The sequence below is a fragment of the Salarias fasciatus genome, chromosome 7 (genome assembly GCF_902148845.1).
Source record: "Salarias fasciatus chromosome 7, fSalaFa1.1, whole genome shotgun sequence".
NCBI lineage: Eukaryota > Metazoa > Chordata > Actinopteri > Blenniiformes > Blenniidae > Salarias > Salarias fasciatus.
Genome location: NC_043751.1, coordinates 22,739,361 through 23,010,097, shown reverse-complemented (window position 1 = coordinate 23,010,097; position 270,737 = coordinate 22,739,361). Strand labels below are relative to the sequence as shown.

The 270,737-nt window shown below is 41.9% G+C and overlaps 11 protein-coding genes and 1 long non-coding RNA gene across 22 annotated transcripts; 4 read left to right on the top strand and 8 right to left on the bottom strand.

Annotated features, from left to right (window-relative positions):
* Positions 1-36,466: 36,466 nt before the first annotated feature.
* On the top strand, positions 36,467-56,024 carry st3gal2 (ST3 beta-galactoside alpha-2,3-sialyltransferase 2). The gene is made up of 8 exons (XM_030097071.1): positions 36,467-36,478; positions 40,935-41,638; positions 51,823-51,882; positions 52,317-52,450; positions 54,082-54,261; positions 54,511-54,556; positions 55,321-55,440; positions 55,598-56,024. The coding sequence occupies exons 2-8, from the start codon at positions 41,222-41,224 to the stop codon at positions 55,769-55,771; spliced, it is 1,131 nt and encodes a 376-aa protein (XP_029952931.1). The 5' UTR covers positions 36,467-36,478; positions 40,935-41,221; the 3' UTR covers positions 55,772-56,024.
* Positions 56,025-63,256: 7,232 nt separating this feature from the next.
* On the bottom strand, positions 63,257-78,599 carry aars1 (alanyl-tRNA synthetase 1). Of its 2 annotated transcripts, none has more exons than XM_030097067.1 (20): positions 78,515-78,599; positions 75,023-75,184; positions 74,720-74,908; positions 74,391-74,536; positions 73,922-74,113; positions 73,586-73,730; positions 72,880-73,025; positions 72,595-72,703; positions 72,141-72,291; positions 71,404-71,528; positions 69,876-70,020; positions 69,611-69,789; positions 68,341-68,454; positions 68,050-68,256; positions 67,618-67,802; positions 65,512-65,620; positions 64,974-65,087; positions 64,689-64,895; positions 64,186-64,299; positions 63,257-64,009 (listed from the first exon to the last, which is right to left on the bottom strand). In XM_030097067.1, the coding sequence occupies exons 2-20, from the start codon at positions 75,164-75,166 to the stop codon at positions 63,830-63,832; spliced, it is 2,901 nt and encodes a 966-aa protein (XP_029952927.1). In that variant the 5' UTR covers positions 75,167-75,184; positions 78,515-78,599; the 3' UTR covers positions 63,257-63,829. The 2 variants fall into 2 exon arrangements, with proteins under 2 accessions (XP_029952927.1, XP_029952928.1); XM_030097068.1 differs by lacking the exon at positions 78,515-78,599 and adding an exon at positions 78,113-78,196.
* Positions 78,600-82,659: 4,060 nt separating this feature from the next.
* exosc6 (exosome component 6) lies at positions 82,660-84,307 on the top strand. Its single transcript, XM_030097076.1, has 2 exons — positions 82,660-82,946; positions 83,666-84,307. Exons 1-2 carry the CDS (start codon positions 82,666-82,668, stop codon positions 84,210-84,212), a joined length of 828 nt encoding a protein of 275 aa, XP_029952936.1. The 5' UTR covers positions 82,660-82,665; the 3' UTR covers positions 84,213-84,307.
* A 1,196-nt stretch (positions 84,308-85,503) lies between these two features.
* On the bottom strand, positions 85,504-90,472 carry psme3ip1 (proteasome activator subunit 3 interacting protein 1). 4 transcript variants are annotated; one of them, XM_030097074.1, is made up of 8 exons: positions 90,383-90,471; positions 88,894-89,025; positions 88,663-88,761; positions 87,601-87,722; positions 87,127-87,266; positions 86,956-87,044; positions 86,452-86,658; positions 85,504-85,953 (listed from the first exon to the last, which is right to left on the bottom strand). In XM_030097074.1, the coding sequence occupies exons 2-8, from the start codon at positions 89,018-89,020 to the stop codon at positions 85,949-85,951; spliced, it is 789 nt and encodes a 262-aa protein (XP_029952934.1). In that variant the 5' UTR covers positions 89,021-89,025; positions 90,383-90,471; the 3' UTR covers positions 85,504-85,948. The 4 variants fall into 4 exon arrangements, with proteins under 4 accessions (XP_029952934.1, XP_029952935.1, XP_029952933.1 ...); XM_030097075.1 differs by having other exon boundaries at positions 85,504-85,948; XM_030097073.1 differs by having other exon boundaries at positions 85,504-86,658; positions 90,379-90,472.
* Positions 90,473-94,708: 4,236 nt separating this feature from the next.
* cpne2 (copine II) lies at positions 94,709-140,961 on the bottom strand. Its single transcript, XM_030097070.1, has 16 exons — positions 140,854-140,961; positions 136,388-136,588; positions 129,632-129,811; positions 128,464-128,538; positions 128,193-128,264; positions 126,376-126,459; positions 126,068-126,157; positions 124,551-124,649; positions 122,929-123,015; positions 121,883-121,942; positions 108,201-108,334; positions 106,603-106,657; positions 106,075-106,126; positions 103,195-103,328; positions 96,869-97,105; positions 94,709-94,913 (listed from the first exon to the last, which is right to left on the bottom strand). Exons 2-16 carry the CDS (start codon positions 136,562-136,564, stop codon positions 94,806-94,808), a joined length of 1,644 nt encoding a protein of 547 aa, XP_029952930.1. The 5' UTR covers positions 136,565-136,588; positions 140,854-140,961; the 3' UTR covers positions 94,709-94,805.
* Positions 140,962-142,574: 1,613 nt separating this feature from the next.
* nlrc5 (NLR family, CARD domain containing 5) lies at positions 142,575-183,309 on the bottom strand. Of its 3 annotated transcripts, XM_030095994.1 has the most exons (54): positions 183,156-183,309; positions 181,187-181,521; positions 180,196-180,282; positions 178,664-178,855; positions 178,335-178,489; positions 177,761-177,892; positions 177,255-177,570; positions 175,213-175,624; positions 174,804-174,948; positions 174,550-174,680; positions 172,105-172,336; positions 171,785-172,026; positions 170,349-170,432; positions 170,162-170,245; positions 168,913-168,996; positions 168,727-168,816; positions 168,479-168,526; positions 168,358-168,387; positions 168,093-168,176; positions 163,531-163,614; positions 162,494-162,583; positions 162,278-162,358; positions 162,101-162,184; positions 161,082-161,165; positions 160,525-160,614; positions 159,444-159,491; positions 159,336-159,362; positions 159,178-159,261; positions 159,007-159,090; positions 158,684-158,773; positions 158,544-158,603; positions 157,874-157,957; positions 157,702-157,785; positions 157,104-157,193; positions 156,403-156,468; positions 155,019-155,102; positions 154,641-154,724; positions 154,436-154,522; positions 154,299-154,355; positions 154,068-154,115; positions 153,318-153,401; positions 153,138-153,221; positions 152,632-152,706; positions 152,003-152,086; positions 151,786-151,869; positions 150,883-150,978; positions 150,628-150,711; positions 146,799-146,882; positions 146,416-146,499; positions 146,242-146,325; positions 146,070-146,147; positions 145,837-145,920; positions 145,580-145,663; positions 142,575-145,469 (listed from the first exon to the last, which is right to left on the bottom strand). In XM_030095994.1, exons 2-54 carry the CDS (start codon positions 181,503-181,505, stop codon positions 145,388-145,390), a joined length of 5,628 nt encoding a protein of 1,875 aa, XP_029951854.1. In that variant the 5' UTR covers positions 181,506-181,521; positions 183,156-183,309; the 3' UTR covers positions 142,575-145,387. The 3 variants fall into 3 exon arrangements, 2 of the variants coding, with proteins under 2 accessions (XP_029951854.1, XP_029951855.1); XM_030095995.1 differs by lacking the exons at positions 160,525-160,614; positions 161,082-161,165; positions 162,101-162,184; ... (1 more) ...; positions 162,494-162,583; positions 163,531-163,614; XR_003931781.1 differs by lacking the exons at positions 142,575-145,469; positions 145,580-145,663; positions 145,837-145,920; ... (4 more) ...; positions 150,628-150,711; positions 150,883-150,978 and having other exon boundaries at positions 151,812-151,869; positions 153,202-153,221.
* LOC115391682 (uncharacterized) lies at positions 164,589-178,690 on the top strand. Of its 3 annotated transcripts, none has more exons than XR_003931784.1 (7): positions 164,589-165,429; positions 173,340-173,419; positions 174,564-175,638; positions 176,433-176,505; positions 177,272-177,552; positions 177,784-177,871; positions 178,558-178,690. It is a non-coding gene; the product is annotated as an uncharacterized LOC115391682 (long non-coding RNA). The 3 variants fall into 3 exon arrangements; XR_003931783.1 differs by having other exon boundaries at positions 173,269-173,419; XR_003931782.1 differs by lacking the exon at positions 164,589-165,429 and adding an exon at positions 172,316-172,369.
* A 7,118-nt stretch (positions 183,310-190,427) lies between the features above and the next one.
* LOC115391212 (myosin heavy chain, fast skeletal muscle-like) lies at positions 190,428-201,170 on the top strand. The gene is made up of 41 exons (XM_030095302.1): positions 190,428-190,447; positions 190,665-190,706; positions 191,502-191,723; positions 191,799-191,942; positions 192,042-192,198; positions 192,313-192,340; positions 192,421-192,529; positions 192,613-192,705; positions 192,795-192,858; positions 192,941-193,039; positions 193,133-193,236; positions 193,338-193,476; positions 193,563-193,681; positions 193,804-193,953; positions 194,051-194,221; positions 194,313-194,613; positions 194,709-194,779; positions 194,872-194,959; positions 195,058-195,175; positions 195,261-195,384; positions 195,668-195,804; positions 195,892-196,147; positions 196,240-196,482; positions 196,569-196,745; positions 196,853-196,998; positions 197,103-197,193; positions 197,279-197,668; positions 197,772-197,898; positions 197,983-198,101; positions 198,189-198,385; positions 198,491-198,674; positions 198,769-198,934; positions 199,036-199,160; positions 199,261-199,569; positions 199,670-199,873; positions 199,981-200,106; positions 200,196-200,366; positions 200,443-200,547; positions 200,640-200,735; positions 200,827-200,958; positions 201,068-201,170. The coding sequence occupies exons 3-41, from the start codon at positions 191,517-191,519 to the stop codon at positions 201,086-201,088; spliced, it is 5,808 nt and encodes a 1,935-aa protein (XP_029951162.1). The 5' UTR covers positions 190,428-190,447; positions 190,665-190,706; positions 191,502-191,516; the 3' UTR covers positions 201,089-201,170.
* A 4,801-nt stretch (positions 201,171-205,971) lies between these two features.
* Positions 205,972-212,978, bottom strand: syt19 (synaptotagmin XIX). Of its 3 annotated transcripts, none has more exons than XM_030095303.1 (9): positions 212,802-212,978; positions 211,005-211,240; positions 209,735-209,808; positions 208,005-208,124; positions 207,519-207,701; positions 207,141-207,293; positions 206,853-206,972; positions 206,595-206,706; positions 205,972-206,504 (listed from the first exon to the last, which is right to left on the bottom strand). In XM_030095303.1, exons 2-9 carry the CDS (start codon positions 211,204-211,206, stop codon positions 206,197-206,199), a joined length of 1,272 nt encoding a protein of 423 aa, XP_029951163.1. In that variant the 5' UTR covers positions 211,207-211,240; positions 212,802-212,978; the 3' UTR covers positions 205,972-206,196. The 3 variants fall into 3 exon arrangements, with proteins under 3 accessions (XP_029951163.1, XP_029951164.1, XP_029951165.1); XM_030095304.1 differs by having other exon boundaries at positions 208,020-208,124; XM_030095305.1 differs by having other exon boundaries at positions 209,735-209,784.
* A 1,870-nt stretch (positions 212,979-214,848) lies between these two features.
* On the bottom strand, positions 214,849-218,627 carry LOC115391948 (C-factor). Its single transcript, XM_030096388.1, has 6 exons — positions 218,363-218,627; positions 218,089-218,140; positions 217,327-217,514; positions 215,769-215,939; positions 215,401-215,511; positions 214,849-215,246 (listed from the first exon to the last, which is right to left on the bottom strand). The coding sequence occupies exons 1-6, from the start codon at positions 218,513-218,515 to the stop codon at positions 215,133-215,135; spliced, it is 789 nt and encodes a 262-aa protein (XP_029952248.1). The 5' UTR covers positions 218,516-218,627; the 3' UTR covers positions 214,849-215,132.
* A 13,774-nt stretch (positions 218,628-232,401) lies between these two features.
* calb2a (calbindin 2a) lies at positions 232,402-251,553 on the bottom strand. The gene is made up of 11 exons (XM_030096833.1): positions 251,320-251,553; positions 245,053-245,129; positions 244,884-244,973; positions 243,919-243,999; positions 241,141-241,197; positions 238,638-238,715; positions 237,272-237,327; positions 237,093-237,132; positions 236,888-236,941; positions 233,868-233,939; positions 232,402-233,252 (listed from the first exon to the last, which is right to left on the bottom strand). Exons 1-11 carry the CDS (start codon positions 251,411-251,413, stop codon positions 233,136-233,138), a joined length of 816 nt encoding a protein of 271 aa, XP_029952693.1. The 5' UTR covers positions 251,414-251,553; the 3' UTR covers positions 232,402-233,135.
* A 6,274-nt stretch (positions 251,554-257,827) lies between these two features.
* pnp6 (purine nucleoside phosphorylase 6) lies at positions 257,828-267,151 on the bottom strand. Its single transcript, XM_030096099.1, has 6 exons — positions 267,073-267,151; positions 263,300-263,469; positions 263,126-263,229; positions 259,468-259,643; positions 259,176-259,366; positions 257,828-258,024 (listed from the first exon to the last, which is right to left on the bottom strand). Exons 1-6 carry the CDS (start codon positions 267,093-267,095, stop codon positions 257,828-257,830), a joined length of 861 nt encoding a protein of 286 aa, XP_029951959.1. The 5' UTR covers positions 267,096-267,151.
* Positions 267,152-270,737: the final 3,586 nt, after the last annotated feature.

The following is a 270,737-nucleotide window of genomic DNA, read 5'->3' as shown; positions in this document are numbered from 1 at the left end:
TTTCAACTCAACATTTACTCATATCTACAAAAGACTGGCACTTATTTATTTTTCATCATGCTGCAGATCAGTTAATTCTCACATCACTAACATGTTGGGATTCCGATGGCAGGAACAAAACAACATACTTTGGTCATTACTGTCTACATGGTGATGCTCAACATCACATTGTGCAGATCTGTATTAGTTTCTTTGAACCATATTGATGTCTTCAACATGCCCTAATCTGTAGAGGAAACTAACCCATGCTGTCTATACATTTGTTGTTCAGGTTCAACGTATGCATATAGTGGCAAATATTCAACATGGAAGGTATCCACTTGTTCTGAGGTGCAGGTGCTCTGCATGGTTCTCTTTGCATTCATTTTAACATTATTGTTTAAAGTAAAAGAAAAACATCAATAAAGCTGAACAAAATACTGAATGAGGTCTGTTAACAGGAGTCAAACTTTATGAATGTCCTTCAGTGTACTATCCTCAGGCATGTTCTCTCTTTCTTTTTTGATGTTGCTTAAATATACCACCTTTGATTAAATGCAAACATTCATTCTGCATCGACCATGCTGTTTAGTTATTTTTAGAGCAAAGGGGGACAAAACATATCCTCCCCTTAAAGCTACTTCACCTGTGAACTTGACAAAAAAATGCTGAATTAGGTATTTTGAAATCTAAGTAAAGCAGAGATTTCAATAGTTAGTCAAAGAGAGTGAAACAGTGGATCAAATGTCAACTCACAGTTGCATCAGTTCAAGTAGTCAGTTTTAGTTAATTCAGGATTTCCTGCATTTTCAAGAATAGAAAATATTGTTGTCAATGGCAGATCCAGCCATCTGTCCGTCACTCTGCAGCATACAGAAAACCAAAGGATAAAAAAATAAAAGCATGCAGCATGAACTGCACAGAACAATACTCAACTAGAGGAAATTTACACAGTCATACCGAGCTAAAAAAAAGATATTGTACAAAACTATGCGCCAGGTGAATTGAGTGTGCATTGCACAGTGTTGATTATGAGTCTGACAGCAACAGGAAGGAAAGATCCATCTCTCCTTCACACATTCGAGGTGACGCAGTCTGTCACTGAGGGAGCTCTGCAGAGCTGTTATTGTGTCCTGCACGGGGTGTGAATCATTGTCCATCATGGATGACAGCTTAGCCATCATCGCTCTGTCTCTCTCCTTCCTCTGAGTCAAGAGGGCACCCCAGCATAGATGATGGTGAATGCCATCACCGAGTCCATCCTGGCCTCATCCATATCAGTCTGGTTTGCTGCGGCCAGGGACAAGGCCAAGCTGCAGCAGATCATCCTCTCATTTGAGAACCTGCTGGACTGTAACCTCCCACCTCTCCAGGACCCAGAGACATGCAACGTGCTTTAACCCTTTTCAATTTCCTCTTTACTTTGTGTTTTTGCACCATACACCAGAAAAGCCCTGTAATTACCTGGTGGTAAAGTGTCTCTGACTGTGGTCTAGAGCTCCATTCATCTGATCTTTTCTCTTTTGAAAACAATCCCAGAAGCCAGTGCAGCACATTCCTTTGCACGGGGGCTAAAGAAGTAAGGACACGTCTTATGTAACGCACTGGTTTGGTTTCTTCGGGTGCCTGGCAGCCTGGATCCGTGCCCGGTCCGCTTTCCTTTGTAATCCGTCTCTGGCACTTGGCGCACACACGCACGCATGCAGGCGCGCACGGGTGGAGTTTAATTGTGAAAAGAAGCGGCAGGAAGTTGTAGATTCCAGCTTGCCGAGCGTGACTCGCGCGTCCGTCGGGAGCTACGAGGACCGTCCCTCCCAGGAAGGCAGCATCCGACCCGACGCCGCCTCCCGCTCCTCCCGCTGCTCCAGCTCCTCCTGCCCGGCGGGGTGAGGACCGTCCCGTCTCCCCGGGAGAAGCGGCGCTCGCTCGGCTCCTCTCGCCTCCAGCAGCGGCGGCTCGGCTCGGCTCGGCTCGGCTCGGCTCCTCTCCAGCCTCCCGCAACATCTGGTCCCGGCGGCTTCCTGCACGGCTAGGCTGCCTGCAACCGCTAACCAGCTCCCCCCCACCCCTCCACCCCCCTGTTTTTAGACCGACATTGATTGGAATTCAGTTGCATGCTTGGTTTTGTAGAAAGCGGGGCTGCGGTCGCACGCACACGCACGCACATTTAGATTCAGACAACGTGACTGCACGCGGTTAGCGAGCGGAGCAGCGAGACGCCTGGATCCCAGCATCAGCAGCAGCAGCAGCAGCGAGGAGCCCCTCTGAAAGGAGGTCGTTGAGGCTGGATTCACCGGCACAGAGAGGTGAGTCTTTCGCACACGTCTTTTATTTTGAATGCAGATCGTCTGCAGCGCACAAACAGTGCCTCTGCTGTGATAGTGAACCAGCGATGAAGAGGCAGGCATCCTCCCCCTCCTCCTCCTCCTCCTCCTCCAGTGTCAGCTGCTGATGTCGAAGGCCATCGGCTCTTTGCACCCCTCCTCCGCCCCCCCTCCGTCCCCCCTCCATGCCCTGTGCATCTCCATTGTAGTCGCTGACCTCCTAGACAGTCTTTAATCTCTGAAACACAAAGCAGAGGGAACTTCTTCTGGACTTGGTTCCATCCTGCATGGCTTTGTTATAAGTTGCTGTTTACTTTGTAGAAGACTCTGGGTGGATTCACCACCTGCAGGAACAAAGGGCTCTGGATCCCTGCTATAAGCAGTTTGTACCAACAACACACACAAAAACATGCATTGTGGAAAAGCGATGCAATGCATGATAACAGGTCAATGAGGAATTCAATAATGTTGCTGAGTTTTGCAATAATTATGATCTGTGACGAATAGAAAGACTTAAATGTGTTGTTGATGTGCTAGAAGTTTTTTCTTCTTCTTCAAGTGCTCTTTTACTTGTCCTTTACAAAATTTAAACCTGACACACTGAGGCCTTGGTTTTTTTCCCAATGAAATGCAAGTCTGCAGTTTGTACCAGGAGCATTTCAGTTTGTTCGACTTTATTATTTTTGGTACTTTTTCCTTTGAGTTTGGTGTTTTTGACTTCTGCTCTGTGGTCGCCACATATAAACTAATATTAGGATCAGTCATTTCACTTCAACTTTTTTGGTCTGATCGAAAGCTTTGTCATGTTATCACTGTTCAGTGTTTTGCAGTGAGTACATTGCACATTGATGTTGGTATAATGTTAAATTAGTGACTCAGCTATAACATGACTAGTTGGTTGATGTTGCCCAGGTCGTCATTTTTCTGGCAGAACTGTTCAGTTTAGAGATGGCTGTCACCACCGACTGCTTTACCTAATCTTCTGACCGTGATAATTTCACATTTGTCATCTCACTGCATTGCGCCGTGCGACTGCTGCTGTGAGCCACGGCTGCCAACATCCAGCAGGAATCCAGTAAAAAGTGATCAAAATGACACCAGCTCTGCACAAATACAATAGTTTCCAGATCCCCAGGGATTTCGGTGATGGACCATGCTCATATCATATTCTCTGTCTACTGCTGTGCTGAACTTTATTCCTGCATATCAATACCACGAGAAAAACAGCCTGGTTCTTGTTTCGGCGGTGCGCATTAATGTCATGCAGGATAACGTTTTTGTATATTGGAGTACATCGCTGCAGTTGTTCTTCTGACATTGAGCAGTCAAACTTACTGTATTACCCAAGTTCAAATCAAATCCACATTGGCACAGTGTTAGGAATGGGCAAACTGTGTGGAACTGCCTGAGGTTCGGAGACTTGGCCTCTACTGGCCTCCAAACTCACCAGTTTGCATCTTTTGATGGATACTGACCACTTCCAGACCAGGGATGCTGCATTTAAGCTGCACTAATGTTGCTCGGTTGTCCAGCCGTCACAGTTTGACCCCTTGTCAGTCCTTAAGGAAAAATGTTCAATGGGTGCCTGATGAATGTCGCCGACTATGAGGTGTCATGTCAAAATGTCAGTGGTGTAAAAATCAGGTTTCTGATTATCGGGATGTATTGGTTAAACTCTTCCAAATATTCCTCTTCACACTTGGTTCTGCCTTTCTCCCCTCCCAAATCCCTGAGATGTACCTTCATGGGGAGACGAGTCATCCGTTTGTCGACTCTCTGTGTTTCACTGGAAAAGTAGTCAGGGTCCAGACAACATGTGCCGCTACCCCTCAAACTGTAGTCGACTTTATCGTTTTGACATTTTCATCCTGAATGACATTAAACGCAGTGACTTGGGTAGAGCTTGACATTTAAAGCATGCCTCGCCGTAGTTTCTCCCCCATTTTCCTCCTCTTCTCTCTCCTTTCTCCCCCCGGTGCTTTTTACCCCCCTCTCCACTCCCCTCCCTCCTTACTTTCTCCGCTCTCCCATCCTCTTCTCCTGTCTCCTTTTCTTTATTCACTTGACACCCATCTGCCCTTCTCCGCACTTCTCTCCACTTCTTCCTCCCCTTTTGTCCTCTCGGCCTCTCATTCATCTCTCTGTCTCTCTTTTTACCCTCCATTGATTTGCCTGGAGGCGTTGCTAAGAGACGACAGTATAGTCGGAGCGCTGTGAGGGATGGAGGAGATGGAAGGGGCATTTCTACCTGCTGGAGGGAGACTGTAAGGGGAGATTTCTCGCTCTCTTGTAATCGTGCACGGCGGTGCATGCTGAACGAAGGTGGTTAGCTGCGGAAGTCTTGTGGCTGTGCAGCTGAGTGCGTTTACCTCCGCTGTAGCTTGTGGTTACAGATTATTCGGTTGGTTAGATATATGATCAGATAACGGCGCGCCGCTTCAAACTGAGAAAATGGTAGGTAATGGCTTTCACTTGTTGTCTGTACCAGTGATTCCGAGCCGTTTTTCCCCGGAGTCTCCTCAGATTGATCAGAAAGGTTGCGGTTGAGCCTTTCTCAGATCACAGTGAAGCCAAACTTCAACAAACGCAAACTCTCGTGATCATATAGAAGCAGTTTTTCATCTTTTTCTGCAAATGCTGACATCCCCGGGCTTACAGGAAAAACTGTTTTCAAACGTCATGTTTAGTCAGATTAACTCTTCTGCAAATATTTAGCTTCTTTTGTGGAGTAAAGGTTTAATCCTTCATGCAAACAGTTGTTCATCAGTTTGTTTTTGTTTAGATTGGATGATTGGATTTGAGTTATTGTTGAAGGTAGTTAGCTCTCTGGGAAAAAAAAAAAAAAATCTTTTCATGACAGTGATCCGCAGTGCAATAACAGGATTTGCTATAAATTGAAACCCTTATGCAGATGAAGTTCATCTCTTTAAATAAATGCTGTGGGTGAGCCATATTTTCTTTTCTGCCAGATGTTCCCACCAGTAGCCTTACAGAGGTGAAGTAGTTTGAGTCGTTTCTCATTTCATTTATGGTAATTTTTTTACTTCTTTTCCTCTATTCTGACTGAATGGACATTACATGGAAACATAATTTATCACAGTTCTATCGATCATTTCTCATAAATGCTGCACATGTTGATATAGTAATACTGATAAGAGCATTCAGGTGTGAAGAAATGCACAAAGAGAAAAGAGGAGACTGTTATATGATTATGATCCGTACGAGAGCCGTTGTAACCTCGGGCTGCGTGGCGTTCAGAAGGTTACAGCGACACCGCATCTTTTAACCAGGGGCTTAAGTGTAAGCAGGGACATTATCACCATAGCTTAGCAGAGTGTGGAGAGAGCTTTAATCACCTGACTGTTGAACAGAAACGCACGCACACACACACACACCGAGGTAAAAGTACTGCCAACTAACGCGCACTGTTCAACATTCCTCTCAGTCTCTCGCTGAGTAAATCACGTTTACAGCCCGTACGTTAGTTTTCCGTGATATCTCTTTGAGGATGGCCCTGCAGTAATGTATGCATGAGTTGCCACCCACCATGTGGATCCAATGCAGCGGGAACAATAGTCAAATTCTCATTCTGGATTTTTCCTGGTTTTAAATAGAGGCTTCGACGCTGCCTCAACAAAAGCAGGCCTGTCTCTGTAATCATGGCCAATATAACACCTAAACCCCCGTCGTTTCAGATTTTATGCTTGTACAGACACTGTGCTTTGGCCGGGGCTAACATAACTCTGTCCCAGTCCAGGCGCTCTCCTGCGTTTGGATGCAATTTATTGCACATTTTCACTAATACGACGACGGGAGCTGAACCAGAAATTTGTGGGACCTCCTGGCTGTAAATCTGTTCTCTACGAATTTTAATTTGGGGTTAAGTAACCCAACATCGGCCCTTTAATCAGCCTGCGATGGGAAGATTGTCCTCGCCTTGTCCTTGGTGGGCTTTGTACATTTGCAGCATTTCTCTTTTTTGTCTCAGGTTGTTTATTGTGTAGAGATTAAAGCTAAAACATGCTATTTTTGACCTTTTATGGAGACTGTAATGCATGGTGCCACCATGGATTGTTGTTGAAATATACAAAGAGTTAAACCTCTAAAATAAAGAACTGGCTCAAGCTCAGCTGCTACGGCTGCATATCTTCACGTTACATTTTGTGCACTTAGAGGAATCTATAAACGGGCGCTTGTACAAGGCAACATGGCTTTTAATGTATCAGCCGCAATTAATCTTAAAAGGGCCCGCACGTAAGTGTCCTCCATATTAATTAAAAGAAAAAAAAAATCACACATGACCTTGGAGAGCTGAGGAAGTGGTGTTATATACTGAAGAGACAAATCAAAATCCACTTCCTGTGTTTGGGGTATTTTATCTGTGAGCCAGAGACACTTGATGGGAAAATCTGATCAAAACTTACAATGGAGGAAAAAAAAAAAAAAAGAAGTCGTCAGTGGAATAATCTTACAGACACGATTTAAATCTTCATATTGGATAAATTGTGCCTATGCATGAAATTTACTATATGCTAATTTTATTCACAGAATCTGACTTCACCTGAGATAAAGAGATGCACAGTGTGTCTGGATAATTTCTCCAGACGTTTCATATTTACTGGACAGCAGGACTCAGTATCAAAGACTTTGGCAACAGGCATGTGGAACCTTGAACTGACGTGCTTGGAGAAAACTTTCCCATCACCACGCATTTTCAAGCTATACAAAATGGAAAATGTTTCATGTTGGTCAATTTTGCACTTTTCAACAGACTTTTTTGGTGTGGAAATAGAAACGTCACACAATATATTTGCATATATCCCTACATCTTGTTTTCAATACTCATCTGTTTTTGACAGTTCATATCACTTGGGGAAAATCTCTGAAGGTGTTTTGCAGTGTTTAATAAGTGCATGACAAGAAAAAGAAATTCAATTAAAAAGTAAAAGTATTTCACTGTGTTTTGCTTGGATGAAGAAAAAGGAAATCACTACCAGTCTGAGTCAGATTGTTGTGATGCTTTTTACCCCCATGTTTTTCATTGTATTTGGTCATTTAGAATTAAAAAAAGAATTTTAATGAATATTCTCAATATAAATTTTACATTCAAACGTGATACATTGTCACATCATAGTGCAAGAATGTTTCACTTTATATTATATAACCATAGTGAAATGTGACACTGATTCTTTTTCTTCTTTAACCTGTTTTGTTATCATTTAAAAAAGTCCGGTTACAGATATTTTTATGAGTGTGTTCGTCAAATTAGAAGTGGTGTAGATAAATATATATGTGGATATGGTTATCATGTTATAGTTAATATTAACCCACTTTATTAAGGTTTCTGTAAAGGTTCTTACTGATAGAGCTCCTGTTAACTTTCTCAATCTTAAAAATCAAATACAAGGAGAAGCTGTAGAATATGTTTATTTTTTTTATCACAGGTATTTAATACTGTGTAGGAAAAGATTAATGTCGCGATTTGGTGCCATAGAATGTCTATAAGTATGAGTCTATAACAACTTCCAGTCTCTCAGAGTGTGTGTTCCTGCAGTCACTCCCTGAAGGGCTGCTCCTCTTACACAATAAGACTAAAGTCACACTCCTGTACAATAACACGAGGCTGCCAAGCTAAGCGAGAGGCCAAGAGGTTGCTAATAGGATTCTTACTTTTAAACCATGTGCACACACACACACACACACACACACACCGCACACACACCACACACACACGTCACTCATTGTCCTCCTGCTCCATTCTGAGAATACCGAGAAGAGATTTGAAATGTAAATCCCTTCTGTCGAACGCCTTGAGTCGTCCCGGGTCTCTGATCAGCCAACCGCGTCACTGCGCAGCAAACTAACCTCTGATGTGTCCACTGTTTAAAAAAAAAAAAAAAAAAAGAAAAGCATCTCAAAACGTGAAGAGTTCCACCTTCACCTGTTTTAGCGCCGATGCTGCAGATTGTTATTCTGTTATTACTGACGGGTTTGGATTGTTCCCAGCCGTGATTTAATCATCGAGATGGAGCCCGACCGAAGAGTAGGTGCTGTTGTTTAATCTGCCGTAATGTGTTCAATATTGTTAATTGCTCCTGTATAATGGTGGTAATGTGATTTGATGGCCGACTGTTCCAGATTAAACGCTTTACCAAACCGCACGCTTCCAGACCTGCGCCCATGTTCAGCAAGTGAATCCTGTTCACTGACGCTTTCCTGCTTTTAAGTGATAATCGTCTCTGATATCACAACAAAGAACTGAGTATTCATGAAAATAAAAATTTCCAAACATTTTCTTCTCTCTTTTTTTTTTTTTTACAGCAACAAGTCAGATTTGACTTCTTCGGTGTCTAAACAGTCGTCGTTACTCTCATACCTTCACTGAGACTGTTTCTACACTTCACAGGGTGAACATGCAAACTAATGTCCTGATCTGACACTTTCTGAATGTCACAATCAAGATCCAAGTTAAAAAAAAAAAAAAAAAAACGACTTTAAATCTCCAGACTTTGCCTCAAATGCCCTATGATGAATCTCCGCCTAGACAAATCTGGCTGTGACAGCAAATTTAGCATTTAATGAGCTGAAGAAACTGTATGATGTGCAGCACGTTTAAACGCCGCCTTGAGTTAAAAAAGGGGAAAAAAAAAAAAGAGTCCTCCGGTGAGGTGAAGTTTATGAACCTTCATGAAAGACTTCCCCTTCTCGCAAAAAGCAGCAGCGGGCTTAATTTTTACGCTGCGGTCGGTCTGAGGCCAAACCTCTACCGGCCTGTGAAACCACATCGTAAATGAGGCGCTGAAAATGTGGCGACGGGGGGGAGGTAAGGAATAAGGTTTTTACACACACTCACGCACACCTATTAAACTACTTACAATAACTTTATTTTATTCTTTCTTTCTTTCTCAAACATACAGTCCAGTCACTAAACTACTACTATTCACTCTGGTATTCCAGTCAAATATCAAAACATTAAAAGTCATAAAACCAAACAAGTCCTCGCGCTTTTCATTTCGTCCTGCTAATATTCATATAAATGACAGCCTTTGTTTGCCTCGTCATTGATGGCTGTCTCATATTACTGTTTCTCTAATTATTTCCCCAATAGAAACGACGCACACATATTCGATGAGATAACACTGGCCACGTCGATTTGTTTCCACTCCGTTTGTAATCAATGACTTGATCCAGACAGTCTTCTGATGGACGATCGGGACATTTTGGACCAGTCTGCGCTCAGAAAACAGAAAAGGGCATCATTTAAATGCCATTCAGATCAAATCCCTGCCAGTGTTTGGGTGAGAGGTGAGTGTGTTGCCTACATCCAGGCAGGCCTGTCAGGCGGATGCTATTTTAAATGCAGCCTTCATTAGTGCACTCAAACTGAATTATTTAGCAGTTAAATGTCAGTTAAATATCATTTGAGGCAAATGTGTTTACATTTACAGAACCGTAAAAAGTCTGTGTTATGATCTCATTTTCTGTTAAATACTAGTTTGAGTTTTGTGGTAAATGCACCTTTTCCATCTCTTGACATAAGTTTGATGATAAAATTGAATGCTACAAAAAAAAAAAAAGAAGAAAAACAGATTGCTCGGAGAATATTAGAAATTTTGGTTGTAATTTACTGGGATGAATTAAACTAAATTAAGTAGATGAGAAAAAGAAATGTAAATAAATGAGAAATTGTAATTTGACAACAATGAATATGTTTCTGAAAAAAGAAACAAACTGAAGAAGCGGACTAAAAAGCAGCGTTATATACAATTAAAATTCAGTCTGCCGTCTGAGAGCAGACAGCCGGGCGGCACGAGGGGCAGAGCGGCAGCGTCGGGGCGTTTCGGCGCCTCCCCCTCGTCCCGCTAGACGAAATCACTGCCCCAAACAGCGGATAGCGTTTCCAGGTGGCCACGTGGTTCGCCCTGCAGAGTCCTGCTTTGCAATTCAAACTCAGCCAAATAATATAATTATAGATCACTCCTCCGCTTGCTCTCCCGTTTCTGAGGCTGGAGCTGATGATCTTCATTAGAGATCTGTGGTGGCAGGACTCCGAAGCCTTTTTTCGCAATCTCATCTAATTAACTCATCAGGAAAAGCTGCAAATAGGTTAATCTGATACCTAGGGAGTAGACAGATTTAATAGAGCCACACCAATCTAACTGGGTTATCCGTTTTTTTTTTTTTTTCTCTCCCCCTTCTCTCGTCTTGTTGGTTTTCCCTTTAATGACATCGGCCCTGCCACTCCTGCTCTGTCGGGACTTCAAACTGGGTTAACATGCAGGTCATCCTGTTGATGCGGCCTCATAAACGCTCCGCCGCCGCCGCCGCCGCCGCCGCCGCCGCCGCCGCCGCCGCCGCCGCCGCCGCCGCCGCCGCCGCCGCCTCTCCTCGCTCGCCTTACTCTCAAAGTCGGCTCGTACAAGTGCTCACAAGTAGCGCTCACACGTTAGACAAGTAGGCTGACAGCGCGGAGATGTCAAACTGCCGCTCCCTCGACAAAGAGGAGAGCGGCGGCGGCGGCGGCGACAGACTCACCGGGCGGAAAACAGATGGGCTCGCTTCGCAGGCGCGGTTGCTTTCAATTAAGAGCGGCGTGTCGGCGGAGGGGGAATAGACTCGCCGGTTATTGGACTGGCGGACGTAGACGTGGTCTGATCACTGGATTGTTTGCATGAGTGAGCAGAAACATCAGGACTCAGATGATTCCTCAAAAATCAGGCTTTATCCTCAGGAAACTCCTTGGCGCTTCTTCCTGTCTGCTGCTCCAGTGAAATATTAGCTACGATGCTTTGTTTCTGACATGTTGTCACTCAGGTGAAAATAAAGCCCGTTTAAGCCATTACAGCCATGTTTTGTCTGCTTTGGCTGCTTTCAGTGTCGCTGCCGTTTCAACCGTTTATCTGAAATAAATAAGCTTGTCCACCAAACTTTGCATTTGAAACTTTTCTTCATTTGAATTCGGCCGTGGTTCGCTCACAGACAGGTGCCGCTGGACGCTCATCATTTATCAGTCTGGTAACACAGCTGGAGGCGATGCACATTTCAGTCGACAAACTTTGTAAAATTCTGTTGTTTAGGCGTCACATTTGCCACCTCGGACTGCGAAATGAGAGTAACACTGGAAAGGTTGTGTGCTGTGCAACAAAATTGAAAGACAACAATGTTTATTCACGCTTTATGAAGGCTTCAAAGAGCCGGAGCACAGGGATGGAAGAGCAACACATGGCTCCAGACCCCGGGAGTTGGTGCTTTAAAGTGTTTTTTTTTTTCTTTTTTAAGTTTTTTGGAGCTGTAGAAAGATAAATTGCACTTGATGACGACATGACCAGAATCGTCTGCAGCAAAGCGCTTTAAATCACTTGTGATGAAAGTCCCAGATCCCCACGTGTAAGAGGAATTAACGCTTCTGCAGCAGCCGCCGGAGCTTTTGTTTGTAGTATCGCGCAATGTCAGACAGGTGGATGCAATGGAGGTGGGTGCAAAAGAGAGCTATTGTGGTGTCAGTTTGGGAGATGTAGTGTGGCAGGAGGCCAGAATGAAATAGGGCCTTCAAGACATTGTTAGATCTTTGTGAAAAACAGGTTTTTTTTGGCTGCCTGTGAAGGTTTGCTTGGTTTTTCTTACAGATCAAATATGGAATTTGTTTTTTTACCTGCTGCCACTTGTTTCATTTTCTAGAATATTATGTCAAACTGCTGGTTTAGTAACACTCATTATCTCCATTTCCCAACACGTTTGAAAGCTGCAGTCTGCAGTCTCTGTAGTGCCGACTAGTGGCGGGTGGAGGCATGACAGTTAAGCTGTCCATTAAATAAAACCAACCAAATATTTCTGTTGTGGATGTTCAAACATTTAGCTACGAACTTCTCTCTTTTAAAGAGTTAGATAGAAGCTTTGAGCCAGGAACGTTCTGTGAAGCCGCAGTGTGTACATCTTGGCCATTTTGGAGGCAGGTCACCCCATATGTCTGTCTCCATCCATTTATCCATCCATCCATCCATCCACTGTGTCTCATGTTGTGGAGTGGTGTTGTCTGCCAATCACTCCATGGCCGATTGGATTCCTGACTTTGCCTCTCCATATGGCGGAGTGTCCTTGGGCGGCACAGTAAAACGTCCAAATTGCTCACAATTGAGCAGCTGTCAAAATTGGTGTGTGAGTGTGTGTGATGGGTGAATGTGAATCACGGTGGAAAAATCGCTTTGAGATTGCTGAAACTACACCAAGTCCATTTACCATTTCTAGACCTGCTTCATATAGACCCTGCAGTCTGAGCTGAGCCAACACAGAGTAAAAAGCAATGTTTGCAGAGCAGCTGTCAGAAAAATCAAAGCATGGGAGCAGGGAGAACATGCAAACACATGACAGAAAGACCCCAAATCCTTGACTCAAACAGTGAGGTCGACCTTTTTCATCACTTTCCAAAAAATTAAATTTTACTGGAGCTCTAGGTGACAACATGTCAAATATTTGAAAAGAGGAGAGGAGAAACACTGCTCATAGAGTAGTGTGTAAAGTTTTGTTCTTGATTCAATTACTTCAGTTACAATTTAAAAGGTATATGTTTGATTCAATTTTATTCTTTTGTCAGCTTTTTTTTTTAACATTTTCTGGGCAAGTTTACTTTTTAATTTTTATTTAAGGGCTTTTTAGTAGATTCAGTTATCCCAGTCATTTAACCTAATCTTCCATTTCAGCTATTTTTTTTTTAAATTCTCCTGTTTGTTTCTGAGATTGAAGTAATTTGAGCTATTTTCACATTTTTTTTCACTGCCTTTTTTGTCATTTCACCAGTTGTGTACTTGTTTTAGCTGTTGAATCAGTTTTAGATACTTTTGGCTGTTTTTCCTTTTTACTGTGTCTAATGACTCAAGCCATTTTTACCATTTTGGCTGATTTTGCTCATGTATCTTTTATTTTACTCCTTTTTAGAAAAATGTCTATTTTCATATAATTTGTTGAAAGCTTGAGGAAGCCTCCACTCAAGAGAGACATGCGGCTCTAGTACAGCAGGTCGCGGACCACAAGACAAAACCAGCACATGTTTACGTCGCTCTCTTGTTGTTCTGTCTCTGTGTCTCATAGGAGAGTAGACAGAGGCATCAATCACATCAGCTTACTGACTTTGCTCTCTCAGGATTATGACACCTTCTTTAAACGACCTGTTCCTCCTGTGTGCTCTTTCACCTCGCCGATGATCAGATTTACAGCTTTGCAAACGCAGCATCCCGGAGCTGCAGCCCACAGGCAGCTAACGGTTCACCCACAGTGCCTCCGTGCCTCCGTCGACAGTATTTTCCAGTTAATATGACTGGTAAAAAAAAAAAAAATCGAGCTCCTGGTTTAGTTCCTGAAGTTTCCTAAAAAAAAAAGTGAGTTTCTGTTCTTTCCGCCTGTCTGTGTTGGGTAAGCCGGCGCAGACAGGAGGAGTTCCCAGGGCTGCTGTCTGTCAACCGCTCACTTCATCTCCTCCGTCTCCCAGAAAAAAAAAAAAAAAAAAAAAAAAACCTTCTCATCTCTTCGCGGAGCGTGAAAGAGCACCCAAGGGAGAACGTGAGCGTAAGCGAGAGCGGAGGGCTCCCTCCTGCTCCCTCTCCAAGAAACCGCTCGATCTGAAGCCTGGTTAATCAACTTCCCCTAAAACCACCGAGACCCCCGTCTCCCTGAACCGCCACCTGACTGGAATTTAATCTGTGCTCATTATTTCACCCTGGTTGAGTAAGCGTGACATGAAAGCCGTTTGGATTCCAGACATGTTGTATGTAAATGAGGAAAGGTTAGATCAGTATAATTCTCACAGTCTTTCCGCCCCTGAAATCCTGCAGCGGCGCTTTGCACTTTTCCATTTGTTTTTGCAAATCAGGTATCAGCAGAGATCAAACTGTGACGACTGAGGAGGACTTATCTTCTAAAACCAGACTAAAATGCTTCTTCTTCATATCTTGTGAGAGTTTTAATCAGTCCCGACTGAAGGATGTAGTTTATTATACGTCTGAGAGGGTTTCAGTTTCCATCGCTCATGCAGATTAGTACAACTCAATGATTGTACAAAAGACCTGAAAACTGTAAATGGAGAATTTATTAATTCAATTTAAAAGCTACACTTTTAGTGAATATTCAAAATTGAATGAAATAAAACTGGATTGAAATTGATTTTAGTCCATTAAAAAGTGTCAGTTGCTGCTTTCTCCATCGATCTCTTCGGGAAATCAGTGTAACCTGCACCATAAATTCAGTTTTTCCACCTGATGTCCTTCCTGCCGCAGCCGGGATTCAAACCCAGATCATTCGCACTCAAGATCAAGACTGCCGGTTGGTGTCTTCTGGTCTATAGTCTGCATGATTTTAGCGAAACATGCAAATATGATCATGAGTATTGTGATAATCTATTTTGTGATAACATTCAACAGAATACAACACACACAGTCAAGATGGACCAGAGGGGGACCAACACACTGCACCATATGCCCTAAAACTGATGTTAAAAACAAGATTACAATGAATTTAAAATAATGTTAATAAAACGAAGCTGCCAAACACTGGATTCAAACTGACTGATTCAATTAAAGTCACATTTCAGACCTTTATTGTGCGTTTAAACAGAGCTGGTAATAGAAACATCATATGTATTAGTCCATGATGCTGTTTTTGCTTTGATTGAGCTTTTATGAAATGATGGCAGACGTGTGTGTGTGTGTGTGTAAAGGTGTGTGTCGCCTGTTATAATTACTCTCCGCTGGACTCCATGGAGACCGTCTTTGAAAGCGCTGCCATTGTTCATACGGTGCATTTGCACCACCGAATGTTAAAGTTCATTCTCTGAATCATCTGCTGGCTCAAGCGTCTCATTATTTTCAATTGCTCTCAGTTATATGAAACTTATTTTCTCCTCTTGTGTTTCTTTCCGATTGATTTGCTGCAGCAGTTTGATGTGTGACTTTTACTTTTTTTTTTGGGATTTACAATGAAAGGGTGTCAGATGTGGTCTGTTTCATTGCTGTTTAGACAGGAGGTGCATTGTTGTCTCTTTAGTAGACATCAAACACCTTTCTATTTTTTTCTTACATGTGTGGGTGGTGTGTGTGCATCGTGATAGTTGTGACACAAACAACAGATGCTCTGCTTACTCAAGTTTATTTTGGCGGTGTAGCAGAGTGACAGGAATTAGCCAGACCTCTCAAGTTCGTTTTATGCAAAACAGTTTTAGGGCAGACTTTATCTGCAAGAGGAAAATTAGTTTTACTTGAGCGTGGCGATTGCCAGAGTGTGGACTGCGGCCCAGTGGTGGGTGCTGGGAGTACTGAAGGTGGGCGGCGAAAGGAAGATTATAATTAATTCATGAAGAGCTTTAAACATTCAGTTTAGTAGTTAAAGTAATTGTTAAACATTATGTACTTCGACAAATTTCCATTAAAAACAGTCTGTTTTCCAGTGGAAGGTGTGCTACTCAGGGACATTTATAGATTTCTGTCTATTTCCAAGTGCAGAAGCATGAAAATGGATGGTTTGCTGTTACACGGAAAAAAAAATCTTGATTTTTTAAAAAAAATCCTTGTAAATTTGTCTTGTTTTATTCCAATCATATACAACTACAGGCTGTGTGACCCCAATATCAGCATACCTGTACCCATAATGCGACAATTCTATCAGGGAGAAATGCCACAATAAATCTTAGTGGACCTTCGCTTTCTAAATTTCTTCCAAATATAATGGACCCAAAGTCTTTTATTTTATTTCTCAGTGAGGATGAGGACGGATCATCACCTCTGTCAGAGCTGAGATGAATATATTTAAACCTGGCATTGCTATTGTTTGAATATTTTACTGAAATGCTTGATGTATTTGTTACGCCTACGAAATGTAAACTTTTGAAACCGTCTCCATCTCGCTGTTGTGTTTTCTTGTTACCCAGATTGGATCTACACCGTTATCAAGCGTCTCGATTCCGACGTTAAGAATGTCGAAACTTAAATCTCCCTAGCATTGAATTCCAGTATTTGTTGTGCGGTCTCGCTTTCCCTTCATCCCTTATTGAGATCGTAAGCAAAACCCTGCAGTCCGTTTGGCGGCGTGTCGTTAAACGGAGGAGAGATGAGACGACTCGCTGCCGTCTGAAGCAGAGGAGTTGGGCAGGCGTCGGCCCGGGTGACTTGTGTTATGGCTGCTGGGACGGAGCGTCGTATAGCACCCGGACAGCTCAGGGCTCCGCCGAGGCAGGCTCAATTCCCACAGTTCGCATCGCGGCGGCGGCGGCGTCCCCGCCTGCCTGCCTGCGTTTGGATGGATTGTCGCTGCAGCAGCAGCAGCATCTGGCTCCGGGCCTCAGGACGCAGGACCGTCCTCCTCGTCTTCCCTTTATTATTCCTCTCGCTTCTCCCAGGACCGAAGACTAATGGAAGGAAATAGGAACAGAGAGACGAGAGGCGAGGAAAGGCCCAGGGAGACACCAGCAGGGGTAGCAAGTCGATGTGAAGGAAGAGAGAAAAGTGGTTCATTATGATGAAATGTGAGACTAATTTCTTATTTACACACGAGAAGAAGCCGAATGTGGGAAAGGTCTTTGGATGTGACGGGCAATACCACAGTATACTTGCCCTCTAGCATTTCTCAGTGATAAGAGACACTGTTTGGAATCTAAATTGTATTTTATGTCCTGTGTTGGATTTTCAGTTGGTTATTCTACAGTTTTACTGGAAGTGTTCCATCCATCGATAGCCGATATTGGCGCCGTCCACATGACTTGAACTTGCTTGCATTAAGCAGGGTACGGGATGGATTCACAGTAAATTTGATCCATTGTGACGGGACTGTATTATCCAAGAATTAGGTCAACAGTTGATTTGTATAATAGTGGTTTGTCCATCGCAGGTCATTACATCCTATTTTTATTTATATAGTATTTCCCAGGCAGTAAATGGAAGTGAAGGGTACAAATGTTCAAACCCTGTAACGCAAACACCTAATCAGCCAATCACAAGGCAGCAATTGAATGTATTTAGAAAGGTAGACTTGATGGAGATGAGACGTTCTAATTCGTATGTGGCAAAAATGTAATGCAGAGACCAATGTTCAGGTCCTGTTTTGCTCTGTTTTAGATTTAAATAACCATTTCTGCTGCCTGTCTCGATTCAAAACCTTCTCTTTAACACTTCTCCCTGTAAATTCTCCTGACTTTCTGTATTGAAGTCACGCCATACATCTTCAACAGTCGCGTTCATGCTGTTTCCATTTTCGAAAAAAAAAGTCGAGCCTGAACGGCAATTTCTGATGACACTTCAGGGGTGTTGAGTAGGTATATTAGCTTCTCAAATGCTTAGCGGCCGCATTACGTCGCCGAGCGGGGGCTTCACGCAGAGAGATGCAGCCTCCGTCGGCGGAGCGGAGCCGAGAGCTGTGAACAAACGGGTCAGTTTAAAAGAGGCAGCCGCGCCGGGCTTGATTGTCGGGTGCATGTAGGTCACGCCGCGCTCACCTGAATGCAAATTACACAGGGAGCGATTACCAAGCCGGCGGGGAGGGAGCGAAGGAGCCGAGAAGAAGCGAAAGCAATCAGATGAAACTGAGACTCAGATGCGAGGCGGCGTGCCGGTCACGACGAGAGGAGCGCGTGTGACTGCGCGCGAGACAAAGCGATAGCGGAGTGCGGATGCGAGCAGTGTCGTAACAAATAAGCCCGAGCCAAGAAAACCAGCGACAGACGTGAACGAGACGGAGAGCAACGAGAGGCGGTGGTGTTAATTTCACCGTGAGGCTCAGGGTGAGAAAACCTTGAGAGGACAGAGCGAAGTGAAAGTCGTCTTTATGAGTAACATTCTGAGATTATTTTCTCTGGAGGAAACCGCGATACAAAGATCAATTCTGAGTCGAGAGAAAATTTCCATAAAACTGCTCCACACGGGGCTTCACCAGAGTGTAGGGTTATAGATGAAAATGGGAAAAGTAAGGAATGATAAAAAAAAAAAAATGAACAGGCGGTAGAAAGATTGAGCCAGTAGGTGAAAGCAGGAGAAAAAAGGTGATTGTTTTTCATGATAGGCCAATTCACTGGTACCTTCATTCGCCTGTCAGAAATGAATGATTGTGAGTGCTCTTTAAGTGCGCCCATTTTTTGTTCCAGTGATTGGACAAATGCGATGCCATCCAATTCAGATACAGGCCGCGTAACGACTCATAAATCCCGCAAAACGAAAGTGGAGGGATCAACAGAAAAGAGAAGGCCTTGTCCTTTTAACTGGAGAATAACGGCTCGGTGGTCAAGTGTAGATATATCCGATGTAAGTCAGTAAAGAAGAGCCGAATGGAAGGAAGATGAAATAAAAATGATCTAAAGGACAAATGGGGAGGACGAGATGAGAGCCAGTCAGACGGGTGACACAAAAAGATGAGGGTTGGTCAAAAAGGAAGGTGGACATTTCACTAAATGAGAAAAGATGGATTTAATGCTCACTTTGATCAAATGAGTTTTTGTTTCCGCATCATTGAGATTCTAGTCAGAAGTAATATTAGACTCTAAATGTTACACAACGGTTTTCTAGCTGTCGATAAAATGATCACACCTCAGCGCTAAATTATAGTGAGCTAACAAAGGTTGTTAGAGTGCAAAGCGATTTTTTGACCAGTAATAACCTTTTTTGGTTCGATACTGGGGGAATAAAGATATTTTTTATTCAACCAATTCACAACTCATTGTAAGCCGTTAGCTAAGTGCAACAGGAAAAAAAATATTTCTAACTTTCCAGAAGGTTCTGGCTGATTTTCTGACTCCACCCCCGCCTCGACGACGCTGCTGCACACGTGCACCATTGGGTAGATAGGCTTACAGTATATATTGGTAGTTTTATAGCTGAGATTCACAAGTTCCCTGTTTTATTTGCACTTTTTATGCAGTACAGCACAAGCATGTGGATCATGTTCCTCTTTCACTTCCCAGTCTGGATTCTTTAATTAAATTTGCCTGCCTGTGCTATAATCCTTCTTTTTACTGTATGTCTGTCTGTTATTATAGTGGATTGCATTAGATGCCATGGTCTGTCTTTGCTCACAGTAATTTCACTCTGCTTTTTCTCTGAGTGTTGGTTCAAAGTCTAAATCTGACTACACTTGTCTGGGTTCAGGCAAAATTATTATACAAAAAGAGGCAGTTGTTGGAATATATATGCATGGATAAGCCTGTTTATGCTTGCTAATCCTCCCAGTCCCTCTCCTCTTGGAAATATATGGGAAAGCAATTCATTATGCATGAAGTAATAAATAAAAAAAAAAAAAGCAAAGTGTGAGATAAACTGCTGGCGTGTAATTTATTAGTAGTTTATAGACGGAGGCTGCTGCATATGGCTGAGCGAATGCAGTCAGGATTCATGTTTGTATGAGAGCCCTACAGACACCCCGCCCAGTTAGATGCTTTGTTTGCTCGCGTATAGACGCTGTCATGTGTTGCCAATACACCCAGGGCGAGTGTGTACCGCTGTCACTCCTTGGAAATTACTGTCAGTTATGCGAAGCATTGTTTACTGTGGGTTTAAGTACACAATGCTCTGTCACGTCGTGCTCAGTTGTTGATAAATGTGCACGGGCAACGTCGGATTTCATCATCCTAACAGGCGAAATGTGCTTTTCGCTCAGAATTGAACTTTTACCTGCAAATGTTGAATAACTGCAGCCTGCAACCACTTCAGACGGGAGCTTTCATTGTTAGTGTAGTGTAAAATATGTGAGACATTTTAAAGCTACCGATAATCAAAGTTTCAGGGTCAGTTTGTTTTGTTGTCTGTAGTCGAGTTGATCCTTGAGTTCCGTTACACTCATCTAATCTGATTTCACCATTTGAAAATATTAGAAGCTGAATAGCTCCAGAGTTCACTGTGGGAAAACCTGCTAAGTTAATGCCTTATTCGCCGTGAGACCGACGGATTGATAAAACCATATATAGCACCAGAATAACAAATCAATTCTATCCATCACTTTTGCAAACCATCAATATTTCATTGGCTTTGCTTCCTGTCATAAGTGCTGCATAAATAGACTCGCTCACATAAAAAATGCAAATGTCACATATGGACACAATGTTGGAGTGGACAGAAAGTTACTGTTACACAACAGTATAGTGCTCTGCTCATCTGCCGGGGAGTCAGGTCAACGCCAGGTTTCTCCAGGTACTCTGCTTACGACTCTTGTTTTGCTCCTGGATTGTCGTAAATATATTGGTCTTTTTTTCAATATTTGCATGCATCTTTTGTCTTTTGGACATTAAACCGTCACCTCTTTGAGTCCTGCATGTAAATCCACGTTTTCCTTCTTTTGAAGACAATGAATCTACATGGAAATCAGAAAAAACAAAACAAAACAAAACAAAATGGAGCCATCCCTGCTTGACTTCCTGCTCGTGTCTGTACACAGAAAACATTATTTTAAGTCGTTCTGGCAGCGGACAAGTTCAGCTGAAAGAATTTGAGCCTGGCTGTCTGCCACCACAGCTGTGCCGCGAACACTCCTCCAATGATCTCCGAGTGTTGCAGTGTGCGGGGTGCGCAGGGCGAAGCCCAGAGCTAAAACATTCAGAGCTTTTAAATGGACATCTGTACCTGCCAAAGAGAGTGTGTCTTGATGCTCGCCACCCTGTGAGGTTTGCTTAATGGGACTTCCTTTAGCGGGGAGACATTTTGTTTGGGAAATGACATTTTGCTTCTGACAAAACAGCTCCTGTTCTCCATGAGGTATTGTTCTGCCCTCAATGAATGCCTGGTGAATAGCTTCTGTTTTCCTGTATTATTGAGTGTGTGTGTGTGTGTGTGTGTGTGTGTGTGTGTGTGTGTGTGTGTGTGTGTGTGTGTGTGCGTGCACTGAGATTTCTCATGTTGGGGAATACAAATTGTTTTGCACATCAGCCGCAGTCACATTGTGGGGCCTCTTTACGGTTTGGGCAGAAATATCAATTCCTCATAGCTCTGACATGCTATTACATTACAAATTTGACATGACAATGTTGTTAGCGAGCAATATTGGCACATCCATCACTCGCGAAACCGCACTGGCATTTATTTGAAGTAATGTTTTTGGCCACCAGGCATTCGGAGGGAAAGTTCAACAGTCTCCACTGGGACATCGCTGGCAACTGCTTTCTGTTTTGAATGAACAACAGTGTAATTTAAGAGTCAGAAGAAAGAACAGTTGTCCAAATTCAACACCTTTATGGAACTTAAGTTAACTTGAGTAAACTTATCACTGAACTGCTGTCTGATTTATCTGGGTCAATGAATTAAGAAAAAAAAGAGTGTTTGAAATGAAGTAACATTATTTTCTTCACACGTTTGTAAATTCAAGCCACATAGAGAAAAAGGGGGAGTTAGAAATTGTCATTCGTGCCACAGAGCCTCTCACAGAGTGCTGGGATCAGTCGAACATAATTCACCCTGTTCTTATTGGTGCACTGCCCAGCAACACCCTTAGCAGTCAGTTCACATTTCTGCTGATTGTTAATGAATTATTTTATAATTTCAGACCATCTGGCTGCAGTCTTCATCCACCCATATCACGCACACAGCCTCCGACCCTTAATCTGTCACATTCCTCTAGCAGAGGTAGTCAAGCCATTAGTGCTGATAGAAAAACATTTTGTTGTTGTTGTTGTTGTTGCATCAGGAATGGACAGAAGTGTTGATCATCTGGCTCAAGAATCTGTTGCTTTTCAAGGTTGGGGTTGTATGTTTTCAGATAGATATGAGCAGAAGTGAAATATAATATTCAAAACATATGTTTCTACAGACTGGCAACCAGGAAGAACCCCGACCTTTACTCGGTAACTGTTTCTATCAAAAGTAACTAAAGGTTCCAGGTATTTCTCTTTGAGGGAAAAAAGTAAAAAATTGAGCCCATTACTTCCTGCATTATCACCACCTCATAAAATCCTGAGCGTTTTATGTCAGCTGGTGATTTAGGGAATAGCAATGAACTTCAATCTGGACAGAGTGAGACAGAAAGCCAACCCGCACACTGCAGACTCCACATGGTATTGACCTTGAACATGGACGCCAGCTGTCAGAGATGCTGCAGGAAGGAAAGAGAGTGACCAAACTACACCGTTCAACATATAGATCCACTCAGTATCTGTATGTAAACCAACATGTCTCTGGATATGATCCAGACGACTGTCACTTTGCAAAAAAAAGCACAAAACTGAGCCCAAGATGTTGCATTGTGCAACTTAAAGAAAAGCCAGATGTGTGACCTCTCTGGGAACTCCTCGCTGCACAGCAGGGAGTCAGTGTTCATCACTCTTCAGTCTCACATCACACTTTTGCTCTCACTCTTGTACTGGTTTTTCTCCCCATCTCCTGCAAACACAATCAAACCGTATTAGAGACGGCAACACATTATCACCAACCCTTTACTCATTTGAATTCCTTCTGCAGAACTTCTGTCTGATGTGTTTAATTGGCCACGGGGGAGCTTGCTCTCCTTCTCTATTTCTTCCTCGTCCCTGTCTTTGTTTCGGTCTTCCCTCTTTCCCCTGCCTCTCGGCTCCCCACGCAGCCGGCGTCCCTCCAGCCCTCTGTGCCTCCGCTTGACTGCTGATTAAAGCCCAAACTCACTCTAAACAAAGATTGTTATCGCAGACTCACCAGTCACACAACTGTCATGTAGAGCCAGGAAAAACAAGGAATTCACAGCGATCTGGCCGAGAGAAGGTTGATGCCCCTGATTTTATTCTTATGGGGGATTTCACTTTCACATTACTGTTTTTCTGTCCAATCTTGGAAATTCGGTGTTTAGCCACACACTCCACAAGCAGATGGTTTGGTATGGAGGGATCGCTTTGGGTGTTTTTCTATCACATTTATGGCCAGAAATAAAATTTCTAGATCCCGTCCAAATATGCAACCTTCCAAATGAAGATAACACAGCTTATATACTTACAAGCATAGATTTGAGATATATATATTATCTTACATTTTTAAAATTAAATATACAACGAAGATCCACTGTCTTCAGCCCTCACAGCAAAAAGAAATGACAACCTCGAATGAAGAGCTCATGAATAAATGAAGGAACATTTCCATGTGTGCCAAAATGAAATTTTACACTTCTTTTTGACGGGTTCTTCGTGCAGCTGAGAGGTCAGAAACTCACCAACCAGTAAAGTCCCATTTCCAATTTGGGCGCGTTCCCATGACAACAATAACCATTAAACAAGCCGGCCCTTCAAAAATCTGCAGTCGAATGCCAAATGTCATTAATATGAGCCAAAAGGAAGACCAGATGGAGTCAAAACTATCAATAAACTTCACTTTTGTACATTTGGAAGTACTGCTAGGCCAATGATGTCTGACTATTTCCACTTAAACTTCCAACTAAAGGTTGAATTTTAACATTATTCAGGGGATTTCTCCTCAGAAGCTGGACTCACGCATGCACCAAAGCTCTATTAAATGTACTAAAAGGATGTCATTTATCAAGCAGAGTTCTCTAAAGTGATCATAATATTCAACCTAAGAGCACAAAAAAGGTATTTATAAAAGTGATGTGTGTGTCCACATTAAACCGAACTTCATATTTTAATCAGAGACTTTTCTTTTCTTGGATTCCTCAGAGGTGATTGCAGAAAGGACTGTAAGCAAAATAACATATTTGATGTAGGGGTGGGCGGTATAAACGGTATTAACTGTATGCGATAAAAATTTGGCCCAGGGTAGGGATTTTGGTCATACCGCCCAACCGCGATAGCACATTACGTCCTTTAGGTGGCAGTAATGCAACTTTTTAGATGCCCGGTTCCTGAAGAGGTAGTACACAACAACAGCGATGTTGGCGAGCAGTGAACAGACAGAGGAAGAGCTTGTGAAAAAGATTGGTGCAACATCTATAACAGTGATCTGTAACTGGCGGCCCGCCGGCCGAACAATAATATCTGGCCCGCCAGATGATTTTGAGAATCTGAGGCAGCTGCTTCACGGAGGCAGTAACTCCGTTCATTACCTGTAAGTATCCAGCTCCTCCTAAACCGCCTGCATTACCTGTGAAACACCTGGAAATCCTCTGGTTTAGTGAACAACCTGAGCCGAGCAGCTCCTGCTGCCTTCAGGGACACTTCGTAAAAGTAGCTTGCTGATAGCTACCGGTGCCTCAGTCAGCTGTTAGCTTAGCTGTTGGCCACCAACGGATGGGGATCAGTAAAAAAAAAAAAAAAAAAAAAAAAAATGGCCTGATGCCAAATCAAATTGCCAACCCCTGATCTGTAATCTAGACATGGTTTGGTTTCAATGTAACTTGACTTATGTTATTTAATAGTTTAAAAACTACTTCCTGCTTCCATGCTTTCACCATGTGCTATGGTAACCATTAAAAGACTGTTATGCTGAAATTTATATATCAAATTATACTTCTACCATGTAAGTTTCAAATTATACTGTGATATAAATTTTAGGCCATATCGCCCACCCCTAATTTGATGAAAAGGATGACATTTGCCACCAATTGATGATTGAATTATTTGTTACATTTTTCGTGAGTCCCACAAATGCATGTTTTATACAAATTCCTGAGTGGAAATTGCCAAGAAGACACTTCTGATAACTTTCCCAAGATACAAATTAAAAGATTTTTTACTCAGGTCTAATTTCCTTAAAACTATAATAAATGCTAAAAAGAGTTCAGGTTACAGACCTACTGAGACATTTTACAGAGGTTAACTGATCAGTAATGTTTGAGGGTGACATTCCCTTATTATGATGTTAAGTATAGTTTCTGAAGAAGTGTATTGTGTGAAACCCATACTGGTAATAACAGCAATTTATTCTAGTCAACAGTTCAGTGGGCGACGTGGCCTCAGAGGATGAAGCCTGACTCCGTAAATCACAGTGAACGTCCCTGAACCTTCTTAGAAACTTGACTCTTTGTTTCTGTACGTCCTCGACAGCTTTGCTTCACTTGGTCCATCTGTTTTGTTTGGGAGTTTGAAGGTTTTTTTTTTTTTTGCTCTGGATGCAAATCCCCATCTGTTGTGAATATTTCTCTGACTTTTTGTCACTTTCTCAGACCTCTGGGAAAACTGATGCTTTCATTTTCAATGCAAAGCAGCTTCTGTTCACCTTGTTGACCCGAGTCTCCAACATGGAAAATGCAGATTGTGTAACTTGACCTCATTATACATTGAAATTAGGTATCACTTAGTGTTTCCACATCAAAAATGCCCACATATTGATGCAAAAAAGAAATAATTGTTTTTATGAATAGTGCATCTTGGAGAAAGTAAACTATGCTAAACCTTATATTATCTACCAATTTCTCCCTATTACTGATTTATTTCTTTGTGAATCTTTAGAGACTGAGTCACTTTCTCAATCCTGAATACATCCAAAACAATATTTACAACTGTATTACGACTGTATTACAAATCACAAAGTTGTGTGGAGCTACTGTTCCTTTGAAAAACAGATTATTCCCGCCAAATTGATTAGTTTTGTATAATACTCATTCATATACTGCATTTCTTTTTTCTGTTTTTTACTAACGCCAAAAATTATAACATTGAGTTTATAATAATATCTTATATGCAGTGGTGGGCCGTCAGGGCCTGCAAAGCCTTCTCTGCTGGCCTAAAAAGTATCTGAATTACAGACTGATGTAAATTATATTTTGTCCATAAATAATTAATAAATGATTCCAAACGGTATGTTCCAGTTCCTTTCATAGTTTTCCCGTGGTTGCGCTGCTTCCAGACATGTTTTTTTTCATATTAAACAATTTAACCAATCAGATTTCAGGCATCATCTGTTGCCAGGGTCAAAGAAATCTGCCTGAGGCCTTCGCAGTCCGTTCTGATAGCCCAGTAAAGTAAAGTGAAGCATCAATCAGACAGTTGCTTCAACCAATCAGATTTCGAGTTGGCGACTCAGCGCCTTCTAGCTAGCGTACACCAACAACAGCATATCCAGGCCTTCTGATTTACATTCACCAAGAGATACAGTAGGTGGCGGTATGCACCTAAGTTGTTGGTCGCCTACCGCAATTATTCCAAAGAAGAAGAAGAAGAAGACCTGAAGAGAAATAAAACTTAAGCCAGAAATACCACAGGGCAGCTGGACATTCAGCTCTGGCTTTATGGAACTGAAACGCACGGATAATCTGTATGACAGAGCAGTTGAACTCTTTTTGAGGAAGGAAAGGAGGATGGATTTTGTTTGCAAATAATCAAGATTTTGGTGAGTAAAATGTTCCTCTTTTCCTAAATAATATTGCTGTTTTATTAAGTTGTTGATGCTTATTGTATGTGCACAGATATAGTAGGAGACTTGTGCACTTCAGCAAAGGCATTTATTCTGGCTGCACAAGTATCTATCTGCTGTGCAACAACTCTTTATATGCATATCTGCAAAAAAATTTTTTTATAGACATAAAGTAGTTATTGAGAGGTGGATTGGTTCAGGCAGATCTGTTCTGAAGGCCTTAGGGCCAATCCCAATTCTACCCCTTTCCCCTACCCCTCAGCCCTTGGCCCTACCCCTATCACTCTCCTACCCCTTTTAGAATAAGGCTGAGGGCTAGGGCTATCTTTGCAGCACTATGAATTGGGATACCCCTTGGCCCTTTAAGCCCCGCCGCGCTCCTATAACAACAAAAAAATTATGGATATTAGAAATGATAGAAATTACATTAGAAATTACTTTTATTTTTTTAATAATGGTATTATTATTTACCTTATATTTCTTTTGAGGTTCTCCCACTTTTTTGAAGTTTGCTGGGCTGTAACTTCCCCTTCCAAGCCATTTTCTTTTATGAATTTCCTGAAGTAATACATATATATTTATATAAACAGGTTTCATTACTGACATATTATAGCTCAGACGAATAATATAATTTACTCCCATTGTGTTTTGGCGCTGTATTTTGATTTCAAAAACTTTTCTTCATTTTCACCTCTAAACTGAATCAGAAGTCGGGTTTCATCATCGGGGGTCCCTGTGTCAAACATATTACGTTAAAAACATGATAAAAGATGACGTTAATACAGTGATTAGTGCTCTTCAGAAGTTACACATTTACGATCGGAAACGGTGCTACGCAGCGCTGAAACGTTAATTCATGACTGGGACACTGTCACGCTAGTAAATCTATAAATTTCAGTGAAGCAAATACACTTTTTATAGCTTTTTAAATAGTATACAGAAAGCAAGCTTACATTTGTGCGACTCCGTGGTGGGCGCCATGTTGTTTTTTTCTGGCCAATGTGAAACTCCGCCTACCCCTATAGAGAATAGGGAGCATCGATGCAGACTTCGCTGAAAGGGGTGAAATAGCCCTTCCCCTTATCCCTACCCCTATTCAAAAAGGAGAATTGGGATAGCCCTTAAGCCTCGTGAACACGCATATCATAGGGGAAGGGCTGAGGGGTAGGGGTAACGGGTAGAATTGGGATTGGCCCTAATGCACGGTCCGCCACTGCTTATATGTAAATATGTAACATAACAGGAAATGATGTGATCATTTTGGTTGTTTTCAATGTAATAAAGCCAATAATGTAACAATTCGCCAAATAGCTAAATATTTCTTTTTACAACTGTAACTCAGAGTGTTGCAGAATTTGTGTTATTGAACATGACGACTATATCTGTCACTTTACTTCATTTCCATGAGCAAAGGCCATTTTGAATTTTTTTTAATTGTTAAACTGTCATTATGACCATGGATCTTATATCCTATTAAACTATTAGCAATCTATTACATTTTCAACTTTATTACAATTAAAAGAAGAATTTCCGTCCCGAGATTAAAAGATGTCTCACCTGGTGGATACTAACAAGGACCCTTGTTTTAGTACAATATCAAACAGACGTGATTCAACATGGGAAACAAGGCGTTATATGTCTCTCAACACAGTTTAATCAGCGCCCATATCTTGACTCAAGGGCCACAGAAACTGGACCGAGCTGTCATTACTGTCGCAGGATTGAGGATCGGGTCTTGCTCTGTGCGTTTTTTTTTCAGGTCAGGCGACTTTATAGTAAAGTGATCTTCTGCCACCAGAGCCGGGCTTTCTAATTATAGTCGTGCTGACAGGACTAAAGCGGGAAATTGCACTCAGCGATTGCAGAGCGCCGAATTATAGGGCGCCGCTGCTTTAGCTGCTGGCAGAAAAATAAAGAGGGACCACATAACACACAATGAATGTCACTTGTGCTGATTAATTATGTCAGTTAGAATTTATGTGAAAGCTCCTCAAATTATTCACAAAGATTTAACAGGATTAGTTTTGGATTTTTTTTTTTTTTCTCCCACAGGTTTATGATTGCCTGTCGGTGACTTCACTGGACATCTCACAGGCTGAATGCAGCCGTCACACACACACACACACACGTTGGTTTTGAATATTGAAAACACAAAACAGAGAAGTGAGGAAGATGCCACGGCATTTATAGGAGCCACCTGAGAAATTTGCCTGGAAAGCACATCATGTTAAAATATTTTTAAAAATATTAACATCCCAAAATAAAGTGGTGATTAAAGGAGCGGTTTGTCCTGCCAGGACAGCTTCCTGGATGCTCGCTCAGCTCCCCCGCCACCATCACAGTTAAAGGCACGGCTTCTAAGCCGTAACTTTTGGAGGTAAACGCTGAAAAATTTGGGATAGATTTGCAGCAGTCAGTCAGATTTTATGCTCAGTTCTGTCATTAGTTTTACATCTGCTGGCTGCACTTTTTATTTGATGGAAATAGTAAAATGGCCTTGTCTTCCATCCCCCTGTAGAAATCGACAGAAATCATGCAATGTGCACCCTTTTGTGTGCTTTCAAAGCTGGATCGACTTGAAAAGAAGTTCCCCTGCTGCATTCTAGTGCATTTGAATATCTTCTTCCAGATAACAGTGCTCTTTCTCTTGGCCAGAAGAGATCGGGACCCTGAACCCCTTCAGATATGCAAGGCAGCAAACACCGTTGGTTCTGGGATGTGATGAATATTGTCGCATAGGTTGAAAATGCTGAAACGTTTCATGAGCTTTAGCTTTAGTTTTTTTTAAAGAAGTCTGCCCCTGAAAAGCAACCGAATTCATTCACGTCAGCTCAGACTGAACGAGCTTCACTGATTTGGAAACAGAAGTCGCCGTAATGAATCTTCCCTCTCAAATGAAAACAACCTGATGGGAACATGTGAGTAAACTTATCAAGCCGGAGCAGGAATTGTGTAGAATATTCCAATTAAGTTTGGAGGGCTACGTTTTTCCCAGTAATTTAGTGTAATCAGAGAGGCTGTATGACACAATTAACTGAGAGAACAAGTGAGAAAGTAATTTCCCTCCGAATGATACGGATGGTGGCTTTCCAAGACTTTCTACTTGCAGTTTCTACCAACGGCCACACTTGAATTCCCTGTTAAATAGCCCCCTTATCTTCTTCTCTAATTAGCTGCACTTTGAATGCGTCTCAGGTTATTTTCTCATCTTGCTGTTTGTTTAATAATTCTCTCGGTTTTATTTTCAGTTTTAGTTGCTCGAGGCTGAGTGTGATTAAATTTTCTTTTTTTTGTTTGTTTCCTGATGGTGAGAGCAGAGGGCGTGTTCGACGTGTCAGAAACACTGGCCTGGAAAGTGAGATTAAGTTTTTTTTTTTTTTTAAAGGCGACCCAGAGAGCTTTTGTGTTCAAGTCTCGTTTGCTTTTTTTTTTTTTTTTTTAAACAAGTAAGCCAAATGTGACATACTTTCTCTTATACTACATTGTTGTAATTTCACTTGTTTTCTCCGTGCTTTTTTCATTAATTTAAAGCCATTTCTAGGATGTTAATGCATTTCTTTATCTCTTACACTCATTGTCCCATGCATCTGCAAAAAAAAAAAAATATGATTAAAGATTTATGATTACCGTAAAAAGAAACTTTAAAATGATCTACTTATGTAGCCCACATTGATGACCTTAAAATAATCCATTTATTACCTTTTCTTCTCTCATAGCTAATCAGCAGCAGTGATATCTGTCGTCGTTTCTACCTAATTGTAGAATAAATTAAAACTTGTACCGTTCACTCGCAGTACACATTTCATTAGTCAAGCAGACTTACTTTTTGTTTTTTTTGCATAATTAAAGTCTGTTTTCTTGAACAAGCTGAAAATGTTTAAACAGTGTTTGTTGTTCAATTTGTTTTGTCGTTGATGAGAGACAGTCCGGTCTGGGAAACATCAAGCACGTCTGCAACACAGTTATTAGATTTTCTGTTTTTATCTGAATTTAGTAAATTAGTTATGTCTACCATCACTTTACCATAGTTTGCTGTATCCATAAACTGCATATTTTAACATTTTTCTGGGCTGCCTTTGTTTTCCTTGTATTTCTGTATCATTCGTATTTTGTGCAAATAAAGAAAAACATTTATGCGTTATATTTTATTAAAATGGAGTCATAGCTCGGCTGGCCAGCACAGGCTCGCCATTACGGACTTGGAAAACATTCGTGTTTGCTGGCAGTGAGTGTAACCGAAAAAAAACAAACAAAAAAACATTGTTATTAATTAACACCTTTATCAGTTATCACTGTTCAGGTGTTAATGCAAAAGCAGTTTGCCAAAGACAATTAGAGAGGGCATGATAAAATTAACAAGGTGCAACAAAAACAGGATGCTTATTGTGTGAGTAAACTAAAGGGAGGATTATCAGGTTGGTGGGAGAACAGTGAAGAAACCACTTAAGTATTTATAGTACCGTTCTAAAAGTGTGTAGATGCACATTTTACTTTGAAGGTAATACTGGTGATTTGTACTTTTGCTTAGCAGTAAGCCTGAGGGCCTGATTTAACAAGAACCTGCAAAAAGTGTGTAAATTATGCTCACACACTTGTTGTTTTCACAGTCTGTGTGTTTTCGGAGCAGGAGCTCTGATCAGAGTGTTGCATCAAATACAGTTGAATTGAAATTTGGGGCAATGTGAGAGAAAATAAGAGAAATGGAAGGGTTTCAAGGCCCAATGTCCCGTTAACATGACAACCGGACGGGGGCCTGTTTTGGTTTTCTGACTCCCTCCATTTGCGGCGTTGATTGAAACAGGAAGACAGAGCGGAGGGGGAGGAAGGTGGGGCGACCGAGGGGAACGGGGAAGAGACGATGACAAATGAGACGGCGTGCGAGGAGAAAATTATTAAAAACTTGTTTGAACAACAACAAGATCAACCGCTAATGACAGCCGCCTCCGCCGCCCCGGATGGAAACCAGAGGACGAGCGAGATGAAAACGTTGCCGAGAGGTGAGGGATGCGCCGCGCGGGGCGCCGCGCGCCTCGTAACGACGGCATCCATCTCTCATCGTCACGAACGCGCGCAAAACTTCGGGCCGTTAATTGGAGTAGAATGGGGATGAATGAGCGGAGCCGAGATGGAACAAGAAACAAACAGTAAGCCGAAGAGGCGGCGGAGGAAGGAGCGGGCGGCCGGGGAGCCGATTATGAGCGCGCTGATTGGGAAAAGTAATTGAAAATGCTTGGTGCTATGATAACAGCTGCTAATAACAGATGTTTGTACTGCAGGATTGTGCTGATGCCTGAATTTAAACTGGGATGATGAGGGGGAGGAGGGACGGTGGATGGGGAGAAGGAAGGCGCAGATCAACTTACAAGATTTCCAGATTAATGGCGGGCTGGCAACAAAGTGCCTCGTGACGGCGAAGTTCAGGCGAGCAGTCAAAGACGGTAATTAAACCTTGGAAGAGGAGCCAGGCAGATGCAGGGACGTGCACGGCTCCACAGGCTGCCGCTCATTATTCAGCATCAGGAATTCACCAGTTTAGGGGCCGATTTGTTTTGGATATTTCGGATATTCTGTTGATCCTTCTGTTTCATCCCAGGCGTTAGACATGCATGCCGATCGGCACAAACACTCCGCAATCACACTGCCTCTGTGTCTCGAAGCTACAATCCGATGGGGAAAAGCTACCTTGGGGGTGGTGATGATACTGGAAGTGAATAAGAAATGGACATGACTCGAAGAGCGCGGCTTTGAGATGCCGTGAGGTGTTTTTACATCTTTCGGCCTGTGTTTATACACAGTTTGTACCTCTTTAATATCAACACTGATACAACCTCCTATCATCACGACCCTATCTATCATCGACGTCCTCCTCTAACTCCGCTGTTCTTCTTGGTATTTGACAAGTATATAAAAACAGTGATATTTGTTGCGCATTTACTTGTTTTTGTGTGAAAGCAGATCATGAAGCCTGCAGTGTGTTGTGTTCTCTGGTATACCTGCAGGGCTACACAGGTTTGTAGTGGTTGGAACTCTCTAGGTAGCTCAAGTCCAGAGAACAGCATGAACTGATGAAGCCAAACTGAATTAAGGAACAACTGGTTCCTACTGAAACGTCTTCAAGGCCTCAGACCAAGTCCTCTTGATCTAAATCAATTTGCACTGAGATGCCTCTAATTATCGAAGTCTACAATAGTCTCGATTTTCTCTGTGAAAGGACAAAAAAAAGTGTATTACAGCATTTAGAAAAGCCGAGTCCCCACAGTCTGCAGCTCCTTTATTCTGCCTGAACACGAACACCTCCAAACATCACTTCTTAAAAACATTCCAGTGCTTAACTTTGATGCAAAACTTTCTCAGCCCGACATGAGTAATCGCTGGTTCGGGGCTATTTTCAGAGGCAGATTCGGTGGACCGGAGAGTGGAGTCAGAGCCTTGGCAGCGGAATTGGAAATAGCATGTGGGACTACTGTGTCTATTTTCAACATAATGAAATAACCTGCCACCCAGCGCTCTAATGCGACTCGCTGACTCTGGGTTTTAAACGTTTTCCGCTACAGAGAGTGACGGTCTGTCTGTTCTACCACCGCTTAGTTCTTTATTAAGTAATAGCGCAACTTTTAAATGGTTTTATATGCCATTAGTGTAAGTAATCTAATTTTATGTAAATTCTTGATCTCCTAGTGGACTAGAATTACATAATATTAGGCAAACATGCAGAGTTTTCCAGATCACAGTGTATGTGATCTGGAATACACAATGTTGACTTTCAATAAAAATAGAAGCACCTCCGTCAATTATTGTAATCTTTTTTGGCTTGAAATTTATTCTTTGAAGTAACAGTGCTCCAAATTTATACCACCATCAGTTAATTGTACAGTTTTTGTGAATTAATCACACTTTTTGTCACATTTACTTCATGTCTAAAAACGTGTCATTTAGATTTTGCGGTGTCCGAGCACAGCACATGGAAACGTTATTCACAGTTCAGTCACTCTTGTGACATATATTTTACAAGTTGATGAATAGTAAATTTGGATATTTTGCAACCCTGCAATGAACCACAAAACATTTTTTTCTTATCTTTCATTGGTGATTTCCTGCAGGAACTTAAAAAAAAAAAAATCCTTCATCTTCCATGTTGTGAGAACACGTACACAGATTTTCATTTACCTGGAAAAAAATCCTGCCGTTCAAACTCCATTTTATTTTCAGTGTGGACAATCAAATATAAATTTCAAAATTTACGAACAAACCTCTGCATTGGTGTCCTTGCTGCAGTGCTGATTCAGAGGCATTCGTCTGAATAAGACGTCTGTATTTTTCCACACAGATTCTTTCTGAATGTGACCTTTGTCTGTCTGCAACAGTGGATCTCTGTCGTGATGAAGACATTGTCTATATCAGGCTTTGACATTACAGGCATTACATTGTAGTTTCCCCTTTTTTTTTTTTTTTTTTTTAAAGTGCCTTTGTTGAGATGATATAAATAATGTACAAGCATTACGATACTTTCAGGAAACTCACTAGCATGCAGGGAGAACATGCAAACTGTCTGCCAGAAAAGCTCCAAAGCCCTGACTCAATATCCTCACCCTGAGGCTCCCCCACCGTCACGTTGTATGAATACAGATTGGAGACTCAGAGATTGTAATAATGATAAGGAAGAACATGCCAGTACTCCGTGTTCTGCAGCAGCGTACTGAAAACAAAGGTGCCAAATCCTGACAGTTTGGAGCGTCTGGCCTGGCTTTTGCACGGCGGATGCTTGAAATGCGTTTGCATGAGGGATCAGTTCTCTTGTATTTTGCCATTGGGCAATCTCACCCACTGAACGGACGCAGGTGAAAGCGACTAGACTGACTGCGCCGCAGACCGGAGCGCCGGGAGACGAGATGACGGGACCGACTGACACCGTCTGACAGCCGCCGTTACAGGAAGTGGGCTGGCAGGAGGTATTGAGTGATAATTGCTGGCTGTGAAACGCGACGGCATCAAACTCGCAAGAATCTGACAGGACAATAGGTACGCCCGCAGCACAAAAATGGAGAAAGCGAAGGTAGGGGACGTGGGAAGGATGAGTGACAGTTTAAAGTGGCGAGCGACTGTTAAAGTTGGACTGAAATCAAGGCTGTGGGAACGTTACAGAAGACGGTGTGCAAAAAGTGAACAGAATACGAAACAGAAGCTGACTGCAGCTACTGAAAGCTGCTCCCAAGGTGTAAAAACCTGTTAACATCCAGACAGGTGATGCGTCTGGGTTAACAAATAAATAAGTTAAAGAAAAAAAACCTAAACATGTTGCATGCGGGATTCTGCTGCCCGCACTGCATTATAGATCGACTTGTTCTTGATGTGATGAATCATTGAACGCAGGATTTCTGACAGCTGTGTGGCAACCGTGGAAAAACACTGACAGTTGTTCCACAAACAGCCGCCACCCTGAACACTTATCAGCATTTGTCCTTCACCCTCTCAAAAATGCTCATTGAATGTAATAAAGAATGCTGTTGGTGGCTTCGCGAGCATTTCTTATTAACACCGAAGGACCAGAGGCGAGCTGCATGCCGAAATTAACCGTATCCCTTGGCCTCAATGACAAATGGGGAGAATGCCAACTAGTTGTTATTGGAAAGCACACAAATGGAGTTCAGCAGGTGGAAAAACCAAACAGTCCTCCTCGGAAATCTGCAGCTTCTCAGGATTCAGGATACATACAGGTAGCTTAACAGCCTCTGCCCGGCCTGCTCTCTGTTTCCGATCAAATTAGTCTAATCTCGTCTAAAAGAAGTAAAACACTTAGAAAACATAATTCAGCGTAATTGGTCGTCAAGTATTTTCAATGTCCAGAAAGTTTTGTGCGAATCAAGAGGTTTTTTTTTTTAAGACTTCGATGAGTGCGTTGTTTGAATTTCCCTAATAGCATCCAGCGTTCAGGAAAAACATGTTTCATTAACTTTAAGTCAGAGTGGACTGAGGAAATGTTGCCAGTGCAGGGTAATACTGAAACGCCTGAGTTGAATGTGTCTGGGCATTGCTCCAGCGAACTGATAATGTGTTATTTTTTTCCCAAACTCAGCCTACAAACTAACTTCCTTTATATTTTTGAAAGGAAAATACTAACTGGCTGCAGCAGTTTTACATTATTTCACCCTGCTGTTTTGAAACTTCAGTCTGCTTAGACTGCTGTCCGATGCCTCTGCAGCTCCGACTAGTGGTGAGCTGCAGCACGACGCCTTATACGTGAATGAAATGCCACATAACTAACATTTAATCATTTAAACAGCGTGTAGTGCATGTCTCAATGTGGTGAAAGCAGCACCTCTAGAAGCCCTTGAGGCAATCCCTACTTTTTATTGTTGCAGCAGTCAAATATTTTTCTTTAAATAAAGGAGACTTCAAGGTGACTGTGAGAAATTTTAACCAGCAAATCTCGTCAATTGTACTGAGTAACATGTTTGTTAATGATAAAAGGTTGTCTGGGTTCAATATTTCAGGGCAGTCTCACCTATATTATCCCACCATTGTAACAGCTGACCACCACATCAGCATGAATCCAAGGTTTAAATAGACCATTGTACTTTCAATATTAGGATATTTCCAGAATGTGTTGAAGAAAATGGATCAAAACCGACGCTTTTAACCTCCCTCAGTCAGAATTGATTTGATAAGTTTATACTTAGCAAAGCCCTATCAGATCAGTGTATTTCCCAAGCCTCTTAATGTAATGCATTAGGAAAGCCCACACCTATTAGCGTTTATTGCATTTTTTTTCCCCCCGCCATCTTTACTACTTATATTAAATGGCTCTGGACAGCCATTAAAGTCAAAGCAAAGCGGTAATAAATCTGATAATTATGTGAGTAGACACTCAGCCAACTTGAGTAATTAGAGTAGCAGAAGCTCCCGAATGGAGCTGAAGGTTGTGGTTCAACACTTTCTTAGCGAGTGTGTTCAGAAGTGGGATTGTTGCTCAAAAAGTCAACAAGCATCCATTAAAAAATCATGAGCAATTTGACTTGACGACTCAAAAACAAGGACAGGAATTGGTGGGCGCATCTGCAGGATGGGAGGATGACGCCTGAGGTGGAGATCGATCCATCTATATTTGGGAAAAGTCGCCATATTTGGATTCCAGAACTTTCTAATATCTCAATCTAAATGTTATTGGATCTAAAGAGGGGACATATTACTGCAGTAACACTTGTTTTAGCCAGTCTAAGTGATCACTATTATAAAATGAGTGATGCATTTACATTTTTTGTTGCATTTATCTTAGCTGACAGACGTTGAGAAGCTGCAGAGCTGCTGTCTCTGTATGTCCTACCCATTGAGCAGCAGCCACCACAACAACTCTCTCCAATGGGTAATTTCCATGGAAGGACCAGCAAAGTTATTACATTTTATTCAAAGGAACAAGAAAATTAACTCCACAAGTATTTTATCTCCAGTTATCTCTTATAATTTGCTCTGTCTGATCAAAACTAATGATCAGTGCCAATGCGTATTTTTTTTTTTCCCTTTAAGTTGTTAACATGATTTAACATGGTTAAATCCTGGCTTCTGGTGTTAAAACCTGCCAAGTTTCAGTGGCTTGTGATCAAAAGAATAGACACATGCAGTACTGGTTTGGTATTTAATGATGCTTTAAAAATGTAATTAATTAATTTAATTAATTTCAACCCCTTTTCCATTTTTTAGCCCTTCGCTTACCAATTGATGCTTTTACCTTAGAAATATGGAATACAGAATATCATGCTTGATTGTATGCAATTTACAAAAATACCTACAGCATCTCCCACTCAGTAAGTTAACAGTAGGATCACAGCACTCAGTAGTGAAGAAGACTGGAGAGAATAAAGTACATTTGTAATAAAATATGTGAGAGTTTAATCAGTTCGACACAGACTTGACTTGTGAATCCGGTGGTTGAAAGGGTCTGGCTTTCATATCCTTGATCGATTCTAATGGCAAGCAAACACGAGGCTGTAAAAGATGTGAAACAGATCAATTGTTTCGGCTAGGTTTTTCAAAATAGTCCACAAGGTGGCTGTTTAGCTTTGTCAACTTTTATGGCCAGACGACGTGCAACAACAATCCCTTTCTTAAAAACCCACCGTGTCCGTCTCATGCAACAAGCGATGAAAGAGAACATGAATGGAAAGACACGAATCCACCAGAGGTGAGCGAAGTGTGTCCCAGATCTGAGGCATTGATTAGATGGGTCAAGGTTGGGGACGCGGCGGTTTTGCGTTGCTGTAACAACCCAGCATCACTCGCTGGCTGCCATGGCAATGCATCAAAAATAGAGTGGCGGAAAGTAATCGTTCGTGGCTGTGTGGGCGTGTTGGGAGGTTGACGGTAAGAAAAGGAGGCAGACAGTCTTCACAGTGTCATAATTATCTCACCGTCTTAAGTGGAAGGGACGGAGAGCGGTTCAGCTCAGGAGACGCACCGAAACACAGGTGCGAGGAAGGGGTTTTCACGCAGCAGTTATAAAAAAAAAAAAAAAGAAAGAAATTGAAATGAAATGTGGAGTTGGGCAATTTTCTTGAAAAAAATTTTAATTTTTTTCCATGAGGTAAAAGAAAACTGAAGAACCAAAGACATAGACTCATTGGATAGTCTGTATCTGAGTGTCTGCATTATTGTCATTATTTTTTTATCAGCTTACAGCAAGAATCTCTCCAAAAGTTTTATCAAAATCCTACGCAGTGATTATTCAGTTCTTTTTTGTTGAGCTGATGACATTCTAAAAATATTCTTTCTCCAACTAATATTCCAGTACAGCAGAAAAAAAAAAAGAAAACCACGCTCTGTGGTGCATTCTCTTTATTTTCCAGGCAGACAAATTGTGCCTGTACAGTCTTCCATTAAAAGTTAATGAGCAGGGCGTAATTAGTTTGTGTCTCTCTCTCTCGTCTGCACTGAAAACTGATGTGACACAACATTTTGCAACATGACAGCCTCTCACGGAGTTCAGTAAAAGTCTCGTAGTGATGCACGATCAGCCAGAACAGCGAGAATAAACAGCAGAAAGCAGATATGACAGGAGTTTGTTTGGGAGGTTTGTTTTCTCTGCTTGGTATTCTGTCCCGGCTCTTTCAATCTGTATGCTGTCAGTCCGGCTCAGCTCTTCCAATTCAGTGTAGTGGCATTTTTTAAAATTTATTCAGGGGGCCAATCAACAAAGGCTGCTTTTTTTTCCCTTTGCGTCTCCTTGTACCAGTGTGTGATGGACAGTATCAAAGACAAGCTGTGCAAGAAGACCGAGTGTGAGAAATGTTTTGAGATAAGAAGAAGCACGAGCGAAACAGCCAGACATGAAGAAAAAAGAAAGAGAGACTGCATGAGGTGCGCCGAGAGGACAGGAGAGAGAACGCGCTCGGAAAGGAAAGGGTCAAAGAGAGGAATTAAAGATGTCAGTGTGGTCAATCAGGCTAATGGTTCTAAAAGGCACTCTTCTCTTTTATCTCCTTCCCTCTGCAGGTCTTCCCACCGAACAGGAAGCCAGACGCCGTGCTGGACGCGGCGTCAGAAATCAGACATCCCAGACGGACTCACAGACACATCAGATCATCGAATAATTGATTTCAAGTGATGCTCGGTGCCTTAAGCGTCCGTAGACACAGAGGTGCAGGTGAGTTGAGGTGTTTAAAGGGCATCAGATCGACCTGGGCTCGGCAGACGGCCGGCTTGAAGCTGCCGCCTCAGGGGTCCGACCCTCAGATTACTATTTAGTAGATTAGAGCTAAGCAGCAGTCACCTTAAGCTGGCCAAGCCCATGAAACCTGCGCCGGCAGCCAGTAGGGCGCGCACACACACACACACACGCACACACGCACACGCGTGGCGGCACATCTGCACAACACAATTAAATTAGTGCATCTGGCAGACGGTGTGCAAACCTAGCTTAACGCCGTATACACATTAAATCACAGGCATAAAGACGTGCACGCTCACACACACACACCCACACACACACACACACACATACATACACGGACACTCTGGGCTAGAGGACAGATGCTACCCCCACCCTGCCCCTCGTCATCCTCTCAAAGCCAGCTGGAGAGAAGATGAGATTTGGGGCTGATTGGTTTTGTCTTTTTTTTTTCCCTCTGTCTCACCCCTGCAACTCGCTGCATCCTGCACTTCCACCCGGCCCCGGCGCAGCCGCGTGCACGGATAAACCCTCTTCATAAGAATCTTTTTCATCGGACGAATGTCAACCAATCTGCCTGTGAAGCTTTAAGCACTGCTCCCAAGATGAAAATGCTGATTTAACTTTCTATTTTTTTTTTTTTTTCTTTTTACATTTTTTATCTCTATGGGGACAGCGGACTGTGAAAGAACTTGATCGTTTTTGGACTTGAACTGTGAATCGTGGATCTCATATCAGTCAGACTTGGCAAAAACCCCTCAGCTGCAGTGCAGACATCAGTAACTTCATATCAGGAAATGCATGGAATCAAGAAATCTTTTGCCATTATCTTTGAGGTTTTACAGTTTTTTTTTTTCTATCAGGATTTTATAATTCAACAACAAAAAAAAAAATGGATGTGAAACTTTTCTGTACAACTTTTGAAAGTCTGATTGAAGAAAGTGTCTGCATCAAAGGAAAGCTTTTAAACTGATGCTATTCCTTCAAAAAGTGTTCAGTCAGGCACGCAGCGGACTGACAGGGGTGAAAGAGCAAACAGGGAGAGAGTAAATGAGGTGAGAGAAAGAGACTAGAGCTACGCAGTGGAAGAAAGAAGAGAGGAATAAGACTCCTCCACACACACACACCTTTTTTTTTTTTTGTCAAGGATGGCTAAAGCTGTGATGGAACACCCTTCAGGCCAGACCTCCTCCCTTCTACCGCTCCTCCTCCCTTCTTCCCTCCCTCTCTCCGCCGCTCTCCACTAGTCTGCCAGCTTTTTTTTCCCAGCTACGTCGCTTCAGTGCAGAGAGAGAGAGAGAGAGAGAGAGGAAGAGAGAGAGAGAGAGAGAGCACGGAGCGGAGCGCCGGAGCCGAGGCACAGATGGCAGATGAGACGGGAAAGACCCGCTGCATCCGCCCGCTGGAGCTCGCTGAAGGAGGACACCGCAGTTAATCAAAGGGGAGCGAGGGGAGGCAAAAAGTGAGAGGTGGACGAGAAGTGGCCGGGGAAAGGGAAAGTTGGAGAACCGGGAAGGAGAAGAGGAGGGAACGAACAAAGGATCGGGGGGGGGAGAGGACTTCCGAAGCGACTTCAGCGCGAGTGTGTGTGTGTGTGAGTGGAAGACAGAGCGTCCAGCGCCAGGCAGAGGAGGCGGAGGAGCGTCGCGCAGCGCGCAGCTTGACTGAGAGACAAATTGACGCTGACACCTTCTGTACCGTCAGTGTGTGTGTGTGTGTGTGTGTGTGTGTGTGTGTGTGTGTGTGAGAGAGGGGATTTATGTGTTCAGCTGGTGCGATCTAGAGGGTGGTGCTGAAGTCCAGGTGAACCGCTGCAGGGTCGTCCCATCAAGCTGAGCAGGCCCTGGTGGACGTTGGGTGGAGGCAGTGGAGCAGGCGGAGGGGGTCTGGGGACAGTGGCAGGCCCCGGGGTGGGGACATGGCCGTGGGGGGGCCGCATCCCGACCTCCACCCTGCACCGGGACCGACGCTGGGGCTGGGGCTCCTGGAGCGGCGGGCCGTCCAGGGGCGCCCCCAGACTCCTGGAACTGCGGCCCTGGATGAGCGGGGGCGTGGCGGCCGGCGTAGGTAGCACGGGCGCAGGAGGCGGGCCCCCGGGGGAGAAGGGGGGCAGGGTGAGGTGTTCCAGGAGGATCTGGGTGCTCCTCGGCACGCTGGTCCTGGTGTTCCTCACCTCGCTCTTCCTGTCCGTGTCGTTCCGCGGGGGCGTCGGATTCAACTACCTGGAGCCGCCCGGGTGGGAGGAGTCGAGGCGGGTGAAGCTCGTGCCCAGCTACGTGGGCGCCCACCGCCTGGCGCCGCCCGACGCCCCGCAGCAGAAAACATGTGCCTGTCCGCGCTGCGTCGGAGACCCCGGGGTGTCCGACTGGTTCGACGAGAACTACGACCCGGACATCTCCCCCGTCTGGACCCGAGAAAACATCCAGCTGCCCTCTGACGTCTACTACTGGTGGGTGGTAAGTGACCACGTCATCTCACCTATTCAGCTGTATAATCCTTTAGTCTCGCCTGACAGATCTGAAGCCTACCCTCCCCTCTGGCCTGTGCCACTGACTTTATGAGTGGAGTGCAAAGGAAGTTGCCGAGTGACTGAATTGATCCGAAATTCTCACGGAATTCAAACAGGTTTCATCTGGGCTGTTTGTTTCCTCACCGCTCCGACTCCCCGTGGTTCGAGCAGCGTCGAACTGAATTTTAAGCTTACACCTTGGATGGAACGATTAATTTCTCTAAGTTTCTTTTGCCCAGAGGCTGACACCTGTGGTTTTTATCCACAAACACATTCGGTAAATCTTATTTACTGCAAATTAAACAGCTTAATTTTCCTGTTTACCTCCTTGAACTACTTTGTGGGATTTCTTTCCCCCCTAAGGCGGCACAACATATCACAAACTTAGCAATATTTTGATATCTACATGCACAACATGCATACCAAAATAAATAACTGCAATTAGCGGTGATTGAGACCTCAATATTGTGCGATTTCAAAAATTGTGCACAATTAAAACAAACATTGCCCCAACGATGGCTGGTGAGAACTCAAATTAGTGGCAAGAGAAAGAACGAAGCTTTTTCAAAGAGCAAATCCCACAGCATTAAAACAAAAAATGTCATAAACTAAATGTATCTCATTGTTCAGTCCCAGATGGATTCATGAGGTATGATGGCGTCACTTGACCAGCGCTCTGCTCGTTCTTTAAAGTTTATACGGCACTTTTAAGACAACAAATAGACCTGGAGTTTCTTTGAGGAAGACACTGAATCAAAGAAAGTAAGAAAACCAAGGTCAATGCCAGACTTGGGTTTGGTGGATGAGTGAGATTACTCCCCAAGGTTCGGCTGGGACGAGCGCTACCGTCTGTCTGGAGCTTCATCCGGCCGCCTGCTAGCTCAGACAAAGCCCGAGAGCAGGTGAAGCACCGAGCCCGATGCTGTCTAAAGATACCGAAATCTTCTTAGCGGTATCTCTAAAGCTCACCGATTAGCGGGTTTTAGCGTGTCTGTTTGCTTGCGCCTCATTGAGCAGTGGCGCATAATCTGGTGTAAAACTATTACCGACATGAAGCAAACAATGTGCTAATTAGCGAGTCTTTGCAGAACTTTGGAAATCCTCCGAGATTTGGAATTTGAGTTCATCTCGCTACGTTTAGCTAATCAAGCCCCGGCTTAAGATCAATTTAGAGACACGACGGTGGGTTTTTTTCTCTCTCTCTCTAAAGTTTGCTTTTGTGGGAAACTCAGAGATGTATTTACTGAAAATTGCTGCTTGCTCTGAGTGCCGGGCCTTTTCATCTCAGCACTGGAGGTCGAAGGTCCACACATTTTGTGATTTAATTGCCTGTTTTTGGCAGGGGGAAAAAAAAAAAAAAACTACATAAATTCACAGATTTTCATTGAATTCAACACAACGGGGTTATATATTATACAACGTGCAACCAGCCTCCACTGATGCCCAACACTGCTACGAAAACACATTTCTCAGCAGCATCAGATAAGGTTTTTATTTGTATGCGTGGCAGCGAGGGGGGGGGGGGGGGGGGGGGGGGGGGGGGGGGGGGGTGGGGCGGCAGTCCGTTACATGGAAGATATAAGTTTATTAGGACAGCAACATAGAGGGGAGTAATACATCATAATCACATCCTCATCATCCTGCCTCATCGCTGAGCCAACCAATCCCCTCTTACAAGTACTACATGCTCCTCATGCATCCCTGCCAGTCGCGTTTCGTGCCGTTAGGGTGAGTAAATAAGGCTGGCAACTGTTTTTTATTAAATTTCTATCAAGAACCGACTAAAAACAGAAGAACATAGTCTTTTAAAGGGAGAGAGCTTTTTAAGCTCTAATTTGAAGATGTATTTTTTGCTTTACATCCCCCTCTCAGTGAGTCTTGCTCCGTATTTGGGGTCTCTTTCAGCGGCGTCTGTCTTGTGTTTCCGTTAAGTGCTGCATCGGTGCCGTTCGGTGGCTGTTTGGGACTTCTATTTCACAGCCGTGTCCTCAGTCCGGCTCCGAAACGGTTGAAAACTGCAAACACAGGCCAGCAGCTGCCAAGCCATTAGGTCACACTGCAACAGGGAGGTGATGAACTGAGATGGAAGAGCAGGGGAGGAGAGAGAAAGCTAAATAAATGAGAGGGAGGAAAGACGTGTCGAGGAGGAGGGAACAGTAGGGAGCAAAAAATAGAATGGAGCAGAGATGATTGGGAAAAAGGGGGAGAAATGAGGAGTGGCAGATTTTAGATTTTCACTTGAAGCAGAAAAAGGAGGAGGGAGTAATATTCTACCATACAGATAGTAAATTCGAGGATTCTGATAGCACATTAGGGACTAAATGATCATAAAAACATCTTGAGATGTGTTAAGACTGCAGGAAAAACTATAAATTCTCTCCTGTGTTTTCTGTTTATGTCCATTTTGTAGAACTCCAAATATGAACGCTCTTTTAAACCTTCCGATTCTGTTTTCATGAATTCAAACCTTATGATCCGATCCTGTCACCACTGACAGGATTTGTCAAGTGTGCCTCTCTTCCATCCCTTTTCCCCGACTCTATAAAAAACGTAATTTCAAAAATCTACTAAAACTTTCCAGACAAACAAACGTCCAACAATTTAATTGAACAACTGTCTTGCCCAGCTGATCTCCCTCTTTCCCCATATGCACAAAATCCCTCACACGCAAACACAGCTTGCATATTAACTAGCCTGCAGATCCCGATCCATCAGTCATGTTCGCATCCACAAGCGCACCGGGCTCGCCATCTTGTCGCCTTGCCAGGCTTTTCCGAACTGTCAACACGCGTCTACTAAACTCTTGCTTGTTGACTGCAGCTGTTTGTCTGTAGTTCCTGAGTTTATTAAATCCCTGCAGCCGTCACGCAGCAGCCGGATCAGTGTGTGCGTCTCTAAACGAGAAGAGGAGTCATTATGTCCGCGGCGCCGCAGCTGTTAACGCACTAATAATTTGTGATTATTATTCACCTGTGAAAAGTAGAATATTCAGGTCGACATCTGAGTAAATCAAGTCAAACTGATCCGAAAATATTTTTTGTCCTCTCAGGAAATGTGATGAACTGTGTCTCCATGCTGTAAGATGGCCACAATTGAAAAAAAATCACTTTGAAAAGGGTGGAAAAGATGACAAAGTTCATGCTTGATTTTGCGGATTGGTCCCAGTCGGTGGTCGGGGTTGTCGCCCGGTCCATCGGCTGGTGGTTCGATCGCCCATCTGGCCTCATCCATGTGTCAGAAATGCCTTTGGGCAAGACGCTGAACCCCGAGGTGCTCTTTGTGGAGGCGGAGGACCTTGCGCCGCAGATGTCTGCATTGGTGTGTGTGTGCGTGCATGAATGTGGAGATGTGACTAACGGTGTAATTAACTCGGAGGCTGTTGAAGCGGTTCTAATGGTCCGTATGAGTGAAGTCCGTTTACAGCACGACCCGGTCCAGGATCGAAGGAGGGAGCATAAAAGAACAGATGTCAGGACTTTTTGGCAGCGTTGGCTGCATGTTCTCAGTTAATGTTTGATAAAGATAAAGACTAAGTTGAACAAATAGAAGGCTGGTGAGAGCTACCGAATCAAATAAATGCCTACAAACCAACAGAGGGCTGACAGGTGTGGCTGAGAGGAGTAAACAAAAGTCAATCTATTCCACCGAAAGAACAAATAAACTCAAACTGCAAACAAGTTGGAACACAAAAAAAAAAAAAAAAAGCAGCGCTCCAGCTATTGTGGCTGACTACAGCCAATCAGACTGTGTTTATATGAGTCAGTCAACAGGAGTTAGCTCGTGAGTCAAACCGTCCGTCTGTCTTCTCTGCCTCTTTATTCGTCTCGGGGTTGTTTGGGGTTACAGCTGTCTGTGGCTGAAGTGAACATAAAAATGTTCGCGTGTGTGTGGAAACTAAAGCATTGGATATCTCATCCAAGAAGTAGGGACAGGGACTTTTGGTGAATATAACGCCAACCGTGGATCTTTCTCAGCTTCGCTCTGAGGTCTGACTTCAAGGAGCCCTCTGTTCACTCTCAAGTGCTGTTTTGGGAAGCGTGCAGGACTCTTCCCAGCGCGCACTGCTCGTAGAAAGCACTCAGAGCTCAGGATTGATTTTTGTTTGGAGACCCGACGCGATGCTGTAAACACATCTGCCTCTGCAGGCCTCGCAGACGGGGCTCTGCCGACTAGAAATGCAATAAATATCATGTAAATTGTCTGCGCAGACAGGCCTTTATTTTCAAGGCGTCCCTGGTCTCTAATTCACTCAAGCTCAGTGTGTGTGCTGCCTTACCTGTTGTCTCTGTAAATTTAGGACAAAGTCCATTTTAATACTTCCTGTAGAGTTATCAGATCAAAGTGTGATCACATCAAAAACCTCGCAGCTTTCCCTTCAGAAGTCAACTTTTAATGGAAAAAAAAAAAAACAGACGAAATGCTCGGGGACTAAACGTTCACTACGAACCCTTCGTTGGGGTTTTAATTCAAACAGACAACGTAGCGGCTGCCCCGATAATGTGTATGTAATTGTGCGCCTTAATCATGCTTAATTCACCGTGTGTGCTTCGGTAATCGACCACGTTCCGCCCTCCCCTCTCGTATCTTCCCATCAAAGCAGCGCGCATCAGCTGGTCCGGCGCTGGCCGCCCTGTGGCGGCTCTTAGATGGGAGTTTTTGGCAGATAGTCCATGTGAAAAAGTGACCCTGCGACGCTGGAGCAGGTAGACGATATTGTATTGTTTGACATTGCAGTCAGCAGGCCTGCACCACTCGGATCAATAAAATCTATTTTTTCCTAACATGAGTTAATGGATGGCCGGGTGCAGAGGAGCGCAGGGGTTGGAAGGAGGGGGGGCGGGTGCAGACCTGGAGAGGATCGGGCCCTGTAATGTCGAAGGTGAGGAGAAGCTTTAGAGACAACCTAACAGGTTGTTTCCTTGTCAAATAGTTTTAGGAAACAGACATCGGTGACTCACGGCGAGAGGCGCCGGTGTAAAGTGCTCCCCAGTCGATCGCACAGTTTCTCTCTCCTCCGAAGTGAGAAGTGGTTTTAATACAGGAGAAGCCAAGTAGTCAAATACAAACTGCTTTTTGTTCTTTTCTTCCATCACTCCTCTTTCTTTTTCTTTTTTTCCCACAACCATTTCCAATCAAGCAGTGCTGTTAAGATATGAAAACAAACAATTAGGTGTACGTGTAATTGAAGTATATGCTCTTCAATCAAACCTAATGTGTTATTATGCAGGCCTGCCTGAGCGGAGGAAAAGCCGGATCCTTCACTGAAATAAGCTTTTTAAAAAGTCTAATTTGTTTTGCCACACTTGAATTATGTTCAAGCCTTTTTTTTTTTTTTTTTTTTTTTTACAAAAAACATTTGCCCATTTAAGAATATAAATATTCAGCCACTAGTTTTCCTTGATTAAGTGCCCTCAAGTTTGTGATTTCTATAATAGTTTGGGGTTTAAGAGAAATGAGATTGAAAAATAGCTTGAATGAAACTTGACATCCATCTAACAGCCTGTTAGAGTCCAGATTTTAATTTCTCTACATGCCGGTGTAATGCTTAATGCTTCATTTTCTATTCAAGAAACAAAAACATCTAAAGTTTGCTTTTGCCAAGGGCCCAGCAATTACCTCTCTGTGTTAATATACAACATTTAACCTCACATGCAACAGCGAACGCATGAAATGAGTAGCTTATGTTATCACTTCTTAATATTCTCCCAAGAATCAAACTAAGCACATTTAATTGGAAGGTAATGGAAATGATTTGAAACAATGAAAGCAATTAAACAATAATTAAATGTGTTTTGGTTTGATCCATTGGGGTTTTCGCTCATTATAGGAGAAACTAACACTGTTCTTGTCTGGGATCCTGCCAATTATCCCGCCAGCCGCCAGTCAGCCAATCGGTGGGCTGCTTTTCTACCGGTGAACTCAGAGTGGGGGTAAAAACTTACTGAGAGCAACCAGGCAACTCACACACTCATCAAATTACTGATCGATAATCAAAGAACTTGATTGAAAAGTGTTGTTTTATATAAAGATTGTGTTGGATTCTCAGGATATTTCAGATAATCTGGTTAAAATTTATTCAGAATGTAACTTTAAAAACAATTCATCTTGACCCAATTGCTGCACAGATTATTCAAGGATAAAATACAATAAAATGATTAAAAGCAATCAATGATAAAGCAGAATAAAAGGTAAAATAGTGAAATTTGATCTCCGGCTTTTATCGGATGGATCCTGATGTTCTCCAGCTCACTGTACCAGATTGATACTAAACGACGACTCGTTCGACGAAACCGAACCCGAAGCTATGCTTCCTACTAGCGTTTGGCATTCGATCCACCAGAGGGCGCAGCTCAGCACACTGGCTGAATTCCAAGTAGATTTAGTTTTTAGAGCGTAAAAGAAAGTCGAATAACGATGACGGTGACAGGTGAAGGTCACGCCTCACGTAGCCGCTCATCGAGAGCTTTGAAAATTCCAACACTGCCCCCTGATGGTTACCAGTGGTACTGCAACTTTGGTCCATAGCTGTAACCTGGGCCGAACCCTGACAGGTGGTGCGAGCAGGGCCAGAGGGTGACCAGGGCGGGGCGGCCGTTGCGTGTGGATAAGATTGGATGACCTGAAATGAAAGTTTGTGTTCTCATTTAAATGTTCCCCTGGAAATGATCAGTTCTTTTAATTGGAGTAGGAATTTACCCAGAAACTATCCACCTCTTTTACAACTCCAACCTGCTTTGTGTGACTCCTGAGAGGAGCGCTGAGGTATTGATTTGGCTGGAAAGTAGAAGTGACTTTATTGGCTGCAGGTGCCATGGAAGCCCAGACCTCAAGAGTCAGCAGAGACGACGGTTTGGCACGGCTCCGGCAACACATCTGCCAGACGTTTGCTTCCCGCGAACAACGGCGCAGCGGCATGACAGGCTGGCTCCGGCATCGCGCGGTCCAAGAGGGATCAGAAAAAAGATGGAACACGAATGCAGAGATGTCGGAGCATGAGAGGCAAAGTCGTGGGGAGTAAAGGGAAGATTAGTGGTCTCTGATCAGCGCTGATGAGCTGCGTGGTGCACGGGCGTCCCTGAGAGGCACCGAGATGAAGAAAGACAAGAGGAGGAGAAACAAAAGGGGGAGCGAGGGAAATTAAAGAAACGGAATTAGACATGAGGGCAGGGAGCCTCTGTGCGAGTGAAAATCTTAAGCGAACGAGGTCCTTGTTGGGAGAAAAGGGAATTAAGGCCGTGATGGGTGCAGAAGAAGTGGTGACAAAGGAGTGTGAAAATTAAGACGGGTGTGTGGGAGAGAGGAACAAAAGAGATGAAGGTGAAAGGAGAGGAGCGCCGCGGCAACATGCGCCATTATCCTGACGGAACTGTTGTTTATGGCTACTTTTGTGTGGAATTTAAATGTCTTCTGTTTGCATGCATGAATGCAGATTTGTCTTTGTAGCTTCACTTTGTCGGGTTGGGCCCATTCTGACTAAAAGAATGTTTTGTGTCAATGCAAAGAAGTACAAGTAAATTTCTGACTTAATTGCGAAGCTTATTTTACTTTGGTTCCATTGGAAGAGCATTAGTTTGGCAGCCCTGAGCTACAGCCTTTCAAGTTCAGTGCCTTTTTTTTTCAAGTCTTAAACATCATATTTTAGACATTTTTAATAAGATTAGATTACTTAATTTGGTAATGTTCCTCTAAAACTGGCTGAAAACATGCTCACGTTAACATGCTACCAAGAATTTTGCCAAAAGTCTGATTAATCTCATTGAAGCCGTGCAGGCGTGGCCCGAAACTCCGGTTAGTTCAGACAAAAACACAACAGTTTCAGTTGTTTCAGAAACTGTGAAATCTGTGCTAAACAAAACAAAATATGCTCATAAACTGCAAAAGAATTCCATTTCCATGCTTCTCTGCTGTACTTTTTTTTCTAATTTAAAATGGTGCTTTGTCATGTTTTCTTTTTGAAACATTTAACTTTCACTGTCAGTCAAATAAGGTATTATTCGGGAGCCCAAGTCTGAGTCCTTTCACTATGTTGAATTTAATAGAATAACTCAGTTTCACTTTGTGCATTTCAGTTCTGGGTATACCAATAAACTAAAAAACTCTGAAAAGACGTATCTGATTCAGACCTTTAAACCCGGTAAACACACTTTGCGAATACAAAACCGGTATTCAAGTAAACAATTTGTGTCCTGCTTCAATAAACAATATTCCCTTTAAACAGTGCAACAAAACGTTACCCTAAGCCGGCAGAATTAAATATTGTAAAATAAATTACTTGCTGACTGCAGCTCGCCGTCCGTCTCTGTTCTCTCACTGCTCGCTTGTCCAGTGATTCAGTCCAAAGGTCCAGAAGTCCTCAAAATGTGTGCTGCTGTTGAGAAACTGTGTCTTCTTGCAGATTATCCTCCCCACAATCTGCAGACACTCGATAATTTACCCACTAAGTTCACTGTTTCTCAAACCCTGCAGAGACAGCCAGCTCCAGCCTGCTCTCACACACACCATACACACACACACACACACACACACACACACACACACACACACACACACACACACACACACACACACACACACACACACACACACACACACACACACACACCAGACAGGTGCAGCAATCACAGCTTCACTCACACCTGAACTAATCATCCTGACCAGCGCCTCACACGTCTCTGCAGAAAAACAACTTAAAGACATAACATTCCTTTTCCTTACAAAATTAATGAAATAAAATACATTTTTGCATTTTTAACCATTCTCATGCACATTTAAATTCAGTATAAATAAACCAAAAATACATATTAAAATCACTGTTTGTTAATACATTTTTTAACCTTCTGTTTATTAACTTGTTTAAATATTTATGAATATTTCTCACAGGTCTACAGTAGAGGGACCTTAGTACTGTAGCAGCATTCTGTTGTCATACAGAGACACCTAGTGGCCCAAGTTGGTATATTTTGTTGTTTAAATCCCATGAGCAGCCAAGCAACAGTGTGACTTACTTTATGGAATAGACAGTACTTATAATTCAGTGCTTTTATTATTATTTCTTGTCTTTAAAAATCCTTGTATGTTTTTATATCAGTATTTTTTTTTTTTTTTTTTTACAGTTTAAGTTTGTTTCATTGAGGCTTTTCAAAGCTCTCCAAATGGCCTCGCTCTACTTGTTACCTAACCGCCACTGTTGTCATTTTTCTTTTAAAAACCAAGATACGAGTTACAAAGAGCTATAAAACTTAACGCCTTGTTAAAAATGAAGAACACTGCCGCTGCAGTGGATGTGACTTCAGGACAAATCCACTTTGATTCAGCACTTTTCTTTGAGTGTGACCTCGAGAAAGACCACAAATCGTACAGATTCATGTGTTGCGATCCGAGCAACACCAGTTCTGCACAAGCAAAGCATTTCAACACTCTTACACTGGATTTCTTCAGATTTTCATGGCAGTAAATTTGTGAGTAAATGTGCTGTGAGCGACGGCTTCTGTGTGTGGAAACAAACACGTGATAGGAATGTGCGAGGCTGGTGAATTTTCTCTGTGACGGTGAAGGTTTTAGAAAATACGCCTGTAAAATAATGGAGATAAATGTGTGAAAATATAATTAATAATGACATTTAAATACACGAGCTTTGTTTTATTCAACAAAAATATCAGAAGCCACTTTGGGAGTTTTAATGTAATTTGCTTGAGTGTGACAAAATTTAGGAACCTTGCAGAACCTGAAACTGTGGATTTACTTTGGTATAGTTTAAAGGAAACCACCCTGACTCCAGGAGTTTGTGAAGGAAAAAAAAGTGATTTTTAAGAGTGAAATGAGGCGTTTAGAGGGTGTTTTTAAAACCCTTACAGGTTCTTTTCCCCTCACTCAGCTCTTTTTTCGACGTTTCCTCAGCTCCTCTGACCGCGGCTCGCCTGCTCTGACTGCATCCTGTCACCCTCCCTAAAACACACATAAACACACACACGGGTCAACACCAGCACCTGCTTTTTTGGAGTTTTTTTTTTTTTTTTTTTAGGCACGCGAATGCCCGCAACTAAATTTAAAGCGCGTTGTCAGCTTGGGTTTGTCCGGAGAGGAGATGCTGCGCCGCCTCACCCTGCCTTGTCTCTCTGTGTCTCTCTCTAGATGCTGCAGCCCCAGTTTAAACCCCACAGCATCCAGCAGGTGCTGCTCAGGCTGTTCCAGGTATTTTATATTATTAATTCATCTTTCCATTACTGTGCTGCTCTCCGAGCAGCCAAGTCATTACTCCATACTCCTGGGCGAAGGCTGAGGGGAACAGATCGTCTTTATTAGGAATTAAGTTCATCATTGACTGGCCTCATCACTTTTTTATGTGTGTGTCATTTTTTTTGAACGCGGCACGCGGGTTTCCCATAGGCCTGTGTGTTTAAATAGCTGAGTTTGGTCTTCCTGAGGGCAGAAGTGCTTCATGTATTTTTCATGGAGCTTCTCATAAAGAATTCACCCCGGTATTGAGAGCAGGATGTATTTTCACAGTTAAGTCTCAGCTGCAGGTCAGGTTATTTTATGTATTCTGTCGCTTTAGCGTCCCATTTCACTTCCTCCCCTACCCGGAATCTCGTCTGCTTGATCTAATTTGTGTCCGTCTCCCGCAGGTGATTCCCGGAAGGTCGCCGTACGGCTCGTGGGATCCGGGGCGATGTCTGCGCTGCGCCGTGGTGGGGAACTCCGGGAACCTCCGCGGGGCCGGATACGGGGCCACCATCGACGAGCACAACTACATCATGAGGTGAGACGGGGAAGGATGTGGCGCCGGCGCATCGGATGGGCTCAAAGAAAGAAAATCTGATGTTTTACCTGCTCTTTTCTACATTTATATTTGTGAATTAGAGAAAGAAAAACATTTCATTTTAATGTCTGTATTTATCTCAGATCATATCGGTGTCACAACACTCAGCAGCGCCGTGCCTCTTAAAGCCACGGGAACACAAAGCGTGTGTGTTGAGTGTGCGGAGACGGACTTACGGCAGATGTGTCCGCCTGATAGTCGGTTTAATCTCACCGGTTCATGCTGTTCTCTCGTCGGCGCTCCCATTGTTTAACCGAGAGGTCGGCTGACCCGTGCAATCACCGCCGGGCTCTGGATGTCTGGGGAACGTATAGATTTTGTGTGAGTGTGTGTGTGTGTGTGTGTGTGAGTGTGTGTGTGTCCCACGTGCACAGAGGCACATAAATCCTTCAGTTTCAGATGCCTCCCCCTGTTGTTCCGTGCAGCAGTGATGGATCACACAGGCCGACCGGTGTCGCTCGGCATGAGCTCAGCGATACGTCGTGTCCCAGAGCGTCGGCGACACGTGCCGCTGCTGAGCGGGACTGATTCTCTGCTTTTTTTTTTCTTTTCTATCTAGTTCTTTTTTTTGTATGCTAAAGCGAGTAGCGTCTTTCTTAAAAGCCCAGCATGTGGCCAGCCTGAAACTTCCATCTCCTGTCTCTTAGTTTAGTGTTTTGTTTTTAGTTCGCTCCGCCGCCACACAAAAGCCTTTCTGCCTGTGGTTTGAGTCCATATGAGAACGGTGCAGGCAGGGACCGCTTTATTTTATTTTATTTTTTTATTTCCAAGCGCACCTTTTAGATTCACAGCCCTCCTCCAGACGGTGAGTCACGTCTGCCGTACAGTGAGAACAGTCGATGTCAGCCGAGCGGTTCGCTCACCGTCTGACTGGAGGTTACGCTGCAGAAAATCACATATGCGGATGAGAAATCTTGCAAACGACAGCTGCTGAAACTATACGGTGAACCTCGAGTAAACACTGGTTCTGAACAGGAGTGTGCACGTGTGGAGCTTGCCCAATCCAAAAAGAAGTTGCAGGATTTAAAGCCTTTGAGGTGAAGTTGTCAGTAAAATCCCCTTTTTTTAATAAGCAAACTGTATAAAATCTGCAAAAATGGGGCTTTTTCTCTCCCTTTGAATATGAAGGTGCAGGAATAAAACACTGAGATTTCGATTTACTTGGTTCCCAGATGCTTAAAGTAAAAGTAAAAGTGTCTGTTTGTCTCCTCCCTTTTCCAGATGAATTAGTAATCATCGGTCTGCAGCCACTGCAAGTTATTGCATTTTGCTTTGCATCAATCATTAAAAATCTACGGTTTACCAAAACCCCTGATTACCCAGAGCGCTTTAGATTCTTAAAAACACATTATGATGTAGCATGCATACGAAGAAAGAAACAGAATAAGAGGATTAAAACAGGACTAAAAGTGTAACTGAACAATACAAGGAAACTACACCGTGCATAAAAATGAACAGGTATTGAAAGAACTGAAACCTCTTCTTAGCTTGTCTTGATTTTTTTCGACTGGATGCTTTTAAACAATGCCCAAAAGAAATCAGCGGGAAACCGTTTTGTTTCTGCCCGGCAGGATCAACCTGGCCCCCACGGTGGGCTACGAGGAAGACGCCGGCAGCCACACCACCCACCACTTCATGTACCCGGAGAGCGCCAAGAACCTGGCGGCCAACGTCAGCTTCGTCCTGGTCCCCTTCAAGACGCTGGACCTGGTGTGGATCACCAGCGCGCTCTCCACCGGCCAGATTCGATTGTGAGACGCCGCGCATGAACACATAAAGGCATAAGCAGGGATTAACACATATATGAATGGATGAGGCTTTTACTGCAGCGCAGGGATGTAGCACAAATACGCACACACACACTGTATAGATGTGAGAAGCCAGGGAGGTATTGGCCTGGAGCAACCTGTCGGACGTCGATCACCCAGAATTCATAGCTGCAGCAATCACATCAAGTGCCGATTGGATGTATTTAATCAATCTCTCTCTCTGTTTCCCAGTACTTATGCTCCGGTGAAGCAGTTCCTCCGTGTCGATAAAGACAAGGTGTGTATGTTCAACCTTCACAGCAATCAATTTAACACATTCACAGTCAAAAACACAGCACATACACACACACACACGCGCGCGCTGACCCTGCCCTGCTGCAATTATATCATCCCCCTCCCCATTGTTGATGACGGATTACAGTTAGATTAAAAACCTTTCCTTTGTTTTCAATAATCTTCCTCTCGCTCTTTAATCCTTGAAAAATAAATAAACTCGATCTAATCCCCGCCATGTGAAGACTTTGCCAATATCTTTGCGGCCGGTCGGGGACTCTGGGGCCGACCCAGAAATCTCGATTTGTGAGATTTATTCCTCCGCCGTGGCTTTCCGAGCGGCCCGGAGTCCCGTTCGCCGGGACCGGAGATCACCTGGAGGGAGCTGATGAATTTGTAATTACCGTTCAGCCCAGAACCATTTTAATCTCTCGCTTGTGATCCAAACTGCGGGGCGTATTAAAACTTCGCTCTGCGGAGCCTTTTCTTGTTTGCCGGGACCTTTTGAATATGCAGCGGCTCCCGATTTACAGGAGGTTATCTTTGACTGCATGACTGCGTTAATATCTGCGCCAAAGCTTTTAATCTCAATTGAGGGGACGGCTTTGGAGAAATAAGTGGCTGCGACGCAGAGGTCAGCCCGAGAAAACAAATCAGTGCGAAAAGTATGTTTTTATACAAAAGTTTGGCTTTGATTTGCATTTTCACCCAATCTGTTCAACTTTTGATACAAACATGTACAGTTTACACTGCGTTTCTTTTTCTCAGGTCCAGATTTTCAACCCGGCGTTCTTCAAGTACATCCACGACCGCTGGACCAGGCATCACGGCCGCTACCCGTCCACCGGCATGCTGGTGCTGTTCTTCGCTCTGCACGTCTGTGACGAGGTCAGGTTCTCTCTTCTCTCTCCAGATTTTAACACACACTGTGAATTCTTCTCTGCACGATGGAACCTATGAGTCACATTCATAACAGAAAAAGAGAAGAGGAAATTTTTCCTCCCCCCCATTCTTTTCTGTGACACACTCCTCCGCTCTCCACCAGGTGAATGTGTTTGGCTTCGGGGCGGACAGCCGAGGAAACTGGCACCACTACTGGGAGCAGAACCGGTACTCCGGAGAGTTCAGGAAGACCGGCGTGCACGACGCCGACTACGAAGCCCAGATCATCGAGCGGCTGGCCAAGGCCGGCAAGATCACCGTGTTCCCTGGGAAATAGGCGGCCGGCGCCTCGTTTCTGTCACACGGCTGGTTTGGCGACTGTTCAGGCTTCTCACAGTGTGTTCGATATCTCCGCTCCCACTTAACTGCACCAGGCTCCGGCCGAGGAAGCTGAGGCGAAACGGCCACGCAGTGCAGACTCTTAGAAACCACGGACCAGGATCAAGGAGATGGACACCGTCTTCGTGTTATCTAGACATGGCCTGTGAGAGTGAGCTGAGCCTTAAATTAGATTGAAGTGAAGGGGTCAGGAGGGCGGTTCACCTCAGATTGGCAGTATTAGGGCTGAAAGCCAAGGTCACGGAGCTCTTTCCGAGAGCAACGTGAACTCGGGAGCGACGGCCAGCAGAGCGCCGGACAGAAGGACAGCTCAGCCCATAACGCCCAATCAGACTGCCGGAGGAGTGAAGACCTCACCAAATGCCCCACTTCTGGACTGAATCCAGTGGAAATGTTCACGTCGGATGACTCTTTAATGCTCCTTTATGATCAATAATCCTCTGTGGAAACACACAGACGGAATCTTCTGCATTTGTGCTTGCTGAATGTGCGTTTTAACCTTCTAAGGTCAGGATGTTGATGAACTCAGAGAGCCTGCAGAGAAGATTAGGCTTCGTGTTGAAGGGATCTTCGGACCACTTTTGCAGTTTTTACTGAACGCCAGGCGGGGCTGTGAGATGGACTCGCCCTCTTCAGATCCTGTATGCGTCCAGACGTCTCCCGACACTTTCTGCTGTCGTAACTCTACTTTTATTGGCGTTGCGCCACAGACGACGGCGCCACAAGGACGGTGTCAGACTGTGCGACGGGTTGTAAAGCAGATCCTTTTTGAGGCGACGGCTTTACAGCATCGGTCCCCGGGTTCTTACCGGGCTTTAGCAGACTCACAGGACCACAATCAGGACTTGAGCCTTCCAGCTGGGAGAGTTCGCCGCAGCACGAGCCTCGGCGTATGTAGCCTGCTCTCCGATGCCAGAGCGACTCACGGGCCTCGCTGCAAGAAATCGTGTTCTGGGAGACAGCTGATCTGACTGTGCTGGACTCTTAACGAGGCCAGAAGTCTTTCTCCTGGGATTCCGTGTTTTGGAGGGAGGCATGCTGGTCTCTGGACCGCGGCGTAATCCCCATGTGGTCCGGCAGGCTCTAATTTGGGAGAGGAGGACTGGAGGTGGAAAGCTGGGGCAAGGCGGGGGGGGAAGAAAAAATGAAGACATCATTCGCTCGAGTGTTTGTGAGGATAAAAAGAGGCAGGAGTCGGTTTGTGGCTCAGACTGTACCGAGTTCACCTCGTCTGCTTCTCTTGTGTCCCGCAAACCCTGAACTGTCCAGCCGCTGCTGTGAAGAGGCGTTTCACCCACAGACTGACGCCCGGACGATGGGGTGCGAGGAAACCCCAGAGGATCTGGGTATCACCTGACCTAACCTGTCTGCAGCTCAGCTCCATTAACCACTAGTCCCGGTCTCCCTGCTCTGAAGGGGGCGGAGCCACCAGACGCCTTAGACTTCACCTCTCTACACAGAACTGCACTTCATGTCCTGTGGTTTGTGTGTTTGTGTGTGTGTGTGTGAGTGTGTGTGTTTTATCATGATGACATATCCCTCCCTCTCTCCCCCCGAGAGAGTGCAGCTTTCAGCGCTTGTTTTTTTAAGCTCCTGCCTGAAGTTTCTGGTTGAATTCACGCTCTCGGCTCAGACCAGACTTTCTTTCCCACTTAAAGAGCACTGTGGCTTCATCATCATCATCATCATCATCATATCACACATTCATACACCCATGTCCTCCATAGTCAGACATTTGTCTCTAACCAGGAACACAAGCAAGGATTTCTGAGAAAATCGACCATCAGAGAGGGAAGATGCTATTTGGTTTGAGCTGAGGCTGTAAATCCATCCAGCTGCCACAGGATCCAGATGTGCTCATCATGAAGAAGAGTTCTCCAGGTTCCTATGCAGGTCTGCAAACATGCAGCATCAAATTAACTGCATGTCTTTCACAAAACTATCCCACAGTCATCGTTTATGAATGGTTTCTCTTAATTCACCATATATTCACAGTGATTATTATCACCAGCTACTATATGCAGGCATGTGATTTAGGAGTCATCTGGAGACAATTCTGGGAGTTCTGGCTTTCAGAACTGAACTTTGTGACAGCCACAGGCTTCTTCTTAGAGAGAGGCTGAGAAACCGCATTGCATCCGAGTCACAGCCCAAAAAAAAAACTTCATCTCCAAACACGTTTGACTAAATAAACACATGCAACATGAAAGGCGCCCTGTGGAGTCCTCCATCACTGCGGAGCGATATTTATACAGATAGGAAAAGTTTGCTCATTTATTTTAAAGCACAATCTCAGTAATTCGGAGTTAAAATGTGATTATGAAGCGAGCGCGTTGCTCCTCTGCATGTGGGCGTCTGCTGGTACATTCAGAGCCCCGGCAAGAAAACTGAGGAGGAGGAAGGAGACGGCTCCCAGGTACACACTGCATGCAAACAATGCCAGGACACATATAGACTTTTAAAGTCCGTTTCAGAAATGTTTCAAGCATAAAACAAATTCGAGTCTTCTTGTTTTTGTTTTTTCGTTTTATAATCACCAGCGAACGAGAGCAGGAACTCCACAGGGTGCTTCTAAAGTTCAAAACACCAACTTCCTCAGCTGTTTTATCTTCACTGAGCTTGTAATTTTTTATTTTTATTTTTTGCCGATGTGTTGCATCAGATGTATGAGGCTGCAGTGAGAAAATGTTTTTCCCTCTTCAGATCCTGCGGTAAAACTTTTAACACTGCTTAAAAAAAAATCAGTTCTAAAACACAAACTTTGCAGCTTCTAATCTGTTTAAAAATGAAAAAAAAAACCTGATTTTTTTTTTTTTTATAAAAGGTTAAAGGTTGTGAGTACAAGCTGCATAGGAACTGTGAGTCCTGCATTCATGTGTTCATCGCACATCTGTTTTTTTTTTTTGTGCACGTGTGGTTTTTACCAGCAGTTGAACAAAGACCCGGGTTTGGTGGGGGTCACACTGCCCCCTGCAGGCAGCGTGAGGTAGCGCGCCTCCTGTGACACCAGCTTTCCTTTGTGTCATTGTAAGGTATTTGATCTGATGTCAGTGTTTCTCCTTCTGCTTTGTACGTCCTCACATTTTAAGTGACGCTTTGGTGTCGAGCTGGGCTCATTTTTAAGAGTCATCCTTTGTCACACACACACACACACACAAGTACACACACTCATGCTTTTGTGCCTTGTCCTGCTCCCGGACATCTCTCGCCTACAGCTGCTCTATTTGCGACACACACCTGCTACATTTGGGTTTTTTTTCTTTAGCCTCATATAAACACATTGTTTTTGGCTGAGAGCTGTGCCTTCTGAGCTGTATATGGACACACACACACACACACACACACACACACTGAAACGCTGCCTTCTGCTCGGGGCGCAGACGCCTCCCGCTCTTCTTGTTTTACTGCTTGCTCCTGAATTCACATTAAGCCATTTGCAGCTTTTCTTTTTTTAAAACATTTGTTGCTACTTTGTGAGGCTTTTTTTTTTCCATACTGTGAGAAATGCTCGAAGGCGGCAGGCAGAGAGGAGTTGAGCCCACAGCGCTGCAGGTAGCCCTTCCTGTGTTTTCAAGCTGTGTGATGACTAAAGAGAGAGAGAGAGAGAGAGAAAAAAAGCAAATGGTGATGGTGACAAAGCCTTTAAAGATTCGGACATATCAGTAAACTTTAGCCAGAGACTCCCTACAGCCTCAAAATGAAATCGTTTTGGCGATAACAAAGCTTTCAGGTGGACTTTTTTAGCCTCTCCGGCAGCACAATGAGACTCCTGCTGCCTGCTGCAGATAGAAAAGCACTTACTTTTGTTTGTGTGTCGCCCCCTCCCGATGGAAAAACCAGGTGAGACCCCCTGCCGGCACGCTATCAGCTTCTCCAATTCCTCACAGCTGTGCTCCGGTGCACTGTGATCAGATACTGAAGAGCGGCTGCGGGGGAAACTCTCTTCAGCTGTGCCACAATGAATTAGTTCTCATTTCCCACCTGCTACACAGGACATGGATCTGAAAGCCCCCATCCCCCCCCCCCCCCCCCCCCACCGCCGCATTTCTAACCTAAAGTAGGTCTTTTCTGTCGTCGTGACCCAATAAACTAATTTCTTTTCCTTCACCAGAAGAGTTTCCTAAAATAATTTCGCAGCAGTGTGTGGCACCAGTGTTCAGGCTGTGCTCTGTTCAGAAAGACTCTGGACCCCCGTCCAACAATTCAAAATATTTCCATTTGTCTTGGTGCGAAGAGGACCATTATGATTGGTATTTTTTCCACAAAAAAGCCAACATTTTTCAACAAAAATAAGTATTTTGTTGGTTTGAATAATGCCTTCTGATGCCAAATACACTTAAATGTCCAAAAACCAGGCCCTGTATGTGCAGCATGTATTCTGTTTTTCAGTTCTGTTGCGTCCAACTGGCTCTCACAGATGTATTGGCTCAGATCTGGAGTGTTATTTTAATGTTTCCCCACTCAAACTAAAACAGTCCGATCCCCGGTGGATGACTTAAGAACAGCAGCTGGTTTTATTAAAGGCAGTTTTTCCACCGGCTGTATGTTTGACGCTGATCATCCTCCTGTATGCTGGTATATGGATTGAAACGTGGAAATGCAGACTGTCTGAAAGCCTTTGATCAGAGAGAAATGGGAAAGTGAGGTGCGCAGCGTCTCAATCCTTTAAACGCTGCGGCGTGCGGAGGAAGGGGTCGGATCATTCTCCTGTCTGCGTGGCAGATACTTTGTGAGGCAGCAGCCAGGAAACTGTTTAGCGCTGCGCTGCTGAGTGAAAGATGGGGAAACCGCCTCACTGGCTCAACCCTCACATTAACGACCGAGCTGTCGTCTCCGGTCTCTGATTTCTGTTTGTTCGTTCTGTCAGAGGGAGAACTTCTGGGAGACTCGAACCACAAACTTCCGATAGCTTTTTATCCAGCACTGTAGAAAAACGTCAAACTTTGTTCTCTAAAAGGGCCCGGTTATTTTATTTTAACTGTGTATTTGACAAACACCCGACAAGTGGCATCAAGTCTGTTATTCGACATCAGCCTCGATGTCACCACCTGTTACACAGTTAAATGAAGGCGTCTGTGATGAGCTGATGCCATCTTGCAATCATGCATTATCTGCGTAATCAGACTGTAGCCCTGCTTAAATGCAGCATCAAGCTGCTGTAATTTAACACCAGCCTCATTGCCCACCATATAAACACACTAACAGGTGGAATCTTTCTTTTAAATGATCACTCAGTGAGTTAAAGCCGATTTTATCCACTATAAAAATATGTATTATGAAAGCCAGTGAAAGACTTGATAAACACCACCTATGTACACCCGATACAGCTTTGATTTTCTCATTTTGAGGCAACAGGGAGTCACTTTCTGCAAAAAAAAAAAAAAATCACACAGCTTGTTATAGAAGAATCACCACAACACCATCATAAATAGCGTGGTGCTGGAGGCCGAGATGAAAACAGGACCAGCGACTCTCTGCTCATCACTCGGTGGTCTGTGAGGAACAGACACCTAATATCAGACTGGAACATTCACGCTGCTGTTAGCTGCTGTCCTCCTACTCCGTAGGGAAAATACAAACACTACTCTTATCAAGGCGTGAGTTTACAGGGGGGCTCATCTGAAACATATACTGTAGGAAAACAACTAGAAATTTAGCGCGTTAGACACTGATATCTGAAGGGATGAAGCGTTTCCATGTGGGCGGCTTTCTGCCGTCTGGATTTAGTCGCGGCTTTAATGTCTCCTTCTTTAAAGCGACCGGTTTGGACGAGGAAACGTGTGTATCCACCGCACCGAAACATCTGTATGATATCTGATCAGACCGTTTGTATCTTATGCTATTGTACAAATAAAAGCTCCATAAAATGTGAAGAGGAAGCATGTTTGTGGACTGATTGCTTCATTTTTCTGTCCCGTGCTGTATTAATCTGGGACTAATGGTAAAAATCTTGTAAAATATGCTTCCGTGGATGTAAAAAGTCGATCCTGTTGCAGTGGAAGAGTGTCAGAGATTTGCATTAAACAGGTGCGGGAAGCTTCCAGATCAGCTTTGATCATTCAGGTGCTGCACAAATTTCATCCTCACTACCAGAAGAACAAACTGTACATTCACCACAGACAACAGCTAATTTAATGAAAAGGACAAAATGTAGTTTCTAGTTTTATTCAACATGAGTGCATTCGAGTATTGTGAAATATTATCAATTATCTATTTCTATTTTTTTTTTAAATTGCAATCATTCTGTTAACTTAAACCAAGACATTTGTCCCATAATGAAACAATTTTCATTATATTGGATTGATAATTTCTTAATGCTGATCAGTGAATAACATATATTAATTGGTCACAAATTAATTCTGATAATTTATCTATCCATTAGCATTTGAATTGATTTGTTAATCCATTCAATACCATGTAAAAACAATGTCAGATATGACACTACTGGCAAGTCAATAGAATAAAAAGGCTAAAATTTGGACACTATTTCTTGTTCCACCCTGTTTCAGAGCCTGAATCGATACTTTGTCCTCGGTAGATATTTTAGACGCAGAAAAATAGAATTATGTAAGGAGTTGAGGGAGCTTGCCGAGGACCACCTTCTGATGGACGGAGAATCTGAAGAGCTGCAGTGAAGCTGAGAGACTGGATGTCTCAGGGACGCTCCGTCCTGTGGGCTGAAATCAGCTGCTTCAGTTTGTTCTTAAATATCAAAGACCTCCACCTCAAACTACATCTACAGACAGCAGTCAATCCAATTCTCTCTAAAATATTCTGGTTTTTCCTTTGAGCGAGTTTCGGTTTTAACTTAGAGTAATCAAAATGAAAGAGTTGAGGAACATTTGGTGCAAGTTAAATTTTCCATCTGCATTCATTACACTTTTTTACTGTAAGAGATACAATCACCCTTTTTTTTTTTTTTCTTTGAAGGTTTTTAGCTTTCCAGTGCGATTCAACTGTGCATGTTAAGCCTGGTCTGAATGCACTTTTCTGAAAGAAACGCGACTCAATTCATTCGTTTAAAAAAAAAAAAAAGAAATAAAGAAAACTAAAGACATGTTTTAGCATTTGCCAGTTCTCTTTATTTCAGCTTCATAACAATATTTCTGACACGGATCCGCTACAGTGATGAGACGTTCTGCACTCCATCAAATATTACGTGTCATGAAGTTACACAGGTTGGTAACGTCGAGAGACGTTCAAGATGATTCTATACAGTTTTTTCACTAAATTAAAGTCAATGAGTCGAAACACGTCAGGTAATGGCTTGTTCTTGGAAACGGTAAGACTATGATACAGCTACTGCCATTAAAACACAAAAACTGGAGGGAAGAGAAGCCTGGGCAGACGGAAAGCCTTCGGCTGAGAGGAAGAAAAAAAAAACAAAAACCAGGCTGTGGACAAGTCATTTGTAGCCCGGATGACTTTTCTTTCTGAGCTGAGCTCAGGTGGTACAAAAGGCCAAAAAGAAAGACAAAAGTGCCCTGGGGGATTTTTTTTGGAGAGGAACAGGACGACGGCGAGATGAAACACAAACACAGCGGCAGGGCGGCAGTTTATCGGGAGCCGAGCGTGTGAGCTGCTGCAGCTTTCCATGCATCGTCAGAGCGCTACGCTTCTCACAGGAGGCTAAATGAAATCAGGTGCAGAGCTTCCCTTCTTTAGGTTTCTCCTCTGCATGCGGGCATGCAGCAGTGAGGCGGACTCATTAGTCCAAACTAATGAATTCACCGTTCACTCAGAGTGACATCTTGCTACACGTTGGGAGTTATTTTCAGACGGATGTTTGTGGAGCAGGTGAGAACAACGGGCCTGCTTTACTGCTGGCTGAGTGTCAGTGGTCGTCTTTCAACATGATGAGAGAAACAAACTTTTTAAGGTTATTATCGTTTCTGACCTAAAAAGGCAGAAGAGATGAAGTAAAAGATTTTTTGGAGAAACTCCTACTAGATTCCCATTTCCTTCCCCTGCAGAGTGTTTTCCCTTCCACCTGCTCTCAGTTCTCCTCCAGCTTGAGCTGTGCGAACTCGTTGGCCATCTGTAGCACCTCCTGCAGGCACTGTGTGTTCTTGCCTGTGGCCTGGGCGGACACGTCCTTGCCGCCGCCTTTGGCGTCCATCAGGGGACACAGCTCGTTGACCCACTCGTTGGCCTTCAGACCCCGGTTGGCAACATCCTGGACGGAGAAGAACGGGGAGATCAGATATCGCCCAGATTTCTGGAGAAATTTAGCATTCTTTGCTGAAGCGTATTGCTGAAGTGAGATGGTTCAGGCCCCCCAGGTGCCCCCAGGAGTCTGTTTAAATGCGATTGCAGTGAGATTTGTAGTGCTTTAAGGAATACAGCTCCAACCTGAGGGACTTGACACAAGCAGGTGATCTTGCCGGCGTCGGGATCGACGGTGAAGAGCATGGCGGCGGTCTGGGGGGACTGCGACTTCAGCAGCTTCAGCGACTCGTTCAGGGCCTGAGCGAGAGCAAGAGGGGAAAACAATGAGCAGGAAACACGTCTTCTAATCAGCAGCACTGCTGATGTTTGAAGGTCGGGATGAACGGGCCACGGAGCCGATCCGGTCCCCTGGTAATACCACGGTGAGATAAGCTCAGACACGGCCATTGAAAATGTACAATGCCGCAGAGATAAAGAGAATTTTAATGCTGTTTGCACTTTCATTTCTTTTTGTTCGGAGCGCTGATGAAGGTTTTGGAGAATGAACTTGCTATGCCTTTTTTTTTTTTTTTTTTTTTTACAAGGACATGGTTTTCTCTTGATCTGTCTATTCAGACAGAGCGAGACCGGGATGGTGTGGATAAATGAGGACGCAGAGAGAAAAGAAGCGCTGTCCTGACGGTTACCTTTGCTGAGGCTCCGACCTCCATCTCCATGATGAGCAGCGGCTGGTTGGGGCTGCTTTCGATCACCTCCTTCGTCTTTTCCAGGACTCTCTTCTGAATGTTGGCCTTGTAGTTGCGATCCAGGTCGTCCATGGTCTTCTTCAGGCCCTTCAGGGTTTCCCTCATCTCGTCCTTCTGCCACTGGGAGATCACCGCGGTGCCTATCGACTGTCGGGAAGCAACATGTTGGACCGACGTCGACGACTCGGCACACAAGTTCTGTCTGGACGCAAACTTGAGCTTTACCTCGGTCAGGTCTGCGATCTCTTTCTGCATGTCCTTGTTGGGGGCGGTCTGCTGCTTCACCTTGTCCCCCAGGGCGGACAGAGCCTGGCGCAGGGCATCGGCTTTCCTCTGGGCCTGGAGGGTTTCAGACACGGGGACGAAGTGAAGTGCAGGCCGGGAAGAGAGAACGGGAACGAGACCGGGAGATGAAGAGGGGAGGATCAAACAGCAAGTGTTGTATAAAAATAGGAGATTAATTTGTCCTCCGGGCCTGGAGAGAGACGGGGGGGAATGCTAAATTCCTCTCTTCTAGCTCCAAGCTCACCTCAAGCTTCATTAAAGTTTCATCACTGAGGCCCAAATAAGACACGCTGTCCCTTCTGTCTGGGACAACAGTCTCATCTTAATTGCTCAGGTTGTTTTTTTTTTTTTTTCTTACAACACAAATCAGTGACGGACTAACCATCAACTCTCCGCAGAGACACACGGAGAAAAATAACTCTGCTGGATGTGTGTGTGTGCGTGTGTGTGAGAGAGAGAGAGCTGTGTGTGTCCTGACCTTCTGGGCCTCTGTTCCTGTCACAGCCACGATGCGGCGGATGCCCTTAGCGATAGCCTCCTCCGAGACGATGACGAACGGCGCGGCGTGACCCGAGTTCTGCAGATGGCTGCAGATAGCAAGAACACAGCGGCACATTACCCGCGGCGTTACACAACCGCAGGAGGAGAGAAGAGAAGACGCGTCACGAAACAAAAGGCAGCGGCGGCGGAGGGAACGGGGGGGTTCTTTGAATGTTGCTGAAGACTAAAACAACACCGAGCGGCAGCGGATCTGCAGCGAAAGAACAAAGCCTGTGGCAACGAGGCTCAAACAGCCACAGCTCAGGGAGTCTGGGATCTTTAGCTTCATTAGCAAACATGTTCCGTAATATGGATGAATACCACACACTGTTTCCTCTTTATGGAATTTAGATTATGGTGTACAATTAGTAAGTTTCTACTTTTCAGTCAATATAAAAATACATGTATATTTCAATTTCAATCTCAGTTTTTCAGAGTTATGCAGGCTCTTTTAATGCAGTCAACACTTCTAGTACTTTTTTAAAATAGAGTAGAAATCAGCTTGTGAAACATGCAGCGTTTAAGTGCATCTACAAAGGAGTAAGCTTTTTTGTTTTTTTTTTTTTTAAATTGCAATAAATTGTTATAGCTAAAAAGGATCAATAGAGTATAGAAATATTCATTTTAACGCCTTTTCCACCAAAGGCCAGAAAAATGTCTTGTAGAAACGTTACCATTAATACTACTACCAATACTTCATTCTATTACTATTACAACTACTGGGACAGATACTTTTACTACTAATGCATTAATGGTAATGCTATAAGAACTGCTGGTAGAACAGGACGGAGAAAAACATCTTCAGCTTGTTTTTCTATGTGTCAGCTCAACTGCTTGAATCGTTCTCACCGCCCAACATGAGTGAGACGCAACGCCGACAGACTGCTGGAGCAAACCCACAAACGCTATCATTAAGTGACAGTCGGGTGGAGGAGACGTGAGCTCAGAAGCTGTGCGGGTAAATTGGGATGAATTCACGTCGCAGAGAGAAAGCAAACAACGAGATAATGAAAGCCGCGGCTTCGCAAACAAAGTCAGAGGAGCCGAGGTGTAAACAAATAAAATAAAACGGATTTCAGGGTTTTGGGGAAACTGATACTCCTCCATATTGACTGGCGTGTTCCAGAAAAACACTCACTTTGATTATATGAAGCATTGTGTACAGAAAAAAGCTGCAGCTCTGCTTCAGACATTTGATTTATTAAGCCGATATGTGATCCACAGCTTTCCGCTTGATGCTCGGTGCGGTCTGCCGGGGAGCCTGAAGGACCCAGCGGCTATAATGAGATGAAGCAGGTACTGAAGATGCGGCTTCCATCAGGAAATCATCTGCCTCCATCTCACCCTCACTACCGCCGAACGTCTCCGACAGAAAGACGACCGTACACGGCCGAGTCGAAGCCCATTCACAATGAAACCCACTGTATAAAGTGAGCACATGCATCCTCGTACCCAATCGGGAACAAGCAGTCAGACAACTAAACAAAGAAATGCTTCACTGGAGTCCCAGTCGATCTTATCTGAACCGCTTCATAAGAACAGAGTCTCATTCAGTCAATCTGAATTTAACCAAAGACGAACAGGAGCTTTGAAACTTCACAACAGCACAGATACACTCTTGACTTTACAGTAACAACCAGTGACATCCTTTACTTTACCGATCCTTCCAGCTCTACTACTGCTTTCATTCAGCTCAGGAAACACTAACTGGAAGAAATTTTTTGACTTAAATGGCAAAACACTTGTTGGCACCTGCAGGTGTTTGAGCTGTAATTCTGTTATTAATAAAACAGGCTTCATAGAAAGCTTGCGATGTGAGGCTCCGGCAGGTTTATTAAAGCCAACTGAAGCAGAGAGAGGCAGCAAAACGCTCTCAGCTGATTATCTACTAACAGGGAAAGAGAGCACAAACAGTCAAGCATTGAAAGGACAAAGCTGCACTCCAAGTCAAATCTCTTTGCTAACGTCCATCTTTACTTTATTCACCTCACAGCTGAAAACAATCAGAGATCAATGAGGACAAAAGCCCAAGAATTCCACTTACGTTCCGCCGCAGAACTCGATGGAAGTCAGGGAGCCCGCGGTGCTGTTGGGGTCAGCCAGGAGCTCCTCCACAGGAATGCCGACGGACACGACCCGGACGGGGTCGGGGTAGGTCTCGTCGAACACGGCGCGCAGGCCCTGGATGGCCTTGGCCGCCGCCAGCGGGGCTTCCATGGCGTACACCTCCTGGAAAAGTTCAGAGAGAAATTTCGTAATTATCTTTAGAATGAACCTGCCAGAGTCTGTTATCCCTTTAATCGCGGACTTATCGACTCTTCGGCAGGAAAAACAAACTTCTAACTTTTTCCAGACGAAGCACTTTGTGGTGAGGTCGAATCGCCGCTCACATCAGTATTATTCAGAGTAAATTATCCTTATCTAAAGGAAAGACTTTCTTCATTAAACTCCACTTCATCAGCATTCCTCTGCTGACCTTTGCGTCTCTTATCATGGCACAGGCGATCTCCTCTGTCCGGCGGATCTCCCCGGTGCTCAGGGCTCCTTTGGCGGTGAAGTCAAAGCGCAGGCGGTCGGGGGCGACCAGGGAGCCCCTCTGATCCGCCTCGCCCAGCACGCCCCGCAGGGCGAAGTTCAGGATGTGTGTTGCCGTGTGGTTGCTCATGATGGGCCTGCGGCGAGCCTGGAGGGAGCGCGAGCACAGAGCGTCAGAAACGCCGGAGACAGGGTCCAGAGCGGAGGCCCTAAAGGTCCCACCAGGACTCACCTCGTCCAGGTGGAGGGTGACCCGATCGCCGACCTTCAGGGTTCCGTAGACGGTGCCAACGTGAAGGACGAAGCCTCCCCGAACCTGCGTGTTCTTCACCGTGAACTCCGTTCGCTGCAAAGACGGAGAGCAGAGACGTCAGGCCTGTGGGCAAAAGCAGGCCAACCGAGAACCAACTCTCTCAGATTCACATCTACGGCCAAGCGTGGAGTCACCGTTTAGTGACAAGCTTTATATATTGTGTGTTCAAGACTGATAAAGGGAATAAAAAGGGTCTTTTTCAGTGTGTGTTGATCTGACTTGAAAGAGGCAACACAAAGACAAAATGCCAGAGAGACAGGATGAAAAAAAACATCATTAAACAAATTAATCTGCTCAGTCTGTGAGTGGAATTGATCAAGAACACAGACAGACTGAGAAAAAAGTACTGAAATCTCTTCACATCCTGAGAAAACATGACAATAAAAAGGAAAAAAATATATATCAGGACATTCAAAGAGACACAGTGTCGTCTCCTGAATGGATTCTAAAACAGATGGTCCTCGGCGAAGCGTGATATGAATGCTTTCAGTCACTGAACAGAAACGGGAACAATTTATTGTGTTTCTTCCATTCAACTGTGGAAAGTTGTGATATTTAATTTGCCGGTCTTTGTTGTCCAGCAGACGCTCTTCTTTGCCCGCAGCCACAATTTGCACCGACAGTTTCATTCTAAACTAATGTGTCTGCTTCGGACTGGGATTTTTTTTTTTTTTTTTTTTTAATAAAAGCTGAGGGATGTTTTTCAGCGATCTTTAGATTAACTATGTGAGAATAAAAGAGCAGTGAAAACAGCATAAATATTGAAGCACAAAGCTTTACAACTGCCTGTTTCAACAAGTTAACACCCAGCGGTCAGTGATACACATATGGTGAGATATTTTGTAAGAAAAAGCGCTGCGGCCTGCTTCGCTCTGCTGCTGAATATTTCCTCATAGGTCTGGTTTTATCTTCCAAGGCAGCTAAATTATGATAAAAATAATACACAGAAATATTCTTCTGTGTGAAAACATGGAGTGATTGTTAAGATTTGTGAAAGCAGACATTTCCATCATATATATACGACGCACTACAATAAGGAAAAAAAATTGCGTGGCCCCTGAACTAAAATATATTCGACACCCTGTTTTAGAAACAACTTTCATCGTCAAAATGTGGAAGAGCAGGTGAACGCGTCTTAATGAGGAAGCCTCCTTCTTTTGAGCTTGGCATTTCTTCCGCCTGTTCTTACGTCCTCGGCTGAGTCGTCCTCCCGGACCATGTAGCCCTCGTCGAACGTCTGTCCGCCCTGCTCTGCGTAGAAGGACGTCTGGTCCAGCAGCACGCCGCACTCCTGACCCGTGGTCACCTCGTCGCAGAAGGCGCGGTCACGGCGCAGGGCGAGTACTGTGGCCGTGGCCTGCTGGAACTCTACAGACAGAAGAGGGCGGTCAGGGAGCTGCAGAGAACCAGGAAGCTGCAGACGATCTGCTGAGGGAAAAAAACCAAACACTGACCGTAGGTTCCGTTCTCCTTTGAGGTGTATTTGTATTTTGGAGAGTCGTCTGTGGCCGGGATCTGCTTGTTCCTCAGCTCTTCGATGGCGTAGATGTCCAGCATGATGTGGTCCACGTCTCCCGCTCCTTTACCCTGAGACTTCAACTGTACAAAAACACACAAACACAAAGTCTAAGAACTTTATCTGCGTTATTTCAAGTCTGACTCTGTTCCTATAACACGGACTATTAGTTGGCAGATAAGCGCTGAACTTTTTCCACCTTTAAGGCATAAAAAAACAAAAAAGCAACAACATTGAACCAAACTCCTTTGCCTGAATGCATAATGTAAAAGAAAACTATTTTCTTTCACATAACAGTGAAGTCAGTAGCTGTTTAAAAATAATGTTTTTTTAACCAACTGCATATGTAAATTCCTGTCTTCTACAATACATTAATATTCACTTTTCTTATCTTTTTGTGGTCCACTACTTCCTCATTAATTCTAAAATAGTACAAAAAAAACCCCACAATGTAACATCATTTTAATGCTCCCAGGAGTCAATAAATATATTTTTTGTCAAAGAGGATGCAAAACTAATCTGACATTACGAGTTGAGCACACAGAAAACTTCAGAAATAAGATGATTAAAATGCCTTTTCTATGTTTTAGTCCATTATCTGATTTTTTGGGGGATATGTAGAAGCTTCATACTGGCTCAAGACTCAAACATGTTATTTTCAAAACATGTAGCCTTGTCTTATTAAACATTGCAGTGGCTCCGATCCCAACAGTTTGCAGTGTTGGGAGATTTTTGCAAAATTTAAATTTTGTCTCTGTGACTTTCCACTGATGCACAGCCTGTCCGTTGCTCTCCGTCTTCCACTAATTCACTTCTGTGATTTTACAGTGTATAAAAGGAGGTAAATCAGATTAAGTGGTATACATTCAGAGACATCAGAGCAGTAGTGAGACATCCCGGCGTGTTCATTTGATCTGACGTCCCAGGATAACATGATTACTTCAATAATCTGACAGCTTCAGATATCTGATGATCAGAATATCTGTGAGCATACAAACAGAATCAATGTCTCTCTGACACTGTCAGCAAATAGTTGAATCCATAAAGTCCTGAATTAATCCTCCTTGATGGATATGAAGATGAATATAAAGCTCTGAACTCCCCCAGGTGGCAGAGAAGAGAACTGCAGTGACAATCTGCCCAAACCTGAGTTCACCGCGGTGGATTGAACAGCAGTAATATTAGAAGAGAAATCAATCTTTTTCGCTAAATCAAACAACAAAGGATCAGCACTGGGCGGTAAAGTAAATGCAGGCTTATTTAAACAGCAGGTGTACGGCTCCCGAATCTGACTTACGGTTGCAATACTGGAGAACGCTGACATGAGCAGAAATAATGTCCCCGCAGGAGCGGGCATAAAACACCGTTGAGCCGAGTCGTCACAGCACAACAGAGCGCTGAGGGCCCGATGAGTCCGAGTCACACCGTCAGTGAATTAAGAGGGATTTTCTTCGCTGCTGTCTCACCTGAGCCGCCTTCTTCTCCTCTTCGAACGCGGCCATGTCGATTCCCATGCCTTTCTCCTCGGCGATGAGGGAGGTCAGGTCCAGAGGGAAGCCGTACGTGTCGTACAGCAGCCATGCTGTGTCGCCTGAATGCAAAAAAAATACACAGAGAAAGAGGGAAAAACATGCTTAATATGCAGGATCAGTGTCTGTCTGAGGGAACATTAGGCTGAACACAATAATGAAACAAAAGATGTGTAATCATCATGAGAGGAATAGTCTGTGCTCCTATTTTCTGAACAAATTGCAAGGACACAGTTACATCTGGGAAAATGCACAAATGACACTAAAACGCTTTGGGACAAAGAAGATAAATGAAAAAGCCTGAGGAGCCTGATAATCTGTCAAAAATCCAATACGGGAGAATTCAATAACAAGCCTGGAGGAAGTCTTTAAGAAAAGCTGGATGTGCATCAATTTTCAGGTCATTTCATTCAACAGCATGAAATATTAGCTGCTGGGTTTTCAGGTTTTTCCAATTACAAGTCATTTCCTTCAGCTAATTGTGCACTTCTTATACTGAGGGAAAAAAGATCTGAAGAATCAAGCGTGGAAACCGGACAGATTGATGAATGAATGAAGGGACTGATCCATAATCCCAGTGCAATACAGAAAATTAAATCTCTCTCCCAACACTCGTCACTAAAACAACCTAAATGATTGATACAAGCGGTAAAGCGTGTGATTTAGTGTCTAACCCGGAATGGTCTTGCAGTCGCCCAGACTTATTATCTTCCTGTCGAGGATACGGCGTCCTCTGCTGAGGGTTTTGAGGAACTGCGCCTCCTCGTCATTAATGATGTCTTTCACCATGTCGGGGTCTTTCTTCAACTCCGGGAAGGCATCGCCCTGGAGGGTGGAGGAGAGAGCAGAGAGGAGCAGGAGGATGAGAGGAAAGTTCAAAAGGGAAAGAGAGGAGGAAAAAAGGTGGTCACAATTTAATGTGTATAACAAAGCATTTAACAAGCTGGTTTTCATGGAATAGAAGGAAAACTCAAACTTCCAGCTCAAACTACACGAATGAAAGAACAAATAATAAGACTGGGATAATAAAATGCTAATATTGTAATTCTGTACTTTTAACATGTGAATATGTAAATCGTGTGAAAACACTGGAATGGAAACACGGCAGATGAAGAAGGAAAATCTCACCAGGGAATCGACCACCACGTCCACCAGAGAGGCGAAGAAGCCTTTCTGAGCGCCAAGCTTCTCGTGGGAATAACGGACTGCTCGGCGCAAGATCCTCCTCAACACATAGCTGCACAGAGTGGAAACGACAAAACATAACAGTGAAGCATGAAGATTTCAAAATCGAGGAGTGAGTCACAGATACAGATGTATTCCTGTGCTGCACGCATGAAACAGAGCATGATCAGCTCCACTTCCTTCTTGAATTAAGCTTTTTTTCTTGGCCTTTAAAGCTGTGTCTCTCACCCCCTCCCGGTGTTGTCCGGGCGGCCGCCGTCTGAAAGGGCGATGGTGATGGTGCGGGCGTGGTCGGCGAGCACACGGTAGGCCATGTCGATGCCGTCCACATCCTCAGAGCCGACTTTCCCGGTGTAAGGCCGCGCACCGGTACCCTGAAACAAACAGATTTACCTTTTATCATATGTCACATCAGCACTGGCCTGCACCAAATTAAAGAAACTGTGGCTAAAGGAACTGAAGCTGCTAACTACACCATGAATGAGCTTTAATAACTTTATTTCTGAATGCAACAAGTATTTATAATCATATACTGACATGTTAAGTCTCTGCTGGCTTCATGACTTGTTTCGATTAAAAACGTTAGAGTGAGGTCAGCGATTCATGATCAATACACTGAAGACTATACTGTAATTTAAACTTGATGAAGGGATTATCTAATTTTATGAACTCCCCCCAAAACGTGAAAAAATATCTTTATTTTTCAAAGATTTATTCGTCATCATGATTATTATCATAAAAAAGACTAACTCAGAATATATGATGTTTGCGGCCCCTCAACTACGTGTTTGACAACCCTGATCTAGATCCTGAGTGGGCCTGTACTGATATACCACATAGGATATGTTGGATATGACGGAATTGTTGCACTGTTCTTTGCACGCTTGTAACATTGTTCGACTATGCAATCACATCACCAATGAGTTTTCTGTACCTTCTGAATGGCATCGAAGTAAGGAATGAAGAGGTCGGTGTCATAGTTGGACATCTTGTTCTGCAGGACGGACACCAGGCGCTCCAGACCCATCCCCGTGTCGATGCTCTTCTTAGGCAGCGGCTTCAGCTCCGTCTCCGACTCCCTGAACGGCACAGTAAGAGCAAGAGTTAGCAAAACTGACTGACAAATCAGAGAGAGAGAGAGAGAGAGAGAGAGAGAGAGAGAGAGAGAGAAACTATGGCTGCTGCAAAATTCCAGGGTTTCAGTTGGCTGACTGAAGAATTGTTACTTTTTTTTAATGACGTTTTCAGCAGACTGTGATTAATTGATTACCTGTTGAACTGGATGAACACCAGGTTCCAGATCTCCAGCACGTTGGGATCGTCCATGTTCACCAGGTGGGAAGCATCTCGGCCTCCGATGCGGTCGAAGTGGATTTCACTGCAGGGGCCGCAGGGTCCGGTGTCTCCCATCTCCCAGAAGTTATCTTTCATGCTGCCGGGCAGGATGCGAGCCTCCTCCACACTGAATAAGACGCAGACAGGAAGAGTTATTCAAGTCAGATTTGCTTCCGAAGGGAAAAAAACGGCACTGATCTCGCATCTTCAAAGTGGATAACGTTTCCACTGGGAGTAAATGAACTGATTTCTCTGTGATTGCCGTTTGTGAGGCTCAATTTACTTTTCTTGGATATTAATTGAGCATTTGGCATTTCATGCAAGAGCCTTCTCATCAAAATACAATTACCAAAACTAAGATACATTTCAGGTGGTGTTGTGACAAACGTGAAAGACAGACTCACCCCAGGTCAATCCAGATCTGTTTGCACTCCAGGTCAGGCTCCAGGCCTGCCTCCTCACTGCCTCCAAAGTAGGTGACATACAGGCGCTCGATGGGAATCCCGAACTCCTCAGTCAGCAGCTCCAGGGCCATCTTACAGGCCAGTTGCTGCAGAGAGACGTGAGGAGGAAGAGTTAGCAGTAGTAAAAACAATATGGCGACAATGAGGAATTTCAAAGCAGAACTACAGATTCAGCTACGACTGATGCGAGAACACGCAACACAGTTCATCTCCTTCAACGTGTCAAACTTTTTTCATTCACATGACGCATTGATTTATAACTACGGAACCTTAAAGTAGTCCCCGAAGGACCAGGAGCCCAGCATCTCGAAGAAAGTGTGGTGATAGACATCTTTGCCCACGTCGTCCAGGTCGTTGTGTTTGCCTCCGGCGCGGATGCACTTCTGAGTGTTGGCGGCTCGGTGCAGCTTGGCCATCGGGTGGGAGGGGTCGATGGTGTTCAGGAAGATGGGCTTGAACTGAGAGGAGGCAGTTCAAAAACAAAATTCACGTGAACAATACATCTTTGTGTCTTGTGAACCTGTAAAGACACTGTCCGAAGAAGAGCAATTGGACTGGGACACGATGCGCACCTGGTTCATGCCGGCATTGGCGAAGAGCAGCGTGGGGTCGTCCAGCGGGATGGTGGACGACGAGTGGACGTACTGGTGCTCATAGCGACGGAAGAAGTCGATGAACTTCTGGCGGATCTGAGCTGCACTCAAGGAGGAGTCCATTCTGATTCTGACTCAGCTCTGCAAAAATATAAAAAACAATCTATAAGAACACCAATCATTCATGTTCTGGGGCCCGGACCCAAATCCCGGATGCAGTGTGAAGGACGTCTGGCATGAAAACTTGCCAGATCTGTGGTGTATAAGTAAACAGTCCTGTAATTGCTTGAACTGTAGATGTACTCCATAAAGTGTTGGCATTATTAACACTGAAATTCCTGAAATGCATTTAAGAGGCCACCTGTTAGGATGTTGCCATATAATTCTGATTATTAGATTTTATTTTTACAGATAATGTCAGCAAAGATATCTGCAGAAGTTATAGAGAAGTCGTTTGACTTTTGTTTCAATCCCAAGGATGAGCGAACATGTGAAATTAGATGGACTAATTATATTTGACATGTCCAATGTAAATGGTTGTAATGTAAATGACATGTTAGTGGTCGACTTTAAGTAAAATAAAACTGAGACTAAGCAAAAATGGGAAGGTTTATGAAATGTAGGACGAGACAGCACTACAACCGGTACTAAAATTAAAAAAATATAATGAACTTAATATTACTTAGAAGAAACAGCAAGAAATCATCATTTTCAAGTTGCCTCAGCTGAACTGTAACTGTAACTGTAACAACTAATTAGAGCTGAGCGGAAATCACAACACCTAAATCTCTAAAGACGTATCTGCTAAACATAAAACTGCCTTTGAATCTCATTCATCCTGATTATTTCCTTTGCTCAGTTTATAGACCTGTTAGCCAGTGACTGAAATAGTTCCCCGGGAAAGCTGCCTGGTCATAAACCAACCAGTTCAACCAGGTGCAACAGCAAGGGAGTCATTTGCCTTGAGGTCTTCAACAAATTTCAGGGGGGGAAAAAAAATCACTGTAACATGATCACCAGGTTCAGTGAACGTTACACAGTATTCAGATAGAAATTATTCACCTCATATTGAAATGTGCAACTAATTGTTTCAAGAATTAGTTCAGTGTTTAACTGGAGATGACAATAAAACAAACTGAAAAATACAACTGAATTCACAGATTTTAATTAAGTAGGTAAGATTTAATATTTTCAATATCATCAATGATGTTCCCATCAGTCATGTTTCAAGTATGCTCTGTTCCTTATCCCCAACCCAGCAGTCAAATGAGTTTACAAGGTACTCGTATGCTTTCGTTTCCCTCCAATAAACTGTCCGTTGGCTCTTCTGATAAAGCAGCAGTGACTCAAGACTAATGTGACGTGAGAGACATCCTTCTGTTAAAACACACCAACATTAAAGTAAAAACACATTCTGGCTGAAATGTGTGGCTACAAAACCTTGCAATGTTACTGTCATTTCAAATCGCCTCCCAAAGTAGGACCTTTTCACTGATTCATAATCAACACTGAAAATTTCACCATGTTGGATAATTATTCCAAAACAATTTTCAATATGGATAAATTGCACACGAGGAGAAATTTGTAACTTGGTAAGTAACAAGAAAAGCTTTAGCTAATTTGACTTTCTTGAAGCTTCATATCACAGCACAGCAAACATTTTATTGATATCTATGGTTAAATGAAACGATGTGGTCTTTTCAATTTTCAGCCATTAAGTTTAAATGCCAGGAGGAGAGAAAAAATTACTTGTTTCAGCCAGTTAATCTAAATAAACTACACTTATATAACACTTCTTGAGTAGAGCCCAAAGCATTTAACGGTTCAAATCACATTCACCCATTCACACACCAGTGGAGGCAGCTGCCATGCAAGGCGCTCAAACAGGGGTTCAGTGTCTTGCTCAAAGTTACTTTGGCATGTGGACAGGGGGGAGATGGAGAATCAAACCAACAACATCCCAATTGTGAGACAACCACTCCACCAACTGAGCCACAGCCACCCAAATAAACTAGTTGGACCTGAATTTACATATTAGATCATCTATATTAATCAAAACTAAGACAGAAAAAAAACCATTAAAAATTAAGAAATATTCAGTGTTTCAACTCACACTTTAGAAAACTTCCAATAACTTCAAATCTTTTACCAAAATTAACCATCTAATTCCAAAATTGAGAGAGAATTTCAATGGATGGGTGCATAGCTCTTTTGATTACTTGTTCAAGAATTGAAGCTTTTCAAAAGCCTGGCGAGCTGGAAAATTATTTTGCACTGTCACTTCAGAAAGAACTCAGAAGTGGGCCAGGGCCTGTCAGTGTTGGGGTTTCATATTCAGTTCATTAGTCAGGATCTACGTGATAACCACAAGGTATATGAGTTTTTGAGAACGCTCCAGCTTTACTCCACAATTCAAACACACATTGGCATTCAGTTACTAGGCATGCACAGGTGATTGCCTGTGCGTCCCATCCACTCACTCAATATGAGCTGGGATATGTTCCAGCTCCCTGTGATCCCTGTCTCAAAAAACTGGTCAGGTTTGAAAATGTTTTTTTAGACTGACTACTAATTAAAAGACATCCAAGCCAAATTCCCATTGGTGGAGTCAGTGATAAACTAGCTGGCAAAGGAAACCACACAGCTGGTGCCTTCATGTTCCCCAAGGCTAACAAACGAATGGTAAACAGGCCCTGTCCCCATCCTGACTACGGAAACATTCAACTGGCAACCGCAGAAAGTGGAGACACTGGAGTGATGGGATGGAAACTGCATCCCAGTTTGTTGTACTGTAAGGGTGATGAAAGTTCAGTGAGAAAAGCAAACAGACGACCTGTCAGCTGAAAACACAAGGCAAACATTCAAAGTCTGAGGATACAAAGAGGGATCAACATAAGTCTTCATATATTGTCACTGCAATGAAAGAAAAAATGAACCTATAAATAACACTGCATTACACTGATGAAGTCAATTAATGGAAGTGTGTTTTCTTTGGTTTCAACCACATGTCAAAACTTAGCTTAGTATAGCAATTTTTGCGCTTTATAAGCAGCTCAAACTGAGTCGTACCTGCAGGTTTGACACCAAGTCTCAGGGGGTTAATTTCCTTTTGCTGACTAAAATCAGCTCTCCCAAGGCAACTCTGCACCTCCGCTGTAAACAAGCGCAAGGAAATTGGCACCATAAAATAGTGACAGTCACATCAGACTGCACAAATCCTTCTAAACTGCTCCCAAAGACAAGACTCACGCGTTATAATCTGGTCAGCTGATTGAAAACTGTTACACCGGGTGGCTAGCACTAGCCTGCACTGACGTTAGCGAGCTAACTCGTTAGCCTGTCAAGCTATCTGTCCGTCTTAAGCCAAAAGGAGAGCTCCAAGCTCACAACTCTCAAAGAAAACCTACTTGGATTATTGGCATATGATAAGGCAGTTGTTCCCACAGCACCTGAGTGAATGATAATACTCACAGAAGTCGCTGTTCTCGCAGAATGAATCGAGTACCTCTCCCACACACTCCGCTCAGCTCCACGCTGCTCGACTGGAAGGAGAGCGCTGTGTCACTAGGCACGCCCATGCTGGCCTCCCATTGGACCGCTGTGGAAAATCTCGATTTCTATTGGATAGTTCTCCTGTCAGTCTGATCCAAACCCGCCACATCAATGGCACAAACTTCCGATTGTCGGCTGATGCAATGTAAAAGACACCTGAGTCAAGACATTATTAACAACAAATGTCCTTATATTTAATTAATACGCTTTCCCCTGCATAAATTGGATATTTAATTGGAATTGATTTCTATTCAATTTTACCCACCACATAGTTTTTGACAAAGCCTTATTGTCATCGAAGTCATGTATGAAAAGAAGCCTGTATAATTTAAATGCAAGATGAAATCTGCCAGCATATAAAGGAGACTTTGTGGAAAAAAAACTCATTTTTTTTTTATTTGATTCGATGCAGAGGGGCGGTAGGCAACACAGGTATTTGCCTAGGGCCCCGAGCTGAAGGGAGCCCCGAGGAACGGCTGACATCAGTAAATTTCAATGACTAATTAATGGCGCTACACTACACGCTGCAACGACAGTATCGAAAATCCCCCGCATGGGGCCCTTTCCGAGTACTCACTGGGCCCTGACAGACACTGGACATCAGCGACACAACTTGAAACCCCCCTGAAAAATTACAATGACACGTCGGGAACCCACCTAATGGGGCCCCACAACGGGATACAGTCAAGTATGTCATTTAGAACTTCCTGACTGAGGAGTTTGCAACAATGTAGCGTTTTAAATGACGTCATCATCTAATTTGACCTAGATATGCATTTAGAACGTTCCTAAGTGAGGAGATGGCAACAATGTTTCAGTTTTAAAGCTGTTTTTTGCAAAACGCAAAAAAGTGCATCATATTTAAAGCTCGTGTCTGGAGTTTCCGTTCGTTTCCAACGTATGTATCATTTTTCAACAGAGCTTAAATGTGCCAGTCTGGTTCGATACTACAATATAATCTTAGCATAAAGCAATATAAAAATTTATTTATGAGCCCCGCCTTCGTCTCATAGACCCCCATGTTATCCGAAAAAGCGCCAGTCAGCGTGAGCCAATAGAATGCGAGCTTCCGCATTCTCGTGCTGTCAGTCAACACGTGCGCGCAGCCAGAGAGCACGGCCGCTCGCCCAGGCAGAGGAGAGTTAGCAACGCAGCGGCCGCCCCGCTTACCTCGGATATATCCATGGTCTGCTGAACATCCACCGTAAACAGCTCAACATGTAGGATGCTGTAGGACTCGGAGGCTCTCATTTTCACCCGACAGATAATTCGCGTGCATGATTAAAGGGGCGTGGCTTGGTTGCTCATGAAAGCAGAGGGAGGGCGGAAAAAACCTCTCTCTTTCAAAACTCTGGACACGAGCTTTACGTTAATCATTGAGCATTTAATGTAAATATTAACATTATTTCTCAATATGCACTTTCATGTAAATAATTTTGACACTGTAATATGTAGCACACAACTCACCATTCAATTCAATTCAGTACCAATAAGGTTCCTTCTTTCTTTGCACAAACTTCATGTCAGCTCAGGTGGACTTTGCAGGTGGAAAAACCAGGCTGAAAGCAGTGAATTACAGTTCCATAGCAGCAGCGCACCAGACAAATTTACTGGTATTTTTTGTTTCAGCGTGAGAAATACAATGTGTGGCGTGAGTGCGTGACAAAAGACCAAAATGCGTGACTGTCACGCTCAGTGTGTGAGACTTGAGAGCCCTGCGAGTTTGCATGGGGCCGACTTGACTGTAAGAAGAGGATGAAAAGAACAAAAACATGATAGTGGTAAGTGAGAATGTGTAAGCTATAATAATAATAATAATGCATTGGTTTTATATAGCTCTTTATTGGACACTCAAAGACGCTTTACATTGCATTATTCCTTCTCTCCATACTGGGTGGTGGTAAGCTACTATTGTAGCCACAGCTGCCCTGGGGCAGACTGACGGAAGCGAGGCTGCCATTCTGCGCCATCGGCCCCTCCGACCACCACCAACCATTCACTCTCACACTACTTTCATACTTAGGCAAGGTGGGTGAAGTGTCTTGTGAAGCTATGTGTGTTACATTATAAAAAGTTAGTCCCAGTTAGTCCAAGGGACTTTGTCTCAAACTCCCAGTCATCGACCACCAAGCACCAGAAAAGTTAGTTAAGTCTGTGTAAAGTGAATTAAGCCATTTTCTTCAAAACACATTATCACATTATGTGAGAGGAGCCTTTCTGCTTCAAAGCTAATCAAAACGTATTTGAGGTGACAAGGTCAACCATGTGCCAGGAGGCTCACAGGAATCTTACTGATTTTCATAGAGAGAGATGTTCGGAGATCCTTATGGAAGATGTGGCTGCATTTGCAGAAGCGCTTTAGTTTTAATACAGTGATATTTCTAGCCTAACATAAGGTTGAGGGCTAATATGTATAGAGCATGTGAATTTAAAGTTACAATAGGAAAACATTGTCAGATTTCTCTGGAATACTCCCTTGGAACAGAACTCAAACAGGGCTACAGCAGGGCTATAAATGGCTGTAAACCTTACATAAAATCATAAAACAAGTTCGAATTCAATTTTAGGAGACATCTTCAAATACAACTAAGTATGCACGGATTCTAGACAGTGTAATGATCATGAAACACACCACGTTTAAGCCATTTTACTCCAATCTGATGAATCCAGTCCAATAAAATTAAATGATATTGCTCTTTTAAAGTTTTGGGAGTGTGTATGAAGTATTGAACTCAGTGATCAACATAGAGTGAGAAATTGGACCCAATGGCAATTTTCATTTAGTAGAACTTAAAAAAAATTAATATATACACACACACACTCACACACACACACATATATATATATATATATATATATATATATATATATATATATATATATATATATATATATATATGTGTGTGTGTGTATATATTAATTTTTTTTAAGTTCTACTAAATGAAAATTGCCATTGGGTCCAATTTCTCACTCCGCCTATATATATATATATATATATATATATATATATATATATATATATATATATATATATATATATATATATATATATATATATATATATATGCCGCCTATATATATATATATATATATATATATATATATATATATACATTTTTAAGGATATTTAAAATGGTCTTGGAGACCTTCCCCCCCCCAAAAAATACATATATCTTCAAGTGAATTAAACTATCTCTGCTTTTGGTGCTTTTTCTGTAAATGAAATGGACCTGTTGATGAGACAAAGAGAGGAAGGATCCAACACGCAGCCCCCTGCTGACACTGATTAGCATAAGACCAAGTCACACCTAGTAAGGCATACTCCTGAAACTGGCTGTCTGCCGCCTTTTGCTGGCACAGGACCTGTATACCAGCCGTATCCTCTTCCCGGGTACTCCTGAATACAGCCCTTTTTTTGCTGTGCAAGGCCTGCAGGCAGCAGTTTTAAGAGAAAAAAAAAATTGCACTACAAGTGGACTACAGATATAAGACCAAAGTGTCATATTTCTTACTTTCCACTTCAGTTGTTACTTACAACTTAGGCTATTAATCATTATTTTATTTGTTATTTAATAAATAATTTCTTTGCTGATCCGTCGTCCTGGACTTCATTCAACATAATTCTGGGCCTGAGAGACCCCATCGTCCATCTTGCCTCGGGCCCCCAGAGGGTCTAGAAACGACTCTGATGCAGTGCCCTTCTGCAATGAGATGTTTCACCCGTTTTGAAATAACTTGTATTTTTTTTTATAAGCAATAACAATCAAAAATTCTAGCAACAATTTTATATTTTTAACTGAATAGCATATAAGTAAACTAACACATTATATAGAGAGTAAAAAAAATTTAAGAGGAAATTTAAATTATATACACAAATATAATAGTCTTAAATATGGCTTCCGGTCAACAAGCAAACAAATCAGTTTTTCGTGTATTTGTGGATAAATATTCCAACGTTTTTCTGAGATGTTGTGTTTCCCAAGCAACATGCCACACATCACTAGGAACCTTTATCGTTTGACTGTGTTTCCGGGGGACTGATTTTACTTCCCCATTTGCTTGGCTGCAGCATGCCGACCGATACGAAGCGTGTCCGCGGCCCTGAGGTATCCCAGAGCCCGTCTCTGTTCCTCTGCCACCCGGCAGCGGTGGTTCTCCCCTCGCAGGGGCCCAGAGCGGACGGCCGGCAGCGGGACCAGGTGGACGTGCGGCCGGTGTTCGTGCGGTGCGGCCTGGTGAGCCAAGCTAAAGGCTCCGCGTACATCGAAGCTGGAAACACCAAGTTGATGTGCTGCGTTTACGGACCCCGGGAAACGGAGCGAAAAGATGAGACCGATATGAAATGTGGAAGGTTTGTAGTCACGTTTGTTCAATTACGCGCATATAAGGTGGATATTGACATGTTGTTAAAAAAAAATTGCAGTATTGTAAAACATGTAGTTTAACAGGTTCGCATTTGAAATGAGCGCATATTTCCAAGTTCAGTAATTGTGTAAGTACCTCCAAGCTAGACAGAACTGGGTCAGTAAACATCGCAAAGTCTGATTTAGGCAAGAGCCCCAATTATTGCCCAAATAATCATCTAGCTGATCAGCATTAATAGTAGTTGATGGCCAGAGGATCTGTTCAGTTTATTTATTTTTATGTACCAATATTACTGTGTTGTAGGAAAGCATAAAAGTCAATGAGTACTACAAGATGGGAATAGATCTATTGTACAATATATGATTGAGATGAAGAGCATCACTAAAAAGTAGTTAAAAGTGAATGGGAAATGCTAGTTTTTCAAGTAAATTGCGGTTTAGCAATATAAACAGCAACAGATGATTAACAACAAAAAAAGCAAGGCATGTTTGAATTTCTCCCTTAGTGAAATTATTTTCCTCCATTTAATTCTTTTCACAGTTCTTAGTGAATAGGTGTTAACCTATCTACAGTGGAATTCAAACGTAGAAATCTGCAGTTGCAACTTCACCTCACTAACCTCAAAAATCGTCTCGTTTTTTAGACTTTATGCTTGTTTGTGAAGTAGATCCAAGTTTTCTCTATTCTGTCTTTTCTTGTGTGCAGATTAACGACCGACATGCGCTTCGCTCCATTCTCCTGCCCTGAGAGGGGCTCCTGGATTCAAGGGAGCCAGGACAAAGACTTCTCCCTGATGCTACACGAGAGTCTCCAGCCGGCCGTGTGCCTTCACAAATACCCCCGCTCTCAGATCGAGGTCAATGTGATGGTTCTGGAGAACAGCGGCTCGGTCCTGGCCCATGCAGTCACATGTGCTTCTCTTGCTCTTGCGGATGCGGGGATCGAGATGTACGATCTGGTGCTGAGTTGTTCCATCCGACAGGACGGCAGCTCTTACATGGCTGATCCCTCCTACGAGGAGGAAAACTACAGCAGCTCGGTCAGTGGTGAGAACCAGGGTCGTCTCACTGTCGCCTTCCTCCCCAGTCTGAACCAGATTTCTGGACTGCAGTCAGACGGAGAAATGACCCAAGAGACTCTGACAGCTGGGGTTCGAGCCTGCATCGAGGGCTGCTATAAACTGTACCCGGTGGTCCAGCAAGCGCTGGCCAAGGCTGTGCGTAAGGCTGCCCCCCCACCGTCAGAGAGCTGAGAGCCAGAACAGCTCAGTAGCTTTTCTCCAGTACTGGCTTTGAAAACTTGAAAGTTTTCTACTATTTCCTCTCACTGTAATACTAACTTTCCAATTCAAACCAATGTATTTGTAATAAATATTTTTTAAAACACAGTGCTTTGTTCAGAGTCAACTTGCTGAAATAAGCAAATAAGCATTAACTTTCACCATGTTTCATTGCAGGTAATAAAACAGATGTTTTTCTAAAAAAATCTTAAGCAATGGAAACTTTCACACTACCTTTCAGAGATGTTTGTATTCACAGCATCCTGAAACTTCAGAACCATGGCCTTTTAGTTCATCATGTAATTAACCAAACGACCACTAGATGGCACCCAATGTCAGGTTTAGGAAAGACACAGGACAATGATTGAGATGGACACTGTACTGCCTGATTCACACAGTTCACTAATTCTACACTGCTGTTTGTGGGAATCTGCTCAGGATTACGACAGATAAGCGTTTATATAAAATTCAGGGCAAAATTAAAACGCTCAGGTTTGTTTAGTTTCACAACCTATGCTATCAGCAAAGACAAATATAGCAACATGTTCATATCTGGTCTTGGGTCTGGGTTGTTGTTGGAGTCTGAGGGAAATTCACAAGGTTTAAAGTAGTGCTGTCAATTGACTAAAGCATTTATTTGCACCTTTGACCACAGCTGTTATTAATCACATCATTTGTGAACTTGTCATCGCCACACAAATTCACCAAGTTAATGTAAAAAAAACGGTTTTATCAGGAACTTAGGTGGAGAAGTTTCACATCAGAAAACACAAATGTGGAATTTGAACAATCCAATATTTTAAAGTTGAGATGCTCAAGGGAAGGTCACTTCAATTTTCTCTTTAGGTGTTGAACAGTACAAAACACAGACAGCCGCAGTGTATCTGTAACATTTGTAAACTTCAAATGAAGAATCTATTCCTCATAATTCACCTGTACTGCACAGGGAGGAAAAAAACAATTTCCAAATGATAGTAAAATGAGTTTTCTCCTCTTTATTTTCTCTGAGCCAATTGCTAAATCTGATTCTGCGATTAATCACAATTTTAAAAAAAATCAATCGACAATAGTCCTCCCTTAATTAATTACAATTAAAACAGCACTAGTTTAAAGATATTTAGATTTCACAACAAATCTGAGTATATTACAAATAAGTTAAAGGTGTCATGTTCCCTGCCCAATAATTTAACCTGAATGATACAAATTGATTGGTTAGTATAAATATTACTGAAAAAAACGTGCGTTGCACTCACACACACGGATCTCACAGCAATAAAACAAAAGTTATTTATTTCTTTGACCAACAAACAGCACTCCATCACCTGAGAAAGCAGCAAACGTTACACCATCGTTTCATAATGATATGACTGTGAAACAAACAACGTACGGGGAGAATTATCACATCGAGATTCACACAAATAAACATTCTTCCACATCAGTCAATCTCTGGAATAACTCCAGTGGAATAAGAGACAGAGGAGAGGAGAGGAAGGCGTGTCCTGCTCTCCCTTCTCGTCTGCTTATTGTTTAAAGATTATGTGACAGTCTCCTCCTTGCTCCACAGCTGTCAATCACTGCTCCCTCAGCCAATAGCACAGCTTGCGGTCGCTGTGGGTCGGTTTGGAAGGGGGGGTGTGGTGGTGGTGGTGGTGGTGGTGGTGGGGGGCGGGATGTCGTCGGGGTGGGCAGTGCGGGATTGCTTGCTCAGCCTAAACTGTGTGAGAAGCGATTGGAGCGAGGAAGGAAGGGTGGAGGTGTCATGTTGGAGTGCCACAATAACCATAAAAAAAAAGAAAAACAAATAGATGCACAGATTTAGTTCAGAGTAGACTTTCGATTGGTTTCAGCTGTTTATTAGGATTGCATTATTGCGCTGGACTTTGAGGACAAAGAGCAACTCACAGCTGTGAATACAACAGATACTGACCGCTGTGTCGTAAGCAGGTGTTTAAGAAACATGACACGATTCTTCATCATCATCAGCATGTATGAGTTTTCTGTATGTGTGTATACTTATGTATGTATGAAATTTTTGTACACTGCAGTCTGCATATCTCATGTGAAGTTACCTTTTCTCGTTATACTTAAGATCTGAAAACACGTTAACATTTTGTGTGTGTGTGTGGGTGTGTGTATGCATGTGTGTGTTTCTTAGTCTATCTGTAGGCCCTGTTGTGGCGGGGGTACGGCGACATAATTGCGTCCACGCTACCTTCGCTGTCCGAGCTGCTGTCGGAGTCGCTGCTGCCTGAATAAGCACAGAGTCCCGGTAAAACGCCCACGCACACGGCGGCCGACGGCAGGTGCAGCACGCCTTGACCCGAGCTCAGGGGGGCCGCCAGCGTCTTCGACGTCAGGCCGGGTACCGTGAGCTGAGCTTCAGCTGCCCCTGCCCCTCCTCCTGCTCCGCCCTCCTGTTCTGAACACCACAACACACAGTCAGACTGGGAGAAGCTGCTCAGTCACATCCCTGGAAAACTCTGGGACCGTAGTAAACTCCTGTGCATTAGATAGGTGCTTAACTTCTGCAGCTTCAGTGAGCTTGTTCCGATCTCTATCCGAGTAATTTTAGCTCAGCTTTTTCGTGATACGTTGGTTCACTTTTCTTTCCTACACTGACATAATTCTGCTTTTGGATTTACATGACAAACACGCTCCATCTGTGAGGTGAATCTGAGTGTTTATCTGATCCAATCAGCCTCAGACTGCAGCCCACCTGTGTGTCTGTCTCCGTTTCCCGTCGTCTCTGTAGCTGCTGTTATTTCCACCTTTTGCTTCTTACTGCTGTCTGAGGACTGCGAGGAACTACGACAGAGAGACAGAGAAATTGACTTTAGAACGCTTAAATGTGTTTCATTTTGGTTAAAGAGTGACACTGTGTGTGAACCTGCGTCTTTTAACAGCTCCGGCTAATAAGTGAGCTTGAGAGAGGTGACTAGTTCGTTGCTGCGGCCCTGAAGGTTTGGGAGCAGACTTCTTCTCAGGTTCTCGTTTACTGTCGACAGACGCTTGTTTCACTCGAGCGCTGTGACAATGCAATGTTAAGGTGAATATACCACAAAGGAAGGTCAGACGGAACAGGAGTGATTTGAGGTAGCTTTACTGTTTGAATCTGAGTTTGGATGAATATTCACTTCAATAAATGTTAAGTTAAAAAAACAAAAAAAAACGACAGTGACCAGTATTTAACTTTCTATACACAGTTTTTTTGTCATCATGAATCATTTTCCTCCAAGTTTTTCTGGGGTGTTCAGTGGGTTCTCTCCAAATCTCATTTCTTAAATGAAAGTAAAACAAATGATATCATTCCAGCTGTATAAGATGCTGTTTATAGACGTCTCAGCGTGTATTTAAAGGATATTCTGTACTCCAACAGCTCCTTCTTCTCCTCGTCTCTGCGTTGTTTCTCCACCAGGCACTGTTGCCGGGAGACCTCGTCCAAGAAACTGGTCTCATCCTCGTCCAATCCCCTCACCATATTCTCTGTCACCATGGAAACATGCTTTCAACACATGGCAGAAAAGGGCCTGCGTGTCCCCCCCCCCCCACCCCCCACCCCACAAAGAAAGCTGTGATGGTCGACCATTAAAACAAACAACACTGATCTCTGAAGAGATGAAACATATGAAAGGAGCATTTAAAGACTGAAAGTTTGGACTAAATAAATGTTGGTTCTGTGCAGTCAAGTAAGAGCTGCATTAGAAGACAGTGGTTGAATAGCTACTGCAAAAAAATAGATGATTAACCAAATATTTTCTGTAATACAGTGAATTAAATTTTGAAGTACTCATTTGAAGTTTTCATTTCACTGACCTCAATGGGGCTTTTCTACAAGAGTAATGCACAGAAAGGATGCATAATGCTCAGTTTTATACAATACATTAGTGTTATTTGGCAGCACTTCAGCAAGTAAGCAATATGTCCACAGTTTTAAAACCACATATATTTCAACATTAAACTCACCAGGAGTGTAAAACTCATATCAAAGTGAAAACAGGTTCTTTTTTTTCTAGAATCAGGCCGGTATGCTCTCCGTATAGACACAATAGTTCACATAGGGTGACAAAGCAGCAAAGTAAGGACTGCCATCTAACTCTGCTTGTAAAGCAATTACAAATTATTTCCTCGCTATCTTTAAAATGTGTATTATCATTCGGTATTTACAGCCTTGCACGTTTGAGCAGACTTCTGAATAAATCATCAGGATTATGTCTGCATTTAAAAGGTTTGAAGAAGGTTTAAAAACTCTGAGACAAACTGAACAGACTAAATAATACTAAATAACTGAAAACATATCTGATGCTTCTCTAATGTAAACAAGACCTACGTTCCCTATAAAACTGTATGAATGTCGTTCAGAGTAGCAAACAAAGGGGATTAATTTAAAGAATAGATTAAAGAATAAAACAGAAAAAAGACCCACTGAATTTAAGCTGCTCCTCAAATTCCTCTTGCTTCTTATCCTTCTGCTCCTGGAGTCGCTCAAAGAGGGAACGATGGTCATACTCCTCCTCTGGGACCTCTGTTAGGAACACATACACACGTGGTTAATTGTAGGTATCTCAGAAGTTTGGACTGTTTTGGATCTGTGTGTGTGTGTGTGTGTGTGTGTGTGTGTGTGTGTGTGTGTGTGTGTGTGTGTGTGTGTGATTACGTTCTGGATCTTCAGGTTTTCTGACTTTCTCCCATTCTTCTTGCCTCTTCTTTCTCCTCTCGTCGAGCTCTGCCTCCGACACAAACTTTCTGCTGAGGTCGATGCCTGCCGATTCTCCACCCGCCATTTCAACTACCCGCCAAAGACAAAGCTTTTAGTTCTATGGGTTTCTGAGATGAATAAAAACATCAAACTTCCCTAAATATACCTTTATGTGCATTACGTAAGTTCAAAATTCAACCTAAATATAACACGGATTATGAGCCTAAGAAAGGGCTAAAGATCACTGCTATATCACTCAAACATTAAATCAAGCCAGGGATCTGGGTACTGTTATGGACTCACATCTGAAATTCAACAACCATATCAAAATCAGCTTACTACCATCAGAAAAATCTCGTTCAAATAAAAGGACCTTGGACTGAAAAACATTCTGACGACTTGTTAATGTATTGATTTTCAGTGGAATGGATTACTGTTACTGTGTATTTATGGGTCTCGGGAAATAAAATAGAGAGCTACAGCCAGAATCTTCACCTATACAGAGAGGATGGAGCACATTACGCTCAAACCTCCACTTCTGAACCGACAGCCTGCATGTCAAAGGATCCACTTCAAAATTGTACTTCTTGTCTATAAAGCTTTGGGTGACCTTGGGCCTGATCTCTCATTTACTTGTATAAAATGAAACATTTAGGCCGCTGTGGTCCTCAGGAGGAGGTTTACTGAGCGTTTCAGTCAGAATAAAACAAGGTGAAACAGCTTTTAGGTCATATTCTCTTCACCTGTGGAACAAATTTCCTGAACACATAAGGACTGGTGGCAAACCCACTTCTTTTAAACCAGGCCTTACAAATGTATTATTTTCTCAGGTTTCCAAATAAACCATTTTTATGTCTTTCTTAATCACTCAGCAATGATGTCTTTCAGAATTTTAATCTCTTATGATTCTTAGTTGGCTTGTTTTGATGTTATCTTAGTGTCATTTCAAAGCACTTGGGTCCGAATGGTTCTACAAAAATTAATTTGCCTTCCCTGACAAATATCTTGTTTTAATTCTGATTTAACTACGGCCAAAACGCTCCATCAGAGAGTTATTTTTAAAGCCATATTGCAGATGCAAATAGGCCCCGTGGATGGACGTCGTTTCTCCAGATCAGCGATTACCAACGTTAGTCTGGAAGGAAAGATCATTTCGGAGCAGCAGGCAGGATTTGCCAGTTATACATTATCATTCTGCAAAAGAGCAATTGACGTTCTGACTGATTGATGGTTCAATAAATTGCATTTAGTAATTAAAGCTGCTGACCTGCAGATGGCTAGCATTAGCCCCGTTAGCATTAAATGTGTCACCGTCGCTACGTGCGACAAGAAAAGCCTGTCATGCCAAAAACGAAACGCATTTAAAAAACTCAGCTTGGTGCACTTTAGTTTCATTTGCAGCCTATTTAACGTCGCGTCAGATAACGTCAGAGTGGCTTTAACTCACCGGGCAGCGGGTAAACCGATAAACTGCAGCCTCAAATCAATAACGTGATGCGTCGCACCAAAACCGGCTCGTCAGGAAACTCAGGCGACTAACATTAGTTCCTAACCAATTTTTACAGTATCATACCTCCAACAGACATAAGCACGACAATAAATAAAGCAAGCAAAAATAACAATAGAGACAATAACCAAAACAACAAAAATAGAACATCTTCAAACAGAAAATCTTTTCATCTTCGGTAGATTATAATTCTTTTAGAAAACCAAATTTTATGGCACACATTAAGGTGTGATTTTAGAACTGGTGTCCTCAGTTCATTGACAGCGTATATAATGAACAGGACATGTGCCCCCCCCCCCCCCCCCAAAAAAAAAGAAAAAAAAAAAAAAAGAAAAAGAAGCTTGCCCGGAAGTGTCAAAAACTTGCAATCTCACAGTGTCCACCAGGGGCTCTCTTCATAGACTGCAATTCAAAACGAATAGAATAGAATAGAATAGAATAGAATAGAATAGAATAGAATAGAATAGAATAGAATAGAATAGAATGAAACAGAACAGATTTTATTTATCTCACCATGGAGAAATTTACCGTTACAGAGGCTCGTAGAACACACAGCGGGGTACAAAAAAGTGAGGAAATGTGCAGATTAAGAATAAGTAATAGTGCAAATCTTAATAAGAATAATTATAGAATAATAATATAAATCTAGAAGAAGAAAAGATCTAACTTTATACACAGCATAAATCTAAAGTATAACAGGAGCTACAATATATGTTTTAGTGCAACATAATGAGTGGTATAATAAAGTGTCCATGATTGATTATGGGGATTATAAAGTGACAGTGATTGCAGGATATTATTGCTCATATTCTACACAGTAGAATTGTACAGTCTGACAGAGATGGAGATGAAGGACTTGCGGTAGCGCTCTTTCCTGCACTGAGAGCGTCTCAGTCGGTCACTGAAGGAGCGGCCGAGCTCCTCTACCGTCAGGTGCAGTGGGGGAGAGCTGTGGTCCACAATGGATGTGAGCTTGGCCAACATCCTCCTCTCACCCATATATGCATGTAGTTTTCCATTTAACTTCTTAACCTTCAGTTATTGTGGGTGTTAACGCTTTGTAAAAAATGAAAGTGTTTTGATATTTCAAGACATTAAAAAACACAATTACATCTTTATTAAATTCAGGAAATGTGTTGATAAGTGTTAAACTGACCACATTACAATGTGTCTCACTGGATTTTTTTTTTTTTTTTTGCAATATTGCTTTGATATATTGGACATATTTCAGTACTATGAATTACTTTGAATCTTTAATTTTTGAAAAAGTACCCTAAAGATGAGTCACTATGTCCAGTTTGGCATGTTGTTTATCCCTTGTTAAATATGTTTGAAGTGCATCACTCAAGTGCATTGAGGAACAGTAAGAGATGACAAATAGAAAGGCCAAAGACTAATTATATTAATGTGGGATGACATTGTGTCTTTCTGTTGTACCTCTCTGTCACACCATCTCTTGCCTTTTTATCCCAACCTGTCTGAAAAGATTGTCAATAAGACTGAGTCACATCATCACAAAATGACAGCTATTATGTCAAACACAGAGGTGCAGACTGCAATATTATGAAAGAATGCATTTTCCAATTAAAAAAAAAAATACATCAATTTGTTATAAATCCATGATAGGTTAAAATTTGCACCGTTTCTCCAGATGATTCATCGTGCACTCTGTTGCTGCAGCAGAAAATGGTCCAATCAAATGTGAAAGAGGGTGACTCTTCTGATCCACTGAGCAACAACAAAGAATGTCATTTCCCCCTGATTTACCGGCAGAGGTGATGCACATTCCTCTTCATCTCTTGCTGTATTTTTGAATCGATTCTAAAGGGATCAGTTAAAAACCTGCCTCCACCTTAACTCACTCCATCATTCACAGGAACATCTGTCATATCAGATCTGCGATGGGCAACTTTGATCATTAGGAGAGCAACAGAAATTCTATGTCACTCCCGGCAGAGGATCCTGTCCTGTGGTGGACTTGTCCACGGTGCTCATTCACGGTGAAGCTCCAGCCAGATCGCTGCATCTGTACCTGCTGGTGTCTCTCTTGTCTAAAACTTGAAATCTCTTTGTGTTTCGTTCTATCCACATCTTGACCTTATTTCATGTCTCCCGAGCCCGGTCCATCTCCTGTTCTGGGTTTGGCCTCAATATCTGTGTCACCCTCTGTCTCTTGAGGGTTTATTGGAGGATTTCAGAACTGTGTCACTGTTGCCCGCACAGTGATGAAGATGTGAAATAGCTCTCCTCGTCCAGCAAGAATAATTGCGACTCTGATATTTATGCCAGTAACACCCTTGTGAATGGACATTAGGAATGCAATGTCAAAGACATCAGGCTGTATGGATTATCTAAAGTTGGTGCTCGTGCTTTGTCTCAGGCCAACCAATCATGTTTATTTGAAGACCAGCCTTTCTAAAGTCTTTTACATATAATGTTGGAACAACAATATTGAGGCTCTGATCAACATGTGCTTGTACTTGAGTGGTCAGTCTATTAGTTTATACATGTTTTACCATCTTTATGTTATTGTGAATGACTACAGAAAAAAGGTCATGCTGAATAACCTCTCACTCTGGTTTGACAAATGGCGCCCTGAACACAGGAGGTGGACATAAATAAGACATCATGATTGAGGTAGATTAAAGTAGTTCTCTCTCCTCCTGGAGTCCCTCCTCACACAGCGTAATGTCTAGTCAGGTAGAGCACTGAGGCATTCATAGAAAGAGGGCTTTTGTCATTTTAGTTTTAGTCCTGTTTGACTTTAGCTTTACTCCTGAAATCGGATATTTTTCCTGTTAGTTTCAGATGAAGATGGGAGTGGCCTTGCCTCTGCTTTCCTCTGGTTTTGTTTCGCTAGAGTTCTGCTTCTTTTGCCTTTCTTCAGTGTTTTTATTTTGCATCGGTGTTGCTCACTTCACCTCCGTGTTGTACCACACAGTTGCTTCAAATCTGGTTATTAATGCATCTTCTTTGCAGCATTCTTGTCTCTTTCCAGTGTGACGCTCAAATGGAGTGGTTCCTTTCTCACCGTTTTCCCTCCAGAGAAAGGCTGCCGATCCCCTCTCTGAGCTCTGATTTGACAAAACATTGCACTGAAGCCACAAACTGACGGATTCCCACTTATGGTTTTATTTGATAAAGTTGGCTCGAATGTACAGCTCAAATGTCCACAGAGATTCAGATTTTGTTAACTTTTCCTTCACTTTATTCACCTGAGTGTGGACAAAGACACAACTTTAGAAAATTAATGGCAACACATTGAGTACAAACATTGCACAGCAATACACGTGGTTTAATCACACGATTCAGCACTGCATAAAAAGTACATTTAAAAACATGTCTGAAACGTTGGTTCATCATAACATAAGTAGCATAATAGAAATATACATTCGATATCTGCATATCAGAAACCTCCCTGCCCCCGTTCATTAAAACACTGACAGTTACGGCTTGTGTTCGTAAATCTCTCCTAATTTCTTATCTGCTCTCCACGGGATCTCATAAAATATTTACAAAATCTGATAAATACATCATTTTGTAAAATTAAATCATGCGTTTGTGATCTTCAGCGTCAGTATGTAAACAGTGAGTAGATACTGGCAACATGCAGGGTCAACCGAAGTCATAAAAAATACGAGGATTTTGCAAAAGCTGGGAGAACGGTCCCATAAATATCTTTCGAACAACCTATTGAGTTGACACAGTATCCTACAGCTATCCTGTGTTAGTGCTACAGCTGCCACCACGGCCTCACTCCCCTCGGATTCTGTCCGGCATTAAACGAGCCTCTCAGACAACCTGGAGATCCGCACGTTTAATTAAAACCCTCCGCTTTATTAAGGTTCCCCGTTACGACGCCGTCTGTGAGTAAACCAGTCAAAAAGCCCCCGAAGAAGCTGTACAACAACAGGAGAGGAACAACCACTGAGAAAGCTCGTCCTCTTCTGAGGAGCCACATGGATCACATGATATCAATCACAGGACACACACACGTGCAAAAAATAAATAACTTCTCATGAATCAAGATATTTCTCAACCCTCTAAAATAAAAAAAAAAAAAGTACCTGCATATCTTGGGAACAGTTTTGACATGCAACATGGTGTACTCATCCTCGTCTTCTCAGCTCTGCGCCCTGGAAAGCATCACTTTCTGTGCAAGTGACCACAAACTCTTTAATTAACCAGTAAGAACGCTGCAAATAGAACAGCAGGGACGTTTTCAATGGTTAACTTGTTCTGTCCACAATTCTTTTTTTTTTTTCGTTTGTTTTGTTTTGTTCACAGCTGACATTTACACTTTCATTTTGCACTGCTTGCCATAAACGAGAGAGGAGGTCGTGTCCGGCGGCTGCGGGCGGCGTCACTCGGGCGCAGAGTTACGAGGCGGTAAGTTCCTCTGTTTAAAGTACTGGGTGACCTGCTGCGGCAGCTCAGCCAGGACGGACTTCGCCAGCGTCTCCTTGGGCGCCTAAAGAGAGAGGAAATGGAGCACAAAAACACAATGTGAAATGTGGGGTTAAATTTTTAAGATCTTATTCTTTTACACTTTTTTATTTGTGTTTGATTGAAATATCTGGATTAAACCGACAAGTATCAGTGACACGACTTTAAAAAATACAGAAAAGTCAAAGGAACCTGGGGGCTCCTTTAACTTTCCCATTAAAGTCAGCAGGACTGCTTTCTAATGTCTCGAAAATCACAGACATGTTGACTCGGAGAAATCAATCCACGCCTTTGTTTACTCCAGATTATTGTACTTTCTATTATGTGTCTAAATATGCAGTAAATGCTGCACAGAATTAAACATCTTACAGCAGATGTGATAAATTACCACGGTTGAACGTAATGCCTCTAAACTAACTCATTCAGCTGTCTTCATTTTGATTCAACGGCTACAGTTTTTGAATTTTCTCGACATGTTGAATAGTCCAGGAGTTATGATAGTTAAAAGTACGGATGCCAGAATATGAACATAAAGGTTAACTGAATTAAGCAAATTTCTTGGAATGCAGAGCGAACACATTCAGTTTTAATAAACAAACTTTCCAAGTCTCCAATCACCACCCTGCCAGCCTCATGACAATAATTAGTAGTGAAAGTTTCCCAGCCAGCAGAGCTCATCATTTCAGTTTACTCTCATTTCCTCTCAGTCTCAGCTTCTTTTCTTCCTCCTTCTTCAGTCTCTCACCCTCCCACCACCAGCCTGGAACCGAGCCAGTAAACGCTGTCTGTTCCTCCCATTTCAGAGGAAGTCAGCTCGCCCACCACCGGCCCACCCACTCAGCCACACACACAGATACACACACAAAATCCACATGCACATGAAAACATGACCAAAAACAAAAAGAAAGAGTCCTCCTGTGGACAGTATGAAAGTGGGCACACACTAATTGAGCGGTGTGCTCACCGGCAGCACGGTGCACGCATTAATCCTCATTAACGCGCTTCGTGTGCCGCTCAACACGCCCTGACAGTGACCCTGCAGAGACGAGCGGACCGGCAGCCTCGCCCTGCGAACCCTCCACCGGCTTCATTCCCAACCGCGACAGGCTGACATTTTCATAAAACACTGACACTCAGACGTTAAGTGAAACCTCCGAAATGGAATGAAGGCGTCGCCGCGCCTAACGAGCTGAAACATCAGTTCGCTGACTGAAAAACATCCAACTTGATTTAATGATCAATCACAAGCTCTTCTTCAAAAAGTGTCTTTGCTCTGATTGTTCAAGTGCCAACAAACTTTGCATGAGTTTGAAGGAAATCCTGATACTTGTACATTTCCTAATTTAATCATTGACTTTGTTTTTAGCTTTGACTTTCAGGTAACTTTCGGTTAACACAGAATTTTAACACATTAACACATTAAAGCGCAGAGAGATCAGACTTCTGCAATATAACAATTTTGCCTCTTGGTGGCAGCAGAAGCAAAATGTGAACAAATGTCACATCTGGAAATGACATTTTGGATCTGTGAACAACAGCCTATATATAGAACTAATTATTATTTTAAAACGATTATCAACTACTTTCTCCCTTGAAACGCCCCGTACTGACTTTATTTCAAATTCACACATTCTGCAAGTATGTTTCTTTAATATTTTATAGGTTTTTAACTCCTCAAATGCAAACATTTAAAACATTATACTTTTTTTTAAGCATCTGCTGACATTGAGCACGAACCACCACCGTCTTTGATAAGCGGTCAATAATTACCATGGTAACCAGTAAACCTGAAACACCTCCTACCGCCTCTGCCTCGTTTCTACACTGTTAGCATGAGACACTGTACACAGCTGTGTGTGTGCACTGTGTGATCTCCATGAGATCTCCATGTTAACTCATCTTTTCAGCTTCAGTGAGAGCAGCAGTCGATTTAAAAAAAAAATCTCACACCGAACCTTCTCGGACCACTCCAGAACTCACGTTTCGGAAATCCCTGAAAGGGACGAACTGCACGATGTCCCGGACGGCCTCCTCCCCCGCGCTGGACCTCAGAACGCTGGCGTCTCCGTCCAGGAACTCCATGGCGGCGAAGTCGGCGTTGCCCACGCCGATGATGATGATGGACATGGGGAGCTTGGAGGCCTGGACGATGGCGTCACGCGTCTCGTCCATGTCGCTGATGACGCCGTCCGTGATGATGAGGAGGGTGAAGTACTGCTGCAGGGCGATGGAGAGGGCGAGACGGAGCGAAGGATTGAGAAATCGATCTCTTTCTGAAGTACATCTGAATCTACATCTGGGGGAAAAAGCTGGTAAAGTCGTTACAGTCGAGCCAAAAGCGCCGCAGACATAGTTAATTGCGACGGTGAAGGTGGAATTCAACGTGATTGGAGACGAGGGAGAATGAAATTTACACAAAACTGCAGGAAAACAAAGAGGAACTAGACTGACAGCTTGACTGCGTCGCTGCGAGCTGACTGAAAACACCATCTGTCCCGGCAAAAAATATGAATTACAAACGGAAGAAATGAAATGAAGAGAAATCATTGATGAATGACAGAATGAAAACTTCCCAGCAAACAGTCCGAAGCTGCTGTTACCGGCGTGTCTCCATCTTTTCCTCAAGTTTATCTCACATTGTGAAAAGGAGTGTTTGTCAAGAGATTCGAGTTCATTCAATCGTTTTATTCCCCTCTCCTACAGTGTCTATCGCCCATGTCAAAGTTGAAAATTCAATCAATTTATTGACTTGCAGTGACTTTTCTGACTGCTGATTGCTGCATTTCTGGCTTCACTGACACCATTGATAAATAAGCAGGAATGCTGAGTGCAGGTTGAGCAAAAAAAAAAAAAAAAAAAAAATCAAAAACAAGGGGAATCCAACCTCTACAAAGCTGAAGAAAGCTTTCCAGAATGCCTGTTTTCACATCTGAAGAAATTTTTCAGAGCTTTGGTGGGCTCAAAAAAAAAAAAAGAAAAAAAAAAAGCCTCAGCAGACCAAACATGCTCAATCAAAATGATGGAAAAGGAAAAAGAAAGAGCTAATGACCCACAACATCCCACCTCATCTGTCAAACACAGAGGAAGATCCTGTTAGGACTCCAACATATGCAGCTGCCGACAGAACTGAGACAGCATTTACTGACGACTTCACGGCTGATAGAATTAACAGGGTGAATGCAGCGCTCCATAAAAGCCATCTGCACATTACGAAGCTGCCTAAAAACATGAAAATCAAAGAGATTTCATCTTATTAACAGGCCAATCGTCTAAATCTAGGATTTCTTGTGTAAATGACTTTAAGAAATCATTGAGATACAGGTTTTTCTACTCAATATTTTTACAATAATTCCGCCTGAATTCATGACTGTTTTTTTTTTAAGAAAAAACTTCAACGAGCAAAACAGCACCACACAAATGATTTCACTCTTTTCATATTGCTGTTCTGATGTCTGTCCATCATATATCTAATTAACTTTATCTAGACTAATAAATTCACATCTTTGAATTGTGTGAGCAAGCCAGAGAAAACCAATGCAGGAACATGGAGAACATGCAAACTCACATAGTAATGATCACCTTCAATTAAAGAACACAAAAATGCAGCTTCACTCTTTAAGGGAACAATATAAAAATATTTTTAAGTAAAAGTCACTTGAAGATGCTCAAATTTCATTTAAAGGAGCAGCATGTGAAAATTTGGTTGTGCCATTTTTATCCATTAGGTGGCAGTAAGAAGCTAAAGAACGCAGTTTATTTTGGTCCAGCTCTTTGGAATTTTTGTCTGTTTTGGTAATTTGATTTTTACTTCCGTTATGTATATTGAAGCTGAATTTATAAGCATGAGGCGATACGTAGAGCACAATACATCAACTGAATAACTTCAGGACTCATTATTGTTTTATTAGCTTTTGGAAAAAAAAGTTTTAAATGAAAAAAAAAATCATACTGTGCCTTTAAAAGGAATAACATGCAGACAGCGTAGTGCATATTAAAAGTGTTGAGAAAATTAAAAAAAAAATCAATTAGCAAAATACAACATTTAAAGCAGTTTGAGGTGCTTTTTTTTCATCCTTTCAGACACAAATACTAACATGCATTTTTTTTCTGCATTAGAAAAACCCGAATCTTTTCCTACAATAAGAAGAGACAAGGTGAGGACACACACTCACGCCGACGTTACTTGGAACAAAATCACACTTCCACGTGAGACACAAACACACACACACACACACACACACACACACACACACACACACACACACACACACACACACACACACACACACACACACACACACACACACACAGGGAGGGCTCTGAAGCCTATCTCTTTAATGTGCTAACAGCGACGCTCATTAGAGAATCATTATCACACAGACAGACAGGGTTGCTGACACACTGGGACACACAGACACACTGGGACACACACACACACACACACACACACACACACTGGTTGCACTGGCCTGTAGCTTGGCTTTGTGTGCTTGTGTGTGTGTGTCGGTGGCAGGAGTGTATGCCTGTGCACTCGCGCACACACTAAAGTCGCAGGTCGTCTCATTATCCGGGGAAGTGAAACGCCGAGGCAGAGCAGCAGCGTGTTTGTGCAGCCCACAGCCCACAGCCTACCCACCCACTTTCTCCAACACACACCGAACCAAGCGGCGCCTCCTCAGCATGGGGGCCACATACTTGTGCTGCAGCTGTCACATCTCATTGTCTGTTACTCCTTCCCATGTTCCACCCGTGTTTGAACTCACTGTAATATAAAACAAGAAAAGGGCCTGCAATCATTTCTTTACAGATACAAAAGGATTCGGTAGCGCAGCACACAGACGAGTACGAGCCTTTGTGTATTTTGTTCATGTATTTGTTCCCCACAGGGTGACAGGGTACAATTAGGGACAAAAAGCACTGTGGGAGCATAATGATACCCAGCTACTGCACTCTCTCCAGATACAGGCTGGATATATGCTGCTGGATATGTACAAGAGACGGGACGTGGCGGTGTTTTTGTAGATCCCAGGGGTCTGTGCACGCCACACACCTGCAGGGAGGAGGTCATGCTGATCACACAGGTAACACCAAACCTGAATGTCCCAAAATTTTAAACATGGTTAAACATGGCTAAACATTTTAAAACTTTGCCTTCTTCCTGCAAAATGCAGAATAGCACAGTCTACTTATGCAAATGTCTTCCAATTCATGAGACGCAGGCGCTGATGGAGGGCGAAGGATGACCTTCCAAACCTGCCTGAGCAGGGATCACTTCACTCCAGCTTCCACACAACATCACGATACATGCTAGGTGATACCGACTGACTCTCTTCCCCTAATGCACCCCCCCCCCCCTCGCCCACAACATCCCAGCAGTAGATGCTCATCCATCGCTGTAGCTCAATGATGTAACATTGCTTAGTAACTCACCTTATCAATCTATTTTCAGCAGTTTTTGACATTTCACCTTCTGATTCACCATGATTATCGACACACCCCCTCCCACTCAGGACTCTGTTTTACACTAAAAGCAATAATGGGCTTAGTCTTTGTGTGTGTGTGTGTGTGTGTGTGTGTGTGTGTGTGTGTGTCCTTGCTAGTTTCAGTTTCTTTCCATATCTCCAGATTGTTCCACTTAAGGATTAATTTAGCAATATGAGGACAGTACCCTAGATGTACGGTGAGCTTACAGTGTTTTCATCATGATGAAAGCAAAATGATCCAGTAGATCCAAATCTACTGAACGACTCCTCAATGGTGAAGATGGCGACTGAATCCACCAAGTGAGATGGAAAAATCAAATGACTGGAGGATTGCAACAGCATAAACACATGGTTCCTACTGGCTTCTTAAAATAATACAATATAGAGTAATACTGAGCCCGTTTTTAAACAGCTCTTGAGTCAATAGTCTCTAGTGTTAAATGTGTCACAGATCTGATGGGAGGAATTTTGTTTTTCCTTCTAAAAACGCCAAAAAAAAAAAAAAAAATTAAAAGGGAATCTCAAACAAACCCCTTCACCAGATTTTCCTTTTTAATTTCCTATTCATTCAGTGTTTAAGTCTGCAATACAATAATTATTATCATTTTTTTTAACAAAAAGAAGTTGTGAAGCTTAAGTTTTCAATTTTTTTTTTGTTTTTCCGAAATCAGTCTTTTTCATAATATAATTTCATTCTTATCTTTTCCTCCATCATCTGAAAATATCCCCATTACTTCATCACAAATGTACACCCTGCATGTGTGAAGTAACGCAACAACATAGGAGACCTTTGTGTTTCTGACACTGTTTTGTTAATCTAACACAAACTAAATGGCGTTCCCAATAAATCCTTCCTGAAAGAGACACTCCCACAGCTCGAGGAACGCTACACCCAGAAAATAGTCCAGAAATAGAAAGTCTTTTTAGGTGTGAGATAGAGCCTTTGGCATGTTCTTATTTTGGGTTTTATTCGTTCCTGCCTCTGACATATAATCCCGTGGTTAAGCAGTTAGAAGTGCAGTACGCTGCAATTCACTAGTTCCCACTAAAACTGCAGTCAGATCAAATGAGCTCAGCTGGGATTAGCTCTTCTGTGGCCCCTTTTCCACAGTACAACTCAACTTCACTTATTCCCGTGAGGTTTGGAGGCGAGCTGAGCCCAAACTACGAGGTGACGCGAAAAACACCGAGGAGTCAGGGAGAAACGTCACGAGACGAGACGACTGCTTCCTCTCTGGTAAAATCTTCGGTCAAACAGTCAACTTGTGGATTAAAGAGAGATTTCACCTTAAAAAAATACGTTGTCTATTTATAGTAATCTACTAATGATAGTTAGATAGAGCCACGAGCATGACAGGAGAAAAGGAGATGGAGGATGCTTCCCTGTCGTGCCGTTAAGCCCAATAAAGTGTGAAAAGCCTGGTCTCAGCTGCAGAGAGGTGTAAGGAGAAGGGAGGACTGGAGTCGTCTCCCTCCTCTCTGGCTCTCTGCTCGTCATGCCAGGAGCTCCAGCCAACAGATGTGCTCTCTTGTTTGCTCGCTCAGCCATCAGGGCAGATAAATTCTGAGTACAAACCCCCCCCCGACAGCCACTCACTACCGACTGCTCCTCTGCTGCTGGTGAGTAAACAAAAACTAGTGGCATGTGCGTCTTTCTTTGGCGAAATTTGCCCAGAGGCCGCGATACAAAGAATAAGATCATTGAAGTGAATAAAATGGAAAGCAGAGAAGAAAGTCGGCGAGGTAGAACAGAGAGGGGCTCGCCGAGCGCTCATAAAAGGTGGAAGACAAACGGAAAAGGCTGGAAAAATGACATTAAAACTGACACTTCAGCGAAGGGATCAAGTGGAGCTAAACAGCTGTTTGATCGGAGTGGAGGAATGAAACCAATGAAGGTAGCGCAGCATTGTGCAATCTGTGAACTGTCACGTTATCCTTTAGCAAGTAGGAGAGCAGAAAACGCAATATAACATGGAAAAGGAAGAGAAGCCAAGCATTTGGTAACAGTGAGTTTCAGGGTTTTTTCTACACACTACTGATGTCGCTGTGCAACAAATGAATAAATGTTAAATTGACTTCATTCATGAACACCTAACAAGGAACAACACCTAATGCCTGTTGAGGAAAATGTGATTTTACCATATGATATGATCTTATTGCATTTTATTTTAATATCTTGCAGCCACTATTTCACCCAGAAACGGTTGCTTACAAATGTGGCACCATTATAAGAGAAATCGACTGACCTTCCAGATTTCCTACCAATGTTCACTAAACAACTGAATTACGGTATTTAGCTGTGTGACAGCACAGAAACCACAGAAACAGGAGAAACCGTGTCCAACATATAACTTGTTTTTATCGGTCAGAGTGGCGTCCAGTGCCCCTGCAAGTGCAATCCTGAGTATGATGGAGCGGTTAAAAAAACCCCCCACCAACTGCATAAAGAGTACATTTAGCTGAGTGGGGCTTAGTCATTCATTTAAACGAGTGTAAAAAAAAGCCTTTAAGTGAAACTGCGCATCAGTGATGGACAGGTGTGTGAACAGAAGAACGGATTCTGACAGCCTGCGCTGAACGCCCGGCTGTGTTTGGACACGGATTTGCAGAAGTTACACTTGGAGTCAGCAGATGTGTCTGGCAGCACAAACAACAACTTCCTCCAGCAGCATATTCTCCCTCTCACAGAGAGAAACCGATGGAAAAGAGGTGATCTGAGGCCGGGAAACAGCTTGCACGTTTGCACATCACTTTATCTGCAGCTGCTGGACTGATTGAAATGCCAAAAGGCAAATGAACAGGTAGAGAGAAGCTGGCACCCACCGCCGCTTTCTCCTGCTGAAGAGCCTGGGCGGCAAAACGTGCTACATGGTTGATGATCGGAGCGAAGTTGGTGGGGCCGTAGAAGCGGATGTGAGGGAGGCAGGCGGAGTAGGCCTGAGCGATGCCTTCCACTCCTACAGGGAGACACAGAAACACAACGGAAGTCGTAACCACAGAAATGGACTAAAGTACACAGCTGATTGGCCAAGTTTCAATTGTGATGAAATGAATGTTGAGACGGAGTACTTCTATGTAAGTAAACTAGCACAGATGAAAGAATTTGAATATCAGTCCAAATTGTAGGTTCAGATTAAATTGATGAACATTTTTAAAAACAAAGTAGATTAAATGCTCTAAAAATAATTAATAAAAGTAAATGCTTCACAAAAACACTCAAAACATAATTTAGGCCTGATGAGGGCAGGGGAGAGAAAGAAAGGAAACAAGAAAGTTTACATTTATTCTCACACAAACTTTTCCTATTTTAGGCTCTTAATCACTCAGGGTTCATTTTCTGAATGCTCCCCCAGACAGAATCCGGCAGGCTCTTTAATTTCTATATTCATTTCCTGACACAGAAGTTGTATTCCCTTCGCTCTCATCTCACCAGGCAAATGCATGAATCGTGACACATTTCTAAATACTGCTTGAAGACACAAAAACAACAGTTTGGGGCCGAACTATGTAGCTTTGCCAGGATAGAGAAGCTGAACAATGTCACACTGATATCAGGGCCTCGTGAACGCTGTCGTCCAGCTCACGCTTCGTTGTTCTGATTTCGAGCTTTTCATTCCGGAGCGCACTGGAGGCTGTGCTGGCTCAGGAAGGACGCTAACTTTAAAAAGAAACGTCGCTTTTGGAGGCAGATGTTTAACAACAGCAAAAATGTGGAAGAAGGGCGCTCTGCACAGAGGGCCGAGTAGAAATGCACTTAGTTAACATAACCGCCTGCTTCTGTCATATAGACAAATGGAAAGGTAGCACTAAACACAAAATAAACCCAAAATAAAAGGCGATATCAGGCAAATTGGACAGAGAAAGTTGCCAAACAAATCAGTGTTACAGCAAGTAACTCTATATCAGGCTAAACTCAGGAAAAAAAACTCAAAATGAAAGTTTTCAGTGCGAAAAACTATACATACATAGTTGTTCTATTTATCTATACAGGAAAAAAAACTCATCAACACTTTGAGTTATGGTTCTAAAAATATTTTCCAAGTTTATCACACTGAATGAAAGTTATTACTTTGTCGGCTTCATGATAATCAAAAATTCACTTATTATTAGTTGTTGCACTCCTTTTCAAGCACATTAATGTTCAGGATTCCCATTGTGTGTTGTACGTGAATTACAAACTAGAATATGCTACACATCTCAACTATCCGTATTCCTGAAAGCAAACCCTCTAAATTCATAACTGGACTGAATGTGACCAGTTTTGTGGTTCTCTGTAAGTCAACCTATTTGTCATGATATATAAATAATGTGTTGTGAAGATTAAAGGAGCTCGGTTTAATCAACAAACCATCATGAACGTGGGGGAAAAAAAAAAAAAACTTTCACTGGTCTGAATTGTCACGAGGAGCTTGTGTGGTGTCACACTGTGCCTCAGCGTTCATGCTGCTAATTTAGCCGAGCGTCCTCAGTAGCAAGTGTAGGTGATGTGTTAAGGAGATATTTACTCAGACTCAGCACGGCTTTCAGAGGGGAGGGCACCACCTGCTGCTGTCACATGATCTGCACAAGCAGAATGGTGTCCTCCAGTTGGAATGTCTATTGCATCCTTCAGTGATGCTCTACAAAGGAAAAAAAGTATCTCCCAGGTGGTTTACGGATGGCATCTTCTTTTTATTTCTTATAGGAAGGAATATGATTTATGACACTGTCCTAGTTTTATTCAGTTTAGATTTCCATGTCTATGTTCGGCATACGGATTTATATTTTGACAGCTAACACAGTGGAAGTGGGTCAAGGTGAAAGGTGTGCACCAGCCAAATCTATTTACAATAAAACAAATTAAAAAAAACAACAACTGCTAAATGCATGCTTCATCGTGTGAGCTACGGTAATTTATTTTTCACTCATTGTCATTGAACCCATAAGGGAAAGACCGGGCTTTAAAATGTCAGACAGATAGACAGATAGATGTCGTAAAAATCCTTTTCCACTTTCTCATACTCAGACAGTTGAAGTTTATATTGGTCCCCCTGTGCTCTTGCTCTAGATGTCTTCTCAACTTAAAAACTTTCAGCGTTGGAAGATGAGATGAGACAAGTTTTCTATAGATTCAGTTTGACAATATGTTGTAACTGGCGCATCTGTTTAGTGTTTCTTCAAAATCAGTCATTGCAAACTGATGATTCAATATGGTGGCACTTGATGAACAAGTAGAAACTGCACACATAAGATTAATGTTAGCTGTGTGACATTAAGTGACAGTATGTTCATGAAATTGTTGTGATTCTTCAGTAAAACGAACCTCTCTAAAAATATTATATCGGGGTGCTTAACAGCTATGACTTGATATTGCCTTCAATAAGGTGACGGGGTGGATATTTGCATAGATTTCAATGAGTATGCTATAAAGGGTTAAGAAACGTTTGAAGGATTTATTCCAGAGTTGTTACAATGAATTTAAAAAAAAAAAAAAACCCATCAAAACAGATTCACTTACTTTTCCTGTGAAGCTTAGTTGCCGTATTTGTGAAGTAAATAAATCAAACTTCCAAAACAAACTGTTTTTTTCATCACTGCTTGTTTCCTGACATGAGCCAACGCTGGAAAATAAGCTCATAAGAATCTTTTATTTCAGATTAACCTGCTGATTTCAGCGTCGAACCGTCCGGCAGTGTCTGTGCTGACGTCTGTGAACACACTCACCTGAACAGAAGGGGTTGGTGGGGTTAAAGTTAATGGCGAATTCATGTGACACCTGAGGAGACACACACACACACACACACACACACACACACACACACACACACGATTAAAAAAAAAAAAAAGATTGCTCATCAATCTTCTCACTGTAAACCGCCGTCCATTTTTCCCACACCTCCTCCCTCCCTCCATCTCGCTCCATCACTACCGCTCCCTCTCTTCTTTGTCCTTTTCATCAGCTCACTGCCATGGCAACACAGATGGGTTGACAGTTGCATAATCATCTGAATATGCATGTATAATGCTTACAGTTTCATCTGTACATGTGTGTGTCGGTCTGTGTGTGTGCACGCGTGCGCAAAGTGCACGAATAATTCAGCTGTAAATTTGCAGATGAAAACCCAACCCTTCTTTTCTCTCTTCGCTTCACACACACGAGTTGTATCACACCAGTCCGCGCCTTCCAAACACATGCGCGCGCACACAAACACACACACACACACACAAAAACAATAACTACCAAGCACATACCTTCCAGTCTGGTGGGAGTTGGGCTCCAAATCCCAGAGCAGGAAACATTTTGTCCCTGAGGAGGAAACCATAACAAAAGATTTTGACATTAGTCAAAATCTTTCTTTTCTTTTTTTACATTTTTTTTAATACATACTCAACAAGCTGGATTTGGACAGCAAAAGAAATCCTGTTACCTTGTTCACATAGAAACACAATTCAGTGCCAGAGTGGGGGGGGGGGGGGGGGGGGCTGGGGGGGTGGACTGCCAGAAAATTGATGCAGTATTGTGAAATGGATTTACAGTGACACAGCGCCAACATTTATTGAAAAAAAAAAGATTTCATACATTTAGTAAGGGTTAAAACAGTCAAAATGTCAAAAATAGTTGAATTGGGAAAAATGGCAAAAAAAAACTAAGGTGCCTAAAATTGCTGAAGCAGCGTCAAACTGCTAAAAAGATAATATTGGGGAAAAAAACTGTTCAAACAGCTGAAGTCGGTAAAAATACATCAAATTTTGGGGAAAGAAATTCTCCAAAAACTGTTAATCCACCAAAAAAAAGGCAAAAACAACAAAACCCTTACGAAAGTTAAAGATGTAACAAAATATCCCTCATTTAAATTGTAATTTTGAAACTACATGAATCTTTAAAAAAAAAAAAAAAAATTGCAAAATTATATGCAACTTAGTCTACTATGGTACACAAAATAGTTCAATTCAATGGATTTGGAGGAATTTTTTATTGAACTGTTCAGTTGTCATACATTTGGAAGTCTGGAAACAAGAAAAAAATCTTTTCTATGTCATGTGTTAACATAAGTAAAGTAACACTGTGGAACATTTTGGTGGGTGCTCGAGGACGCACAGTGGTGCCAGATAGGCTGAGAATATATGGTGATTTTCCACTATCCGATTTATCAATATATTCCAACCAGTAACATTCTGGTTATGTTCGCTGATAGTTCAGCATCAAAGACATATTCAACACATTTAAAACACTTTCTTTCCCATCTGCAAGTCTCTCTCTTCTCTCCCCTCTTCAACATAAAAACCCTCCGTAGATGAATGTCATGAATCCAGTGACCTCCGGTAGGTTTTACAGGACAATCCTATGTGATTTTGTAAAGAAGGAAAGTTCCAGTTGGTGTTCTCAGTCTCAAAAACCTTATTTTTACCGTACAAACCAAAATAGAACGCTTTGTGTGTGTGTGTGTGTGTGTGTGTGTGTGTGTGTGTGTGTGTGTGTGTGTGTGTGTGTGTGTGTGTGTGTGTGTGTGTGTGTGTGTGTGAGTGAGAGATGCCCATGCTGAAGCTCTGTACTGCGATGCTTGAGTAGATGATGGGATTAAGACGGGTATTAGAGAACTGTTAAACCAGTTTAGTTCCCTCTGCAAAGTCCGCAGTGAGTGAAACTCTGCATGAACTGCAGCGCTGGAACATCAGAGTTATCGCTTGTGTTTTTTGGAGACTCTGAAATCAACGCACAAATCTAACTTTTACAGCAGCTTTTTACTATTTGGATAAAACTCATGCATGCATGCATGCAGAGGGAAGACATGTAAACTCCATACAGATGTCTAGCTCGCTACACTGATTCAAAACAAGGAAACGCTCACGTGTCGTAGTCCTGTATGATCTGTCCCACGGCTAAAATGGCGGCCAGGTACTCGTTGCTGCCCAGCGGGTTGATGTAGTGGAGGGAGGACGGCTCTCTGGGGTTCCCGTTTGAAGCCGTGAAGTCGATCCCAACCTGGTGACAGACATTAAAATGTCCGGGATTAGAGCTCATCTCAGACAGCAAAGCTTAAACCATAGCAGCTGCTGACACAGAGGGGAGAGTGGAAAAGAGCAAAATGGCAAGAAATCCAGATGTTTCACTGGTTTGAAAAGAAAAAAACAACTAAAGAACAGATCTGAACTGAATCAAACCACAAAACATGAGAGATAATGCGGAAACTATTCAAGCTGAAAGCTTTTATGTGATTCTATGCTGATTTAATTATGTCTGGTATGCATATGAAATAAAAAATAGACATATTATTTTCTGAAAGCTTCAGTGAATGTCTGTCTCTACCTATAAATCACTGCTCTGTGAATATGACAGTTTATTCAAGGTGCCTTGGACAGAGTGACTGAGGGCTGAGGAAGCAGATTCCTTGTTTTAAAAGTAAACTTTTTGTTTGGTAAAAGACTTTTTTTTTTTCTTTTTTTTTCTGTGATTCTCCATCTCGGAGGCGTGGTGTGAGCAGCCCATCAGCAGAGCAGCAGCAGCAGCTCCGGTACTCATTTTGTGTTTCCAGAGGAGGCATTCAGGCAAAACATTTAGTTGGACTTCCAGGTTCCAGGATTTACAAGCTCTCAGAGGCCAGTGTGCAATTACTGTGGTTTCATGTGCAAAATACAGAAAAAAATATCGATGTATTTCTGCTCCACCACTGAAAACCCCCCAACTCTTTTTGGGTGTTTTGGTAGTGAGTTCAAATGACATCAAGCTGCATGCTCATGTTTCGGCCTGTTGGCTCACTCACACAACTTCCTTGCACCGGATATTTTCAAATTTGCTTAAAGCACACCTCAGGAACCCAGATTCACGGAAAGCACAAAGCATCTGTTGTAGTGGTGCCATAGGCTCACAGTTCAGTATGAGAGGCTCACATAGGATATTTTTACCAAACTGAGTGAAAAAAAACAACAAACATTGACATTTCTCTCCGTACCTTTGGCTTTCTTTACACAATGTGAGGCAGAGATGTGAAGAAAAAAGAAGAACAACATTTTGGCAAGTTTGGAAAACTGTATCTCAGCTTCTCAATCTGAGAATACAGCAGAAGAGCAAGAAAGAGGAGATATCTTACTAAAAGAGTCCAAACCATGGGTCTGATCACCACACAGGAGGAATCTGATCTACTACAAAATACACAGAGGATTGTGCCTGACAGGTGTGCAAACAGACACACATTATTAATTTGATGTGTTGGATTATCAGGTGTGTATTACACACTGAAAATATAGTGGGAGTAGTTCATGCTGATTGGGTATTTTACAGCATGCTTGCACTGTTTTTGGTTATGTCTGTGTTCACTGTGTATGAAGGGGAGGTTCTTCAGCAGAGAAACTGTTATTATTGTGTTGAGACACATTCCCTCAACTGGCTTTCCATGACTTTTATTTGCAGACTTTTAGATCTAACCCTAACTTTCATCTGTTTTGTGACAGTGTGAACGTTGTATAATTCGTTATAATATAAGTGATGTTGTTTCCAGGTAATTGCTTTCGTGTTAACAGGGTCCAAAGTGCACAAAATCCTCACCCGAACACTCCTTTTTGTGTGTCACTCATATTATTGTAAGCTGATTAACCACAAAATGCATTCCAATACAATCTACTTGAGTCAGTTTGCAATTTAACACACTCTCATTTTGACAGATTTCTTATGTCCTGTTTGAGATGCCCTCCAGACACCAGACACAGTTTTGAGGTTTCCGCTCCATGCTATATGGGAGGTGCTGTAAAATTCCAGTTTGGAGATGAGATGCTGGAGATGTCACATTGCAGAACACGTGTCACACTTTGACTGATTTCATTAAGAAGAATCATACTAATGAGGCAGATGGAGAAAGCAACGTGTCATTAGTTTATCTACACTTTAAAAACCTATTCACTATTTTCTAGTATCTAAGAATGACAGGATTTAAAGTTTTATAAAGATGGATACAATTGCTGCATTTTCTAACCCTCACAGAAGCCCACAATGCATGTGGATGACTTATACTGAATACAAATAACATCTTTGTTTGTACGAAAATTGCAGTTATTTTCTTGGACATTCTGAGAAAAAAAAAAAACAGTAGAGGCTGCTGCACAACTCTGCCTAAAAAAGAAACAATGGCCCTAAAACCACACGGGAGAATATATTTAACAAACATGACCACAGGGTGAGACTGGGACGACATACAGTATACACAAATATGAGTAGACACACAGATGCTTTCAGCACATGCGGCAAACACACATACATCAGACAAACATGCACACAAAGAGACACAATCGAACATAGTATGAGATTAAGAGTGACAAGATTTCCCTCAGGCAGTGAATTTGCAGTTTGTGCGCTGACAAGAGCCCAACCCAGAATCTCCGCCTCCTCCTCTTATCAGCTGAAACGCAGTCAAAATCATCTTCTTCTTTCTCGCTTTGTTTGGGGGCTACTAATGCTGTTACGAAACAACAATGTTACGGTTCAATAAGGACAACGGAAAGGAGAATGGAATGAGGAAGAAGGCAAACGTAATAAATGTGTGAGTTCAGGAGGAAAAGATTGGGAAAACAAGATGAAGAAGCAGCAGAGAGAGAGAAAAAAAAGGAGAGAAAGAGGACAGAGTGTAAAAGAGCAGGACTGGCAGACACCGAGATGCAGGGTGACAGATTTAGGGGAGCTGTGGTGTATTCTCAATATGTGTGGGCATGTGTGTTGGTCCTGAAAGAGCAAACAGGGCAGTGCAGAAGCTTTAGGCTGGGTTCACACTTGAGGTCCTGGCAGACTGGTACACTGAGGAACGCTCCAGAGTGGAGCTCGTCATCTCTCACCTGCTCGCTCACTATTAGTCCATCCAGTTTCGAACACTGGCGGTCGAGACGGGTTGGCAACAGGACGTTCTCTGCCCCACCTTTGGTCATTGGTGACCAGTCAGCAGCTGCCCCAGTTGAGCTCAGACTCTCCTCTGGGTGATGCCGACCTGGTGTAACATGAGAGCACTGGGAGCTCCACGGGGTTTTCAGTGAGGCCTGGGCTACTTCACTGCTTCCACACAGGGAATATGACTGTCTCATCAGTCTTCAGACCTCTTCACCAAGCTGCATCTATGCAACGCCTACCATCTGGTCTGCATCCGCCGAGGAGACGAGTAGAAAACCGCCTTCAGCACACCCACAGGTCACTATGAATATCTTTTGATGCCTTTTTGAAGTTACTAACGCCCCTGCTGTGTTTCAAAACCTGGTCAATGACGTCCTCCCGGACGAGCTAAACTTTAATGTGTTTGTGCACCAAGATGACATCCTGATCTTCTCCCACAACCTCGCCTCTCATATTCAGCAAGTACGAGTCCTGAAGAGGCTGCTTGACCATCAGCTGTTTGTTAATGCCAAGAAGTATGAACTTCATGTTCCTCTGGTTTCCTCTCTGGGCGACGTCATGGGCCAGGGTCGGGTTAAGATGGATCCCTACTTGCGATGAGGGGCCCACCACTGAACCCGTGTGGCACTTTGCCCACCGCAGATAACCTGGGATCTTCTAAGGACAGCTTTCAGAAGTTCATCCGACCACATTTTAAAGAATAGAACTGCCTCAGGTAACAACACAACAGAAATACAACAGTTTCTCATGGAGTAAAATATAGACCAGACACCCATTTTGCATCTCTGAATTGCTTTTTTCCATTAATGCCATAAGCACAATGGTTCAATTACTGATAAGCTCTATATTCCCCTTTTGGGACCCTCAAGCCTTTGTCTGCTCTGGATTTGTGAAAAATAGATATGCAAACCTTAAATACAACCATCATAAGATACTTTATAGAATCCAGAGATGATCCATCAAATAACTACCTGTTGCTGTTAGCTTAGAGGCTCCTGCTCAGGCCTGACACGATAACAAAATTTGCCAGACGACAAATCTCCCTCAGATTATTGCTGATAAACGATATTATTGCCATTATTTTGGGACCATTCTTAACTGATGTAATGATAATAAATGGCATAACAATGGGAGTACACCAGAACCAACGTGCCCAGATGTTAACACAAATATACAGAGACCGAGTGAACCCTCCTCTCATTCAGTCTGTATTGTAGAGAGATGGGAGGAAAACAAGTACACATGCCCGTCGATTTATCGAGGCTCAAACTTACCGACTTGGTTTTTCTTTATCGTGCAAATAATTGATTCATCGATTACCGTGACAGGCCTACTCCTGCTTGAAGTTATCAAGAGAGTGGCTGGATACATGAGTGTTGGAGTTCATTGTGATATTTTGGCAAATCAAATAACATGAACGAGGTTTGCAGCCAATCTGGGAAATGTAAAGAAATAGTAACTTAACGCAGAGATCCTGCAAAAGGACTCCAGGTTTTTCATCTTGTCTTTGATGTTGGGAGGTGAAACTTGTTACAAACTGCAGGAAAACAGACTGAAAGAATTTCATTTTCCTGAACCGACTCCAATCACTAGTTTCACTTCCAAAAGTAAAGTGAATCTGTTCAGCACTTCAGCTTTCAACTCTGATGACCTTGGTCACTGAATTTTCACAGCCAAGGAGCTGCAGATAGAAACCGTCTTGATTAAGCCAACTTTTGCCTTGAACTGTTGCTCCTGGGCGACGCTTGATGACGTGCAGTTTTCAGTCACAACGTTTAATCAAAAGTCTGAACAGTAGAGAATCTTTTTGCTTTGTGGTCTAACCTCAATCATGACTGCTGTTGAAGATCCGTTATAAGCTGTCACTGCTGAAACTGCACTGCAGATGCATTATTTGTCAGTTTTGTCCTTGTTCTCAGAGATTATTATATATATATATATATATATATATATATATATATATATATATATATATATATATATATATATATATATATAAAATATATATTATATTATTATATACAGATTAATAACAATTTTTTTCTGTATTATGAAGTTAGTGACATAATATTCTGACTTTAAACACATAAGAAACACTAAAAATGAACCTGACAATGACAGATGTTTTTGCACATCTGTTAGTGATGGCGGCATTAATCACGCCCCATAAGTGAAACAGTCAATATGACAGATTACACATAACTTACATGATATTTCAAGTAACAGCACCTAATTTTTGCATTTTCATTTCAGAAGACACGCACTTTATTATGAGAACCTTGTCTGAAAAAACATATTGTAACTTATGCAAAATTGTGAAAGCTTTGTAAGCTTTTTCTTTCTTTCTTTTTTTTTTTATAAGGTTTTTTTACTTAGAAACTTTATATTATAAGTCAGTAGTTCCCAAACTGGGGTGTAGGAACCCCAGGTAAAGGGGTGCCAGAAGTCACAGGAAGGATTTGTACTTTAAAAATGGATTCTGACATGTGAAATGAAACCATTATCAAACACTTTCTGCTTTATTTTATTACTCGTGCTTCTGTTTTTATCTTACTTGGTGTCCTTTACCTGTCTTACTCGCTGTCTTTGTTTTTAATCTTTCCAACTGTACAGGTTTGTTTCAATTAGATTCTTGCTGAAAACTGCAGTTTTTCTTGAAATCTTAAGCCAGCTGATTTGATATGTTGGTGAGACTGAGTGTGTTTGGCTTCACTGTAATGTGAGCTAAATAAAAAAAATCAAAGATGGATTCCACAATTGACTATCTGGGGGAAACTGCGGATATTTTTTTATCACTTTAAATGAACAAACAGGCATGAATGTGGCAGGGATTTCTTAAAACTGTCATTCATGCAATTTTGTTTCCTCCGGTGTTGATTGATTTTGTCTATGAATTGAATAATAAAACTATATTTACGCCTAAACTGACATTTGGTGGCACATGATAGTCCTTCAGCTATTCCAACATTATTCCTGCAATGGCCTCTCCGGTGACAGACGCTATTAGTTTGATGGCTGTGAATCCGATGACTGTGGGAGATGACACCTTCCTATTTCCTACTTATTTCTCGCTTCCTCGGGCTATTACTAATTGCAAACACACACGCAGACTAAACACAATGTGACAAACACACATTTTCAGCAAGCAAGTACACTGAATTAAAGAGGACGAGGGGGGAGGACGGACCGGCATCTTCTTACTGGATCTTTCAACGCAGAAAACGTCTGTGACCGCATCACAGAGACAAAATCCAGCGCCGCCAAATTACTGTCAAGTAATTTACATGTCGACATTCACGCTGGAGTTTTCTCAGCTGTGCTCCGTCAAGTGTTCGCCTATTCTCGTGCCAGGACCCCTCAGCCTCATTTTCAGCTCCACAGCCAAGGAGCAACGAGGAGGAGGAGGAGGAGGAGGAGGAAGAGGAGAAGCTGGGGGATGAGAGTGTTGGAGGCTGTGTGAACATCTTCTGGAGTAGCTCAATGTCTCACTCTGAGGTGATACAGGCAGTGATAACCAGACGGTGGTGTCCCCTCTTCGTCGTGTTTATGCATGTTTTTTTTTTCTCTACAATTTACTTAACGTCTTATTTGATTAAGCAGATCGCCTGAATCAAAAGTCTAAATGATATCGTATCATGTGAGTGAGAGGAAGTGACTGGCTGTGTGAACTCTGTTGAGTCGAAAGCAGTACAATGTCTAATAAAAAGGGAAATAAATTCCAATAGCACAATGCATCATAAAAAGAAAACAAAATACACCTCAAGTAATATATGAAGGTAGATAAACGAAATTCTTAAGTAGTAAAGTGTACAATTAAAAATCAGACTGAGCTTGTGGAATGTTTTTTTTTCTTTTCTGTATTTACAAGCTATTGTGTATTTTTATCTGATCTATTCCAGCTTAAGTAGCTCTTAATAGGTTTTCTTAAATTCAACACGTTATCAGTGCTTGTGCATTCCTACTCTGTAAATTAAATGCACTGTCGGTATAACTGCACATTGTAGTGTTTTTGTTTGATGATAATCCACCAGAAGCATTTCTATTCCAACGGCTTGCACCTATTAAAAGGACTTACACAAAAACTGGCAAAATGACAATGTGAAAAAACCCCTGAATGGTTGAAACTGATGATTCTTAAATCACTCTGTTGGTGAGTTCTTAGGTAAAGGTGATCAGGACGCAAAAGTGAACTTCATTGATGTTGTTGGAAAAACAAATAGGAAGCAAAGTATTCCACAAAAAAACAAACAGTAATGCAGGAGGGAATAATTCAAGTGGGAATACAGTCGAGGATCAAAGACTGGAAACACGGGTAAAACTGAAAAGACCGGGGACGATACAAGTATACAAACAGTGAGGTACAGATAACCGGCGGAAAGAGGGTGAGAAAGAACACAGGAGAACACTGGCGTAGAACAATAATAAGAAGAGAATGTGCACATAAACACAGACACGGACTGTAACTAGAGATTAAAACCAGACCATGAAAAACAAGGAACCGTGAGGGGACACATGATGATTTTTCATGAATTCCGTTTCACCAGCAAACAATGGAACATCTGAATACATGTATTTCAAAGAATAAAGTGATTCAGCCTGAGAGCTGTACACAGTTGAGCCAGGACAGTGTAGAAATGGATTTTCACTCTGCACAGCGGAGTTACTGTGACTACAGAAATGACGCCAGGACTCATGTATCCATGCAGTTTGAGTCTATTTCAGCATGAAAACTGCTGCTAGGTAACCAGACAATGGTCATTTTTTTCCAGCTCTCGTCGCCTGTTCAAGCCCGGAGGCAGTGAAATGTGGCAGGATTACCTATTCTCCTTTGAAAACGTGTAATCTTGTCCAGCATGAACACGCCGGGGCCTCCACACCCGTCATGTCTGTTCTGAAGAACCACGCTCCCAGAAAGCATTTAAACAGTTTAAACCAGGGGAGGAAAACTCAGATTACTTCAGAGGCCAGATTAAGTCCAACCACAACTCCAAATCATTCTCTTTGTTTGGAAAATTTGTAGAGTTTCACACATCAGTAAATTTTCACCGATGTCTTGTGAAAAGTCATTTCTTTGTGAATTCACATGAAAATTTCTGTAAGAATCTCCAGTTTTGTAGAGGCATTGAACTGAGAGAAGTAAATATGAATCAATGGTGTGAACTTCTGAACATGCTGAGGCCAGAAGCAGAAACAGCTAAGCAACCAGCTGAAAAAGACATAGCAGTGCTGCAGACGTTTAACTGTTTTATACAAATACTAAAGCTTTGGGTCCATACTGACCATGGTGTTTCTCAACGGTGCTCACTTAATCATAGGAGATCCCAAAGTGTGCTAAGAAAATCTGTCCCACACCACAACACAACCCGAACCACTGTTACAAGGCAGGACAGATCCATGCTTCCACGTTTCAATCGAACACTGGGACCTTGACCTTTCTTCTCTGATTCCATGATTTGGAGAGATCAACAGTTTCTTAGAGGGTACACACTGTTAAAAGTCTTTTTAAGCAGGATTTCATTCAAAACACACAAAAACAACATTGACTTTAGAATGACGGAGCTGGAAGTGTTAAATCATGTTTTAATCTGCATCACTGTTAAATTTCAAGCATCAGGTGACTAGAAGCTATTCACCTCCCTCATATTTCTGTGTAACAATAATGAATTGGATGCTATTTTACTACCATGATCAGCCTCTGCCTCGGGGATATTTACCGTATTTCCCACTATGTAAGCTTTTATAGGCTCTCCACTCGCCAGAATCCATTACAACCAGTTGTGCTCTGAATTATATCTGAAATAAGATATAAATAGCATAATTCGGTTAGAATGAGTCTTTACAAACAGCCCATCAACAGCAGCAGGCTGAGTCTTTGTGTCAAAAGTGTGTAACATGGAAATGGTTCTCTCTCTCTCTCCAGCAGTTCCCACAGCCCTGGGGAGAGACTTTCCCTTCCCGGAGATTAGGATTAGAGCCATACTAAGTCTGATTGAACACCGCAGAACGGTTTCCTCTGCACGCTGGTGTTTTTCCACACAACTGCATCTCTGGTGCATGTGTATGATCGTAAAACATGAGCAAAAAAATAAATAAATAAAGGCGGCACATAAGATGTCCTCGGTGATGGAGTGTCTGCGTGAGATTACGTACGTCTTAACTAGTCAGTGCATAATCAGAGAAGTGTGTGTGTGTGTGTGTGTGTGTGTGTGTGTGTGTGTGTGTGTGTGTGTGTCTTCGTGTGTTCATGCACACCTACGGTATCGGTCTCGTTCAGGGGGCAGAAGTACGTGTGATAAAATGTCTGTGCAGAGAAGATACCGAGCTTGGATTTGTACGAGCGCGTGTGTATGAGCAGGGCGACGTCATGCTTTTGGAGTTTGCATGTAAATTGATTGCAGTGAGTGTGTGTGTGTGTGTGTGTGTGTGTTGTGTGTGTATGAATTGGGGAGAGAGCGTGAGGCAGATGCTACATGTTTGTGCACATACATGTGTATGTAAATGAGTTTGCAAAAGCAGGAGAAAAGAACTATGAGTGCTAAGACAGTGCTTCTGTGTGTGTGTGTGTGTGAGTGTGTGTGAATGAGCTGCGGGTCTGTGACAAAAGGCAAGAGATTAGGAAGGAGCGGTGAGGATTTAAGAGTTACTATTTTGGCTTAAAATTGCTCATTTCATCACCGCTAGAACAGGCAAATGTTCCCATGGCACCAAAATTGAACTCATTACAAACAAGTAAGTCTGTAAATGAAGAAATTATTTAAAAAAAAAAAAAAAAACATTCATAACAGCCTGTCAGTCATTAACTGCAGGCAGCAATTTGTGAGTTCTGCAAATTGAGATATTTCTATTTTAACTCAGCGTGGTGGACGTCTGCTTTTTCAGAAACATGCTGAAACACACTCAGCAGTGAGATATTTCCGCGGCTGAGAGCTGCCCAACCTTTAGCTGAGGCACTCGACTGCTGGCTGATGACAGAGAGGAGAGCGTTTCCTCATTCATCACACTCATCAAGAGGAGCAGGCTGGATATAGAGCATCCTAAAAGCCGTTTAAAAAAAAAAAAAACCCAAAAAACAACCCAGAACTTTGAAGCTTATCACAGTTGAACAAGTCAGAACTCACCCATTCTCAGATTAAAGGGTCATTAGGCACTGAGCGACCCACAGCTCCTAAAATTGTTTTAAAATTCAACAACCAAGGGGATTATTGGACATTTAGGAGGCACCAGGGTGATGCCTTGTCTCTTCTACATGAATCTTGGGGTGAAATTTTGCTGTCACTGTTTAAGACATAAAGATTGTTCCAGTGTTTCCCGAGATTTCCACTTGAAAATTCTGCATAGACGGCACTGAACCGGTGGGAAGCAGGGTCATGAGATCTCCAGCTGATCCGTCATGAGGAGGAGGCTTCTCAGGAAGTGACAGGGATTCCAGCATTCATCCCGCTTTCGCTGCTTTAGCTCAGTGTGGACTACTGCATCAGTCACGATGACACCAATGTGATGCAAAACGATGGGACGCACAGAAATGTGTCCCGTCTCTTCTGATTTGAACCTGGTCGAGAAGCTGATGACTTAAAATGGACTCAGCAGGATTTCAGTGAGAACCTGAAGCCTAACACAGCTGTGCAAAGGGCAGTGTACACCCTGGAAAGGAACATGCAACCTCACACAGAAAGGTCCCCAACATCAGGTTTATCTTATCTTATATCTATGTATGCTCCTGATTTTGCAGAGCATCAAGCAGCTTGCTGCCCAGGAAGACATGGAGAACACATCCTCTGAGAACGTGATGCTCTACACAGCAGCAGCAGCAGCAGGAGCGAATCCATTCTGCACGGCAACAACTCTTTTGCACTTGACCAAGACCTTGAGCCAGAAAAAAATGCCACGCACAATTTCACCATTATCTTCTGGAGAGACAGACGCATATAACAGAAGCAGGAGATGCTTGTGTTTGTGAAAGAAGAGCGCTCATGTAAAAATACATTAGAACAGTAAACACATTGTTTGGATTGAAGCTGAACTACTGAACACGCTCATTTTTCCAGCTGGCTTTCTTCAGTATTTGTTTAAAACATTTTTACATAATAAAAACATTCCTTCAAATGTTACTCTGCAGTCTAAACTGGATAAATTATGGACTGCTTTTAATCAATTATGAATCAATTCAGGGTTGTATTGCATATTGTTGTTGAGTATTGCAAAAAAAGATGAGTTGTGATAATTAAATGGTTCTTACTGTAGTTTCCAAACTATCAGTCACACTTTTTTTAAGTTGCTCAGCAGGTCATGTAACTCTATTAGGAACTAACATGTACAACATTCAACAGTTGTATCGTTTAATTCAAAATTCATCACAGTTAAATGAACTTTTCTCTCATATCAGAAACTGTCACATTGCTAACACAAGTTATCACAGTTTTGAGATAAATCTATTCTAATCCTGAGGATTTAAAGCGAGTTATTGCATTAAGCAGGAAGAATGACGTCAATCAGTCCCTCCTGTTGTGTCTTTCAGGAGGTCTGAATCTCCATTATTCCCAGCAGGAAATTGGACCTTTCATACCAAACAGTTAGAGATGAGAACATCACTGCTTGTGGTAAAAAGGAGTCTCTGTGATTCAGCGCATGCAGCAGCCTGAACCTCAAATTAATATTATGCCTGTCACAAAGCTGCAGGACTCCACACAGAAGTCTTGTGGCACGGACATCTCTATGCATTCATTTCATGCCCGTTCGCACTGCACGCATGGATCCTATGCAAAATATGCACATAAGAAAAATACGCGCCTGCCCAGGCTTCTAATGTGTCATGAATAAAACTATGTGCATTCTGAAAACATGAGCCTAAAAACAGCTGAGACCCAAAACTCATTGAATTTAATGCCTGTCGTGTCAGTGCTGACTGGATTTGGTGACCGCGTAACTCCATAACCACCAAACAACACCGATGGTGCTCCGTAACAAGATTTATCAAGACACATTCAAATGGGAAAACTTCCAGATTTTGAAAGTTTCCGTTACTTTGGAAACAAACTTTAAAACATCCTGCTTTCATGTGGACTTGCCGCCTTGCTAAACTCGGTATGAAGTCCATTCCCACACTATTAATTTCACTGACGCAGCAGCAGTCATGCACTGTGATCTCTTAGCCTTTTTTTCTTCCCTGTAATCACCAAAACTCTACACTCACGCCAGACTATTTATTTTTACTCTGTACATGGTGCAGCCTTGTCTTCTTAGGTGAGGTCTGATGAGAAAATACATCATCCATCAGCAGAGAGGAACGGCGTTGTGACATGACGGCGGTTGTAATGATGGAATTAGTGCCGTAGAAATGGAGGCGAGAAGCTGCTGGTGCTCACTACATGTAATTTCACGCCTTCAAATAGCTTGTGTCTTTCTTTTTTTTTTTTAAAAAACTGTGTCTGCTGGCTATTATTGTCCTGCTGTTATTTATTTGAATATCATTGTTTATATGGGAATTCGATTCTTTTCTTCACTTCAACAAAAATAAACATTGCAAGTAAGAGAGGTGCTTAAACCATCTTCACTATCTGATCCTGTAGTAATTAGTCTCTCGTGTAAGCAAACAACTCATTTCACACCGGAGGAACAAACAAGCGCACTGCTTTCGCAAGAGCAAAATACATGAGAAAAGTCACTAAATCAAGCCCGTGAGAAATGTGACCATAAGCAGTGTTATGCACACACACACAATCATGCAGAAATATCCAGAACTCCACTGTGTGAGAAAGATGCACGAGTTAAAAAACAAAAGACAAACTAAAAATGAACATGCTTTCTTCATGATTGGTGCGAAAGTAAATGTTTAGGTTTACAAATGGAGAATAAAACTAAGAGTAGTATTTGCAGGATGGCTCGATTCCAAGTGAGCTGAATTGTGCATCAAATCCTAACAAATTAACAATCACTACATGGCTTAAACAGCAAAAAAACAGCTGAAATGGCTCGAACAAATAAAGCAATTATCAGTACAGGGCTACATATGGAGGCTCGTTCCAGGTCACAAAGCTGGGAAATTGTTGTAGGAATGGGGATGAATGGGGGAAAAAAAAAGTGGTGAATGTGTGTGTTTTATCACTGCAGGCACACATAGGATGACAATAAAACAGTGTGTGTGTGATTGTGCAAGCCATTATAAAAGAGGACTTTCTCTTTCTGGCTCAGCGAGTTACACAAAAAGGTGGGACATCATCAGTGACACACCAGAGTTTCTCCAACCGGAGACTAAAATAGACGGCGAGGCTCTTCTCTCGCCCTCCCTCCTGCTGCTGAAAAAACATCCACATTTGTTTCTTGTGTACCTTGTTTTTTCGCTTCTGCCCCATAGATTCATCTCACATTAAATTGATATTCTCAGCCTTTTAGAAACATCTTTTTTTGGGGTTGTTTTGCCACCTTTCACAATGCATTATCACCTCTCCTCTCCACTCTTTTCGCATCTCACACTCCCCGCCTCCCCCCCACACTCTGTATGGAAATGACTGCCATCCAACTGTAACCCCCCCCCCCCTCAGGAGATGAAAACAGAAAAGTCTGAATGAGGAATGCACATGAAAAACATGTATTTCATTATCACATCCTCACAGGGGCAGAAAAAGAAGAAAGAAAGAAAAACAGACATGCTAATGCAGTACTCACTGTAAACATGAGCTGGCATCCTCCCAGTATGTAATCCAGAAAGGTGTAGTCCCTCACTATCTGGAGGAAAAAAAAGGTGAGAGCGGATATGTGAAATGTTTTAAACGGCTAATAATCACATCTGGTGTTTTATTATGACGACTTATTGTTTGTTTTTGAACCCTTTACGGAAGGCAGCAGCTTATAAAAGCGAGTGAATGAAATGTTTACAGAGCCCAAAAAGTGAGCATTAAAATGGAAAGTAGCCCATGTTTTCCTGGTACAGTGTGCCACCAATTATTATCTTGTTTGAGCACAATTTCCACTCCAATTACAATTAATATTTACCACGGATTTGCCTGTCATTAGTCTAATCCCTGCCGCCAGCCAACAAATATAATTGCTATATTAGTAATTTTCTTGGTGTGAGTGTGTGTGTGTGTGTGTGTATGTGCACAAAAGCTTGTTATAAAAAGGAAAAGAATCAATTATGAAAGCTTGTCATCATGCAGCTTTAATGTCATTCCAATACACATCCGAAGACTGGATGCTTCAGCCCTAATGTGTCCTCCGTGGGGCTCCCAGCTACTGCGCTAATTAGTTATTCAAAAGGCGCTGGGAACGCCCGGTTAGAAGTGTATCAGCTGATCAAAACCACCGTTCACTGAGTAAAGTGTCAAAATGGGTCATTAAGACATGATGGGAAAGGCGTGATTTGCTTGGTGAGCTGTTTCTCTCTTTGAATGTCACAGTTGTAGGATAAGTCGCATTTTTCGATGTTTCTTTCACTGTTTTCCGATGTTTTGTGTTTCAAGTTTTGCCAGGTGTCATTTTCCCAGAGTTCCACTGTGTCCGCCAAGGACATCAAGGTTTTCATAGATGTCATGTCTTTACAGAAAAGGAACCAAAAAAGGTATCTTTAATTGAGATGATAATCCACAGATGCCGGATCCATTGGTTGTCATGGAAACGTGACAAGCTCCACCTTGTTAGTGTCGCTTTTGTTCAAGATGGAAAAAAAAAAATCTGTGAAAGCCAGAAGACTGCACACTCTGGTTCATCCTCACCTTACAGGACTTAACAATGATGATTCCGGAGTTCTTGTAGTTCTTCTTCTTCTTCTGCTTCTTGGGGTTAATGCAGTCAAACTCCACCTGAGGGGGAAGAAAGACAGTGACAGACATGCTGAATGTGATCTCAGACCATGGAAGGGTTGTGATTTGGAATCTACATGTTTATAAAGCAGTTTTGACCCACTTGTCAAACTTGGACTGCTTTAAATCACTGCAGGAAACTGAACACACAGTTATTCCTTGTGATGAAGAGGAAGGAAAAACTGAGGAGCTGGACTGTCTTTAATACTGTCTGTCACACACTCATACATCTATTTAGAAAAGTGTTTGATCAGAGAAGACATGTTACACACACACACACACACACACACAAATACACACATGCGTTAAGCCAGGCGGTGATTCATATGACAGGTAGCTCTAAATGCCTTGTCGTGTTACTACAGCTCAGCTAAAGGCTGCTTTACATCTCAAAAGCACTTCTCAGGATCTCTCCCTCCGTTTTATTTTTTTTTAACATGTTTTCTGTCTCCATTGTTGACGACCCCCCTCCCCACCGACACACACACACACACACACACACATAAACAGATGCAGTGGGAGAACAAGTCATGAAGCTTCTCTGGCACGTGCACACACAGTTTCACACACACACACACATAAATATAGCAGCACATGCAGTTACACACAGAGCTGCTAATGAATGGACAGCATACCGATCGGCGCATCCTTACATGTTTAGTGGACCAGAAATTCAAAAGTGAAAGGAATCAATCTCACCAAGTATTAGAAAAATGCAAATGTGTGCAAGATTATTCCAGCTTGCAGCTCGAGGAAAAGCATTTCAATTCTAAATTAGATGGTACGGGGAAAAGTTATGGTCACCGCAGGGTTAAACTAAGGAAAGATGAACATGAATTTGATTTCTTTACATGAGTCTTGACCTTTATATGGACATTACATATTTTTCTTCCATCAATTGCATAATGCTGCTGCTTCTTGAACCTGAATATCCAAACGTACACATATGCAAATATGTTTAATACTCTGTTATTTTCAGTTTATTTGATTCACTCTAAAGACCATTTCCTGTAACATATCCACATCTCAACATTTCTACACAAACCAAATGGCACCAGGTCTCAGATGATATTCATGTGTTCATCCCAAACACTTCGTAAACGGAGAGAAACTTCCTGCCTCTCAATGAATTAATCAGAAATGGCTTCTAGTTTAAAATACACTGAACACTCGTGATTTATCGAGTGTGTTACAAGAAGACAGACATGTTTGAATGGAGGGCAACTTATCTCCACCCAGGATATTTGGAGTAATCTCAATTTTGTTTGGAATTTTGTTAATCTGCTCAAGATTTTCACAATAAAGGAAAGTAATGCAAGCTGTTTGATTTCAGCACTATACGGACTTTATTTTGTTAGATTTTGGCCTTACCTCAGCTCCATTTATAGAAGTGTCACTTGCTACCATTGTAATTGTGAACCATTGTCATTATAAATCTTTAGAGATGATCTCCTAACCTTTAGGGTCTCTGCGTTAATTTCAGTTTGTGTGTGTGGCTGAACTGACAGTGATTCCAGTAAAGGACAGAGGCTTACCTCCACTGAGTTCTGGGCTTCACTCATCTTGGAAACGGTGGTTAGAAACTCTCCGATGAAGTCGTGTCCTCCGTCATTATCGTAGTCATAACACAGGACCTGTAATAGAGCAGATCACCAGCAGACGCCACTTTATCTCGGCGGTCAGTGAACCTCATTACTAAACTCACCAGGTTTCCAGTATTTATATTTCTTAGCTGTCAAACTTCTGGTCATAAACAAACCCACATGAACATCCCTTCATTCTTTAATTTTCATTGTGAGAAGAGAGAACAGTATACATTGGAAACACATGCAGCACACACTGCATATTCTTCCATTCACGTTGGAATATATTATGATGAGATTGTATTCATACTGAAATAAATTAAGGACGACGGCAGTGATGTATCAAGCACATACGTACCAAGTAATGAAAGCACCTTGATGTTAAGAATTGATGCTTCTCTAATATATCCTCAGGTCATGTGTGGCAGTGAAATAACATCTGGCAGTTTTCTGATGTTATTGCTGAGAGCAGAGGGAGGCGCCGGAGCACTCTTGAATCAATGTAAATAAGTAGCATGATTTTTGATTTCTTTAAAAACACTTTAGAATAACTTAATGCTCGAATAAGAGATGGACTTCTAATTTAAGATGCACTTTCACAGAGTAAAATTCTGAGTATCAAATGAACTGCAGAACAACATGTTTGAACACAGACAGGTTTCCATTTTCTGACATTTCAACATTACTGGTCACACACGTAAGATTAACCTCCAACCGAACAGTGTGGTGGAACCTACGGATGGCTACATCCTCAAAGGTGAAAGGTCACTTTACTTTTATCCATTTCTTCATAAATACATTTCCCATGCTTAATTGACATTTTTGGCAACCGGTGAAGCTATTTTCTGTTCTCTGCCAACTGTGAGCACTGCCACAATTTCAACCGTTCCACGTGACTTTAAAACGAGATATTCTCTGTGTTCTACCTCAATTTTTGGGGAACAACTCAGATTTATTCGCAGCATTGCTCTCATGTGTTTGATAACTTCCTCAGCTGGGATCTAAAGCACACAAGACTAATTTTTTACTCCTGTTTGGGTGCGATGCTGTTATTCTTGACCTGAAAGAGCAATCATTTGCATGAGTTTGTAACCTATAGCTTGCTCTCTGCATGACTTTAGTAAATCAGAACCATGATATCTCTAACATATTTTTTCTCCTTAAATGTCCTGCTGGGGGGGTCAGATTGGAACCTCTGGTTTTGTGTATTTGACAAAAAAAAAAAAAAGTCTTCTAGCTAATTCAACTTCAGCTGAATGTTAATGATTAGATCAGTTACTAAAATGATCAACTCATTGTTCAGCTCATCAATCTAAAAACAGTCACAAGCTCTCTCTCTCTACGCGTAACTGGAAAGTGTAACAAAACTATTTCTCACGGTGAGAAAGCACAATATGCATCTTAAAACTGAACACTGTCTCACAGAGGAACCGGAGCAGAGATGATGGAGTGCAACTCCAACCACTAACCTTGATGTTTCTGTCCACGTCTCCATTGCAGAGTGAAATGAGCGGCACAGTGAATGATTTCCATGATGGATCTAAAGTATTCTTTATGACCTGAAGTCACACACACAGAAATAGGCACATTATCATTAAATCACACAGCGGCGGGGACACAGGAGTACGACGCAGCTCACAGCCACGTTGGAATTAACCGAACCTGCGTCTGTAATCAAAGTCGCAGCACGTCGCCACTTGTAAGACCTGGTTGAGCCGACAATGACGGCTCGAGATAATGACAGTCAGAAAGAGGTGCGTTTAAGCCCCTGACTCACCTCCGTCCTGTGCACCAGCATCCATTTACCATCTTCGCCCTGCTTGTGAAACTCCAGGTACGGGTCGGACTTACCGAAGAAGTCCTGCACAGAAAACAAAAAACATTCTATTCTAACTTTTTAATAGTCACACATCCAGCAAAAAATTGATCGCTGCAATGCTGATGTGGAGCATAAACTGTGGGAAAACTATCAAAAGTCACTTCGAGCTCTTGCAATTATTGCTTTTTTGTGTGTATTCTGGAGGTTTAAGCGGAGCGTGAAGCAGGGAAATCACAGTGTCAGCAGTAGCTGCTCCATTCAGTTTAAAGTTCGATTCCAGCAGCTTTATTTGATCGTGCTGGAGCTGCACGAGCGAGCGAACAAGCAAAGCATCAGCTGGACAGTAGTTAGTTAAAAATCCTAAACATGTCTGATATGAATCTATGCAAAAATGGCTCTTCATCAAACACTTCATCTTTCATGCGTCCATTTATCGTCCATCCATCTGATGCTATTTAACCTCAAACACATGGATTTTGGACTGTGGGAGAAAACCTGAGAACCTGGACACAGAGAGAACATGCAAACTTTACAAACAAAGCCCTGCAATCCAACTTAATTATCTCCTAAACTCAGGATAATGACAGTTGAAGGTTCCATTCCCCATCTCCCCTATCAACACGTCGAAGTGTCCTTGAACCCCAAATTGCTCCCAATGAATGGATTTAGCACCTTGCATGGCTGCTGCCTCCACTGGAGTGTGACTGAGTGAACGTGATGAACAGTGTTAAGTGCTCTGGCGGCGGCTGAAACAGTGGAAAAGCCGTGTAGCTCCAGAAAAGTGAAATCCGTCAGGAGTGAGAGAGATGTGACAGAAACCCCCACTCCGCTGCACCGTGGAAGTCCTCAAGCACGCGCCGACCCAATCGCATCTCTGGGCCGAACTGAAGCTTGTGTGTTTGTTGTTTGTGTACGTTCCTAACAGTTCTAAAGCAACAAAGCAAACTGAGCACATCCTTTATTTATTTCTAAAGTTTAGAAATTCAGGAAAAACCTGCAAAATAATAGTATTTTCATGCAGAACTTTAAATAAAAAAAGAAAAAAAATGTTTTTGTTTTTTTTTTGTTTTGCATTTACCATTTAACATTAAGCAACCCAAGTTGGACTGCGTGGGGTGTTAGTTTGCACTCTTGCTGCACAGTGAGATCATCTCTGATTCAAGTCCAGGATACTGCTCTTCCTGTGCATGCTACAGCTTTCTCCAGATACTCAAGCATCCTCCCACAGCCAAGCAAAAAAAGAAACATGCATATGAAATTTAATCTACATACTGTATAAAGAGTAACAATCAACATGTAATCTATTTTGATAGGGATTTAATGAGAAACATGTACAAATAAAATGATTAGGAAAATAAGAGGTAATAGAGGTGTGATGTTGCAGAGTATATCCAGAGATAATCACTCAAAAAAATCGAGAAAAAATTGAGAACTGCATACAAAAACTGTACAAGAAAACAGAGTGAGGGGATTTTCTTTTTCTTTTTGAGTAAATAACCAAGGTGTCGAACAAACTGTTACAAAAACCTGCGTGGATGCTGCAGGTTTCATTTACACCTGTGTGTGCAGCCCATTGGCTGTCAGACGAAGGTGAAAAGTGTGAAAACATTTACAGTAGATTTGGTCTGCGTGGGCTCTGTTTGTGCGTCCTAAAGCAGTGTGCACTCTGAGCACTCTGAGCGTGTGTGTGTGTGTGTGTGTGTGTGTGTGTGTGTGTGTGTGTGTGTGTGTGTGTGTGTGTGTTCGCATGTGAATGAGTGGGACTAACTGCCTACCTTCTTATCCAGTTTCCGCCCACTCAGGGTCAAAGTGATGATTCTGTTGTCAGACAGCTCCTGAGCTGTTATCTGAAATAACAGTGCAGCACAACATTAACTACAGGGGGGGAAAAAAAAAAAAAAAAATAAGACTCACATCAACATCAGCAGCAGCTTCACTCTCATCACGACCACCAACATCTGATGTACACCTTGTGCCTCACGGGACAAAAACACACCAGAGTGGAGCATATACTGTTGATATGAGGCGCCGTTCAGAGAGCCTTACCGTAATCGAGCCCTTCCCCGCTGGCTTCCCATTGGCTAAAGTCAGCGGTCTGTGAAGTTTCTTATTGGAAACAATCTAGTGGACAATAAAAGGAGGACCGTCAGGACAGGATTCCTTCACTGATCAAATATAAGACTCAAATGTTAAGTTCACTCTTAACCATACGAGTCTGTGGGCGTGTAGGTAATAACGATGTGAGGGCTTCACATGTTATATCTGGGTTTACTTCTCACAAGCAGCCTAATGTAGCTTGACCATCTCTCTGGCCTAAACATTAAGTATTTTTAATTTGTTCTTTAAGAATCAAAATGAATTCCCCTGCTTTCAGTTTCAGTCTCTGAACTGTCTCCAAAGAGCTGGAAACTCACTATCCTTGCCTGCTCAGGTCACAATGAACCGTTTTCTAGGTAAGCTTCTCTTGGTTTAGACTGCAGGGAGAGTTTCTTTAACGCTCCGATCCTATTTCATTTCAACTTTCAGTTTGTGTGTTTTGAAGGAGACTAAAACGAGGGTTGAATTAAATTTATTCATTAACTGAATAAAAAAAAAAAAAGTTGCCAAAAGTTCAAGTTAGCAAGAAAATGAGAAAGCAACCAGCATAAAACTAACACGATCAATTAGGGTGAACCCCAGTAAAAAACAGCCGAAGTGCGTTTTCCATCCCTGTGGAGATTAATCGTTGGACATTTCTCATGTTAAAGCAGAATCGATGCTGAGTGTTTGGCTGGACGCTTGGCTGCTTCCAATCATCCCAGGAAACTAATGCTTACTCAGTAAAACAGGAAATGCTAATAAATACTCTCATTTTCTCAAGACTGGACAACTCTGACTCCGGCTTGTCAAGAAAAAAAAAAGAAGAAGCCATAAATTTGCCTGCGGCCGCAGTCAGTCCACCTCACCGCAGCTCGACCTCTCCATGGTCTGCTCAGACGTCATCATTAAGCTCTAATTTTAAATATTCTCTCCTGCATTCAAGCATTGATTTAAAAATGTTTAATAATCACAGTTCAGTCCCACTTTACATTTCAACGATGCAGTTTTGCTATCACCGCTATTGCTTTTCTGCAATGACAACAATTTTCTGTTTTTAAAAAAATGATATTTTGAATCCTATCTTCTTCATCTGCACCTGTAAATCTTTTAATATGATTTAGAAATCCTTCCGTACCACTCCGAGGGTGCATACGAACTCCCCGAGGAAGTCGTGTTCGTAGAGCTGCGTGGCACATTTGTCTTCGTCGAACATGGCAAACCGAAGCTTCTGGATCTCTTCGAAGTGGTAGTCCACCTGAAACTTCACTCCGAACACCGGGTTCAGGTTGTTCACAGCCGTTTCAGTCCGTCCCAACTGGAAGAAAACAAGTAAGAGGAGGAGAGTTGAGTAAAGTGAAGTTTTATAAGGATATTTTTATTCTGATAATTATCAGAATTTATCCTGTATATCAAGCAACTTTTAGACACTAAGGAGTTGGATATATCAGTCAGGATAAAAGTGATTTCCTGGCCCTCCATGGTGCATCCAGAGATCGGCAAGTTGTTTCTTAACTATTCAGATAGAAAACACAGTGTTAAAAGAGTTAAACACGCCTTAAAATCACAGCAGAAAGGCTCAGTAGAGTCGCACCTTTACCCGTCCCTTCACATGACTGCTGTTTGCACCAATGTTTTCTGATGTGTGTCTCACGGCCCCTCTGAAAAAATAACCCAGACAGCACGCAGACTGATCGGAGTGTGTGTGTGTGTGTGTGTGGGAGTGTGTGAGAGCACCGCGAGAGTCGTGTTCTTTGCTCCGACTCTTCTCCACCAGGTGGTTGGATGACTAACGCAGGCTGACCGTGCTACTCTCCTGTCTGAGGCGGCCTGGACTCGGTGTGTTTATCCACCGTTGGAGGAGGTCAGTCCGTGTTTAGCCTGTCACCACGCCGATGTAACGGAGACGGCACTGAATGACACTGCTTGATTTACACTCACAACATACTGATTATACTACAGCAGCTCCATGATGTTCAGTGCGTTCAGTGTCCTGTCATCAAATCACGTGTTAAATGTTGTTTACACTTCCTGTGCCGGGCCAAAACACTGATTTGGTCGGGGGTGTTCAGAAGGTGTGTGTTTGAGAGAGCTGGAGAGGTGAGAGAAGTGAGAAAGCTCATCCAAGACAACGCAGTTGGCAGAGCGAAGCCTCGTGTCGTCATCCACCACAGGGCAACACATACAAACAAGCATATCAACAGTTCAGATATATGTGGGTTTTAATCCTTCAACTCCATCCTGTGAATACTTGGAACATACTTTGTTGGCTCACTGGTAACTTATCACTTTGTTCAAGGTCGCTGATCTGACTTCACTTGAAATGTTTATCTGACACTTTGAGTAGTTTTTATCCAAACTTTCTCCCATTCCCATTACAGTGGAAAGTCAGATCTGAAAGGAGAATGGCTTCAGTAAGAGGAGGGTTTTAACTTCAGCCTGCTTCCAGCACTTATCTATCCGAGGCACGGGCAGAGTGGCTGCACTTCGTGGCTTAAAAACTCACATTACTGGGACACGACGAGAGGCCGGAAGGCTGAAATGCACGTCTCGTATCTGTGTCAGGGTGGATTTCAACCTGGCTCACCGGGCTTTGGAAGTGAATCCGAGCCTCGCAGCACTTCATATCTCCTCTTTTTTGTTCCTTTTTACTAACAGATAACTGGAACTGACAGAAACAACCAAGCAGGTCACCGAAACAGTTTGAGACGCAGATGTGGACGCAGTGGTACGACCCAAAGATTCACTGTGGCTGTTTGTTTTTAGAATCTTTATAAGTTTAGGTGGGTTTCAACTAAACTTGGTGATTATAACTGTTTATCATTTGCATATTCATATGATGATGATACCGAACAATGCGGTCAATTAGGAGCATTAACAGGAAAATCTACATCGGACCCAGGATGAAGCCCTGAGGAACACCTGATTTTATTCAAGAGCAGGAGGAGGGATCATGATTTAATTCAACTGTCAACCAATGAAGCAGATAACAACTAGATAAAAAAAAAAAAAACAGATGGTTTTAAAAAGATTAAATACAGACGAGGTACTGATGTATGTTTTGCGATTGCGAAGTTTAATTTATGCTCAGTTGTGTCTGTCTGTGTGTTTTCCTGAGCTGAGCATGGTCTCAGGCAATTAAAAATATTCATTATGTTAATGACTAGCGTGAATAAAATGAACATAGTGAGAATAGTTTCTGTGTTCTTTGTGGTGTTGGGTAGACAAGGAAAAAAAAAAAAAAAAGAACACCGTAGGGAAACAGCTCGGAAAAGAAAACCCTCAATCAATGAGACGAGCCTGACTGGATTCAAAGACTCAAACAACAGAGAAGATGTTGCTGAAAAGCAATCATTTCCACACACTGGCAGTGCCAAAACCCAAAGAAAAAAAAAATCAACGTTCGTCAACTGGCAACTGCTTTAACTGACAACATTTGTTAATTTAGAGCCAGGTTTTACGATTTATCATTAGGAAATATTCTCTCAGGGCAAACAAGACAGCAACAAACCACAATTTAGGAGTCCTGTTTGTACGTTCCTTCAGCTGCAGGGCGTGCTGTCATGTTCGCTGTCTGCTTGTTAAGGTTGTCTGGAGGTAGTGTGGAGTGTACGGGAGGTTTCCGTGAGCCTTCACACACAAGACAGCAGAGGACAGTTCCTGGAAAAGCTGCTAACCAGCACTACAACAATGTTAGTCAACACAAACCGCGATTGGATCGAAATGAAAGGAAAACCATTAGCTTCACAAAGATGTATAATGACTGGAATTAGATATCAGTTTTTTAGCTTGGTATGAGGTTTTACCATCATGAGTGATGAAGACTGGGTGGGAGGCAGGCTGAAGGCTCACTTCCTCTGCTTCCCTTAACATTTCCATCAATGTTGAGCCACATAATAAATAAAGTACATTACTGTTCAGGCAGTTCAACGAGAAGCCGACCTGCAGATAATCTCCACCAGAAATAAAGATACAGACTGCTTGTTTGCATATCTATAAATCTGTGCGCTCTGAATGAAGGTGAAGCTGAAGTGTCACATTTAAGCTACTTTAAGATATTAGGTGATATTAGCTGAGATACTTTGAGGAGAGAGGATGTGAGGAAGTATTTAAGTTTTAAAGGTTTAACTGATGCCAGGATATGAAGTTTTACGATTAAGAAATATAACTTTAGCACCTTTATATTCCAAGCTTGAAAAGGAATATTTTTTTTGATTTTAAAAAATGACTTTCAACAACAACATCAACAAAGTCATGATTGAAAGAAGGAGATCAAAAGCAAGAATAATCTAAAAAACAAAGAGGGAACAAAAATAACAGATAAAAAGCGGAAACAGAGGCAGAAAAAAACAGAAAAAGAAGAATAATCAGGAGAAGAAACCAAAAAAACATAAAATAAACATGAGAAAAGAAAAAAGAAACAGAAATATAATTAAATGAAACAAGATGAAAAAAACAAAACAAAAGAAGAAATGTAAGAAGAGACTGACTAGACCAAAGCATAAAAGAAAAAAAAAACCAAAAGTAAAAACAAACATGAGTAACAGGAAATGAAAAAGATGAAACCAAAACAGAAGAAGAGATTGTCAAATCAAATCAAATGTAATTGTCAAGTTTTTCTTTCAAAATGAGTTTTTATGGAATAGAATAAATTGGTGGGCGGGGCCAAACAGTCACACTTCCTGGTTCCAGAGCCAATCATATGTGAGATCCTGCGGTTGTCAAACAAGCAGCACATTCTGTATTTTCTGACCACACTAAAAACATTTTAAATCACAAGTACAGATCCAGCAAGAAGTGTGAGAAAGCTTTTGCAGAGAGGAGACTGCGTTACATGTGAGTGCTCACTTGTAGCTTATATCTTCGCTCCTAACGCGTGTTGAGATTAGCATTAGGATTTAGAATTTGGAGAGAAAAAAAGAATATCACAGGATTTAGAAAATAGCCCCAGGAGTCTGCCAACAGGGTGCCACGTCATTTCCATAGCCCAGATCCATATTTCTGCTCCTCCAAGCTTCTCTAAACACCACTTTTGGAAGCGATCATACTTTTCCATAGTGGCTCATTCAGTGACTTTCCTCTTGTTGTGTCGTTAATTCGCGCTATCGTCCCTTCCTCTCTCTCTCTCTCTCTCTCTGCTCCCCCCATCAGTCCTCCTCTCTGGCTCCTCTCTCGTCCTCTCCTTCATCCTTCACTCATCCTCCACTCTCGCACCTCCTCGCTCGCTCTCACACTCTTACTCCCTTCATACCCTCCTTCCCTCTCGTTCCCCCTCCTGATGGACCCAGCTGCTTCTCACACCTCCATCTCACAAGACGGGACCAAGATAGACAGAAGGTGACGGGGGGGGGGGGCCGAAGGCTACAGACATGTGGAAGACAATCGAGAGGAAGGTGGAGGAATGAAAGAAGGCCGACAGGACAGGAGGAAGGAGATTGGGCGGAAAGAGCGAAACGGCGAGCTGCCGATAATATCCAAGAAAAGGTTCGGGCCTCATTTCGCCTCCTCTCCATCGCTGCCTCACTCCAGGAGCGCCAAAGCTTTTGTTTCCCTTCCGGTTGCCATGGTGACTGTTGGCAATTTCACATCGGAGCCACATGCCCTGCTGACCGACAGCTAGCTACAACCCGAGGCATTCGCCTACACACACACACACACACACACACACACACACACACACACACACACTGCCCTGTTGACCAGCTGTTCGCAGCTGAAAAGCCTTGAAGCCGCAGCCTACACAAACCAAAACTTCATCACCGCGTTTCTCTTGGGCAACTTCTATTTCAGAGAACGTGTTTTTTTTTTTTTTTTTTTTTCTTTTCCCGCTCTATTGAAAGCACATCACACACTCACACCAGAGTGTTCAGAGAATTAAAAGCCAAGCTGAAGAATCCCCCAAATGACAGACCTGAACTCAGCACATCACACGGCTGAGCGGAGAACAGGCTGCTCGGATTTACCTTCCGATGCCTGCCGGACTCCGTGTTTATCCTGAAACGATGCAACAGGTGCAAATAAACTGACAGGAAAGAGCAGGACAGGTCAGTCCGACACCACGTAACCAAAGGTTTGATCATCTATCCATTCTTCCACAATGCTTTCCTACCTAGTGGTGCGCAGCAGCATCGTTACCGCCGACTCTCACATTCACACCTGATGTTGATCGCTATCATTACTTGGTTATTTGGTTGTGTAGTGGTTAGCATAGAATATGTGTGAAGTTTGCATGTTCAACATGAGTTCAATTGTACTTGAAGACTTTGAACTGCCCCTCAGTATGTGTGTGTCTCTGTGTGTGTGTGTGTGTGTGTGCGTGTGCATACATGCGTGTTTGCCTGTCTGTGTGTGTGATCAGTCCAGGGTGTAATCTGCCTTTGACAGTAGTCGGCTGGCACTGGCTTCAGATTTCTTTCATCCAAAGTTGGATAAGGCAGCAAAGAAGATGGATTTTTTTTTTTTTTTTAATTAAGGAAGAAACACCTTGAAAAGAAGCCAACATGGAGCCCGTCAGGAAAAAGCCTTCGTTCGTGGCAATTAAGCACATCTCAACAGTCGCTGTTTTTAAGTCTTTGACTCCTCAGCTACTTTGTGTTTTTAAATAAAATAAGCTTGATGAGCATTGCTATTAGGTATGCTAATTTAAAGTAAAACAGGATGAGTGGCTGGACGACTAACCGTGAAGTTTGAGACCATTCAGCGAGGTCCGTCTCTTGTTGTTAACAATGTTTTGATGCTCACAAACGTTGCGACAACCTATTGGGCCCAGCGTGCCACGGCTGACGCCAGATGGCCGAGACATCACGACTTTGGATCTGGCTCACAATCTATAGGCTTCTGCTTGCGGAGTAACACGGACAACAAAGAAACCCGTCTGGTCTCTTTCTCCACGGAAAGCTTCAGAATGGTGGACGTAACCTTGAAGCACTCGCCTGAATCCACCAGCCACCCTCTCCGTGGCCGTGGATTTATTTTTGCATCCTTTTCATCCTCTTCTTTCCTCCACCCTGGCATTGAAACACACAGCGTGAAGGAGATGTGTTCAGCTGCTTATGATCCGCACACTAATATCCCGACTCTCTCTGCAGCTTCTCCTCTAATCTGCCATTTCATTCTCCACTGACTCTGCAGCGTCTTCCATCCACCTGTTTCAGCAGAGAAAAACACGCCTGCTCTCCCCATGCTGCCTCTCTCCAGAGGTGGGGAGTATCTGCACTTGAAGATTTATCTTTTCTGACGGCTTTCTACTTTTACTCCATAAGCTTCGACACCAATATCAGTTCTTTTGTTAAGTTACTTTCTGAAAACTGTCTGATTACTTGTTAAAGCTCTAAATATTGCAACTTAAGAGATGTAAAAAGCAAAACAGGAACGTCAACAGCAGAGAGAAAGGGTTGAGTCTGGCGAGTGAACGTGCAGTTTGCGATACAGAGAAAACAGTGACGTGAATAAATATCCTGAGTTTAAAAAACGCAAAATATATTGTAATCCTAAAATGTCAAGTGTGTCACATTTGATGCGCCAGGTTCTGAGTCCTCTACGTCATCAGTTTGACCTTTTTTGTTCCCCTGAAAAAAACTCTGCAACTACATTTTGCAGCCCTGGAAGCAGAACGGACGCAATCCCTGCTTTTTTTTATTTTTTCAGAAGAATTTAGCGCATAATAGAAAAGTTGAAAGCAAGGTAAATCATGAACTGTCACTGTTAATCATTTCAGGAGGTTTATACATGCTGGCAATCACATCTGTACATTAACAATAGTTTTAAAGTGCCTATATTTATACTTGAGTGCTGTATTTTCTTAATTAAGCAAATGTCACCAGTCATTTGCCACATATAAACTTTTATCTGTGAAAGTGATGACTTCTGCCTCCTCTCTCGCTGTCCGCCTTACCTCCACCCAGTTTCCGTCCACTTCATGGAACAGGACGCAGAACGGGTCGGACTTGGAGGCCACGTCTCGGTCCAGCAGGCTGGTGGCGGTGACGGACAGCTCCACCCGAGTGACGCAGTGCTGAGGAGCAACGCTGCGGGTCTGGCCGTCGTTGGCCGAGCCTAGCGTGTAGGCCATGGTCGGAGGTCGCCGCTGATCACCCTGAGGGGAGGAAAATGGAGAAATGAGTGGAAAACTCCGCTTCGGTGCACGCCTACGTGCCCGCCCACGTTGACTGCTTCTTGGCTGACCATAGGTGGCTTTTGATTGATTAAAAACACTTTCTGAATATTTTCCGAAGAGATAGAACTTTTTCTAAAACTTCTCTCAAAATGTTGTTTCAAATTTTGCTCATTATATTATTTCAACATTAAATCAAATTTGACAGCAACAGGTCAGAGGTCAGCAGCTGAAAACCTTGAAAAAACAAGGAAAATTTGCTAAAAACAACAGAATCAACAGGTGCTCTGCTGGAAATGCAGACGCATCTGGGTAAAACTGGGGTACGAAGCACAAAGACATCAACAATCAACAATGTTTTAAAGTGTTCATCATCACATGTTTAAGTAATCTGATGCAGCTCTACATCTTCCAGTCACTACGGTTAATTTTCCTAAGACAATGTACAAAATGCCAGCTCTCAAAAAATATCTTAATCTTAAAATCTGAGAGAGATGAAGGAATGGGAACAATTTTCTCCAACCTTAGATCAATCTTTCTGCAAAATGGAGAAATGTTCGTGTCGATTTAACCTTTTAATATTGATGAATTTCTTCTTAAATCCAAAAAACCTTTGGGAAACTGAAAATACTCCTCTCGTTTCACTATTTCAACCAAATCCCTGCATTCTAGAGCCTTGAACCAGTGGCTTTTGGCTTTTTTCTTATTAAAATCCTTTTTTTTTTTTTTTTTTTTTTTTTTTACAAATCTGTCATGTAATTGTTGATGAGGTGGCTGCAATAGTTTTTCTACTCAGAATCAGTACTTACTATGCACATATTTTTTCTAACTTCAGGACCCCTTCACCCCTTAAAGACAAGCCGTGACCCAAATCTGTGAACATTTTCAACTTCTCAAATTTATTGGACGACACCACAGTGCAGTTTGAACCTGAGATAGAAAATCACACCACGCTAAAACAAAAAACAAGTTTCCTGATGAACCAAAACAAGCAGCTCGTGGCAGTGTGAGAGAGGGAAATATTCTTCTTTATACTGAATTAGCTGCACTTTAATTACAACCAAAACTCTTCACTTCAGTAACTTCAGACATTTTTTTTTAACAGACTAGAAACACTGCTATGAATAACTTTTCTGCAAAAAAACTGCAGCAAAAATATCAATATTTTTCTGTAACACGTCCCCAGCATCGAATGGAAAACATCTCCCAGCATCATGAATAGTGAATAAATGTATTATGTAAGTGCAGCTCTCTGAAGTGACCTATAGGTTGGTGTTGTTGCATCGCGGCTGATAGATGCCGTCCGGGATAACAGGCGGCCTCTCGTTAGAGGCCTTACGCAACTCCTCGCACTTCCGCGGGAGCGAGCGTGTGTCATGTTCGGCGTACGCTGGCAGTCAGCAAAAAAAAAAATATAAATTACTGGAAACACTGTTGTGGAGAGAAAGCGAGAAGCTTCCAACAAACACACGGGGCGTGTGCACGTGTTGCCAGGCAGAGTGCTTCGTTTCAGGAGCTGACGGGGACAGAGTACATCCACAAAATATTTAAAAAAAAAAGAAAGATTTTGGGGTTTTATGGCAAACTGGTTTTTAAGGGTAACCATGAATTTACCCATGTGGTTGTGGAGCGGTTAAAACAGAACGTCATCCGGTTAGACTTCGGGTTTGGAGCCTGTGTGCAGTTTGCATGTTCTACCAAAACCAAAAGGTGATCAAAGCGTAACAAACACCAAATCATCAGACGTCACTAAAATCAATACAAGTTGAAAAGAACAAAGAGGAAGTGCTGAACTTTCCAGCTCCTCCTTGAGAAAACAGTTTATGAGACCACGCTTTATGCCTTGTTTTCAGTCTGGATCAGAGTTTGTTGTTTCCATTCAGCTAAAAACACAATAAACTGTTATCCTCCGGTGTGTTATGATGAGGCATCTGAGCTCTCCAGCTCTGATTGTTACTGCTCTAGGTGGTTGAACGGGGGTCGGCGTGGGCAACGGACTGGTCTGCGGTAAAACCACCAAATCCACCGAGTGCTACAGCAGGCCAGCCGGATCAATGACTCGCCGTGACCCGGGTTCACTGCAGACAAAATGTTTACAACGTAACATTAATAGAGCTGCACTTAATCATTGACTGAAATCTCCTGCTGTTTTATTCTGCGACTGCTAAGAGGAAAACCTTCCACAGTCTTCATGTTATGGGTGAATGTGCAACTGAAGACAAGAGAAAAGTACAGAACCAATTAAAAATTAATAAATCTGATGACAATAGGCAACCTGTGGTTTTCAGACCAATTCAGATTTCAGTTTAATCAGAAAAATTGTTTCCAAAGACCGAAAAGTACCCACTGAGCAAAAATGAAATACTTTATACATGAATAAATAAAAGAAAAACCAAACTGGGTGCTGGAACTCCAGTGTTAAACATTACAAAGACTACAAACACTCTGGCTCTGGATCAAAGCCATCGCAAAACCTTCCAAATGATGAAGCCTCGGGCTCAGAATTGAAATGACATCAAGAGGAAAGGAAACACGCAGGCATCATGAACTGCTCAAAACAAACAGAGAGCGTGAACATGTGGTCTGCTGGACCTCATCAGAATTCCCTCTGTGGCTGCTTTCAGCAGCGACAAACAGCACAGCACCCCGTGTTCAGAAAGGTGCTTTTTGTTCTCGCAGCGGCACGCTAAAAGGATGCTGTCTGTTGCTAAGATACTAATGTGAAATAACCAGCGTGCTCCTCCCGTTCAGCTCCTGTGATGTCACAGCGGTAGTGGCGATTTGCTCAAAATACCGGTGCGGCGTTTTGCTTTTTTCCTCCCCCCCATTCATTGACTTCAGTCATTCATGTGAGGCAGGTTTTTTTTAAAAAAAGGCTTGTTTTGACTGCCTCCTCCAACACTTTTAACTCAGTCGTCCATTGTCCGCGGTTTCATTCCCTGTCATTTACCGGATAATATTCAACAATGCCGCGTCCATCAATGGAGCAACGAGCAGGCAGTGAGATAAGCCAGACACCTGCTGCATCTCTCCAGCGATAAACACTGTGAAGCAGAGGCCCGGAGAGGTAATTAAAAAAAGGCAGCACAGAGATAACACATCGCAATAATAAAAGCATTATTGGATGAAATATGACATGCATCATTACACTGCAGAGAATCTGTTAACTTCTCCTCAAAAGGACAGTGCTGCAGTTCTCTGAATGGATTTGGCACATTTCCTCTTTTTCTAAAAGATGGGTTGCTCAGGTAGGATTAAAAATAAAGAAAAAAAAAGCATTCCTCTGATGGCATAATCTGCTCACACACACCAACTGGATCTTTTAAGACGCCACAAATCACATCCTGAAGGGGGAAAAAAAATGCTACATCTGTCAATGTTTGCAGAGAGAGGAAATCTGAAGCACATATTAGTCATGGGTGGGAATCAAGAGTGAATGCACAGGGAAGCCCAACCAAACCAGATAATGCAAGGAAAATACAGAAATGAACATGGAGAGAGTCAGTGTGACTCGTCACTGCTTCGTAATAGTAAGTCGCTGCTTCACAGAGCTGGTTTTCATGCTGAATGACCCTCAGGATTCGAACCCAAGTCCCTTACACACAAGGTCAAGCCTTAACCCAATGAACCTTTAAAAAAACAAACATATAAATTGACCTTTTGAAAAGATCTACTTCTCGATTACCCCCAAAAAATGACTCTGAGATCAATGAGTTGGACCTTTTTTTACACTGAAGTCCATGTTGCCTGTACTGACCCTGATGAATGTTTGACACATCCGTCACACTGCACATCCACACCTCTCTGCAGGCGAAAGAGGAGGAGGAGGAGGAGGATGAAGAGTGCCCCTCACTCAGAGGGCAGGTGGTCCTGATGCCTGCATGACAGCCGCTTCAGCAGGCTGATCACTGAACACGTCCCTCACTAACCAATCCACTGATCAGTGGCACTTTTAAACAACGCAAACAGAATTACACGTCAATTAAAATGAGCGTTTCTTCCTCCTGCGTATCTTTCTCAACAGTGCGGTTCGTTTGTGTTCAGTAAAATTCCCCATGAGCCACCCCTCATCCCTCCGTGTCAAACCCATGGTTTTGACCTCAAACTGGCACATTTATCAGGACTGACATGACGCGTCTCTCAGGGTCTTCGTTTTGTTTCCTTTATATTAACCAGAGAACAATTAAATCCACACAAACGTCCATTCTTTTTCATTTTGAGCAAAATAAAAAAAAAACCCGACTCACCTCAGAAAACGACCAACTTCTCAGCCGCTCCTCACTTGATAATTGCCTCTAATTGCTGCGCGCGGTGAGGAGAACTGTCAAGAAGGCTGACACGCAAAGCTACTTTTTTAATTTTCCTAAAGAGGAGCAGCGGAGGCAGAAGTTGGCATGTTTAAAGCCGACGGTCCGCGGAGACGCAACAGTGTGCGCGCGTCAAGCATCGCGCGCGCAGGATGGACTCCGCTCCGCGCGCCTCAGCGCCACTGACGGATGGAGGAGATGAATCAAGCCAGCACGCACACTCACACACTCACACACTCACACGACGGAGGGCTCGTTTCAAAGTAAAGGCACGTCTCGACGCTACTGTGAAGCACTTCCGTCTTTATAATTTCTCATTTTTTAATGTTAAAACTCATCCAGGATTGTTACATTTCAGTTCAGGACCACATGGAAGGACCTGGTAAAAAGACTGGCCTCAATTTTAAATTCATACAGCATTTATTTTCAGTTCAATTTAATTTGCTTAAAGCTCAAAACACCACATTCACTTGAAAACACTTTTACGGGGAATAAGTCAATACAGGAAATCCACTCCAGCAAGCAAAAGTGAAATCCTGAAATTCAGTGAGGACAAATGAAGAATATGAGTTACTTCTATTGAAAAACTGCATGTCCACCAAAAAGGTGGACTGGACCCAGTGGCAGGTCAGTTTTGGCCAAGTTCCAAAAAAATTCACCAATCTCTGCTGGTTTACACGTTTTTAAAAACTCACCCCGACAGCATGACTTTGCTTTTTTCTCAGCTTGAGTGTCCTCCCTGTGTTGTGTCTGCCTCCACTCAGGTTGCTTCGTGGTTTGCTCGGCCGGATTTGAGTCTCATGTGGGCTGGTTTTGGCTCATTAGCCTTATGTTTGACACCCCTACTGTAAAGCATTTTCTTTCTATTATCGATTAAATCACGCCACACCATCTCTACAGTATTAAGATATTCAGAATGGATAGATAAAAATAACCAAAGGTAACTTATCTGTTTCTTTTAAGAAAACTACTTAATAAGAAACAAAAATTACTGAAGGTCTTAATTTTTAGTAACGGATAGAAAAACACTAAAAAGTTCCAACATGCTGCTTTAACTCCTCTCCAATTAATTTTTTTTTTTTTAAACAACTTCTATGTGGGAGTTTCTGTTCTTTTCAGATTATATTAAGAAAGAAGTTTCACATTAAAGTCAAAAAAGTCTAAATATTCAAACACTATGATAAAATTACTTTGAATATGCAGCAATTAAGTTACCACATACAAAAAGTAGATAATAATCATATAAATATCAAAATACTGCTAGAAAATATGCTATTTAATGTTCTGTTTTACTAAATCTTGTACTGTATTGTTGGTTTTGTTGATTGATTGATTGATGATTGCAAAACTGGAAAGGAGCATTTTCACGTTGCACTTCATGTTTTAGCCACCAGAGGGAGCCAAGCGAACATAAATTAAAAATTAAAACCCGCAGCTACAGTTGTTCCCATGTGACATCTGTAAGGGCAGACACATCAAATACAGATGCTAAGTCTGTAAGTTATACATTTGCTTTCATTTGAGAAGAATCAAAGTTTGATTCAATTTGATATTAAAATTAGTGTTCTTAGAAGTCCACGCTTCATATTTTGAGTTAAACGTCAGAAAAATGCCAATTTTGTATTGAAAAATAGCACTCACAACAAAAACATTACTCCAGATCAGTGTTTGTTGCATTTATTCTCATGCAGCCTTTTTTTTTTTTCAAGCAATACAAACAACATGAATCGAAACCCGTTCAGAACACACTTTAAAACATACAGTCAAAGAAATGGCAAAACAGGATAAAGAACCACAGGACGGCTTTTTGTTTTTCACTTGGTTTCCTACTGCTCCAAATGACACTTTTAGCATAAATTGCAGAAAACATTTTACAGAAGTACTTTATGAAAAAATAAGAAAACAGTAAGAAAACTATGACAGCTGACAGATTCTACAAGCACAACTCAAGTTGAAAAAAAAAAGTAAGTACACAGTACCTCTCTCTTTAGCAAATACATTAAATACAAAAACTGTCACGCATTTCATTATTACTGTTAGTCAAATATCAAACTGTACATATTCTAAAACAATCAAATAAATAACTTAAAAGTATTTACAAACAATTGCTTAATACTTGAATTAATAACTGCGGAAATAAAGACAGAATTTGGAGTCGGAGACCACACCCTATAATAAGAGGAATTAGCTGTGAGTTTGTGGTTTGTTGTGTTTTCAGTTGCATGGCCTCTGCTGTAAACATGACAAAAAAATGACCCGTTCATTAGAGTCTACACACACATACACACACATTCATAAAGTCATTACAGGTGCATCTTAAAAACTGAAGAAATACTACTCAAGAATTATTATTCTTCCAATGCAACGACGCTCAAACATATTTTTGGACCGTTGAATGAAGTCAGAATACGTGGAGAAAACCCACACGTGCTTTTTGCATGTCTTCACTTTAAGGAGACTGATTAAAATGACTTTTTCCTTCATGTTTTTAGAGATGCACCTGTCATCCGAGTGCAAATGTTCCTGAATTCATATAAAAAAAATTCAACACAACCTCAAGCTTCACCTCGGCTTTTTTTTTTCAAAAAATATAAACACAGTGATGAAGCAAAGCTTGTGTAAAACAGTTGATACCTGATAATGAGCTTATTGAACATTCTCTGTTAAATACACCGGCAAGAAATTGTGAATTTGCAATTTTGCACCATTAAATGACCATAAAATATGATCTGATCCGCAGCTAAGCCACAATTATGAGTCCTGAACGTAATATTTCTGTCAAGCAAGGATCAATAACTCAAATCATTTGCTCACTTTTTTCACCAGAACTGGCATTTTCCTATGTATATGTCCAATAAAACCATGAAACATCATTTTTGCAAGGTAATAACTTCAACCATCAGAACTGATTTTTATGGTCTATTTGTGCAAAAAAAAATTCAGAAATTCATAATTCTGTTGTCTGAACACTTGATAAAGATCTACTTTTTACCACTTCATAATGTGTAAAGACCTTTGGACATACCTCATGTGGTTCAGTGTGAAAATGGACGTGAGCGGTTATATTTTCTACAGAAATGTGAGCTGAACACAAGCTGGTAAACACTTATCAATGAGTTAAGTTAGTGCTAAAGTCGTTCCAGTGTCAAACTTATGCAGGGCGAATTTGTAGTAACATGCTGAGCGCGGCAAAATACTTAAGAAAACTTTTGAACACTATTGAATCCTTTTTTTTTTTTTAAATGAAAAAATACATTTGACTGGTCCGTCCTCCCAGAATGTTGTATAAGTGGAAGCAGGAATGAAAAGAGTGTAACACCCTGGGAGTAAAGGATGTCAAGTTAAGTAGCAAAGAACTCACTTCCTCAAACTTCACCATGTTTATACTGTAATATAAAAATAGCAGGATACACACTCACACTCCACAGTGCATTTAGAATTACTATTTAAGACCAACAAGCATGGCTCTGGATGGTGGGAGGAAGCTTTTTCTTCACATATTGGAATTTTCTTTTTTCGGTATCGTAACAGTCACAGAGTTACGATGCTAAAAATTCTGCGTTCCAAATCGTGTCGGCAGCAACCGAACAGGAGCAGAAATGTAAAGACATTTTCGGTTCAGCAGTGCAAAAAGCCACAGAGGCTCAGAGAGAACATGCAAACTCCACACAGGATTCCCCACCAGAACAACAACAACAACAACAAAAACAAACAAACTTGTACACACCTGCTGGCAAATATTAGATATTGACTCATCCATACTTCTCAATTCACAAACTTTTATGGATTACATGGATGTAAAATTGTTCAAATTACACCATCAGTGAGCGCCGTTTTAAAAATAGACTCCCATCATCTGGCCTTCTCTTCAAGAATAGATGTTTCTGAGGAGTTAATGCTATGACTACTGTATGTATGCAAAGCTCTGTTTTTCTGATTTCTGGTCTTTTTTTTTTTAAGTTTCTACATATAAACAATTCTATATTCTGTAACGACTGCTCCACTGAGAGCTTTTCACACATATTTTATGATCTTAATTTATATTTCAATACAATCTCACTTTCAACTTTGTGTTTTAAATTAATTGTTCATAGTTTCACACCTCAAATCATTTCTTTTTAACCACAATTTCTGTCAGACATCAAACATCAACATCCACACAACACAACAATCCAACACTCAGTGTGACTTTGTATTTTTTTCACCAGTTTTCTTCTGTGAAACTGGAGCTGAATTAGTGCATAGTCAAACTTTTAAACAGTCAAAGATCAGCTGCCATCTTCTTAAAAAAAACCAAACAAACAAAAAAAAAACCAAAATTTTCCTTTAAACCAAGGTTTCAGCTCTCAGAAGTAATAAAGAGTTCATAAAGTGGTGGTTGAAGTAAAAGCTGCGGACGGCTCCGGCGGCGACTCAGTGCAGGCTGGGATGCAGCAGTGTGTTACCTCTGCCCTGTCTGGGATGATCGATCACTTTACGTGGGAGAGAAATTCAGCCTCCGGTCCTTCAGGCTCAGCATCTGAGCTTCATTTTGGGAGATTTTGTTCTTCCACAATCTGAAAGAAAGAAAAGAAAAAAAAAAAACTGAATTTGAAAGACTGAGCGCTGTGGAGATTGAGTTTTACGATCATGTGATGATCTGAATGCGAGCCCACAGAAAGTTTACCTGATGACCTGCAGAGTCGGACAGAGCTTTAAAGCTCTGACGAGCGCCTGCGCTCCAGACAAGGTCACACGGTTTGACTCCAGACTAAGAGAAAAGAACAAATGTCATGTCCCGTTATGGACTAACAATATAATCGAGACTTGTTTCCCTTCCATAAAACAACGTTAAGTTTGATACACTGGTTTTTAATACAAAATCAATGCCGTCTGTTGAAGGTGAAAGTGTTTCTGTGGACGTTCTTTTTTAATCAGACTCACTCAATCCAGGTCAGTTTGTGACAGACAGGCAGGACTTTGGCCAGCTCCAGCGCCACCTGATCATCACAGCCGTTCCATCCAAGACTGAATGGAAACAAGAAATGAGAAGAGTTCATCCGCTGTGGATAAACGTGATCAGAAATCACGGAGGCTAAACCCTCTGTCGATCCCTGTGTGCAGTTTGCATATCTACGAGCTTCAGTGTGTGTATGACTCTGAAAACAAAAGCTTACCCAACAAACTGTATGAGAGGACAATGAGCCAGACTGGCTGTGACGGCACACAGCTCACATGTACCAACAGAGGTCAGACTGAAGGGTCGAACCAGAGAGAAAAAACCGGCAGTGAATTAAATCATCCGGCTGGACAGTGAGTGTGAAGCTAAGAGGAATAAATGAGTCTTACTGAATCTTGCTGAGGTTCTTCAGGCACATTATTGCTTTGGAGAGGCGGGCAACTCCCTGAGAGCCAATAGGATTCTCTGAAATGCTAAAACAAGAGGGAGACGTCCGTGAATAACACAAATATTGCAGTATTTTGAGTCACAGATGACAATGTGAGAATGTGTGTCGGACTCACTCCAACACAGAGAGGCGAGTCAGAGCAGGCAGGACGACGGCCATCCGGGCAGCAGAGAGAACCCCGAGAGCGTTCCTCGACAGACTGCAGGGAAGAAACAAGCAAGTCAAAACATTTACAATACTTTATTTATGCTTTTCAGGAAAAAAACTCAGCAATTTTTTCAGATACAAAGAGTGTTAACTGGACCAAAAGCTTATCAATCCCATAACAGCCTGATCTCTTTTGACTCTTCTCTGCTCACACATCAAAGACGGATGCATTAATGTCATTAATCGGAATTGACTTCCTCTCACACACACTTGGACATGAGTACAGTTAAATAAGAATAAAAGAACAGATATGTAACTCATTGCACTGTAAACATGTAATTGTTTTCTCACTTGAGCTCTTGCAGGTGGTCGCAGCTCTGCAAAGCGTCCAGCAGTTTCTCTCCTGACTGGTCACTGATCAGGTTCTCTGACAGGCTGAACAGCAAACACACCAAAAATCACCACAAATACATTAAAAAAAAAAACAAAACTCATGGCTGTTCAAAAACACAATCTGAGAGACAACCCAGCCCAAAATGGATTAAACTGAAACCACTCATGAAAAGTACCTAACCGCAATACTCTGAGAACTTTACAGAGTATCCTCCCCCCTCTGTCTTTCACAATGGTTCAGTCCAACTGAGGGAACTGAGGGAAAGACCCAGATGTCTTCACTGACTTGTCCAACATCTTTCAAAAGCAACAAAATAATATCATTAAAAAAAAAGCTATATGTTGTAACCAGACAGAATTTTATTGTCTTCTATGAGGACACAGCACCCACAACACTCAGCCTCCAAAAAGCATTCACTGTTTTTATTCTTTTATCATTTTCCATGCACTTCAGATTTATTACCAATTAAACAGAAGACTAGTTTTCAAAAATTGTTAAAAAGTATTTAAAAAATGGAGAATTATATCACATATTATAGATTTATATTATCATTACACTTTGCAGCATCAATGCCGCTCACTGAATGACAACAAATATTCACTATTCAAACATAAACGCAACACTTTTTTCTTATTTTCATGAGGTGAACTCAAAGATCTGAGGCTTTATGGACTCAAAAGGTATATTTCTCTCAAACATTGTCCACGATTTCAGCTGAATCTGTGTGAATGAGCACGTCTCCTTTGTTGAGATGATCTATTCCCCTCACAGGTGAGGCAGATCAAGACGCTGATTAGACAGCAGGTGTGTCTTATTAGGCTGACCACAATGAAAGGACACAATAAAAAAAGGTCAGTCAGTATCTGTGTGGCCATCATACCTCATGTAGTATAACACACAGAGTTCATCAGGCTGTTGATCGTGGCTTTGAGAAATAATTTGACTTGAAATCACAAGAGAGGCTCAAACGAAAAGTGTTGTGTTTTTATTGCGTGCATGTTTAAGCAATGAAGTGAACTGAAATAATCAAGAGATTCAGTCATTGAGTAATTGACATTCAAATCATCCTTGGCAATTGAGGTAAAACATATTTTAAAAGACATTTAAAATGTACATACCTGTTACTGCTTTATGTTCCTGTTCTGAAGGTTACCAGTATTACTTGAATTATTGCATCAAAATAGACTGAGTTATAAAATAGCTCTATTTTTGTTTCAATGCTTAAATGTAAGTTTTTTCATGCTCTTCAGAAAAAAAAAACGGTTCATTTTTCCCCCTGAAATGGAATGTGTTTCTTTCTCATGTGAGTTTCTTGAAAAAATTTGAAATAAATAGAATCACTTTAACAAAGTCTTACATTTTTGATCATGTTCATTATGTTTAAATTGATTGATTTTTAAAAATAATATTTTATAAGATGAATCCTGAATCGTTGTTGAAAGCTTATGCATGTCTGTCATAATTTCCCCACTAGATGGCACCAACCTACTGAGGTTTACACTGTGCTCACTTCCAATGGTCTCCCTCCAAATGTTTCTCAGTGACTCAATCAAATCTTGCCATTTGAAATGTGGTCTGGGGACATTGATTCATGTGTGATTAGATTATTAACAGCTTCTCACTTTACCACTGAACACTGTCAGAAAGTGAAAAGCCAAGACTATTCCTCTTTGGCGCCACCTATGGCAACAAGCCCTCACTGCAGCTATTTTTAGACTCCAGACAGTTGGCATGACTTTTGGATTAGCTCCTCTTTTCCTCTCTGGCAAATCCACCACAACTTTCAGTTTGTAGTCCTGCCAATGCAAGAGTTCGCGTCACCAAACCGACTGTGTGTTACTTGAATTAGAACTACTCCCAGACTCATTAATGAAATGGGCATCGTAGAGATTGTATTTCTCTGTGAGTACACGGCGTGCCTGTTCTCAACATTCAACCCGGGCACCAAAAAATAATCATGGCAGCCGAAGAAGTCATGAATGGGAATTAAATAAATGACACTGCGATACAGAATTCCAAACATCTCAACAAATCTGGATTAAAATCCTCATAGCAAGTGTGGATGTGACTAAAACATGTTTAAATAATGTAAATATAACGGAAACAGCATTCGTCGGATTAAAACTACAGCTCAGTATCGCACGAGCTGCAGTGGCACAAGATAGTTTGAGGTTGAGCCACATTACGAGAAGGACGAAGCTGCTGCCAAAAGGCAACAGCTGTGGTCATAAAGACGAGGACCGGGGTCTCCAGTAAAACGACTGGTATGTTCCCGACGGCTTTCACTTCATGTGAGTAATAACTGCAGGCCGAGAAGATCACTTTTTTAAGGTACGACTTCATTACACCCCTGAAAGCTTTACAGGAACAATAAAACTGTTAGAGCTGAAACATATTTCTAAAGCTACATCCTTATCTCTGACCAAATGGTAGAAAATACATTTAAAAAATCCCTTATATTTCACCATTTTTGGTAAGATTTATCCAAATTGCTAACAATCTCCCACAAAGACAGCCTAGTTATCAGTTTTAATATTAATTAATATGATAAATAATACAATACAAATAAATACAAAAATAAATTGATTGATTGATTGATGGATTGAATATTACATTAATATTTAGTACTACTGTTAGACTATATGATGTGGGGGAAAAAGGACACCATATATGAGTCACTGAACTTATTGTGCATGTTTAAAAATACATGCGTTCACTTTCACCAGTTTTTTTCAGGACAGTTGAAGCACATTTCCCATATTTCAAAGATAAAAACATTTTAACCTGGAATGAGAGGAACTTATTTAGAGTAAAAAAGGCTAAAATTACATGTTGTTTAAGGTATTTAACAAATATTATAAAAATAACAATTTTACTACAACAATGTTACTATCTTCCAGTGTTTCCTTGAATTTACCGTTTCAGTTTGAAATAAAACATACAAGAGAAGCACAAGTTACCGAATGTTAAGAGGAAGAGTTAAGAGGAGCATCTTATTCATAGCAGATCAACCTCAAAACATCCTTATGTTACGGTACTTAATCTAAAGCTGAGTGAAGGCAGAGAAAAAGTTGTATCTGCGGGATGCTTCCTCCATGAACATTTGTGACTTTCCATCACTGGAGCTGTGATTGTGGATCGGTGTGTGAGTGTGACAGTGATGAGCGGTTGACCCTGTACAGCTGGTGAAGATGGATGCGTCTGAAATGTTTCACATCGTTACACTCCTGAACTTCACCCCTGGAGCAAATAATTAAAGGTGGATCGGTTTTCATGTTGCTGCAACAAATAACAGATGCTAATGGGAACAATAGGTCAGTATTGTGTGAAGCTGTGGCAGCCCCAGAGTAACTCTACCCTGTCCAGAGGGATTTTAATCAAAGCCATGTAGTGTTGCAGCTCTTGGAGACTCTGTTTAGCAATATTTGGTGCAACTATAATCAATTGTTGCAATTTTTCTTGAAGAAATGACCAAAGCTACTTGTCTCAGACAGTAATATTCTGGAAAAAAAAATGCTTTGACAAAATTATATTTAAAAAAATAAGCTCAGTTTTAGGTTTGTCTGTGGATTATTGATTTTTTTTAAAACTCTGATGAGTTCAATTTTATAGTTCTAGTAGAACGCGTTTACAGTTCCTCTGTGTACAATGTTAAATAAATTCAGTGACATTCAGCCTCCATTTTGTTTTGTCTTCAGCTCTTATACACACTGACGTAAAGAGACCAGATGTAAGATGTAAGAAAAGCCCACATTAAGACGAGACGGCAATCCCAGAGGGACCTACATGATCTTCCTGAGCTCTTTCCACAGTGGAAGGAGCCTGATCAGCTGCTGTACTCCTGCATCGGAAATCTTCCAACCATCCAATCTGAGAGAGAGAGAGAGAGAGAGAGAGAGGGAGAGAGAGAGAGAGAGAGAGAGAGAGGGAGAGAGAGAGAGAGAGAGAGAGAGGGAGAGAGCACATGCAAAGCAGCTGATCAACTTTTCCCAGCATTTGCTTATGTGTGAAATACACCTTGTCCTCATCAACAAAACTCACTCCATCTCCTTGATCTGTGTGAGCTCTTCCATGGCAGCCAGGAGATCCAGGCCAGTCCCGGCGTCTGAGTGTCCATCTGTGGCGATTTTATTCAGCCTAATACACAAACACACACACATTCCACATACAATGACATTTATCGCTTAACCACAAAATTAGAGCATGAATGGTCACTTGGGGACTCGAGCAGGGGCGGCGGACATCCTGTAGGTGACTTTCAGGGCAAATAAGATTAGTTAAGCTCAATCAAAAGACGCCTCATGTGATAAGGATGGATATCAACGCTAATAGGATATGTATTTCAATACTCTATAAACAACACTGACATTTTCTCTCTGTGTTCCAACCTTGCACATCATCACTTACGGCTTATCGCTGTGTCAAAACAGGGAAGGAAGAGTGGTAATATTCCCCCTCAGGGATGTTTGGGAGTGGGGGGGGGGGGTATAAGACGATCAGACCCTACTAATTCATGGCGGGGGTTTATGTGGGCCCGATGACACGCCGGCATGACGAGCAGCAGCAACAGCGGCTGCAACGTGAGCGGCGCGGCGGCCGCTCTGGCTCCCGCAGCGTGAGCCAACGCATGGCGTCGTAAATAGGCCGGATTGTTAGAGTGGTGCAGGGCATGCGTGTGTGTGTGTATGTGTGTGAGTGAAGTGTGTCAGTGTGGCGCTTGCGGAAAAAAAAGCAAACACGTCTGCCTGGAATAGTTTTACTGGCTAATGTCCGTGTAAATAAACGCTGAGGGCTGCAAACAATTTTCTTAACCTTCAAAAAGTATCTCAGTGAGGTCAAGCTCCGGATGACGAACGTTTCTTTGCATTTAAAAATGTGCCAGTGAATTCTTACAAGCTTGTCTGATTGAACAGGTTAAAGCAATAAGACTCTTGGGTTTCTTACTTGAGAGAGCGTAAAGAGCCGATGCTCCTCAGTGTTCGAGGCAGACACGTCCTGCCCTCTGCACTCATCTCCACCAAGTCCAGACTTCGGATGCACAAACACACACAAACACACACACACACACACACACACAGATAATGAACTGACATTTTCATGCACATGCTTATCACCTGAAAGAATTTGAATTTGAACATGAATTTGTGCGTGCACGTCTCACCAAAGCTCTTCCAGGCCGACGCACTGTCCCAGCGCCTCGATGAGCCGCAGCTCTGCAGACGAGGACCACCTGCAATGGGACAGGCTACGAGGAGGAAAAGAAAACAGCAATTTATGCGATGCATCTGAGAAAAAGGAGCGAGAGCAGATATGTGTAATGGAACGAAGCACAAGACAGGAGGAAGAACTGGAGGAGACAGTGTCAGGGATGTGCAAGTTTTAGTCAAAGTCAGATCAGGGGCAGGAGGGACCAATCGGCTCAGTCTAAAACAAGGTAAACTCTGTCAGAATCAATCAAAATCACATGCAAATCGCTCTCTTGAACATTGTGAACTAAACACAGTGGCAGTAGCTCGGCAGGCTAATTCATAGAGAAACTTAAAAAAGACTTGAAGTTTAGATCGGTTGACCTCATAACCCCATTTTGGGTGCTTTGAACTGACAGTCACCCTCGATTAACCAAAAAAGGCCTGGTGGTCATATTAAAAAAGGAAGAAGAACAAGGTTCACTTCCTGACATCAGCCAGCAGCAGAAAAAGGTTTTTTTCAGTCAGAACATTTCATACTCTGAAGCCACGCCCCTAACAGCCATCCCAATAGTCTCTATTACACCAACATGTACATGCTTACTTGAGTGATTGCAGGCGAGGAAACAGTCGAGTCAGACTCTGAGCTGCAGTGTCAGTGATTTTATGACCCGACAGGCTGAGAAGAGGAAGAGAGAAGGACAGATTTGTCTCAGTAATTCAACAAATGTTGGTAATTGAAAAGAAAGCAACAGGCCAACGGAATCCAAAGGCTTAATCGTGCCGAATAATGAGATCATAAAACCATGGAATTGTTCTGTTTAAACTGTGGAACCAATCTCAGATGAGGGCAACATTTCAAGGGTGTGAAATCAGAGTCCGGGCAGGACTGCAGCGACAAGGCATCCAGTGGATGAAAACCAATCATCAATAAAGTCACAAAAATGACCTAGAAACTATTATCGTTGCTTATTTTGAGTGTTTGAATGGATGCAGATTGCAGGAAACCCTGTGAGAGCCTCTCAGCCAAAAACAACAATGTAGAAAACAAGAGTAAAACTCACGTTGCTGGATGTTGGGGAAGAAAAAGAAATTAATTAAGTGTCTAACCTGATGGTTGTGAGATTTGGCAACAATGGGAGAAAAGAGCAAAGAAACTCAGTTCCCTTCTCACCCAGCCTGCTGTGGGAAAAACTGAAAATGAAATAAAATAAAATAAAAAGATATTAACAAACTGTGAATATATTTGGCATGCATATTGAATTCATAAATGAAGCAAAGAATACAAACTCCAGCTCTGTGAGGAAAGCACAGCTCTGGATGATCCTCCACAGCGAATCCTGATGATCACCGTCCACTGCACAGTGCACCAGGCTGCGGGAGAAGAGACGGTACAACCAGAATTACTCCATTCATCATCACTGTCATTGAAGTGTCTACTCGACATGAGAAGTTCTATCAAGAAATGACAAAAATCGATCACATAAAATATAAACTAGGCATAGAAAGTGGGGAACTGTGCATTTAATACACGGAAAAGTAACACATAAAAACGAAATTCAACACGAAGGTAACAAAGAGTGATGAGAGCTGCGTCACATGTGAAGTAAGGAAACAGAACAGTATTTTAGTAAAATTACACATTTAGCAAATAGACAAAATACCTGTAATAATTACATTTTTGGTGAATTTCTACACTTGGGTGAAATAAACATAAATATATGAGTAATAGACAAATAAAATAAACCCAGTCAGCTGAAAAACCTGGTTAAAAAGGTTGGTAGCCGAGGTTTGCTTTCAAATATGACGACTCCACAGTTATGCATAAAATGTATTTCAACATAGACTTTTGAAAAGAAGCAGAAGAGCATGTGATCATTAGAAATTGTTGTACTGCAACAGCCATTGAAATAAAATGAAAAATGGCAATGTCAAATCGCAGTCAAGTCGCAGGCAGACGCCATGTCAACAGATGAACTGCACTTCATCATGTTTACCTTTCCATCTCCATTTCCAATAAATTCGTGTCTGAGAACGTACCTAATTTTCCTTGCGATCATCGTTTGAGCTGGATCTGAAGAGTCACCACTGAAAACCACAGAAACGAAGGAAATAGGTCGGATTGCTTGTGTGCAACTCAACATGTGACATGTGAGCTTTCATTACTGGGATATATTCAGCTTTTTTTGTGTTTTGTACTGTGTGTGACTGGTGAACCAAAACAAATTTAACACTACGGTTGTTAAAGTCAAGAAGTTTAAAGCTTATTACCAGACTGAAGTCAGTTCAGTGGACTTCAGAGACAGGCGTAAGGTGCTCTGTTGAATCCTGCAAAGCAAACATAGCCAGGGTTATTCTCTGAACGTGTGCACGCGCATTTGGTTTTTACATTCGTTTGCATGCCGCACCCGATGGTTTGGACGTTGCCGTTGAGCTCCAGACAGCGACACAGCAGATGAACGGCGTTCTCCGCTCTCATCCAACACTCCTCAATACTATCAGGAAGAACAGAGAGACACAAGTCAGTTATTCACCCATCAGCTGTTTATCCCGTCAGAGAAACTGGTTCTCCCTCCACAGGCTGAGAGCAAATTGTAAAAACATTCTTCTCACCTGATCGTGTACTCCGTCTCTCGGGCTTTCAACAGCTTCATCAACTCCTCGATCCACTCCAACCTCAGTGAATTGTTCCTCAACCTGTGGATCAGCCAGACAGTGTCAGATAGTTTTCATTTCATACAGAAAGTTTTGATTATTTCTTATTTATGTTTGATTAGAAACTATGATTTAAAATAATATAAGGAATAGATGTATGTTTATAAGCTCTAACAGAAATGCAATAATACATTAGTAGGATGGATTTTCATAAAATAGCACAAGATATCTTAAAAATGGCAGCGTTTTCATATTTAAATCACGTCTTAATTATAAGTTACGTCAGTCTTTTTGACATGATTTGTTGTGAATGATTAGAAGTGGAGTTGTACGTACTCCAGTTTATCCAAAGTGGGACAGGTGGAGACGATCTCAGATAATCTGACCAGATGCTCTCGCTCCAAACTGCTTTCTCTGACCCTGGCAGAAAGGGGACAAGGTGGAGAAATCATTTACATATGTGAAATGCAACCATTTATATTGCATCATGAAGGTAATGCTCTGCTTTTTCAGCAACATGCACAACAAATCACAAATGAACTAAAGCGATCCCAGGACTACAGGATGAAAACAGGACTAAAAGCAGAGGGCAGGCAGGTACATTTTCTCTCCAAATGTACATCTCTCTGGAGGTCATAGCTTGAAACCACACCACAATTTGGACTTTATTAACTTTCAAACTTCCTCTGAAACCCGTTGCCACCTCCCCTCTTGGTTCCTCACGTCACTCAATCCCGGTTCCTTGTTTAGAGAATTCTGTATCTGCTGACTGCACGAGGTGTGGACAGTCCGGGAATTCACCAGATCCTCCGTCAACACCAGCTGACAAACGCCTGATGACAATCCCTGACTGGCCGACTGACTTCACACCGAATGAAGACGTAAAGAGCGAACAAAGTATAGAAAGCTGACAATATGAAGCCCCTTCTGAAGAAGAGCAACGTTCTTAATAACTACCTGTATCCAACTTACTGTTTTTAAGTAAAGTTTTAGAAAGACTGGTTTTTAAGTCTAGTTTTAGGCTGAACCACAGTACAGAGACGGCCCTTTTAGAAGTTTTAAATGACATCAGGCGGAATATGGATTATAAAAAACTCAGTGTTGGGTCTACTGGACCCGAGTGCTGCTTTGGATACAGTAGACCATCACATTTTAATAAATAGACTGAGACACCTGGTCGGCCTCCCTGGTACTGTTCTTAACTGGTTCAGTTCTTATCTCACAGATCGATGTTCTTATGTAAGTCTGGATACATGTTCCTCAGGAACCTATGAAATTAGCTGTGGGGTTCCCCAAGGCTCAATTTTCGGTCCCATCCTTTTTAACCTGTACATGCTTCGTCTGGGGGAAGGCATCAGATTTCATAGCTATGCTGATGAAACTCAGCTGTACATCGCCGTCCTGATGACTCAAGGCCAACAGAAACCCTTTTTAACTGTATTTCAGACATCAAGTCAAGGGTGGCAGTGAGTTTCCTGCAGCTCAACCAGGACAAAACTGAGGTTTTAGTTCTCAGTCCCAAAGGCCAGAGAAAGCTGAATTCTATCCCTCATATTCAAAATATAACGAAGATTGGTTTTTATCATCTCAAGAATATAACCAGAGTCCACCAGTTTGAAGTCACAGCATTGGCTCCTCATGTAATATTGTAAAAAAAAACACACAATTTTTAAATGTCTCAACTGGGTTTAATCTTAAAGTAAAGGTAGTCTAATCTTACCTCAGAGTTTTTTCACCGCTTCCAGTTTGGCTGAACCAGATCAGGCACCTTTCATCTGCTTTCAAACTAGTTAGTGGGAATAAAACCTCATTAACCCTGTGTAAAAAGCATTGAAAAATCACAATACAAAGTTCCATCCATCTTCTATATGACTTTATCTAATGCAGCATCCTGGATCAATGGAGCCTTTAAGTTACAGGCTGTTTTAGTTTAAAATGAACAAATTTGTAATCCACCACAGAGCAAACGAAAAGATACAAACACAAACAGGCAATTTGGGGTCGACAGATGCATATTTTTGTGTTGCGCAAGAAAACCAGAGATCTCAGTCTAAGGGTCTTTTTGTGCTCTGATGTTGGTACAAAACACATTTATGTCCCATTTAAAATTAAAATATGCTGAACAAGTATCAAATGGGATAAATGTCTCAATGAATATCTGTGAAAAAATGTGCAACTCACTATTATAAGTATCACTGTTGTATTATAGAATGTAGTATTTGAGGAAAAAAATGCAGAAATATGACTGTCTCAAAGGAATGGGCATACATTTGAAAAGATGTATTCGTGAAACATATTTTCAAGCAAACTATATTAATCAGGCAAACTGACTGGAAGGAAAAGATGGTTCCACGATTCCATTTTTAAATTCTGCAATTTTATATATATTTCTTTCTTCATCTTTGTCAAGTCATGTCTTACCTGACTTCTACCCCTGAGACATTTGAACATGCACACAGTGTCCACGCCACATGCAACAGTCCCTGCTGAGTCAGCCTGTTGTTACTGAGACTGCAGAAAAAAAGAAGTATTGAAAAAAAGGAAGGTGTTAGTTTATATGTATATGTGTATATATATATATATATATATATATATATATATATATATATATATATATATATATATATATATATATATATACATACATATATATATACAACCATGCAAGTCATACTTGAACATTTGAATGTGCCAAGTGACATTTTATTCCTTTCTCTAAGATCCTGCATAAAGCACACAAAATCCCACACAAATGCATTTGCACTTTCACTTTGAATGTGTTTTGCATCTGAGAATAATTCCATGAGTGGCACCACACACAGGTAAGAGTATTCAAATGAGGGTTTTGTGTGCATTATACTCTGTTTACATGAGACTAATGCAACGGAAACTGGATCGTTTCCACTGGATCAAAAAAAAAAAAAAAAAAAGCACCACAGTTTTTACTGAGCAGCTCAGTGTAGCATCAGCAACTTCAAATAGAACAACAAAAACAAAGCTGTTCTTCTTCAGCTCTTACTTGGCATAGTGGCTGATTTTCAGCTCTGGTAGAGAATCAACCAAAATCTTCACTCCTTCATCTCCCAGTTCATTACCCGTTAAACTGCAAGTACAAGATGAAAATATGAATATGTGCTTCAGTGTTCACCATCATGACGGTGTGTATGAGGGTGTGTTAGTGTGGCTCATACTCCAGATATGACAGTCCGGGTCCCTTCTTCAGAATATCAAGCAGTCGCTTCAAGTCATCAAGATTCAGGATGAAATGAGTGAACCTGTGAAGAAACAGACCAGAAAAGCTAAATTAACTGGAATGTGTTCACCCTTTTTTTAAAAAAAAAATCTGATTTCATCTCAAATGGGCTGGACCAGTAAAATAACGGCATAACTACCTTTGAAATTTACCTGTTAAGTTTTTCTTTATTAAAAAAAATCCCGAAAAAATTAATGCATAAAAATGTTTTTTTCTGATGCTTTCTGGTGTAAAATACAAAGAAAATCCAAAATACATCTTTAGTAACCCTTGCATTTGGCAGCTAGAGTTCACAGCAACATCACCAATATATCAGCTTGGGTGTCAATGTTGTGTTTTATCTGCTGCTCTGAAGAAAACTGCAAAAAAGTTGCTGCATTTTCTGTATGAAAAGACACATTCACTTAATTTCTTATTCAATGTACTGAACAACACCTTTTTTCCCCCTAACCTTTCTGGGCGGATCATTCTCTACAGTACTAACACATCAATGACATGCTCCATCTGAGGTTTCTCCCCAACACCGGTCACTTCAATGCTTCAGCAGAAATAAAGTTAGAATAATAAATGCTTGATTATTTTTCTTAATTTACAGTTGGATGACATACCTGCAGCTCACTTCTTCTGCTTTAACTTGATCAAAACTGATGAAAGCTTCATCTCGTAGACTGCAAAATGGCAAAATCAGTCAAACAGGCTTGAAAAGCTGCAGGTGTTTGAGTGAAATGTGGTGTGGCGTGGCGTTTACCTGATGTCCACCGCCGTGACATTTTGATTGTGGGTCAAGCAGTCGATTAAAACCAGAGCGTCAGCTGTGGATGTGATGCTCTGACTCACACTGTGAGAGAAACAGAAGAGAAATGATTCAAATCTAGGATGCTAGTCATGAAAAAGAGACACACTTGTTGTGAAGAAAAATTTGTATTATAAAAATATATTGTGTTAAGAACCAATCATATACTTCCATTATTCATAAACAAACTACAATTAGTGCATGATTTCTAAACAGAACATCATGATCGCTTTTAAAAAGAAAACAGGGTTTGCATATCCAAAAACAACACTTCTTACTTGAGTTTTCGCAGCGACTTTGTTTTTGACAGCACTTTGATTAAGGACTTTATGGCCTCGCTTGACAGGGAGCAGCAAATAAACCTGACACAACACATGAGTAAGTGAATTTTCACGTCTTTCTTCATGGTATTATAGAATAAAGTGTGAATACGCAGCATTTCAGCTCACTCGAACTGTACAGGGGACTGGCACTGGGTCAGTTTACTGCACACTGTGGTTATATCAGCCGGTGGGAGAACACTGCGGTTCATTCTGCAAAATACAGAGAAATTAAGCTCCAAGCGTGCAGACTGTGTATTACTTTGTTCTGCGTCAGCATGCTATACCTGAACGTCTTCAGCTGTTGTCTCGCACTGAAAAACAAAGGTGCAGGACAAATTTATTTACTTGCAAATAAAAATGTAGATTCAGTGACGTATTTAAATGTGTATTACCTTCTGTCCGAGCAGAACTTGAGAATCACCTGATCTTTGCCTCCATCACTGTGAAACCATTGTGAAAAACATGTTAAAGTATGGATCAGTAAATATAGCATTAAATAGAAAATAATAATGAGAACTGTAAATCTAAGTCTTTGTTTTACAAAGAATTAATACATTTACAAGTTCTTGTTTTTTGGCCTATCCTTTCACGAAATATGACAAAGCTATAATCACTGGTAGTATGAGTCTTAACAGAAATGGAATCAGTCAGTTAAGTAAAAAGTGGCGAGAGCATTAGGGGATTAATATTAGGAGGAGAAGTATCTTGTGCTACATCCTGAACTTGACTGGGAGCCATTCGGCTTGAGAGAGGGAGGAGTTCGAGATGCTGCCAGGACTTCTGCACATACTGGAGTCGGTCCAGGACTCTGCTGAGCTCATGGACTCTAGTTCAGCCGTCTTTTTCGGGAGGTGATGAAGGCTCGCACAATCAGAGCAACACAGTCCAAGTCTTACGAGGGTTAAAAAAGTTCACACAGTGGAAATTTATCCTTATCCTAATTTCTTTTTCTGCTACTGAATGGAACGGCAAAATAAAAAATAAAACTAAAAGATTCATTGCAATGCAAGGGACTTTAAAATTGAGCTTATGAACTTATCTCCACCACTATATTTTTATTCCCATCAAACAAATCAACACACCTCACAGGTGAGATGGACAGTAAATACAAAGTAATGGTACCAAAAATTAGTGCAATTTATACAATCAATGCAACAAATCAGACCCCATATGATTTAAAAGCATTATTCTTCTTCTTCTTCTTCTTCTTCTTCTTCTTCTTATTATTATTATTATTATCATTTAATGGAAAATTCATAATAAATTCATTATAATCCACATACATCCCACAAAGCTGAATTTTTTCGAATTGTCTCACATTACAGAAAATTACAGAAAACACTAGCATATTCACACAGATATATGAGATACTGACTGAACAGCAGCCGAGCATTTCCTGCGTGCTTCAGGTGGTAAAACAGGAGCTCTTCATTTACTTTTCGGGGCTAATTCAAAACTGAAAGCAAGCAGTACCTGATGAGGGTTTGTGTTAAGTTGTCACTGGAGCACAAAGCAGCAGCCAGCATCGCCACTCCCTCCATATTGATTCCATTGTTGCCTGCACTGGAAAAAAAATAAATACAGTAATAATTAGACAGAAGGAAGCCAGTGATGCTGTTAAGGACGAATGCCCGCGGGTAAAACGTCAAAGCTGGCAACTTTCACTTTGGAAACCTGATTGGCAGGAAAATCTCAATAGTGGTTTTGACAACTTTCTTTCTTTGTCTGGCAACACAAAGCATCGTAAGATCATAAACAGACAATGCAGGTACAAACACAGCTCATTATAACATACAGTCACCAGTTAGGCTTTAAAATTGTTTCTGTAACTCCACCCTGAGTGTGTCAATCATGGACTTCCTCACTGGGGCTCCACAGGGCAATGGGTTGGGCCCTCTGCTCTTCACATTATTCACATCCACAACTAAAACTCCAATTAAATATGCAGACGACACCTGAGTCATCGTCATTGTACCAAATAAAGATTCTAATAATTCTAATTAGACACCACTGCTGTGTGTGAAGCTTACTTTATTTCTTGGATTTTGTTGAGATGAGGTAAAACGTCCAACAACTTCTGCAGACCTCTGATGCCTAAAGAGTTACTGGACACACTGACAACAAACAAAGAAGGATTTACCGCCAGAAACAAGTTTAAAAGAAACAAAGAAATTAGATAAAGACTCAGAATGTCATAGTGTGTGTCTTTATTTACTTGGACATATGGTTAAAGGTGCATTAAGGAGTTTTACAACCTTAAAAATACTTATTTTCCACCATAAATATGTTACACATTTTTAATGATGTGTACAATGTGCCCTGACATATTCATTACAAGCACCTCTAACAGCGCTAAATTGTCACTTAAAAGTTGCAGTGCCGGTCCGGCACCAGCATTTTTTTTGGGGAGAATTTGAAAGGAATGACGTAATGCGCGCTCCGGCTCCTTAAGTTTCGTCTTGTCCACCATTACTCCGCCAGATGCTTAGTGAGCAACAACTGAGCAGGATCTTCCAGAAAGTGAGAAAAGACTGGCTTCTAGCACTGCCACAGCTCCAGCACAGACTCCACCAGGTAAAAGAAACTTAAATTTTACCTGAGCGCTTCTAAACGAGCGAGGAAGGAGTTCCTCTCCTCCGTGCACGCGAGCCACAGGCACGAGTTTTTCACTAAGCTGCATTACGCCCAAGGCCTGCAGGGGGTGCTGTTTCGCATAAAACGTGCAAACTCCTTAATGCACCTTTAAACAAACTCTCAGTAGGGTTTTTTCATACATTTTTTTGCAGTAACATACTGTCCAATCAAGGATTATTTCTTTGGTCACTATGAAGAGATGAAAGAGGCAGATGTGGCTCCTGAGCCGCAGGTTGAAGACTCCCGGTATAGAGCAACCGATTTTAATTCAAAGAGGAATTTCTTTCACTCGTGAAAAGTGTCTCATTGAAAAGCATGTTCTCACTTCTGTTGCAGTAGCTAAATGTGTTTTTTATGTGTCGTTCTTTCTGATCATGCCAGCATCCTTAAGGTTTTTGTGTTTTGTAAGTCTTACTCGAGCACAGTGAGATCAGAAGAACTTCCCAAACTGCTCCACAATCGTTCCAGCTGAGCAGGTACCAGTTTACAGGAACTCACACTGAAGGCGGCAACAGATTTATGATCATGAATATGAACATCTACTACAACAAATATTTTCAATTGTGTTATTATGGTTTTCTTATTTACATACCAGAGGACTTTAGGTCTTTGTTGAGTAGGTTTTTCTGTCTCATCATTGAATACTATGGATACCTGAACAGGATGCTTCAGCCTGAAACATCAAGAAAGATCCATTTTAACACAAAAAATGACTAAACAATGAAGATAAACATTGGAAAATGTGACTAAGAATAAGGATGTGTTTGTTGGCAGAGTACAGGGGCAGCGTGTAATGCTGCATTTGTACCTGATGTGAAGCTCCAAGACAGACGGACAAACAGTCAGCAGAGCAGTGAGAAGGAGCAAACTCTTCACTGAGGAGCAGCTCTCATTCAGTCTGAGAAAAGACAGTGAAGACTGAGAAACGCTGCCAGTCACCGTTAAAAAAAAAAGTATTTCAAGAGAGCTTTTTTTTAAAATCCGGGCTATAAGCAAGGTTCAATTTGGTGGGGTGAGAATGTAAATCAAATAAGTCTATACGATTACAATAAGAATAAAAATATAAAGGATCAATAATTTCTATATCTATTAAAGGTGCTGTAGGCAGGATTCCGCATCTCCGCCATCTTGCTTAGGGTTACCTAAGCAGGATGGCGATTTGACCCATCTAAGATGGCCATTTCAAACCCAACACAGCCAATCCTGTCCTGTTTTCTCTGACATCAAGCCCTTACGCAAGTTAAGCCCCTCCCACAAGAACGTGTAACGAACACCCCTCGACCAAACACGGTTAGAGCCTCATGGGCTCTTCTGATTGGTCAAAGATACCTGGAGCTGTCGAGATTCCTTTTCAGCTCAGAACAGAGACAGATGGAAACGCTGCGCCCTCGCGGTAGTGCAATTATGCTACACTCCTAAAGGATTATCAATGGATACTCTAACATTTAATCCAAAGAAAACATAGAAAAATTAGCACTGACTAGCAAAATCCTGCCTACAGCACCTTTAAGTAAGAAGTCTAGACTGACGTTAATGAAGTACATCCAACTTCATGCTGCTGCAGAATTAATATACAAGTATGATACGATGACTTGCAATGTGAAAGTCTTAAAAAAAGTCTCTGAATGTAAAGATAATAATAAATTCTAATTCATAAAATGAGGAAATTGAAAATAACTAGAATTTTCCACTGGATGTGTGTGGGGAGTGAAAGTTCAGCATAATGCTCCCTCCCTGACTTAGTTAGACGAGGGAAATACATGGAGGCCCCCAGGAAATGTCACCCTGCAGACAGAAGTGGAACAGAGCTGCACATAACGAGAGTTTGGATTCACCCAGTCTTACATCATCTTATCGGTGATGTTGATCTTTGACAAGTTCTCAGTCAGCGTCTTTAAAATGGTCTCGTTCCAGTGGCCTCCAGAGAGACTGGGGTAAAAACACAACAGAGTCAAACATGCACAGAGATGAACACAGCTTTATGAAAAGTATATTTGGACAGGCCTCGTGTTAAGTGGTTAATGAACAAACAACGATAGCATGTTGACAGTGTGGAGAACAAGTTTGTCTGGCGTCACACATTATATTTGGTTAACATGGGCGAACATGTAATGTGGCGCGGTTCATCCCTGATCTCTCTCTCTGTAGAAGTTGTCAGGTTTACCGGTGCTCAGGAGGAGTTCTGGCATCCTCACAGTGCAAACGCACTGCTTGTTAGGTAATCAATGAGTTCAATTAGCTGGCTGATGCTTGTGTTGTGTATTTAGTTTATTGTCCAAAGCAAAGAGAAAAGTAAACTTCAAAGAATGTACAGCACAAAGATTGTATGCCAGCAAACCGGAACTATTTGCACAAAAAATGTTAAAGTGTGAAGTGCATATGTGATCAAATAACAGTGTCTACTGCTCTGTTTTCATTTCATAACAATTTTTATTTAAATTCCACTTTGTAACTTTTTCTTTGTGTTGACATATCAGTTGCAGTGTCAGTGAAACACAGTAGTGACAGAGGTTTTTCTGGGGTGTAGCTAGACTCTGTTGTCATGCAGTGACAGCTAGTCCTCCCAGATGGTGAAAATACGGCAAAACACAATCACTAAGAATGCAAAGTGCACTAACATGTTCAAGTGTGAAGTTTATACTGTATGGCATAAAAAGGCAGTAAAATCATGGCAACAAAAACTGCAGAACCTTAGCATGGATGAGCTTGAACGGCGTCACCTTTGATGAATAAAATACATGAACAATAAAGTAATTGAGGACAATGCTATTTCGACAGTTGAGTGCTGCATTGCTCCACACTGTGTTAGGAAGCTGAGCTGTGGGGAGGAGCAAGATGGCGCCTGTGTCCGGCTTTGCGTCTGCTGCCTCCCTGCTCTGGCGGATACTAGTCTGGATTTCATCATATACTGCATTATATATTGCTATATCAAGCCAGTCAACCATAATATGTGTCACAGCCGTCATCCGCTATGATCGTCAAGCACTTTTAGCCATTCAAGAGCACATGAATACAGCGTGTGTTACCTGGGCCGCATATGAGGAGCGCTTTCCTCCACCTGTTGAGTGTGAGGCGTCATCTTTGGAGTGCCTACTGGTAACCAAGCGTCGTGCCAGGAGAAGGAAGAGGGGCTCGCGGGCTGGAGTACAGTCCAGGCGGAGGAAGCTGAGGGGTTGCATGTCCTGGGTCACCTGGTCCGGATCCGCTGGTGATCTGCGTTGTTTACGCAGGATCCCTGTCCACGAACCCGGTGTGGACGCGGCCCTCACGCCACCGGCATCTTGCTCCCCGCTTCTGTGGCTGCAGACTAATCGTACCTTTCCAGCTCAACCCGCCCGGCACCCGCTCCTGCACCGGCGTGAGCGAGTCCTGCGGGCAGTCACTGTGGAGGATACCGCCCGGGTTGCCTCGAAGAGCCGTGCGGGTCTGCGCACATCTCCAGCTGAGCGCGCGCAGCCGATACGCTTTGCTCTCCTAAACGCACGCTCCATTGCGAACAAGACGCACTTTCTGAGTGATTTATTCTCAGACAAAGACCTGGATTTCATGGCCCTGACTGAGACTTGGCAGAAAGAGCGGGAATTTGCCTATTTGAATGAAGTTTGTCCTCCAAACTGCTCCGTGTTTGGGACTCCGCGGATTGCTCGGCGAGGAGGCGGTCTTGCGCTGATCCACAAGGATTACTTTCCGTGCAGGCAGATGAAGCCGGGGATTTACAATTCGTTCGAGCTTCAGTTGACAAAGGTTGGTCATTTAAACTGTTTTTATTGTGTTGTAATTTACAGACCCCCTGGTCCTGCACATGAGTTTCTAAATGAATTTTCAGATTTTTTATCCTCGTTAATCAAATTTGACAGAGTGCTGATTCTGGGGGATTTTAATCTCCATGTAAATGACTCCTGCTGTCCTGTTGCATCGGAGTTCTTAGCACTCACTGACTCTTTTCATTTTAAGCAACATGTTCTTGGTCAAACGCATAACAAAGGCCACACGTTGGATCTTGTGTTCTCCTTTGGTTTGGACATTGACTGTCTGAATGTGGTGGATGTTCTTGTGTCTGACCATTTTTGTGTCTATTTCAATCTTTCCATTAATGTGGAATTGTGCACCCTAGAGAGGGTTTGTCAAAAGCGCTGCATAAACCAATCTGTTGTTAATCGATTTTCTGAAATGTTTCAGCCTTGTTTTGATGATGTGTGTAATGATGCAGAATCTTACATGAATTGTTTTAATGTCCACTGTGAATCAGTGCTGGACATGGTTGCGCCGGTAAAGCGCAAAATTGTGTCTTCAAAAAATTCCCAGCCATGGCTAAATGAGGAGATAGCTTCATTCAGGAGATCTTGTCGAAAGGTAGAACGGCTGTTTAAAGCCACAAATCTTGAGGTTCACAGATTACACTTAAAAGAGATGATTCTATCACTAAATGAAATGATTAAACAAGCTAGGTCTACCTATTTCGCTAACCTTGTGAATTCGAATAAGAGAAACCCCAAGGTTGTTTTTGATACAATTCAGAAAATTGTATCACCTTCATCTCCAACTGTGCCTATCTCCACCACTGATGACTGCAACAAGTTTCTGAAATACTTTGTGGCAAAAGTGGAAGACATCAGACAAAATGTGAGTCCGTCAAATGTGAACATGACTTCTATGTCTTCTATCACTTGCTCCTGGTCCTTGTTTCCTGATGTGTCAATGGAAGATTTCATGGAAATCCTGAGGAAAATGAAGCCCTCCTCCTGCCCTTTTGATGTGTTACCGACATCTTTGCTTTACAAAGTTATTGACGTTGTTGCTCCACATGTTGTGAACCTCATAAATGTCTCCCTTTCTACTGGTTTGGTTCCAAACTTTTTAAAACAGGCTGCGATAAGTCCTATTTTAAAGAAACCAAATTTGGATCCAGCAGAGCCTGGAAATTACCGGCCTATATCAAAATTGCCCTTTCTCTCCAAAGTTTTAGAGAAAGTTGTTGCAGAGAAACTCATTGCTTATCTGGATCTAAATGAAATGTTGGACAAATTTCAGTCTGGTTTTCGCAAGATGCACTCCACTGAGACTGCTCTGCTAAAAGTGTCCAGTGATATTCAGATGGCTGCAGACTCTGGTCAGTATTCAGTTCTGGTTCTACTGGATTTATCTGCAGCTTTTGACACAGTGGACCATAAACTCCTGTTACAAAGGCTGAACACTGACTTTGGAATCTCTGGAATGGTTCTAGAGTGGTTCTCTTCGTACCTGACCAATCGGACATTCTCAGTGTGTGCCAATAACATTTTGTCTGAAGCCACTCCTTTGGTGTATGGTGTTCCTCAGGGGTCAGTCTTGGGTCCAATTCTGTTTTTATTGTACATCAGCCCCATTGGCAAAATCATTCGCCATTTTAAACATGTGTCTTATCATCTCTATGCTGATGACATTCAATTGTACATTTCTTTTAAAGAGAGTGAGTTGCACAAATTGTCTGAGTTAATGGACTGTATCTCAAGTATAAAGACTTGGCTTTCTGAAAACTGTCTCCAGTTAAACTCAGAAAAGACTGAATCTTTGATAATTGCCCCTGAGCAGAAAATCCCTTTTATTAAGAGTCACCTTGGTTCTCTGGGCCCCTCTGTCCAGTCGAGCATCAGAAACCTCGGTGTCTGGTTTGACCAGTCCCTGTCTCTGGACAACCATTCAAGACTTTTGGTCAAAAATTGCTTTTATCATTTGAGAAATATTGCAAAGCTGAAGCCAGTTCTATCCGGCACTGATCTGGAGTTGGTGATTCATGCTTTTATTTCTTCTCGTTTAGATTATTGCAACTCTCTCTTCTCATGTTTTAACAAAAATGTTCTTAACCGTCTTCAGCTGGTTCAAAATGCCGCAGCAAGACTTTTAACGGGGTCCAGCAGATGGTCACACATTACGCCAGTCCTGTCTTCTCTTCACTGGCTCCCTATTAAATTTCGGATCGATTTTAAAATCCTAGTATTGACTTTCAGAGCCTTGCATGATCAGGCTCCTAAGTATCTTTGTGAACTGCTTCAAACGTACTCACCTGGCCGCTCGCTCCGCTCCTCAGACCAGAACCTCCTCATGGTACCAAAAACGCGTTTTAAAACTAGAGGAGATGTGTCCTTTCAGGCCGTGGCTCCAAAACTATGGAACGCCCTGCCTCTGTCCCTCCGTGTGGCTGATACCATTGACTCCTTTAAAAAGCAGCTGAAGACACTTTTATTTAATCGGGCTTTTAGTTGACTGGACGTTTCTGATGCGATTGATTGGCTGTCTGTTCTTATCACGTTTATTTGATATTGTTTTTATTTTTGTTTTTTGCACTGTGAAGCACTTTGTGATTTTATCTGCGAAAGGTGCTATACAAATAAAGTTTATTATTATTATTATTATTATTTATTACTTACTCCACAACAGACAGAGCAGGGCAGCGGGCCAATAGCGTCGTGAGTCTCAGCATGCTACCATTGCTCCAATTTTGGTTCAGCAAGCTGGGAAAAATTAAGACAAATGAATGAAAATATGGAATTAAAAAAATCTGAACCCGATGTTAGTTTTGGAAAAGAAGTTTCCTTCTGTGGCGTAGCTAATTATTAGAACTACATCCTGAAGAAGCACAGAAGCAAAGGTCCTTCAGGAAACTAGGAAGAGATTCACGTGTTCGTGTTTTACCTGGCTGATGGCGCATGTTCCATTTTATGGCTGCAGAGAAGCGAAAGAAAACATGATTCACTTTGCACATTATTTCTGCTGCATTTCTTTTTTTTCTTCTTCATCCAGACAGAGAACTCACCTCCTCTCTGCGTTTTCTGAGAAGGTGACTTTTATGTCTTTTTTCCCTCTGCGAAGAAATAAAACATTACATCAGCTGAGAAGATCCTGTGTAAAACATTAAATATATTGTGTTGTTTTTTTTAACTTATTCTAGGTATTTCAGGCATTTTGAGATATTTTTGATGTTTAAGCCATCGTAGTTATTTTAGTTGCTGCGGTGTGTGTGTGAGTGTGTGTGTGTGTGTGTGTGTGCGTGTGTTCACCTACTCTGCATGAACATGTTGGATGCTTGAACACGAAGACATTTTCTCAATGAGGCAGTGCACTCCTTCAAGAGAGGTGTGGTTTTGTCCCAGCCTGCACAGACACACACATAACTATCATCACACACGCACTCTGTGTTCACCATCGCCTTTCAGTTCCTTTGCCGTGACGACCCAAACATTAACTTACGTAATTGACTGCAGACTTTGGAGATGGGTAAAGATCGCAGACACATGTTTGATTCCTTCATTTTTCAGATTGTTATCGCTGAGACTGCAAAACATATAGTAAAGAAAAGGAATATAAACAGCTGAGCATCAACTTTTACAGCTGCAATATATTTTCCATTCGTATCTGGTTACGGTAGCTGCGTGTGATTTGTGGGTTTAGCATACCAAGGAACGCCAAATAAAAGCTGAGTCCAAAATGAAAAGCTGGCCTCTTGCACGGCCGTGGGGTGGCCGCACATTTCAGTGAATAAACGCCCGTCTTAAATAGATGCGGGGTCGGGTTTTTAATAGATGTTTTTTGAACGTGTTGACACGAGTGTAAATGGCTGGCGTGTCACGAGGGGGGAAGAAACACAGACAAGTGGTTCGTATATAATCATTTCCACGGAGGGTCCTCAGCTGTCTCTCAGAGCTGGATTCACTTTAGTGCTGCAACTGATCGTCTGCAAACTTTCAATGCACATAATTCCTCAACTGCACTCAGGATTATTGAAGTATATTAATAAGACCTAATCTAAAAAATATTCATACCAGGGAAATGCCATATTGCATTAATCTTTACAGTGCCAATAGATCTCCCTTTATGATCCAAAACAAGCCAGTGTTGCGCCGCGCAGCACGCATGGTGAGAAAATCCCCACTTTCAGTCAGGCGTGGGAAACATTTCAGTGTGTTTTTTCCTGCAATGTAAATAGTTTTTCCTTGGAATATGGGTCAGTGCGCAAGATAAGATTCGCAATCGGAATTTTCCATGTTGTATAAATGGTGTAAGTATCTCCATGTGAGTCACTTTAGGGCGGCAATACTGTCTAAAAGACAAGCGCGAGTCCACGCACTCATTGTAGAAGCTTCCCCCTGATATTTATCACTTATATTTCCATAAGAAATACTTGATCCTAAATACCTGAATTGAACTGTTAGCCCCAAATTTGACATAACTAAGATATTTTTAAAACCTGAGTATATCTGATTGTTACTTTATGGTTTCTCAAATAATGAATTTCAAGAATACTTTCTGTCCAGCTTGAGCAATTTTTCATCTGAAAAAAATGCAGAAGCCACTTATTAGTCAGGCGCGCTCAGATTTTGATGCATAATGTAGTAATATAAGTGTAGTTCATAATCTGAACTAATGTCTTAAATTTTGTTCCCACATATACACCTTTACATTTTATATGATAGTCAAACTAATGTAATTGAAGATATACTTGATTTCAGTGATGCTCGGGCAGTTCTGCAGGCCAGAGGCCAAGCTGGCTGCTCCTGCAGCTGTCAGAATTGTACCAGAAAACCTTGAGAAGACAAAGATATAAAAAAAACAAAACAAACAAAATCAATGGTGAAATAATGCAGTGAGGGCTGATGCAGTGAAACTGCTTGTAGTCTAAAACCTACTCTAGTTTTTTCAGCTTTTTGAATTCGGGCAAAACGGACGACAACTTCTCAGCAAACTTGTCTTCGTACTTGCGGCCGCGAAAACTGAAAAGACACAAATAGAGCTGTGAGTATGTGGCATTCACACTGCAGCAAGTCTTAAAATGCACCTTCTTTTAAAAGAACCGTGGCCCCTGACCGTGACGCAAAACTCTTGACAGGCCTGCTCCATACATCTGCTGGACCCCCCCAAAATGTTAATGCACAGATGAAGAGCAGTGCAACCACTTTTTCCCATTTTTTTTCCTTATAAAGAAATGTAAAAGTGACAAATATGTGTTAAATATATGAAGAAGAGCAAAGAGCTGCAGACTGCATGATCAAGACAAGTCAGACATACAAGAACACTATTATGGTGTAAGTGGGGACCTTCATTTATGAAGGAGAACATGCAATGAAGTCTAGTGGAAATTAATACGTTAAGCTAAACACCCTTTAATATAAAGTAGACTGAGAGGTAATATACATTGCAACAATGTTGGGTGACAACATGGAAGGTCAAGCAGGACTGTGCGACGACTCTGTTTGAATCTCGAATGAAACCTTATCTTAGTAATCCTGCCAGGTTTTTTGTTAATTTTCTGTTTTTCTTCATGTTCCTGCAGCATAACTCATATCGCCTTGCATTTTATAGTGTATAAAATCCTTAAAATGTTGCTCAGTGGTCTCCAGCTTCACTGTCTGACATCCACTGTTATTCTCTCCCAGATCTAAGTTTTGCATCACAATATTTATAATATCTAAAGAAAAAAAAAAACAGCCTGTGCTCTGACCATCAGTGACAATCAAGAGACAAAGTGAAGTGCATGGAGTAAAAATTTAAAAAAAAATAAAGAGAGAAAAATAAAAAAGCTGATCTTAATACAGTACGCATACAACAGATAATCAACTGTGTTATAAAGACATGCAGAGTCTGCAGCCAGGCTGAACACATAGGAACACTTTCTGCAACGTCATCGAATTAAAAACCCGTCGAACTGCTGATGATAACTCTGCTGTAATTCTTGTCCGAGTGAGATGAGGCCAAGCAGGCAGACCAAGAGGCAAACACAAAGGCAGTCAGCTGAGGTCTTACAGGACGACAGGTGGCGCGTCAGCTGAGGAATGTCAAAGGCAAAGCAACAGCAGCTCTGTCCGGAGCCATTTTCAGCGTCGCTGTACAACTCAAGATCTTTTTTAACGTCCCAAGGCTTAACGCGGGTTTTCACATTCTTGGTGGCTCAACACCATCCACACCGGCGTTTCCATGTGTTACAATGAGCGCTCTTAAAAAATGTTTAGCCCCGTGCCCCGGAGCATTTTCACAAAACCACAGTATCGCATATCAGACAAATTAGACTTGTGAAACGATTTGTAGAAGTGTAGACGCACGAATGCATGTGCCTGCGTTCACCCACCTGAGGAAGTGGAGGTTCTCACACCTGGGAAGGACATCTAAACACTCCAGCTCCATTGAACATGCTCCAAAGTCCAAACCAATCCCACTTCCACCCCCGGAATTAACTACAAATGCCAGAGCATCAATGTCGTCAGGCACGAGCCAGATGTTGCGCAGTTCCAGGGTGGGCCTCGAGCTCACGACCTGCTTGGCCAGCTGGCTGTCCTGGCTCTCCTGCACACAGTGGCAAAGCTCCAGCACCTGGGAACAGGGAACAAAAACAGATCAGATGGGAAAAAAAAAACAGTTCTCTATCAGGTTCTACTTCTCTCCTTCTACCTTTGGTCCAGTCAGCGAGCTGCTGCAACACCGCGTTTTCAGCAGGTTCAGAACCAGTTTCTGCCGCTTCTGGACCCAGTTTTGTTCCACTGCTTCACCAGAAGTTCTGGTCAGTTGGACCAGGGTGGAGGTGCAGTGAGGAGAAGCCAGACCACACACAAACAGGCACAGGGAGTCTGTGAAAACCTTCCTCTGGTCTGATCTGGTCGTCCAGCGAGTTTTAAGGCTGAATCTGAGGAAGCAATGAAGAAGGGAAGGAAGAAAAGTTACTTATACTTTCAATTATCTGTTTGTTCTCTTCTTACCAAACGTTCCCAAAGCATGGAGTCAAACTCGCATCCAAAGCAGGACTCGTGTTGCTTTTACCTTCAATGTGCTTCGTGGATGAGGCCACAAGGCTCTAAGTGTAAATATGAGTAATTACAGTGTTGAACTGAACATAACCAGGGGATCCAGAGGTTAAAGGAAGGTTTAGGAGGAGGATAAGCTTGTGTCTAAAGGGGATTGTGTGGATGTGGCTCCGTCAGCGCAGCGGGTCATCCTCCAATCCCAAGGTTGGCAGTTCGATCCTCTGTATTGCTGCTCAATTGTCGAAGAACCTACGATAACTCCCAGTGGAGCTCGAGTACCATACACGACTGCCATCGCTGCTGATGTGTGTGTGTGTGTGAATGAATTCATGCATCTACTAAATTTATGAAAATGAAATTACCTTTTTATACACCAAACAAAAATCAGACTGCTTACAAAATAACACCATAAGAAAGACAAAAGTAAAGTCTGAAAGAAAAGGTATCTATAGAAATATATCAGATATATTATATTTAAATGTAAATTAAATCAAACAAGAGCCGCACAATATATTTCTGAAGGTTATTATCTCCTAAACTGGGATGTACGCTTACATATTATGAGGAGCTTGGCACCTATACCACTTTAGCCCTGCTTCACCTGAGATTTAAAAAAATGATTGAAAAGTTAAATAAGGAAGAGTTTTTGTGTTCATTGAATGAACTTCACTTAATAAACCAGGAAGCACCTTTGACATCTGACACTCCGGCTCTCTTTGCATTCAAACACCGAGCTGATCAATGAAGCAAACTTAATCAGTACAAACACTATAAAGAAAAACAGTAACATGCAGTGCATTTTATCTCATTATAGGTTTGTAACTGACTGACAGTCTGCGTCTCCTCCTGTGGCCTCACTCCCCCCCACCCCACCGCCCCGTACAGATTCCTTCTACCGTCCCGCCTGGGGTTCGACTCCAACACGTTGTGCCTGCATCAGTGATTTTCCGGCCTCCTTTTATGGAGTAAGTCCAAACATGTCTCGCACTGAGGCATGCTCAACTTACACAGGTCATGTTGCTTCTGTGGCCGGGGTATTTCTCCTATTGAGTGCTGCTATATATGGTTCAAATTCACTCACGCTCCGTAGCATTTTACTTGAATAAGTTTTAGCAGCTTGGCTTTAGTTATATTAATCTCCTTTCATAATATTAATTTAAAGGAGTTCCATTTTGACTCTCAGGTGACAGGTTTCTATTTTAGGTAGCAGCTGACACGTGTATGATATGGCTGTTTACCTGACATAAAAAGAGCTTTTACATTTTTATTTTTGGATCGAGCTTCGTCTGCAGGACAGGATGAGTGCATGTGAACAAGGTCTCAATCAACTAGAGCGCCATAGGAATGTTATTAAAGCTGTTTGGGATTTTATCACATGGTGTAAATTAAGGTTTTAGGGTTTTTTCTGGATCTATGACAAGTTGATGGATTACTGTTTGAGTGATTAGCTGAAGCGATGGTGAGAGGTTCGACTCCAACCTCAGTCTTTATGTGTCCTTGAACAAGACACGAGTCCCCAGTTACTCCCATTGGAGGTGAAGCTGTCAGCACTAATGTACCACTGTGTGTGTGTGTGTGTGTGTGTGTGTGTGTGTGTGTGTGTGTGTGTGTGTGTGTGTGTGTGTGTGTGTGTGTGTGTGTGTGTGTGTGAGAGAGAGAGAGAATAGATCAGTGTGATTCGCAGTGTGAAGCACTTTGACACTTCCTAAGCAGTGAAAACACTTAATATGTCAGTGAAACTCAATTAACTTTAAATATATAAAACAATGTATGAAAATACGCAGTTGCAGGAGATTAAAAAAATGTCAAAAGTTTGTTTTGCTTATATTTTTTACATCAATGAGCAAAACAGAAACTATTTGTGCAGTAAGCACGGCAGTTAAAGGCTGGACTAAGACTAGCAGCAAACATCAGCAGATGCTTTTCACTGTCTGTGTATCCCAATAGCTTTGGGATCCCAGGACCAAGCACCTTTACACAATTAACCAAGTAACCTTGTAAGAGACTGTAGAATTTCACCCAGAGCTTCTCAGATGTTGTGCTTCGGAAAATATCACATGCGACTGTGCTCAGTTCCCCTAAATCAAGTTCTCACCTTTTTTTGAGCAGTGCATCACTGACGTTGGTACCGGTCATGACTTGAAGTGCAGCGAAAAACTCCTGCACTGTTAGATGGATGAAGCTGAAGGCCTTGACACACGTCCCATTCTGACGCCGGAGCTCCACCTAACCCAAGGTAAGGATGTACATTTATTTAAAAGACGATTATGAATATTAATTCATTTGTATAGTTGATATGTTGCAGGAAAAAAGACTGTCAGGTGCATTGCATGTACGATTTAACCTCACCTGTGTGAAGAGCCCCGTCCTGATCGAGAACTTCAACACATCCGGTGAAAGCTCTTCCTCCAAAAACAGGATCTTGTGTTCCTCTAAACCTTTCCAAGCGAGTCGGCTGAGCTCACACAACTTGGATTGTTGCAGTCTGAGAGAGCTGCGTGTAGAAACAGAAAACAAATACAGTTCTTTTGAAATCCTACCAACAGCTGCAGGAGACAAGTGGAGAATTCAAACAAAAGTAAACGGGAACATTAAGACATAAAACTAGCTTATAATGCAGTTATATCAGAGTACATTTTTGTGCCATCAAACTAACATTTTAAAGATTTTTTTTTGTGCTGACTGCATTAGACATATATTTTTCTTGGTCATGCTAGATTCCACACAGATTTTGAACACATTTCTAATCAGTCTTCACCTCTGGGAGAATCTGGAAGAGTTGGGCTGGTCTTCTCCTTGGGAACTGCAACGGGCCAGAAAGGCGCTGAGCAGGGTGAGGTAGATTTGGGTAAGCGTGTTGGGAACTTCTGACGTAGTTTGAAAAAGCTCATCTCCTCCGTTGGTTCCATTTCCCAGTATATCTGTGCTCCTTTCTGTGTGTGCATCTTTTTCTGTTGTTACTTTGTGATCGGGTGGGATCTGCGCTCCTCCGTCTGCTCCTTTTTCCGTTTCCCCGATTCTGCTGCTTCTCACTGCTTGTCTCCTTTCTCCAAGTAGTAAATAATCCAGACAGATGCAGCAGATGTTGCACAGGGCCGGGAGGGAAGACATGCTGAGGAGGTGTCGGCTGGAGAAAAGAAGATCTGCTGCCTTCTCTCCGAGAGCTTTGTCTGAGTGAAAACAGGTGAAACACAAACAGGTTTACGATAGTACACACTGCAACTGCAACTTATCAACATGTACAGTAATACACATCACAAAATTTTGACAGAATAAAATCAAATACATTTCAAAGCATCATCTATTGATGCTCCGCAAATTCAAAGCAGATGACACATACCTGGACCGGTGGTTCTCAACCTTTTTTGGAGTCATTTAGAGTTAACATTCTACATGTGCACAAGAACTTCTCTAACACCCCTTTCACACTGACGCACCAAGTCCGTCAAGGCCTGCGGATCAGCAAACTGCTATGCGCCATGGTGCTGGGTTTTTAGAATTCATATTTGTTTTTTCAGTGGGCTGATTAATCTAATAAAACACGGTGTTTTGGATGATATTCCATGTGGACTGCTGCACACGTTTGCGTATGCAAATATATATATATATATTATATATATATTATATATGCGTATGCATATATAAAACAGTGGAAAAATCAAGGTGAATCATCATTTCTCCCCGTGATTTTGAGGGGGAAGGTACCTGGACTACTCTATGAATCCTAACCTGGAACAAGTTATTTCACACCATCAAAGAACCTGTACTGTAGAATATACCAACTGATTAACAAAGAGGAAGAATAAATGGACATAGCAGAGAAGGTTTGGAAGGTGGAGATGACACAAGGAGGATGACGAGAAGTTGTTGAGTAATTCAAATATTGCATGATTGCTATTGTGAAATGCATTCATTGCCGTAAAACTTATAATGGTTCCTCATGTCTTGTTTTGTTGTGTAACTTATTGTATCTTGCAGGTGAGACTATGGCTTCACGGTCAAAGAAGACAACTATGACTGGGGAAGCACGAGGTCGCAGTGATGTTGTTTGGTGAGAAACATCTTTGAAGCAACACAACATGTCACGGGTGCGGGGTGGAAGGACCCAGGCGCAGGCAGTAGGCAGAGTTCAGGTGGTTTATTGAAGGGTTCCAGATACAGGAACGAGAGCTGAGGTGCAGGCAGGGACATGGAACACGCGGACAACACACACAACGAACCGACAAGGACAAGTGAGGGCTACGGGCTTTAAATAAGGTGGACACAGGTGAGGCACATTAGGGCGCTAACGAGGAAGGAGACCAGGCAGGAGAACATGAGGAACAGACAAGCAGGAGAGACAGGACATGTAAAAATGGGGAAAACAAAACCAAAACCAGTCCAGAGCGCCCCCACAAGGCTGGAGGGGTACGGGGCGTGACACAACAAAGTTCTAATCTCAACGGTGAGTGCTGGTACTGCTTGATTACAGAAATAAAAACGAAGGTGATGTTACACAAACATAATGTCAAGCCAAAATTACCCTTAAGAAACACCAGAACCTTAGAAGGCACTCATTTCTGTCTTCTGAATTATGAAAGATCACAGCAAATCCGACACTGACTCCCATCAACATATGAAAACTGGAGCCTTTGACAGGTCTGATCTGGATTTCAGAAAGTCTCTTCTGATGATTTTCTCTGACACCAGTCGAATAAAGACAAAGACGCCAGGTTGAGAACCACTGACCTCAACTGTTTCATATCTGATCAGTCCAATGCAGCATCACAATGTAAATGACTATGGATTGAAATGTTTTACCTTTTCCACGAAAAAAGTTGTCCACGTACTCCCGGATCTCTTGGTGGTTCCATCCCAGCAGCTGCCCCACTTTGTCGGAGACGCCGTCCAAATCCACAACGTCACGCAGCCGACAGGTGACCAGCACCGTGCTTCCTGGAAGGATCTGGCGATTCAGCAGCCCTGAGATGAGGTCTGCCACTGGCAGAGAGTTCTCCAGGCCCGGCGTTCCTCTGTGCGGGTCTGCTCTGCTGAGTTTTCCCTGAAACTCGTCGTAGCCGTCCAACACCCAACAGCTCTGCTCTGGATTGGAGAGGAGGTATTCCACGATGGTCCTCTGATCCAAGGATGGAAGCGTGGAAGAACGACAGGATGTTTTAGATCATGTGGATTTAAATTATGTCATGCACATGTAGCATACACCTGCTTTTTGTTCGTTACTTGCAGAACTCATGTTAAATTAACTTTTTTGTATTTTGAACTTTTTAACAATCATTACGTTTATAGACAAAGCAGAAACAATGTACCTTTGCCATGTCGCCCCCTTCAGGCGGGGGGTAATGTTGGAACAGCAGCTCCGACAGAGAGAGGGGGCGGAGCAACAGGTTGAGCTGACGAAACTCAAGCAGCACAAAAAGGTAAGATGACGGGATCGGGCCCTGGAAGAAGGGGAAATGATGAACATAACGGAAAAGAGACACTTGGGGATCTGATCAGTAGTCAGAATACACCACAAACGAATAAAAATGTTTAGTATCATGGAAATATGCAAACTAAACTATAAATGTGTGATAATGTGTGGTATTTGGCGCTATATAAATAACACTAGTAATCCATTACAGATACAGATCTTCCTCGGTGGTGGAGGTTAAATGAAAGGAGATCAAGTTGGAACAAGAATTAAAAAAAAAAAATCTTTCCGCTCAATTTGAAATTCAGTAAATAAAGAAACAACGCTGCTTATTCTAGTGAATCATCTGTAAAACCTATATGACGAGAAAAATCCATCAAACTTTATCCTGAAACAGCTGAATGAAAAAGTAAATGGCAAGTGAAAAGAGGAAATAATGTATAATAATAATAAGTAATGCTCGAACGCACCAGGCTGTCGGCCCACAGCTGTCCCAGACGAGACATGAGCAGAGTTTTTCCTGACCCCGCCTGACCTGTGAGAACGGTCATTTTTCCTGTGCTTTCTTGAAGGAAGCTGTCCAAAGTCACTCTGGACTCCAAACACACAAAATCCCCATCAGGCTCTGAAATCGCAGGGAAAAAAAAAAGACCAGACGTGAATGAATTTGTTGCCGCTTGTTTGCCTTGGCAGAATTTTAAGGCCGGATGCTCTTCTGGAGGGTGAAGAGCCTCACTGAGGGGCCCTCAGTGACTCAACATCCTGCTGTGCAACGGGAGAAAGCAGAAGTCGTCCTCACCTGGTGTTAGGCCTCCTCTGTCTGCTGAGCCAGGCGTCTGATCAGGTCTGTCCCTGCCTCTGTTCGTGGTTCGTGGGCTGAACCAAACATGATCCAACTGGACGTCTCGCAGCATGTGCTGAGTCGCCGTCAGTCGCTCCCACCGGCGCTGCAGTGATCGCCTGACTGCGGCGACATACAGCTCCCAGTAATCTGTGGGCAGAAAAAAAAAAAAAAAAATCACACTAACTGCAACAAAAAATGTCTATAAAGCAGATTGTGATGCACTGCACACAAGCGGATTCTTTACAATGCTAAAAAAAGGTCACAGGTTGCAAACACAGAGTGTTTGATTCAAAGTTATTCAAGACAAATCTGCACACGCTGTTTAGAAACCCTGAAGGACAACAGATGAATCAAAAAAGTTTCTCCATAGAACAACTGAAGCTATCCAAAGCATCAAATAACAATGCTGAAACAATAAGACATAGTATGCATTTAATGTGGGAATGACAAACACCGGGTGCGTGTTCCAGATTGTGTAACATAATATATGTAAATTGGTTAATGCATCTGTTTTTATTATATTTGAAAAAAGAAGTGTGGTAAATTAACCAGTAAGAGGCATTTCTTATACTGCCTCCCCACGACTTTTATAGCAGAAAAACATTTGCTGTGTTTTACCTTTACTTAATAAATCTTTTCTGGATCTTTAATTTCTTTCTTTGTCTTTCAGCTTTGAATTTGTGACAGGTAATGTCTTTTCTTGTTTGTTTTTTGTGAGAAATTCAGATTTACTTGTTCTAATATCTCTTAGATAATTTCCTCCACCAACACGTTCACTCAGTCGCATCCCATTTTACTGAGAGCTTGTGGAAGTTCAGTGCTCCATACAATCATGTCAGCAGTACTTTTCTAATGTTTGCACATCGTCACTTATGGTGTTATTCTTAGTTTATCATCCACAAAATACATGCAATATATTTGCATAAACATGCGATTCATCAAACTTTCTACAGGACTTTAGTAAATCAGCCCATTTGTGTGCAGTTTAGAGTGAGACAACTGCCCATGTATAGCTAATATGCAGTCGCAGAGTCGCACCTAAAACTCACAGATTATATAAAAAAATAATCAATTAAAACTGAGTCTACAGCTTTGATACTTTCACAACAGAACTATGCTTTATGGCCATGAAATTTATCAACAAGTGTGCAACGGGTGAGTGTTGTTGCTGATTTTCCCATGAAAAATTCTGCTTCTGCACTTTGCTGATACTGAGAAGATCATGTTCCAAATGTGTGGCACGACGGTGAAGTTTTCAGTTGAAGTCGAGGTGAAATGCCTCTCACACTTACATTTGCACAACGACCACATCCTTGTAAAGTTATGAGTCATGAGTCAAATACAAACTGTGCTGCATGTGCATGTAAGTGGCATGAGAAACAAGTGACTGTGTGATGTGATATGGTGATATGTGATGTAACGTGATGTGGTGTGTGTGTGTGTGTGTGTGTGTGTGTGTGTGTGTGTGTGTGTGTGTGTGCCTGTACCGATCCTTGGCCGTTTGATCTGCAGGTCAGCTGGAGGTGACAGAGACCTCTGATCTGATGCAGCTGGACTAATCTTTCCATGATCACCTAAGGCACAAAAAGACATAAAGAGCATGAAGAACATTTTTTAAGAGTATATATTCTGTATTTTCTCTCCGCCTCTAGTTTAGAAACCGAATTGAAATGGAAGCAAAATAGGGTTTCGCAGTGCAGGGGATTCCCGGCATGAACGCGTTCAAACTGCTTGAAAACAGAATGCTGCTTTCAGTTTCTGTTATCAAATTCAGTCAAGCATCTGCCACATTTAAATTCTACATTTCCTTCCTGACCAAGCAAGCTCTTCCTGGACCGTGCCCTTCTCGTAGGAGACGGGCTTCATGATAGTAAGGAAATCCTAAATCAAACCAACATGTACGACTCGGTGAGATTCTAACAGTGTGCAGTGACTGACGTTTTACTGTTGAGAGGCGACAGCTCCCCTCACGCCCTATAAGCGCTCTGTTTCTTCAGACTCTGAAGACCTCGCTGCTTCTGAACTATTTCCTGGAGTAAAACTTTGCCTCATTTGAAGATCAATATGATTTTTGTCTTAACTTCATGTTCAGTTTTCAGCTTTTTTTAAAACATGCACGAGCTCAATCTCATATTAATCAAAAATATTTTGTTCATGAGTGTGAATCAGAGTGTGTGTGACAGTCTCTCTTGTATTTGCCTTGGCACGGACTGGCGATCTGGCCAGGGTGTAACCTCCTTTGACCCATATTTACATGGGATGGACTCCTGCCCTTCACAATAAATAAACACGAGTGGAAGATGATTTCATGTAGAGAGGACATTAAAATACAAGTGCAAACATTCTTAAAATAATCATTCATTTCAAATTTTTTGCAGCGTTTTAACATGCATCCTCAAACACAAATGCATAAAGGAAATATAAAAACCAATCAGCTCAGAGGAATATGTGAATGACGATGGAGCGTGGTGGACTCACTGCTGCTGTGTCCAGCCACGGACATGAGCCGGGACTCCAGGCGCATGGGGATGTCGTCACACAGCATACACACTCTCCCCAGGAAGCTGCTGCACTCCGCCGTACCGGCCCGCCTGAAGTACTCCAGCACGGCCTGGAGACGCTCCTCCGGGCCGCCGGAGGCCGGCTGGCTCGGACACGCGGCTTCACCAGGAACCATCCGGAGCAGCTCCGTGACGACGGCGGCCGGCTGACGGCTGAGGATGTGCAGCAGCTCGGCAGATTCCTCAACCAAGACGGCGTTCGCATCTTCACCGTCAGGGTCGATCTCCTCATCCATGGTCTGACTCCATCAGCTGAACACAAGCGCTTTATGTCAACTGGTGGACTGAACAGCAGTTAACAAGCAACAAGAACAAGCATAACTTGTCTTTAACAAAGAGAAACATTTTTACTTTTAGTTTTGGACTTGTTTTGGCCAGCCAATTAGAATTATGGCAGGAACTCCAAATTTAAATAGTTCTTTAGTTTAGTTTCTTCAAATAATTTACATTATTCTTTCATATTTATCTATCACTTTGAATTTACAGGGCATGAATGCTCAGTATATAGAAAAATCAGAAAGAAATATATTACAGTTCGTTATTTTGCGATATTCAAATAGGTTGATACTGTAAAGAGAATAAATTTGCGATATTCTATACTCGAAATGCTATTTAGTTACAGAGCTTTCAATCTGTAAGCTTCAGCTCATCTACTGTGATTCAGTCATGGTATTTTATTTATTATTGTTTACTTTATTTATTAATTCATATTATCAAAAGATTTTTTTATCTATATAGCACTTTTACTACACAAAATGCAGCACGAACTATAATATGAATCATGTGGAATATAAAGTGGTACTTCTTTTGGTGCAATAGTCCCAAATTATACATTTACTAAGTACTTTTATGACTGTTGTCTCAAAAAATGTTTATTAAATACTTGATCGCTTTTTTTGGTTTTTAGTGGAAACAAAAAGTGACTGATTGCTTCAACTGAAAGTACTGTTGCTTAGAAAAGAAAGCAAAATTACAGCTCCTTCTTCTCAAAAGCCAAGAGTGTTTCCACGCTTCATGTGCGATGCCCCAGGCAAGAGGCGCCGTCCAGCGTACTGCCAAATACGACACAGTATTTGGCGCTGTGTAAATAAAATTGAACTGACTTGTCAGTGACACTGACCAGTGTCAGGCCTCTCTTGGAGGCCACCTTAAAGCACTGCACTGAGCAGTTGCTCACATTGCCTGTAGCTGCTGCAACATCCGCGTCCATATTTTTTTTTTTATGTCCATTTATAACTGTGAAGGCGTAAACAGTAATGATTATTCTTTATTAAACATTGTTAAAATGAAAGGGTGTGTACTGGTTTGTCCCTGCCAGTGGTTGTGGTTTAGTTGACGGTTGTCCAAAGCAGCCAATCTACAAAAAAGCACCGGATACAAACACATCTGCCTAAAACTGAAAGTGTAAGTTTTAGTCTTAGAGACCGATGCTGACAAAGAGCAATGTTTTTATGAATATACGTATGATTCTAGATAACCTTAAAAACAAAATACCCATAAAAGTATAAGATCCTAAAAGTAGCACAGAAATGGTATTTGTAGTTCATTACTTCTACTGTCTATGTGCACAAGAATCTGAGTCGGCACACCTTAAAAATTACACATTAAGTGTTTTTATTAAATACCAGTAATAATAAAGTTCCTTCTAATAACTGCTGATTCCCCACAGATAGACTTTGGGAGCTATTTCCATCCTTGTAGCCATATAGGGTATCCTGACATAACATACAACCTACAGGAGGTCAAGTGAGGTGAGCCGCAGATCTGGCGCACTTTGGTGCGTCTGCGTCTTTTACGCAGTGAAGCCCAGATATGAAAGCATCTCGGGTTACGGTTAATATTATAACCGAATTAATCGCATATTTGGAAATAAAAGGAGAACTTACCGACTGCTTTTTAGAAAGGACTGCGTTTCACTGCAGACTGACTCTCATTATTGTAAAACGAAACCAACCAGCGTGCGTGCGCGTTTTTACTTTCGTTTATGGCGAGCGGCGGCCTGGCACGGAACCGACGCGCCGCTTATCGCGCAGCAGCCTGAAGGCGGTTTGGAAGCCAGACTGGAGGCGGTGGGCTGCGGTGTGCTGTGGTGTTTAACCGGGTGGCGAGGGGAAAAAACCCGCCACAGTTTAAACTACAGCTCCGACGGGACGTGACGCACTGGGCGTGTGTGTGTGCGTGTGTGTGTGCGTGTGTGTGTGCGTGTGTGTGTGTGTGTGTGTGTGTGCGAGAGAGAGAGAGAAAGAGAGAGAGAGAAAGAGAGAGATTTAGATCACAAAAGATTGCTCCACTTCAGATTTCCTGTGGAAAAAAAACTGATGCTGCATTCGTAAAACTTTGGAGACTTCTATTACTTTATTACAATTTGAGCCTTATAAGGTCTGAATGTCATAGTTATTACACTGTACTGTACAGTACAGGGGAATTTTGTGTGAAAGTTTATAGAAACAGTGGATAAAAGCAACAACAGCATAAACATTGTGAATTAAAAATATGACTTTTTTTAATGGCATCGTTTTTAAATATGAAAATAAATAGCTGCTGAAGTTGTAAAATTGGTTCAGATTGAGTTTTGGGGTACAAGACCGGTTTGTCTGTCTCGCCTCAGTGTTGACTCTCGATGCCAGGTCGTCTGAGAGCAGAAGCTCCTCACCTGTTCCACCTCTTCTCTGCTGCAGCAGGTCATTGTGCAGACAGCAGGATGCGAAGGCCTGAAAGTTCCTCTCTAAAAGTGGCCTCACTGTCAACACTACTGTAGTCGTGCCATCAGCAAATTTGTACAGAACAAGGTTTGTGAATGGGAGTGCAGTTGTGTGGAAAGTGAGTATAGTCAGGCTGAACTGAGGACACAGCTCTGATGGGTGGCACCAGTGTTGAGTCCAAGTCTCACAAGCTGTGGCATGTTGAAAAGAAGTCCTTTATCCAGCTGCTATTATACACCCAACCACCACCAAAATACAACTTAAGCCGGTATTGTGTTGGTTTTAATACTGGCCACCACAAGCATGAACTCGTTTCACCTTATCTTCCAAATAAATAAATAAATCCACATCCGTTTCTTCCACGAAAGACCTTGAATGTTAAAGACCTAAAATGTTGAAACACCATCTTTTCTGCCAAGAAAATTGGTCGTATTAACAATTTGTTCAGATTAATAAGGATATCAGGGACTCAATCCAGGTGACTTACTAAGTAGTTTTGAAGATAACTCTTTGTGAGACCATATGAAGGCAGTTTGGTGAATGAGGACGATGGTTCACACACTCATATCATACTGCTGTCTTGATGAAAGGCTCCTGCTTTTGCATATGGTGGGAGTGAGGACAGTGGGAAAGGAAGTCCATCATTTATTGCACTGCGATTGGCTGAGAAGCTCAAGTGGGCAGGTCTCGTTCAGGTCATAGTCAACATTGAAGGTGGAGAAGAAATCTCGAGCACTGCAGAAAGCCTCTGGGGTTTAAGAAATATTCACTGTTCCCAGACACTGTCGGATACCCAGAAAACCCACTGACATCCTAACAGTCAACAGTCAACATATTAAACTGAGCAACATTTCACTGACTAAATACAACCCACAAATGCTACTTATTTCAACAGGGCTGGAAGGGTTACTTTCAAAATGTAATATGGTACAATCACAAGTTACTTATCAAAAGATGTAATTAAAAACTTAGTCTTTTTTTCAATAGAAAGTAACGTACCAGATTACTTTTATATTATTTCACCAGCAAACATAAAAATAATGACATAGACAAATACAATATGTCATCCTTACAGTGTATTGACAACTCTACACACAGCAAACACTAATTGCTCTAAGTGTTAAACTCTGCTGAACTCTGTGTGTTCAGCCTTGATTAATACCAACAATCTGACATCCTCTAACCTACTGAGAATCTGACTTTCTTTCTTTGTAACTCAGGATCAGCATCATCGGTTCAAACTGAGTTCCTCTAGTTGGTAGTTCTGCCGTCCAGCAGCAGCACCAGGAGCTCAATCTGCTATGGTACTGCTGTAGAGAGGTGCAGTATCTTGTGCTCATGTACGCCATGCACAGCATTTTCAGAGTTCATTCATTCCCTCCTGACAGAAGGAAACATGCAGTCTCCAAAAAATCCTCCATACAGACTGAAGATATTGTAGCGACCGTGGGGGTCGCTAGGGGCGCTAGAGAGCCACTGCCCCAGAACTTCTGTTCTGGGAGGCCCCGGGGCATGATGGGAGCTCCCCGTTCGGGACTTTCAGGGCCATATGTGGGGGTGATGTGGTTTATTTGCGTTTCCTTTTGTTGTGGTTGTGTTTTGCTTACTGTTGTGTGCTGTTTGTGCCCTTTTATGTTCATTATGTGTCGGACCGTGGGCCAAGGGGGTTGCTTGGGGGGTGACTGGGGCCTACAGGCCACTATCATTTTGTCTTGGTATTGGTGAGTCATGTTCCCTTGCTTGGTTGTTTTCACAATAAAGTTTTGGTTGAGCAATAGAGCGGACCTCGGCTCGTCTTCTTGCCCACAAGTTGCCACTTGCATGCCACAATATTATTGCCTCCGTCAGATTCTTCTGAGTTCAGCCTGGTGAGGCTGCGGTTCTCAGCAGCAGGTTACTGACAGGTTAGCAGCAGGCTAATAAAACTTTAGCTTCACTTTTTTTTCACGTGTGTTTCATACCTGTTAATGCTTCTTCAGGCTTGACGTTGAGTGCCTGCATGTTGAGGAGAGAACTTTTACAGCTGAGGCATAATTTGTACAGAGAAGCTGACTTATACGTTTACAGACAAAGAATGAGTTTATCTCCCTGGGAGCAGCCATGACTCCAGCAGAAGGTATTAAAATCCACGGAAACACGGGTTGTTTCCTTCAAATAGCGGCAGAGAGGGCGACTGTTCCAAGACGTGGCGGCTATTCTTTATAAATCTACAGGATCTATTGTTAATATGTCTATGGTGGTCTCGCGGTTTGTGCCGTAAAGTACTGTAAAGTGCCGTAAAGTGTCACAATGTCACGTATGTTTGTTGTAAGTAATCCTGCCCAGTAATCTGTGTTTGTATTTGATATACATGTAATGAGATTAAATATTTTTATTGACAGTAACAGATTGCAGTTACATTTTTTGTATCCTAATTATGTAAAGTAACCTCGTTATTTCCCAACGGTGTATCTCAATAATAACAGGATAATATATTTTCTTCACTCAGAAAAACATGGACAATGATCAAAAGCTGAAAATTCTAAATGAAGTTTCGATTTGCATTTTGAACCTCTCTCCGTAACTACATCCTGTGTGTTTTGTCATAATTTCTGATTTAAAAGTTCCACCGGCAAATTCTGTAAAAGTATCCTTATGATCAGTATCAGGGTATCATTTCTGCAGAGTGCCACAGCCAGAGCTTCTACCTCCAGCTTCACTGCTCCTGAGTCTCTACATCCTCTTATCAGCTTCATGTTTCCAACCAGAGGCTTCAACTCCACCATTAGAAAGAATTACTTAACTCAATCAGCTTGTTTTTCAGGGGAAAATAACATAAGTGTGGCCCTGGGGAGCCCTGGGGCGGGGGCCATGCTTGAAGCTTTTGGTTTCAGTACTAAAAAGTAAAAGAAGTAAAAGTGTAATAGAAACATTTGCCTAAGAAATGTGATTTGTTTCCACAATTACTGTGCTGTTGGCGTTGTTTCATGTTCAATAGGTTTTGGAAATTCCTAAATACAAGAATTCGGTGTTTTATTTATAATTTTTCTTCAAATGCTCTATATCAACAAAAGTAGATTCTAGTATCAGTGTCTAGTATCAGGCCTGTTCTAGAGAGCATTTGGCCCATTTACATTCTTCAGAATGCCCAAAATTTTACGTAAAAAGTATTTTACTCAGAACAGACTGTCTGGAGAAAGGCCTGGTTTCAGTCATTGTCTTCACACTTTACTACCTTTAATCCACACTTGATAAATGGAACTATAAGAACAGCTTCACTATCTTCAGTTGGTGGCATATTAAATCTGAACAGCATACACAAAAATACATTAAACAATGAAAACAGATACAATAAGCACAACAAATACTGACTTCAAGCACAAGTGACTCATTTTTGACAAGAGAAGGATAAGTCAAAGAAATTTTTCATCATTTAAAATCAAACAGAAAGCAGGAAATCACATCTAAATTCCTAAAAATTTCTCACAGAGGACCTCCAAACCTTCCCCTCAGTTTTCAATGATCTCTTATAACTTCTTGGAACTCATGGGAAACAGGATCTTTTACTATTTCAAAGCTAAAATGTTAACAAAACGTGCAAGAACAGCCTTAATGTGTGTACAGTCTGTGATTTCAAAAGAACTCCTTTGCTTTGAAGCTTGCAGTATGTGCAAGGAGAATGTATGTGTGTGAAAAGATAATGCCTGCATGTGAAAGAGAAAACATATGTATGAGGGAGGTGAATATAGTATGTGTGTGAAAGGGCCAGAATGAATTAAGTCTTGTACGGCCCCTCATCTAATTGAAAAACGGAAAACAAAATTAAAAAGTTAAATATGTCATCTAATTATACATGTTATAAATAAATGCACAATAAAAAAATAACCAATATCTTTTGTCTTCCTTTCTCTGTCTGCCAGGTAAAGATTTCGTTCACTGAGAACGACCATGAACGACTCCGACCATGAGTGTCCGATTTCCAAGCTCCTAACACACTTATCATATTACGCCGAGCTGGTGTAATTATATAACTTCAGGACACCAACTGTTGTGGGGGCTCACCAGGAAAAGAAAGAATCCAAATGCATGTTTTTAGTGTTAATTGAGCGTAACTGGAGTCAAAGAACACAAATGTAGCTAATTATTGGATTATGTCCTTCGCCTCCAGTTTTCCTCCACTGAGTTTTGTCAATAACAATCTTTATTAGATTAACTTGTTCGGCATAAGAAAAAGTAGGCTGATCATGAAGTTTGATGATCATATATCAACACATTACGTTCATCTCCAAGTTTGATTTGTTCCCCAATATTGCCTTTCCTGTGTTTTTGACCATATCAGGTGACATAGTGATTAATTCAACACTTTGCATGCTGTGTGTGCCGTCTTGAGTAAAAGAAGACGACTCTAATGATCATCTTCTTGAATAAAATTGCAATTTTTCCCTTGAGTTTTTCCTGACTGGGTGTATCATTTATGAGTAGGTAAAGCTTGTTGAACCAGAGGTGCAAACAAACACATCTATTTAGGTAATTTTCCAACATCTGTTTGGAATGAACTCACAAAAAGTCCATGTTTATTCATTTAGTTTCAGACAATGATGATGAACATTTTTATTCACACTGCCTATGATTGCGCCAGAGAAATCACAATACATCAAACAATTAATACATATTTGACTATCTATCCATCTTACAAAAACACACATATGTACAATATGCCATGCACACATAGCCATCTGAATCTGATTAGGATTGTGAAAGGTTCACTGCAGTTCATATAATAGTTTGATGTGGTCTGATGCTGGCCTGGGGGAGCACGTGTGCGCCCCCTGTAGGTCTGATTGAGACATTTCATACGGCAGTGCAGGCAGCCCTCTCAGCAGCAGCATTCAGTTTTATTTCATAGGATCATTATTTAATGCAATATCTTGTGCTTTGAATTTTATTTTTCATTCACTACTAGTTTTGTTGTAGTTTGATTTATGTAGTCTTACTGAAACTTTTAATTACTGCGCAGATTTAATAACCCCACAGTATGATCCAGGTCACCAGCTGTATTTGAGCCAAATGAATAGCCAGTGAATGATTAATAGTTGTTAAACGTTTCTCTTTCTGTTTAAGATTCGTAGCACTTACTTTTGGAGAAAAACAAGTGTAATCGCTGTTTTACATTGGTCATGAAAACAGCTGATAGTACTAATGTGCTACTGTCAATCTTTTTTGTATTTTGATTTAGTTTAGGAAATGTGATAGATCATGCACATAAAATAGTAATATTCACAGTATATTTACTGTCATTGATCAAAAATACATCAATTCTGACCCAAAAACAACAAATAAATGTCAGATGTACCTTCATAGCGGTTATAAAAGGTGCTCGATGAATGAAGCATCTTTTTCTTAGTATAACCACTCTATAAATCCTGTAAAAAAAGAAAGAAAAAGAAAATTAAAAAAAAAGTTGCATCTAAGTGGATGAAGGCAGTTAGATTGCAAGTTCTGCAGAGCAGCCTTCAGGTTTGCTTCGAGCCCTTTTATCTGTTTAACTCGTGTAGGAACAGCCAATCCAGCGCAAGTCCCCCCTTCTCTGGCATGCCCACTTTAACCTACCCATTTAAAGTTACTCATAGTGCCGGAGCTACTGAATGTTGTCTACAGCAGATCAGCATATGTACCTCCTTTCACTCCAAGTTGGCCAGCGTGTGCTTCACTCTGTAAATTAAAATAAAACTCACCCCATGATGTAGGTGTAGCTCTCCACTTAGAGCTCAGAGTGGAAGTGATGTTGAAAAAGTAACACGTGCACAATGTTCCTCACATAACTGCACAGCTCATATTTGTAATTTAATTGTGATTTTAAATAAGGACACCCGGGGCATTATGCTTCTCCAAAAATATCCTCATCATTCTGTCAAAACTCCATTTATGATCATGTCATCATATCAGTCTGTCACATTTACATTCATTTTAAATGCATCAGACTGTTTTAGGGTTTCTAGGAATAAATGTGCTCATCAGATGTGTCCAAGTATGTTTTTTATTTTCAAGGTCACTTTGTCCTTAATTGAAACATTTCACAGCAAACTTTACTGAGTTCCAAAATATAGCCAGGAAGATAAAAATATGGCACGAGGCACCACCACATTCATAGGATTCATTCTAAAGGTGTTTATGTCCAAAGATGTGAGTGAAAATGCCACATACTCCTGCTGCTAATTTAATCTTTTTAATATTTTTCTTCATTAATGAGATAAATCCTCTAACTCTATACATGTATGTGTAATCACGAAACACTGAAAAGCTACTCCAGACAGAGATTCCCATCAATGCAGTGCAGGAAAAGCATTTCGAATGCTACAACACTCAGCTGTCATCCTCACCATATTTGGCATGCCAGCCTGCTTTAGCCTTTGCTTGCTAAGCAGGATAGATCATATATAAGGGGTCCGGGAGATGCATCAGTGTGTGGTGGAAGACCAGTGAAGTTCCTGCTTGTGGTGAGACTTTACATCATTTCTCGTCATACTATTGAGACGTAGTTCTCATTTGAAAAGCAGCTAATAGACAAGTTGATACAAGACTAAATGCTTTGCAAAGACATTGTGAGGTTTAATTCACTATAAACTAAAATTTCTAGAGTTACTGTGATTTTAATATGAAGTACTTCAACAATTAAAAATCAGTCCATAAATTGTTTACTTCTGTTTTCAACAGGTTGTGGAAAATAACATTCTTTTCACTAAAGGGGAGAGCCAGGTACGAACTTTTTAAATATTACTCTGATAAAACGACAAAAAGGTGTTATCAGTGAAGGCATTCGTGTTTTGAAACAATGTCAGACATCATGGAGTGTACATTTTATACTTGTGTCATAGGCGCCGATTCATGTTTTTGCCCATGGCTGCTCAAATATTATGAATAATTTACCATCATTTAAAAATTAAATCTTTCTGAGTATATACGGTTCCTTGCTGCTTCTGAGGAACTCATTTTACAATGATTTTCTCATCATCCGTTATATAAAGCCTATTTTGATAGACTTGACACACAGAGAGGGTTCTGGTCGATTGTAACCAGCTCAGAGAGAGAGAGAGAGAGAGAGAAGGTCCTGGATCGGAAAGGATCCAACACCGCTCTCTTTCTCTTCTTCTCCTTGCTTCATGTCATTTTCCTTCAATTGAGGGAGATTTTAATTTAGGCAAAAAGTTTAAATGATTAATCTGAGTGACGCTGTCACAAAAGCCTTGTGATAATCCACGTTGCATATGCAGTCATTGATGGTTCAGCGGTTGAATTATTGCCTGCCATGTGGGAGACGGGGGTTTGATTCCTGACCAAGGCAACAGATTGTTCACGAATTCATTCAGATATGTTTAGTTCATTTTAAACACAGTTGTGTTTGTTTTTGTGTTTTGATTGGCTATCCCCCCTGTGGGTGCTTAACCTTTTCTATGATCGGCGCCTATGACCTGTTTAGTGAAACAGCTCCTGTTCACCATATTGTCAATGCCATGAACAAGATGTTTCTTAGACGTTTGCTTCTTCACATAGATATAAACCGCCACCATGAGTACGGACGCGGAGATGGCCGTTTATGGCAAGGCTGCCATTTACCTCCGTAAGCCTGAGAAGGAAAGAATTGAGGCTCAGAGCAAACCCTTCGATGCCAAGAGTGCCTGCTATGTGGCTGACACGAAGGAGTTGTACCTGAAGGGTACCATCATCAAGAAGGACGGTGGCAAAGTCACTGTCAAAGTCCTGGACACTGAGGAGGTCAGTAGCGTCCAGTCAGACTCAGGTGTGAGTAAAATGTGACTGGCTCTAATTGTGAGTGATGTCCTGTTGCAGGAGAGGACAGTCAAAGAAGATGACGTCTCCCCCATGAATCCTCCCAAGTTCGACAAAATTGAGGACATGGCCATGATGACCCACCTCAACGAAGCCTCTGTGTTGTACAATCTCAAAGAGCGTTATGCAGCATGGATGATCTACGTAAGATCCTAGTTAAAGACAATTCTTGCAAGTTACTTCCTCCCAGGAACCAAAGAGCTTGCCTTCACTTTTTTTCAATTTCTGTGTGAATCCTTTCAGACCTACTCTGGGTTGTTCTGTGCAACTGTGAACCCCTACAAGTGGCTCCCAGTGTACGACTCTGAAGTTGTTGCTGCCTACAGAGGCAAGAAGCGTATGGAGGCTCCACCCCACATCTTCTCCGTCTCTGATAACGCTTATCAGTTCATGTTGACTGGTAAGTCTTTTCTTTTTTTCTTCATTACAAAGAATTTATCAACATAGAAATTAGATGTTGCAGGTGGGAAAAAAAATAAACAAACCTGAATATCTTTGTTTATTTTCTTAACAGATAGGGAGAACCAGTCTGTCTTGATCACGTAAGTATTATGCTTGTTGATTTAGTTCTGTGTTTTATGTCATTGTCAGATTTGCACTAAAAGTCCTTCTCTATACCTAGTGGAGAATCTGGTGCTGGAAAGACTGTCAACACCAAGCGTGTCATCCAGTACTTCGCCACAATCTCAGTTGGTGGTGACAAGAAGAAGGAGACATCATCAAAAATGCAGGTGCGTTGTCAAACGGTTTATGAAATGTACTTCAAGGAGAAAAGACTTTTTTCTGACATCTCTGGTAAATCTGAAACATTTAGGGATCCCTGGAGGATCAGATTATTGCTGCCAACCCTCTGCTGGAGGCTTATGGTAATGCCAAAACTGTGAGGAATGACAACTCTTCCCGTTTCGTAAGTATGAAGTGATTTCTTCCCTGAAGCACTCATTGTATACGTTTCCTATATGGAGTAACTTATGACATTTTCTTCAACACAAACAGGGTAAATTCATCAGAATCCATTTCGGCACCACTGGTAAACTGGCTAGTGCTGATATTGAGACCTGTAAGTGGAAAATTTGTCATTGTGAGTCACAAATGTGTATAGATGTTGAGCAAAATGTGACTTATTAACCTAAATTTTGCAGATCTGCTGGAGAAGTCCAGAGTCACTTTCCAGCTTCCCGATGAGAGAGGCTACCACATCTTCTACCAGATGATGACCAACCACAAGCCCGAGCTGATCGGTGATTAGACTTTTGCATTTTTCACATCGTGAATCCAAGATTTCACACAAAATGATCAACTGACTAAACAGTTAACCTTTTTTTGACTTTCAGAGATGTCACTGATCACCACCAACCCCTATGACTTCCCCATGTGCAGCATGGGCCAGATCACTGTGGCTAGCATTGATGACAAAGTTGAGCTTGAGGCCACAGATGTGAGTAACAGTCCTAATATTCACAGTGTCGTATGTTACGTATGTTTTCAGTGTTGCTTTTGTTGAACATTTTCTAAGGTAAATATACTTCTTCTGAACAGAACGCCATTGACATTCTGGGCTTCACAAATGAGGAGAAAATGAGCATCTACAAGATGACTGGTGCTGTACTTCACCACGGTAACATGAAGTTCAAGCAGAAGCAGCGTGAGGAGCAGGCTGAGCCCGATGGCACAGAGGGTAAGTACTTGTGCAATACTGAAGATACAAAACCCTCAAACAGAAGTAATAAAGCTTTGAATGAAAGAGCATTATGTTATTTTCAGATGCTGACAAGGTTGCCTACCTGCTGGGTCTGAACTCTGCTGATATGCTGAAGGCTTTGTGCTACCCCAGAGTGAAGGTCGGAAATGAGTACGTCACCAAGGGACAGACAGTACCTCAGGTAAGTAGAACTTACTTATGCCGTCTGCAGCGAGGCACCTTGATACAGAATTACTGCATGAACATAAAAACCCAGTTCCCAGTTTTTCACTGACAAATACTTATGTTCTTGTCAATCTTTAGGTGCTGAACTCTGTGACTGCCCTGGCCAAGTCTATCTATGAGAGGATGTTCTTGTGGATGGTCATCCGTATCAACCAGATGTTGGACACCAAGCAGCAAAGGAACTTCTTCATTGGTGTGCTGGATATTGCCGGCTTTGAGATCTTCGACGTAAGCTTCATTCCTCCATCATGAAATAGCTATTATTGTCAGTATATGTTATATTTGTTCCTTTTAGAGGTAACGCAGGTATATATTCTGTTTGCAGTTCAACAGCATGGAGCAGCTGTGCATCAACTTCACCAATGAGAAACTGCAACAGTTCTTCAACCACCACATGTTCGTCCTGGAGCAAGAGGAGTACAAGAAGGAGGGTATTATCTGGGAGTTCATTGACTTCGGTATGGACTTGGCTGCCTGCATTGAGCTGATTGAGAAGGTACACATCAATTTGCTACATTCATCGTGTATCATTATTTTTCTGAATAACACTGTCCATTCACATCATATGTTTCTATTGCTTTATCAAGCCCATGGGCATCTTCTCCATCCTGGAAGAGGAGTGCATGTTCCCCAAGGCCACTGACACTTCCTTCAAGAACAAGCTGTATGACCAGCATCTTGGCAAGACAAAGGCATTTGAGAAGCCCAAGCCAGCAAAGGGCAAGGCTGAGGCCCACTTCTCCCTGGTCCACTATGCTGGTACCGTGGACTACAACATCTCTGGCTGGCTGGACAAGAACAAGGACCCACTGAACGAGTCTGTTATTCAGCTGTACCAGAAGTCCTCAGTCAAACTGCTGCCTGTCCTGTATCCCCCCGTTGTTGAGGGTATGTTCAGCAAAGTTATGTTTAGCTGTAAACATAATTGTGAATTCATGGGACATGATTATTCATTGTCATCTTTTTATCTCAATTTTGAACAGAGACTGGTGGCGGCAAGAAGGGTGGCAAGAAGAAGGGTGGCTCTATGCAGACTGTGTCTTCACAGTTCAGAGTAAGGTTTAAGTTATACCTGAAGTATTATTTGATATTTACCTTCATACTTGTTACATTTATTGACGCAAAATCATCACTATGTACCCACAGGAGAACTTGGGCAAGCTGATGACCAACTTGAGGAGCACCCATCCTCACTTTGTGCGTTGCCTGATTCCCAACGAGTCCAAGACTCCAGGTACATGACTGACATACTGAGTTTGTACACTCATATTGATTAGAATTAGGGTTCAGAACTGTATGCACGATCATAAATGCTAAATGTTCACTCTATAGGTCTGATGGAGAACTTCCTGGTCATCCACCAGCTCAGGTGTAATGGTGTGCTGGAGGGTATCAGAATCTGCAGAAAGGGTTTCCCCAGCAGAATCCTCTACGGTGACTTCAAGCAGAGGTATGAATGGTGATATTTCGGAACACTACTTTTATTGGGACCTCTATAACAATACTCATCTAGGACTTTAATTCTCTTAAAACAGATACAAGGTGCTGAATGCCAGTGTCATCCCCGAGGGCCAGTTCATTGACAACAAGAAGGCTGCTGAGAAGCTGCTGGGCTCTATTGACATTGATCATGACCAGTACAGATTTGGACACACCAAGGTAAGCACTTTTACTTTATACAAAGGTTTTTCGACATAAGCTTTATAAAACCTTTCCGAATACTACTTTGAATGCCTCTCTCAAAAAGCAACTTCTTTCAGCAGTCTCAAGATGTACATAAGCTATAGAAATAACAAATTCATAGGTCCATCCATGAAGGTACCTTATTGACAGAAGGCTAAAAATTAATTATGTGTATACTCTGTTTATTCTGGTGTAGTCTGGTATATTGCTTAGTTTTGTGTAGACATCCATTGATCTTTACATGTTTTTGTTTGCTTAGGTGTTCTTCAAGGCTGGTCTGCTGGGTACCCTTGAGGAGATGAGAGATGAAAAACTGGCAGCCCTGGTCACCATGACTCAGGCTCTCTGCCGTGGATACCTCATGAGGAAGGAGTTTGTCAAGATGATGGAGAGGAGGTGAGTTAGAAACAACAAATTGACAAAATAGACATGTCAAGATACCTGAAGGATAACTTGTCTCTAACATACACATCTTGTCTACAGAGAGGCCATCTTCACCATCCAGTACAACGTCCGCTCATTCATGAATGTCAAACACTGGCCATGGATGAAGGTGTACTACAAGATCAAGCCTCTGCTGAAGAGCGCTGAAACTGAGAAGGAGCTCGCACAGATGAAGGAGAACTACGAGAAGATGCAGTCCGACCTGGCTAATGCTTTGGCCAAGAAGAAGGAGCTGGAAGAGAAGATGGTGTCCCTTCTGCAGGAGAAGAATGACCTGCAGCTGCAAGTTGCATCTGTAAGAAGAAAACCTGGGAAAAACATTTTTTATTTCAATACTATGTCCACATAATATTGAGTTGTTAATACCTTTTTGTCAATATGAACTAGGAATCAGAGAATCTGTCAGATGCTGAGGAGAGATGCGAGGGCCTGATCAAGAGCAAGATTCAGCTGGAGGCCAAACTCAAGGAGACCACTGAGAGGCTGGAGGATGAAGAGGAAATCAATGCTGAGCTTACTGCCAAGAAGAGAAAGCTGGAGGATGAGTGCTCTGAGCTCAAGAAGGATATTGATGACCTGGAGCTTACCTTGGCCAAAGTGGAGAAGGAGAAACATGCCACTGAGAACAAGGTTTGTAAATCACGGTCTGTTCTGATGAACAAATCAAACTCAGGAATTGTTAAGCCATGCAATAACATCTTCTTTCGCAAATGCAGGTGAAGAACCTGACTGAGGAGATGGCCTCTCAGGATGAGAGCATCGCCAAGCTGACCAAGGAGAAGAAAGCTCTTCAGGAGGCCCATCAGCAGACTCTCGATGACCTGCAGGCTGAGGAGGACAAGGTCAACACTCTGACCAAGGCCAAGACCAAGCTTGAGCAGCAAGTCGATGATGTAAGGTTTTCTCCTCAAAAAAAAAAAGAAAAAAAAAAAACTCACCTGAAGTGTCAAAATAAGACTCCTCTTGGATGTGATGATAATAAAATTGCATCCATGCACAGCTTGAGGGCTCCCTGGAGCAAGAGAAGAAGCTCCGCATGGACCTTGAGAGAGCCAAGAGAAAGCTGGAGGGTGACCTGAAACTGGCCCAGGAATCCATCATGGATCTTGAGAATGACAAGCAGCAGTCTGACGAGAAGATCAAGAAGTAACTAAACATAGTTTTCTCTTTTATTTAAAGACATGCTTTGTGTTTCTAGACACATGCCATGTCATGTTGAACTCTTACTATGCATTTTCTGATGATTACAGGAAGGACTTCGAAATCAGCCAGCTCCTCAGCAAGATTGAGGATGAGCAGTCCATGGGTGCCCAGCTTCAGAAGAAGATCAAGGAGCTTCAGGTGACTGATGCAACATCAAGCAGTAATTCATGTGTGTATCTCTGTTTGAATGTTTAATAATGGACCCTTTAATCACTCCAAACAGGCCCGTATTGAGGAACTGGAGGAAGAGATTGAGGCTGAGCGCGCTGCTCGTGCCAAGGTTGAGAAGCAGAGAGCTGACCTGTCCAGGGAACTTGAGGAGATCAGCGAGAGGCTGGAGGAGGCCGGTGGCGCAACTGCTGCTCAGATTGAGATGAACAAGAAGCGCGAGGCTGAGTTCCAGAAGCTCCGTCGTGACCTGGAGGAGTCCACCCTGCAGCATGAAGCCACCGCCGCTGCTCTTCGTAAGAAGCAGGCCGACAGCGTTGCTGAGCTGGGAGAGCAGATCGACAACCTGCAGCGCGTCAAGCAGAAGCTCGAGAAGGAGAAGAGCGAGTACAAGATGGAGATTGATGACCTCTCCAGCAACATGGAGGCCGTGGCCAAAGCAAAGGTACATAGAGCACATAGTTTTAACTTTTGTCCCTGATTTTGAAAGCAAAAATTGTTAATAACATAAGTGGCATCACTGATGTAATCGATTCTCTCCACTCCAGGGAAATCTGGAGAAGATGTGCCGTACCCTTGAGGACCAACTTAGCGAACTGAAGACCAAGAATGATGAGAACCTGCGCCAGATGAACGACTTAGGTGCACAGAAGGCACGTCTCCTGACAGAGAATGGTATGTATAAGGCACATAAGACCCTCAATGTCTGACAGACACAGACGAATATGAACTTATATTCTATTGCCATCTTCACTAAAGGTGAATTCAGCCGTCAGATGGAGGAGAAGGAAGCTCTTGTTTCCCAGCTGACCAGAGGCAAACAGGCCTTCACCCAGCAGATTGAGGAGCTGAAGAGACAGATTGAGGAGGAGGTTAAGGTAAGAATCATTTGAGAACACCATCAGTGGTTATTAATCTTGGGGGGAGTTTGATCTCTTATCACCTTTTCCTTTGACTCACTTCAGGCCAAGAATGCCCTTGCCCACGGACTTCAGTCTGCCCGCCATGACTGCGACCTGCTGAGGGAACAGTTTGAGGAGGAGCAGGAGGCCAAGGCTGAGCTGCAGCGCGGCATGTCCAAGGCCAACAGCGAGGTGGCTCAGTGGAGAACAAAATACGAGACTGATGCCATCCAGCGCACAGAGGAGCTTGAGGAGGCCAAGTGAGTGATGGTCAAACAATTAAATGACATCTACACTCAACATTTTTTTGTTGCACTACATGTATATACCTCTGAGTTATTCACTGTTTATTTTGTATTTCGCAGGAAAAAGCTGGCTCAGCGCCTGCAGGAGGCTGAGGAACAGATTGAGGCTGTGAACTCCAAGTGTGCTTCTCTTGAGAAGACCAAGCAGAGGCTCCAGAGTGAGGTTGAGGACCTCATGATCGATGTGGAGAGAGCCAACGGACTGGCTGCCAATCTGGACAAGAAGCAGAGGAACTTCGACAAGGTAATGTCTTTCAGCTTCAGCTCCCACCGGCACTTGGGACGACTTCTCTCCGTGTGGATGCACCACTCACCTGTGCGAATGGTTTCATATCTAGGTGCTGGCAGAGTGGAAGCAGAAGTATGAGGAGGGTCAGGCTGAGCTTGAGGGAGCCCAGAAGGAGGCTCGTTCTCTTGGCACTGAGCTGTTCAAGATGAAGAACTCCTATGAGGAGGCCCTTGACCAGCTGGAGACCATGAAGCGTGAAAACAAGAATCTGCAGCGTGAGTTTCCAAAAGTCTCGGCTGTTTGAGCCCCAGATGTGTTTATCAGAATATTCACATTTCATATGTTCAGATTTAACCGTCCTGACTCCTCTTTGCAGAGGAGATCTCTGACCTGACTGAACAGATTGGTGAGACTGGTAAGAGCATCCATGAGCTGGAGAAGGCCAAGAAGCAGGTGGAGACTGAGAAGGCTGAGATCCAGACTGCTCTTGAGGAGGCTGAGGTACACTTTTTTTTTGCCTCTGATTTGCTTTTGGTTAACATTCCCAGTCATAAACTAATCTTCTAAAATAAGTATTTGTGTATTTTTTTGATGCCTTTAGGGAAGCTTGGAGCATGAGGAGTCAAAGATCCTGCGTGTTCAGCTGGAGCTCAACCAGATCAAGGGTGAAGTGGACAGGAAGCTGGCAGAGAAGGATGAAGAGATGGAGCAGATTAAGAGGAACAGCCAGAGGGTGATTGACTCCATGCAGAGCACTCTGGACTCTGAGGTCAGGAGCAGGAACGATGCCCTGAGGATCAAGAAGAAGATGGAGGGTGATCTGAATGAGATGGAGATTCAGCTGAGCCACGCCAACCGCCAGGCTGCTGAGTCCCAGAAACAGCTGAGGAACGTGCAGGCACAGCTGAAGGTACTTTAAGTCTATGAGCTATTGAGAACAGCATGGCAGGTACTGTACATCTCCAGTCTGGTATTTTTTTAAATCTTTTTCCATACTTTTTCTTCTCCAGGATGCACAGCTGCACCTTGACGATGCTGTGAGGGCCCAGGACGACCTGAAGGAGCAGGCCGCCATGGTGGAGCGCAGGAACGGTCTCATGCAGGCTGAGATTGAGGAGCTCAGAGCTGCCCTGGAGCAGACTGAGAGGAGCCGCAAGGTTGCTGAGCAGGAGCTGGTTGATGCCAGCGAGCGTGTCGGACTTCTGCACTCTCAGGTGAGGATTTTCTCCACATTTGAAAACATCTTCTCAGTGTTCATAAGTGACAAATCTAAGTTTTTAAGAGACATTCTGACCTCACACAATCTTTTCCGTTTTTTTAGAACACCAGCCTTCTGAACACCAAGAAGAAGCTCGAGAGCGACCTGGTCCAGGTCCAGAGTGAAGTGGATGACGCTGTTCAGGAAGCCAGGAACGCAGAGGAGAAGGCCAAGAAGGCCATCACTGATGTACGGCTGGTTTCTTCCCTTAGCAGCATGCTCCACATCATCTGTCCTTTTTTCGTGCTGTTTTACACTGAAATCATTGTGTCATCCAGGCTGCTATGATGGCTGAGGAGCTGAAGAAGGAACAGGACACCAGCGCTCACCTGGAGAGGATGAAGAAGAACCTGGAGGTTGCCGTCAAGGACCTGCAGCACCGCCTGGATGAGGCTGAGAACCTGGCCATGAAGGGTGGCAAGAAGCAGCTCCAGAAACTCGAATCCAGGGTAAGCTGGAGACAAGATTTCTGCGCCTGAAAAAATATACAAACAGATTTTAAATAACTGGTACTCTTTGCTTCAGGTGCGCGAGCTGGAGACCGAGGTTGAGGCTGAGCAGAGACGCGGTGCTGATGCCGTTAAGGGTGTCCGCAAGTATGAGAGGAGAGTGAAGGAGCTCACCTATCAGGTACAGTAGCACAAGCATTCAAACTGATAAACACTTTGAAATTAAACTCATCATCAAGACCTTTAATCACGAATTCATGTGTCCTGCTACAGACTGAGGAGGACAAGAAGAACGTCAGCAGACTGCAGGATCTGGTTGACAAGCTGCAGCTGAAGGTCAAGGCCTACAAGAGGCAGGCTGAGGAAGCGGTAAGAGAGTGTATTGATTTAGATTGATTTACCTTTAACACCTGCAGGCTTTTGTGAAGATTTAAACAAAATTCTCTGTCTCGTGTTTCAGGAGGAACAGGCCAATGTTCACCTGTCCAAGTGCAGGAAGGTCCAGCACGAGCTTGAGGAGGCTGAGGAGCGCGCCGACATCGCTGAGTCTCAGGTCAACAAGCTCAGGGCCAAGAGCCGTGACTCTGGCAAGGTATGTCCACTTCGGTAAAATCCACAACATCTTGGAGCAGATGCGAACTGCCTTGAAGCATTTTGAAATTACAGCAAACTTACACCGACTTTTTATCTGTCTTTTCCAGGGAAAGGACTCCGCTGAGTAAAGCACACTCAGTGTTTCACTCTGTTGTATCATAAAATATGATATTTCTTGTGTTGAAACAATAAAGATTATACTGCTGCTCTTTCAAATCCTTCTGTTTTTCTGTCTTTCTTGCAGTGTAGTGAAACATTTTATTTATTTTAAACATTCAAACAAATGCCATGCAACACACAAGGTCTGTAAGTAATCACCTATGCACTTAAAAGCAATAAAACTTGGATATAAAAGGCCAGCTTTAATTGTAGGGTTGATAAATCCTTCACTGATCCAGAAGAAAGCCCCCTGAACAAGCTAATGCAAAAGAAGACTTTAATATTGATCACAGCCTCAGAGCAAAGCAAGATACCAACTATTCTTACTGCTAAATTGTATAAAAGTGTACATGTCAGGAGGTGAAATAAAATAATCGGACATAATCGACATCCTCTGAAGTTCGGTTGGCTCCGTATCATGGTGCATGGGATGCTTCAGTGACCATCCTCACACAGAGGGGCTATAGCCTGCTGCAGTAATGCAATCACCACCGAAAAGCTAAACAGTATTTACAATACACTGAATTTAAAGGATTTGTAACTGATGACATGGAGATCACAGCTTTTAAGAGCCAAGAGCAAAACATCATAAAGCTGAAGATGATTTTTTTTTGACACACAGTGCCTGTTCAATATCTTAGAGCAGGAATATGTTGACTAATGTAAGATAATTAAATAAATAAATAAATAAATGAATAGATAAATAAATGTGAAATTATTTTATTTATTTATTCATAATTTCTTCTAAAAACAATACAGTGATGATGAGTTGCTATTGAAAGCAGATTAAAAGCTTGTATATTGTAAATGAAAATAAATGAAGTGCATGATTATAAATCTGTGGTGGACAATAAAAACGTATCTACTGTATCTGTCTATCTATCTATCTATCTATCTATCTATCTGTTAATTAGCTTGTATAATTGATTTTGCCTGACTTTAACAGAAAGGCTGATTTTCCCTTTAATGACTACAAACAATTTTGAGAATGAATAAATGAATTAAAGATTAATGAATGTTTTTCATTCTGCACTTGTACTTGTTGAGAGACTATTTATTGTGGAAACTTGAGGAGTGTTTACCACTCACTCCCGTGTGTGACATTTTGAAGATTGCATTGCTCAACAGGCGGAAAGAGGCTGACATTCAGAGTGCAGCAGTATGCAGGAGTCAAAAATGGACTTGTAACTGTGTGCAGAGTCTTTTAAAGTGTTAATGGCTTGGCATATGAATAATGATACGAAAGACATATCTATGACGCGTAATGATGAAGATTTATTGCATCTATAATATAACTAGATAATGTTCGTTATTTAAGTTCCTGCATGAATGTTAAATCTTTTAATTGTTTTTTTTATTGAACACTCCATTTAAGGTTTCAAATGTCTAATATAAAATACATGACAATAACTCACATCAAATGAGAAGACTTTTAAATTAAAAGAAAAACAATCACATCAATTTTTCTATTTTAGGGCCAGGGATTATTGCAAATTGAGGATCAGCATTTGCTGATGGAAACATGAAACATCAGATGTACGCACAGCGACAAATGCTCGACTCGTTGGATCAGCTGCCAGCCTGACCCTATTTGGCATCAGCCCCATTTTTAACTTTTGCTCTCTAAGCAAACACATCCATTTGCTAAGAATCCGATACAAGCCTGCGGACGAAGGCATGCGAAGTGTGTGTACTTGAATTATGTACTTTGATGTGTTAGACCACAGTGAACCAATTACACATGCCATGCATGAATGATACAACATTAACTATTCCAAAGCATTACTATACTGCTTCATTCTGTGTGAAAATGTTGTTAATCGTTTAATGGTTCTTTTAGTTGATATCTGAGAAAGAGTATGGAAATCTAACTACTCTGGTAAAATCATATATTCCTTATTTTATTTATTTATTTATCTTCCAGATGAAAATGAAATAAAGTATTCAGTTTGACATTATTGACAGGGTAACTGTAGGAAGACAACAAAGATAATCATGCAAATTGTTGTACATCAGGGAGAAATCTGTACTTTTTCATTCTTTTATAGCTCTTCATTGACAAAATACCATAACTATTATTAAATATTCATGTCCACTTTGCACAGCATGAGACTATATTACATGTCACACACTTATACATGTACACATTCTAAGATATATATCAACTTTCCATATAACAATAGTCAGTTCCTGTTCAAATTAATTGTCATTAATCAGGCTTAATGCTGTAATTAAATAATCCTTCATTGAGAGTGTGGTCAGCCAACAGGTGGAAGGAAATGTGGATCTCAGGGATATTCTGAAATAGACTCTCCGAGGGTACAAAGTGTCCGAGCAGCTGCTCATAAAAGATGCCGACTGCACTGGACACATACAAACATTTCTACTGGAGTAATAACACACACACACACTTTTCACAATGATGATTTTCTCAGTTTGTTGGAAGAAGAGATGAAAAAAAAATTGATAATAATGAATGCAGGAAGGCAGTACCGACTGACAGTCTTGTCTGCTGTGCCATGAAATCAAGAGTCTAATCTGTTACAGCACTGGAAGGCAATGAGAAGTGAAGAGTGGGGATGAACGCACTTGTAAATGCTTTACCTATTTTGGTTTGCAAAGTTGAAATTTAAAAAGACAAAGTCCAGAGGAGGGGACTTGAAAAATTAATTTACTGAGTGGGGGACTTACCCCACTGTTGATTTATTTTTATCACCAGGCCTTGGTGGTAGAGAGCCACTTGTTTATGACTGTTGGGATTTATTGGCAGTAAATCATTATTACTAGAGTGCATCAGAGGCTTTTTACTTGCAGCCAAGATATTGGATTAGGGCAGTGGTTCTCCAAGTATGAAGGATCCTTCAGTGGGAAGTGGCGATAAACCAGCAAATATGCTATTGATAAACAATTATTTAAGAGTTTGCTGAAAGTTTCGTCATTATGAGGATTTGGTGGTTTAAACTTTTTCACTATACTTTTTAATGATTTCATCTTAAAGCATTCAACATTGTCTCAAAAAAAACTTTTATCCTTTGTCAAGTTATTAACCATGTTATTTTTTAAAACGAGGACAGAGATTATTTCAACAAGAAATAATGACTTTATACCTTTTATCCAGAACATTTTTTTTTGTAAAACTTTTGATAGAAAAAATAAGTAATGGGAAACCACATCTTATAGCATCATCAGTAGCAGTTATGATCATTTACATGAACATGGAAAAGGACATTTTGTGCTCTTTCAGACCCCACCTAACCAGATTGTTAAATAAGATTTATTGATTGACTGATTGATGAAAAACAGCAACAAAACTGCATAAAAAAAGGTTAAACTACATAAATACAGACGTGGACAAAATTGTTGGTACCCTTCGTTTGATGAAAGAAAAATTCACAGTGGTCAGGGAAACAACTTGAATCTTGACAAAAGTCGTAATAAATAAAAATTCTATGAAATTTAACCAATGAAAGTCAGGCATTCCTTTTCAATGTCTCCCATGAAGCCCGCTTTGGTTCAAACAACAACGGATGGTGCGATGTGACATTGATGTTCCTTGAGCTTGACGGTCACCTTTAATCTCTTTAGAAGTTTTTCTGGGCTCTTTTGTTACCATTCATATTATCATCTGTCTCTTTGATTTGTCATCAATTTTCCTCCTGCGGCCACGTCCAGGAAGGTTGGCTACAGTCCCATGAATCTTGAATTTCTGAATAATTACACTTCCTGTTGCCCTAATATGAGCCACAGACTGATTACAACATTGTAAACACCTGTGATGCTAATTAGTGGACACACCTTGGATTGACATGACCCTTTGGTCACATCATTTTCAGTCTTTTCTAGGGGTACCATCATTTTTGTCCAGGCCTGTTTGAGTTTATTTTTTTTAATAATTCTGTTGAAGTATGGTTGAAAAGCAACGTCTGACTTTTATTGGTTACATTTCAAAGAAATTTTATCATTGCATTCGTCAGATTCAAGTTATTTCTCTGACCACTGTGAATTTTTCCGTTCATTAAACAAAGGGTACCAACAATTTTGCCCACGGATAAGAATTCAAAGCAGAAAAACTGAAAATTAACCTTGATTGATCCTGTTGTTACCAGTGTTGTTATCATTACGGTTAGGATTCGGGTTATTAAGCTTTTTTACGCACCTTATCGATCAGGTGTGCTCCATGAACTGACCTCCAGGAGAAGAAGAAGCATAATTTGGAGATATACCTGTCCAAATACTTGTTTGTGAATGGGATCTGTTCTCAACTTTTCAACAGTGCTGGAAACAAAACTCCTGGTCTATACTGCCACCATGTGGACAAACTGAGTAGTTATTTCATGTACATTAATGTTTTCCACACGTTTCACTTGATCACCGCACTGCAAGTAGGTCTACAGGTACACTGGTTTTCACCCACACATCCAGAACCATGCCTGTGTAAAATGGCACTCTAAATTGTTCCCAGGTGTGAATGAGAGTGCATGTTTCCCTGTGTTTTCCCTGGTGGCCTGTCCAGTGTCGACTGCCTTCACTCTGTGCCTTTGAACTGGAAAAAGTGGTGAAGAAGATTGAAGGGCAATATTAATACTTACATTCTTAAACACACCATGCCTTCAAAAAGTGTATCTCTGAGGCATTTCACATACACAAGCCATTCCTCTTCAGTATCTTCCTTTCAAACTAATCAAAGCCTTTAGTAAAACACTGACATAATGCTGCCTGCATTGTGTAAATTAAAAAACACTTAAGCTTTTCATGTTTATACAGAAACCTTTTTTTAATCCTTTAATTTACCAGGTGCGTTAATCGAGAAATGTTTCTAATCTCAACAAGAAAACATGCAGCTTTTGGTCTGTTTGGTGCTTTCTGTACAGAATTTATTATATATAGATGGTGCATGATGACAATTGGTTTCTTGAGTGACTTTACAAAGTTTTGTGAACAAATTGACCATCCAAGAACCAGTTTAAGAGTGATGATCTGGAGCCGAGTTTGTTTGTTGGAGGAGTTTGCAGGAGCAGAGATGTCTCATATACCATTTTTCAGCTGTATACAAGCAACAGATAAACATGAGAGGGACTCAGATCAGCAGGCTGTGCCACTTTGCTACCGGCTGACGAACCGAGCGCATCATCAAACTCCAGTGCTCATCCTCCGAGCTCCTCTCCTTCCCCACGATCAGCTGTCCAATCAGGCGTTTGGAGGATTTCTTTGAAGTGTGGCTCTCATACACGTAGACCAAAACCTTACACTGCTCCACGGGAAACTCCGGCAGGGAGAATATGAGGACCTTGTTGAAGACGGTCAGCGAGCATCGGGGCACTGCCGAGGTTTTCTGGTACGGCAGCTTGGACTGGTTGCTCTGGACAGTGACCCTGGCGTAGAGAGCTGAACACAACACATGAGGAGAACTGGTGTACCGTGATTGTGTGATGACTGTGTGTGTGTGTGTGTGTGTGAAGGCGGTTTGTCGTTTACCTTCATTCGAGTGACTCTGAGTGAGAACAGTTCTGATCTTCAGCAGGCCCACCTCCAGCCTCTGAGACGTGGGGAGAAACTTGAGTGACAGCAGCAGCTTCCCAACAAGATCCTGTGCATGAGATCAGCAACACGTCGGCAAAAACCAATGAAACCACGAACCATCACGGCTGGTGAGGGTCAACTCCTCTAACAGGGGTCCGCAGTATAATTTTCATCCTAGACTTGGCTAGCTGTGTGTGTGATAGCCTGCAGTACCTTCTGTGGAGTCTGCAGAGCCTCTTGTAGCTCCAGAGGATAGGCGGAGTGGAGCCGCTCCAGAGGAACCCTCACCTCTCCTAACACTGTGTGTCTGGAGAATTTATCGTAGTCCCTGACCTGACGCACACACACACACAAACACGACAATCACAGAATCAGTGAAGCATTCCAAAGTACCCTGCACACATCGCCTTTAATGCAAGGCCTGAAGGACTTCAAAATGTGAGTTTTAAACCACTCATATACAGTTTTATGTGTAAGAGGTGTGTTTTTGCACTGCAGGACCTCCATCCTGAGGCTAATGTGACGGAGCAAATCCTCCTCCTCCTGCAGGATGCAGGTGAACTGGTCTCCAAATAAAGGGCTGCAGCTGCCTTTCACAACACGAGTCCTCCACTCCTGCAGCACCGTCCACAGAACAGGCGGCGTGGCTTCTCTCTAAGAGGATCACACAGCACTAATCCATAACACCTTCAGACGATCAGCGCAGAGAGACAGTTCCAGCAGAAAACCCCGGGATGGTGTTGGCATATTTTTGCATGGGAAATGACAGGAATTTGGCTCACAAACAACTTTGGGTCAAAAAGGCAACCACCGCTGCTTTCGCTTTTCATTTCACACTTCGTAAAAGAATAAAATCAAATTTTAACACAATCAAATCACCTCGTCACAGTTAAATTCCTCCATGTTCACTGTGGACTCCGCAAACATGAGCCGGATCTTGACGAACGGATGAAGGCTTCTCGTGGGCCTGTCCTGAAAAAGACCCTCGGCCTGCAGCACGGTGACCACCAGCTGGGTCTGCTGCTGGTCGTAAAAGACCGAGAAACGTAGCGATCCGTCAACCTGCGACGACAAGAGACAGTATGTGAGGAAAGACCCCTGAAGGCTTGACATGTCCTGACAATGTGTAATCATTCATTAAACCTTTTTAAGAGGAACCAAAGTTTTCTGAGATTAAATACCTTAACAGCTACTACATCAACACAATAGAACATTTTTTGCAGCTCAAATCTGAGCTTAAAGTTTTGTTGCAATGTTTCTGAAGTGATTTAGTAGTCATTTTAACCGCAGAGGAATGGGTACAGACAATACCATGAAACTTGCATGAGCTGCCTCATTACATCAGGATGACAGAGGCTCTGTTACCTTCCTGCTGGTTACCTTCTCTCCCGTCTCCCCGTCTGACTGGCTGGATGCTGAGGAGGGATACGAGGCCAGAGAGAAATAGCGGCTGAGCCTAAAGGCCTCGGCGTTGGCTGTGACCGTCTGCCGAACACAAAATAAAAACACACACACACAAACATTTCCATGACACCTTTAGGTTTTCTTTGGCTTCTGGCTCCCAGGTCTCAGTTTACTCTGTTTGCATAGGCATTGCACTACAGCGGAGATGTCTAACCTTTGTCCTAGAGGCCACCGTCCTGCAAGTTTTTAATCCAAATTTACCATAACACTCTTAATTGTAGCATAGACATCACGACCAAGCTCTGGAGAAATCCTGAAGTCCTACACCTGCAGTGAAGAGGTCCCCCAAGACCAGAATTTGACACTGTTGAACAGAAACAAACTATCTCTGACCAGCTTCTAACCTCACATATGTACCTTTAAATTTGAATCCAACTCTATTTTTTTCTCCACCATTAAGTAAGAAACATTTAATAAACACAGCGCAGTGTTGACTGACACATAAGTCATGTGGCATCATGCAAATAGACTATATAAACAAAGTGTGTGTGAGGATCCACATGCAGGAAGGCTCAACATCAGGACAAACACTCCTCCCAGCTCGCCTTGTCTTCTCCCAAAGGTGGACAAACAGCTGCTAAATCCACGTCAAGACTCAAGCACAGGTTGAAGTCGTTTTTTGTCCTAATTTTACTGTCTTGTGTCGCCAGAAGCACAGAGCAGTCCAAAGGCCCTTCAGCTTAACTGGAGTTTGACTTGTTGCTTTGAACCGTTAATATTTATAAGGTATGTTTCCATGTGCTGTAATACCTGAATTCCAATTTTGATGAAAAGTATAGAGTGAAGCAGTCAGGTGGAACCAGGTGGAACTCTGTTTAGTTTGTAGATGTGAAAATATCACACTTCTCTCTTTTTCTCCTGATAACTAAAAAAAAATAACAGAGCCAAGCATGCAAAGTGTTTTCTCTTGTCAACTTCAATGTGTGTGTGTGTGTGTGTGTGTATTTGTGCACTCACGCGCATGCATGTGGGCTTTTTAAAGGAGTATGTTTTTTTGTATACATGTTTATAGTCACATCTCAAACAGTCGCATAACACCACTGAAAAGTAATAGTGAGTAATTATTGCATTAATGTATTTATTTACATGTAACAAACACAAAAGATACACTAAAGTTGAATTGCGTTACAAAACGATTTAAATAAGGCCAAACTGGGGATTTGGGATTTTGCTTTACTCCTAAACTAATATTTTGTTATATTAAGAAAACATATCATTATATTTATTGCTTAAGTATTTCAGTTTATGTGTTAAAAAAAATGAAAAAAGCAAAATATATTGCTGTTTCAGTTTTAGTTAAATAATGACAAGTTTTTTTTCAAAACTGACATGATATTCTTTCATATGCGAGTTGAGTATTTAATCAACAAACCAATAAGTTTTTCAGTCAACCTGTTTACCAATCTGTAAATTGAGATGAAAAATGACACGGAAGCAAACAACTAAGATGAAAAGATTTCCTTACAATTAATACAAAACCTGTTCATAATAAAGACACATCCTGACAGAAGACCGTTTCCTCACATTTCTCTGGAAAGTATTGCTTTAGTGCGTTCATCTATCTATTCTAACACTGATAATTTTCCTCACTCCAGTGTTGTTTATTCTGAGTGATCTTGTGTTGCTCTTACCTTTGTACTTGGAGCTCCGGAGTAGTTTTCAGCTGCTGAGGACTTCTCTTCTGAGAACATCAGATCATTATTCACTACAATGCAGAACGAGCAATATCATTTTAAATCGTATTCAGTAGATGTCACAATACAGAACACAAAAAGAATTAATAATAACACTCATTAGTTCTATTTCAATTTTTAACTGTGTTGGTCTCAATACTTCTGGTAGAAATGGGTAAAAAACAGGTGAAATGGGTGTAAGGAACAACTGAACAGTAAATATACATTTATCTTTTAATATAATTGTTTTAAACTACCAATCATAACCGAAGGCAACTGTGCATATTTCAAACAAAGATTATTTGTTTGTCTCCACGTCTCCGATTTAAAATGGTTTAGTCCATTTGTTTGCCTGTGGATTGTAGTGGGAGCAACCAATCTTAAAGGTTCCATATTATACAGTTTTACAACAATTTCACATCAGAGATCCAACAACACTGTTCAAACCATATCACCACAAACACATTACCTGTGTCAATAATTTCCACTGCAGCTTTCTTATTCAATCAGGAAAAAGGAAGGAAGAAAAGAAAAACTTAAACACCCCCCAATCGGTGAAGTGTACATTTGTGCAGGATTAATATTATCACAGGATGTTGCTGTTTGGGGAAATATTGTAGAAAAAAAAGGCTCCTGTTCATTTATTTGGAGGGCTGAGCTCATCTACCTTCAGGAGGGTCAATGGCAGTATTCACTACCAGGTTATTTCCTCAGCTGATGTCATGGAGGGAAAATTAACACATTCACTTAAAGGTGAAGAAGTGAGGAAGAGGACAGACCTTCACTTCTGAGGCTTCATACACAGACTATTAGAACACATTACTGCTGGAAAACCACTATGAGGTGAACAGTTCATAACATGGAGCCTTTTATTAAGAGTCAAGTAAACTAAAAAAAATCTTTATGTACTTTATTTTTGGCTAAAAACATGTAATATAATTGATTTTTTTTGTTCTTTTTTTTTGCTTTTACACAAAATGTTCATATTTTACAGAAATATTTTATAAAACACTAATTATTATGGTGCAATTGTTCAATTTCTTCCATTAATAAAATAATGAACAAAAACTAACATATTCATGGTTCAGGCCTTCATACGAACCCTTTTCTAGACACACATTCAAAGATTGCTCTTAAATTAAAAACATTCCTATTTATTGTTCCCCCCCCTGGACCATGAAATTAAATTTCCTCCTGCTGGAAAAGTAAATACTGTAATCCCCATCACCTGTCTCTCGCTGGGTGTATCTGGTGTGTGTGTGCGAGCAGCATCTGATGATCTGCCAGGCCAGGATGCCCAGAGCCAGGAGCAGGAGGCTGATGGAGACGGCCAGGACCAGGTACTTGACGATCTCCGAGAGCGTCATCCTCAGCTCCCAGGCCGCAGAGATTGGCTCCAGGGGAGCAGGAAAGCCTGTGAGAGTCACCATGACTCTCTGTGTCCATGTGGTCTAGAACATCCCTCTGCAACCGGGGAGGACGGACAGAGGACTTCAGATTAGACTTCATTCTCTCCATGTGGGGAAATTCAGTCATCACAGCAGCACAAAGACAAGTAAGCAAGAATAATAAAGAAAAAAATAAACAATGTAGTCAGTTTTTACTTGAAAATGTTGGGTAGTTTCCTTACTGGTGTCTGATGGCTTGTTATGGATTTTATTATTGGTTTCTTGATGAAAAGGTCAAAATCAGATTCATCCAATGTATTAGAGTAAGCAACTCAGTCCAAGGAAAAGTGCTTCCCCAAGTCAGCACTCTAAATTCCAAGAAGAGCAAAAGTTTTTTAATGGAGCTTCTTGTCCTTTAAAATGGAACTTCACATAAAAGAAGTTCACAATAACGACCGTGGTGAAAGCAGCAGTTCACACCAAAGTTATTAATGAGAAAGAGGCAAATTAATTAAGATGGTTAACACCTGGAGATGGCTGCTCTTTCAACATTTGCACTAAGTTTTTGTTGTTTTGTTTTTATTTTGCTTTCCAATCTCAGCACTGCCCCACCATGGCGATCAGAGGTACTGCTCCGCTTGGTCTGTAAACTTCCAGGAGATGGACAGATATATGGACTGAATCAGGGTGTCTTAACCCTGGTCCTCGAGGCCCAGTGTCCTGCATGTTTTACCTCTCTCCCTCTCTCTGACACCTGATTGCAATGAGAGCTAATTACTGGGCTGCTTGTAAAGAAGCCCAGTAATTAGCTCTCATTGCAATCAGGTGTGTTCCAACTGGGAGCAAGGTAAAACAAGCAGGACACTGGGCCTCGAGGACGAGGGCTAAGAAACCCTGGACTAAATGAACAAAAAGTACAGACAAAAAGTGTCCGTTCATACAAACAAAACTACACCACTACCTCACATGGACATTAGGACAAAGAAGCCATAAAATGACCATAGATCTTTCACATTACCCTCAGCTAAACTACATGTAAGCTTAACAGCCAAGGTGATGGGAGCACGAAGGTATTAACAATAGTTAAAACATGCAGACAAATTAAAGGATGCATATTACTTTAGTGAAGAAGAACAGTCGAGGAGAAAGATTCAGTTACTTTTCCTCTTTAAAAAAAAAGTTAATGGGGTTTTTTTTTTTGCTATCCCTACCCCACATTCTTAGGTTTTAGGGAGCACCAAGCCACTGCATAGAATGGAAGGAGTGGAAAGTAGGTGTTTCAATAGAGGGAGTTAAAGTTAAGTCAACAGATAAACAAGTACTAAAGATAGAGTAGGACAGTTCACTGTGCCCATCTGTAGAGACGAATAACTAAAACATCTTGTCAGTGTTGGAGTTCTGTGAGTAGAAACTGGTAGAGCTCAGTCTCAGTAGTAAAAGACGTGCTTATTTCCTCTCAGGAGGAGTTCAGTCAAATCATGCAACACACAAAGTATGCTACAAACTCTTATCTAGTGCTACTAATAGAAGAAAGACAGCTTTTAGAAAGCTCTAAATGTGCACTGCTGCATGAATGAGCTCAACACTTAACTTTATTCATGAGAAAACACTAAAGACCATATAAACACAGTATCTACCTGCTGTAAGTGACGACAGCTCAGAGCTTCTTTTTCTGCAGCAATCCATCCATCTTTCCCTGGTGTGGAAACATCCCATAAAACGACAAACTCAAAGCACTAGAGCCTCATGGTGCAACTGTTCCTCCTGTTTCAACACTGCAGACACACTGCCACACACTCCTCTCTCCACGCACACTGAACACATGACCTCCTGCACACCAGTGTGGGCAAACAGGTTTGATTGCATCAAAATGACATTTGTGCGAGCCGAGGATGAAGCCAACCATGCCGTCTTCCTCCTCAGCTTTTATCTTCACATCTTAATGCTCACATAATCTGTCAAAAAACAAACAAAAAACAAAAACAAAAACATGAATAAACTACACCTGTGCCTGATTGTGTGACTGCCTTCACCTGGCGTACAAAGCAGTTGAGTTCTGCTGGTTCTCCTGTTGGCTTCCTGTGTGGTAAACGTCTCTGTATTCTTGAGTTGTGGCTTTTCAGCGTGTCCTTGTGATTTTCCTGTGATCTAGAATGAGTTTTTTTTTTTTTTTTTTTTTGAATTTCTGTGTAATTGTTTTTATGAAGCAAAAATGAGCTGCAGGTCCACCGATGGCAGCTTGAGTCTTCTAACCCATCTCTTTTTTCTTGATTACAGTTCAGAACTTTTTTTTTCTTTTCTTTCTTTTTTAACCTAACATGAACCAAAACTTGAAGCACAAGTATCTCTACTCCTCCTAAGAATTCAGTACTTTTTGAAACTTTGTTTTTAATACTGAAAACCAGCTGTTCGCTGCAGGTAACAGACTAAAAAGACAGAAACACAATCATAACTTGAGATATTTGTGAAAAACATTCCCTTGTTTTCTTGAACCTTCTCTCCTTTTGTCTCACATGACGGAGTGACGTTCATCATGGAAAAAGAAGATTCAAAGCAAACTCTTGAGCAATGTGAAGTTATGTGGGTGAAAGATAAAGCGACAAAAAAACCTAAAGTTATGCTTCAAAGAACGAGGAAGAGAGTCCCTCCAGCTAAGCTTCTCCACTTCCGTGTTTGCTGGGGCCTGAGGCGAAGCGGGCTGGGGATTAGGTGTTCGCAGGTTCAAATCCCACAGCAGCAGGACACTTGACCTTCACCAGCTCCCCTGAGGACCACAGTGTGGCTGCAGCTCTGCATCCATGAAATAAGATTGGTCAGTGTGGAAAAAAAATGGTATTTCCCCATAAGGACGAAGAAAGTATGATAGGCTGTGTTTTTTACTAGTTTTTTTTTTTTTTTTAATAACCAAAAAAAACAAAAAACAAATTAGATGCTTCACAAAGTATTAAAAGCAATACAGGAAGGAAAAATAGAACTAAATGCTTGTCACTGATATTGATCACAAACAAGAGATTGGCAGTTGTTAGTGTCTCCAGTGAGATTTATAAGGTTTTGTCTGCATTCCTTTTGAAATCCTTTTCTTCGTAAAGGACCTTGAAGCTGCATTTTATATGGTACTTAAATAAATAAACTTTGATGATTTCATTCCATCATACACAACTGATATTGTGTTTATGCTGCAGAGAAGGAACCTGAGGGTATTTTCTTTCCTTACAGTGGTTATAAAGGCAGATTTATAAATGACTTAAGTTGCAGCAAAGAAAGGAGATCCATCAATCACGCAAAATGATTAAGCAATATAGAAGAGAACTTGAATGAGTAAACTATCAAACATTTCTCACACATTACTCCTTTAACTCCATTATGTTGAACGATGTGCCTCTAAATCACAGATATTTCAGTCTTATTAGAGAACATTTAAAACCCACTGTAACTCCTGTTTATGTATTCAAGCTCACTTCTTACACTCAAGAGAATTAATCTACATTCTCATATATAGTTTTTCAACATGTATCAAAAAAAAAGGTTTTAACTTTCATGATGTATTAAGAGCTGCTGAACTGAAGAACTGAAGATATGAATTAAAATGTTCGGATAGCTCGAGCAAAACTGGAGAAATGTGGACACAGACGACGCTTCTGCTTCACACTTCTCACAATAAACAAACTCCGACATATTCTGAAACTGAATTTAATGGTAAGTGCAGCTTACAGTGTGTGAGTTTTCAAACATTCACCAGATGAATCCAAAGGGGAAAAAACATCTTTGGTTCTTTTTGTAAATAACACTCTGGTCAGGCCTAAAACTTGGAATATCAAACATTTTACAGACTTCAGGAATAACTGTTTTTAACTCTACTTGTTTAACACTGAACAAACTGCATCACTGAGATGTTTCTCTTTGCAAAAGTGAGCAGGAGCGACTGAGCTGTTACAGGTTCCTGGAGACTCACTGGGGTCACGCTCAGGTCACCAAGGCAGCTGCTCTCCTGTGAAGTTCAGAAAGGACCCATGATCCTTTTCAGTCAGTCCGCCGATCACAGACAGGACGGCAGAGACGCTCTCCTCCGAGCTGAGCGGCGCCTGCAGAGACGGACAGCCCAACACACTCAGTGATGCTCACAACATTAATCACAGCGGTTGTGCATCCTCTGAGAAAACTGACTCCGTATGAAGTGCTTTAAAATATCCTGGCTCGCGGCACCGTAGAGTAAGAAAAATGGAGATTGGCTCAAACCTGCGGTCCCCCCATGTCAGTGCGGACCCAGCCGGGGTGAATCGCCATGCACAGAATCCCATCAGGCTGCAGATCTACAGCCATGCAGCGGCTGACCATGTTGAGGGCGCTCTGAGAGGGAAAAAAAGTTACAAATAATCCCAATAAAAGAACAGTTTTCCCATTTTAAATTCCAATAAAGTCAATCTGTCTCTTATCATTTATGATTGTTCTATCGGCTAATATGCCCACAAAGCTCTACGTCACTGCTGTCTGGTGGTTTTTTGACTTTTCTACACATCATAAATGATCTAGAAGTTATGACTGTAAGATCTGAACGTCAGAGTTAAAGAATCTTTTTTCTCCCATGGTAGAAACCTGGCCGGTACCTTGGAGGTCCGGTAGGGGTACCATTTGAAAGTGTTGCTCCTGTCACCCCAGTTGAGCTCCACTGAGCCCAGCAGAGAGGACATGTTGATCACCGCTGCCCTCTGGATGCCCATCCCTCCTCCACCTGCACCTCCTCTGGACGCAGCTTTCTTCAGCAGAGGCAGAAACGCCTGGCGGGGCAGAAACGACGAATTTACACATCACTGTTGGGATGTGAAGAAGCTGTAATGTCTCTGAAACTGAACAGCAAAGGAAAAACTGGTTCACAATCATCAGGCAGGAATGTTTGCAGTAAGTTTAAATAGAAACAAATCAGGACAAGTGGTTAAAAAAAGTAAAGAAAACAAAAATAAGGCACTGCAGAGTGATGGAGAGCAGGTTTTATTCACTTATTATTACCAGTTACTAAATGCTTTGGCTTGTAATTCTTTCCACACCTTCTGGAACAAGTGGTTTTCTTGATTTTTTTTTTCCTGTGAAACAAATCATCACTGACGGATTAAAATGCTGTAATCTAACTAGTTTTGCCAGTATGTGGACCCTAAACACCTCTGATCTACAGGGATGATGTTGAGGTTGCTGCCCTCTGGTGGTGGGATGGTTATCTTACATAAGAAAACCTGACTGACTACTCCAGATTTTCTACAAATACTTGAAATTGAATAGTTTCAATGCCAATTTTAATTATATAGTACATTTCAAAAGGTCGATAGCCAGCCAAAGTGCCTTAAAGTACAAAAAAAATGTAATACAAGAGAAAACAGAACAATAATAGAGCAGAGCAAATAAGTTGTTTCATTCACAGCTATAAGTAATACATTATTTCCCAAATAGTTCCTTCTTAGAAATATTTCTATAGCCAAGGATCTATTGTTTTACTTAAAAAGTCAAAATGCATGTAAACTTTTCATTCATCTAAAATATAATGTGACGTGTTCAGATTGCTTTCCTTCAAACTAACAAAACTGATATGAGAAATGTTAAGTAAGGTATTAAAATGCAGCCAATTTATCACCCGAGGCTGCAAACAACAAAAATATTTACTATATGTTTTAACAAAATGTTCCTTTCTCTGTAGTTTATCTGGAGCTTCCTCAAAAAGAAAAGTGCTGCAGTCTGAAGAGTGACTTAACTCATATAGAGATAAGATTTGTGATCTCTGCGCTTCACTTCTAACCGCAGAGCGAGCGAGGACAGGAGAGCCGTGTGGCCTTGCAGTCACAGAGCGTCCTTCAGCCGGAGCACACTGTGCGTCAGCACAAATCTGCCCCGCCGACTTCTTTTTGATCAGTGTCTGAGTTTGGACCGGCGCTCTGAGGCCGGCCACAACAAGAAGTTTTAATTAATATTTATAACATGCAGGCTGGAGGGTTCTCTTACTTCTGTGCGTCAAGGTCGCCTGTTAGTGTTTGTTTCCAGGCCTGAAGAGGAGAGGCCACGCCTGAGTTCGTTTGTCCCTCATCTGGTGAAATGAGAGCCTCCAAGCAGAACTTTTGGTCACCTCCAAAGGCCTGCTTGGCAGGAGGCAGAGAATCTATATTTCGGGGCGTTCATTACCTTGGTGATCATGAGAGGAGCCACAGCGTTGGTGTGAAAGTTTTCTATCATCTGCTCGGCAGTGACCGTGTTGAAGTCGGCCACCACGTTGATCCCCGCGTTGTTGATGAGGCAGTTCAGACCCTCGTCCTGCAGCAGCCGGCCCGCTTCCTCCACGCAGCTCTCGATGCTCTCCTGGCTCAACACGTCTGCGCCGAACACACATCGAGACTTTCAGTTAAACAGATCAGGAGGCGGCCGTGATGGAAGGAAAGCAAACAATGAATCCTGCATGAAAACTGGCATGAAGTCACAAATCCATGGATGAATGTGTGTGAATGGGCCTTATGGGGCTGTTGGTGTTGGTTTTTTTGTTTTTTCAAAATAAAGGCCATAGATATTAACATCATCTAGATCAGTCACTGCAATTTTTTTTTTTTTTTTTTAATTTCATATTCAACTGTTACTGTGCAGTGGGCTGTGTGCAGTGTGTGAGGTACCAGTAGGCCCCTGAAATAACCCACACATGAACAGACAAACATGCTTACTGCACACAGAAACATCATTAGAGAATAAACTGCATCCAGTAGAAGTAAAATAACAAAAAAAAAAAAGGTACAAAATCTGCATGTATTTGAATAAAACCGAACAAAAAGCACATATGAGCGTAAAATGGCTAAAATGTGACACAATAATAAACAGTGACACATTATGATAATAATTAGGAAGTGTTTGGCTCGTTCAGGGGAAGGTCTCACACACGCGCACACGCATCACTCTTACCAAGTGGGACAATGTGGATGTTCGGATATTTCTCCGTCAATTCCTGAAGTTTCTGCAGGTCAAAAGAAAATCACGAGACGAGTGAGGGGGGGGCGGGTAACACAGCGACCTCTACCGACAGTTGATGTATAAAACCCGAATTTCTATTTTTAAAGCCGCTCCGTGACATATGTAGGTCGGCTCAGCGCCGCACGCAGTTTGGTGCCGCCCGCGTCTCCGAGCGCGGTTTTTACGCATCGGCAGCGCACACACGGTGACAGTCGTCGGTGTTTACCTGCGCTCCTGCAGGGTTTCTAGTCGTGGCGATGATTTTCCTGGGTGAGAAACCGCCACTCGCCAGAGTCTCCACGATCTGCAGCCCGAGCCCGCGGCTGGCTCCGGTCACCAGCACCGAGCCGCACTTCCCGAAGCTCGTGGCGCTGCTCATGGCGGACTTCTTCTTTTCAGGGTGTTTTTCGGCTGGAGTCTGGGGGGTTTTGAGCGCTTTTTGTTCTGCCCAGCTATATAATTGTAAGCCCTCTGCTAATCTGCAGCCGTCACGGGGCTCCTCCGGTAGGGGGGAGGATTGCACCGCCGGACCAAATCGGGCCAGACACTTTACACCCCGGAGAGATGGTCCAGAAGAGAAAAGGCACGGCAACAGACTCTTTTTTTTTAAGCGGGAAAACCCACAATTTCATATACCGTAGTTATCTGCAGAAACAATTATAAACCGCTGAAAACACAAATAAATAAATTAAAAATTCCCACATTCCCATCAAGTAACAGGTGGGTTTATTGTTCATTGTCCCACAGTTCAATGCGCACAGGTGCGTGTGTAGCTGAGTCATCATCAGGGTTTCCAGAAGGAGATGGAGACAAAACTGTACTGCTATTCATTCAAAATGTGTTCTTTGTAAACTGCTTTTCTTTTAAATTTACAATGCATTTTGTCTGTCATCACTCTTCAGGTCACCTGACAAAAAAATGCAAAACATATAAAAAACATTAAAATCACATGAAGCAGACAGAACATATCAAGTTTAGGTTTTATTTAACACAGGTAAAAGGAATGCCTTTTTTTATACTGTCCACTGATTGTGAAGTCTGACTATGCTATCATTGTCATGTGTCCCTCCTCTTTTATGCTTATATTTACAGTCAATGTAATAATGCTATAGTGACAGGTGTCTAGGAGAAGATGATCATTATGATATTCATGTAAAAAAACAAAAGAAAAGAAAAGAAAAAAAGCCAGGTTAGGGCAATCATTAGCTATTTATGTAGTTTGCAAACCAAATAGGTCTGCCTAGAATAAATAATAAAAGTTAGAGACTTGACAACACTGTCCATCATGCTGTTTTCATGCAGCCAAAAATTCCAATTTCCCAGATTACATAGATAGATAGATAGATAGATAGATAGATAGATAGATAGATAGATAGATAGATAAAAACTTTATTAATCTCCCAAGGGAGAAATTCCGGTGTCCAGCAGCACACAGATCATTCACATGCAAATAAATAAACAACAGTACAATAAATACAAGTGCTCGGATTGTACTTGGTTTGGCTCAGGCACATCTGTTAAACAGCCTGATTGCTGAGGGGATGAACGACCTCTTGAAGCGCTCAGTTCTGCAGCGCAATGACAGGAGCCTGTTACTCCGCTCACTCATGACAATATCAAACATGCAGTGTGGCCTGTAAAAAGTACCTGGGGTTGAAATTTTCCATTGTCAAGTCTTTTAATGATCAGAATATTGGTGCATTTAATTTTTTTTTCTCCCAGATTATCTCTCATGGATCACTTAGAGAAATGCATGCTGGGAACAGCAAGTCTGTTTTTCCTGTTGGTGGTTTTACGCATTTGTTCCCATTTATGTCTGGTAAACATTGTGGGTCATGCTGCTAAACTATCACTCTGTGCTTCTTTTGTATGGATCTTTGGAAACATGAAATCATACAAAAGCAGGCCCCTGAAGCAGACTGCACAAAGCTGTCTCTGTTTGTGCAGAAACATTTGTTTTTTTTTGAGTCTGACTGTGTGCAAACACTGGCCTGTCCTGCCTGGAACAATGCTAAAGCTAACTTCATTAGCAATCACAGTCTGTGCTGTAAATAAAAGCCACTGCCAGGCAGCATGTTGTTGATTTGTACCACAGTTATCATTAGCACAGTTCCAGACAGTTGACGTCCATGTTTACCTTCTGGCTGATTGAGAACCAAACATTTAAGATATTCACTGAAAAATTAGCAATATTTGGAAAGTGAGAGCATTTTGTACTTGTGCATTAAATATCTAGCATGTAAAAACTTGGTTTTGTGCAAGTCTTTACAATAGAGGCCAGCAGAGCAAAGGGTGGTATGAGTTATAGGGAGAAAATGCACAAAACAATGAGAAAAAAAAAATCACCTGTAATGAATAGATTTTTTTCTTTTATGTTGAATCTTTTGAACCTTACACTTGTTTAACACATCCAGGAAAACAGAAAAGCGTGATTGTCTGAATGCATACAGTGTAAATGTATGTATAAGTCCAAATTTTGCTGCAGTTAGAGCATAAAACTCAGGTTTTCAGCCAATCTGAATATACAGTCACATTTCACAGTATTAATTTAAACCTCTAATGAAAAACCTGAGCGTCATCTTAGACCATAAGTTACTGTTTCACTCCCATAATAAGCAAGAACTGCTTTCTTTGACCTGTAGTCTCTAAAATCAGGACCATGTTGGCTCAGAGTGATGCTGAAATATTAATCCAAGTGTTTGTTAATTCTTGTGTGATGGTGCTGACAGGAACTAGCAGGAGAGCTCATATTTCTCTCATAAGGGTTTTTCTTCACTGGCTTCCTGTAACATCTAGAATAGAATTTAAATTCTCATCTTAACCTCTCAAGCTCTTAACAGTCAGCATCCATCATATCTTAAAGAGCTGTTAGTCCTATATTGCCCCATCAGAACACTTGGTTTTTAAACTGCTGCTTACTGGAGGTTCCTCAGTTTTCTAAAAGCAGAATGGTAGGCAGAACTTTCAGCTATATAGGCTCCTGTCTGTTACAGAGGCTAAAACTGTACTGTACTATTTTCTAATTAAGCTGCAATAGGTTTAGACTGTAGGGAGAGCGGTCTGATTTGTCAGCCCTGAAGCTAAATTGTTAAAATGGCAAGAAATGGATAAAAAAAAAAATAAAAAGCTAAATTGGTCAAAAGCAGGAAAACGACTCAAATGGCTAAAATGACCTAAAGAGCTAAATCTGCACAACATCGCTAAGATAGCAAAAACCACTGCAAAAAGAGAAAAAAAAAAACAGCCGTCAAAAGAGTTTAAATATAAGTCCATGGTTCTCTCACTTGACAAGGACAAACTAGTACAACAGCTACAAGTGTATTAAAGCTACCATAAGTCCCAATTCTTAAAAAAGCTCAAACTGGTAAAAAATGTTAAAAAGAAAAAGTAAAAATGTCTAAATCAGCTAAAACAGCTTCAAAATGTACACAAATAAAAGATGGAACGGTTTAAAGGGCTGAATACCTCAATAATGCAGTCACTAAAGCTATAGTCGCTAAAAATGTGTTAAAATGTTCCAAATTGTCACTGTTCTTGTATCAATAAACTTTTACATCTACCTTCGCGATCCGTGTTAAACATATGTGGCGGTTCATATCTGGTTTCAGACTCCGACATGAATGCCTGCACACACTAACCCATGCCGATTATATCTTACACAGAGTAACACTGCGTTGACGGCTCACTGAGTGCTAATATTAATGTGCTCGCCTCCATTTTTCACCGCTTTTATTATGTGATGTGACCTAATGAAAAGAGGGCGCTCCAACCAAGAAGCCAAGGTCGACCGTATTAGGGGACTCTTGTTGCTCTGACATTTGATTTTGATCAATGGGCACTGTGGTGCTCATGAATACTAATTCGGTCAAGAAGAGATGAAGACGCACTGTTTGCTGCTGCGTGCAGCCAGTTTTCAGATATTGAAGCTGAGATGAAGGTGCAGCGATAAGGGTGAAGACGCAGCCGAAGGAGCTTACTGCAGTCGCGGCACACAGATGGTTTTCTCTGGCAGCTCCATCAGTCCAGATTTCCTTGAAGCCTCTGGTGCTTGGGAGCAGCAGATATCCCAGGTCTGCTTCAGGTCACCCAATTTGGAATTTTGGCTTCCCTGCCTCTATTTTTACAGACGCATTACTTTGGCACCAAACGAGGAGCTGCTGAAGCAGCGTACAATGTGCCGTGCACAGAGCTGACTGGCTCGTGCACGTGTATTGAATGTGATCATATGTCATTGTCTCTATAGTAAATACAACAGTCAGTTAATGGCTTAGATTGCAGTTGCTCTGTCCAGCAGGCTAATTACTGCAGAGGGACTCACACACAGGGTTTAATATCCCCATTCTGTCTGTTATTTTGCTCTTTTAAACATTTGCACACTCTAAAATGTGGCTGTACCAGTATTCCGTTTCAGCACATAAAAATAAACAAACATCCCTGAGCGACTTTATCGATTGTAATAGCCACACAGTAAACACAGATTTGATTTATAGCTACTTACAAACAGCACTGGGCAGATATTTGAAAACTTTTGGAGCACCTCGTTTGATTTTTAAATGAACTGAAACAATTTTGAGAGAGAGCAAGAGCAACAGCTACCACAGTGTTTAATATGCTGATTTGATTATGATTTTAATCATTGAAAAGAACCGGTGCATGATCGGTTCTGATAAACTACTGTCTATGATCACTTTTCCCAAAGAGAGTTAAGTGTTGAAATTCTGCCCAACTGAAGCTTTGGGTTAACATGGGGAATTCACACATGGTTTAGCAAGTGCCTGATAAAATGTCAACAATATCATTATAGTATTGCTGTAAATGCATTCGTTTGACTGATAATCTGCCTGCAAAGCCTTTATTCTTATCTTTAGTGCTTCTAACACAGTCTTCGCTCTTCAATCAAGATTAAAGAACATACCAACCATGACTCAAAGCCTGATTCGTTGGACCTTTGATTGCCAAGATGACCCATCAAACCTCTTTGCATCTGCGTCTTCCTGCACAAATGACACTCGAGGTCACGCCACATCAGCACGTTGAACATATGACTTATTAAACACATGTATGCTCTGTGGCTGTGTAACATTCAGCCTCTCCCAGGTTGACTGTTTCCAGGAGATGTTTTTTCTGCAGCTGAACATGCATGTATCGATCATCTGATAGAACTTCCTGTATCCCTAAAGGATCCTGTTTCATATGCTCTTCCTGAACCATGCTATAAGTGGCACAAAATAAACATTATCAGGCCACGTGAGGAGGGTAAACATCTCTGTGTTTTTGCAAGCTGAAGGAAACGGTGTTAAATTCAGAATACCATTCAGTGTTAACTAATACAGTGACTTTACAGAAAATCTGAATTGTCAGTCATGATTAAACCCTTGATGAGGAACTTGTAGAAGTCCTTGGAAATTTAATCCCCATGGTGTGATTAAGAGAAAGTAAAGGCTTGGAGAGTTCAAAGTCAGTGTGTATCAAAACCCATGAGTGTTTTTTCACATATAAGTCTGTTGAAAACCATTAAAGTGATTCATGAAAAGAAAATAAAATAAAATAAAATAAAATCATAATTTCTACTGTGGAAATTCAATAAATTTGATATTTAGACTAGCCCATTTACACAAAATTGTTTAAGTAAAAAATGCTAAACTTTTGTTGTGTTTTGAGAGACTTTTTTACACATTTGTGCCATCTCAGTGTAAATAGACATCGTTTTCAAAATGTTGGTCTGAAAACGCAAATCTTTTCGGAAATGAAAGTACAATAAACCATGTTTTGATTTGAAACATTGTAGTAAACGGGCTGAGAAGTGTCGATTATCTCATGGATGTCCTCTCTCACATGCTCTGTTGAATGAAAGTGCATCTTTTGTTGAGTCACGAACACCGCCGTCATGCTATAATCCATCCATCTAATGCCTACCCGGGGCTTGGTCGTGGGGGCAGCAGTCTAAGCAGGGATGGCCAGACTTCCCTCTCAACGGACATTTCCTCGAGCTCTTCCCGGGAAGGATCCCGTGACGTTCCCAGGTCAGCCAAGAGACAGTCTTTCAGCATGTCCTGGGTCTTCCCGACAAAATACGTGTGGACTGGTTGGGCGAACCTTCATAAACCCTTGAGCACCCTATGGAGGGTATAGAGCTGGTCCAGTGTTCCACGACCAAGACGAAAACCATATTGCTCCTCCGAGAGCTGAGGTTTGACTATCAGCTGCATCCTCCTCTCCAGTATCCTGGATTAGACGTTCCTGGGGAGGAAATAAGTCTATAGTGCAGGTTCACTGATCCCTGTCAAAAGAAGCAGCCAAAATACAGTCTGAAGACACAAGGCAAAAACTCAGAATACCAGATTTTTACTGATTGGTCCTCACAGAAAACCTGTAAAGGTCTCTCGGCTTAGTGATGTCTTTGGCTTTCAGCTGGTTATTTCAAACTGTAAATCAAGAAACCTTTGACTGCACTCATGTCCTTCACCAACCTCACATGCTATTCTGCCACTCCTGACTTCTCCATACAGCACAAGAGATGACAAATTATTTCATCTGGGCTCTTTCTGTCAATGGATTATTTTGTGCTGCATTTCTGCAGGTATATGTAGTGATAGTGTGATCATATGAAGACTATATCATGATGTGGCACGGACCTGTGTGCAGATGCCTGGGTGTGTGGAATACACAAGGATCTAAGATGGAGCAGCCACTTTCGGTTATTTAATTCACATGAGCTATATTTAAAAGGGATCATAAATAAAATACCAGGGTTTCTTTCATCGATGAATAAATCATGGCCGTTATCCTCTTATATTCTCTTTCTCTCTGCACTACGTGTCGTTGGCTGCCCCAGGTCTTCATTACAATGCTTTATCACAGACGGCTGTTTACACACTGCTTTCATTTTTCAGTCTGCTCAGATATTCAGTTTATTCATGTAAACAGTTGCCTGAGTAAGCATCGTCATCCCCCCCAACATGTGAAACCCTAAGCATGATTTCAATTTCAACACTGTTTACTATCCTGAGGGAAACTCTCAGTTGGCCAGGACAGGGTGGAAACGGGGGCGATGAATGTTGCCGCCACCTAACAAAAGGAAGGCAATTCTCGTGAATCTGTTTAAAGGCAACAAGAGAATGAAAGATATGAGCTGTTGCATTCATAATTTCAAATTATCCATGTGTTTAAAAATGTATGTCTTTATAAAGTCTCCAGTTCAGGATGGAGTAGAAGATTTTACACCCCATCGACACCAGCAGTGTGAAATCTGAGTGAAGGAAAGACGCCGAATCAGACGAAGCTCTGAAGTAGCTTTCTTTCCAATGGCGGGCTCATTCATAACCAGCCAGTAACATCCAATCATGTTCATTCAGAGTGACCACGTTAACAACACGCCCTGCAGCACAGAAGGTGTTTAAACTGCATGGATGATAACAAACTTCCTGAGAATTTAACATCATGCCAGGATCTTATGTGGACGACGTGATGATCTGATGTGGGCCTTCGAACACTCCTGCAGACATTCTGAAATATTCAAGTGATGGACGCCATCAATTTCCCTCATTGGTCAAGAGAGAGAATAAAGTTCTCCGTACTCCAAATGGGACGTATTTAATACCCTCACTCATAACGGACGAATCTGTGTCATGATGCACAGTTTGTTTTCTGCGTTGTTTAAAACTGTCTCTAATTTTAGTCTCCTTGACTTCCAATCCTGATGTCTGATTGCTGTTCCTTCTCTGATGTGCTTCACTTGTGCCTGAGTGGGTGATTGTCTTTACCTGGTGACTTTGGTTTGTACTGATCGTCTTCTGTGTGTTCTGGCTGTTAGTTTGTCTCGTGTTTCTGTGTGGACTGCAGCATTTGTTTCTGTGTTCTCCAGGTTTTTGTGTTTTGTTTTTTTGTGCTTCACTCGAATGAGCTCCTGTTCCACCAACATTGTTGTCTGGCATCTTGAGCCCACCTCTGAGCAAACTGCATATTTTCTCTTAAACAGTTGTCATGTTTGCAACATTAAATGGCATCTTTAATTGTACAGCAAATAAAGGGAACGTGAACTAAAGCGTTCACACATTGAGATTGAAGGGGCGCTACATCAAAACCCTCTGAGAGCTGGACTGAAACTCACCAGGATTACCAACAAAAGCTTGAAGTTGTACAAATCAAACCCATTAATGCTTTTGATGCAAGTCACTTTGTTTTCAAATGAGCTCATTTAAGAAATCATTACAAGTGATTTGCTGCAACGAAATATTTCTCTCCAGCTGGCGTATTTGCTGTGACTCTTGTTCTGTGTTTTTGCAGAGATGATTCATCTTCTTTCTTTATTTCTCTATTCTATTGTGCTCCTTAAAAACCTGAAGTAAAGCTCTGTGCATTGATTTGATTTAAATTATATTATTGTTACACTATAATAATTTTCTCTTCTTTGAATTGTACCCTGCAAAAACGATTTTCTGGTTTTCAGGTATTCATTAAACTTCTCTAAGCAGATTTTTATGAGTTTAGATTAAAATTCATCCTGCATCTGTTTTGAAAGAGTCTCATTTACTTTAATTGTAGACTGCAGTCCCAGGTGGGTGCAGAAGGCGATGCTCACATCAGGAGACTGCACACAGTGACTGTTGATGCATTTCTTAATTTCTCGCGGTTGATATTCTCCTGGCAGTGTCGCCGATGCTCAGATGCAGAGTTTACGCTCTCCCTCATCCGAAGACCGGGGCAAGTGTTAATTAGGGACCGAGCCCGGAGGGCATGGTGGCCGCAGGCCACCATGCCCGGAGGGCAAGGTCTCTATTGTTCTTCGTTCGTTTGTCGTTCTCCTCCTCCTCCTCCTCCTCCTCTATTATTATACTAACGCCCAAATAAACGCGAATTTGACCCCCTAAACATGCACGAAAACTCACCAAATTTGGCACGCAAATCATGACCGGCGAAAAATTTGATAAAATGGAAAAATTGGCCCCATCTGCTCTCTAGCGCCACCTAGATCCCAAAAAACGTCTAAAACAGTCGCTACGGCCCGCAGGAATGTCGGAGAGAGATCAAACCAACACTCATGCGTTCGTCTCATCAAGATCTACATTTCACGCGCTCACACCCCTGACCTAAATCCAACAGGAAGTCCGCTATTTCCCTTTCAAAGTAAAATTTTGATCAAAATCACTCCTCACGAAAAAATTATCTCCTCCGAGACCGTTTGTCGCACACACATAAGAGTCACGCGACGTGAAAGAGGACAAATTTCTCTACAAAAGTTGTGAACAACTTTGTCAAAAGTCTAACGGTGTGGATTTTATTAGCGTTCAAAGTTGGAAGTCTGAAATCCTGCCTTGCTCCGGCCCTCATCCGTTATAATGGGGAAAAAAGGAAAAAAGTCGCCTTTTTTCAGCACCTCAAACAAGTGGCGACTGCGGCTAAACCGTGACTGCTATCAACAAACCGAGCACACGTAAAGTTCCAGCAGGTTCTCCTGAACAAGATGATGTAACATAAGTGGGGAAATATGATGATATATGCATGTTGACACAGGTAAGAATTGGGGTGCGCTCTGCATTTTTTTTGCTCTCAGTTATAATGGAGCCGGATGGGGAAAAATCTCGCGCTTCTCACAAACTGAGGCCTCTGGTGTCCAAACTAAAAGTCTCAATGCTCTGAAAGCCTCACCAACTGAACGACAACTAATTTTCCTATCAAACGTGATATTTTTTGTTCAGTTTTGCCAAACAGGAAAGGTACAAGGAGCAGTTGTTTCGCAGAAGGAAACTGTAATTTTCTCCTCTCTCCACTCTAACTGAAATGACCATATATGGGCATGCAGAGCAGTTACACAGCGGACAGCAGCTGTCAATCAAACTCTGATACTCAATGACTTCATTCAGTGAGTCAGGAAAGCAGATGGCAAAAGCTAACTACTCCATGTTAGTGGATGGGAGATGCTAACGACTCCATGTTGGTGGATGGAACATGCTAACAACTCCATGTTAGCAGATGACTGAAGCCACCAGCTCCATGTTAATGGATGGAACATGCTTAGAACTCCATGTTAGTGGATGGGAGATGCTAACTACTCCATGTTAGTGGATGGGAGATGCGAGCTACTCCATGTTAGTGGATGGGAGATGCTAACTACTCCATGTTAGTGGATGGGAGATGCTAACTACTCCATGTTAGTGGATGGGAGATGCTAACAATTCCATGTTAGTGGATGGGAGATGCTAGCTACTCCATGTTAGTGGATGGGAGATGCTAGCTACTCCATGTTAGTGGATGGGAGATGCTAACTACTCCATGTTAGTGGATGGGAAATGCTAACAGCTCCATGTTAGTGGATGGGAGATGCTAGCTACTCCATGTTAGTGGATGGGAGATGCTAACTACTCCATGTTAGTGGATGGGAGATGCTAACTACTCCATGTTAGTGGACTGGGCATGCTAACAACTCCATGTTAGTGGATGACAGATGCTAATAACAACTCCCATGTTAGTGTATGGACGTTTCAGTCGTGGGCTGGCGCGGAGGCTCGGTCCCGACCAATGCCGCTTGCGGCTTTAATTCTTTATGACCTCAGTAGCTGCAGAGAAGGTGAAGGTACGCTTCATTGCTGCTGCAGAAATGAAACGTTGGGTCTTTACTTCTGCATGACTGACACGGCGTTATTGAGGAGGGACTAAAGCAACCTTTAAATATGGCATTACAGCATTTGCAGCAAAATGTTCAATTAGATGTGTTTCCTCTCAAAAAGCTGGAGCTGGAAATGTAAGAAGTTATTCCCAAACCAGAGCATCCGCTCCCTGAAGTAGCCGTCCCCCCCTCCCAACAAAAAACAGCTGAGTCATCGCTGCACTTCACTGCCGAACAGTAATTAAACATCTCACATTGTCAGAGTGAAGCAGCAGTTTATTTAAATGTGAGATGGGAAACTGTTTTTGTCTGTTTTGTTTCTGTCTGCAGGGATTCGTCTGGAGCCTGCAAAAGACGATGATTACTACAGGTCTGAAATTTGAAATGGCTGCGCTGTATTGTGTTTCTGGTGTCGGACAGGCTCGTGTGCAGCAGATGTGTGCAAGGACAGACCGAGGGAAGGATAGGGCAATAATTAAAAAAATGCTTTGTGCGCAGGATTATGGGTAATTTGAAAGACAAAACATTGCAGGTCATGCGCAAGGAAATGTACCATGACCTTGCAGAAAGACTGGACAGGGTTTTAATGATGTCCAAGAGAGCGCCTACCCAACAAACAGCCCTCGGTTACCTTTTGACGAGCCCCTGCCTCCCCTTCTGTCTTCATCAGATTGGTGTAGAGGATTAATGGAAACTTCAGAAAGTTTTGTCACTCAGTTCTTGGCATAAAACAAAATCTAGTCAAAACAACCACCCAAGGAAAAGCATTTTTCACACTGACTTAGCTCACTTTCCCTAAACCCTCCAGGTGTGAACGTGTATAATTGGGATGCAGTGCAGAGTCAGTCGACCCTTCTGCCTGCCAGAGGTGGAATCAGGTCAGACTCCACAGTGGAAATGGTAGAAATGAAACTTTGCAGAGAAAACACATGACTCTCATTCAGTCATGTTCATCGCCGTAGGTGAGAGTGGGGATGTACATGGACCGGTAAACAGAGAGCCTTGCTTCACATCCCGGCTCCTCTTCACCACAGCAGTGCAGTAGAGCGACTGAATCTCTGCAGTCGCCTGTCTGAACCTGTGGCGGACCTCACCATCGCTCCTCCCAGCACTCGTGAACAGAACTCCCAGATCAGTTCAGGAAAATTCTCCATATAATAAAACATGATGAGCAAAAACAAAGTGTAGTTGGTGACAACCACAATTCATGCCTCAACTGGCAGAAAGCAATCCAATTCCCATCCTCATGCAGGTCTGTAAAGTGGATGTGGTTCATCTGTGGGACTCGTTAAACTTTTGTCTAGTGTTCCTTTCTTTGTTTTTATCTGCTGCATTTCTGCATTTCTAGCAGCCCCACTGTGTGCTGAAGTGAGAGGCTACTCATGAAAGGTCTTTGGAACGTTCTCGTCAACAGTTAAGTCACCTTTTACTAGAGATTTCTCCATTCTTTGCATTCTTTGAAATCAGGGATCAGAAGCTTTAATAAACCAAAAACGCATGTGATCTATTTTGTAGCACCATAAAACCAGTTATCAGTCATTTTTCAACTCACATATAATGTCATATAAAAAAGTTGCTCTATAGTTGATGCTAATTCTGCTCGTCCTTCAATATCACTGAAGTTCACATACTTTAAATCCAAGTGATACATTTCAAGTGATAAAGTGATTATAAGATGTTAAAGCAGTACAAGACAGTTAAGCTGAGCAATTTTTAATTGGATGATCATATTTTGTTTCCTCCTGAGTAAGAATAAGCTCAGGGTTGATAAAGCTCTCTAAAAATAGCTTGTTTATGCAATGTAAACGCCGTTTTTCTCAGGCATGACTTCTGCATACACAAGGCTGAGTCCAACTTTTTTAAAATTGGTTTTTAAACATCCTTCTACTGATTGTCTTGGAATCTGTTGTAAAATTCACTTTGTCCAGCTTCAGCTGTCATTTTTGTCAATTCGTCTTTCTTCAATGTTAAAACAGCAAGAATTGTTTTTGCAGCCTTGCTCTTCACATATTTCTCAGTTGAACATGTTCATGGTGAAAATTTCCACCGTGTCACTAAACGTAAATTCTTCCTAACTAAATTCATTCCTGGCGATATGAACATTTTTCTTGTGCAGCTGTGTGCCATATAAAGATTTAAACGCCTCTGATTAATTGATGCGGGTTTGCAGCGGCTCGTCAGCGTGTGCAGCCGCTGTATTATTCAGATGGTTTTAAAAGCATGTCAACTCAATTACAGAGGTTTTACGAGAAATAGCATGTCCTGTCCTACTATCTCAAGAGTAACACAAGCCCAGCTGCAGGGGGCAAAAAAAAAAAAAAGTCATTCTGGATTCAACTGTAAAAAATGACAACACCCAGCGCACAACTGGAATCGAGCCCAAAAAATTTGGGGGAGTTGTCAGTTTAGATTACTGTAACTTTAACAGTGATCTTATTTGGTAGTTATATTTTACTGCAGACTTTATGTAACAGGCTTTGTATCTGTTTATTTAAATTAACATTCCACAATTTCTGAAGCACATCATGTATTTTTTTTTATTTCAGGTTATGTCAGATTAGATTAGTTCTCCCCGATGCACCATGATTTATTTCAACATTCATGAGGCTCTAAAATCCAACCACCATTTTCAATCATGGACGCATTTAAATTGCATATTGGGAGGCGAGAGGTCAGCTGGGAGAGAGAGTCGTCTCCCAGTCACAGTGTTGGTGGTTTGAAAACTGCTCAATGTGGATGTTCTTTCTCAATTGTTCAGGCCCGTTCACTCTGTGGCGTATGTGAAAAAATGCACCTGCGCTTATCGATGGAGTGGTAGATATAAACTTTGTTGGAGAAATGCTGTGGTCACCTCCATGTTTCACTAAAGTGTTGTTTTTCCAATGTCCCAAAACTGAATGAAATGTTACCTCTTGCTTGTAATTGTTGTGTTAACAGGTCCTATGACAACAGAAAGGAAATCCAGTTTACCAGTTCTTCACATCAATAACCTAAAACATGCTTGAAGACAATAACTTAAGTCTGGAAATCCTTTGCAAGTAAAATTTAATTTGATCAGCTGTGATTTTATGCCCTGTGCTGCGGTTTCTGCGGGTTCTTCAGGATTACTACAGAAACTTAAAGATACAGGTAAAACATTTTCTTGTGCAGTTTAATTTCAACACTGCTGGTGTTGTCAGTGCAGACTCAGCAAAAGCACCTCAGTAACTCCTTCAGCTGTTTTGATTATGTAACTGGGAGAAAGACATAATAAAGCTGTCTGAGTTGGCGCTGTGGCTCAGCATGCATCATTTTTATAAACTTCTTGATTCCAAAGCAGCAGGGCATCTGAATTTAAGAAGCATTAGGACTTTGCCCGTGTTAAGTTTCTCAAGGCTGACCACAAACATCAGGGGGTTTTAGTTTTAGTTCGCCTCTGAAGTAACTTTACCAAAGCTTTGCGCCGCACACCGTCTTACTCTTGTTGGGATTTGCAACCATCGCTAATCCTTCTTATGCGTTTGCTGGTCGATTGAAGGCGAGGGAGCAGTTTAAAGCTGGGAAGCTTTGATTAAAAATGGCCAAGTTGGGATGGAAAAAGGGAGAACGAGACAACATTGTTTGGATTTGAAGACAGTTTGTGGTAAAAAAAAAAAAGATGTTCAAACAATGCTGATGGTTTTTATCTTAAGATATTTTATTAATATTTTCAGTCGACGGTATCAGCCGAAAACAAACAATGTAAATGAAAACCATGGCAGGGCAACAGTACACAAGAGATTGAATGGAACGAGATGATTTCAGGAGGAATGGAGGTGGAAAAACCATTTATCAGTTCCATCATCGATTATAAATGCAATCAATTCAAATACACCTGTCTGCAGTTTTCTTTTGCTATATATATTTATCATATTTAATGCAAAGTTGAAAAAGCAAGGAGCATGGAGGACGGGGAGGCACTGAGGCCAGGGTGAAGGTTGAGGGGGCATCAATCAATCAATCAATCAATCACTTTCTGTGGAGACGGGGTTCGGGCGTTGCAAGCCAGCCACCGTATGGATGTGGAGGTCAGAGACGGTTTGAAGGAGGAAGAGAGAGTCTGAGGAGGGAGAGCTGGAGCTTTTTCATATTGGGAGTAGGAGGAAAGCACAGGTTCGAAGAAAAGAGGGGAGCTGCTGCGTGCTGACGGTGAACTCGTCATTCTTTGTCACTTTGATGGAGGAAGGGGAGGAGGACGGGGAGTTTAGGAAATGGCTGGCAGGATGAGGGAGGGGTGGGTGTCCGGCACATGCACCTGATATACGTTGCCACTCAGTGGATGTGGTCTCAGGAGAGAAGAGGGCGGGGCAGGCAGAGAAAACCATGATATGCAAGAGGAGAGGAGGAGGAGGAGGAGGAGGAGGCGGAGGCGGAGTCACAGGATGGGCTCCCTGCACAGGACGATTTCCAGCTCGGTGCGGTAGAGCTTCCCTCCGTCGGAGAGGCTCATGATGCTCTCCTTGTAGCCCGTCAGGTTCTTCAGGTCCACCTCCTTCAACGAGAGACAAGGGCGGATGATTGACTGAGTATAAGGCCAGGGAGGCACCGGTCCAACTACTCTGAGCAAGTTTTAATCAACGTTTTACCTGACATATTTAACGAAAAAATACGAGAAATGTTTCTCGGTGGCATTAGTCTGCTTGTGATCGACTACAGAGATAAAATGATATCACTGCAAAGCAGAATTCAACTTTTTTTTTAACTCCTAAAATAATTTTAATATTTAAAATTAAGAAATATAAATTATGTAGCTTTTATTTTTTGTTTATTACAGTAGTAAATTTCTTTTTTTTAGGCTTTTGTGGCTGACTTCATCAATAACGTTTGAAATGTATTTTTGCTGAAATTGTTCATTAAGCCTTAACTCTGGCCCAACTATTTCAGAAGTCACACAACATCAACTGGAGCGTCCCGGAGACTGAATCCTATTACCCTCATAAACACATCCTGGATAAAGATTTTTTTTTATATTTAAATCTTCAATCGTTCTCGGAGGATCAGCAAAGCTTTTAATCCCAGAAGCGGAGTCGTACAAACGCACACGGATTGACTGATAAACACGCCGTCACCGTCAGCCATGATGAGGGACGCTTCATCCTCGTCTCACCTTCTTGTGTTTCTGGTAGAGGTCTCGTAGCAGAGCTTCCAACTCCTGCTCGTCGATGTAGCCGTTCCCGTCCTGTGAAGAACATACAGAAGTTCACAAGTTTCCATAACATATGCCAGCGTCTCATAAAATTTCAAAAAGTAGGTGAGCTCAGTGAGTAGCTGCAAGTAGAAGTTATGTCCATTAGAATAGTTAGAATTCTGCCCAAAATCACTGATACTATCAGTCGTTAACTTTATAACCTCTCTATAACCTAGACATGGACTTTAGCATAAGTTAGTCCACAGACAGTTCCACCACAGCATTACATATTACCTTGTGAAATCTCTGCATCTGCCGATAAAATCGGAGTATTTATATTATCTTGATACACACCAGGAGAGATTTGATGTTCTCTGTAAATTGGAAACACGATGTGCTTCTGCAGTCAGGCAATTAAAGGGAGTAAAAACAGTTTTACTCATCTTGCTCGACAATAACAGTACAATAACCATCTAGCAACAGATGCCTAATTTGGTTGATTCTCATCAAATCCCTCTAAATTGTCGACTTTTTTACTGGAGTTTAAATACTGAGCATTTCGGTCCCTGCTCCGCTGCTTGGGTTCATTCAGTTTTTAAAGGCAGTATTAATGAATGTCGAGCCAGAAAGACCTCCCATTCATAACTCTGTGCAGGGACTGAGCTGCAGAGTCAATATGAAGCCTCTTTCCTAATTAATGAGTTTCGTCTCATGGTGGTATTTAGAGTCTGAGGCCAGAAAATAAGTCCAAATCATTGGAAATGTTCCCCTGGCAAGTCGCACTAAAGTATGTTGTGTTCATGTAGGCTCGGTCTCTCGACGCCTTCGGCGTTTAGTGTCTCTGCCAGTATTTTTTCAGTGTTGGGAGACGCTCTTTGATGTGCACAGAGTGGGACTGAAGTGTCCTAGATCCTGGGAATAAAGGGTGAATTCTATTTATTTTCCTCTTTCAGGATGAAAGATCGGACTGTGTGCGGAGCTGAGGAAAAAAACGAGAGCGACGTCAGGTATCGGTCGAGCTCTTCCTCGCGTGTGCCATCTTGCATTTCAGTCATTTCTGGAGACCTCACGTGAATTTTAGAAGCCGAAAACACCGAGAGCCATGTCAGCGTCCGGCTGACCCGCCCCGCCCTGCCATCTCTCAGCTGCAGGGTCGAGCTCAGGACGAAACGACGGAGCTAATTCCACACATAGATGGCGACGCTCCACTCGCACAGGGCGTCTGCATGAACGTGCTGCAGCGGGTTCATCTATAATTGAGTATTCAATCCTGTCCTCTGCCAGTGAGTTAAAGAGGAGAAGCCTTCATTTCTCGCCAACACCAGCAACGCACGCAACCCCGCCTCCGCCGCCGTCACGCTGCCGCCATGGCTGACTGCTCCCCGCTCACTTCCTGCTGCTGTCAAACTGTGCGGCAAAAAGACTGTGAATCAACTAAGGCCTGGACAGGAGCAAGAAGTCAAAACAAGATAAGATGAAATTCTAAGCTTTAGCGTTCATTACTGAACTGAAGTAGTTTGTCAAACATTCCGGGAAAAACATCAGCTGATTTAAGGGAAAGTTGATGCTCATGTATTTAAGTGAAAGTTTAAGACATGGCAAAATCCAAATGGATCTGATGCTAAGCTGTTCATTCACTAAAATATTTTTGCAGTAATTTTGCAGCTATATACTTACTGATACTGTGACACAAATTACTGTACCTTCCAGATTATAAGGTGCACTTTTAAGTAGCTCATTTGAAATTGTCACAAAAAAAGAGACATTTATAAGTCACACTGCTGTAAAACACATTTATTTTCATGTGCCTAGATGTATCTGCTGTAAATATCAGATTTCTGTGCTTTTAGCCCATGATTGGTCATTTTAGTTTTCTACTGCATGGTAAGGGTATATCTGCCGTTCTCCACTATCTCATAAGTATCGTATACACTCTGAACTCTTCCTGTCGCTCTGTTTCTGCTGCACACTTGATCATTATTTGTTTGAATGCTGTTGTAGCCTTTGTTTATGGTGACATTTCTCCTAGTATTTTCAGTCTATGGAGGTTTTTCTTTGGTGCTGTAGCAGCTTTCTGCTGTCATTCAGTGACATCTAGTGGTTCCAGACGATATGAGCCTTTATATTTTGAGAGATGATCCATCCACAACGTTACCCTGGACGACCCTGGACCCTGTTTGATGATGTGCCGGGCCACATCAAGCTGCAGTGTTTGTTTCCCGTAAAGTTACTGAGACTAAAGCGCACACAAACTATCATAAAGAAGAAAAATGGCGAAGCAGATGTTCTGTCTCATCTGCCGCTCTGCTCTCTTCCACGGAGTCTCGTATCGTTTCTCGCGGTCCCTCCTCTCCAATCTGCAGCTAATGTGGAAAATATGGCCATTAGCCTAATCACCCTGAGCTGTTTACTACCAGAGGGATGTGCCAAGCCTGACTCATTTTCCTGAACAGGCAGGGTACAAACACTAAATTTGCATAGTCATGGTTTTTGGTTTGTTGGTTTTTTTTTAAACAAAAGAAATTCCTTTCTAATGCAAAACAATAAAAGTAAAAGGTACAACAGCTGGCGGCTGTTTAAAAAGTGTACGATTACTCAGACCCTCAGCAAAAGCCTGTAAATGGTATAAATGAGTATAATCTATTGTAAACTACATAAGTCGTTAACAATCAATACTTTTCTCGAGTGGTAAGAAAGTGGTATATTAGAAATAACGGTGTTATTTATGCTTTCTATGCTTGAGTTTGGCAGCCTTAATTTACACTTTACCATTGATTTAGTTTTGTTGAGTCTCCTGGTGAGATGGCATTGTGCCAGGTTAGCTGGTTACAGTTGACCAGAATATTTCATGATTAAAGATGAAATAAACCACTGAAAAAAATATACTGACAAAGGCAGAGGAGTGAAATCAAGGCCAGTTTCAGTAGTTTCAGAGTGTTTGGGACACAAAAAGTTTTTTTTTTTGTTTTTTTTTTCCTGAGGACTGAAATGTCACCTACCTTATCGTAGAAGGTGAAGATTTCATTGAACTGCTCGGAGGTCAGCTTGACGCCCTGCAAAAAGTTTGGGTTCCGATTATGAGGCCATATGGTGCCAACGGAGCTTAACATCCCTCAAGTCTGAGATGTATGCAGACAGACTTTGGAGTGAATTTATTTGAGAAAAACTGTGATTTGGACCAACTGTTCTGTGTTTGTTTCCTACCTGGAATTTGAGGAGGAAATTCTCCTGAACGGGCAGAAGCCTGGAGGACAGAGGGAATTCATTAGCGGACACAATCGGCGGGTAAATTATTCATACGAATCGACAATGACTGAACGTCGGCTGCCAATGCGCTTCGGTGCTCGTACAGTGAGCGGAAAGCAGGTGAAATCGCGCTTTACCTCGCCATCTCCGACAAGCCCAGCTTCCCGTCCCCGTTCAGATCAAACATCCGGAGCTACAAAGCAGAGCAGAGACAAACAAGAGGCTGAAAGGGAAGTTTTTTATAGGCACGCGCTGTCAAAATGAAGGCGAGCGAAGTCCCACGAGCTCCTCAGACCGAGAGATCGAACATAACATTTTTCTGTCTTTATTGCACCGCCACATCTTTTGAATACTCACAGACTCCTAGCAGAGGGCTAGTAAAGGGAGCGTCCGTAAACTTTCTCTCTGACGGTGGCTTTGTACAGAATGCTAAAGGATAAAGCACTGAGACTGATGGTGTGAGGAAAGAATATAACAGAATCTAAAATGAGTAAGAAGACTTGGCTTTCGTCTGTTGATCTTGCATGATTGAGACCGTCACCAAGATCTGCTGTGGTGAAAGTCATCAAGCCGAAGGGGCAGTATGTGGACCAGAGAGGGGTTTATTTGTCCCACCACCAACATGTGGATGCTTTTAACCAACATGGCTTCTCCCTGTTAGTTTCTCTGAAAAACATACAGCTAAAGGCTAAAACTGTGGCTCACTTTATTAAAACACACAATTTTATTCCTGAATTTGTTGTAGATTAAATCGAGATGAATTACAGTCTGACAGACTCACACCTTTCATTTTAATGAGACCCATGCTCTCATACTTTGCAGCTCATTACCAATTTCCACATATTAATAAATTATTGGTTCCACAGGTAATTTTAGGACGATGATCAATTCAAGCACATCTGAACCAGGTGTCGATTACAATTACTTTGCTATACTCTTTATTTTCTATAAGCGAAAAAGCTTCAATCAAAGGTGCGAGTGGAATGAAGTAAGACTTTGAGATAGAAATGCCTGAAGCAAATGCTCAACCAGCAGCATCTAATTCTTACACCTAGAAACCCGTGCTGCTGGTTTTTCCGACTGTAAACATCTGGATGTGGACGTTAACTTTATGAATGAGTGCCGAAGAAACAGTTTGAGGAAATCAGGTCAATTCATCTTAGGGGCTTGGAGGGCAGAAGCAGCTGTGAGCACATCTGGGCTCCAAGCCCCGCGACCTGCAGGACACGACGGCGCTGGAGCGCGCCGCGGCCACGACTAACAGCTTTCAATCCAAACGCATTGAGTTATTCTCCTCAATGAATTCACGCTCTCAAGGTCTTTATTTTCACACACGAATCGAAGCCTGATAGAAAAGTAGTGTTAAATTTGAGTAATTTCTCCCCTTTTTTTTTGTTTGTTTAGCACTTAAAAGCCCATCTGGTTAATAAATGCTATTACACCACACATACGGTGTATTTTATTGAATGTTTTGGAGCGTGTGTGTGAGTGCATGAGTCTTACTATGGTCTGCGTATACTCCGTCAGCTTCTGATCATCGTAGCATCTGTTAGCCTTCTGCAGCAGGTCTGACAGAAAGCCCTGAGGACAGAGACGCACACAGAGTAGAAAAAAAAAGGAAATAGCTCCGCATGATTATGAATTTTGCATGACACGAACACGCAGAGTTCAGCCTGTGACTTATATGTAAAATATCAAGTTCAAGCTCCAGAACTTCCTTCACCGCTGGTCATTTTTATAGCTGTATTCACATTCTGGATATTTGAAGAAAATGTAAATATATTCTAAAACTGCAAATTCTACAATCTCCAAATGTTTTAGAATTTATCTAGAACTCTTCAGTACTCAAATGTTTTTTTTTTTTTTTTTTAAGGAATCTTTTCGTTTTAAAAATGTCAAAAATCAAGAATCCCAACGTGATCTAAAACCCTGATGGATCTTCAGTTGCCTCAAATTCCATATATTTACAACAGTCCTGTGTTGAAAAACCATTACTGTGTTAATCTACAACTCTCTGAAGGAATTTTGGAAAATGGCTTTCATGTGTTCTATAACTTTCATAAACCAAGAGCCATCACCTCTACTAGCATTCTGAAGAATCGAGAACCCTTCCATGTTTTAGAATTTAAGTGCATTGAGAGGTCTCACGTGTTTCGGAACACAACAAGAACTCTTCCAAATTTCAGAACTGTTGTAAATCAGAAACTCTCCCATGTTGGACATAATGAGAACTCCAATTCTGTTGAAATGAGAATGTTCATAAATGTATGATCTAACTCCATCAAGCTTTTGAAAGTCCTCACATGTATAGGAAAACATGGAAACCTTCCCTGATCAAGGTTCAAGAACAATCTTGCTTTTCGAAACACAATTTTAGACGGTCCTAAATATAGCCATGACTAAAGCTGAATAGTGGCAACAGTTTTACTGCTCTACATTGAAGTAAATAGTAAAATTCAACCATCGCAGTAGTCGTGGTTCACTTGCAGGCTACATAACATAAAGCAGTATTTTCCACGTCTGCTCACAGCGACACAGTGAGACGCATGTCTGCTGTCTGAGATCTCATCTGTATTTTTCTAAAGCCCTGGAAAAGGCACACCTGAGGAGCTCATCTGCACCTGGTCAGCTGGATGAAAAGGAATTCCCACATGCAGCCTAATGTGTTGCTGCGCAACGTGCAGCCGCTGACCCCGTCCAGGCTCAGCTCCCCTGTGGAGCGTTTCCTTTTATATAATTAGATGAGGCTTCCATGAGGTGTTGAGGTGAAAAAGGTTTTTCTTTCTGTTTTTTAGATAGAGTCTCACTAAAAAGGACAGCTATTCTCAAGAGGCTGCACTTTAACTCTCTGAAGCCGGAGCTGCAACATGATGTGACGGCAGCGTATATTTTAATATAAGTTTAGCTTCGCTGTGAAGACACTTAAATTCGAAATATGCTTATGGTTGTTCTTGCAAAGCGAAAAAAAAATGTCATTGTAACCTTTTGTAGAACCAACATCCCTGGATGCTGTCATGCCCATGTATTTCAATAACTGCCCCCTCTAGTGGCCATTGAAATTATGACAGTGAGAATGGAGGAAATGATGGTGTGGGGTTACACATTTGGAATCTACGATACAAACCAGAAATTATCATTTTAGCAAGATTCACCTCAGCCAAACAAAAAGCCAGGCATTACGAATGTGGGGTTATTTATCACTTCAGAGTGATTCTGCATTCAAACCTGGCATGAAGTTATTTCAAATTTTTAAGTAGCAGTACTCGTAGCATCCCTGCAAAACTCAAAATGATAAAAAAAAAACAATCTATTTAGTTGACTTAGAAGTGTCAAAATTCTATATTTTAACTTTTACAAGACTGTGATAAATAGATTTGTATTTTAACTGTAAAGCAAGAGAATGCATTGTGTTAGTATCACATCTGAAAAAATGTCCCCAATCAATAATACAAAAAAACCCCAAACAATTTAATTGAATTTAAAATACTCAGCTAGTAGTGCAGCTTTATATTTAAGTTGCACATGCTCAAACAACTCCATATTATAAACTAATAAGTATATGCCAGATGTAAAATGACATTTTTACATTTTAAAACATGGCTATAATTAAACAAAAACAAAAACAAAACAAAAAAACATAGAAGATGAATGATCTTGGTTTTTCATGCTTTATTGGTGCAAACAACATAGAGTGGGTCATCAAGGACATACACAGACAAATATGCATGCAAATGTAGACATTTTCTAGATTTTGGTTTGCAGCACATGCTCCCTGACAGACAATCCTACAGTAAATCCACTGAAGATAACGTGTAAACTTTTACTTTACATTTGTGTTTATGTGTAGGATTGTGAGTTTGGAGGGGGGGAAGAGAAGAAAAAACATAAAATAAGTATGAGAACGTAATCAGATAAATAAACAAAGCAAATGTGCGAAATTTAGGAAGATGAAATGTTAATGGAAAACGAGTGAAAAGTGACTGATTCCAGAGCGACACTTGTTTACCTTCAGCTCGTTTGCTTCGATGTAGCCACTGCGGTCTGTATCGTATCGCCGCCATGCCTGAAAGGAATCAGCATAACAAAAGGAAATATTGGATTCAAAGTATTTTCTCAGCACTGATGCACAAAGAAGCTCCTCTCCAGAGTGATTTACACCCCATCTTCACCCCCCCCCCCCCCCCCCACCCCACCACCACCACCACCACCCATCCTAACATAAATCCTCTTGGATCGACTCCCCACTCGCTCTTCAACTGTCTACAGGGATTGATTTTTTTTTTTTTTTTTTTCTGGTGCGGAGCAGAAATCGTTCTGGAGGGGACGACCACAAAAGCCCGGACCGTCTCCGTAATCACTCGCCTTTCAATACAATCCCGTTCGCCCACATACGAGGCAGAGAGGGGGCAACGAGAGGGACGGGGGAGGCAGAGAAAGTCATTTTAATGAATGTTTTAATCTAGCAGCTGTCCCTGTCCAAACCAAAGAAGGGCTCCTTATCAAAGATGGATGGTCTTCCCCTTTCTCCTCCTCCTCCTCCTCCTCTTCCTCCTCTGGGCTGTGCAGAGAGGAGCCACAGTGCTGTTATCCATTATATATGACTCTGAAAATAGAAGGTTCTGCTCCCTCTTTCTAACCCTTTAGAAACCTCTCTGCCCACTTCCTCCACCCCCTTCAACAAAGACTGATTAACCCCCCCTCCCCACGTTGTTTTATGTTCTCAAACTTTCCATCGACATTTCATTTACGCTGCCGCTTTCTCTCTTTCGCCCTTCCTCTCCTTCTCCCATCCCTCTCTCATTCCCCCTCCTCTCATTTCATTATTCCTTCCCAGTGTGACACAGAAGACGAGGACCGCCTCTTCCCCGCTCTGTAATTGGTTTGTAATTGGCTCCATTCTTTCTGTGCAGCAGATCTTACACAGAATCTGCCTTTTTTTTTTTTTCTTTTTTCCACCCCTCTCTTATCTTCAGGAGGCATTTTGTGGAATAAATGATTTCTTCTTTCTATTACCTTTCAATGTATTTCTGGTTCTCTCTGCAGAAAGTTTTTTTTTTCTTCCTCCTTCAATCATTCATGCATAAAAATTCAGAGTGCAACCCAGACTTCTAGGTTTTTTATGTTAATGTAAAAAAACGTTTCCTAAACTGAAAACTTGGCAGCTTCATAGCTATAAAACTGAAGAGATGCTCATCTTTGTGTGAGGTTTTGGAACTATCGCTCATTTTTAATATTTCCTGTGTCCTGTGTTTTAACATATTTATGATGATTTAGGTGCTTTTTATGTTAAAGTTGCTTCTTTCACATACATTACTGAAACTCTCAAAGCTTACAATTTGTCCCTCAGTCTGGTTTATGTCTTAACTGCATGTCTTCTGCTTCAGTTTGCCTTCATTGACCCACCACATCAAAAAACGTGTGACGTTAAATAATGCCACTGAATTGCACAAAGATGTAACTTTAAGTGTGTGTCACCATGTTTGTCCTGTGATGGACTGGTGACCCCTGCAGGCTGTAACCTTTGAACTCCAGTATCCACAACCCCGAGTAGCAAAGCAAAAGATGAACGGTTGAGGTTTCTGATCGGATCATTCAGATTATTTAACTGCTTCTTGTCTTGTTGTCTTGTTGTGTAAAAATATGAAAGTATATTGATTCATCAATCAGTGTGAATTACAGAAGCTGCTGCTTTTATCAAAAGCTGCAAATAGAGGCTTGAACTACAAAGCTGGTCTGTTACTGAGAGAATATTCTATTTAATTCTCAGCTGGAGTTTCATTACATGATCACGTTACTGTGTGCAGTGTTATCTGAGAAGATTCTCATGAAGCTATTTCTATATTTCCCCTTGTTTCTGGAATATAGCTTGCACTTTTAATGTATTTTTCTGGTCATGTGGTTTATACATGATTTTTTTTATTAAAAAAACTGATCTATGTCTACACTTCAGCTTTTGAGTCTTGTGATAAATACTAGCCTGCATCTATGCAAATTTTCATAAAGGTTGTAGCAGCATTCTGCTGTCATACAGTGACATCTAGTGGTCTCAGATGGTATGTACCAATGTATTTTGATAAGTAATTCATGTTTTTACACAAGTCACATGACTTATAGTCCAGAAAATATGATTTGAATAAGGATATTACTGCTGATTGTTGTCCCAGTTGACTTGGCCAAGGTATTTGGACTTTTAATCCTCACATCATTACATTATCCAAAATTACACGGAGAGTCAAAGAAATAATGTTTGTGCGACTGAACCATCTGCAGGTTTTCTACATTCAATCTGAAGACTCGATCTTTAGCCCTTTCTTCCATTAGAGCCGCACAATGTATTATTGACATGCATATTATACCTGACCCGTATTAAATTACACTTCTATTCTCTGCAAATTCAAAATGACTGAATTTTGAATAGAAAATAAAAGAGAAAATCGGGATTCATTCAGAAAAATTGTCATTTACTAACACAAGGTATATAATCAACTGATACGGACAGAATGCTATAATTTGTATAGACAAACCCTGAGACAAACATTATTATTATTTATTTCTACAGGCTGTCATTCACGAAGAATAAATCCATGAAATGATCTGGTGAGTCAGAATAAGAACATGAAGGCAGAACACAGCTGACTGACTCTGGTCTGCAGCGTCTGGCAGCGTTTTAAATTCGATAGGCACAAAAAGCCCAAGAAAAGAAAATACTGAATGATCAAATTGTGACGAGGAGCAGCGGCAGATCTGCAATTTAAAAAAAAAAAGCATTGAGAAAAGCACTCACCGCCATGAACTCAGTGCTGGAGCTGACAAACTGTCTGAAGCAGAGCAGGAAGTTCTCTTCAGTTGGGAGAATCTGGGCCAGCTGGAGAGAAAAGCCACAGGGAAACGGGAGGTGAGACCATAAGATGGTGGCGTTTGGGGAGCTTTTTGTCTGCAAAGCTTCAAATGGGCAGCTCACGCATGAATAATAGAGAGCTGGAAGCTCAGAGGGTGGCTTTTCCTAACTTATTAAAAATAGCATCTTTGAGAGCTCGAAGACTTTGTGCCTTTGTGTTAACGCAAGTATCTGAACATAAAGCTTATTTACAGCTTTTCCAATCCAACAGTGGCTCATCGATATTACGCTGGCTTCGCTCCTCACATCCTTTTCAAATCACACGCTGGAATCAGTAAAATTGTGGAAAAGCAATATCCCAGACTGACGCTCCAGAGAGATCATCTTGTAGACCGCGTTTATGCAATCGATCCGAGTATCGAGCGGGACTCTGAAGCATCTCAATTGCAATGTTATTTTTAGCTCTTGCAAAGGATCTTAGGTTTCTTTTTACAACTTTTCACGCCCTCCGCGGAGAACAGACGTCCCACACATTTCACTGCAGTTTGTTTAAGGTCTGAGCACCGCGTCCGTGACTGGTTTAAAAGTTCTGAGCCAGGGATCAATAAACCCAAACACTCAGATGTTGACTGGACAGAAGAGACGGTTGTATTTAGTTAGACCACCCTTTTTAAACTCTCTGTTTTGAACGTTTTTTGAAGGAATTGTGCAGGAAGGTTGTTGAAGGTTGTTTACTCCGAGGACTCCTCAGTCATCTTTAATTGTAAGATGAAACTTGATAATATGGTTGGATCAATATATTCTGCTGCAAATTAATTACTTTAGCATTTTTAAGAACACAAACCAAGTTAATAGTGTCCATAATTGATTTGAAACACCAGAACCAAATTGCACATTTCCTCGTATCTTACCTCTGACATCTCAATCCGTCCATCTTTGTTCTTGTCGAACTTCTGCATGAACTCCTTCATGTTTTCTCTGAATGTGGGGTTTGTTGGGTCCTGGAAGAAACACGCAGTGAGTGGAAGCTGAAGGCGAATTAATGAGCGGTGACTTTCACCCTCCTGCCGTTGAACTCACCACCCCGGCTCCTCTCCGGGAAATCTCCAGCTCCCTGAAGAAGTTCTCCAGCTCCTTCCCCTCGATGTAGCCATTACCTGGGACAGAGGATAACCGCATGTTACTGCTACATACCGCAGGGGTGTTTTTTTTCTTTTCTTTTTCAGGCTTCTGTTTGAAGTGTTGCTGACATGCAAAAGCCTCTCCGGTGCAGATGTGGTCACAGTGTCACAGTGTCAAACAGCGGGACTCAGTTTTAGCCCGGTATCGATTCAAACATGAGCCCTTTACCAGTAACTGTCTTCCTTCCCCTCTAATAGATTACACTATTGACTGAGACCATGCAAACTGATCACTCCTCACCGACTGTGTCTTTGTCGAACTGTACGCCAGGAGAGGCTATTTATAGGAAAGACTTTTTCTTGAATTTTCAAGGTGATGATCCAGGAGACGCTTCTTTTATTCCACTTACATCAATACTGCCTTCATGGAGACGTCAGCTATTAAGACGACTCAATCCAGATAATAGTAGTGATGATTAAAGAAAGTCATGAAACTTGTCTCCAGTTTGGTTTTTCCAGATGCATCCAGGTCTCTCATTTCAGAGTGAGAACTTCCTGGGTTTGAGTCCCAATCCGCATGTTCTTCCTGAGACAGTGAAGGTTTTCTACAATTATTCCTTAAACAGATCAAAAGCATACATTTGAGGTAAATTGGTGGCTTTTGGTGTGATTTAGATGTAACCAGTTTTCATTAAGAATTACTTTTGTTTTTAAGCAGCGGTGTCAAACTCAGGCTGAGCACTGTCACCTCACTAGAGGGGCCACTTCAGTGTTCGAAAGCATAATCATTTCTATATATGTGGTCTTTTGTCTTCAAGTAATATGAACTAGCAAAACGCATGTCGAAATCTTTTACTTATTCATTAAATAGACATTGAAACAAATCAATTACACTATTGAAATATCTCTGAAACCCCTTCATGCAGTTTGGATGGCATCTTAACCATCTTCTCATCTCATCAGTTATTCCTCAATTGGGGGCGTCAATCAGGTACTTTCTGCATTTTCTCTTGATAAATTTACCCCATTGTGCTATAAGTGTTATCTCTTCCGTTTTAGAGAGATTTTAATCTTCTTTCGGTGTTTTCTTGCCCTGGCTGCAGCGACTCAGAGGACGAACGGGCGCTTCACCCAGGTACCGTGTGAGCCCACGCCAGCTTTCTATCAGCAGCCACCGCTCGCAACTGCTGGACAGATGGTTCCAAACGATGTGACTGGCTGCTTCAATAAAACCCTGGAAGGCAGCGCCGCCTCATTAAACACTAACAAAGATTATCATGCCATCCACTTCCTCTCCTCCCGCTCTAACTCGCCGCCTCTCTCTGTCATCTTTGATCTAGACTCCTTCCCTCCATCCCGTTCCCTTAGCGTCTTTGTTCTGTCCGTGGAAGTTTGCACACACACACACACACACACACACACACACACACACACACACACACACACACACGAGCACGTACGCTTTTCCTTTAGTGATGTTATCAAAAGTCATGAATAGAAGCTCTGCTAATTCAATAAGTGGGGCAGCGAAATGCCTCGCTGCTGTAGAGCCTGCCTCCTGTGGGTCTTATTGACATTTAGCACTCCGGAGAGAAACGGCCTGCTTGATAATTAATCAGGGTAAGATGTGATTAACTACAAGGCGAAAGGCATAAAATGACAGTAAAAATAGATTCGCGAATAGATTATTTTCTGCAGTGCTGTCATCCGTTCGATAAACACAGCCGCTGATCCGTGCGTCGGACCGTATTTGTGAAGGAGGCGTCTGCTTGTGGTCGCCAGCGCATTCATTCAAAACCTGGAATCATCCCATAAGTTACGCTGTCGTTTCTGTCAGTGGTTTTTTTTTACAGGGTGGGATGGGCGTCCCCTCGGGGAGAGAAAAACGTGGAAATCAAATGGCCTTTTCCCAACATGCTTTTATTTTTAAACCTTTTCCCAGAATGCTTCGCTTTAACAAAAACACGATAGCAAAACTACTACTTTTATGAACGATCTTATTGTAAGCTTAAAGGTGCTGTAGGCAGGATTACCTTCGCAAGACGGCGATTTGACCCATCCAAGATGGCGATTTGAAACCCGGAGTCGTGCCCACCTCGGGGTGCCGAGCGGGGCCGGCAGTGTCGCTGCCGCCTGCGCCAGCGGGTTGATTCACCTGTGACCTTTTCACGGCAGGCCTGGGGTCAAAGCCTTTTTTTTAAGAACTACAGTAGAAACAGACAGTGTCCTCCGGGGAGTTTTGATGATGTTATGTCCGATGAAGCAGGTAAATATGCGGGCCTGGGCTTCCTCGTGTGCGTTCACGAGAAATAGAGCTTTAAAGCGGCGCCCCCTCGACCAATCAGGATAGAGCCTCAGGGGCTGTTCTGATTGGTCAAAGATACCTGGAGCTGTTGAGATTCCTTTTCAGCTCAGAACAGAGACAGATGGAAACGCTGCGCCCTCGCGGTAGTGCAATTATACTACACTCCTAAAGGATTATCAATGGATACTCTAACATTTAATCCAAAGAAAACAAAAAAATTAGCATTGACTAGCAAAATCCTGCCTACAGCACCTTTAATGGAAATCAAAAAGTTTCAGTTGAAAAAAACGCGTGCCAAAGTTATTCCTCCTGCAAACTTGAAATAAAAACTTGCCTCAAATTTCTAATAAAAGTGATCAATTGAACACTGTAAAAGCTTTGTGTTGCTCATGGACCCCATAGAGGTAGAGGTGGTTCGAGCTCTTGCCTCTCTGTGATGTTCCAGTCCATTTGGAGGCCTTTTGTTCTGGGACTTTGCATGTTATCCCTTTGCATGGGTTTCCTCAAATGTAGTGTTGAGTAGTGTTGTTAATTCAGTCACTGTTGATCTAGTTTCCACATATGCAGATCAGCTAATGAATAATGTCTTTCACATTTTAGAACAGTTGGATTTTCCATATTGACTTCGAGATGGAGACCAATGTGTTTTTGAAATGTTGCAGTATGGAACCCACTAAGGGCATAAAATGACCGTAGATGTGATCATGAGTGTGTGTGGCTGTAAAGCAGTTGACTGGTTGGATCCAACAACTATTAACAATAAAATCTAATCATGTGAAAAACATTACAAAGCCTGATAAGAGAAGATGATGGAGTTTGGGATAAGGAGGACATGAAAAGGCGAACTGCTGTATGTGATGCAGTAAACAGTCCCCGCAGTAGCAGTATTCACTGTATGACAACAACATTGTGAGTTACTACCAGCAGCTCTAATTTAAAACTAATTCCAGCTCCGTCCTCCATCATTTGATTTAAATGCCGCATAGCTACTTTTACACTTCATAACGAGGTCTCCCACCAACCCGCTTTCATATACTTTGGTCTTTCTGCTCAGGCACTTAAAGCTTCCACCATTCAGCCAGATAAAAGGTTCACAAAAACCACTTTTGCCACTAACACACAAACACACACACACACACACACTCTCTGGGCACAGTTTTCTCCAGAGACGCTTTACTTTTTAGTTTGGATTCTAAAATTCAACCCTAACACAGGAAAACGCTCAAAGTGGGCAGTTGTGCAAACTAAGTGCATATTTAAAACCTATATAAAGTGCATTTGCCTTTCAAAGGAAAGTGGTGCCCTGTCTTCTCAAATGTTTTGTGTTGAGATCACAGCTGGGTTAACTCCAGAGGTGGAGATTTTGCTTAGTGTTCCGAATCTCCATATCCAGGTGAATCGGAAATAATTGACAGAAATGCTCTATAATTAGCTAAAGGGACTGCAGTTGTTTCCTCATGCAGCTTTGAAGTGAGTGAGTTGAAGAAGGCCCTGATGGAGACAGCAGAGAAAGATGAGAGGGACGCGCAGCAGATGAGCTGCATGAGACGCAATCCAGATGAGATTTGATCCCGGGCCAACAGGGGAATTTGTGGTTTCATCATCTCTCGGTGCATCGCCCCCTGTGTATTTTTATCTGCAACTCAGAGATGTTTACTCAATCTCAGCAAACAAATTAGCGGTTGTTGGGTTTTTTTTTTTCTCCCTCCCTCTCTCAGAAGACACTCCCAATAATGACTGCAGAAATCAGACCCTGCAGCCAAATCTGCGGACGCACACTGACTGCAGGTATTTGATTTGCAAAGTGGCTCGTCGCAGAGCACAATATGTAAAAAACACCTGTGAGGACTGACCTCGGCTCGGGCTGCGCGATGGGAAAAACAAGAGCCTGGGTGACAGCTCTGTCCCTGCACACCGAGAAGCTCAGCTGCTCCTGAGCGCCTCCGCCCCGCCTCACTCATTCCACCTTGATTTCCCCGTGGAACATGTTTCAACATATGTGCAAGCATCAACACAGATCATGCTGACAATTAACTCCCAGGTGTGCGTGTGTGCGTGTATGTGTATAAAACAAATAGGTGCAACACACTTGACTTGAATTGTAGATGACAGGAAAAGTGGGAATATAAAACATTTAAAGGTTTGCAGCCATTATGAATCAGACCCCTGTGTGTTTTTTTTTTTCTCTCTGAGTGTGAATGATGATGAAGTGGTTAGCACTCCTGTCTCACAGAGAGGCTATCCTCGGTGTGTTAGTCTTTTTGTTCGGTTTTCATGTTCTCCCTGTGCGTGCATGGGTTTTCCTCCACATGCTTTTTCTTTTTCTCCAAAGTCCTCCCCCATGAAAGAAAAAAAAAAAAAAAGAAAAAAGCATGCATAGTTAATTTGTGCACAGTCCACATTTGTCCAGTGATTGACTGGTGATCTATAGAAGGTGTAGCCTGGCTTTGTGCAGAGTCAGCTGGGATGGGCTCCAGCACCCTGTGACCCTGAGCTGAATAAAGTGGGGGAGAAGATGGATGGACGGATGGACGGCCACTCATCACTACCTCCGTTTGATGTCACTTCATCTCATTAAGCACAACTTAAAACATCAAATTCTGCACTTCAATTAATTTTGCAGCCTACTCAGCAATCCAGCTGCACTACATTGAAGAAATGGGTTAAAAAGTTTTTTAAAGAGATAAAAAAAAAAAAAAAAAAAAATCCCAACTGACCACTTTGGACATTTAAGCCTTTCAGCTTGCAGCATGCCCTCAATCCAATGAGGAGTCTGCAGACCAAAAGAAATGCAAATATTCATAATCAGGCTTATAAAACTTTCAGCACATCTGCAGGGAAGAAGGAACTTGTCATGTCCACACAGAGACACTGACGGACAGAGGGCGAGAGGACGAAACACCAATCAGCGTTGAGATGTAGTAAAAATGTGTTGGTGAGGGCGAAGCAGACATGCCATCAATCAATTTGCAAATTGGACTGTTACCCCTGTCACAAAGTGCACCAGCGTATCGATGCGCTTGAAAAGCCTGTTTATGATTGCGATCGGATCAATATGAGTGGCATCACTAAGAGGCAATTACTTCAAGAGAACACGCAAACTGCCAATGACTATGGATTATAGAATCCACAAAAAAAAAAAAAAAAAAAAAAAAAAAAAAAAAAAACGCGGTGAGAAACGGATGGTAATGAACACATTAACGGAAGGTGTAAACCATACATCCACGATGTGAAGAGTTGCAATCGAGATCCGTGCGTAATGCGCGCGGAGACTTGGAGAGCACCGTGCGCACTGAAGCCGGGAAGAAGACGCAGGAATGAAGACGCATCCGCGTGATTTCTGCTTCAACCGTGATTTAAAACACGATTATTAAAAATTCTCTTTCAGATAAAAGAGAGACTGATGTACAGTCCGTTGGAGTTTCGTCATTTTGTCTTTTTTCATTCAACAAACCTGAAACCAGATGCATGAATTTTTCGTTTAAAACTGATTTTGCTCCCAAAGTGCGCTATTACGCACGCTTTAACTCGAAAAACGGACAATTTCAGATAACTTTACGCATCCATAATACAGGAAAACAAAAATAAACGACATGCTTTCATTGTTTGAATAATTTCCACTGACTTTAAAATTTTCCGGACTTTCTTTTCCCCGTCAAACGATCTATTCCAACCTCTTTTTCAGTGCTGATACGGGACAAAAAAAATTTGGGGGTGAGATTTTAATAGTTTCAACTTTCATAATGGATTTTAGGATGCTCTTCACTCTTTTTTCCGTCATTTTTTTCACATCCATCTATTGACGCGCTCCATCCTGAGAGAGTTGCGTCCAAACATGCATTATTTCCTAATTTATAAGCGAAAATCAACTTTTTTTTTTTGTTTTTTTTTTTTGTAAAGAAAAAAAAAACACACGCCTACCATCAGTGTCGAAATGTTTCCAGATGTCGAGGAACTGGGACGCGGTGACTTCTGCCAGGTGCAGTTGAGGTGGCTGCTGGCATTTGTTTGCCATGGTGCTCTAGACGGATGTTTGCTGGAGGTCGGACGCCAGGAGGAATAAGAGGGAAAAAAATCCGCTGCTAACTTTTTCTTTTTTTTTTTTTTTTTCTTTCTGTGCCTCTTGTCCAAACACACCCCACACTGTGGCCCCGGCGCGCCGCCCGCCGCTTTTTAACCCCGGCGCAGGAGCTGCAGCACCGCGCCACCGGCACTAGGGGCGCACCGCCACCAACAGCATCCATCTGAGTCAGCGTCCCTGTGTGTGTGTGTGTGTGTGTGTGTGTGTGTGTGTGTGTGTGTGTGTGTGTGTGTGTGTGTGTGTGTGTGTGTGTGTGTGTGTGTGTGTGTGTGTGCAAGCTTGATGTAATTGTGTGATAGGACGTCTTGGGCACTGCAGTGGACAGACCGAGGAGCGCTGTGCACGTGCGCAAAAGATGAGAGGGATGCAGATAGAGAGCAGATTGACTGTTGTGCGGTTGCATCATCTTCCCTGACAGTCGATCCCATGTGTGTCAATGTGTTTGATCTACTACATGCATGCAACGCATGCGTAAAAAATAGTGCATGTGTCTCCCCCCCTCCACCCCACTACATCTGTGTGTATCTAAGCATGCAGCTCCCCGAGCCAGTCTGCCAGTGTGTGAGGCTTCACAGACTTAATTAGAACTCACACACTAATCACATTTCCCACACTGCCTCCAGCCAGCAGTGATTAGTCCACATAATAAATGTAAATTCTGGGAAAAAGAAGGTAGTTTCTGTGTGGGCTTTTACATTTATGACCAGTTTACTGTTAAGGGAGACAGGCGAAGCCAATAATCCATTTAGGAGAAAGAAGATGAAAAAAGGTGCTGAGATATGTATTCCTTTGACTCATTTACAACAAGAAGCGATAATTGTCAGAATGAAGTAATGAGACTGTAATGAGCAGGAGGCCAAGTATCCCTGCAAGCATGTTCTTGCTCGGAAAGAGCATTTCACATGTGGGAAAAAAAACAGTAATTCTGCTGCCTGCTCGTCCGTGTATTTGGAATTATGTGAGGAGAATAAGCCTTTAAGGGTTGACCGATAACATGAACGATGCCTCGGTTTCATTTTATTGCAGTGATCGCAGGTCCCGGGACACAAATGGTTTCAGGGACTGTGTGAAACGACTAATTGATTACTTTGAATTTAGTCTAAATTTGGATCGCTGTCTTACAACAAGTTCATGTTGACTGGTTTATATCTACAAAACTAACACTGACGTCACAAACACTGCATTACTGTGGTTAATACTCTCATCTCATAGCGAGAGTCTACCTGCCTCCCTGGAGAATACATGTTCTCCCTGGGCTTTCTCTGGTTTCCTCTCACAGTTCTAAATTGAGGGTGCACTGCCACAGTCAGCTGATGAAAAATGGCCGCCTATGGAGGATAAGTTCAGCTTAGGACGTTCTTGTCGCTCGATTTTGGTTTGCTAAAGTCTAGTTTGTAAGATTTATTTATGTTTGTCATTGAGGTTGTAAAATAACCTAAGGTCACTTGATAGATCTCTCACTACAGTTCTTTATATTGAGAGAATGGTGATGGAAGTGATGAAGTGAATAGTGATGATGGCAGTAATGGCAGTGAGACGTCGACAGCATTTCTTAGAGCTGCTAAACATGCATCTTTTTGAAAATGGCTTCCAAGGTGGAACTTTTCGGACACGCTCCAACTCCGCGAGGTGGCCAAAACACTGCAACTGCGCTTGTGCACTAATATTCCTCTGCACATGTGTAAGCAGGTGGACAATATCCTGAGATGTTTCCCTCCTCAAAGCTGCTTCTCATGCTTGTGAAGTGTCTCACCTGTCTCATATTCACAGGTACCGTACATGACGGTGCACCAGCCCAGACTGGGCTTGCATGATGAGGGCAGGGACGGAGTGTGTGGCAGCGTGTGACGGTTTTTTTAGAGTGTAAACTCAGCAGAGTCGTCCCGCTCCATTTCCTCGGCTTCTCTTTTCACCCTATAATAATCAATAGTGGGCTCGGGGCTGAGTTGGCACGCCGACAATAGATAGATCAACATTACATTAACGATGAGGCCTGTCGCCAGCCTGCGGGGACTGACGATCACACACACACTTCATTCTGCTCGCTCACTCTCTTCACACACACGCCCTTCTTTATCTGCGCGCCCTGCTTTCCCACTTCCCTCCAACCCAGACAGACATTTGCATCCTCTGTGCATATCGTTTTTCCACGGCCCGCCGTGTGCCACGAGGCCGGGCCGTGACGCGTCTTTGTGGACGTGCGTAAATACGACCCAGCCGAATGGAGGTGTTATGTTTGTGTTGTCAGGCTGCCCGGTTCATTTGTATTAATATTTCAGCTCGGCAGTGGGCTGCGCCCCTGCACGCCGTACGGGGATGAATTATGTAAGAGAGCGGAGCAGGGCCGGGAACAGCCATTTCCACTTCATCTCAATCTCACTGCGACTTCATCTGTTTGAGGTGTGTTTAGAGTGAGAGAGAGAGAGAGAGAGAGAGCGAGCGAGAGAGTGAAGCTGAAGACGCAGGCACAGAAAGGAGGGTGTGTTCATGTGTGTGTGTGTGTGTGTGTTTTCATCTTCCCAGCGTTTCACTCATATCTGCATCTCCACTGATCCTCATTATCACTGCAAGTGGGGGAAAGTATCTTTCTCCATTAAAACAGCTTCCATATTTGATTTTGTGAGGTTGCTCCTTCAGTACAAATCAAAATATTTCCACATGCATGGTGGCAAATACCAACATCCACGTGCACTGTGCACATCGAAGCTGCCCCCGGAGCGGCGTTGGTTTGTTCAGCACCATCCTCCCGAAACACGAGGAAGAACAGACAACAGAGGGGCTGAGGTCCTATTACTGGGATGGTCATGCCATGTCCAGGAAAAACACGAGCACGGTCGCTACATTCAGGCTTTCTACTGGTTGTAAACGCTAAAAAATGAATGATGGCTGTGACCGGTGCTGGGTGCTTCCCATGGGCTCAGTTCCAACACCTCAGTTGTGTGTAGGTGGTATGAAAGATGAAAAGAAAAGGAAAGATGATTGGCGGCTGGTTTGGCTGCTACAGCGACTTCTTCTGTTTGTGGTGAAAAAAAGCGAGCGATTGAGAGAGATAACAGGACGCTGATGCGTTCAGGGGTATCTCCGCTTCCACTGATCCTCATTAACACTGCAAGTGGGAGAAAATGATTTGATTTTCACTCTCACGTATATGCACAAATGGAAACATTTCCACATGCACCGAGTTGTCCACCAAGGTTATAGCAGTCCTGATTTTGTATTAATGTTTTCCAGCATGTTGTTTTTTCTGTTGGTAAGATAATAGCTAAAAGAAAAAAAAAACTGGATTTATGGATGAACTACATTCAGATCCATTTGCGATTAGGTGCACTTACTGTCCACAGACCGAAGACACACATGAACATAACATGCATCTAATGTCAAATAGATGGAATGTAGTGTTTTCTTGTGCTGCAACAGCCTGGAAAACATGAAATAGCCTTAAATGCAGCTGAGCATCACAGCTTTATACAATCTAGTGCAAACACGAAGAAAACCGGACAACAGTAGCCTAAAAAAAATAAAAAATGTGCCAGAGATGCTTATTAATGCACAGGGAATCAGTAAGCATGCCAGCTGGGATCTGCTCCAGCACCCTAAGCTGGATAAAGTGTGTAGAGAGGATGGATGGACGGACGGACAGGTGGACAGATGGACGGCTCTTCTGGCAGGTGCAGCAGCTTCGTCCGTTTGAAGTTCGTTCAAAGACAAGGATTGAAAGTTTGAGCTTATGTGTTCGCCTTCATCTCGCAGCTTTTCACCGGAATCTCCGTGTCCGCTGATCTTCATTACAGCTAAAGAGGAAGAAGCTGTTTTTCTCCTTGAAAACAGCCGCCATACTGCTGTTGCTGCTTCAGTGCAAGCGCAAAAAATACAAGACACAACACACTAGCATCCACATACGTTCAGCATGTTTTTATTAGATAGCACCAGCACCAGGGTTTGGCATGAATGTTAACTTTACTGCAGCAACTCCTCTAACCTGAGTCCAGGAAACAGCGAACGAGACAAACAATAAAGTGAAAACTGAATTCAGGTTCATTAAGCACTAACAAGAAGAAGACCAGACAACAAACGGACTATTCAAGTAGAGAAAAACAGTTTGTATGAGAGCAGTAAGTACATTCAGACCTTCTGGTGATCTAATGTGTCAGAAATAATAAGTGCATTGTGCATTTTAAAACTGGAAGAGCTCCAGATTTAACCATTCACTGAGGACTGGCTCTGCTTTGGGTGGAATTCCCCTCTCAGACTCATATTAGTATCTCGATGTCGGGTCTGATACAAACAGTCTGAGGGGTTTGAGTGCTGATGGTGGACTTGTGGGGCCTCGACGGCTCTAATGAAGGAGACGCTCGAGGGAAGCCGGCATCAGGCTCGATCTCGATCAGCGTGGAGAAGATTGAAAACTGAAGGTAACACGGCTTTCCTTCACACTGCAGTGTTCTGGTCTCTTAATGCGCAGATAAAACCGGTCCAAATGCAAACTGTCATACATCACTTCTGCCTCACCAGATGAACCTCAGGCTCCAGGCTTGTCTTTCACATTATATCACGATTTTGTGCTGATTTGTTGGATTTGTATATCTAATCTCTTACATTCTGTTGGACTCAATTTTGAATAATTTTTCTGCTTAAGTCTCTCAAAAATGACATAAAATCCACAATGTTATATTCATGAATATATTAAATCTTTAATCTGACAATTTCAAAAATAAACAGTTCTCTGGACTAAGGTACTTTTAACTGTTTGATTTGTGCTACAATTGAGACGATCAGAAATCAGAGGCAGGTTGATTTTTGCTTTTACTCATCAAACTTGGGTTTTTGTCTTTTTTTTTTTAAACAAAATGAACAAAATGAACAAAAGCAAATATTACAGTGTTTTTAATCACATTTTTTCTCACTAACAAAATTAATTTACCCCACATGCTTTATTTTCATTAACAATTATTACTTAGACTCATTTCTGACAAAGTTTTAATGAAGCACATCAATATGATCGCTTCATTCAGCGTTCATGATGGAAACGAGAAAATCTGATCTCTCAATAAACAATTTCAATCGAATGAACATAAAACTGAACTCAGAGATCATTTTGCTTTTTTCAAGATTTCATTTTCAAACAACAGCCTGTTTCTCATTTCTGATTGTGCCGGTTCTGTAACAATTTCAAGGACCTTGTGCTCTCAGTATTTAAATATATCCATTTTAATTTGTACCCAAAATAAGCATTCACATGTATAGATAAGTACTATATTCTTCATTGTTCCATTGCTAAACAGTCTCTCAATAAAGCATAGGAAGTTCCATCTGAGACCCTCCCCTAACCTGGAGGTATTTTTTTTTCCCCACTAATGACAACTGTAGCATGGATGTATGTAAAAAATGTTGGATGCTTGCAAGAACCAACAATAAGAAAAAAAACAAAACAAAAAACAACTGACCGAATGGTAAAAGTAGTGATTTTCTTGTGGAACAGCGGAAATGTGAATACTCTGCAAGACAGATATCAGGAAATGCGTACACATCCTCTGTATTCATATTACAATTATTGATCTCTGACAAGGGATATATGAGAACATGATCATTTTAAGAAAAGCAATGTGGTCCCGATCCAGCACAAACAATATTCACTCACAGAGTTCAGAGATTTCTGCGTTTTCCACGATTCTTTGCTCTGTTGTCCTTATGGACATTGATTTGTATCACGTTTTACTTTACTATGGTGATATAAAAGTGCCCTGAAGGGCTTGAAAGGCTCTGCACAGCATAAAACAGCATATTTCCACTTTATACATACAACTATACACCCTATAAAGTCTTTCTATTTTTTTCAACAAGCTGATCATTTGGGAGCTAACAATCGTTTGCACTGGCAAAAATGGGCAAAGGTGTGCATAACTACACACGTTATGAGAGTAAAGCTTTCGAAATACTATCAGTATTAAAATTACAGTATATCCTGCTCTTCTTTAATGTGTCTTGTGAAAATGAAAGTCATTGAGTTAAAAAGAAATATGCAAACATTTTAACTTACAAAAAGTCACCCCTCGCTAATGTATAGGCTGAAGTATTGACGTGTGCAACCTGAGACGTGGATTGATTGGTTACAGCTTCTCAGTCTGGTGTTAAGACACTGTTTGAAGGACTACACTACCTGCTCAGTCCTTTCATTTACAGACAACGCCTCCACAGGGAATATCACCAATGGCCATCATCATATCATTTACCCATATTGCACCATTATCTAGTAGTAAGTAATGACCTGAAAACCCTCCCCTGGACATGCTTTGACCTTAACCATCAGTAACTTATCCTGGACATCAAGAGGCTTTTCGATGGAGGCTCCTAGATCTTGGTGACGAGGTGTCTGACGAGCCTCTGAAGGTCCCGGGCCCGGCGCTTGGTGGTCTGCAGCACCTCTTCGTGGTTCGCTTTCTCCTCGCTGTCGTAGTCCGTCACGACCTTGTTGGTGATGAGGGAAAGTCCCAGGACACGCAGGCCGCAGTGACGAGCCACCACCACCTCTGGGACCGTGCTCATACCTACGGAGAGGAGAAAGAGGATATTTCACTCAAAAAAAGGCATCAAGTATCTTTTTTTTAACTGAGCGTTTGAGAACTTGTTCTTTTTTTACTTTTTCTTGAATGAAGTTCAACATGCTTTCCTACCAGGACTAACCAGGACTAGTAAGCTTAACTCATGAAAGATCACTGGTGTATATGTGAAATCTCAGAACCTTGAGAGCAGCAGCAATCAGCTGTGGCCATTCACAGCTGGTCACACTGACTGCAGGAACTGACCAAGTCTTCCGGCTGAGAGCTGACATATGGAAAGGTCAAAAGCCATCAATAGCCTCGGCTCATGTTACAACAATGGATGTTCGCAAGTTTACAAAACACAATCTTTTCCTCTGAAATTAACCAACATGCGACAGAATTGTGAGTCTTCTAGTTTAATTCATTCAAACAAGGAATAATCTGATATTTTGTTCTTTTTTTAATAATACAGATGTTAGTGGCAGAAAGTGTAGATATTTATCTTCAAATGTTGGGGTTAAAAGCAAAAACGATCATTAGAAAAAGAAGAAATACTCAAGTGCAGGTACCTGAAAACTATAAATATTATGTTACTTGCGACAGTTTCAGAACACAAGGCTGCTATTTATACAGTTATTCATTTATGTCACATTTCATGTGTGTTCAGACGTTCCAGATCAGCCTCCAATAAAATGGCGTGAATTGAAAATATACATCAAGATCAAATAATGAGAAAAGAAAATCTATATGTGGAATGAAAATAAGTTTAAAAAGAGTGTGACGTGTCCTTGAAAGAGAAATATCTGAAGATCTCCTTTTTGCCATTTTTGCATGAATCTAGCTCAGCTCATTAATTCTGGGGTGCCGTCAAGCTGTGTAAGGTGACAGACTTCAATGTCATATCTTTACTGGTGAAGAAAAAAAACATCTTTGCATCATCAGATAAGCTCTTATCTTCGTCAAAATGGTCATTCAAGATGAATGTCTTACTATAGAATATACATTTACTGGCAGTTATTATTCCATGGGGAGATATCGCTGCATACATTGACGTGTCTGTAGTAACCTATACAGTAGTTCCTGTAGCTGCACTGTGGATATAATTTCCTGCCGCACAGCGGCGTCCCTTTGAGCGAGCAGGCGGGAGCCGTACTGACCCACGGCGTCCGCCCCGAGAGTCTGCAGGAATCTGCACTCTGCGATGGTCTCATACGTGGGTCCCGCCAGCATGCAGTAAACTCCTTCCTGCAGGAAGCTGCCGCAGCCCTGCTCTGCCGCCGTTTGCTTGGCAAGGTCCCTCAGCCTGCGGTCGTAGGCGTCCGACATGCAGGGGAAACGCACTCCAAACCTGCAGCGGGATGAAATGCATGAACGAACCAAGAGAGGCATGACGAGGCAGAAAACAAAAAAAGCACAGGGCTGTGTGTGTGTGTGTGTGTGTGTGCTCACCGCTCGTCGTTGTGGCCACACAGAGGGTTTTGTCCCGCAAAGCCCGGCATGTTGATGTGGTCCTTAATGAGCATGATGTCTGCCACGCTGTAGGCTTCATTGACTCCCCCTGCTGCGTTTGTCACAATCAGAGTCTCAACGCCCAGCAGGGAGAAGACCCGCACCGGATACGTCACCTGCAGAGACAAACACGCCGTCCTTCACAGGCCGCCATGCTCGTTTTGTTCTGACATTTGTATAGTAAACTGTGAGCAAAGCGCTTGAGAAGCCGGTCTTTTCAAAAGTGACGCTCCTTCAGTCACTGAAGGCTCTTGTGGAACAGTTGTGTTAACCTTTTTACTGGGCGGCTGATGGCCCATAAATGACGGCTGTGCCGTTTCTCCGCAGTCACATTTAGAAATTGCTTTTCCTCGTCCACACTCCTCTCCAGATTGAATTGCCAATTGAAGTGTTTTGCTGGTTAGTGCAGAAATGTTTTCAAGTGGCCCCGGTATCTTGATAAGGTCAGCGCTGTCGCTGCGGCACACTGGCCTGTTTGATATAACTTTTGCATACTGAAGTAGCGGACTGCGCTGCAGGTTGACTTGTGGCCTTGTTAAAAACGAAATGCAATTACAGTGAGCTGCATAAGCAGCGGCAACATTTTGGAGCAGGGAGCTGTTATCGCCAAGTTAAACACATTATTTTCCAAGAAGCAATTAGACAAAAGTGTTACTTTCATGTATTAAGTTTCTAATCCTTATTAACTATTTGTCATTTCTGTTGTGTCCTTGTCAGAAGAGGTCATACACAAAAGAGGAGAGAGAGAGAGAGAGAGAGAGAGAATGTGAGCTTTTACTTCCTGTGATTCACAGCAGAAAATGATTTGAGGATCCTGAAGCAGAAGTGAAAGAAGGAGGATGGAAACATTTCAAAAAGCTCCTGGAATATGTGATGCTTCAATTCAGACAGCTTTCTTTATTCCACAAGGAGCATTTCATTTGTAGCCTCCCGGCGCACCATTCATGCACGCAGTCAGTCAACAATGTAAATAAATAATCAATCTGTCGAGGAAACATATTCATACATGGGACCGAGGAAGACCGAGGAAGACGTCAGAGCATTGTAAGTCGCCCACATATGCAAGTCATCGAGCAAGATAAAAACAGATAAGATAAGAGACAACGCAAATAAGGCTATAAAACAAGACAGGATGAAAAAAAGGAACAAAAAAAAAACCAATAAATAAATAATGCTCTTTAGATAAAGTCATTTAAAATGGGCGTGGTCCGTGTTTAAAAGCCTAATAGCAGAGGAAATGAAGGACTGAGTAGCGATTAGTTTTTCTTTGGGGTTCATTAGAACGTCTGCCTGAAGGAGACGTTGAGAGAGAATTCATTTGACAGAACATGATCTGGCTGGCTCTTGTTCCTTTTTACTTTTTCAGCTTCTTGTTCCTCCCAGATTCTGCCCAAGTCCCTCTGGTGAGCTCTTCTCATCTTTCACAGACAGCCCGTTTTACCAGCAGGTGAAGGAAAATGCTTATTATACCTTAAAGGCTTTCAATAAAAGAATGGTAAGGATTTTGTAGGATTGTTTCACAGACATTAAAAGAATTTAGCTTCTACATTAAATCAATTCTCTGTTGACCCTGATTGGCAATCAGTTCAGTGTTTACATCAAATTTAAGCAGTGAGTCAAACACAGAGCCAAGATATCTGTAGGAGTCAACAGTTTCACCCTTTTGATGGATGATGCTTTCTTCTAGCATATCACTGCTCTGCCTGAAATCAATGATCAGCTCCTTGGTGTTTAACACATTTAAATCCAAGACATTACCTTCACAACATCAAAAGCAGCTCAGGCCTGTTTGTTACACAGGAAACTAGTCAGTGCATAGATAAACGTAAACTAGCAGCATAATCCCGATACGTAGCTGTGCTAAAGATTAGCTGGAAGATCAGAGGATGGAAGCAGCAGGTAAATGTTTAGAGAAATTCCTCAGTACCTTGTTGAGGCGTGAATCATTTTCTAAAAACGTGAGCAGATTTCTTTTTCACAGGTGTATACGTACTTCTGGAAGATTTTGTGTGAACCTGAAGTGAAAGGAGTTTTTCTCTCAAGCAGTGAAGTTAAATGTTTTGAAAGCAGTTTTCAGTTTGGGGCGGCTGTGGCTTCGTTGGAAGAGTTGTTGTGGGTCCGATTTCAGATCTCCACAGTCTTCAAGGTGTCCTTGAGCAAAACACTGAACCTCTTGATAGAACATTCGGTAACGATGTCCACTGGTTCAAGAATTTCCCCCAGGGATTAATAAAGTGTTCCTATTCTATTCATAAAAGAACCAGCTACAGATATTTAATCATCACCACAGCCAGTGACTTCCTGGAATCTAAAATGGAGAGATTTGTCTCTTAACTTTGCAAGCTTTTAGGAAAATCCAAGGTTTAAAGATTAGAACCAGATCTACAGAAACCGGCACGTTTCTTTCTCAAAGTAACTGACAAAGTCGACGTTGAAAGTGCCCACTGCTGTTCAGTTACAGGACGTATAGGGTGTCATGTGCATCAGCAAGGTCTGGAAAGACAGAGGCCAGTCGGCTTGGTACAGAAGCTGCGACAGAAAGCTGCCCACGAGGCAGATTGGAGAAGTTACAGATAAATATGCCAGCAGGTCTTCATCCCGAGGTCATTAAAACTTTATTTCAGTTAATTAAAGCTGATAAATCCATCAAAGCAGAGAACTGATGATTAGAAGTGATGGATAATGTTTTAAAAATGTTTGTTTTTGTGCTTCTGCAGGTACCAAGTAAGAAAGTAAAATGGGGTGATGATATGTATGTCGTGTGCGATCAGATTCAACAGACGAACTGCTGCAGCTCAAACTGCTGCAGAACAAAGAGATCAAGGACATTTAAGGTTTTTCACGATAAAATATATTTTCTATGAGTTTACAGATTTTGGTAGTTCTAAAGAAATTTCAAATTTTTATTTACACTGTCTTGTTTCTAACAAGTCTGTTTTTGTCCCTGGGCTGGAAACAGAAATGAAAGTTGGTTCCACTTCATGTGACAATATGTGGTGGAGGACAATAAAGTTTCTTTCTATTTTGTATCATTGCGATCATGTCATGACAGACAGACTCAGAAAGGCTGTAGCATTGTTGTGGATTATCAGTTCAGTCTTTCTTTTGGTGTGGTACATTGTTATTGCTAATAGTGAATCAATAAACACGGGACGAGATGGAAAATTGAATTGTTACATTGATTTTTCATATTGCAATCTGGCAACAAAAAGTGCAGATGAAGGCGTTAGTGGTTTTGCCTTGATGTTTTTCCTATGAGTGAGAAAAGAGTCGGCTTAGTAAATGTGTTAAAGAATAACTAAAGACAGTTTGTTAATGTTTTCAGAAGTGTTGAAATGAACCCAGAAGCACAGCTCAAAGGTCCTTCATTTCATTTACAGATCCGTGTCTTGTCTGGGTGCTCAAACATCCGTGTCCTCATGGTTATCTTTACCAAATACAATAATGTAACAGACTTTTATTATCTTTTAACATATTCACAAGTTGTTGTTTTAAATACATTTACAGATTCTTGAGCACACATCCAAATAATTCAGCTTCAATAAGACCCTCACAGCTGTCACAGGCCGTGATGAATGATTGACACGCTACTGCTTACCGTGTGCATGTCGTAGCCCTCGTAGAAGTGGAATCGGCCCTGCATGCAGACACACTCGCGTCCCTGAAGCTTCCCAAACACCAGCTTCCCCGCGTGGCCCTGCACTGCAAAGCACAGGCTTCTGATGAGCAGCTGCTCTGCGTGTGAAGGTGAAGTGTAAAAGACAGAACTGACCGGTGCTGGTGGGGAACCGTGGAATGCTCTCATATGGAAACACAGTCTTATCCTCCAGCAGGTCAGCCAGGCCACCGAGACCTGAGCCACAGATGATGGCCACTTTGGGACGTTGATTCGTTTGAGCCAGAATCCAGTCAGCCGTCTCCTTGTAATCTTCATACTGGTATCTGAAACACCAAAGTATTACATACACCTCAAATGTTTTTGTTGTATACGGGGTGAAGATGTCTATATTTACACAAAAAGCAAACAATTACAATTAAAAATGACCACAATCTAAACATAAAGCCAATTTTAATGATTTCTTCTCGTACAAAATATATTAAAAAGTTCCAAAAACTTCTTCTATCGCTGTTGAATTATGCATGTTTTTACAAACTCATCCTGACAGCATGGCTTTGAGGCTAATTTGTTCACAAGGTTGCTGAAGCTTCCACAGCAGCATCACGTCTTTGTGTTGTGTTGTGTCTCTTAAGAAATCTGTTTTCTTTGAAATGTTTACCATTTTCTTGGTGGTTTGGTGAGCCGAAATGGAGCATCTTTTTTGGGGATTTGGCCTGCGGGCCTTATGTTTGACACCCCTGACATAAAAAAAAAACGAAAAATTAAACTACTTGATAAACTCACTGGTTTTGTTAAAGATACCAGTCAACTTTAAGAAGAAAACAGTAGATTGTTGAAACAGCATCATGTTTCAGTGTTCAGCTAAAGGTGCAGGATGCGTGACGGTCCCTCAAAAGCAAAATACATAATATTGAGGATTCAAAACTTTTCTTAAAATAACAAAAATGTTGTAAGACAGTATCAATGTTATGCTGTATCTAATCAGATAGCTCAGGACTTAGTCGGACAGTCAACACAACAAAAGCTGTAGATCTTGGTATTTTTTAAATACCATAAAAAACAAATAGCCAAAGCTCTGGCTGGAACTCAGGTTTGTGTGTGTGTGTGTGTGTGTGTGTGAGAGACACTTTTCTTGTGAGGTGAAAACCAAAGTAGAGAGAGAGAGAACATAAATAATGTATTGTGCAGCGCTTGGCCGTTTTAAGTGTACCAGACAAATTATTATGCAAGATTTCATTGGGAAAGCCTGAAGGAGCCACATTATACACCGGCTGAAACAGACTCTCGTTATAAATCTGGTTGTAAAGCTGTAATCTTGTTAATGTTCCCTGTCTGCCTCCAGCTTTGTTATTAAAACACAATGGGGCTTGAGGCTGCAGCCGTCAACACACCGATCTGCAGCAGCACAGAGCTGCCAAGACTCTGAGCCTCTGTCTGAATCGTTGGCTAAGAGGACTGTTACATATGATGAGCCTTAGGTATTCAATCTTTTCACATAATACCCTTTACAATTGATTAAAATTTAACACCAAATGTTGTCTTTTGTCCCTTGAATTGAATTTCACATATGGAGAATATACATGATGTGAGTGATTCCTTCACAGTATAGATACTCTAGGTGAGTACCACAGTTTGAGGATGACAAAAATTTCACTTGTTTTCTTGTGAGTGTTGACTTCTGAATGTATTCTCGTTCCTTTATAACGCATATTTGTTCACTGATGATAGCTGGAACCATGAAAAAGATGAATAAATTGTTCAGCTTGACACTGGTTCCAAGCATCTTTCTCTTCCAATCAGTTTGACACATACATTCTGTAATGTGCTACACAACAGTTGTTAGTTTGTTTCTTCCCAGAGTTCAGGTTATTTGGCCACTGAATTATTGTGTATATCTTTTTTTTAATGTGAATGTGTGTGATTGTCTGCCGCTCTGTGTTTGCCCTGTGATGGACTGTTGACCTTTCCCTGCCTTTTGCCCACAGTCAGCAGTGAGCAGCTTCAGCCCCTCATTGGAAGTTGAGAAATGGATTTAAAAGATGGATGGATGGACATCATATCGTAGAACATTGGTTCTCAGTAGCATGTAGCCAGTCTTTTAGAGAAATTTAATGGGAAATCAATGTAATTTATTGAATTGTTAAGCTTGGAAAAGTGAAATATTTGCAATCCTGGTCATACTTTTCCATGGTTTTAATCACATGAACGTGTTTATGTACACTGACTTTAATGTAATAGGATTAAAAAGCACTATGTAGTGTGATATCTCTGTGAACACCTTGTAAAGGGTTAAGTCATGTACATTTGTTAATGGCAGGTTGCACATCAACTTGACACTCAGCCCTGCAGGTAATGGCTGTACCTTCCACTGGAGTGGAGCCAACAGCAGCTGTAGAATGAATGACAGCAATTCAGGTCATTTAACCCGAACATCCTTTTTAAATCAGTCATTTATAAACTGGAGAAATGTAGAGAGCTGTCAGCAGTAAAGTGAGGTTTGACACAGCAGATTCTACAAAAGCTAAGAGGTATCTTTAATTCTGTGGTAACGTTTCATGAAGGGAGCCGTGAACTAAATGAACGATTTAAACAAATTTGCCTCGTGAGCTAAACCAAACTCACACGATAAGTTTGTGGGCAATGAGCCCATAAACTTTTGGCTAAGAAGTGAGAGCGCTTGACACTGAAGCACATTACATAAATGGATGTAAGACTTATACTTTACAGCCTAGATATTATTGCTGGACTGATAATGTGTTCATATAACTCCAGTATTGACCTCTTTGCACTCAGTTAAAGTCAATTTTTAAAATTGAGTTTAGGATTCTATCACTAAAAAAAAAGTTTGAAGGATACTACTCTGTCGCTCAAATGAAATTTTAACACTTCCAACCCAACCCAACCCAACCCCCACCCCCCTAAAAAAGCAAGGACTTGTGGACATTGAGCATTTTCTGGCAAACTTTAGAATGGTCTCCCTTTTCAATTCAGAGCAGCCCAGACAAGACATTGGTTCAAAACAATACCCTCCCCGAAAAAACAAACATATTTTTGATCCACAAAGTGAATCACAGCTTGTTTTGTCCTGTTTGATCATGCCTACACACCAATGTATTGACATAGCCTTGACTTGTGTGTGGATTTTTTTTTTTAATTGCACGGTATTTTATCTTTGTGCTAGCTGTACAGTTAGCCACAAGATCTGTGATTGTGTTTCATAAATAAACTTTGACTTACTAGGATACATAGTTCACTTTTTTATATTAATTTCTTAAAAAATACAGAAAAAAACGAATATACTATAAAGATAACCAATGCATCCCAACAAAATCATCTTTTTTCCTTCTTGACTTGTTATAATTCTTCAAAAAATGTATTATTACTTTAGCAAGCACAGAGTTTGTATGAAATTAATATATACTGCATTTTGATTTACTTTGCGCGCGTCCTGAAACCGGAAGTGAGCTCGCACGCGCGGATCAGCTGTGCCCGGAGTGGCGGCGGGAGCTGTCCGTGGTGCTGCGTCACGTTCAGCCTACAGCTGTCAGACTCCGGGTCAGGTCGACCCGTCAGGCAGTCTGTCACGCGTTTCGTCGGCATTTATTCAGTCAGAAACACAAGACCGGCTTGCTAAGTGAGCGGAGAGTCGTCTGACGGGTAAACAGAGAGGGAAACACACGACAGCCACCTGTCACGAGCTCCACGGCACTAATCCCAGAGTTAGAACACCGCTGCCTGCTTCTCCAAAACGGTCTCAAATCAATTTATAATAATACCACAGTATTCTCTGATCACCTTTTGGGCTCTGCTACAATAACAGCTGCTAAATATAGGCTGCAGCGTTGCCTTGACAACCAAAGTCTGGACATATTGAGAGAAGGGACGCCTAATACCAGCTCAGAGCATCCGGCCGCTGTCGGTCTCACCTGCACTGTGTCATCGCCTCCATATCCGATACCGAACGGGAAGTCCACCTGCCGAGGAGCCGCTGGTTTATGTCGCCTTTTTAGTGTTTTTTTCCCCCCCTGGTGCAGAGTCGGTATTTGAGCAGCTGATGGAGACTGAGGCGGACGGAGCGGCCCAGGTCACCGAACGCGCTGACGTAGAACGCACGCAGTGAAGGGGCGGGGCTTAGGGGACGTCGGTCCCCTTTGAAGAGAGGTAAATCCTGTTTTCTAGCAGGATGATCAGCTCACTGATCCGTGCACTGACAGGCCTGGGAACACAGGGAGAGACAGTGCGAGGCCAGTGAGAGCTCAGGGAAACAATTCAATCATTAACTTCAGTGTTCTGCAAGTTTTTCAAACTTTATCTCGTTAAAATTTATTGAACTTTAAAGGTATTTGAGTTACTTTATGTATATACCTCAATCACATTTGATATGTCTCCTACCTGGACAAGTAAGACTATGCGTACACATTTCTAAAAATTTTGGGAAAAACATTCTGAGAATAGTGCAGGAATTCAGAGTAACACTAAAGATAGCAGGCTTTGGGAACTATTTGGGATTCAACCTGAAATGCAAGCAAAAACTTATCCTCACCTGTGTTCTACTGTGAAAAGCCACAGAGTGGAGAAAATATTGGATAAAGCCCACACTAAGAAGATACCACAGATTCGTCTAATCGATGAAGCCACTTGGACAAGGGGTGAAATGTCCTATAAGACTTATGACCATGTCAAGCTGACATGATTGAATTAAAATCTTGAAAATATCTTCTTTTATCATTACTAACTGGGTTTTAAAATGAAATCAGAACAGAAAATAAAATGTTGTTACAGTGATGGTGAAGATCTGGTTCCATCTTTGACAGTTCATCTTCAACATTAGGACTTAGATTAATTATCACTATTCGACTACATAGTGAGAACTGTGACCGTTGTTATTGAGCTTGAGTCCCCCTGTTGTGGTGCATTGTGAAGAGAATTAAAGCTCCTGTAGGAGATGTGGCTTACTCCACAAAAAACAATCAGCATATGTTATAAGATAAAATGTTTGTATGTTTGTCTTAGTAAGTACCCTTCTATCTTGAAATTCCACTTAGTTTATAAAGAGAGCAGCGAATGACATTCACATAGTTTCAACCATATCTGGACCCTCAGCAGATATTTTGTGTCTCCTCACTACAGACTGTTCCAGTAAACAACACCCAGCAGTGAATAAAACAATTGTAGTCAAACTCATTCATCGAGTCTTCCTTTGTAAAATACATTGTACTGTCACTTTCTGAGCGCTCCTTTGAACAAGAATAAAAAATATCTTTGAACTTAGATGCAATAAAAAAAAAAAATCCAAATAAATAAAAAATTAAAAATCCAGGTAACAGTTTTTGTTAATCACATGAACACATCTTTGCCAAGTTCTCACCTGAAAGAGATTAAGTCAAGTGCGCAGTTGAGCTTTTTTTTTTTTAATGAATCAGGTGTTTTTCAGGGTTTATGACGCTTTTGTTCAGAGACTCTGCATTCAAAAAACAAACAAACACAAAAACAATCAAACTTCCAGTTCTGTTTTGAAGAGTCCAGTGGAAAAAGTTTGGATCTGTTTTTAATCAATCCAGATGTAATCTGAAGATTTAAAAAGCATATTTCAGAATATTCCAGGTAGGTAAAAGCTCCAACTGAGGTATGAAGTGAGTTTATTTTAAAAGGTCCATGTGATTTATCTGCCAAGTCAAGATGTGGCTTTAGAGGTCTGTCTCAGGGTCATGGCACACTGCACTCATCCCATGGTGATACTGAAATCAAAATATTTCATAGAAATAAAAACATCTCCTGCGCACGTCCAAACCTTGACTCATGTTTGGCTCTGACTCACAAAATTCCACAACTACAAGGTTAAAGTGATGTCAGTATCACTCGTAATGACATCTTAGTTTAATCCAGTTCAGTTGGATTTCATTCACTGTAAAAAGACAAAAATGAAAAAAATTCAGGAGAGTTTAGTATTTTTTCCAATTTCAAAGTAAAATGAGCAGAAAGAAGAATAAGATGAAATAATCTGACCGTTCATCTCAATCATTTTCTGTTGAACATTAAAAAATACATTTTCTGAAGTACAATATTTCAGCTATAATTTGTATTTTCATGTCAAGACATGAATAACAACCTATAGAACTGCAGCCCTGCAACTGTTTTAATGTACAACTAAACTTCATTAACTATGTTTTAAATTTCACAACAGCGAAAAGTAGTGGTGTTATAGCTTCCCATTACTGTTCAACCTGTTATTTCACACATTTATTTGGAAACCAGTTAAGTGTCTGTCTTTGGTGAAACAGTCGCATCTGCACGCTGTGCCCGAAGCATGCTGTCCTCCGTATAGTTCCTGTGTCGGCCCGTTGCTCTGTTCCTCTTTTCTCTCGCGCACAGGCGGCAACAATTCAAAGTGCTGACACATGAAAGTGATCATGGTAGAAAACACAAAAAAAAAATACAAAAGCTGCAAAGTGCCTGAGCTTAAGACAACTAACCCAGAGCAGTGCGGCGCTGCAGCAGCCAAGTCTCGCAATAAACACAGACCTGGTGGTGAAACTTTTTTTTATCTTTTAAGAAGTGAATCTAACATGTGTAAAGGAATTAGAAGAGGGTCTTTAAACTCATGAATGTTTAGTGCACAGACACACACAGAAGCTAATTCTCTAACAAGAATCCCTGAAAACTGTGTCTGTCTGGTGTGTGAAATAACACCATCATCCATTCAGCATTTTTCCTTTCATGAATATGGAATATTTTGTATCTCCTCTAGATTGTGCAAAATACTGGGAGGAGTTGATGCTAATGCATTAATGTACAGTGTGCAGCGCGATTTACTACCTCTGAAAATGCCAGTTTACGATTGTATCTGTTGTTGCTAAAAGGAGGCATAAATCAGCACAGCCTTTCGCAGAGATGAGGCTGTTATTGTGAATAGAGCCATTTCCTCCATGACTTTATTTTCAGATATTTTCTGTGTTATACCTCAAATTGGGACTTTGTGGTCATTTGCCAGATTTGGTTTTTATTTTGTTAAAATTCAGATTTATTTTCTGTAATAAGTCCAATAAGTTTCTCCATAAACATGCCTGAATCCTCATATTTGTGCTGGATGGGGCTCAGTTCTCCCTTCACTCACTCCATAATCCATACAAAGATGGTCTAAAGTATTTAAAACCCTCATTTAAATGCTGCTGTTGCTGCATGATCATCGCGGTAAATTAACTGCAAAATGCAGTCAACAGGCGGTCCTGTTTGCCCAGTTTTGCTTTTTCCTTTGGGTTCCCATTGATACGACAGAGGTGATGGGAGTCACTGAAAACTTCCTGAAAACAGCTGCCAAGGTAGAGCTTTTTGAAAACACTGGTCGAGGAAAATGCAATTTTTGTGAAGCAGTGCTGCTGTGCACGTGTACATAAACACCCACAGTAAGAATCCAACTTCATCATTTCTTCATACAAATGTACACATATTTGCTATTATTGAAGTTAGCAGCTGACTGTTCTCTTTGCAGATGTGTGTGACTTCTTTACAAAACAACACCCACTAGTGGTCATACATGAAAACCACATCATTTTCACATTTACAGAACAATGCTGTTTTGGCTCATTGAATT

Excerpts from the sequence above, each read along its gene's own strand:
- aars1 (XM_030097067.1), bottom strand. The coding sequence starts at position 75,166 with ATGGACTCCTCCTTGAGTGCAGCTCAGATCCGCCAGAAGTTCATCGAC. Across the intron at positions 74,537-74,719 it reads CCTTCGGGGACTACTTTAAG|CAACTGGCCTGTAAGATGGC; the intron begins GTTCCGTAGTTA and ends GTCTCTCTGCAG. Across the intron at positions 73,026-73,585 it reads ACTTCGATGCCATTCAGAAG|GGTACCGGTGCGCGGCCTTA; the intron begins GTACAGAAAACT and ends TGTTTGTTTCAG.
- pnp6 (XM_030096099.1), bottom strand. The coding sequence starts at position 267,095 with ATGGAGGCGATGACACAGTGCAG. Across the intron at positions 263,470-267,072 it reads GAGGCGATGACACAGTGCAG|ATACCAGTATGAAGATTACA; the intron begins GTGAGACCGACA and ends TTGGTGTTTCAG. Across the intron at positions 258,025-259,175 it reads TCTCGGGGCGGACGCCGTGG|GTATGAGCACGGTCCCAGAG; the intron begins GTCAGTACGGCT and ends TCCTCTCCGTAG.
- LOC115391948 (XM_030096388.1), bottom strand. The coding sequence starts at position 218,515 with ATGAGCAGCGCCACGAGCTTCGGGAAGTGCGGCTCGGTGCTGGTGACC. Across the intron at positions 215,940-217,326 it reads CTCCTCTCATGATCACCAAG|GCGTTTCTGCCTCTGCTGAA; the intron begins GTAATGAACGCC and ends CTGCCCCGCCAG. Across the intron at positions 215,512-215,768 it reads ACCCCTACCGGACCTCCAAG|AGCGCCCTCAACATGGTCAG; the intron begins GTACCGGCCAGG and ends TTTCCCTCTCAG.
- cpne2 (XM_030097070.1), bottom strand. The coding sequence starts at position 136,564 with ATGGCCTACACGCTAGGCTCGGCCAACGACGGCCAGACCCGCAGCGTT. Across the intron at positions 106,658-108,200 it reads ATCATACAGGACTACGACAC|GGACAAAATGTTTCCTGCTC; the intron begins GTGAGCGTTTCC and ends TTTCCTCCTCAG. Across the intron at positions 97,106-103,194 it reads TTCAGCAGGAGAAAGCGGCG|CAGTACTTCACCCTCCTCAT; the intron begins GTGGGTGCCAGC and ends ATCGCCCTGCAG.
- calb2a (XM_030096833.1), bottom strand. The coding sequence starts at position 251,413 with ATGGCAAACAAATGCCAGCAGCCACCTCAACTGCACCTGGCAGAAGTC. Across the intron at positions 244,000-244,883 it reads GACGGATTGAGATGTCAGAG|CTGGCCCAGATTCTCCCAAC; the intron begins GTAAGATACGAG and ends TTTTCTCTCCAG. Across the intron at positions 237,133-237,271 it reads GGCTTGTCGGAGATGGCGAG|GCTTCTGCCCGTTCAGGAGA; the intron begins GTAAAGCGCGAT and ends TCTGTCCTCCAG.
- st3gal2 (XM_030097071.1), top strand. The coding sequence starts at position 41,222 with ATGAGCGGGGGCGTGGCGGCCGGCGTAGGTAGCACGGGCGCAGGAGGC. Across the intron at positions 52,451-54,081 it reads GAGCACAACTACATCATGAG|GATCAACCTGGCCCCCACGG; the intron begins GTGAGACGGGGA and ends TCTGCCCGGCAG. Across the intron at positions 54,557-55,320 it reads TCCGTGTCGATAAAGACAAG|GTCCAGATTTTCAACCCGGC; the intron begins GTGTGTATGTTC and ends TCTTTTTCTCAG.
- syt19 (XM_030095303.1), bottom strand. The coding sequence starts at position 211,206 with ATGGTGACTCTCACAGGCTTTCCTGCTCCCCTGGAGCCAATCTCTGCG. Across the intron at positions 208,125-209,734 it reads CCGGAGCTCCAAGTACAAAG|ACGGTCACAGCCAACGCCGA; the intron begins GTAAGAGCAACA and ends TGTGTTCGGCAG. Across the intron at positions 207,294-207,518 it reads AGGAATTTAACTGTGACGAG|AGAGAAGCCACGCCGCCTGT; the intron begins GTGATTTGATTG and ends TGATCCTCTTAG.
- exosc6 (XM_030097076.1), top strand. The coding sequence starts at position 82,666 with ATGCCGACCGATACGAAGCGTGTCCGCGGCCCTGAGGTATCCCAGAGC. Across the intron at positions 82,947-83,665 it reads ACCGATATGAAATGTGGAAG|ATTAACGACCGACATGCGCT; the intron begins GTTTGTAGTCAC and ends TCTTGTGTGCAG.
- psme3ip1 (XM_030097073.1), bottom strand. The coding sequence starts at position 89,020 with ATGGCGGGTGGAGAATCGGCAGGCATCGACCTCAGCAGAAAGTTTGTG. Across the intron at positions 87,045-87,126 it reads GGAGCTGTTAAAAGACGCAG|TTCCTCGCAGTCCTCAGACA; the intron begins GTTCACACACAG and ends TCTCTGTCGTAG. Across the intron at positions 86,659-86,955 it reads AAACGGAGACAGACACACAG|AACAGGAGGGCGGAGCAGGA; the intron begins GTGGGCTGCAGT and ends TGTGGTGTTCAG.
- nlrc5 (XM_030095994.1), bottom strand. The coding sequence starts at position 181,505 with ATGGATGAGGAGATCGACCCTGACGGTGAAGATGCGAACGCCGTCTTG. Across the intron at positions 178,490-178,663 it reads CAGAGGAGGCCTAACACCAG|AGCCTGATGGGGATTTTGTG; the intron begins GTGAGGACGACT and ends CTGCGATTTCAG. Across the intron at positions 172,027-172,104 it reads GCTCGCTGACTGGACCAAAG|GTGCTGGAGCTTTGCCACTG; the intron begins GTAGAAGGAGAG and ends CCCTGTTCCCAG.
- LOC115391212 (XM_030095302.1), top strand. The coding sequence starts at position 191,517 with ATGAGTACGGACGCGGAGATGGCCGTTTATGGCAAGGCTGCCATTTAC. Across the intron at positions 196,148-196,239 it reads TGCAGCTGCAAGTTGCATCT|GAATCAGAGAATCTGTCAGA; the intron begins GTAAGAAGAAAA and ends AATATGAACTAG. Across the intron at positions 200,736-200,826 it reads AGAGGCAGGCTGAGGAAGCG|GAGGAACAGGCCAATGTTCA; the intron begins GTAAGAGAGTGT and ends CTCGTGTTTCAG.